At 44.5% G+C, this 253043-nt stretch overlaps 1 protein-coding gene across 1 annotated transcript; it reads right to left on the reverse strand.

The window, feature by feature from the left end:
- Positions 1-14294: 14294 nt before the first annotated feature.
- LOC126426515 (uncharacterized) lies at positions 14295-182211 on the reverse strand. Its single transcript, XM_050088420.1, has 7 exons — positions 182077-182211; positions 129754-129908; positions 46099-46216; positions 42192-42353; positions 35077-35313; positions 20320-20492; positions 14295-14403 (listed from the first exon to the last, which is right to left on the reverse strand). Exons 1-7 carry the CDS (start codon positions 182209-182211, stop codon positions 14295-14297), a joined length of 1089 nt encoding a protein of 362 aa, XP_049944377.1.
- Positions 182212-253043: the final 70832 nt, after the last annotated feature.

A 253043-nucleotide genomic window follows, 5' to 3' on the forward strand; every position in this document is an offset into this window, starting at 1 on the left:
TTATAATCAGTAGGAGGAAACATGAGTTTTTAGCAGTTGTCAACCCCTCCTTACTTTTGGAGAAAAGTAGCGAACGCTGGATGGACTAAATATTCTTGTATTTACCTATTTTATTTGATAAATTGATTATATGTACCTTGGAAGGAATAATGCAAAATAGGGTCTTAGAATTTTACCATCATTATTCAATCATGTATTTCAGATATCGGTTATTTTGAGAGGTTTTATCTGTCAGGTTAAACTGGAGATGAAAGGTACCGGTATACCCGACAAGCGATTGCTTCAGTCATAACCGCCGTTCCTAGTGCTAACTGCTATTTCTGGCCAGGTGACCCGTCTCCGTGCAACGGAAGTCGCATTTTGTCGCCTGTAAAGTGTGCAAACTGATTATTTCTTCGCCGTGTCTTTCAACTCGCTATGCGTTTTTCAAACGGATGATAAGTGAATGTAAACTCTGCCAGCATTATGATATTTCCGCTCTGTCCTTGTTAATGTTCCGTAGCCCTAAATTTTCTGCCAAGTAATTCTTGATAAAGATTCGGTTATACATTAATCAATGCAAATGGAAAGACAGAGAAGTACAGATATGCCAGTTAAAAGCCGAACTGCGATATTTCGAGACACACGCAAAACTTTACTTGTATATTGTAGTGTTGAAAGAAGTTCCGTAAGTTAAGTAGTGAACGTCCACCCCTTTCCATTTGCCTTGGTTTATATACTGTATATGCCTATAATGTATATCGTCGGAAACTTGTCCTTACCTAATGTACATTTTCCGAATTTACCCTGCAGTTCTACTTTTTATGATGAGGAGTACGTTGTGCGTATTTAACTATGGAGTTTAACTATGGGTCCATCTGCTACCACAACCTTTAGTTGGCATTCATCGACTCTCAACCGGATCATCACTTTTCACCTAACCTAGACCTCGAACTATGCTACTGATCAGACTGTCCCCACAACGGAGGTAACAGGGCGAATCGAGGGTGGGGCGGTGAGGGGGTAGTACAACATCACTCTTGTTTGCTCCAAGCAGGCGAGGGCCTTTTCGAAGTGTCCCCAATCTTTAAGGTGCGCTCGGACACATCTGGAGGGAGAGATTGATCATTTTTTGGCTCCCACGGCCGTCTTTCTGGCGTTTGCTCAGGTGGTCGCCTAAGGGCTGCTTCTACCTCTAAACTGCTGAAGCGCTTTTTTCCCCTCCACAGACCAATACCGCAATCTGAGAGCTACTCATTTCTGTCGACGTACCCGTTAACCGCGTTCGTTTTCTGGAACGATTTCCTCGTGGTCAGTCTATTGCTCTAACGCTATCGCTTTTGCTTTCGTTTTCTTCTCTGATTGTGCCATTATAACAAAATAGAAAACCAACGCTGTTTACAAAAATATGTATCAACTGGTAAATCAACCTTCTTGCATTATAACTGAAATCATGAAAAACTGTTGAATTAGAAATCAGAGTAATGTTAAAAGAATTAGAAATTATATCTTATAAGACAAACCAAAAATGAAAAAAAAGCAATAGAAAAGAAGTAGACGAGACTAAATATGACTTAAAAGTGAAAACTGATTATCATGTATTTGTGTTTAATGACCTCAGTTATAGTCCTACTTAAATGATCTTCCCCCGATTTTTTACATCTGCAAAATGGCCTACATATATTAAAAAAATCAATCTATTGCGCTTTTTCATTTTCTATTGATGGTCCTGTCAAAGCAGACCTCGGAGTCTCGTAGGAGCACGTAAGTACTCTGTTGTGTTTATATCTGTAAAAAAAAAAAGTAAGAAAATGCCCAGCCTCTGCAGTGGTCCCGGGTGCTGATGGACGGTGGCGGACGGATGGCGACGAAATGACAGCCAGCAGGCGGCAGCGAACCCCAAACATTCTGTTTCATATTCGAGAACATAAAGCACCACATTTGCAAACCACTTCATATTGTTACATTACTGGCCATTAAAATTCCTACACCACGAAGATGACGTGCTACAGGCGCGGAATTTAACCGACAGCAAGAAGATGCTGTGATATGCAAATGATTAGCTTTTCAGAGCATTCACACAAGGTTGACGACGGTGGCGATACCTACAAAGTGCTGACGTGAGGAAAGTTTCCAACCGATTTTTCATGATTTGACCGGCGTTGCCTGGTGAAACGTTGTTTTGATGTCTCATGTAAGGAGGAGAAATGCGTACCATCACGTTTCCGACTTTGATAAAGGTCGGATTGTAGCCCATCGCGATTGCGGTTTATCGTATCGCGACATTGCTGCTCGCGTTGGTCGAGATCCAATAACTGTTAGCAGACGGTGGGTTCAGGAGGGTAATACGGAACGCCGTGCTGTATCCCAACGGCCTCGTATCACTAGCAGTCGAGATGACAGGCATCTTATCCGCACGGCTGTAACGGATGGTGCAGCCACGTCTCGATCCCTGAGCCAACAGATGGGAACATTTCCCAGACAACCATCTGCAGGAACAGTTCGACGACATTTGCAGCAGCACGGACTATCAGCTCGGAGACCACGGCTGGGTTACCCTTGACGCTGCATCACAGACAGGAGCGCCTGCGATCGTGTACTCGAAGATGAACCTGGGTGCACGAATGGCAAAACGTCATTTTTCCGGATGAATCCAGGTTCTGAAACTTCCTGGCAGATTAAAACTGTGTGCCCGACCGAGACTCGAACTCGGGACCTTTGCCTTATGCGGGCAAGTGCTCTATCATCTGAGCTACCGAAGCACGACCCACGCCCGGTACTCACGGCTTTACTTCTGCCAGTATCTCGTCACCTACCATCCAAACTTTTACAGAAGCTCTCCTGCGAACCTTGCAGAACTAACATTCCTGAAAGAAAGGATGCTGCGGAGACATGGCTTAGCCATAGCCTGGCTAAAGTAAAGCTGTGAGTACTGGGCGTGAGTCGTGCTTCGGTAGCTCAGATGGTAGAGCACTTGCCCGCGAAACGCAAAGGTCCCGAGTTCGAGTCTCGGTCGGGCACACAGTTTTAATCTGCCAGGAAGTTTCATATCAGCACACACTCCGCTGCAGAGTGAAAATCCCATTCTGGAATCCAGGTTCTGTTTACAGCATCACGATGGTCACATCCGTGTTTGGCGACATCGTGGTGAACGCACATAGGAAGCGTGTATTCGTCATCGCCATACTGGCGTCTCACTCGGCATGACGGTATGGGGTGCCATCGGTTACACATCTCGGTCACCTCTTGTTCGCATTGACGGCACTTTGAACAGTGGACGTTGCATTTCAGATGTGTTGCGACCCGTGGCTCTACCCTTGATTCGATCCCTGCGAAACCCTACATTACAGCAGGATAATGCACGACCGTATGTTGCAGGTCCTGTACGGGCCTTTCTGGATACAGAAAATGTTCGACTTCTGTCCTGGCCAGCACATTCTCCAGATCTCTCACCAATTGAAAACGTCTGGTCAATGGTGGCCGAGCAACTGGATCATCACAATATGCCAGTCACTAATACTCTTGATGAGCTGTGGTATCGTGTTGAAGCTGCATTCGCAGCTGTACCTGTACACTCCATCCAAGCTCTGTTTGACTCAATGCTCAGACGTATTAAGGCCGTAATTACGGCCAGAGGTGGTTGTTTTGGGTACTGATTTCTCAGGATCTATGCACCCAAATTGCGTGAAAATGTAATCACATGTCAGTTATAGTATAATATATTTGTCCAATGAATACCCGTTTATCATCTTCATTTCTTTTTGGTGTAGCAAATTTAATGGCCAGTAGTGTAATAGTATCACTAACGTATTGGCATAAAACGCTGCAGTGATAACACTGGTTCCCATCAGATCACCAGAGTTAAACACTTGTGCTGGCCTATGTGATGATCTCAACCCACAGGAAAAATAATTATAAAAATCTGAACTGTGAAGTCATCCAAAATTCTAGTTGGGAAACCACACTCTTTGTTATACTTCTCAATTGGTCACGATCCCACTTTGTTTATGAACTGAAATCTAATATGCACAAGAAACTGCTCTGAAATTAACCTGCACCGACAAAATTGTGTATATATTCTCTGAAACTTCAAAGACATCTAAGACAATATCTGAAAGGAATTAGAAAAAGTGACAAAATTTCGTGAATCACACACAATACTGTTAATAATTGCATGAACACTAGGGGGGGGGGGGGGGGGGGGCGTTCACCATACATCTATCCACTTTTGAGTACAACCAGTGTCTTATAATACTACGACTCGTTGCGGTACAATATCAGAAACTTTTATTACTGGGTAAACAGTCCCTACGTGATTTGACAGCTGACGTTTATAATTCAAGATCACGTCAGGAAATGCACCAATACGGGAATAGCAGCTATTACGTTATTGGTCAGAACGCAAGCAATTATGGCGGTCGCCGTAATTTTCGCGCGAAACCATATTTCGCGACAAAATATTCTTATTAGTCACTGTCATACATCTAGTCTCATAACAATACATAAAACTACATAAAATAACTACAATAATTTTGACATGCAAGGAGAATTAGTTCTAATGAGAGGAAGAAATTTATATGCACTGGTGTTTCAACAATGACTACCAGGCAACTTTTAATTCACTGATTGTAATTTTATTTTCGTTAACAGAAAGCAAACATAAACTAAACAAAGAATTTATTTGAATAGAGTCTGTAATTCTTATACTTTTAATAGAGAAAGAAAGTTTCTAGGTCAGGGCAGGGGATAGCGTTCGGCGGAATCTCTTAACTTTTTGTTGCATACGAAGCGTTGCGTTGGGCAGCACGATGTCGGCGGGTTACGATGATGAGAGCAGGATACAGGCAGTTCCGCTGGTTAATCTTCTCCGGCGAAACGCAAATAAAGTTCCGGCACAGCTGTATCATTAACCCCGTGGTGATTAACAAACCACAAGACGCCAGTATACGAGTCCTCTCTTTCAAAGTACATTACGTAGACATCGCTCGTTTTTACACTTTATGCACTGTCCGTGACGCTATCGTCCGTAATTACACAGTTCGTTACATTCATATAGTCTTAGCCACAAATACACAGTTCATTGAATTGTTCTTGTGTGTGAAGCACACCCTGAACAATGTCCACTCTGTTCTCGCATTTCAAACTTCGACAACGTCACTGAAAGTCATTTATATTGCACAGTTAATTAAAGTCTTCACTTTCACGGCTTGATAGAATGTGATAGACAAAACCAATACCAGCAAAGTTCATTCACATAAAAGCACAGTTCGTGTCGGCCACAACAAAGTGATGTTAGCGGCACTTTCACAGTCCAGTTTATTTGCTCTTAAAAGTTCGCTGGCGATGGCATTACATACCGCAGTGGTAAAGAGCATTAACAATCTGATAGTTCGGTATAACAGTCGATACAATTACGTATGCTTTTCATAAAACACACTACTATTTTTCCGCACACGCTTCACAGACACACTATCCACCATCCCCTCTACTACACAGCAACCTTTCGACTATCGATATCACTATCGATGTCCCCTGTCTATAGATGTTATATCGTTATCGTAAATTACATAAATCTTTATAAATGTTATTGACTGCATTTTTCACAATTAATAATATTCCAAAAGAGAACTTTACAGACTGTACCACAGGTACAAAGCAAGAAACATATTTATCCATTGGCAAACGAAATAATCACAATTACATCTTTACATGTAAAAACCACAGTAGAATGTTACATAATCACAATTAAAATGCCCATTTGAACAAAAGAAAAAGAATAGAAATCTAACGAAAATCATGAAAAAAAATTTATATGCGTTATTAGCAATGCGTTCACAGCTAACACTGAGATGGGTGACCATACGATCTGCCCAGCGCTGTGGGCAAGCGGGGTGCACTCATCCCTTGTGAGGCAAACTGAGGAGCTACTTGACTGAGAAGCGGCTCCGGTCTCGTAAACTGACAGACGGCCGAGAGAGCGGTGTGCTGACCACATGCCCAGCCATATCCGCAGCCAGTGACGCCTGTGGGCTGAGGATTACACGGCGGTCGGTCGATATCGTTGGGCCTTGCAAGACCTGGTCGGATGGTGTTTAGTTTACACACTGATGGCAAATTACCACAATAAGGCCCAGTATAGCAGCTATAAGCATGTAAGATACGCCACGCTCTTCACTTGAACAAATCAATTTTTGATGTTATAAGCTATGCCTAAAATTTCCAATAAAGATTTTGCTTATCTGAGGTTTCGAGTAAACCTGCGATTTTAGTCCAAAGATTCCGCATATTTCCAGATTGTAATATTTTCATCCTCAGTTTGCCACAAACTCTTTCTTGGACTAAACTGATCAGTTTCTCACGGCGCATATTTCGTGTGCGGGAACGAAGGTCGATTCGACCGAAGAAAACAAACGAATTTGAATTCCACCGATTGTCGTCCGAAGCCTGTAAGTTCGGGAGATAAGATTGGCTGCGGTGTGACCGCGCGCCTAGGGGCGTATTGATTTGAAAAGATCGGCCGTCTCCGCGCGGATGTCGGTCGTAGGAAGAATCCACCGACTGCCCCGCCAGCTTTCGCCGCCGGGATACTCTCGAAGGGCCACCCACGACACTGCTCTCGAAGAGAAAACGTCAACAACGCACACGAGCCGATATATGCTCACGCTCGCTACACAAGGAATCACCTGACTCCACGTTTACAAGGGAGCAACCGAATTGTCAAAGCCACCTCTGCCTCTGCACCCGTAACTGGTGCGGCCGCCCCTGCTGTGGAGCCAGCCAGAGGCCAATCCACCATCTCGCGAGCCCGGATCACTGTGCACAACACACACCTCATCGAGACCCTTGTCCACATTCCGGTTGTCGTCATGCATACACTATGTGATTAAAAGCACCCAGACAGAAAATATCTTACAAGTTTGTGGCGCCCTCAAATAGTGCTGGAATCCAAAATGGTGTTGGCCCACTCCTAGCCTTGATGACAGACGCCCTCTCGCAGGCATACGTTCAATTAGGCGCTGGAAGGTTTCTTGGGGAATGGCAGCCCATTCTTCACCGAGTGCTGCACTGAGGAGAGGTATCGATGACGGTCGGTGAGGCCTTGCACGATGTTGGCGTTCCAAAACATCCCAAAGGTGTTCTGTAGGATTCAGGTCAGTACTCTGTGCAGGCCAGTCCATTACAGGAATGTTATTGTTGTGTAACCACTCCGCCACAGACCGTGCGTAAAGAACAGGTGCCCGATCATGCTGAAAGATGCGATCGCCATCCCAGAATTGCTCTTCAGCAGTGGGAAGCAAGAAGGTGCTTAAAACGTCAATGTAGGTGTGTGCTGTGATAGTGCCACGCAAAACAAGGGGTGCAAGCCCCCTCCGTGAAAAGCACGACCACGCCATAACACCACATCCTCCAAATTTTACTGTTGACACTACACACGCTGGCAGATTACGTTCACCGGGCATTCGCCGTACCTACACGCTGCCATCGGATCGCCACATTGTGTACCGTGATTCGTCACTCCACAAAACGTTTTTCCACTGTTCAATCGCCCAGTGTTTAATCTCCTTGAATCAAGCGAGGCGTCGTTTGGCATTTACTGGCGTGGTGTGTGGCTTATGAGCAGCCGCTCGACCATGAAATCCAAGTTTTCTCACTACCTGCCTAACTGCCACAGTACTTGCATTGGATCCTGATGCACTTTGGAATTCCTGAGTGATGGTCTCGATAGATGTCTGCCTATTACGCAACTGTAGGTGGTCTCTGTCAGTCAACAGACGATGTGGGCCTGTACTCTTTTGTGCTGTACGTGTCCCTTCACGTTTCCACTTCACTATCCCATCAGAAACAGTGGACCTAGGGATGTTTAGGAGTGTGGAAATCTCGCATACAGACATACAACGTAAGTCACACCCAATCACCTGGCCACGTTCGAAGTCCGTGAGTTCTGCAGAGCGCCCCATTCTGCTCTCTCACGATGTCTAATGACTACTGAGTTCACTGATATGGAGTACCTGGCAATAGGTGGCAGCGCAATGCACTTAATATGAAAAACGTAAATTTTTGAGGGTGTATGGATACTTTTGCTCACATATTCTACATACAGACATTAATCCTTGTTCCATAGATCATGAATACGACTGTTCGTAATGATGTGGAAAGTGTCACTTTAACATAAATTATATTTACACAAAATAATTTATTAATTTTTTACAGTTACTGTTTCATATCTAAAACTTCATCTATTTAGTAGAAGGAGTTTTCATTCAGAAATTCAATTAATTTGCTTTTAAATGTTGTTTGGCTATCTGTAAGACTTTTAATGCTATTTACCAAATGACCAAAGATTTTTATGGCAGCGTAATTCACCCCTTTCTGTGCCAAACTGATATTTAATCCAGAATAGTGAAGATCATCCCTCTTTATAGTGTTGTAGCTATGCACTTTACTGTTATTTTTTAACTGAGATGTGTTATTAATGACAAATTTCGTAAGTGAATATATGTATTGCGAAGGTACTGTGAATATCCCGAGTTCCTTAAATAAATGTCTGCAAGGTGATCTTGGGTGGGCTCCAGCTATTATTCTGATTACATGCTTTTGTACAATGAATACTTTCTCTTTTAATGACGAATTGCCCCAAAATATGATGCCATATGAAAGCAGTGAATGACAATAGGCATAGTAGGCTAATTTACTGATATGTTTATCACCAAAATTTACAATAACCCTAATAGCATAAGTAGCTGAACCTAACTGTTTCAATATATCATCGATGTGTTTCTTCCTGTTCAATTTCTCATCAGTGCACACACCCAGAAATTTTGAATATTCTGTCTTAGCAACAGACTTCTGTTCATAGTCTATATTTATCAATGATGTTATGCCATTTACTGTACAGAATTGCATAAACTGTGTTTCCCCAGAATTTAGTGAGAGTCCCTGTGCAGATAACCATTCAACAATTTTCTGAAATACATTATTTACTATTTCCTCAGATGATTTTTGCTTGTTGGGTGTGATTACTATGTTTGTATCATCAAGAAAAGAACTAAATTTTCACCTTCATGGATATAGATGGCAAGTCATTAATGTGTATTAAGAACAATAAGGGACCCAAGACTAACCCTGTGGGACACCATTCTTGATATGTCCCCAGTTAGAGCACTCTGCAGATTTTTGAAGGCTATCTGTACTGTTAATTTTAACCTTCTGCATTCTTCCAGTTAAATATGAATTAAACAATTTGTGCACTGTCCCATTCATACCACAATACTTAAGCTTATCTAGAAGAATTTCATGATTCACACAGTCTGAAGCCTTTGAGACGTCTGAAGCTTCACTTCTGCTGCTTCCCCCTGTTTGTGAAGATATTGCTCCCAGCAGAACTCGACTTGTGTTCATTTCGTAAAAAATAAGCGACACTACCTTCTGGCGCCGACCAGGGTGGCCGAGCGCTTGTAGGCGCTAGAGTCTGGAACTGCGCGACCACTACGATCGCAGGTTCGAATCCTGCCTCGGGCATGGATGTGTGTAATGTCATTCGGTTGGTTAGGTTTAAGTAGTTCTATGTTCTAGGGGACTGATGACCTCAGAAGTTAAGTCCCATAGTGCTCAGAGCCATTTGAACTACCTTCTGGCGCTTTGAAACTATGGTAATGGATGAGAAATAAAATTCCGAAATGATTTGCCAACAACCAGTTCTTAGCTGATTATTCATTGTTGCCCAGTTACATATTTTTAAGTGACCCTGTTCCTTCTCCACACCCAACCAGTAGGGTTGAAATGTTATCAGGACTGTTCCCCATTACCCAACGGCCCCAGAATCCATGGTAGGTTGTACAAATATTTCCAATAATCTTCCATGTCATCACTTTCACACCTCATGTAGAGATGCAAGGAGGATGGTTCTCCTAGTGCATCTCCAGATTGGGTGTAATGTGTTGAAATTACTCCACACATACAAACAGCCCACACTACACATGTCATCCCCTTCCCTTCCTCAAATCTCACCATGACTCCTATTAGTCAAATGTCATCACGACTGTCAAGAATCGGCCAAATAACAGAATACTTTGGATTGAGACTACTATATTCGTTTTTTATTATTTTTATGTGTTTCAGATTTGTACCACCACAATTGCTAGGAGTATCTTACCACCACACCAGTTCTCTTCTTAGTCATATGTCTCTCACATACTGAAATTTCTTCAGGCATTCCAGAAGCATGCTGGAACACACACTCTATATAAATAATTACATTTCACAAGTATTCTTTGAGACTTGGTACCAATGTTTACTTCTCATCATTATAATACAATGGGCAAGTTTCAGTGAAAATTTGTTACATGCTATTTTTCGCCAGATTTGGTAGTGTAACATGCTCCTAGCTAATTGCCCAAAACTTTTTGTTCTTATCTACTAAAGCCTTAATATTTCAGACAACTGTTTACAAGAAAAAGTGGACTATATGTTAATTTATTTCACTGATTGCAGATTGCAATGATAATGGATGGTAAAAACAAAGAAAAGTATCATATAAATACTGAAGCATTGCAACAAATTTCAAATATAATTGTCTCACAATATTAGAAATAAGGCTTCCTGCCACACTTTAATTTAACTTCCAGTCAAACTTGATCTATGAAATTAGCACTATGAAACCTGTAAGTTTTTTGCTTCTACTTCAGTTTTTCTATGGTCTCGTAGCATGTATTATTATAATGCACTTTTAATATTTTGATCTACTAGTTTTTGTTTAAGAAAAAGTGTTTGACTGATACGATGACTTTTGGTGTATTATAATCAATGGCTGTGATATTCATGAATTGTGAAAGAAAAGATTTTGCTTGATGGAAGAGATTTTGTGGATCTAATTTCATTATAAAATTTAAAAAAAAATAATTTAGTACAGAAAAAGTTATAATATCGGAAAATATGAACTGCTAACGCCAAAGAAGCAAAGTCCTACAAAAGAGAACTTACTAGTTATTTCACAGGCTGCATTCCCTGTATTTAATCAAATCTCTATTAATCATAGCACTGAAGTCCTTCTGTGTTGCGGTTGCAGGATGCATTGTGCAAAAACTGTGGTTATATCAGGGAACTATACAGGGTGTTACAAAAAGGTACAGCCAAACTTTCAGGAAACATTCCTCACACACAAATAAAGAAAAGATGTTATTTGGACATGTATCTGGAAATGCTTAATTTCCATGTTAGATCTCATTTTATTACTTCTCTTCAAATCACATTAATCACTGTACTTCCACGATTCACAATCAACATGTGTGGGCTGACGAGAATCTGCACGCAATTGTGCAATCACGTCATCAACACAGATTTTCTGTGAACGTTTGGGCAGGCATTGTTGGAGATGTCTTGATTGGGCCCCATGTTCTTCCACCTACGCTCAATGGAGCACGTTATCATGATTTCATACGGGATACTCTACCTGTGCTGCTAGAACATGTGCCTGTACAAGTACGACACAAAATGTGGTTCATGTACGATGGAGCTCCTGCACATTTCAGTCAAAGTGTTCGTACGCTTCTCAACAACAGATTCGGTGACCGATGGATTGGTAGAGGCGGACCAATTCCATGGCCTCCACGCTCTCCTGACCTAAACCCTCTTGACTTTCATTTATGGGGGCATTTGAAAGCTCTTATCTACGCAACCCCAGTACCAAATGTAGAGACTCCTCGTGCTCGTATTGTGGACAGCTGTGATACAATACGCCATTCTCAAAGGCTGCATCAGCGCATCAGGGATTCCATGCGACAGAGGGTGGATGCATATATCCTTGCTAACGGAGGACATTTTGAACATTTCCTGTAACAAAGTGTTTGAAGTCACGCTGGTACGTTTTGTTGCTGTGTGTTTCCATTCCATGGTTAATGTGATATGAAGAGAAGTAATAAAATGAGCTCTAACATGGAAAGTAATCATTTCCAGACACATGTCCACATAACATCTGCATCGCAGCTCATAAACAAGACGAAAAAATGCCACCTCAAACTGATGAAAATGGTGTATCAGGAAGGAGGTCATTTCTCGTTTTTTTTTTATCAAATCTGTCCCTGAGTATACTACATGTCTGTCCACGTCTAAATACAGTGAGAATTAACTATCATTCCTTTTTATTAGTGTCTAATGTATTACACACTTGTAGACTACGATACCATCAATATTCGTTTATTTTTAGAATTGCATCACCATAAATATTGCTGTAATTGTTGCAGCAGCATGTATTAGTTCTGTGGAGAAATGCATAAAGTTTAACAGCCTATGGTTGTGACAATATTTCTTTCAAGGCTGTAGTCAATATTTTTGTCTTGATAGCCTTAATGACTGTATTTTTTGTGTCTATACCTTTCCTTATTTAAAAACAAATGCCATAGCATTTTTTGTTTTACATTATTAGAACTATAAAGAACAAATTAATGCACCAGAAGATATTTTTTGCACTGTAATATTGTATGAGAAAAGCGCTTTGTGTAAAATAAAAACGAAAGATTTTAAAAATTAGTTTAAAGACTACATTGCTTGGCAGTCATTGTTAAATCAGTTAAATTTAACGGAAATATCTGATATTTCACTGATTAGTAATATACTTAAAATATTCTTGTTGGTCACCTTGTGAGGATAATTCTTTTTTATACTAAACTTAATAGTAGCAGCTAGATAGGAAAGTCATACACAACCAAAGATCAACTTTATTTTAAATAAAAGACTTGGAGTAGATTCACCTTTGTAGAAATAATTTATTTTCATTCATTTAAGAAAAAAGTAATCCAAACTTTAGTTAAGTAATATAATATTGGCACATAAAAAGCATGACTTTAATATTTGTTACAGTTTACTATTCCCTCATTTCAAACAGTTCATAAGCATTTATCAGGAAGGTATAAGGTTTTACCCAAAATTAAATCTGACATAAATAAGCTAAGCAAAATCTAAGAGAGGAGCACTCTCAGTCAAATTTGTTGTGATACAGATGTGTAAAAATTGTTTTAAGTTTAAAATGAACTGAGTTGGCTAAACACCAAATTGACTATCCACACATAAACATTTATTAGTAAAGCACAGTAGTGGTAAAGGCTGGTGATACCACCACAAATCTATCAACACTGTTACCAGTCTCTTTATTACTATAAATTCACTAACACATTTTCTTCATCTTGTTATTCAAAATAACTGTCATAAATTCTGTACCTGTTCAGAAGAGTTTCCCTCATTAGAGTTACAGAATTTTTGAAACACTATTTTTACCAATAATAATTATGTATGTAGTTCACAAGAAAGTGTTTGCATAGAGAATCAAATATGAACAACAGATTTCAGTACATTTGAAATGAAATTTTTGAGATCGATTCACTAGAAAAATATGGTTTATTTTTGATACTAAACAAGAAGTAATCCGAACTTTTGTTGTAAATTGTAAATATAATCTACACCAGTGAAACACACTGTTACAAAAAGCTCTACGTCTCAAAAATTTGTGATATCTTAATGGTCTCTCCATTTCCAAAAACTGTATAAACTAATCAAATTGTAGAAAGTTATTTGCCTTTCTTCAAGAATCAATGTTCCTCCAAAAATACTTGTAGAAAAGGAAAGAATGGACAGTTCTTGACCATACGTACTGCAAAAATGATACTGTCAGTTTGAAAATAATATCGGTATCAATCTAGTTGAGCACAAAAGTTAGCGCAGCCTAGCAACTTAATGATCAGCTCATTTCTTGTGTTTAAGTCTGTGAATAGCCATCAGTAGATTCGTAAAATGTACAGGCTTAATAACACTGGAAAAATAACAAACCATGGAGTTGTTGGTGTCATGGCCATATACAGTTCCTTGGTTAACTGTTAAATGTAGAATCATAATAAATCAAACCACAGCAAGGTCCTACTGCCATGATCAGGTTTCAGTGGACCAGGAAAATGAATACGATCATGAGTGACAGTATGTGTCTGACATCAACCGTAAGAAACTCCAGGAAGTATTTTCCAAGTAATAATATTGCTTTTAACGTTAACATTTATTGTAGAGTGGATATTATTTACAATTAAAAAACGGTGTTTACCATTAATGGTGTTTAAAGCAATTTATCATTGAACACACAGTTGTCTGATTCGCTTTGCTTCAGATTCTTCTCTCACAGATACAGAACCCTTTTTAACCATTACAAGTAATTACTGGGCAGACGAAAAGCATGGCACAAAGCCTACCTACATTGGATGTGCACTGTACCATCAGTACGATTACCGACCCAAATGACCCATTGTCCGCATCTTCGTGGTGCGCTGGCGTTTTCATCAGGACTTGCCTTCTAGTTTTTCCTTTTCCGCCAACTCTTTCAGTATTGCTTCCCTCTCTCGTAGTTCCTTGCCTTCCCAGTGCCTCACCTTCAAATCGGCAAAGAACCTGAAACAGACATCACTCACTATGACTCCACCCATTACTCGAATGTGACATGTATGATAATATTGGTACACGTGTATACGTGCCGCATTTCAAAAGAAAGCCCCAACTGGCTGTAAGTACACTGCTGGCTATTAGTACTGCAGAACCATGATGTCGACGTACAACAAACACCAGGCTGGCATGAAGTGCACTACGTGCTTGGAGCTGCAATTGATTAGCAGTTTCGTGCAGCAACACAGGGCAGGTAAGAGTGATGTCATTCACGTTCTCTGTTCAGCTGCCATTACCGATGTCATTTTATGCAACCTGCAATGTTCTACCTACCTTCAAAAACCTGGGGCGATTTTTCATATTCTTGCGGGCGGCCTGTTAAAACAGATCTGTTGTCAGTTATTTGCACTTCTAGGATTTGAACATACTTTGGATGTCTCGAACGCTGAGCGACAATTTTAAATTGCTTATTACACTGAAGAGCCAAAGAAATCTGCCTAATATTGTGTAGGGCCCCCGCGAGCTCGCAGAAGTGCCGCAACACGACTTGGCTTGGAATCGACTGATGTCTGGAGTTGTGCTGGAGGAAATTGACACCATGAGTCCTGCAGGGCAGTCCATAAATGAATAAGAGTAAGAGGGGGTTGAGGTCTCTTCTTTACAGACTGTTGCAAGGCATCCAAGGTATCATCAGTGATGTTCATGACCAGGGTGTTTGGTGTCCAGCAAATGCCACAGTGAGTGTTCCTGGAGCCTCTCTCTAGAAATTTTAGACGGTGTCGCATTGTCCTGCTGGAAAATCCCAATCCCGTCGTAATGCACAATGGCCGTGAATGGATCCAGGTGATCAGACAGGATGCCTACGTATGAGTCACCTATCAGAGTCATATCTAGACGTATAACTGGTCCCGTATCACTCCCACTGCAAACGCCCCACACCATTACAGAGCCTCCACCAGGTTGAACAGTCCCCTACTGAAATACAGGGCCCATGGATTCACGAGGTTGTCTCCATACCCGTACACGTCCATCCGATCGATAGAAATTGAAACCAGACTCGTCCGACCAGGCATCATGTTTCCAGTCATCAACACTCCAATGTTGGTGTTGACGAGCCCAGGCGAGGCGTAAAGCTCTGTATCGTGCATTCGTCAAGGTGGCATTCGGCTCCAAAAGCCCATATCGATGATGTTTCGTCGAATGGTTCGCAAGCTGACACTTGTTGATACCCCAAAGTTGAAATCTGCAACAATTTGCGAAAGGGTTGCACTTGTGTCACGCTGAACGATTCTCTTCAGTCGTCGTTGGTCCCATTTTTGCACGATCTTTTTCCGGCCGCAGCGATGTCAGAGATTTGATGTTTTACCAGACTCCTGATATTCACGGTACACTCGTGAAATGCTACGGGAAAATCCTCACTTCATTGCTACCTGGGAGATGCTATGTCCCATCGCTCATGCGCCGACTGTAACACCACTTTCAAACTCAGTTAAATCTTGACGATCTGCCATTGCAGCAGCAGACACCGATCTAACATCTGCCCGAGACACTCGTGTTATATAGGTTTGCCGACCACAGCGCCGTATTCTGCCTGTTTACATATCTCTGTGTACTAATACGCATGCCTATACCAGTTTCTGTGGTGCTTTAGTGTATTTGCGCGCAGTCTTTGGTCAGAGTAGCTGACTTGCTGGAAGATGTGTTTGTTTTGTCATCGCTGCCTGGCGCTGGAGTCCTATAGTTGGAGTGGTAATGAGACAGACGCCGATCAGGTGACTCGTATGTAGACGTAAAGTTAAGGGCACGTGTGTTGAAGTAGAATGATTTGTGTTTGAATATTGTGGAACACAGAAGAAGGATTCGATTAGTGATTTAGGATGAAACGAGATGTAATGAGATTAGAAAAGAGTAAGAAGAGGGATGGAGGTACTATTTTTTATTCAGTTGCATTGCAGTCACGCGTGGTTTGGAACCATTGTTTAATGAGACATCTATGTCGGGGGACTTCAGGTTTTTCTTTAAAGATTGAGTAATTTTCACTGTAAGGTATTTTTAATGTTTATTATTTATTTGTCTAACATTTTTGTGAGTAGGGGTTTGATATCAATGTTGCCCTTTGTCAACGTTAATGAGTGTTGTAACATAAATTTCGCACAAGTGATAGCATAGCAGGTAATTTAAAAACAGTGTGTTAAAGATATATTTTACCAAGAGCACTGTCCACATCCTCGATGCAGGTCATTTTTATTTAAAGAGTGTCTCGCTCAGTGACGTGTATAAAATAGATTAATTGTCGCCTGGAGCATTGAAATACGCTCTCAGCAACTGTAGTGAGAAATTTGCAACTGGTGCACCGAAAGCAGCAAGCAACGCCTTCCTAAACAGTTACATTACGAGGTGAGATATTTTCGTTTCAGGGTCTGTTTGCTATGACAGGGACCGTTTCATGAGCAGCATGATGTACAAACAATGTAAGAGAGCTGCACAGATTGTCGCCTATATCGCTTATGTACATTAGGAACAGCAGAGGGTCTATAACACTTATTTTTGAGACGCCAGGTATCATTTCTGTTTCACTCGATGGTTTTCCATAGGTTACTACAGACTACTTCTGACAAGAAGTCACGATTCGGGCTCCGCAACTTAAACAATGAAAGCAATTTGAACAGAAGCTGCTTGTGAGGAACTGTGCTAAAAGCCTTGTGTAAATTCAGAAATATGGAATCAACGACATCCACCGTTGGTAGCACTCCTTACTTTGAGTGAATAAAGAGCCATTCGTGTTGTGAATGTGCGCTGTGTGTTAGTAAATCGTTTTTTCGAGGTATTCAATAGTGTTTGGATACAGTAATGTTCCAAATACGCTGAAGAGCCAAAGAAACTGCTATAGGCATGTGTATTAAAATACAGAAACATTTAAACAGGCATAATACGGCGTCGATGTCAGTAACGCCAATATAAGACAAAAAGTGTCTGACGCCGTTGTTAGATCCGTTATTGCTGATACAATGGCAGGTTATCGAGGTTTAAGTGAATTTGAACGAGCTCTTATAGTCGGCGCACGAGCGAAGGGACACAGCGTCTCCGAGATTAGGATGAAGTGGGGATTTTCCCATACGACCACATCACAAATGTACTGTGAATATCAGTAATCCGGTAAAACATCAAATCTCTGACATTGCTGCGACCGGAAAAAGATCATGCAAGAACGGGACCAACGATGACTCAAGAGAATCTTTCAATGTGGCAGGAGAGCAACGTTTCCGCAAACTGCTACAGATTTCAGTGCTGCGCCATCAACAAGTTTCAGCACGCAAACCATTCAACGAAACATAATCGATATGGGCTTCCGGAGCCGAAGGGGCACTCATGTACCGTTGATGACTCCACGGCACAAAGCTTTTTGCCTCGCCCTGGCCCGTGCTAAACGACATTGGACTGTTGGTGACTGGAAACAAGTTGTGTTATCGCACGAGTCTCCTTTCACATTGTATCTAACGGATGGACACGTACGGGTATGGAGACAATCTCATGAATCCACGGATCCTGCGTGTCAGCAGGGGACTGTTCAAGCTGGTGGAGGCTCTGTAATGGTGTGGGGTGTGTGCAGTTGGAGTGATATGGGACCTCTGATACTAGATATGGCTATGACGGGTAACACGCCGGCCGGTGCAGTTCTAGGCGCTTCAGTCTGGAACCGCGCGACCGCTACAGTCGCAGGTTCGAATCCTGCCTCGGGCATGGATGTGTATGATGTCCTTAGGTTAGTTAGGTTTAAGTAGTTCAAAGTGCTAGGGGACTGATGACCTCACATGTTAAGTCCCACAGTGTTCAGAGCCATTTGAACAGGTGATACGTACGTGAGCATCCTGTCTGATTACCTGCATCTACTCATGTCCACTGTGCATTCCGACGGACTTGGGCAGTTTCAAAACGACAATGCGACTCCCTATACGTCCAGAACTGCTACAGAATGGTTCCAGGAACACTCTTCTGAGTTTAAACACGTCCGCTGTCCACCAAACACGCCAGACATGAACATTACTGAGCATATCTGGGATGCCTTGCAACGTGCTGTTCAGAAGAGACCTCCGCGCCCTCATAATCTCACGGGCTTATGGACATCCCTGGTGTCAATTCCCTCCAGAACTACACTACTGGCCATTAAAATTGCTACAACACGAAGATTATGTGCTACAGACGGGAAATTTAACCGACAGAAAGAAGATGCTGTGATATGAAAATGATTAGCTTTTCAGAGCATTCATTCAAGGTTGGCGCCGGTGGCGACGCCTACAATGTGCTGACATGAGGAAAGTTTCCAGCCGATTTCTGATGCACAAACAGCAAAATGGTTCAAATGGCTCTGAGCACTATGGGACTTATCTTCTGCGGTCACCAGTCCCCTAGAACTTGGAACTACTTAAACCTAACGACATCACACACCCATGTCCGAGGCAGGATTCGAACCTGCGACCGTAGCAGTCACGCGGTTCCAGACTGTAGCGCCTAGAACCGCTCGGTCATTCTGGCTGGCCACAAACAGCAGTTGACTGGCATTGCCTCGTGTAAGGAGGAGAAATGCGTACCATCACGTTTCTTTGATAAAGGTCGGATTGTAGTCTATCGCGATTGCGGTTTATTGTATTGTGACATTGCTACTCCCGTTGGTCGAGATCCAATGACTGTTAGCAGAATATGAAATCAGTGGGTTCAGGAGAGTAATACGGAACGCCGTGCTGCATCCCAACGGCCTCGTATCACTAGCAGTGGAGATGACAGGCATCTTATCCGCAGGGCTGTAACGGATCGTGCAGCCACGTCTCGATCCCTGAGTCAACAGATGGGAACATTTGCAAGACAACAACCATCTGCACGAACAGTTCGACGACGTTTGCAGCAGCACGGACTATCAGCTCGGAGACCGTGGCTGCGGTTACCCTTGACGCTGCATCACAGACAGGAGCGTCTCATTTCGTGTACTCGACGACGAACCTGGGTGTACGAATGGCAAAACGTCATTTTTTCGGATGAATCCAGGCTCTGTTTACAGCATCAATGTAGTCGCATCCGTGTCTGGCGACATTGCGGTGAATGCACATTGGAAACGTGTTTTCGTCATCGCCATACTGGCATATCACCCGGCGTGATGGTATGGGATGCCACTGGTTACACGTCTCGGTCACTCTTGTTCGCATTGATGGCACTTTGAACAGTGGACGTTACATTTCAGATGTGTTACGACCTGTGGCTCTACCCTTCATTCGATCCCTGCGAAACCCTACATTTCAGCAGGATAATGCACGACAGCACGTTGCATGTCCTGTACGGGCCTTTCTGAATACAGAAAATGTTCGACTGCTGCCCTGGCCAGCACATTCTCCAGATCTTTCACCAATTGAAAATGTTTGGTCGGTGGTGGCCGAGCAACTGGCTCATCACAATATGCCAGTCTCTGCTCTTGATGAAGTGTGGTATCGTGTTGAAGCTGCATGGGCAGCTGTACCTGTACACGTCATCCGAGCTCTGTTTGACTCAACGCGCAGGCGTACTAATGCCGTTATTACGGCCAGAGGTGGTTCTTCTGGGTACTGATTTCTTAGAATCTATGCAGCCAAATTGTGTGTAAATGTAATCACACGTCAGTTCTAGTATAATATATTTGTCCAATGAATACCTGTTTATCATCTGCATTTCTTCTTGGTGTAGCGATCTTAATGGCCAGTAGTGTACTTCAGACATTACTCGAGTGCATGCCACGTTATACTGTGGCAGGTTCGCGTGCTCGCGGGGTCCCTACAGGATATTAGGCAGGTGTACCAGTTTCTTTGGCTCTTCAGTGAGTATGGTGTTGCAATTTTACTATCCAGCAGTGTAATTTACCTAGTACCAGAAGCTCAGTCGCGGGCCGAACCCTCGCCTTACCTGTCCTTGACGTGCTCCAGCACCTGTCGCTCTGCCTCGGTGAGTCCCTCTCGCAGTGTCCTCAGGTTCAAGCGCAGCACCTCCCTGCAGTTGGCCCCTACGATGTGCGTCGCCTGGCCCTCGCGCGTCAGCGCGTGGTAGACAGCGAGCTTACCCAGCTCCACACCCTGGCTCTGGGAAGACTAGGCTATGTTCAGAGGCGCCATTACATTACGTCAGTAACGTTCCGTGGGATGTAGAGAAACCAGGAAAAGGAGAGAATCGAAGTGCTGAGACGTGGTGCTATAGGAGGATCGTGAAAGTTAGGTGGACTGACTAGACCAGGGGTTCCCAACAAAATTTTCTCGGGGACCCTCTCATACAGCATGACTGGTACCTTGTCATATCACAGTATCAACTACCTACAAAAGGCAAATTAAGAGTCTTTTTACACGTTTTATATTTTTGTTACTTAGAAAAAACATTGACATGTTCATTGTTGAAAAAATATTGAGCTTAAAACTTTTTCAATTTAGCCATCATTCTTGTTGTTGTTGTTGTGGTCTTTAGTCCTGAGACTGGTTTGGTGCATCTCTCCATTCTACTCTATCCTGTGCAAGCTTCTTCATCTCCCAGTAGCTACTGCACCCTACATCCTTCTGAATCTGCTTAGTGTATTCGTCTCTTGGTCTCCCTCTATGATTTTTACCCTCCACGCTGCCCTCCAGTACCAAATTGGTGATCCATTGATGCCTCAGAACATGTCCTACCAACCGATCCCTTCTTCTAGTCAAGTTGTACCACAGACTTCTCCCCAAATCTATTCAATACCTCCTCATTAGTTATGTGATCTACACATCTAATCTTCAGCATTCTTCTGTAGCACCACATTTCGAAGATTCTATTCTCTTCTTGCCATCATTGTTATTGTTAAATTCTTGATTATTGCTCAAAATCTTTGTCTTCAAATCTGGGTGTTTAGTATAACAAACTCCTTAAAAAAATTGAGTATGAACTGAAAATTAGGGGGCCGGCCGCTATGGCCGAGCGGTTCTAGGCGCTTCAGTCTGGAACCGTGCTACCGCTACGGTTGCAGGTTCGAATCCTGCCTCAGGCATGGATGTGTGTGTTGTCCTTAGGTTAGTTAGGTTTAAGTAGTTCTAAGTTCTAGGGGACTGATGACCACAGATGTTAAGTACCATAGTGCTCAAGCCATTTTTTTGAAAATGACAGGAAAAAATTAAAAGTGAGTGTACTGGTCTTTCAAGTGTACTACACTTGAGATTGAATTGAGTAGACATGTGTGAAAAATAAGAAAACACTAATTTCATACAAGGTATTATTTACTTGAAAAAATAGTTACAACAGAGTACACCATCGTTATACAGTTAGTTTTAATTTTCAGTTTTTAATGAAATGAGGTCATTCTGACCTTTCAATCCATTATTTGTGAAATAGTATGTTCCAAACTTGTAACTTCCACGGTCTGTGAAAGCACTGACAAGAAATTAACAATGGCCGATTGTCGACTGAAATGCGAGTTTCTGCGTAAAGTGACTGTCAGTTGTCAGCTGCAAAGAGGCAGCGCGCTGTCTAACGACATACAGCAGAACTATTTGCGTCTATCTAATTCTAGTTTTGCGCTAGAACGTGGTAGTGTCAGTTGGCTCTAGGAAGACGCTAGACGCAGAAGTTAGCGTTCGCTAAAGCTCTGCTCGTGCAGGAAGCGGCCAAAACAAAAAAATCTGTTATCATACGAAATATATTCAATACATTTTTTTATTCTAATAGCATCTTGCGGACGCCTCTAGCATAGCTGGCGGACCCCTGGCGGTCTGCGGATCACCTGTTGGGAACCACTGGACTAGACAAACAAAAGAACAGGTGCCACATTACCAACTGTCTGACTGCGGTAATAGGTACAAGCATGGCAACGATGTCACTAATAAATGGTATCAGTATCAAATGGTATGTGATGCGATACAGAGAGAACTCGGTGACAAGAAAAGGAAGGATACAAAGCTAATATCTTAAAAAGTAATGGCTACGCCTATTATACAAGGCGTGTTTCTTAAGTATGTACCGTTTTGAAATTAAAATAAAGACGTGCTAAGATATCTCAATAATTTTATTTTTACACGAAAGCCTGTACCTTAATCTACTTTTCTACATAATTTCCGTCAATACTGACGCACTTGTCATAACGTTGCACCAGTTTTGAATACCCTCCTCATAGAAGTCTGCCGCCTGACTTGTTAACCACTGCATCACCACTGTTTTGACTTCGTCATCGTCTTGAAGACGCTGACCGCCCAGGTGTTTCTTCAAGTGCAGGAACAGATGGTAGTCACTGGGCGCAAGATCGGGGCTGTACGGAGGATGATCTAGAGTTTCCCGTCGAAAAGATGTGACGAGATCTTTGGTCCGATTCGCCACGTGCGGACGGGCATTGTCTCGCAGCAAAACGGTGCCCTTGTTCAACTTCCACGGACTGTTGCTTTGATTCTGGTGTGACGTAGGCGACCCATGTTTCATCGCCCGTAACAGTTTGGCTTAAGAAATCATCGCCGGCGTTGTGGTGCCGCTCAAGGAAAGTCAATGAATGCACTGTCTAAACGTTTGGTTTTGTGCACATCCGTCAACCTTTTTCGGTACCCAACGTGCGCACAATTATCGGTAATTCGAGTGCTCGGTCACAATGCCGTACAAAACACTACGAGAAACATCAGGAAAATCATCCCGCAAGGAGGAAATCGCAAAGCGTCTGTTTTCTCTCACCTTATTGTCCACTTCCTGCACCAAACTTTCATTAACGATCGAAGGACGTCCACTCCGTTGTTCATCGTGCACATTTGTGCGGCCATCTTTAAATGCTCTCACACACTTTCTTACCATTCCATCACTCATAATGTTTTCTCCGTAAACTGCACAGATCTCACGATGAATATCGATGCCTTTTAGGCCTTTAGCATTAAGAAATCTTATAACAGCCCAACAGTCTTGATTATCGGAGGCATCTTAAACACTCAGTACGCAACGTAAACAAGGAAGTATCAGACCGTAATGGCGTCAGTGCGTAGATTAAGGTACAGGCTTTCATGTAAAAATAAAATTATTCACATATCTCGTATATGAAAGCAGATCTTAGACATAGACTGAGAAAGACAAGAGATGAACACTCTCACCTGCAACGAAATTTTTATGGAAAGTTAAGAGATCAAATACACAACAGTATTATAATAGAAACACTGAATGTATATTGCCGGCCGCTGTGGCCGAGCGGTTCTAGGCTCTTCAGTCCGGAGCCGCGCTGCTGCTACGGTCGCAGGTTCGAATCCTGCCTCGGGCATGGATGAGTGTGATGTCCTTAGGTTAGTTAGTTCTAAGTCTAGGGGACTGATGATCTCAGTTGTTCAGTCCCATAGTGCTTAGAGCCATTTGAACCATTCGAATGTATACTGCGTGAATAAAAATCAGGACGCAGATCCGTGAAACGGAAACAACGCATCAACAGGATGGGGACGACAGATTAGTTAAGCAAGCAACCAATTATAAACCAACAGGAATGGGAAACGAAGGAGCACCAAGGAACAGTTTGGTTCAGTGAGGACACAGCTGGTTGCAAGTCTACTCCATGAAGTGAAGAAGAAGAAGAAAAGATAAGAAATGAGGATGTTCTGAGAAGGGGGACATGTGGAAAACATTGACACAGAGAAGAAGATGAGTGAACGGACGTGTGTTAAGGCTTCAAGGAACAACGTCCATGGTAATTGACCGAGCTGTAGCGAGTAAAATTTGTATGAGAAGACAGAGATTGGTATATGCCAAATAAATGTTTGAGGTTGTTGGGTGTAAGTGCCACTATGAGATGAACAGGTTGGCAGAGAAGAGAAATTCATGGCAGGACACATCAAAACCAGTCACATGACTGAAAAAATCGAAAAAATCTATGCAATCCACAGAGATGGGTCTAGTCAAGGATGTACGTTTGATTTAATACAAGTGCAAGTCAGCGAAATGATTTCATGCTACTGTAGTATGGAGACAATTCTAACCATGGAATAACTTAAGACACTGAATTGAAGAGTTTTCCTAAAGACGCTATACGGTGGAGTATAATCAGTTGATCAGTGGAAAGTTCTTCAATTTAATGTTAAGCTTCAACACGATATCTAAGTGACATATAATGCACTCTGAAAGATTGTCTCTGACTCCATTCTGTACTATTGCACAAACGTTTTGTAGAGGTTGTATTTGGTCCTGGTGTCGTATTCATGTATTCACAGTTTTATAAGCAAAGAGAAATTTTGGTAACGGCAAAGGTATTAATAAATATACACTATGTGATTAAAAGTATCCGGACACCGAGCTGAAAAAGACTCTCCGCTGGTAATGCTGGAATTCAGTATGGCGTTGGCCCACCCTTCGCCTTGATGGCAGACGCTACTCTCGCAGGCATGCGTTCAGTCAGGTGCTCAAAGGTTTGTTGGGGAATGGCAGCCTATACTTGACGGAGTACAGCACTGAGGATAGGTATCGATGTCTGTCGGTGAGGCCGGGCACGAAGTCGGCGTTCCAAAACATCCCAAAGGTGTTCTATACGATTCATGTCAGGACTCTGTGCAGGCCAGTCCATCACAGGGATGTTATTGTCACATAACCACTCCGCCACAGGCCGTGCATTATGAACAGCTGCTCGATCGTGTTGAAAGATGCAATCGCCATTCCCGAATTGCTCTTCTACAGTGGGGAGCAGGAAGGTACTTAAAACATCAATGTAGGCCTGTGCTGTGATAGTGTGACACGAAACAACAAGGGGTGCAAGACCTCTCCATGAAAAACTCTACCACACCATAACACCACCGCCTCCGAATTTTACTTTTGGCACTACACACGCTGGCAGATGATGTTCACTGGGCATTCGCCATACCCACACCATGCCACTGGATCGCCACACAACGTTTTCCCACTGTTCAATGTTTACGCTCCTTACACCAAGAGAGGCATCGTTTTGAACTTACCGGCGTGATGTGTGACTTATGAGGAGCCACTCGACCATGAATCCAAGTTTTCTCACCTCCCGCCTAACTGTCATAGTACTTGCAGTGGATCCTGATGCAGTTTGGAATTCCTGTGTGTTGGTGTGGATAGATGTCTGCGTACTACACATTACGACCCTGTTCAAATGTTGGTAGTCTCTGTCAGTCAAGAGACGAGGTCGGCCTGTACGCTTATGTGCTGTACGTGTCCCTTCACGTTTCCACTTCACTCTCACATCGGAAACAGTGGACCTAGGGATGTTTAGGAGTGTGGAAATCTCGCGTACAGACGTATGACACAAGTGACACTCAGTCACCTGACCTCATACGAGGTCCACGAGTTTCGAGGAGCACCCCATTCTGCTCTCTCACGACGTCTAATGAGTACTGAGGGCGTTGATATGGAGTACCTGGCAGTAGGTGGCAGCACAATGCATCTAATATGGGAAACGTATGTTTTTGGGAGTGTCTGGAGACTTTTGATCACACTGCGTACACTGCCTGACAAGACATGTGAAGCACCATGGTGGGGAGGAGGAAAGTAACTGAGACTTGCTCTTCTTGAGAAGTTATTTCAGTAATTACAATGTCGAGGACACTTTAGAAAGAACTTGACCGGTGCCTCTCCACAGGAACCCCACACAGTGGCTGAAGGTGGTCATCAAGGGGGGGGGGGGTGGTGCAGGACCGTGATTCATCACTGAGCACAGTGTGACAGCAGTCCACGCTTCCCAACCGTGGTGCTACAAACAGAACCGTTTGTGTTACAGTGTTATTGGCAGCCTAAACACGAGATGGTAATACCCCAGTCCAGCTGCTGCTGGTCTCCAACCAACGGCGTGTTATGACACACAGTATTGCAGGGAGTTCATTGCTTGTCCTCCAATGGCAGCAGCAAATGACAAGGGGTCAGAACGTATCTGGTGCACAATACAGCGACCCCTCTTACGGTGGACAGTTGTCGACCAGCACCTGGACAATGTGTACACGTGCCCCTATGGTCCGAGATGGTGCCACTGTCAGCTCCTAACAGCTCCCAAATCTGGATACTGTACAACTCGACCAGCTGGCCAAATGGAGACCCGCAGATAAAAGCTCTGTCGGTTGCTGATAATGCTGTCTTGCACGAGCACCCAGCATCTCCGTGTCCGTCATAGTGACCGCTGGCCAGGTGACACTGTTCGTCCCCCTTATACAGGGTGATCGACAAAGCACTCCGACTTCAGGCCACAAGTGGACCATCGGGACCATCCGACGCGCCATGTCATTCTCAGCTGAGGATGCGGATAGGAGGGGCGTGTGGTCAGCACACCGCTCTCCCGTTCGTTATGATGGTTTTCTTTGACTGGAGCCACTACTATTCAGTCGAGTAGCTCCCCAGTTGGCATCACGAAAAATGGCAACAACGCATGGCGGCCCGGATGGTCACCCCGGCCACGCCCAACAGCGCTTAGCTTCGGTGATCTGACGGGAACCGGTGTACCCACTGCGGCAAGGCCGTTGCCGTGATTCACAAAGATATGCAAATACAGGGTGTTACGAAAAGGTACGGCCAAACTTTCAGGAAACATTCCTCACATGCAAATAAAGAAAAGATGTTACATGGACATGTGTCCGGAAACGCTTAATTTCCTTGTTAGAGCTCATTTTAGATTCTTCAGTATGTACTGTACTTCCTCGATTCACCGTCACATGTGTGGGCTGACGAGAATCCGCACGCAATTGTGCAATCACGTCATCAACACAGATTTTCTGTGAACGTTTGGGCAGGCATTGTTGGTGATGTCTTGATGGGGCCCCATGTTCTTCCACCTATGCTCAATGGAGCACGTCATCATGATTTCATGCGGGATACTCTACCTGTGCTGCTAGAACATGTGCCTTTACAAGAACGACACAACATGTGGTTCATGCACGATGGAGCTCCTGCACATTTCAGTTGAAGTGTTCGTACGCTTCTCAACAACAGATTCGGTGACCGACAGACTGGTAGAGGCGGACCAATTCCGTGGCCTCCACGCTCTCCTGACCTCAACCCTCTTGACTTTCATTTATGGCGGCATTTGAAAGCTCTTGTCTACGCAACCCCGGTACCAAATGTAGAGACTCTTCGTGCTCGTATTGTGGACGGCTGTGATACAATACGCCATTCTCCATGGCTGCATCAGCGCATCAGGGATTCCATGCGACGGAGGGTGGATGCATGTATCCTCGCTTTTTAATCAGAATTAATAAAAAATCGAATACAATAACAACTCCTACTACAATAAATCAACCAAACAGAAAAAAATAAAAATAACTAAAGAGAGCAATTAAAATAAGAACTCATAATAGAAGAAATAAGCCTACAATAATCAAATGAAAACAATTAAACACAGCCATGCAAAAACATATATATAAGACATGATAAAATAATAAACAAACCTACATAAAAAAAGAACTAGAGACAGTTTTAATCTTCCTCCAAGTGTCATATCAGCCCACACTCCACTGCAGGGTGAAAATTTCGTTCTGGAAGTATTCCGACTATTGTTCAGTCCAGCCCAAGACAAAATAATGAGGGACAGGGAAAAAGAACTAAAAATCTACAGATAATGGGAAGCAACGCAACGAGGAAGAGCCCGAGTGAACACAGAAATCTCAAACCTCCATTTTGAAGACAGCTGGGCCATACTCTCAAACCAAACAATTAGAAATGTGTATGTGGTGTCTGTCCTTCTGGACATGTTAAAAAAAACAGAGACCGTATGTACAATGTGGTCCATCTGAAGTTTTGGATGAGATTATCTCGAAACCTATACATCGGGCAAAAATAGTGGGTACGACAAGTTTGTAAGCCCAAAGGGGGGCACCAAATGATACTACACGTGACCCCCAGCCCCCGCTCCCATGGGTAGGGCGAGGGGCAACATTTAAATGTTATTGCAGATTCGGATTCTCCATAAAAAAGCAATCATGTTTTGTCTGAAACATTTTTTTAAACCATTGACAGATGGCGCTGAAATCGAGAAACATTAAAATTGGGGAAGAGCTCCGATTTATTTAGCATCAAATCTATACAAAATGTGCACCAATTCCTTCATTATGCCAAATTAAGCTATTTTTGTACAAAATGTATCCTACCCGCCACAGTTTTGGATGTAAGGAGGCAGAATGGTATCAAAATCGTCGCCGGCCGTAGGCCGTGCGGTTCTAGGCGCTTCAGTCTGGAGCCGCGTGACCGTTACGGTCGCAGGTTCGAATCCTATCTCGGGCATGGATGTGTGTGATGTCCTTACGTTAGTTAGGTGTAAGTAGTTCTAAGTTCTAGGGGACTGATGACCACAGATGTTAAGTCCCATAGTGCTCAGAGCCATTTGAACCATTTATCAAAATCGCCTTAGGGAACTCTTCACAATTGCGTTACTACCGTGGTAAAATTGCGAACTATGGCTCAGTATAAAGCTCGATGCAATGCGATCAGACGTCACTTCACTTTCAGATTGTGGACCGTAAACATCAACTGACGAAGGTAAATTATTCTTTAGCGAAACATGGCTCACTATCCTCCTACAGAGATTGTTGATATGATGTTAATTTTAGTTGAATGCCACAACAATTACGCTGCAGCTGCGCAATTGTATGCGGATCGTTTCCCAAACATACATCCAAGTCATAACATATTCGAAATTGCACTCAACGAGCTCAAAATGGATACAACATCGCGAATACAAGGAAAATGACACTTGTACCTTTACCTTTCTCGCATTAGTTCAACTGGACCCATAAATTGGTAGTCGTGCAATTCAGAGACAAACTGGAATACCGAAATCAACTGTTTTGAGGATTCTGAAGGCACATAAATATCATGCGTATCATATCAGATTGACTCAGGCATTAACGCCAAAAGCTATGCAAATACGCGTGCATTTCTGCCAATGGGCCTGGGAAATGGTGAGAGGTGACAATGATGTTTTTAGATACGTTATGTTCACTAATGAAGCCACGTCCAAAAACGATGGCGAACTACACTCCTAGAAATGGAAAAAAGAACACATTGACACCGGTGTGTCAGACCCACCATACTTGCTCCGGACAACGCGAGAGGGCTGTACAAGCAATGATCACACGCACGGCACAGCGGACACACCAGGAACCGCAGTGTTGGCCGTCGAATGGCGCTAGCTGCACAGCATTTGTGCACCGCCGCCGTCAGTGTCAGCCAGTTTGCCGTGGCATACGGAGCTCCATCGCAGTCTTTAACACTGGTAGCATGCCGCGACAGCGTGGATGTGAACCGTATGTGCAGTTGACGGACTTTGAGCGAGGGCGTATAGTGGGCATGCGGGAGGCCGGGTGGACGTACCGCCGAATTGCTCAACACGTGGGGCGTGAGGTCTCCACAGTACATCGATGTTGTCGCCAGTGGTCGGCGGAAGGTGCACGTGCCCGTCGACCTGGGACCGGACCGCAGCGACGCAGAGATGCACGCCAAGACCATAGGATCCTACGCAGTGCCGTAGGGGACCGCACCGCCACTTCCCAGCAAATTAGGGACACTGTTGCTCCTGGGGTATCGGCGAGGACCATTCGCAACCGTCTCCACGAAGCTGGGCTACGGTTCCGCACACCGTTAGGCCGTCTTCCGCTCACGCCCCAACATCGTGCAGCCCGCCTCCAGTGGTGTCGCGACAGGCGTGAATGGAGGGACGAATGGAGACGTGTCGTCTTCAGCGATGAGAGTCGCTTCTGCCTTGGTGCCAATGATGGTCGTATGCGTGTTTGGCGCCGTGCAGGTGAGCACCACAATCAGGACTGCATACGACAGAGGCACACAGGGCCAACACCCGGCATCATGGTGTGGGGAGCGATCTCCTACACTGGCCGTACACCACTGGTGATCGTCGAGGGGACACTGAACAGTGCACGGTACATCCAAACCGTCATCGAACCCATCGTTCTACCATTCCTAGACCGGCAAGGGAACTTGCTGTTCCAACAGGACAATGCACGTCCGCATGTATCCCGTGCCACCCAACGTGCTCTAGAAGGTGTAAGTCAACTACCCTGGCCAGCAAGATCTCCGGATCTGTCCCCCATTGAGCATGTTTGGGACTGGATGAAGCGTCGTCTCACGCGGTCTGCACGTCCAGCACGAACGCTGGTCCAACTGAGGCGCCAGGTGGAAATGGCATGGCAAGCCGTTCCACAGGACTACATCCAGCATCTCTACGATCGTCTCCATGGGAGAATAGCAGCTTGCATTGCTGCGAAAGGTGGATATACACTGTACTAGTGCCGACATTGTGCATGCTCTGTTGCCTGTGTCTATGTGCCTGTGGTTCTGTCAGTGTGATCATGTGATGTATCTGACCCCAGGAATGTGTCAATAAAGTTTCCCCTTCCTGGGACAATGAATTCACGGTGTTCTTATTTCAATTTCCAGGAGTGTAAATCGTCATGATTGTCATTGTTGGTCCCCTGACAATCCACACTGGCACAGACCCGTTGACAATCAACGCAAATGGTCGTTAATGGTCTGGTGTGGAATTTTAAACGGTTACTTGATAGGACAGTATTTTTTGTGCGAAATGTAACTGGGGAATCTTATTTACAACTTCTCCACGATGATTTGTTGGAAGATGTTGATTTAGAAACTAGGCAACGAATGTGGTTCCAATAGGACGGAGCAGCTCCCCATTATGCTAAAAATGCGCGGAACGTTTTAAATATACGGTACCCTGGTCGGTGGATAGGACGCGGCAACCAATTCGGTGGCCTCCACATTCACCAGACCTAACATCTCCTGATTTTTCTTGTGGGGTTATTTAAAAAATACTGTTTATGAAAGATAGCCCACAATCTGAAACGATATGGAGCAACGCATTCGAAGAGTGTGTGCAGCCATACCATGGGATGTGCTGCTCAAAACTGTGGCCAACTTTCGCAGACGATTGACTTTATGCATTGAAGCAAATGGGGATAATTTTGAACAATGTATTCGTGGCTAATTTCATTGATTAAGCGCCCCAACATGTGAGAGGCAAGGGGACTCACGCTAATGAAGCACCCCATGGGAACATCATTCTACTACCTCCACGTCGTTGTTCCCGGGTAACGGTAAAAGAAGGATACAGTACATTTTGTACAAAAATGGCTTAATCTGGTGTAACGAAAGAACTGGTGCACTTTTTCTATCGATTTGGCGCGTCTTTCTCGGATAATTCTTAATAAATCAGAGTTTTTCCCCTATCTTACTTTTTTCACGATTTCAGCGCCATCTGTCAATGGTTTAAAAAAATGTTTCAGACAATACTTGATTACTTTTTTATGGAGAATCCGAAACTGCAATAAAAAATAGGTGTTTCCATTTAAGATTTAAAAGTTGCCCCCCGCCTCACCCAAGGGGGCGGGGGCTGGAGGTCTCGTGTAGTATCTCCCTTTGAGCTTACGAACTTGTCTCATCCACTATTTTTACCCGATGTGTAGCTTTCGAGATAATCTCATCCTAAACTTTAGATGGACCAACCTGTATAATTAAGAACAGAGTAGTCAATGATCCCTTCAGTGCAGATGCACACCACACTTGAACACTTACGGGAAACGGCGAAACGCAGTGAGTAATGGGCAAGGGGTACTACATCAGTAGTGTGTCGGCAAGTTGACAGTCCAGGTCTGACAGGAGGCGTGCTAGGGTAATCCATGCTGTTACCATGGCCACTGCGTCTGGATCGCTTAGTGTAGAGCGTGTTCGGTCAGAGGGTTAGGTGCCCTCTGTAAAAAAAATAATAAAACTGAGTTAATGAGTCAACGATGAACTTGAACTAGCGTCATGTGATGTCCACTCTAAACGAACAATAACGAACAAAATGAGATAAAATATAACAAAAGTGGTCACAACATCTATCTAGTGAGCAGGATATCTGGGTTCGAATCACGACCCGGCACAAATTTTTAACTTCCCCCTTGATGTAAGCCAATGCCCACTAGCCCCTAAATATCATTAATTACTTTGCATCTTGAAACAGAAGTACTAAAAGAATGCACGGAAGAAGTTGGCCTGCAAACCTCTTTCCAGAAGTCTCAGTTCTTTTACTCACAACTAAAGATACGAAAATTAGACTCAAAATACGAGATGAACCGAGTTACACATTTCAAATATCTAGGTCAAATCCTCGAAACCACAGCAGGTGAGACGATACAGAAGACAACACAAAATGAAAAAATCGTACAGCGAGACACAGGACGTATGACAGCACTCCGTCTTCAGGCCACAAGTGGCCCATCGGGACCATCCGACCGCCGTATCATCCTCAACTGAGGATGCGGATAGGAGGGGAGTGTGGTCAGCACACTGGTCTCCCGATCGTTATGATGGTTTTCTTTGAGCAGAGCCGCTACTATTTGGTCGAGTATCTCCTCAATTGGCATCACGAAGCTGAGTGCACCCCGAAAAATGGCAACAGCGCATAGCGGCTGGATGGTCACCCATCCAAGTGCAGGCTACGCCCGACAGCGCTTAACTTCCGGGATCTAACGGGAACCGGTCTATCCACTGCTGCAAGGTCATTGCCTAGATACAGGACACATATGATAAGAAATTCATGCCCATTAACTCAATTGTTAGACACTACAACACAGTAACTAGGCCTTAAATACAGTATGCAAACGAGACATTAACAGTTCACATGAAAAAGTGATACAGAAATGCTGAAGGAATAAAGCAAAATAGTGAGAAAAATCCTCAACCCAAAGCCGACAGAGGAGATGTGCAGATAAGTCTCTAGGAAAATCGCAAAGGAGATGTCAAACCTATCAGCAGATTTCAGACAAATAAGACCAAAATGCTATGGACACATCATCAGTAATCACCAACAGAATTCTGACATACATACAAGGAGATAAGCCAACAACACCACAGGTCACACAAATCAAACTTGACCTAGAGGAATCATATAATGATCCAACTCATTGACTTATTAAATGAAAATGACAAATGAAAGAAAGAAAAATGTTACTGCAGCATTATATTTAGCAAGTCTGTGTCTTAAATGAATATTTTTTCTTGAATTAACTGTCTCCTCGCATGGGGAACTACTACTGGACAGATTTGGTAATCACTGAAAGGAAGTAAGGAAGATGAATACTTGCCAGAATCTGGCACGAATGGGAAACCCAGCTGCCATACCTATCTTACACAGCATACCAAACAACATATTCCAGCAGGATAATGCGCGCCATTGCGCTGCAGCTCAGCCCATTGACACCTTTATGGTTGTAGTGGACCTAGACTGGTCTGTCCAGTCCCCTATTTTGTCTCCCTTAGAAAATGTCTGGGATGCAGCAGAAAGACATATGCTTACACTCCATATTCCATCCAGCATCCTTCATCAACTGAAACAGTATCTGCTTCAGCCATGGCTAGAAATTTCTCAAGATGACATTCAGTGGTTGTAGACTTCCAGCCCAGAGTGAATACAGGAGGACCTTCATGCCCTTGGGGCTCATGTCTCAAAGAGTGAGGTCTATGGTCCCATCAGGGAAGGGCGAGGAAGGAAGTTGGGTGTGGCCTTTCAAAGCAACCACCTCGGCATTTGCCTGAAGTGATTTAGGGAAATCGTGAGAAGCGTAAATCAGGATGGCCAGATGGGGGTTTAACTGATGTCCTCCTGAATGCGAGTCCAGTGTGCTAACGACTGCACCACCTCGCTCGGTGGGATGGTAGAATAAGAATGGAAGATCAAGAAAGAACTATTTGGATTAGAAAGAGTTTTAGACAGGTATGTAGTATTTGGACTACCGTTCATCTATACATGAAGCAAATAATGACGAAAACAGACGGAAGTTTGAGGAGTGGGATTAAAATTTAGGGTGAAAGGATATCAACGATAATTTTCGCTAATGATAATGATATCCCTACTGGAAATGAGGAAGAATGACAACACTTTTTGAAAGGAATCAACGGTCTCATGAGTACTAAGTACTGGCAGTAGGCCGACAAAAGACTAAAGTGATAAGGAGTACCAGGAATCAGCTTAGGGATACTTAATACGCAAATTTTGTGCCATGAAGCAGATGAAGTAAAGGAGTTCTGCTAGTTTGGACGGAAAATAAGACAAAATGGACGATATAGGGAGGGCATAAATAACAGACTAGCACAGCTGATAAAGGCATTCCTGATCAAAAGAAGCTTACTGGTATCAAAAATCGGCCTTATCTTGGAGAAAAAATTTCGGGGAATGTGCATCTGGACACAGCATTGTGTGGAAGCGGATCATGGACTGTGGTAATAACGGAACAGAATTGAATCGAAGCGTTCGGCGTGAGGTACTAAGAAGGATGTTGATATTGTAAGAAGTGAGAGGTTCTTTGCAGAATCGCTGAGGAGCGAAACATGCAGAAAAGACTGACAAGAAGGCAGGAGAAGATGGGAGGATATTTACCCATATTACCACATCGGGCAATAACTACCACGACACCTGAGGGAGCTGTAGAGGGGAACTCTATAGGGAAAAACAGAGATTGGAACTTATCCAACAAATAACTGAGAATGTAGGATGCTAGTGTTCCACTGAGATGAATAGGTTTGACAGGAGGGGATACTGCCAGGCCACATCAAGCAAGTCAGAAGATTAATTTCAAAATAAGTGAGGAAGATCAGCCTGAAGTTTGATATATATCGGACTGGAGTCTCGTGGTATAAAGATTTCCGTTCCTATCAGCATGACGTACCCAGCACAGCACGCTGCTACAGACTCACCTTGAAGAAGGGCATGTACTCCTGGAGAGTGCTGTCGACGAGGGTGTCTCGGCAGTAGGAGAGGACTGTGCTGATCCTGATGTCCTTACTCCTGGTGATGATGTCCTTCAGTGCAGACACAGGGTAGCCTGTGATCCCAATGAACCGTGCCTTGCCCGCCTCCACCGCCTCCTTAACCACAGGCAGGGTCTCGTTTATTACCATTTCCGAATCTGGAGCAAACTCCAAATCGTGCACCTGCAAACGGGAATGCACAGATGCTGCTAAATGTTTATATGAACAGTGCTAACCATTAAAAGTGCAACACCACAAAGAGGCATGCAACAGCCACCAAACTGACATTGTGTGCTATGCAGTCCAGTCACACTGATGTGACCAGAACCTACAGGGTGTTTCAAAAATGACCGGTATATTTGAAACGGCAATCAAAACTAAACGAGCAGCGATAGAAATACACCGTTTGTTGCAATATGCTTGGGACAACAGTACATTTTCTGGCGGACAAACTTTCGAAATTACAGCAGTTACAATTTTCAACAACAGATGGCGCTGCAAGTGATGTGAAAGATATAGAAGACAACGCAGTCTGTGGGTGCGCCATTCTGTACGTTGTCTTTCTGCTGTATGCGTGTGCTGTTCACAACGTGCAAGTGTGCTGTGGACAACATGGTTTATTCCTTAGAACAGAGGATTTTTCTGGTGTTGGAATTCCACCGCCTAGAACACAGTGTTGTTGCAACAAGACGACGTTTTCAACGGAGGCTTAATGTAACCAAAGGACCAAAAAGCGATACAATAAAGGATCTGTTTGAAAAATATCAACGGACTGGGAACGTGACGGATGAACGTGCTGGAAAGGTAGGGCGGCCGCGTACGGCAACCACAGAGGGCAACGCGCAGCTAGTGCAGCAGGTGATCCAACAGCGGCCTCGGGTTTCCATTCGCCATGTTGCAGCTGCAGTCCAAATGACGCCAACGTCCACGTATCATCTCGTGCGCCAGAGTTTACACCTCTATCCGTACAAAATTCAAACGCGGCAACCCCTCAGCGCCGCTACCGTTGCTGCACGAGAGACATTCGCTAACGATATAGTGCACAGGATTGATGACGGCGATATGCATGTGGGCAGCATTTGGTTTACTGACGAAGCTTATTTTTACCTGGACGGCTTCGTCAATAAACAGAACTGGCGCATATGGGGAACCGAAAAGCCCCATGTTGCAGTCCCATCGTCCCTGCATCCTCAAAAAGTACTGGTCTGGGCCGCCATTTCTTCCAAAGGAATCATTGGCCCATTTTTCAGATCCGAAACGATTACTGCATCACGCTATCTGGACATTCTTCGTGAATTTGTGGTGGTACAAACTGCCTTAGACGACACTGCGAACACCTCGTGGTTTATGCAAGATGGTGCCCGGCCACATCGCACGGCCGACGTCTTTAATTTCCTGAATGAATATTTCGATGATCATGTGATTGCTTTGGGCTATCCGAAACATACAGGAGGCGGCGTGGATTGGCCTCCCTATTCGCCAGACATGAACCCCTGTGACTTCTTTCTGTGGGGACACTTGAAAGACCAGGTGTACCGCCAGAATCCAGAAACAATTGAACAGCTGAAGCAGTACATCTCATCTGCATGTGAAGCCATTCCGCCAGACACGTTGTCAAAGGTTTCGGGTAATTTCATTCAGAGACTACGCCATATTATTGCTACGCATGGTGGATATGTGGAAAATATCGTACTATAGAGTTTCCCAGACCGCAGCGCCATCTGTTGTTGAAAATTGTAACTACTGTAATTTCGAAAGTTTGTCTGCCTGAAAATGTACTGTTGTCCCAAGCATATTGCAACAAACGGTGTATTTCTATTGCTGCTCGTTTAGTTTTTATTGCCGTTTCAAATATACCGGTCATTTTTGAAACACCCTGTATGTTCAATGTGAACATGCAATAACCACTCAAAGTCAACAGGGGACAGACTACAGTGGTGGATATATAAAGAGGGGGGAGGGGGGGAATGGGAAGGACACAGGTAAACACTGTAGCAATTGTCGTATAGTGGAAACAGAATTATATACCCAACATCCAAAAGGGTATGACCATTAGCTTATGGGCCTAGAATGGAACCATCTCTGAATGGCTACATTTGTAGGCTGTTGGCATGCTGCTATGGGTAAAATATACTGGTGCCGAGGCAACTGTGGCGCACCACAGGCCATATATGACAAGGGCGAACGACCAATGTGGATCATGATGTTTGGCTTGTGGGGCATTCAACTGTGCGGTCATCAGTGCCAATACAATGTTCCAATTTCTACACAGTCCAATTCTGCCACTGTCACTAATGATGACGATGATGATGAAATGATGAGGTCAACACAAACACCCAGTCCCCGGGCAGAGATAATCCCCAACCCAGCCGGGAATCGAACACGAGACCTTGTGATCCAGAGGCAGCAATGCTAGCCACCAGACCACGAGATGCACATGGACCAATGTGGAGATGTGTTCAGGTGAAGAAATGAGAAGCTGTTAAGCAACTGATAGCCCAGAGGCAAACAAAAGTGTCACCTCCACAACAACCATTCAGAATATGTTGCTGCGTAAAGACCTATGCAGCAGGTGCCTAGTCCATGTACCCACGCTGACTGCAATACACTGGCGATGAAAGCTGGAATTTGCTCACGAATACATCAACAGGACGTCCACTGAATGACGACAGGTGGACTTTTCAGATGAATCAAGTTTTAGGTTCCATTGGGTGGATAGCTGTTGGTATATAATGCGTGAGACATATGAAAGCAAACATTCTGCCACAGGCGGGAGCAGTATGATATGCGGGTTGTTTTCATGGAATTTCCTGGACGGTCTTGTTATTCTGGAAGTCACAATCGATCAAGACAAGTATACATCTATTCTTAGAGCACATGTACGCAGTTTGTTTTTCCTCAACACCATCTACCAACCAGACCACGCATTGTGTCACACAGCTCACAGCATATCTGCAGGTCTGAAGAGCACCAGGATGAGTTTAAATTGGCATGGATCCACATGCTTGTTGGTACCTTCCAGAACCTCACTGACTCGCTTCCTACTAATCCCACATTGCAGAGGGTGGTTATTTAGGTTTTGGACAAGTGCTCACATTTATGTGACTGTACAGTGTGTATTTTGAGGTATGTGAATGATTAGCATTTCAGTACAACTGTGTAACAGAGAATTATGGTTGTTTATATCGTCTTCTGTCTATATACACATACACTATGTGGCTGAAAATGACTTACAAGTTCGTGGCGCCTTCCATCGGTAATACTGGAATTAAGTATGGTATTTGCCCACCCATAGGCTTGACGACAGCTTCCACTCTCGCAGGCATACGTTCAAACAGGTGCTGGAAGGTTTCTTGGGGAATGTCAGCCCATTCTTCACGGAGTGCTACACTGAGGAACGGTATCAATGTCGGCCAGTTAGGCCTGGAAACAAGTCGGCGTTCCAAAACATCCCAAACGTGTTCTATACGAATCAGGTCAGGAGTCTTATGCAGGTAAGCCCATTACAGGGATATTGTAGTCTAACTACTCCGCCATAGGCCGTGCATTATGGACAGGTGCTAGATTGGATAGAAAGATGCAATCGCCAACCACGAATTGCCATTCAACGGTGGAAAGCAAAAAGGTGGCTAAAACATCAGTGCAGGCCTGTGCTGTGATAGTGCCACGCAAAACAACAAGGGGTGCCAGCCCCCTCCATGAAAAACACGACCACACCATAACACCACCGCCTCCGAATTTTACTGTTGACACTAAACAGGCTGGCATATGACGTTCACCGGGCATTCGCCATATCCACACCCTGCCATCGGATCGCCACATGGTGTACCGTGATTCGTCACTCCACACAACGTTTTTCCACTGTTCAATCGTCCAATGTTTACGCTCCTTACACCAAGCAAGGCGTCGTTTGGCATTTACCGGCGTCATGTGTGGCTTATGAGCAGCTGCTCGACCATGAAATTCAGGTTTTCTCAACTCCCACCTAACTGTCATACTACTTGCACTGGATCCTGATGAAGTTTGGAATTCTTGTGTGATGGTCTGGATAGATGTCTGCCTATTACACATTATGTCCCTCTTCAACTGTCGGTGGTCCCTGTCAGTCAGTCAACAGACAAGGTCAGCCTGAACGCTTTTGTGCTGACGTGTCCCTTCACGTTTCCACTACACTATCACATAGGAAACAGTGGGCCTAGAGATGTTCAGGAGTGTGGAAATCTCGAGTGCAGACGAATGACACAAATGACACCCAATCACCTGACTACGTTTGATGTCCGTGCATTCCGTGGAGCGCCCCATTCTGCTCTCTCGCGATGTCTAATGACGAATGAGGTCACTGATGTGAGTACATGGCAGTATGGGGCAACACAATGCACCTAATATGAAAAACGTATGTTTCCGGGGGTTTCTGGATACTTTTGATCAAATAGTGCATTAATTAAAGTTTGACACCTTAGTTTCTGGCTGTACATACAAGTTAATCTCAGGAACTGCTGTAGGGTTTTTGATGTGGTTTTCTCTACCAAATAGACTGATTCATGAGGAAGGTTTATTCGTGTTGGATACAGTATGGTCCATTCAAGTACCCAGCTACCATGAAAATGACACTGTTGCCATCTAGTGGTGATAGGCGTATGACTGCCTGACAGTAGCACCAAACCGGCGCGAGCTACCTCTGTAGCAAGGCTGATGTGTGCTACCGCCAACTTCCTAAATGACCTTGGATTCAGGACGTATTGGATATTAAACTGACAAGAACAAATTGCATAGTGTAGAGCTAATGTTTACGTGGTGTGAAGGGAAATGTGGGGAAAGTTTAAATAGAAAATGTAGTAGCTCGCACCAGACTGCCACTGCAGTCAGCCAGAACGGGTGGTGCAGTAGGTTTCAGACACCAACACTGCCATGAGATATCATGCAAAACACCAATTTAACATTGAACAGAAAACATTTTTGCCTCCTGAGGATGTTCGTGCCATGTAGTTCTCAGTTATGTTAAAGTGAAGATAATCAGTTACACAACAATGTTCTCTGAATTTTATTTGTATCTGAACACATCAACGCTACCACAGACAAGTTATCTAGTTGTAGATACTTACTATAGCTCCCTCCATGTGAAGCGAGGGTGGGTCACTAGTTTTGTATATAACGACAGATTAACAGCGGGATTTCTCATTGGTAAATCTTTGTTTGTTTGCGAGAAGATACTGTTATGTCTCATCTAAAAAGGAGAAACATCGTCAAGCACGTACTGACCTGTTGAGAGTGTTTTTGACCAATTTGCAACATTTTTTACGGCCAGAATGCGATTTTCAATCCGCAGCGGAGTGTGTGCTGACATGAAACTTCCTGGCAGACTAAAACTGTGTGCCAGAACGAGAATCGATCTCAGGATCTTTGCCTTTCGCGGCCAAGTGCTCTACCAACTTACCTATCCAAGGACGACTCACGACCCATCCTCACAGCTTCAGTGCTGTCAGTACCTCGTCTCCTACCTTCCAAACTTCACAGAAGCTCTTTGCGAATCTTACAGAAATAGCGCTCATGGAAGAAAGGCTGTTGCGGGGACATGGCTTAGCCACAGCCTGGGGGATGTTTCCAGAAAGAGGTTTTCACTCTGCAGCGGAGTGTGCGCTGGTATTAAACGTCGTGGCATATTAAAACACAGTGAGCGTTCGACGGTTGCCCTGGCCAACACGCCGGATTACTCACCCAGAGGTTGCTGAGAGACTGGCCCGCCACCACTCGACAGCCACCATGACTGGTGGACTCTGACACTGAGACGAAGGAGTGGGGAATGACGTACCCATATGGGTTATCAGACTCACTTCTCTCTATTGTTCACAGTTTTTATGATCATGATGCACCCATTTTTCTTTCATTATCAATGACACATAACTTTTTAAGTCTACCCAACTTTCTTACCTTTTTTTGTCACTGGGCGTTGCTTCTCACTATCTCAATCTAAGTTGTATATTTTCGCTGTACTCATAGTGTACATATGTAAGCTTCGTTTTTCATTTCCTGTAACTTAACATGCCAAAACAGGTCGTGGAATGAACAAAGTTCATATCAACAACTAGGGTGGCCTTTCATTTATTGGTATATGATGAAGGACGCAGTTGAGATTAAATTACCGAATGACTTTATAAATGGAGACAGGTTTTTTTTTCTTTTTAATTAATTCTGTGTGGAATCTTGCTCTATACCTGGTCAGACAAAAGAGGATGAGGTTAGTGCTATTTACTGCCCTGTTGATGTTTTACTATCTATAACGGTTGCCATTGGCTGTCTTTGGTCATGTTATTGTGTGTATTTACTCCGTGTGTAGTCTCTTGTTTCCTGGCTGTTGGCCCTCCCATTAAGTTTTTAAATTGATTTGCACGGCTCTCTCTCTCTCTCTCTCGCTTTTTCTTCCTTGAAAATGAGTGGCTTTTCACATGTCAGAATATCGGCTGCCTTGGTAACCGCTTCCAGGCCACATTCCCATAAGTTGTTTGAACAAGTAGTCATTTCATATTCAATGCTAATCGCTTGATGGAAGAACAGTAAGGGCGTAAATGACACAGATATCATGCACCCAGCCATCTGCCCATACATCGCACCTATCCACCAATTCACACACCCATCCATCCACCACCCATACATGCGTCAATACACCCGCCAATCGCAGTGTGGCGTAGCCTCATTGTCTGAGATGCCTTGCCACAGTTGGCATGGCTCCCCATGTCGGTCTTTCGAATCCTCCCTCAGGCATGGGTGTGCGTATTGTCCTTAGTGTAAGTTAGTTTAAGTTAGATTAAGTAGTGTGCAAGCCTAGGGACCGATGAGCTCAGCAGTTTGGTCCCATGGGAACTTACCACAATTTTCCAAAAATATCCACTAATCCACACACCCACCCAACCACACACTGATCCATCCATTGATCAGTCCATCCATCCATTCCATGCATACATACATCCATCTACCAACCCATCCCCTGCCCGTCCACCCACCCTATCTATTCATTCATCCATTCATCTGGTAACACATATGAATTGTACAGAAAGGTTGCTCACCTGCAAAATGTCGACATAGTCCAGCTGCAATAGCTTGAGGCTCTTCTCGATGCTCTGCCGGGTCTTGCTCGCTGAAAAGTCGAACATGTGGTGAGGATGCAGTTCATAGCGGCCCACCTTGGTCCCTATGTAGTATGCCTGGTGGGGGATTTCCTTCAGGGCCTGAAAAGGCACCACTCAGTGAGGGAGTCAGCAACAAAAACATACCACATGGAATGTACCACGTGGAAATGATACAAAACTTAATGGCATAACATGAGGCTTCTGGATCTATATCTATACCCATGTCTGTGTCTACATCCACATCTACATCTGCACCTGGCCCTTCACCAACATCTACATCTCTGTTTACATTTACATCTACATTTATATACATGTAACGACATCTATATCTATCTCTGCATGCAAAACATATCAGACATGGAAAATACCTTCAGACTTAAACATGAATTTAACAATCCGGATTCCAAAGCAGGCACCTTCTGATAGATGTATGTATTACCGAGCCATCAGTTTTGGGAACTTACTTCTGCAAACTACTGATACGAATAATTCACAGGTAAAAAGCAGAAATCGATCTCAGGGATGATTGGTTTGGGTTACAGAGAAATGTAGGAACACGCAACGCAGTACTGACCCTACGACTCATCTTAGAAGATGGGCTAAAAAAAGGCAAACCTATCTTTATAAAATTTGTACACTTAGAGAACGTTTTTAAAAATTTAAGATGAGCACAATGTTCGAGATTCTGAAGGTAAGAGATATAAACGAAAGATTATCTACAACTTCTACATTAATCAATGGCAGTTATAGGTGTAAAAGCACATGTTAGGGAAATAGTAGTTAAGAAGGTAGCGAGACAAGATTGTTGCCTATCCCTGGTGTTATTCAGTCTGTATGTTGAGCAGGCTGCGAAGGAGCCCAAAGAAAGATTTGGAGAAGGAATTAAAACTTCAGGGGGAAGAAAAAAGCCTTGATGTTACCGACGACATTTAAGTTCTGAAGCAGACGGTAAATGATTTGGAAGGGGAGTTAGTCGGAATGATTTGTGTGTTGAAAAGGGGTTATAAGATGAACATCAACAAAATAAAAATAAAGATAACGGAGAAAAGTAAAATTACGTGATGCTGAGAGCGTTACATTAGAAAATGAGTCATCAAAACTAGTAGACGACTTTCGCTTTTTGGGGAGCAGAATAGTTCACGAAGGGCGAAGTAAAGAGGGCAGATTGGCAATAGCATAAAACAAACGTTTCGCGATAAGAGAAATTTGTTGTTGTTGTTGTGGTTTTCAGTCCTAAGACTGCTTTGCTGCTGCTCTACGCGCTACTTTATCTTGTGCAAGTGCCTTCATCTCTAAATAACTATTGCAACCTCATCCTTTTGAATCTGCTTAGGGTATTCATCTCTTGGTCCCCCTCTACAACTTTTATTTCCCACAGTTCCCTCCAAGATTACTATAAATTTATAATCCCTTGACATCTAAGAATGTGTCCTATCGATTGATCCATTGTTTTAGCCAAATTATGCTACAAATTTCCTTTCCCTCAATTTTGTACAGTGCCTCCTCATTAGTTACTCTATATACCTATCTCATCTTCAGCATTCTTCTGTAGCACCACATCCAAAAGCTTGTACTCCCTTCTTGTGTGAACCTTTATTGTTCATGTATCTCTTCCATTCTAGGCTACACCGCAGAGGAACATGTTCAGAAAGGACATCATAACGCTTAAATTTATATTCGATGTTAACAAATTTGTCTTCTTCGGAAACGCTTTTATTGCTATTGTCAGTCTATATTTTACATCCTTCCTACTTCGTCCACCATCAGTTACTTTACTGCCCAGGGAGCAGAACTAATCTACCACTTTTAATGTATCATTTCCTAGTCTATTTCCCTCAGTATCGGCTGACGACTTTCCATTACACTCGTTTTACGTTTGTCGATATTCCTCTTGTTTTCTCTTTTATTGATCTTTACTAAAGTGCTAGCATGGACATGACAGTACGAAACAAACGAATATCATGGGCCAGGTAAAGAGAGTGGTGAACGGTGGTAGTATGTACACTACTGGCCATTAAAATTGCTACACCAAGAAGAAAAGCAGATGATAAACGGGTATACATTGCACAAATATATTATACTAGAACTGACATGTGATTACATATTCACGCAATTTGGGTGCATAGATCCTGAGAAATCAGTACCCAGAACAACAACCTCTGGCCGTAATAACGGCCTTGATACTCCTGGGCATTGAGTCAAACAGAGCTCGGATGGCGTGTACACGTACAGCTGCCGATGCAGCTTCAACACGATACCACAGTTCATCGAGAGTAGCGACTGGCGTACTGTGACGAGCCAGTTGCCCTGCCACCATTGACCAGACGTTTTCAATTGGTGAGAGATCTGGAGAATGTGCTGGTCGGGGCAAGAGTCGAACATTTTCTGTATCCAGAAAGGCCCGTACAGGACATGCAACATGTGGTCGTGCATTATCCTGTTGAAATGTAGGGTTTCGCAGGGATCGAATGAGGGGTAGAGCCACGGGCCGTAACACATCTGAAATGTAACGTCCACTGTTCAAAGCCGTCAATGCGAAGAAGAAGTGACCGAGACGTGTAACCAATGGCACCCCATACCATCAAGCCGGGTGATACGCCAGTATGGCGATGACGAATACACGCTTCCAATGTGCGTTCACCGCGATGTCGCCAAACACAGATGCGGCCATCGTGATGGTGTAAACAGAACCTGGATTCATTCGAAAAAGATGACATTTTGCCATTCGTGCACCCAGGTTTGTCGTTGAGTACACCATCGCAGACGGTCCTGTCTGTGAAGCAGCGTCAAGGGTAACCGCAGCCACGGTCTTCGAGCTGATAGTCCGTGCTGCTGCAGATGTCGTCGAACTGTTCGTGCAGATGGCTGTTGTCTTGCAAACGTCCCCGTCTGTTGCCTAAGGGATCGAGACGTGGCTGCACGATCCGTTACAGCCATGCGGATAAGATGCCTGTCATCTCGACTGCTAGTGATAAGAGGCCGTTGGGATCCAGCACGGCGTTCCGTATTACCTTCCTGAACCCACTGATTCCATATTCTGCTAACAGTCATTGGATCGCGACCAACACGAGCAGCAATGTCGCGGTACGATAAACCGCAATCGCGATAGGCTACAATCTGACCTCTTACAAAGTCTGAAACGTGATGGTACGCATTTCTCCTCCTTACACGAGGCATCACAACAACGTTTCACCAGGCAACGCCGGTCAACTGTTGTTTGTGTATGAGAAATCCGTTAGCACAGAGCGGCGAAATTTGGCGTTAACGGGCTGTGGCAGCAGGGGACCGACAAGAGTGCCTTTGCTAACAGCGCGACATCACCTGCTGGGCCTCTCCTGGGCTCGTGACCGTATCGGTTTGTACCCTAGGCTGGAAAACGGTAGCCTTGTCACGTGAGCCCCTATTTCAGTTGGTATTTAGAGGGAGACAGAGACTGGAATACATCCAGCAAATAATTGAGAGCGTAGGCTGGAAGTGCTACTTTGAAATGAAGAGGTTGGCATAGGAGAGGAATTCGTGGTGGGCCAGATCAAACCAGTCAGAAGACTGATGACCTCAAAAAAACAAAAAAGACAGAGGCTTACAGACAGGCGCCTTTCCCCCACATCATTTGCGAGTGGAACAGGAAAAGACTAGTGGTGCTAAGTGGTATCCTCCACCATGCACTGTAAGGTGGTTTGTGGACTGAGTGTTAGATTTATATATAGAATTTACCATGGCGGTCTGTGTAATGTAGCCTTCCACAGACAACCTTATGCAAACAACAACTTGTTCGGTTAGTATGTTTTGTTCTTTTTCAGCTAGGCTAGGCTGGGCCAGCCTGGACTGTTGGCCGGTGGCTTACCTTACCCAGGATGTCTTCGGAGCGGTCCTGTCCGTACCAGGGGGCCGTGTCAATGTAGTTGACCCCCTGGCGGATGGCCTCTCTGATGGTGGCGATGCACTCCTCCTCTGTGATGCTCCTGCAAACAGCGGAGTACTTCGTTACAACATTTCTTCCGAATGTACTGGAGGAGAAGCAACTACAGTGACACGCCCGCTAATTCCACTGCACAGAACAGGTGATTAGGATTGTGCAAAGGGTCAAATAAGGTGCCCGTCAGGTGCACTCAAAATTGTAATTTATTGTAATTTAATAACACCTTTAAACCAAATTGGCCAATGCACCCACCCGACTGCACCATGCAGAGATAAATCCCTGGTCTGCGGCAACCGACTGGCTCCTCTCAGATTGCCGACAACGTACTAACTAAGCATGCACGAAGACAACTCGGGAGTCAATGCACACACACACACAGCCGACTCATGAACGATTGGCGAGCGAAAACCCACCGTCCGGTAGGAAGATCGACCGAGGATCCACCAGGACTGTGGCCCAGCTCAAGAGATGCGTGGCTGCAATGGTTGGGCGAGCCATGTCGACGCAGACCCCACTGCTCCAACCCGACTGCACCAGTGCCGCATTGCAAGTGCAGACTGCGCTCCAGACACGTTCCAACTGACTGGCAGGCCGAACTCGCGACACAAAATCGCCACTCGAAATCGCTTACGGCAGGCGACGACTGGGAAGTACACTGCTGGCCATTAAAATTGCTACACCACGAAGAGGCTACAGAGGCGAAATTTAACCGACAGGAAGAAGGTGCTGTGATATGCAAATGATTAGCTTTTCAGAGCATTCACACAAGGTTGGAGCCGGTGGCGACACCTACAACGTGCTGACATGAGCGAAATTTTCAAACCGATTTCTCAGCAGCAAACAGAAGTTGACCGGCGTTGCCTGGTGAAACTTTGTTGTGATGCCTCGTGTAAGGAGGAGAAATGCGAACCATCACGTTTCCGACTTTGATAAAGGTAGGATTGTAGCCTATCGCGATTGCGGTTTATCGTACCGCGACATTGCTGCTCGTGTTGGTCGCGATCCAATGACTGTTAGCAGAATACAGAGTCGGTGGGTTCAGGAAGGTAATACGGAACGCCGTGCTGGATCCCAACGGCCTCATATCACTAGCAGGCGAAATGACAGGCATCTTATCCGCATGGCTGTAACGGATCGTGCAGCCACGTCTCGATCCCTTAGGCAACAAGGCAACAGATGGGGGCGTTTGCAGGACGACAACCATCTGCACGAACAGTTCGACGACGTTTGCAGCAGCATGGACTGTCAGCTCGGGGACCACGGCTATGGTTACCCTTGATGCTGCATTACAGACAGGAGCACCTGCGATGGTGTAGTCGACGACGGTGCACGAATGGCAAAACGTCATTTTTTCGGATGAATCCAGGTTCTGTTTACAGCATCATGATGGTCGCATCCATGTTTGGCGACATCGTGGTGAACGCACATTGGAAGCGTGTATTGGTCATCGCCATACTGGCATATCACCCGGCGTGATGGTATAGGGTGCCATTGGTTACATGTCTCAGTCACCTGTTGTTCGCACTGACGGCACTTTGAACAGTGGACGTTACATTATAGATGTGTTACGACCCGTGGCTCTACCCTTCATTCGATCCCTGCGAAACCCTACATTTCAGCAGGATAATGCACGACCGCATGGTGCAGGTCTTGCACGGGCCTTTCTGGATACAGAAGATGTTCGACTGCTGCCCTGATCAGCACTTTCTCCAGATCTCTCACCAACTGAACACGCCTGGTCAATGGTGGCCGAGCAAGTGGCTCATCACAATACGCCAGTCACTACTCTTGATGAACTGTGGTATCGTGTTGAAGTTGCATGGGCAGCTGTACGTGTACACACCATCCAAGCTCCGTTTGACTGAACGCCCAGGCGTATCAAGGCCATTATTATGGCCAGAGGTGGTTGTTCTGGGTACTGATTTCTCAGGATCTATGCACCCAAATTGCGTGAAAATGTAATCACATGTCAATTCTAGTATAATATATTTGTCCGATGAATACCCGTTTCTCATCTGCATTTCTTCTTGGTGTAGCAATTTTACTGGGCAGTAGTGTAATAGCAGTCGAGCAAAGATACTACGAGAGGGGACATATCGATAGCGCTGGTAGCGCCGGTCATGGTCCGGCAAAGCAGCAACTTAGTGACAGTAGTTATTTAAATTAGCGTAGTGAGGTGGAAGTACATTAAAAACAGGCTGTAAAACAGATGATGGCGGGATCACGAGCCACGCACACCTCCTACAGGAGTGGAAAATCAAGAGAGAGGCAGTCTGACTACCAAGGGCAAAAGATGTAGGATAACCACGTGTGTCAAATAGTTTAGTGACAGGCGTAAGTATGTAAGTTAATAAATGTAGTGATGGCTAGTCTGGGAGAGTGAGATGAGGAGAACCATCACATCAGGCTTTGCAGGATTAGTCGATGACAGCACCGTGCGAGGTGGTGCAGTGATTAACACATTGGACTCGCATTTGGGAAGATGACAGTTCAAACGCGCGCCCATCCATTCAGATTTACGTTGAAAACGAAGTCTTTCTTGACAACACTCATATGTAAAACATTCTGGGTTTTCTTGCCACGTCAATTCGCGATAAAAGGAGATGATGCGCCCTGTTAAGGACAGTCTCAGCCTCAGGGTCCCTGGAATTTATAGTACCCCGTGTGAGTGTAGAAGCAATTATATAGATCAGACCATTCGTACCATTTGCGACCACTGTGCAGAACTCCAATGACATATTAAAAATAGAGAAGTAGAGAAACTGGCAATTGTGGAGCACAGCCTCGCTGACAAACATAAGATACTGTCTGATAAAACAAAAATTTTGTCCCATACCTCCACACACTGGGATTCTGTTGTTAAGGAGGCTGTTGAAATGCGAATGAGCGAGAAGAGCTTTAACCGTGATAGCAGATAGTATGTGAGCGATGGACGGATACGAGCATTCGATGCAGAGAAGCAGCAGAGACATTCCTTGCAGTGTTAACGTTACCACGGAAGTGGTCGCACCACCAGCGCAGATAATGACACCTTCTGCAACAGCAGTATGTAATCGCTGACCGATCACAAGCTGACCAATCAGAAGCTGTCCACGGGCTATATAAGGCCACCACAGCAGCAATGAAGACACATGGGGACTGCGTCCTTCCACCATCCTTCACACCCACAAATTCTTGATACACTCCACCCTTTGTTATGCCAGTGTCACTTGGATTTCCACCCTTCCCAGATTTTATAAAGCCCTTCAAATCCTAGAACGCCATGCATTCTACCTCACCTTCCATTGCCGCCTTCCATCCACCACATGCATCGTCTGACCTCATCCCCTTTCCCCACCTTCTCCTTTTCCTCCTACACATCCCCACCCTGTACATTGTCTGCTGACTGCGTCCCCCCACCCCCTGGTATCCCCCTTCCTCCCACCCCACAGCCAGTTGCCGTGCCTTTACCATTGTGTACCGACCTCTCTCCATCTCCACACCCTCCACCAGTTGTCGTGCAGTACTAAGGCGGTATCGTCGTGCTCTTAGGGCCAAAAAACGGAGCTCTGTTTTTGATATCACACGTAGGCAGCCCTGCCCTGGTCTTCGGGATACAGTTTCAGTCTCTATAAACTGTCGCCTCATCCAAGAAGGATTCACATTAAGCCATGGGGCCATATTATCAGTTTGCGACTGTCTTCTTTCCTTTCTTCATATGGCCCTCAATGGCAGTAAGTCTGGTAGGCGTCTTCTCTGTGCCATATTGCACTGTCTGTGATAGTACACACAGTGTCTGTGGATGTGGGACTACCCTGAAAACACTACCCAGCTTGGTAGGTGCCCTGACGTCATTGGTGGCAGGGTTGTCCGTTGATTGAAATGCCATCTTCTGTGCAGCACACGATCGTAACGACACCTGTTGACAGTTTGTATGACTATATTGTGAATTAGACACATGACGGGGAAATAGCAGATTGTGGCTTTAATTTTGGACACCGGTGTAGAACGACCATGTAAAACTCATCGCAGGTACAGCAAATTCTACACTCAGTCAAGCATAATGCGCCCGCAAAGGGGATAGTTTACAGAACCCTCATTCCACCACTACTGGAGGGTTGCTGGACAATTCTGTGACCACATGTCCTTAAAGGAGTGAACCATTGCTTCGTCCGATGTGCATCTCCCGAAAAGACAGTGAAGGCAAAATCAGAGAGATTCGAGTTCACACAGAGGATCGCCAGCAATCGTTCTTCCTGTGGAGCGTCTGCAACTGGAACAGGAAAGGGGGGAAGGGACACTGGTACACAAAGTATCCTCTGCCACACACCAGAACGTGACTTGTGGAATATAGATGTACATGTACATGAACTATTGTTCTGTCACGGTATAACAGACAGCAATGCTTTAATAACTGTGACATTTCCGGCCGTGAAAGTCCACATTTTACTCCTCATACTGTGTTGAAATTCTACTGAACTCGCCGCTCCATCGATAAATCCGAGACAGATTGCAACAACTCGATCTTCTCCAAACGATTGCTTCAGATGAAAACTCCTTTGTTAGGCATGACTAAAAATTCTACAGACAAGGGGGAGATTGAGTCAATAATTAAATCACTGAAGAATAAGGACTCTCATGGATATGATGCAGTGCCTAGCAGAATATTAAAGTACTGTGCTGCGCGTTTGCCGTGTATTTACCCATATTTGTAATTTTTTCTTTAGGAATGGCCAGTTTCCTGAACGAATAAAGTACTCAGTAGTAAGGCCGCTTTATAAAAAGGGAGAAAGGGATAAAGTATACAGTTTTAGACACATTTATATGCCATCAGTGTTTGCTAAAGTTATTGAAAAGGCTGTGTATGTAAGGATAATTGATCATTTTATTTCACACGTTTTGCTATCAAATGTACATTTCGGCTTTAGAAGTCGTTTAACAAGTGAATATGCTACATTCTCTTTTCTCTGAGAGCTACTGCATGGGTTAAACAAAAGGTTTCGAACGTTAGGCATATTTTTTGATTTAATTAAGGCTATAGACTGTGTTGATCACAAAATATTCCTCCAGAAGATGGACCATTACAAAATATGGGGTGTAGCTCACAATTGGTTCACCTCTTACTTTAGCAACAGACAGCAGAAGGTCATTATTCACAGTGTTGAGAATGGCTGTGATGTGGGGTCTGAGTGGGGTACTTTCAAGTGGGGGGGTGCTCCAGGGATCAGTGTTGGGGCCACTCTTGTTCCTTATTTATATAAATGATATGCCCTCTAGCAGGCGCGGCTCGTAATTAAAGGCTCTGAGGCGGAGCCACCCCAAAATATATGTTAAAGTAAATTTCGCAAGAACATATTACAAAATTTAAATTATCAGGAAGAATTTCGCACATTTCCCATTCCGATTAAAATAACGACGGTCAACGTTTTTGGAACTGTTTGTATCGATGGATGTTTTCGGAACGGTTAGTAGTGTTTAGGCTGCGCCTTGGAACGTCCGTAAGCTGCATGTAGTAGCGGTTTCGGGGCGTGGCTTCTACATAGTACCGCTCTTTATGGGCGACCCGAAGGCTCAGAGCTTGCAGCCTAAGGGTGTCATACCAACCACCACACGTTTTTCACGTTCCACTATCTATGTAATAAAGGAATGCAGAGTGGCCGAAACTTCGCTATCCAATCTCTGTCTCTGCACATCTCTACTACGCTTCGATGCGTCGTTAATCGACGTTTAGTATTATTGTTTTGATAATGTTTTACATTGTTGTTTTGTTTCTACCATTGGCTATTTTATCCACATTTAGAATAAGTTTGCAAATATCCCGCCAGAGTGCACTAGACTACCGTAACTACAGGCTCTCTAACCGTAACAACAGTACTGCCATCTAGCGAGAGTTTCATAAGTGATTAGAGGACAAAGCGGGCGAAATTTGTCCCGTGACTTTACTTTCCTTGCTTGCTGATGCTGACTGCTTTTGTTGATATCGTGTGATATTAGCAAGTTTCTTTTTCGGAGTGTATTTTGCAAGATTTTAGTGAGTTTTACTTGCTTGTGAAACCAGCGCAATATGAATTCAGTGTGCAATTCAATAGGTAAAAACTTGGAACACGGCCATAGGATGCAAGTGAAAGAACTTTGTGCACCCAGACCCGATCTAACGATCAATCAAGAACAGAAACAGTGCAAATCTAGGCAAGGATACAACCGCAGTTTTAATAGAGCAATGTACGATGCAGCCGAGTGGTTGTGTGGTTGTGAAGTGAAAAATGCATTTTTCTGTTTCACCTGTCTTCGTACAAATAGTACTGACAGTGCCTGGACTGAAACTGGTATCACTGACTTAAAGAATTTTCACGCAAAGGTGAAAAAACATAATTCCAGCGAAAAACATTTAACTTCGAGCTTTGGAGGTAAACTACAATAAACGCCTTAAATTTAGAACTGAAAACACCAAAAATATTAAGCAGCCGCAAAGTTAACATTCATCGCATTAAAGATCTCTCCGAAACGCGTCTTTTCATATGATTTGCTGCAAAGTGTCAGAAAATGTAATGATGACGTATAAAAACACTAACCAAAGATTTTAACTCGAAGTTAGCCTCTAATGATATTTAATAAATACCTGATTATAGAAGACACAGTACGTAAAATTATGGGTAGAGAGTGATCTGCCCACCCCCCTTCCCCTGAATTCTTAGTTGTTTATGTCAGACTAATCTGTAACGTAACCAGAGGTCTATATTGGCTCCGATTGATAAATGCCGCAGCCTTCTCCAGTATAGTAACCACGAGCCGCGCCTGCCCTCTAGTATTATGGGTAACTCTAAAATATTTTTGTTTGCTGATGACACTAGCTTGGTAGTAAGGGATGCTGTGTGCAACATTGGCTCGGTTTCAAACAGTGCAGTTCATGACCTAAGTTCATAGCTTGCAGAAAAAAAAAAAAAAAAAAAAACTAATGCTAAATGATGGTAAGACTCAGTTTTTACAGTTTCCAACACACAATTCAACAAAACCTGACGTTTTGATTTCACAGATTGGGCATATGATTAGTGAAACTGAACAGTTCAAATATCTAGATGTTCAGATAGACAGTAAACTGTCGTGGAAAGGCTATGTTCAGGATTTTGTTCAAAGACTTGATGCTGTCACTTTTACAATTCGAATGGTATCTGAAGTGAATGATCGTTCGACACATAAATTAGGCTACTTTGCTTATTTTCAATCGCTTATGTAGTGTGATATTGTATTTTGGGGTAACTATTCCCATTCTAAGAGGATATTTTTGGCTCAGAAACAGGCAGCTCGGGCAAACTGGTGTAAGTTCGCAAACCTCTTGTCGACCCATGTTCACTAGTCCAGATATTTCGACATTGGCCTCTCAATATATATATTCCTTACTGTCATTTCTTGTTAACAAGATTAGCTTATTCCCAAGAATAAGCAGCTTTCACTCAGTTAATACTTGGTAGAAATCAAACCTGCACTTGGATCGGAGTTCCTGAACTCTTATGCAGAAAGGTGTACAGTATACTGCTGCATCCATTTTCAATAAGCTACCACAAGAACTCAAATATCTTAGCAATAATCCACGAGCTTTCAATCCAAACTCATGACTTTCCTCATGGGTCACTCTTTCTATTCTGGCGAGGAGTTTCTTGAAAAATTAAGCTGATTATTGTTGTATTGTTGATTGTGTTTAATTAAACTTATGGATTGACTTTTTTCGGGTTCATAAACATTTTATTTTGAGCTGTTATTACTTTTATGTTGTAATTTCATATACTGACATGTTCCATGACCTTGGATATTTGCTCCTCAATTTGGTCCTACCGAACTTGACATGTAAATAAATAAATAAATAATAAATGTTGGTTTTAATGTAACTTAGGCGAGACTTTTGGGCTGTACATAAACTGCTTGAAGTTATCTATCTCTGTAAATAACCATCTTTTCACTTCAGCAGCTTTCTTCATGTGTTTGAAGTTTTGGTATTTGGTTTGTCCTTTAGAAATGATGCACAGAGCAACATGTATTGGAAGTCAGAGCCACCTGCTACTCGCAACATCACAGCTGGTAATGTGGGTTATGGCCTACATCAACCAGTCCTGCAAAGCCTGATAAGGGAACACTGCTCATCATACTTTTGACCAGTTTTTAGAAAAGTATTTGAAGCAGTTATATTTCATTCGGAGCAGGAGTCCAAAAATATCTCAATTTCACTCAATTACTGCTAATTAATTAAAAACAGCAATAGAGATACGTCGATAACTCTTGAAATACTTTGCCTAGACGAAGTCCAATTGCAGTTTCTTAATCCTCCAATGAAAGTGAATCATTTTATGTGCACCAGCACAAAATTCTGTTTCATATCCGTTTGTCATTTTTCTAGTGTTTTTCACTTTTCCATGTTTGTAGCTCAGCACTCTCCTTTCGACCAGATTCAATCAACATATAGTGTATCGAAAAGAATTACCTGATTTAAAAAATCGTAAGTATTTGGTTATTTGAGACATGTGCGTGAACATATAGTTTTTCACAGTTCCCGCTAGGTAGCAGCAGTGTGCGCCCACTTCAGTTCTAGTAGAAGTAGTGTTGGTGCAACAGAGAGAGTTTTGTGTTCTACCTGTTGCTCAGGAAGTGTCCCAGCGTGGGATGCATGCATCTGTGTCATAATGCACGACCCAACAAATGCCACATTCGAAGATATGTGTAATGTTTAAACGACAAGTCGAAAAACTAGTTCCCTTTTTCTACATCAATAACGCTACCCAGGACACATTCGCCTCCTTTGTGATATGATACGACCATTTTTCATTTTGGTGATACAGGGTGTATCAAAAAACATCATCTGATTGGCACGTCTACATTTCTGAAACTAATAAACATAGACAAGAAATTTTATTTTTGAGGAATGGGAAACTCATAAAGCTTATTTTTCATACCTTTTCATAGGTGTTCAATTTGCACCCCTTGAGATGCACGGCGTGTGTAATGCGATATTCAGATTGTTCCCTCACTGCAGCGGACATGTCTTGAGCTACAGCTTCTACAGCTGCTGTTATGCGATGTTTCAGTTCATTCATTGCTGTTGGTAACGGATGAATATAAACAGAGCCTTTTATAAACCTCCAAAACAAATAATCGCCGGCCGGTGTGGCCGTGGGGTTCTAGGCGCTTCAGTCTGGAACCGCGTTACCGCTAGGGTCGCACGTTCGAATCCTGCCTCGGGCGTGGATGTGTGTGATGTCGTAAGGTTAGTTAGGTTTAAGTAGTTCTAAGTCTAGAGGACTGATGACCTGAGATGTTAAGTCCCATAATGCTCAGAGCCATTTGACCCATAACAAATAATCACATAGGCTAAGTCCGGTGACCTTGGGGGCCAGTAATGTAAGGCTGAATCTTCAGTAATCCTTTCATTTAAAAATTCCTGCTTTTCCAGATGCCAGTGTGACGGTGCCCCATCCTATTGGTAAATGCTGACGTTCGAATCAGTCTCCAATTGTGGTAAACGCAGGTTCTCAAGCATATCGAGATATTTGCTTCCTGTAACAATGTTCTCCGCAGAGAGAAATGGACCGTACACTTTTTCCCGTGGAAGTGCACAAAACATATTAAATTTTGGAGAGTCCCTCTCATGTTGCACAACTTCATGTGGTTGTTGCGTACCCCATATTCTCACATTATGACGGTTCACCTTTCCATTTAAATGGAATTTTTCCTCGTCGCTAAACACTAAGTATAGAAGAAAACTGTCATCCTCCAACTTGCCAAGAACGAAATTACACAACTCCACACGTCGTTGTTTGTCACCTTTACGAATAGCAGTGGCTGAACGTTGTACGGTTTCACATGTAAACGTCAACGCAGCACACACCAGACGGACATCGGGCGCATGTTGAGCTATCAAGCTGCTCGCTGAACCGGTGGCGGTTACATAATGGGTGGTGCGCGCGGGGCGCCCCCCCGCCTTGAACCCCCCCCCCCCCCCCCCTTGCAGGGCCATTGTCAGCCGGGCAGCCCCCTCCAGTCAGCCCACACGCTATTCGTTCGTTTCTTTCGTCAGTCGACTATACTGAATCGAGTTATGGAGTAGCTGTACTTTACTGTGTACGAGGGCAGTTCAATAAGTAACGCAACACATTTTTTTCTCGGCCAATTTTGGTTGAAAACAACCGTAAATTTTTTGTGGAATATTTTCAAACATTCCCGCTTCGTCTCGTATAGTTTCATTGACTTCCGACAGGTGGCAGTGCTGTACGGAGCTGTTAAAATGGCGTCTGTAACGGATGTGTGTTGCAAACAACAGGCAGTGATCGAGTTTCTTTTGGCGGAAAACCAGGGCATCTCAGATATTCATAGGCGCTTGCAGAATGTCTATGGTGATCTGGCAGTGGACAAAAGCACGGTGAGTCGTTGGGCAAAGCGTGTGTCATCATCGCCGCAAGGTCAAGCAAGACTGTCTGATCTCCCGTGTTCGGGCCAGCCGTGCACAGCTGTGACTCCTGCAATGGTGGAGCGTGCGAACACACTCGTTCCAGATGATCGACGGATCACCATCAAACAACTCAGTGCTCAACTTGACATCTCTGTTGGTAGTGCTGTCACAATTGTTCACCAGTTGGGATATTCAAAGGTTTGTTCCCGCTGGGTCCCTCGTTGTCTAACCGAACACCATAAAGAGCAAAGGAGAACCATCTGTGCGGAATTGCTTGCTCGTCATGTGGCTGAGAGTGACAATTTCTTGTCAAAGATTGTTACAGGCGATGAAACATGGGTTCATCACTTCGAACCTGAAACAAAACGGCAATCAATGGAGTGGCGCCACACCCACTCCCCTACCAATAAAAAGTTTAAAGCCATACCCTCAGCCGGTAAAGTCATGGTTACAGTCTTCTGGGACGCTGAAGGGGTTATTCTGTTCGATGTCCTTCCCCATGGTCAAACGATCAACTCTGAAGTGTATTGTGCTACTCTTCAGAAATTGAAGAAACGACTTCAGCGTGTTCATAGGCACAAAAATCTGAACGAACTTCTCCTTCTTCGTGACAACGCAAGACCTCACACAAGTCTTCGCACCAGAGAGGAGCTCACAAAACGTCAGTGGACTGTTCTTCCTCATGCACCCTACAGCCCCGATCTCACACCGTCGGATTTCCATATGTTTGGCCCAATGAAGGACGCAATCCGTGGGAGGCACTACGCGGATGATGAACAAGTTATTGATGCAGTACGACGTTGGCTCCGACATCGACCAGTGGAATGGTACCGTGCAGGCATACAGGCCCTCATTTCAAGGTGGCGTAAGGCCGTAGGATTGAATGGAGATTACGTTGAAAAATAGTGTTGTGTAGCTAAAAGATTGGGGAATAACCTGGTGTATTTCAATGCTGAATAAAACAACCCCTGTTTCAGAAAAAAAATGTGTTGCATTACTTATTGAACTGCTCTCAAAGCACGCAGGTCCGCGTCATCTGTCTGGCACATACGAGAGCATTTCGAAAAGTAAAGATACAATGACTCACAGTCCTTAAATAGAACATTTATTTAGAAAACGTCAGTTACATCTTATTAGCTGAATTATTTGTTATTTTTCGACATAATCACCCCTGTTATCCAAACATTTGTTAAGTCGGTGCACAAGCTTTTGTATCCCATAGTCATAGAAGGTTGCCACCTGTTGTCGGAACCACATATTAACTTCACCTTTGATCTCTTCATCGTCGTGGAATGATTTTCCACCGAGATGTGACTTCAGGTAACGGAAGTATGGAAGTCAGTGGGCGCATGGTCCAGGCTGTATGGCGGATGGTCCAATACATCCCATTTGAATTGTGTGAGTGGTGCTTTGGTTACGAGCGCTGTGTGAGGCCGAGCGTTGTCACGAAGCAAGCGGACTCCACTTTCCAGCATTCCCCTGCATTTGTTTTGAATTGTCCTTCGAAGACATTTAAAAGTCTGGCAATGTGCAGCAGCATTAATTGTCGTTTCAGGAGGCATACATTCCAACAGAAGGATGCCTTGTCCGTCCCAGAAAACAGAAGCCACGATTTTCTTCGCTGAAATCGACGTTTTGCATTTCTTGGCTTATGGTGAATTCGAATGGCGCCATTGCATCGATTGTTGCTCGGATTCAGGTGTATGGTGATAAACCCACGTCTCGGCACCTGTCACAATGAGATCAAGGAACTCATCACCTGCTTCAGCATAGCGTGCGAGGCAGTCAAGTGCAAAGCCTATCCTTTTCTTTTTGTGTTCTTCCATTAACAGTTTTGGAACCCAGCACGCACACAATTTCCTGTACCCTAACTTGACAGTCACAACGTCATAAAGAGTTGTCATTGACACATCCTGTATGATCTGATGCAAATCGTTAAATGTGAGACGTCTATTCGCACGAATTGTTTCCTCCATTCTCCGAAGAAAGGCACCAGAGATCACAGATGGCCGACCTGTTCTTTGTTCATCATGAACATTGGTCCTACCTTCAGAGAAATGACGACACCACTTCGTTACATTTTGTCGATTCATAACGTTCCCATAAACAGAAACAATTTCTTTGTGAATATCCGCTGGTCGCTGACCTTTTGCGTGAAGAAAACGTATGTCGGAGCGCACTTCGCATTTGGCGGGATTCTAAATCGGCGCAGCCATTTTAAACACGACATACTCCAACCAGAAGCAACGTTCAACTGCCAAACGACCGTGAAGAGAAAGCTAACGGTTCTAGGTTAACACCAGTGTTGCCAACTTGTTCGCCAAAACTCTTCCGTTCCTCTGGCATATGGTGTATCTTTACTTTCCGAAATACCCTCGTAGACAGCTAACACACACCTACAAGAAAAGTCGCGGCCATTCTAGTGATCTCGATACGTTATTCTGTCTGGCAATTGTTCGAAAAAAGTAGCGAATATTCTACTGTTTTCTTGTAAAAAGAACCTTCGACACGTAGCGTTATAAATGCGGACTATTCGCCCAATGGGAAGCTAGTTTACATTCAGAAGCAGAAATACACACAGCACAAACAAAAAAATCTGATGTCACCCAGTCTAGAGCTATATGGACAGACAATTGCCAAAACAGCCTGTACCAAATTTCTTTGACTCCATCTATAAGGCAACTTGAAATGGAAAGCATATATTGAGCATATGAACAAAAAATACATTAAAAAATTATACCAGCATTAAAAAATTATACCAGCTATAACACCCTCAGTGTGTATATTATGCAGTTGTACACTCTCACCTCTGGTATGGTATTATGTTCTGGGAAAATTCTGGAGACGCCATCAAAACATCCAAAATTCAAAAAAAATTATAAGAATAATGGAAGGGTAGATAATCGCAAATCATGTAGACCATTGTTTCAAAAAAGGATGATTCTGCCACTTCCTTGCATATATATATATATATATATATATATATATATATATATATATATATATATATATATATATATATATATACTTGAAAATATAATGTATTTAAGGCAAAACTTACATACAAAAAGACCACTCATCACTCAAAATCACACAATACACAACTATGATAAAGTACAAAAAATGGATGTACATGTTCAAAGTGCCAACACATAGTTATTTCAAAATGGCCTTATCCATCCTAGTATCAAACTATACAATGCCTTACCAGATACCATTAAACACATGCAAAACATTGATCACTTCAAATATAAGCTGAAGTTGTACTTGGTTGGTCACTGCTTTTATACAGTAAATGAATACCTACAAAACTAAATTTTTCTGTGTTAACCCAATGTAGTCTCATTCAGAAGAACATTTGTATTTTATCTCTCCGTATATAGCAAAACAACATTTATTTAAGTATTCATCATTAATTGATATATTAATGTGTGTTATTATGTACAAAGGTATATTATATGTGAAACTGTTAATATTAGCATAAAAATCCGAATATATCTTGTACATTGTGCAGCTGTAGATGAAAATGGATCAATAAATCATGCTCCTATTTTGTTATTCATTACTAAGCATACTCCTGCATTACCCCTATTTGATATTTTATTTACAGCCTTGTATTCACCTGATGACAGGTCCCACTCCTCCTATCACCGAACATCACTAATTCTCACTATATCTAACTTTAACCTATCCATTTCACATTTTAAATTTTCTAAACTACCTGCCCGATTAAGGGATCTGACATTACATGCTCTGCTCTGTAGAATGCTAATTTTGTTTCTCCTGGTAACGACATCCTCCTGAGTAGTTCCCGCCCGGATATCCAAATGGGGGACTATTTTACCTCCACAGTATCTTAAGGTGTCATTTAGCATAACATAGTAATAAGGTGTAGAATACATAAATAAGACGTACTTCAAAGAGAGTAACAACACCAGCATACATGTGCTACTGCTGCTGCCCAGTCGTCGCGTATGTGTTTGTTTACATCTGATTTATTCTTATACTGCTGCTGCCTAATCGTCACGTTTCTGTTTGTTTACATCTGATTTATTCTTATAATGAAAAATGGCGGTCAGAGTGTCAGGTAGGACATACCCATATAGGCTGCTGAGGACGCCGACGCCACAGCCGAGGTGAGACACATGTAGAGGCTGGTCTCGCCCATTGGGTTGTAGCACATGGCGCGCACCGCCGCCTCGTTGTGGAAGCTGGGCACGAAGGTCGGGGGTAGCCCAGTGGGGGGTGAACTAGGGGGCGATGTGCCTGCCTGCAGCTGATGCTCTGCCTCCTGTCAGCTGCTGAGTTGCTGCTGAGCTGGAGGGCAGCGAGGCGTGCAGGGGGTAAGGGGGGTCGTGCGTCGCGGTCAGTCTGCAGCAGAGAGCTACGCGTCGTCCTGGAAACATTGGCACGAATGCAGTTGCTACAACATAGGATACCTCCTCTTGTTACAGTTCTGCTCCTAAAGTACATATATTTTTTCTCTCTTCACACACAGTATAGCTAGACTACTACACTATATGATCAAAAGTATCCAGACAGTTGTTACAGTTTTGCTCCTAAAGTATGTATATTCCTTCTCACTCCGCACAAGGCATAGCTATACTACTACACTATATCATCAAAAGTATCCAGACACCCATAAAATCATATGTTTTTCATATTAGGTGAATTGTGTTGCCACCTACTGCCAGGTGCTCCACATCTGTGACCTCAGTAATCATTAGAGATCATGAGAGAGCAACTCCGTGGAACTCACAGATTTCGAACTTCATCAGGTGATTGTGTGTCACTTGTGTCATGCGTTTGTACGTGACATTTCCACACTCCTAAACATCCCTACTTCCACTGTTTCCGATGTGATAGTGAAGTGACTGCCGACAGTTGAAGGGGGTCAAGATGTGTAATAGACAGACATCTGTCCAGACCATCACACAGGAATTCCAAACTGCATCAGGATCCACTGCAAGTACTATGGCAGCTAGGCTGGAGGTGGAAATACTTGGATTTCACAGTCGAGCGGCGGCTCATAAGACACACATCATGCCTCGCTTGGTGTAAGGAGTGTAAACATTGGACGATTGAACGGTGGAAAAATGTTGTGTGGAGTGACGAATCGGGATGGCAGGGTGTGGGTAGGGCGAATGCCCGGTGAACGTCATCTGCCAGCGTCTGTAGTGCCAACAGTAACATTCGGATTCGTTGGTGTTATGGTGTGATCGTGTTTATCATGGAAGGGGCTTGCACCCCTTGTTGTTTTGCGTGGCACTATCACAACAGAGGCCTACATTGGTGTTTTAAACACATTCTTGCTTCCCACTGTTGAAGAGCAATTCGAGGATGGCGATTGCATCTTTCAACACGATCGAGCATCTGTTCATAATGCACGGCCTGTGGCGGAATGGTTGCACGACAGTAACACCCCTGTAATGGACTGGCCTGCACAGAGTCCTGACCCGAATCCTACAGAAGACGTTTGGCATATTTTGTAATGCCGACTTGGAGCTAGGCCTCACTGACCGACATCGATACGTCTCCTCAGTGCAGCACTCCATGAAGAATGGGCTGCCAGCGCCAAAGAAGTCTTCTAGCACCTGATTGAGAGTAGAAGCTGTCATCAAGGGTAAGAGTGGGCCAACACCATATTGAATTCCAGCATTACCCATGGAGGGCGCCACAAAGTCATTTTCTGCCATGTGTCTGGATACTTTTGATCACACAGTGTACATAACAAGTTATTGTTCAATGTTGTAACGAAAATCTCGAAAAATATTTTGACCTATTTACATCCTATTTTTACACAATACTCTAGTGAACATCTGATTGGAAATAGGCTATAGATTTTCTAATATGAAGATATATGTGATACATATTGTTAACCAAAAATCTTGAAAACTTGTTCACAGATATACCTCCAAGTCTTACACGTCAGTCTAATAGAACCGCTTAGACAGACATAGGTCATATATTTCTTGTAATATATATATATATATATACATTCAGAAAAAAAACATCTTGAACGACTAGACATAGAACATTCGTATTCACAGGACATATACATTAGTATATTCTGCAAAAATGGTTACCACTTGAACATAGTCCCCCTGTGGGTGCAAAGTCAAGACCAATATCACTGCACAACACTACGTACCTGTAAAATGTGCCTACGGATCTCGTTGACGCTATAAACCGCAGGTAATGGATCAGTGTGACTACAGTGGAAGTGGAGGATGCCTGACAGATGTATGCACGAACTGTATCATCAAGTCATTGAGTTTGCAAGAGGACGTATTATTGGCATGAGAGAATTTGATGCATCCATCTGGGGAATCGCTGATCATGTGAGACAAAGTGTTTTGGCTGTGCAACGGGAGTGTGCATAATGTTTCATGGAAGGCCGAAGAACAGAACAGGATGGGTCAGGTTGCACCAAACGGATCACCGCCAATAAGATCGACACCTCATCCGAATGGCACTGCAGGATGGAGCAGCGTCCTCCTCGGCTCTGGCGCAACAGTGGAACAGTGGAAGGCATTGTACACTACCAGGAGCGACAGTCCGTCGCTGGCAATTACAGCAAGGGTTACGTATGCGTCCCCCACTTCTCCACCTACCTTTGACGAATGTGCAGTAACATGGTAGACGAAAAAAATGGTGCAAATGGCTCTGGGGACTGACTATGGGACTTAAAATCTGTGGTCATCAGTCTCCTAGAACTTAGAATTACTTAAACCTAACTAACCTAAGGACATCACACACATCCATGCCCGAGGAAGGATTCGAATGTGCGACCGTAGCGGTCACGCGGTTACAGACTGAAGCACCTAGAACTTCACAGCCACACTGGCCGGCTAACATGGTAGACGGCAATGGTGTTTGGAATGACGTCACTGCGGACAGGAATGCCATCAGACAGTGTTTTCGGATGAATCCCTAATCTGTCTGTTTGAAAATGGTGGCCGCATTTTGGTTCGCCGCAGACAGGGGGAGTGGCATCACAGTGACTGCATTCACACAAAACAATCAGCTCCAAGTCGAGCCCTCATGGTGTGAGGTGCTCCTGGGTACAACCACAAATCACAGTTGGTGTGTGTCCAGGGCAGTATCACCATTGTGACCTACGTGAATGACATCCTATGACCTGCAGCCACATCCTCTCTGCACAACAGCCCAGACGCCATTTTTCAGCAAGACAATGCATGGCCACATCTTGCTGCACAGGCACGTGCCTTCCTGGTACCACAGGACGTCGTTCTTTTGACCCGGCCCGTCAGATCACCAGCCTTGCGGCCAATCGAAAATCTGTGACATATGGTGAAACGACGGGTGCTGTGTTGTGATTTAGTGCCAACCACTGCAGACGAACTTTGCAGCCAGGTGAGTGCAGCATCGATGCCATTTGCGCCTTATACGCGTCGATGCCATCGTGCATGGAACAAGTTATCAGGGCCGATGGCAGACCCTGTGCCTACTAGGCAGCAGGACATGTGCTGAACTGAGGTGACTGAAATAGTAATCATTCCTGCACAACATACCAATGTATCTGTTTTGTGAGTATGAACGTCCTATATCTAGTCATTCAAGGTGTTCTGTTTTTTCTAAACATTAGTGTATTTTAATATAAACAGTCCGACAGGTATAAGTACAGATATTTCTGTTGCTGAATGAGGACAGTGTACTGAACAAAATTTCATCAATATTTACATCATGTGAAGACTAATAATTGTAGCTATTACAAGTGATACATTTTCGGGTCCATTAGTACATCCAAGGGCATGTGGCAGAGCAAGCCATGAATGCTTATTTTACCACGGAGAGCAGCTCAGTTGTTGAGTTGTGGATGCATTGATATAAAGATAAAACGGTCAGTCTGTACTGACAGATGTAGTCCACTTTAGTGGTGCAGTTATTGTTGTGCAGAAAACATCAGGCCGTGAAGTTTTTGAGGTGTTTGTGGGAAGACTGTTCGACACTTGTTACAATAAGTTAACTATTACAGCTGGAAATTGTGTGTATTTCTTCGGGCAGCATAACTGACGGCACACAAACCCTTCGTATTTGACTGTCAGTATGTAAGTGAGAAAAATTGTAGGACAGGTTTCAAATTATGCCTAAAATTTCTGGGAATGACGCCACTTAGCGACTTCGCCCCAATCACTACATGTAATTTCAAACCTTTGCGAAACATTTTCTCGTCGGCATTTCCAAGTAAATGAGGAAAACAAAAAAGTCAATCGGTTCCCACTTTTTCCCCTTTCCTGCAGCAAAACGGCGGCACCTGGCACGAGTTTTTATTTTGTTACTTTTTTCGTTGCTAGTGGCGCCACTATTCTCAGAACAGCTTCCGGACAGCATCCAACTACAGCACTGAACGCACCTGGAAAATTATGCCGTCGTTCAAGAGATATGACGTCACGGACAGTTAGAAGCGTCATAAATTGGCTTTCGCTGAAGCGCGACTTTCCTAGGCTATATTCATCCGGTGTTCAGTGATGAGAGGATTTTGCGTCTTTCAAGAAATTATAGGCATAATTTGAGACCTGTCCTACAATTTTTTCTCGCTTACATGCTCACAGTCAAATACACTGACGGAAAAAAGTCCCCACATCAACAAAAAGTTGTGCGAGGTAAACGAAAACTGGTAGGCGTGTTTGTACATCTGAAAGATGGTGTGTATTCAAATTCTGCGCCAGTCACGTAAGAGTGGCTGGTAGTGGCGCCACTAGGAGTTGCGTATCACGTTTGCTATAAATACACGCTATAGCGGTCGTGAGCGTTAGTTGCCTTTGCGACTGGAAGTGATGAGTTGATGCTAGTAAAGCATGCCCTTAAGCGGGGTAGGACGTCAAACGGGCCGACTTGGAGTAGGAGAGGCACCACAGGACATTTTAATTTCCACTTTCTATACTTTTACAAGTAAATTCATAGTACTTTGTCAGCATGACCAGGAAGGATTCACACTCATAGCAGTGGAAGTTCAAAAGCATAACAAAATATTTTTTTATATGTGAAATTTCATCATTTTTTCACTTACTATTGGCTGCATTTATTGCTATAGATACACTTTTATTCATAAGCAAGAGAGATTCTTCGATGAATTTTGCACAGCGCACAAACCATACTTTCAAGTGTATGAAACTCTAAAATTTATTTAATTTATGAAAAAAACGAACGAGCTGTTACGTTTTAAACTTCATGTTAATTATCTGAATTTTTACCACATTTTCTAATAGATATGGGAAATTCTAGAGTTTCATACACCTGTAAGTATGGTTTGTATGCTGTGCCACATTCATCGAAGAATCTCTCTTACTTATGAAGAAAAGTGTACCTATAGCAACAAATGCAGCCAATAGAGAAGAAAATGATGAAATTTCACATGTAAAAAAATTATTTTGTTATGTTTTTGAACTTCCGCTGCTATAAGTGTGAATCATGAATCCTTCCTGGTCATGCCGACAAAGTGTTAGGAATTTACTTGTAATAGTACAGACAGTGGAAATTAAAATGTCCTGTGGTGGCTCTCCTGCTCCAAGTCGGCCCGTTTGACGTCCTACCCCTACCCCCCACCCCCCCAAGAAGAGTTAGAAAGGAAAAAAAAATTTTCACGTTTACGGATTTTTATCTCATTATAAAATTTGCAATATTCTGAAAAAAATTATGTATATATCAGTTATAAACGCACATGGGAAGTATTTTATTTTACTTTTTTAAATATAATCTACAAATCTAATAAAATCGGTAATTTTTTTTATATAGAAGGCTGTGGATTGCTGTGTTATGAAGGCCATGTACAGAAGAGGACGGCATCAGGTCGAGGAAGTTGAAACAAGGATTGACAGACAAGAAACTTCATGATGGTAAAACCTTAAGAGGCAGTGTGACAGTCAAAATGATTGATGAACTACAGCAGTATTATGGGATGCTCATTAGAAATAATAGTTTGAAAATAAAGCAGGCAGTATGGGCTACCTTATTCCACAGACTGTCAACTGATGAAAAACCAGTACACCACCTTCGCTCTTTTTTGTGGTGAGATCCTATGGGACCAAACTGCTAAGTCCATCGGTCCCTAGGCTTACACACTACTTAATCTAACTTAAACTAACTTACGCTACGGACAACACACACACACACACACACACACACACACACACACACACACGCCCGAGGGAGGACTCGAACCTCCGATGGGTGCAGCCGCGCTAACCTTCACTCTCCTGGACCTGATTCATAGTGCAATTACCACAATGCCCAGTACCCAAACAGTTCATACAGCTATAAATATTCCATCCCAGCAGCAGTCATGGATATCATAAAACCTATTTAGAGAGATCTGGGAAATCCTGAGTTACTGAAGAAATGTCTGCATGGTCAGACTCAAAATCCCAATGAGTCGTTCAATGATCTTATATGGACTCGCCTAACATTTTTTTTTTTAATGAAGACACTAAAGTGGGCGGTCAGTGATGCTGTCATTGCTTTTAATGATGGCAACATTGGTAGGATGAAAGAGCTGCAGCATACGGGAATTAATCCTGGAGCAAACTGCATCAGAGAACTTGAACGGATGGACAAGGTTCGCATTGATAAAGCTGAGCCGGAGCTGTGGCTGAACGGTTCTAGGAGCTTCAGGCTGCAACCGGGCGACCGCTGCGGTCGCAGGTTCGAATCCTGCCTCGGGCATGGATGTGTGTGATGTCCTGAGGTTAGTTAGGTTTAAGTAGTTCTATGTTCTAGGGGACTGATGACCTGAGAAGTTAAGTCCCATAGTGCTCAGAGCCATTTGAACCATTTGATAAAGCAGAGTATGCTGCACGGTCGGCCAATAAGAAGTCCAGAAAGAAGAAAAAACTTGGAGAAATATCAAGGCAATGATTTACAGTATGATGCAGGGTGACTAAAAACAAGAAATTAGGCATATATTTAGTGAGTTACTGTTTTTGAAACTTTAGAAGACGTTCCTGAAAATTTACATTTTCTGTTGCATTTTTCCCGAAATCTCAGAAAACACCTCGAGTAGAATACTCGAATATTCAGGGAGTAATAACACACATTCTGAGTTTACTGAACTAAAATAAGAACATAATGTTATGTATATAATTCCAATCTCAAAGAAAGCAGGTGTTGACAGATGTGGAAATTACCGATCTATCAGTTTAATAAGCCTCGGCTGCAAAATACTGACACGAATTCTTTACAGACGAATGGAAAAACTGACAGAAGCCGACCTCGGGGAAGATCAGTTTGGATTCCGTAGAAATATTGGAACATGTGAGGCAACACTGACCCTACGACTTATTTTAGAAGATAGATTAAGGAAAGGCAAACCTACGTTTCTAGCATTTTGACAATGTTGACTGGAATACTCTCTTTCAAATTGTGAAGGTGGCAGGGGTAAAATACAGGGAGCGAAAGGCTATTTACAATTTGTACAGAAACCAGATGGGAGTTATAAGAATCGAGGGGTATGAAAGGGAAGCAGTGGTTGGGAAGGGAGTGAGACAGGATTGTAGCCTCTCCCCGATGTTATTCAATCTATATATTGAGCAACCAGTAAAGGAAACAAAAGAAAAATTCGAGGCAGGAATTGAATTCGATGGAGAAGAAATAAAAACTTTGAGGTTCGCCGATCAACAAAAGCAAAACGAGGATAATGGAATGTAGTTGAATTAAATCTCGTTATGCTAAAGGAATCAGATTAGAAAATGAGACACTTAAAGTAGTCGGTGAGTTTTGCTATTTGGGGAGCAAAATAACTGATGTTGGTCGAAGTAGAGAGGATATAAAATGTAGACTGGCCATGGCAAGGAATGCGTTTCTGAAGAAGAGAAATTTGTTAACATCGAGTGTAGATTTAAGTGTCAGGAAGTCGTTTCTGAAAGTATTTGTATGGAGTGTAGCCATGTATGGAAAAGAAACAGTTTAGACAAGAAGAGAATAGAAGCTTTCGAAATGTGGTGCTACAGAAGAATGCTGAATATTAGATGGGTAGATCACATAACTTATGGGGAGGTATTGAATAGAATTGGGGAGAAAAGGAGTTTGTGGCACAACTTGACTAGAAGAAGGGATCGGTTGGTAGGACATGTTCTGAGGCATCAAGGAATCACCAATTTAGTATTGGAGGGCAGCGTGGAGGGTAAAAATCGTAGAGGGAGACCAAGAGATGAATACACTAAGCAGATTCAGAAGGACGTAGGTTGCAGTAGGTACTTGGAGATGAAGAAGCTTGCACAGGATAGAGTAGCATGGAGAGCTGCATCAAACCAGTCTCTGGACTGAAGACCATAAGAACAACAATTACAATTATTTAGGATAACGTACAAAAAAAGTACAAGGCCGTTATTACGGCCAGAGGTGGTTGTTCTGGGTACTGATTTATGAGGATCTATGCATCCAAATTGCGTGAAAATGTAATCACATGTCAGTTCTAGGATAATATATTTGCCCAGTGCATACCCGTTTATCATCTGCATTTCTTCTTGGTGTAGCAATTGTAATGGCCAGTAGTGTAACGTTGTCGGGATAGGGCGTCGCAACTCCCCTTAAGACGACAAAGACGCCATTATGAACATCACACTGAGTTTGAACGAGACCGTGTAGTAGGCGTAAGAGAAGGTGGATGTTGCTTCCGCGATACTGCAGAAAGACTTGGCAGGAATGTAGCCACTGTACGCCATTGCTGGCAGGTGTAGTGTAACGACGTAAGTTTTTTATAACCGATTTTCGTTTGATATTTGACCATGTGCAGACTTCGTCACCTACGTCAGTTACAACCCACTTCAAAATGATTTATATTCTTTTTAAATTGTCATAGAATGGTTCTTGAACGAAACTGTAAAACATCAGTTGAGTCGTATGCAAAGAATTACATCACTTGGGCCAATTGGTTTTCATAAACTTTTTCGGTTTTAAATTTCGTTTGTTTCTCCTCAGAAATTATATTGACACACGTTATCTTGATTTAATCGATATCAGAATCACACATTGAATAAACCTTTAAGATTCAAAGTTTCGATGAATGCTGTCAGAATTCAATAATCTTGTCAAATATATTATTAATCCGTTCACATAATTCTTCATAAATAAATCCTCAGAACACGTGTTTCAACTTTAGTAGCATACACTACTTTATTAGCTTCCTACACATACAGATGTGAACTTGACCGTTGACAAACTAGGACTGACTTTTCAATAAGATTAAGCTCTATATGACGTCATTGTTGTACAAAAAGAGTACAAAAATTCATTTTTAATTTTTAGAGGCACGACGCAACAAACTTGGTTCCAGGATCTTCTGTTGCTCCTTGGCTGTCGACCCGCGACGTATAGCGGCCAGCAATTTCCTCTCTGGTCGCGGCAACGAAGATGCTGTTTCCGTTCGTTGCGCCGCCCTCTCCGTACATGAAACACATAAAAAAAATACAAAACTTTTAGATGATTCACAGCTATTACAAATATTAAGAAAAATACATAAACAAAACTAAATTAAACTTATAGTCACCTGCAAACTGGGCTGACATTGGTGGATGGGTGACGCTTAATTTCGTCCCACTACACAGGGGTGGTCACGGGAATGTATGGTCGCAGGAAGACCGTGCTTCGTGTGTCCATGTGGCACTGGCGAGAGGGTAGACCAACGTGTTCCGCGTGTGGCTCTAGCTTTACTTGGCATAGTGGGAGAGCCGCCGACGTGATGCCCAAAGAATCCGGCAGACAATGTCTGTTGACCGGGGTAGTATGAGGGTGCATCCAGTAGCGGAGACAATCAGCTCTGGGTTAAACGTGCCAAAACAAATCAACAAACAGAGCACAAAATCTGTAGCGTTTGTAGTACGTTAGTAGCTGGTTAATTGGTTAAGGGCTTTATGTAGTTTTGTAGTACTAGAAGCCATTAAAATTGCTACACCAAGAAGAAATGCAGATCATAAACGGGTATTCATTGGACAAATATATTATACTACAACTGACGTGTGATTACATTTTCACGCAATTTGGGTGCATAGATCCTGACAAATCAGTACCCAGAACGAACACCTCTGGCCGTAATAACGACCTTGATACGCCTGGGCATTCAGTCAGACAGAGCTTGGATGGCGTGTACAGGTACAGCAGCCCATGCAGCTTCAACACGATACCACACTTCATCAAGAGTAGTGACTGGCGTATTGTGACGAGCCAGTTGCACGGCCACCATTGACCAGACGTTTTCAGTTGGTGAAACATCTAAAAATGGTTCAAATGGCTCTGAGCACTATGGGACTTAGCATCTAAGGTCATCAGTCCTCTAGAACTTAGAACTACTTAAACCTAACTAACCTAAGGACATCACACACATCCATGCCCGAGGCAGGATTCGAACCTGCGACCGTAGCGGTCGCGCGGTTCCAGACTGAAGCGCCCAGAACCGCCCGGCCACTCCGGCCGGCGTGAGAGATCTGGAGAATCTGCTGGCCAGGGCAGCAGTCGAACATTTTCTGTATCCAGAAAGGCCCGTACAGGACCTGCAACACGCGGTCGTGCATTATCCTGCTGGAATGTAGGGTTTCGCAGGGATCGAATTAAGGGTAGAGCCAGGGTCATAACACATGTGAAATGTAACGTCCACTGTTCAAAGTGCCGTCAATGCGAACAAGAAGTGACCGAGACGTGTAACCAATGCCACCCCATACCATCACGCTGGGTGATACGCCAGTATGGCGAAGGCGAATACACGCCTCCAATGTGCGTTCACCGCGATGTCGCCAAACACGGATGCGACCACCGTGATGCTGTAAACAGAACCTGGACTCATCTGAGAAAATGACGTTTTGCCATTCGTGCACCCAGGTTCGTCGTCGAGTACACCATCGCAGGCGCTCCTGTCTGTGATGCAGCGTCAAAGGTAACCACAGCCACGGTCTCCGACCTGATAGTCCATGCTGCTGCAAACGTCGTCGAACTGTTTCGTGCAGATGGTTCCTGTCTTGCAAATGTCCCCATCTGCTGACTCAGGGATCGAGACGTAACTGCACAATCCGTTACATCCGTGCGGATAAGATGCCTTTCATCTCGACTGCTAGTGATACGAGGCCGTTGGAATGCAGCACGGCGTTTCGTATAACCCTCCTGAACCCACCGATTCCATATTCTACTAACAGTCATTGGATCTCGACCAACGCGAGCAGGAACGGCGGTGAACTGCTGTTTGTGTTTGAGAAATCGGTTGGAAACTTTCTTCATGTCAGCACGTTGTAGGTGTCGCCACCGGCGCCAACCTTGTGTGAATGCTCTGAAAAGCTAATTGTTTGCATATCACAGCATCTTCTTCCTGTCGGTTAAATTTCGCATCTGTAGTACGTTATCTTCGTGATGTAGCCAATTTAAAGACCAGTAGTGTAGTTGCAGTTCTTTATCTTCTAAATTAAGACGTTGTTGTTGTCCTGTGGAAGCCTCTTCATCTCCCAGTACCTACTACAATCTACATCCTTCTGAATCTGCTTACTGTATTCATCTCTTGGTCTCCCTCTACTATTTTTACCCTACACTCTTCCCTCCAATACTAAATTGGTGATCCCTTGATGACTCAGAAGGCAACGGCCTTCCTGCACTGGATACACCGGTCCCCGTTAGATCACCGAAGTTCAGCTCTATCTGGCGCGGCCGGCACTTGGATGGGTGACCACCTGGGCCGCCTTGCGCTGTTGCCATTTTCGGGGCGCACTCAGCCTCGTGATACCAATTGAGGAGCCACTCGACCGAATAGTAACGGCTCCGGCCAAAGAAAACCGTCATTCTCTTCTTCTCTAAACTGCATATTGCCCATGTTTCATTTCCATACATGGCCACACTCTATACAAATACTTTGAGAAAACGCATCCTGACGCTTGATGTAAACAAATTTATCTTCTTCAGAAACGCTTTTCTTGCCATGGTCAGTCTAAATTTTATATCCTCTCTACTTCGACCATTATACACTCCTGGAAATGGAAAAAAGAACACATTGACACCGGTGTGTCAGACCCACCATACTTGCTCCGGACACTGCGAGAGGGCTGTACAAGCAATGATCACACGCACGGCACAGCGGACACACCAGGAACCGCGGTGTTGGCCGTCGAGTGGCGCTAGCTGCGCAGCATTTGTGCACCGCCGCCGTCAGTGTCAGTCAGTTTGCCGTGGCATACGGAGCTCCATCGCAGTCTTTAACACTGGTAGCATGCCGCGACAGCGTGGACGTGAACCGTATGTGCAGTTGACGGAGTTTGAGCGAGGGTGTATAGTGGGAATGCGGGAGGCCGGGTGGACGTACCGCCGAATTGCTCAACACGTGGGGCGTGAGGTCTCCACAGTACATCGATGTTGTCGCCAGTGGTCGGCGGAAGGTGCACGTGCCCGTCGACCTGGGACCGGACCGCAGCGACGCACGGATGCACGCCAAGACCGTAGGATCCTACGCAGTGCCGTAGGGGACCGCACCGCCACTTCCCAGCAAATTAGGGACACTGTTGCTCCTGGGGTATCGGCGAGGACCATTCGCAACAGTCTCCATGAAGCTGGGCTACGGTCCCGCACACCGTTAGGCCGTCTTCCGCTCACGCCCCAACATCGTACAGCCCGCCTCCAGTGGTGTCGCGACAGGCGTGAATGGAGGGACGAATGGAGACGTGTCGTCTTCAGCGATGAGAGTCGCTTCTGCCTTGGTGCCAATGATGGTCGTATGCGTGTTTGGCGCCGTGCAGGTGAGCGCCACAGTCAGGACTGCATACGACCGAGGCACACAGGGCCAACACCCGGCATCATGGTGTGGGGAGCGATCTCCTACACTGGCCGTACACCACTGGTGATCGTCGAGGGACACTGAATAGTGCACGGTACATCCAAACCGTCATCGAACCCATCGTTCTACCATTCCTAGACCGGCAATGGAACGTGCTGTTCCAACAGGACAATGCACGTCCGCATGTATCCCGTGCCACCCAACGTGCTCTAGAAGGTGTAAGTCAACTACCCTTTCCAGCAAGATCTCCGGATCTGTCCCCCATTGAGCATGTTTGGGACTGGATGAAGCGTCGTCTCACGCGGTCTGCACGTCCAGCACGAACGCTGGTCCAACTGAGGCGCCAGGTGGAAATGGCATGGCAAGCCGTTCCACAGGACTACATCCAGCATCTCTACGATCGTCTCCATGGGAGAATAGCAGCCTGCATTGCTGCGAAAGGTGGATATACACTGTACTAGTGCCGACATTGTGCATGCTCTGTTGCCTGTGTCTATGTGCCTGTGGTTCTGTCAGTGTGATCATGTGATGTATCTGACCCCAGGAATGTGTCAATAAAGTTTCCCCTTTATGGGACAATGAATTCACGATGTTCTTATTTCAATTTCCAGGAGTGTATTTAAATAGATCAAAGCACTATGATCAGTAAAAACTTTATGTCCCAAAAAACTATTGATCAAATTTCTGCAATCCGAAAATAACGGCTAATGCTTACAGTTCAGAAATACTATAATTCTTCTCTGCTTGTTGCAACGATCGACTTGCAAATGCAATCGTTTTATGGACCTGCTCTTCTCCCAATGTTTCGATCTGGAATAATTCCACCCCCAGACCATAACCACATGGATCTGCTCCCAGACAAAAAGGATTAGAAATATCAGGATGGTTCAACATTTGACTATTCACCAATGCTTCTTTAAGTTCTTCGAATGCTATTTGACACTCCTGGGTTCATGTATAGGGAATATTTTTCTTAAGTAATTCCTTCAGACAAGGTGCATTAAATAAATGCCCAAACACAAATTTGCGATAAAACCCAAAAACCCAAACGTTTCTTTTAATTGTTTAAAAGTTGTTGGTGCAGCATAATCACTAATAGCCTTTATCTTTCCTGGAGTGGGCATAATTCCTTCACCACTAACTATATATCCCAGGAATTTAATTTCTTTCTTAACAAATTCTGTTTTGTCCACTTCCAGTTTCATTCCCTCATTTTAATTGCGTCTAATTCTTTGCCTCTCAATAGGCAGTGTTCTTCCCAAGTGAGAGTTGAGAGCAATACATCGTTCACATAAACAGTAATCCTCTTTAATAATTGATCCCCTAAAACCTGTGAAATTGCACAAACACTGATGTTTAAACCAAAAAGTTGATAACATCGCGATTCAAACAGGAATGCTGTGTACTTTCTAGATTCATTAGCCAAAGGTAGATTAAAGTAACCACACTTTACATCCATAGAAGTACAAAAAAAAAAAAAATGCCCCTTTCAAATTTTGTAATAGCTCCTCAATATTTTCAGGCCTGTCACTCCCTGGTAATATAATTTTATTCAATGCCCTAGCGTCTAAGACAAGCCTAATAGTGTCATCCTTCTTAGGTACAACAACCAATGGGTTATTATATACACTAATCGCTTTTTCTATTATTTCCCATTCGAGCATTCTCTGTATCAAGTCTCGAACTGCTTCCTTATGTACTTCTGGAATAGCGAATGGTTTTCGGAAAAAATGTGCAGCCTCTTTAACACTCATAACCCCTCACTAACCTGGGTTGGTCAGAATGCTTGTTCAAAATTTGTCTCAAACCTTATTTTTGTACTTCTGTCAATTCCATTAAGTCCTTTAGTTTTTCCTCGATCCTAATCCTGACATTTTTCATCTCAGAAGGATCCACTTCCTTCCTTTCTCCATGTTCATTGTAACCATCAATCAACTTTGCGGCCCTGCAGTATCTTATCGGAATATCACTTTGTTCGTCGTCTACACATTGTCTTTATCCTATAAAGGGGTTAACTGCCAGTTTCTCGTTTACTCTAATAATCACATCATTTGTCCCAAAATTAAACCATTCTTCATATTTACGTAAGAATTCGACACCTACCAACATTTGAACACTGAGTCCATTAACAATCAAAACAATTAGTTCCATTTGTACTCCACTTAGAATGATTGGTAACAATATTTTCTGTTTAACCACCTTCTTGCTTTTCCCAGTGGGCACCATAATTGTCAGCCCCATCACTGTCATTATGAGTATTTGCTTACTTTCAGGGAGAGCATTAACAAAATTCTGAGACACTGCACAAACTTCAGAACCAGTATCTATTAAACAAGGAACCTTTTCTTTAAATACAGTTACTTCAATGATAGGTTACCCAATATATTCTCTTCTGTTTACAGACTCAGGCTCTTTTAACAAATCCTGCAGTACTTCATCCCTGTCAAAACCTACCCCTTCTGTGGAAAGGGCACATGATCCTCTTTCACTCCATTAGTAGCGTCGGCTTTTACCATCCTGTCCACTATAAACAAATCAAAACACCTCTCTAACTTCTCACCCTCCATAATAATTTTTGTTCTTGCAACCCTGTCCAAGGCGTTTTCAGAATTATTTAAATGATCTCATTCTTCTTCCGATTCTTCTTCCTCCCTTTCTAAGATTACTTCATTTATTCTGTTCACTACTGCTTCTGCCCTATTATATTCTCCCCTATGCACTTCTGACCTGGCTTCACCAGTTATTACATTAGTTCCACAGTTTACGGGTAAATCTACGTCTGCTTTGCAGTGCTGATTCAGCCCCACCTCCTGAGTCTTCACTTTCTGTATATACCTCTTTAACATGGTTCCTGTAATCCTTATTGGTACTTTCCCTTTCACAAAATGCTACGTGATTTCCCAAATAGCCAAATTGTTTTGCAGTGTCATTCTCTGCTCTCCCCATTTCTATAACGATATTCCTATGGTGTTCCGTAGATACCACTCTTACAAATGGCGTCACTAGTGGGTAATTTGTACTGCTTCAGGCTGCAAACGCTAGCGTTATTACAGACTGCTATTCGTTTCCCTCCTGTATGACGTCATTGTCTCTGACATTCTGGTCACCGGACGGGCTGCGTCTATTTGTTACATGTGACTGCACCTCTCGGCAGTCGAACTATCGAGTGTGGTCTTTGAACCTGTTCACAACAGCACCTCTCCCTCGACCTCTACCTCTGTAACCATTACCCCTTTGCATCCCTATACGGTTCACCTGTACCTCGGCTCTGTTTTCATTTGATCTAATAGGAGGCCTATATTCTCTTCTATTATTTTCCTCCTCTTTTAATATGGTTTCTACTCTCTCAAGATAATGAACGAACCTATCAATATCATCCCGAGGAGCTGATATGATCGTGTTCCTCCAATAAAATGGGAATTTGTTTTCAATTCCCATAATAATTTGTTCTGTTTCAACCTTGACGTTTAAATATGACAAAGTATTTACCCATTTACGTACAAATCTTTTAATGCCCTCTCTCTGGGGATCATACTTTTCCCTTAATCAAAATTTATTTAAAACCTTCATTTGTTTCCGTTTTCCCCAATACTCTTAAAAAAAGACTTGCTTAAACGCAACTAATTTATCTTATTTATCTGAGGCTGAGGTTCTCCAAATTCTTGCCTCTCCCATCAAATTTGAAGTGCTGCATCCAATCTTCTGCTTATCACTCCATACATTTGGCAAAACCTAGTCAAAATAACTCGAGAATTCTTTAGGGTGAGCACTTTTACTTGGGTCAAATTTCAAAAATTGACTTTGATGTAAATACATAATTTCAGATGCCTCTGTGACACCATTAGATACCACACAACCATTACTGCTGTTAATATGCTGCTCTACTTTGGTTAGTCTATTTTCGTGGTTACACAATTGCTTATTCACACTGGTACTGAATTGCTGGACGTTAGTTTCAATGTTGATAATTTTATTAGCAACATGCAAACCAAACTTTGCACATACACCTTTTCCTTCTTTAACTTTACTTTATAATACAACATGACTATCCTCACAGCATTTTTCTACAGTTTGAATCTGTTCCTGAATTTTATCTATTTCTGAATGTAATTGTTGCTTTAACTGCTGGTTGTTCTCAGCAACTTGCTCAATCTGTGAAGTTAGTTCACTTTTCACTGTTACAATATCAGTATTACATTCGAAATTTACTTGATTAACATGTCTTTTAATATTATTACTAAACAAAGCCAGGTTATTTTTTTACGAATCTCTCAAATTCGAAATTTTATCTTCCATTTTTGATTCCATTTCAGCTGACAAATTATTAAATCCCTGATCAACTTCAGAATACAATTCATTTATTCCAGAACTTAATGAGGTTTTAATATATGAACCTAATTTATTCATTTTAGTGTCGATATTAGACCCCATTTTATTGATTTTGGAATCCATCTCAACACCCAATTTATATATCTTATCGTCTTTATCAGAACTTAATGAATTTTTAATTTCGGAGCCCAATCCATTCATTTTTGCCATAATATTCATTAACATTTCCGACACACTAGCCCTTGATTCCCGCACAACTGACACTGTTTCCTGTTTCTTTTCTTTTACAGTTACAGGTTTAAATTTAGCAACGGCTTTCACCGTGCTCAGTTCGTTTTCGATTCCATAATTAGAAGACACTGGCTCAGGTAAACCACTATAATTAGCTAGTGACATGTCAAAACTGAAATTACCTGTTGGCATGGAAGCATCTTCATAGTTTACATTTCCCAAATATACCTTCAGTTTCTCATCTACTATCGCCTGATTATTTTCAGCCATTTTGCAAAGTTTCTTGTCACACACAGACAAAACTCTTTTTCTTCGTGTCTTTAACATGGCGGGATGCAACAGTGGGTCCGTAGACCAGGCCCTGCTTCCACCTATACAGTTCTGCTGGTCAGCACTCCATACACGGCTGCTGACTGGCTGCTACTGCAGAAACGCCGTCTCTCGAAGTTCAGCAGCCGCTGACGTCGCTTGCCTCCAAATTCCACTTGCTGCCGTTTCTAGACGATAGTTCATTTTACTCGCGCCTATTGTCCTTTTATAGTTCCTTTACCCAAACATCTGAATACTTCACGAGTTGACTTGACACTGCCGCTTTTATAAAGTTCCTACACATCCGATCTTTAGTATTGATTTTCCCGGCCGAAAAAGCACCAATTGCGGCGGGGAGGGGTTATTAATGTTTGCTCGTTCGTCGTACTGTACACTCCAAAAGTAAGGCACTTAGAGTAGTAGATGAGTTTTGCTATTTGGGGAGCAAAATAACTGATGATTGTTGCACCTGCCTCAGTACAGCAGCAGATCACCTGCCCGTTTCTCTGCATAAGTACGTACTGCGCTGACGACGTAAAAGCAGCCTTCAGGAAAACGCCATCAATACTTACGTTGCAAAGTCCGTGTAAACTCTGGTAGCAAGCTATCCTGTAAGTTCTTATAATACAATTCGAGCGGAAAGTGGTTGCTCCGTTCTCTCAGTAAAACGTCAAAATTTTGAAGCGAGTCTTTTTATTCCATTTCAGTTTAAAAATAAAATACCTGCCATCAGCCCATATGTAATTAGCGAACAACATAACTGTCCTCCGTTCACAGTTCATGCAACCCAGTACACGTGCAAGGAAGGCAGAAATGTACTCAAGTCCAACCCAAAGAGTTACGCGATTTCACATTCAGTACTCCATTACTATATCCGAGTTTCACATTCAGTCCTTTTCAGTGGATTTCTATTAAAGAAATTGCTCGCCAAATATTCCATATACGGATACGAAACATGCCACACGGAATTTTTTACAAAGGCCAAAAGTTCACACGCTTTTGTCTTTCCAACGAAACAATTCTAGAACTTCTGAACTTCACAAAACTGTCCGTAGATGCAACTACTTCTATGGCAACACAATCCGAACGCGATATTCCAACAACTTCATCATATTACACATTATGCAGATGAACACGTTCAACATGACCTGACCAATCAATAGCTGCTCAGCGACTCCTCAATGCTGCTCCTTCCACAGCCTGTAACTACCTGGCAGTACGCGGGAACTGCTAAACTCTGATTAGTTGATCAACATGACCAGCTAATCAGTACAGTCATTCGAGATCATTCTCGCGCCAAAACTGTCCTACGCCAATCACTATTGGGAGTTGCATTCACGTCAATTCAATATGCAAATATTAATATAATGTTTAACAAAACCAAACGAAAAGAAATATAATCTGGGAATTTATTTAGAACACTATTACTCTGCAAACAGCTATTCTGGATGCCCTCTTACAAAAGCAAGTAGTCTTAGACATACGTCATCAGAAATGAGGGGAAAACACAACTTTTCCACTACACAATTACATAATATGGTACAATATACGATATTTAATTTCTACATATGTCCCACTTACACACTCTCACTCATTCTCATTCATTCCACAACAACAAAACAAGTAGATATTAATTAAATAATAATCTTTTCAGTATGTAATGTAATGAAAATGAAAAGTAGTTAACATTTTAAATATGAAAATCCAAATAAATTGACCTGACATTTTGTGAACTCCAGTAATGATTTCAAATGATGCTAAAAGCCAAATTGTTATTATTCCTATTTGAGTTTTTTAGTCTAAGTGTCGGTTTGGGGTGTTCAAGGTAATTTCTTCTAAATCCGAAACTATGAGAGATAGAATGCTGAAATTTATACACGATATTCTCTTGAATAACAAAAGGCAGTGTATCGACTTTAAACAGTATTACATAATATTTAATGTAGTTTATTTAGATTCTTAAGGGTTTGAATATTCAGTCACTCGGAGTGACACAGATACCGCTTCCCACGGCTAGCATAGCGCCAGGTGCGAATGAGTCATTGCTAAGACACAACTGGCTGTCTCCTTCACAGCCAATGGCTCCAAAGCTACGGGCTGTTCTGCAAAGTAGCTTACTGCAGTAAATTTATCGCACACTGACTCGCAACGTTACAGAGTATAGATTTAAGTGTCACAAAGTCGTTTCTGAAAGTATTTGTATGGAGCGTAGCCACGTATGGAAGTGAAACATGAATGATAAATAGTTTAGACAAGAAGAGAATAGAAGCTTCCGAAATCTGGTGCTACAGAAGAATGCTAATGATTAGGTGGGTAGATAACGTAACTAATGCTGAGGTACTAAACATAATTGTGGAGAAGAGGAATTAGTGGGACAACTTGACTAGAAGAAGGGATCCGTTGGTAGGACACGTTATGAGCAATCAAGGGATCACCAATTTCGTACTAGAGAGAAGTGTGAAGGGAAAAAATCGCATAGGGCGTCCAAGGGATGAATACACTAAGCAAATTCACAAGGATGTAGATTGCAGTAGTTACTCAGAGATGAAGAAATTTGGACAGGATTGGGTAGCATGTAGAGGTGCATCAAACCAGTCTTTGGACCGAAGACTATAACAACAACAACACAAAAACAGCTGATGGCCATCCTTTTCCACTTCCATGCTGAACATTATCTTTGGGTGCTGTGAGTTCCTATGTTCCAAAACTCATTAAACCTCTCCCTCCGATGTGGCATGATCCCAATTTTATCATCCACATACCTATAGAAGTAAGTAGATTTGTATCTAGCTATGCCTATTCTCCAAATTTCTCCATGAACATATTGGTAATCGTTAGAGACAGAGAACTGCCCATGGCTACACCTCCTGTCTCCTCGTGATATTGGCTCCCATACAGAAAGTGAGTTGAGTTCAGTATATGCCTGAAAATTTGAACAGAGCATAATCAAATATCTCTGATTCCAGTTCTCAGTTCCAATGAGACTTTCAAAATGGTTCAAATGGCTCTGAGCACTATGGGACTTAACATCTATGGTCATCAGTCGCCTAGAACTTAGAATTACTTAAACCTAACTAACCTAAGGACATCACACAACACTCAGTCATCACGAGGCAGAGAAAATCCCTGACCCCGCCGAATGGACTTTCATTGGTACCTTAGCGAACAGAGGTACAACATCAAAGCTGACAATTGTATCAGTCACCTATGATATGTGGTTGCTTGAGATGTTGCAAGAATGCCCCGAAGATGCAGATGTAATGAATACTATTCTCCAGAAGTATGTAGGAACAGCTATTTCTTCAAGTGCTTGGCTGTTGGGTACGCTGATTTACCAATGCTCCTGAAAATTGAGTGCGGTCACACATACTCTCCTTGTGTACTTTCAGCAGTCCATATAATCTGGGCGGCAGTGGCACTCTCATAGCTAATTAATAACCTTCACAGGTCTTGAAAAGAACCCTAGTCTTCTTGTTCACTTTGTCTGTAGAGTCACGTTCCAAAAGTCTGTAACCAGGGCCCTGCAGCAACTACCTCAGCTTCTGATCACAATTAGTCTGCAGCAAAAAGACTGTAGATATCCCTTCCTTTGCTGTAAACAACATGATGCTATTCTCTTCCCGATGCCTATTGAGTGCACGCTTCTCATCACTTGATATGTTCCAGTTTGTAGGTTTTGTCCTGGTGACCACCCTGCTGGCTTCCCATCGACTTTCTTCTGCCACATTTGGTGAAAGTGTGTCGGCTTCTTAGTCCACTGTACTGATGAAACCAGAAATGAGCGCAGTTCAAGGAGTTGCTGCAAAAGTTGGAACTGCTGCTGAGTACTTTCAAAGTGATGTCATCAAAGTGGTTACTCACTATATGAGAACCCTCCTCCTGCTGTGTTTTCTTACACATGCTGACAAACTTGAAAGCCTGGTGTTCTGAGGCAATCCTCTTGGCACTCTCCGCTACAGGCCAAGACCGAGAGACACTGGCTACCCCGTCCCAGTCTTCGGCTTCTAAGGAGACTGTCATGTACAGGTGAAGATGTGAAAGCTCCCTGGCTACCACACCTAGCCTGAGGCGCATATGTCGAATCCAACCTCTCACAAGTGCCACGCTTAGTAGACGTTTTATCTTGTTCGCCGCTCTGAAGTTGGTGTGATGCTTAATCGTGGTGAAAATTGCTACAAAACCTCCGTCTCGACACCTCTGTAGCAACTGGGAGAACACAGTATCCTCCCTTTCCCCTGTTGAAGCTTGTCCAGCTCCTTGTTAATCCCATGCATCTCCCCCCCCCCCTTAACAGGGTCCCACAGTGTGATTCATCAGACTTCCTCAGCGATCACGTGACGTCTCGATGTGTGAGATATTGTGCCTGTTATTATCGCGATTCTTTTGTGAAAAAGAATCTTTTTTAAAAAAAATTAACCGGAATCCAATGCACGTGAAGAACACAGATAGACTGAAAGCTGCACTTACTCTGGGCATCTTACCCTAGTATTCATATTCCATCGATTATTTGCATCATAAAACGTAATGATATGGAGAAAATCATTTAAAAGTTTCGTCACGAATTATTTTGTAAATACGTCGACATCCTGACCACTGACTACAATTTGTTTTAATAAAAGTGAAGACAAGCAGATAAGAGATAGCAGTTCCTACCACAACAATAATAGAAATTCTTCTCTTGAACAGAACGAGTTGTCATGAAAATCTTTATAGGTTTATCTTCAAATTTTACTTTGCCGTCTGTCACACTTTTTGTATGACTGAGTATGTCATCAAAATTTTTTGTTGCACCATTGTGCACGCCTTTTTTGCTAAAGGCAACCTTAATGTGCATAAATCAACGTCCTTTTTTCTTCTAGTGTTTTAATTGTGTACGTCATTTTCACTTTTGACCTCCTGTGGCCTATGTACAGGAAGCTTCATGAGGGCATAAAAACAATACTGTGATGCCACAGTCAGGCCTTAATTAGCTGTCTACGTGATAACCACGGTTGAGCACCATATATTATTCTTACAGCACTTTTTTAGACTATGAAGTCTTTCTTTGTTAAAGATGAGTTATCTTAGAACACTATTCCATATTACGTTAATGAATAAACAAATGTAAAATATGTCAGCTTACTGATGCGTCTCTTCCCAAGAATTGCAATGATTCTAACTGCAAATATGGTTGAATTAAGAAACTTTGGGAGCTCCAAAATGTTATTTTCCGGTCAATATTTTCATCAAGAAGGACACTTTTGAAGTTTCCACCTCTTTGATTATTTTCCGACTATGTGTTACACTCGTAATTGATGTAGTAGCCCAAGATGAGATGTAGTTAATATATCGCGCCTTTTTAAAGTTGAGGGTGAGACAATTCACAGAAAACCAGTCACTGATACTTTTAAGAACACTGTTTACCATTCTCTTGTTTCTGTATGTACGCTTGGATTAATTGCCATACCAGTGTCTTCTGCAAAAAGAACTGATTCTGTCAGCTATATACTGCATGCGAGACTGTTTACATACAGGGTGTCCGTAATTAAAGTTCCAGTTTCAAAACGCTGCCATATGAGAACGACTGCTCATCATGATGTCAAATTTGAACAGCACGTTATTAAGACAAGGAAAACGTCTAGGAACAGAGAGTAGCGAAAATTTTTACCAATAGAAGGCCCTGTAAGTGTGTTAATGTAAATGGAGTCAACTACAAATGACTGATGTATCCTAAACGACGGCTGTGGTTTGTGTTGCACATTACCCGAACCTTTCTATACAATGTGGATGACTGCTCAAGCTCAGCAGTCAACTGATGTGGCGCTGTTAGGTAAGCCCATCCCCTACACAAGGTCGTACCGCATCGGATGGGTTTTAACTGTCTTGAGGCAAAGCCGCATAAAAAGCTAAATGACATTGGATTTTAATCGTCCTGTGGCCTAAAACTGCATTAAAAGCTAAATGAATGTGGTTTTTAATTCTCCTAAGGCCCAAAAACTTCATAAAAAGGAAAATCAATTCAGCTTCTAATTGTCATTGCGCAACTGAAGAACGTTGCGCGTAACATCGAGAGGAACACAAAAGTCTAAAAAGACCGCCAGTCTGATCCTTTTAGGCAGCCTGTATGGTATGATGAATGCAGCCACAGACTTAAAAATGGTGACGACAGACACCCTTAAAATGGCGATGCACACCAAAATGATTGTATGCACTATTCCATACAGACATGACGTACCAGAATGGAAAGGCACAATTTCTCCAATGAACAGCTGTTTCGTAGGAGCAGTGTTGTCATATAACCATGCTACTATAGCGGACGTCTATGTCTTCCTCAGATGAAGTGGCTACTTAGTGTTTAATGACAAGAAAAATTTCGCAATTACTCACAGTTTGCATAAATGCCCATTTCCGCAACACCAGTAACAACAACAATACAGCCTAAACTACCTTCAGCACATAAGACATTCACACGACGAAACAGAAATCATGACATCAGCTGCAGATAGGCTAAAATTAATTAAATGGCAAAAAGTGAAGACCTGTGCTAGACTGGCGGTCAGACTCTTATTTCTGAGCAGTTGTCTTAACTGTTGCAGCTATCGAAGCATGGGTTTCATCCAGTTCTGTTGCACACTAGTTGTGTAGCGTCCCCTGCCCACCACATTCAGCCAAACCGCGATTACCCCAAAAGTTTTGGAGAGAGAGAGAGAGAGAGCATATGCACGGAAATAATCTTTAAAGGCTGTCACAGTGTATATGTATTTATGTGTGTGATGTCTGTAGTTTCGAACATGTCCAATCAATAAAAGACGCACCATGCATATAAAGAAAACATCTGACGAGAAGTGACGAGTTGCTAACAGCGGTACAGCCAGAAGTAAACAGTATTATCATCACATATATCGCTTACAAGGATAGCACAGGAAACAGCGACAGAAGCAAACTGCCCGAAATCTATTTTCATAACATATACCGGCTTAAGAATAAGCTGAACGAGTTAGAACTTTTAATGACTATCAACAGTGAACTGTCGGATTCCCAAATCCTGTGAATTGCTGAACACTTCATGAGGTCTCTCAAAATAGAATCAGTTGCGTTATGACAATTCAGACTAGTGCATCACTCGTCAACAAAAGTCTTCATGAGACAGTGCTGTGGCTTCACCTCTGGACTTATACGACTCTCTCTCATTTGAAATCAAAGATATCGGTGGCGACGTAATATCGTTTTATAGTTCTCCCTTGGACAGCCTGTATTTCTTTTATAATCATTTCACATTAGTATTAGAAAAAGTAACAGAAAGTAAACCATGAGGCAACACAATCTGTGCTAATTTTAAAATCAGTTTCCTGTAGAAGGAGATAATCAGCAAAATTTTAAAAATGAAGTATTTAGGTAATAAATGATTTAAAGAAGTGTGACCTACAGGAAGTTTTCGTTCGTTTTTATTCTTACCGTAATTTTACATTATATGATTTTGCAGGGCCTACCGTATGGTGTCCTGTACTGACAGCTTCTCATCTGCAAACCGAACGACGTAAATGTCAGTTTCATCGGTGAGTTAACACCTTCCTTGATTTTTAAAACCGCGTTTAAAAATGTGCCAATGTATAGATTAGTCTGTCCGCAAGATTTGCATTGATTCTAATTGCAAATATGACTGAGCTAAGCTGTTTTCCAAAATGGCCTCTTTCCAATTTAAATTAAATTTTCATCACTACAGACGCGTAAGAATTTTAGTTTTCCACCCTATTTATATTTCCTGACTGTGTCTTACACTAATCACTGATGCAGGACTGCTACATGCGCCAAAGTGAATATGTTGTGTCCTTTTATAATCAGTGTTACCAGATCTCCTTATGTCTTATGTCACTGAACGTCCGCAAATTTCCTAAGTGTACAAGACAATTGTCCTTAGAAGTGTTCAAATGTAAAAAAAAAAAACTTTATTAATATTACTGTTAATGGCTACACTCAATGTCAGAGTAAAACACAATGACACTTTCTCATCGGTGACATACTACTTGCTGATCTTGAAAATAATTTAACCTTTCATTAAGTTCCTCGTAACTAACGTTCATTCGTTGGTGTGCAATTTTAGTTAACTGTCATGTATAACAACATTTTGCACAGGTGATCTACCTGCTATATGCAATTGACTCTGTTTGCTGTAATATAAAAGCATTACATTTGAATTCCTGTTATGGTTTTCATATCTTGTTGCCGTTCCTTGTTTCCTTTAATAATACACCAAACGCAAGTAAACAAATGATAAAAGCGTGTTTCAGGAATTAGACATCTTGTAATAATGATACATGACGGTCTGTTTTGTTGTCAGTTTTACGTCTCATTTATTGCATCTTTCGTCTCATATTATTTGAAGTTAACATGCTACGTGTCTTTACTATGTGCTGTACTCCTCGGTGTACCTTAAATTTTGTTGTTTTCGTTTAAAGGTGAAAGTTGTACTTACTGCACACAACAGAGTTTTCTTGTCTGCTACCAGGTTGCTTTGCACATTTTCGTCAGGAGGACTTCTTGCTGCATCTGTCCCTTCAGAAGGAACGCCATATGTTTCCCACGTTCCTAGTCTGGGGAAAGCACTGTTTGTTTACCCAACATAACGAAAATACACTAGACCTTCCATTGTAAACAAACAACGTGTACGACCTGTGTGGCTACAAATATTCGGGCACTGCCGACTGTAGGGGGATTTTTTTTTTTTCCGATTATGTGTGTGGTGGTGCTGAAGTCTGATCAACTTCGTTGATTTTTACTTCTGTAGGGAATGGAAGGGGTAAAAATTGTCTCTTTATTTTTTTATTCTTCTTTCAGCTTTAGTTTCGGCACACAGAAGGGTCCTTTAACTCGCTGCTTTTGGTATGTGTTTGAAAACATGTGTGTAGAAGTGCTAAAGGACGATATGTCCTTAAATTATGGAGAATTACGTAGGGATATCATTTACGGAGGCTCAAATACTATCGCCTTCGGTACTTTATATTTGTGGTTGCGTAAGGGTTCTACAGTACCTACTGTGGTGAGTTGTGGTGTACTGTCACGTATCATGTCCAACTTCCGAAATAAAGTTCGTGCCTTCTCCTTGACCTTGTCTGAGAGGTACGATTCGCTTAAGGCTCGATGAATGTCATGATTTCGGATCCACCATTGAGCTCCTGTGATCCATCGTAGGCATCTGCTTTGTACAACCTGTAGCTTCTTGTAGTTAGTGGCACACGTAGTACCCCAAGAGGTCGATCCATACAAAATAGATGGTTTGACTGTGGCATGGTACAACTGGAGTTTCGTGCGTTGGCTGAGGTATGAGCTCTTCAGAAAGGGGAGGAGAGCTCCCAGCATTTTGAGGCCAGACGTCTTCTTCTCCATAATGTAATGACTATACAACAGTTTGGCGTCTAGATGCACTCCCAGGTATTTTACAGTTGTTGCCCAGGGGAGTGGCTGGTCTGATATCCGCAGGCAGTCATTGACGATGGGTCTCCGACGTGTGAAGACAATAACTTTGGTTTTTTCCGCATTGACCGTTATTTTGTTCATGTGGGTCCAGTGGTCCACTAAATCTAGTTGGCGCTGCATCCGTGTGACGAGGTGGTCCATTCTGGTGCCTGCAGTCAGGAACGCTGTGTCGTCGGCATAGAAACTGGCAGTAACATGTGGCACCGTCGGGAGGTCGTTAATATATAAATTAAACAGCAGTGGAGAGATGACTGATCCTTGTGGAAGTCCTTCAGGGACAGGCCGTGTTGTTGAATTCTTGTCATCAATGCGAACATATAATCTGCGATCCTGAAGAAAATTGTTGAGAAGTTTTAAATAGCAGTCTGGTAGGGGAGTGGTACGTCGGAGCTTGACGATCAAGTTGCGCCGCCATACTTTATCGCAAGCCTTCTCTATATCGAGAAAGACTCCAATAGTATGTCGTTTCTTGTTGAAATTGTCTTGGATAGATTCCGTGATGCGCAGTAGTTGTAACTCAGCCGATAGCTTCGCCTGGAAGCCAAACTGCTCCGGTCGGATGATGTTGTGTGCCACAAGGATGTCCAGCATGCGTTTCAGTAGGACACGTTCCAGGACCTTTCCCAGCGTCGGCAGTAAACTTATGGGTCTGTAGCTGTCAGGGTGTGAGAGATCCTTGCCCGGTTTTGGTATTGGCACTATTCTGGCAATCTTCCATGCCTCTGGGAAGTATCCAGTCCTGAGGCAGCTGTTCACTATCCGGGTGAGAAGCACAACAGGCTTTCGCGGGAGGTGTTTCAATTCCGTGTTGCTGATTCTATCTGCTCCAGGTGAGGTGTGTTTGCTATACTTGATAATCCTCCGAATTTCCTCCGGCGTTGTCAGCCGGGGCATAGTGTTAGTCGGGGCGTCCCGAATAGCTTCCCATTCCGCCGCTGTGGCCTCCTCTGCACGGTGGAGTGCATCATCTTCATCCTCCGTGGGGGGCGCAGTCATCTGTTGTTGGTATGTATCTGCATACAGCTCCGCCTGCGCCAGTGAGTCGTACAAGAGGCCATGGGGTCATCGAATTGCCCTTTTGGGGGGCCGTTGCTGTCTGAGACTTTTAACTATTCGCCATTCATCTTTGGTGCGTAATAGAAAGTTGTCCATTTTGAGTTCCCACGTGTGTTGCTTCCAGTCCTGAACCTTCCGCCGGAGTTCTCGGGTTAGTCTGTGAGTTTCCCGTCTATCGTCCGGATGGCGGTAACGGACCCATCGTTTCCGACAGCGATTGCGCCTTGTCTTAAGCTCCTGCAGTGGTGGTGGAAACTCATCATAATTGACTTCTGGTTGCAGGTGCTCCGTGAGTGCTCGTTGTTTCGCACTGGTAATCTTCTTCGTGAGTACTGCGACTGCCACATCAATCGCTTCTCTGGTAGTAACAACCTGGGTTGGTCGCACATTGTTGTTGAGGTAAGCTTGGAACTGCTGCAAGTCGTAAGTTCTTGTCGTCGGCAGTGGGAGTTGCAAAGTAGCCCTCTCTATGAGTCCTAACACCGGTCTGTGGTCCGACAAAAGATCATCCAGCGTCCGCATATGGAGATTCGGGTTGATGTTCTTGATTATGGCGATGTCTAGAACATCAGCGTCTTGTGTCTGGACGTAAGGTATCCTCGTCGGTTCCCGTGGTCCATGGACGGAAACATGTAAATTCTCAGCCAGTGCAAACAACATATGTCCTTTTGGGTTAGTCTTACAGGAATTCCAGGCAACATGTTTACTATTAAGATCCCCTCCAAGGAGGATCTTGTCGTAACCCTCTGTAACGGAGTAAAGATCTTCTCGATGGAGAGGCTTCTTTGGGCTAAGGTAAACCGCAATACAGATAATGTTTCCGAGCGTTGTGTGGATTGTTACTGCCGTGGCCTCTAAAGTCTGGAGTTGGGGTAAACGTTCTTGGTGGTGACGAATACATTTTTTGATCAGAACTGCGGTCCCTCCACCCCGTTGGTCCCGTCTGTCCGTCCGGTAGATGTGCATGTTCCTCAAGCGGAGGTCGGTTGACTCGCGGAGATGTGTTTCGGAGACAAATGCTACGCCTATCTTGTGGCGATGTAAGAAGTCCGTGAATTCTATTTTCTTCAGTTTCAGGCCGTTGGCATTCCAAATGCAGAAGTTAAGATTCCTCGCGTGATGCCGTCTATCCATTTAGGGTGTTTGAAAAGCTGTCAGTACGCTTTCTACAAGCGAGAGGATAGACGTCAGCTTCTGCTGGAGGGCGGTGAGTAGTTGAAGAATATCTGTTAACGCTGGTGTAAAGGTGGTCGACCAGGCAGATGACGTCTCCGCTGGTGTTGGAGTCGGCGGATGGGCATGTAGTGCTTCGGAGTACGAACGCTGTTGTCTTGTCTGTCGTAGAGTCACTCTGGGTGCCAGTTGTGGTCGAGAGGCGATTGTTTCCACAGGGAGAGGTGCCGCTTGTTGTTGGGTGGCCGGAATCGCTGCCATGGCCGAGTTCGTAAAAATTATAGGCCGTTGTGGGGTCGACTTCTTTGGTGTCCTTCTAGTATATTTCCGTAGGAGTTCTTGAAATTTGGGGCAGCCACGGAAGGTCGCTGGATGTTCTTGTTCACAATTGGCGCACTTTGGGGGCGCCGTCCTAGGATGGGTACAATTCGAGGATTTATGGGATCCACCGCAGCGGACGCAGCGTGCTGGCATGCTGCAGTAGTTCGCTGTATGCTCGAAACGTTGGCAATGTCGGCACTGGACTGGTCCTTCTTTACTGTTATAGGTTTCGATTATCACTCGTGTGTAGAGCAGGTATTTGACATCATATATCTTGTCACTGTCTTTTCCGGATGGGAGGGTGACTCGGTACACAGGTTGCGGTATCAATTGTTTCGTCTTCTCGTCGCGTTCCTTAAACTGGTAGACTTGTAGCTCTTTGAAGCCTTTTTCCTTGAGGCCATAGTAAAGTTGTTCTTCGGTAACTTCCGCCGGAAGGCGTTTGACAACTACTTTCAGTTCCCTGTCGTCTGGTGCTTGATGTGTAAAATAGGAGAAGTTGTGGTTCGTGAAGAATTTTATTGCACGCCTTTGGTCTTCGAAGGACTCAAAGTGGTATTTGATGCGGTCCTTTTGGTATATAGCTTTAAGGTTGCCCTCTAGAAGTCCGTTGAGCGTTTCATTGAGGTGAACGTAATCCTTTGTGTAATAAATTGTGACTGGGTGCACTTTGCGAAGCACATTCTTGTCTCTGTCCACGGCTTCTGTGGCATTAGAAGTTTGTGCCTGCGGCTTGTCGGTGGTTGATGGAGGCGCAGCTTGAGGTGTCAGTGGGGCGAATCGGTTCGTTGTCGGGATGGTCTCCGTTCGTCTCTTAGCCGGGTTGGCTAAGTCCTTGGCTAATGCGTTGCTTCTGCGCCGTTTGTTGTGTACGAGCGTAAAGTCCCCCTCTGCTTGTAGGGAGTCGTTGTCGTTGTCTGCTGGAAAGGCCGCTGCCATCTCCGCGTCGTTTGGCGGGAGTGCTGTGATTCGACATCTGAGTCAACAGATGGAGATGCCAGACAGGTGTCGGTATCCTGCTCTTGCGTTTCCCGTGAATAGCGGATAAGGCGTTGTATGTCCTTCAGCGTTTCTTTTTTTTTTTTTACTTTATTGTTATTTTAAAACCTGTACAATTCAGGTAGGCTGGCAGCGGCACACTACGCCGCTCTTCAGCCATAGCGTTTTACAAGAGTATAAAACATGGTGAATGACAATGAACAAAGTGACGGGCAAAAGAGAGAGGTCACAGAGACATAAAAAAAACACGGAGTCGTTCACATGTGACGATAACAATACTGAAACCACGTCGGCACGGCGCACAAAACACTGGTGAGTCCGACGGCACAAGTGAACGTAGGAGTGGGACGGCGGACACCAAAAACACTAGATGACGTCACACACACGAAGCACAAAAGGCGACGATCTCCGGCGCGCGAATGTTCACTATACGTGTGCGAGTCCGGGGACCTGCCAAGAGAGGAGGAGGAGGAAGGGGAGTGGGAGAGCGAGAGGGGAGAGCAGAGATGCCACGGGCAGGGGAGATAGGGGGGAGGGAGGAAGGGGGAGAGGAAGCCCGGGGGAAGAGGGGGAAGGGAGGGGACAGGGAGATGGAAAAAGAAGGGAAGAGAAGAGAAGGGAGGGAGGGTGCCGAAAGGAAAGGACACAGGAAGTGGGGGGTGGGGCAGCAGGGTCAAAGTTGATAGGAGGGGTAGATGGAGGGGACGAGGACATCATCAGGGAGAGGGAGCTGGCGGAAGCCACCTTGGGAGAGGGTATGGAGGGTGGAGAGATGGAGACCGGGTGGGACGTGCGAATACAGGCGCGGCAGTGGGCGGGGGTGGGAGAGGAGCGGGGAAACGAGCGGGTGAGGAGGATCAAGTTTACGTGAGGTGTACAGGATACGTATCCTTTCAAGGAAAAGGAGGAGGTGGGGGAAGGGGATGAGATCATACAGGATCCGCGTGGGGGAGGGGAGACGGATGCGATAGGCAAGGCGGAGAGCATGGCGTTCAAGGATTTGGAGGGATTTATAGAAGGTAGGGGGGGCGGAGATCCAGGCTGGATGGGCGTAACAAAGGATAGGGCGGATGAGGGATTTATAGGTGTGGAGGATTGTGGAGGGGTCCAGACCCCACGTGCGGCCGGAAAGGAGCTTGAGGAGACGGAGTCGGGAACGTGCCTTGGCTTGGATTGTCTGGAGATGGGGAGTCCAGGAGAGGCGACGGTCGAGGGTGACGCCAAGGTACTTAAGGGTGGGAGTGAGGGCGATAGGACGGCCATAGATGGTGAGATAGAAATCAAGGAGGCGGAAGGAAGGGGTGGTTTTGCCTACAATGATCGCCTTGGTTTTGGAGGGATTGACCTTGAGCAACCACTGGTTGCACCAAGCGGTGAACTGGTCAAGATGGGATTGGAGAATGCGTTGAGAGCGTTGCAGGGTGGGGGCAAGGGCGAGGAAGACGGTGTCATCGGCAAACTGGAGGAGGTGGACGGGGGGCGACGGCGGCGGCATGTCCGCCGTGTACAAAAGGTACAGAAGGGGGGAGAGGACGGAGCCTTGGGGCACACCGGCGGAGGGGAAAAAGGTGTAGGAATCGGTGTTATGGATGGTGACATAGGAAGGACGGCGGGAGAGAAAGGAACCGATCAGACGGACGTAGTTAATGGGAAGGGCAAAGGTTTGGAGCTTGAAGAGGAGACCGGAATGCCAGACGCGGTCATAAGCGCGTTCGAGGTCAAGTGAGAGGAAGATGGCGGAGCGACGGGAATTAAGCTGTTCGGAAAGGAGATGAGTGAGGTGAAGGAGCAGATCGTCGGAAGAGAAGGATGGCCGAAAGCCACACTGGGTGACGGGAAGGAGGCGGTGCTGGCGGAGATGCTGGTGGATGCGGCGGGTGAGGATAGATTCTAGGACCTTGCTGAAGACCGAGGTAAGGCTGATGGGACGGTAGGAGGAGACGGCGGACGGCGGTTTGCCAGGTTTAAGGAACATGAGGATACGGGAGGTTTTCCACAGGTCGGGGTAGTAACCGGTGGACAGGACTACATTGTAGAGCCTGGCCAGGGTGGAGAGGAAAGAGACAGGAGCTTCACGAAGGTGACGGTAGGTGGCACGATCGTGACCAGGAGCGGTGTTGCGTTTTGTGTGGAGTGTATCAATGAGATCCTGTGTAGTGATAGGGGCATTGAGTTCCGTGTGTGTAATGTTGTCCAAGTACTGGAAGCCAGGAGCGAGGGGAGGGGAAGAGGTGTCAGTTCGATCGCGGATATCTGGGAAGAGGGAGTAATCGAACTGGGGATCATCGGGGACGGAAAATACATCGGGGAGGTAGGAGGCAAAGTGATTGGCCTTACTAAGGGAGTCAGGGAAAGGGTGATCATCATGGAGAAGAGGATAATAGGGGGAGGGTTTAGTTCCGGTAAGGCGACGGAAGGCCGACCAGAACTTGGACGAGTTGATGGGTAGGGTTGCATTTAAATGGGTGCATGTCTGTCGCCAGTCCCGGCGTTTCTTAGCCGCGAGCAAATTACGAACGTGTCGCTGGAGTTGCCGGTGGCGTCGTAGTGTGTCCGGGTCACGCGTGCGGAGGAAGGCACGGTAGAGACGACGGGATTCACGGAGGAGGAGAACGGCCTGTGGGGGTAAGGTAGGACGGTGGGGGAGGATGGCGACAGTAGGAACGTGGGCCTCCACGGCCTCAGACAAGGTTCGCTGGAGAAAGGAGGCGGCATGGGTGACATCGTCAGGGTGGTGGTAGGTGAGAGGGTGGCTATCGACCTGGGTGGAAAGGGTATCCCGGTAGGCATTCCAGTCGGCTCGGGAATAGTCGTGGACATACTTAGGGGGAGGGTCAGTACGAGGGTCGGGGCGAGGGCGACGACCGTCTGAAACGGTGAGGAGGACAGGGAGATGGTCGCTACCAATAGGCTCCAGGACATCCACCGTGATGCGGCCAAGGAGGTTGGGGGAGGAGAGGATAACATCAGGAGTGGAGTTGGATTCAGGACGGGTATGCCGGGGGATGGGGACGAGGTCACCTTGAAGGGTGGAGAGGAACCGATGCCATCGCCGTAACTGGGCAGCGGAACGACTATGGATGTTGAGGTCGGCGGCGATCACGTAGGAGGAAAAGGTACGATCGACGTGGGAGAGGAAGTCGAAGGGAATAGGAGCGTTGGGGCGGACATAGATGGTGGCGCAGGTAACGGTAAGGCCGGGGAAGAAGAGACTAAGGATCAGGTGTTCGGTGGGGTCGGGAAGGAGAGGTTGGAGCCGAACGGGGATCTGGCGGTGGTGACCAATGGCAACTCTGCCACGCGCAATCGGGAGGGGATTATCAGAGCGGTGGAGGAGGTAGGGCGAAGTGTGGACTGTGTGGTGGGGTTGCAGGAAGGTTTCATTGAGGAGGAAGGCATCCACGCGGTGGGTGGCAAGGGTGTGCAGGAACAGGTTTTTGTTGGCGGGAAGGGAGCGTATGTTGTTGAAAAGGATACGTTGCTGTCGCGCCATGACTGGGATTTAAACGAGGGTGTCAAGACGGGAGAAGGTGAAATGGGCCTGGTTGTTGGAGTAGGTGGCGTACATCTTGAGTTGGAAGATGGAACGGGCAGCAAGGGAGATCTGCTGGAGGGTGTGAGGGCGCTGAAAGGGATGAACATTCTGGAGGACGATGGTGAGGAACCTGATGATGTCCTCAGCGGTGGGTGGGGGACGAAGGGAATTGCCAGGAGGGGTGGGGGCGTCCAGAGGACCGACAGGTACGGTGAGTTCAGGAGTGGTTGGAGGGGGTCGGGCTTTACACTTTTGGGAGTAGGTGGGATGAGGGAGATTGCAGGTATTACAGGAGGGATGGGATTGGAGGTTAGGGCACTGCCGGAGGAAGTGCGCCTGCCGACAATGCGGGCAGGTGGGGGCCTCGCGGCACTCAGCTGTGGGGTGCGCATTATAGCGCAGACACCTCTGGCAGCGCAGGGATTGAGGAGGGGAACGGGAAGGGTCGACCTTGTACCGCTGGTGGAAGAGGAGGGCACCCTCCTTCAGGAGACGGTCAATGGAGGGGGCGTCCTCAGAGAAAACCCGCATAAGGCGGGTGGGGCCAGCCGAGTTGAAAATGCAACGGACCGCCCGCACCTCCAGCGTGGGATGGGCCTGGAGCTCCGCCAACACCTCCTCCTCCGTGATCGACGGACTGAGCCGCGTGATCACGGCGGTGAGGGTCGGCGGGTGACGCGGGGGTTGGGGTTGGCGGGTAGGAGATGGAGAAGGAGCAGGGGTAAGGGAGGCGTTGGGACCAAAACGGGTGATGGGGAGACGGGAGAGGATGTCAGTATGGAGGGTTGGGCTGGGGGAGGAGATGAGAACAGAATCTCGGCGAGGAGTGAGGAGGGAGATGGGGGCACCAGGACAATGCTGGCGAAGGAAGAGGGTGAGGTTCCGGGCTTCAAGGAGAGAGGGATCAGGACGGGAGAGGAGGTAGCGGTAGGAGGAAGGGGGAGAGGAGGAGGATGAGGGGGCAGGGACAGGCGGGGAGACTTCCATGGCATCATGGGTGGGGGAAGGAGGACGAGGCGCAGCCTTTTTGGAAGCAGAGGAAGCAGGGGTGCCACCGGGGCGCTTGACGGCGGTGGAGGAGGCGTGGGGGATGGGAACAACGGGAATGTGGCGGGGAGGGGCAGGTCCCGGGGCCGGAGTCGGCGCCGGAGATGGTGACGGTGACGGTGAAGGCGACGATGACGATGACGGTGGCAGTGGCGGTGGTGATGGCGAAGGTGACGGGGAGAGCTGGGCGTGGGCAGTGGCCTGACGGGCCACCACCCGAGCTGGAGCTGCAGTGACAGGCTGGGGGAGTGGGGGGAAGGGATCAGAACGAGAGGAGCGGGAGGAAGAAGTGGGAGAGGGGGCGACAAAGATAGAGGGTGAAGGGAGAGTGAGGAGAGGTGGAATGGAAGGAGGGAGGTGGGACTGGGCACACCAAGTTATAGTGGTGGAGGCGGCGGAAGGGGAGGTATAGACAATGGCGGTGGTGGTAGTAGTGACAGTGGTGGTGGGAGCGGACATGACGGGAGAGAGAAACAAGAACGAACAGAACGAAGAGGAGAGGACAGAAACCGGGGACAGACAAAGACGAAGACGGATGTAGACGAAGACGGCCGTAGACCAGGGTCAGGACGGCGGCGATGGTGGCGACCAGGCGGCACCGGATGATAGCGGCGGCGGCGGCGGCGGCGAGCACCGGCAGGTGGCGAGCACCGGCAGGCGGCGGCGGCGGCGGCGGCGGGGGCGGCGAGCCCCGGCAGGCGGCGACCAGGCGGGGGCGGCGAGCCCCGGCAGGCGGCGACGGCGGCGGCGGCGGCTGCAAGGACCGGAAGGCGGCGACCAAGCGGCGGCGGCGGCGGCGGCGGCGGCGGCGGCGGCAAACAGACGACACGGCAGGGATCTTCCACGTCGAAGGCGCACCCTGAGAGTAGCCCAGGCAGTGAAACTCTTCGATGAAGAAGAGAGGGAATCCAACCCTCGAATGTGTCAGCGTTTCTTTGTCCTCCTCCCGACTTATATCGAGCCTTCTGGCGTAGTCCTGGCGGTCGTCTTCATTGCTGCGTCCGTCGTGATGTGATGTATGGCCGACGTCCGAATACGGTTTCGTCGTGTGGTGTGTAGTCTTCTGCTGTCGAATAGCGCCTGTCGATCGTCGTTCTATCCTGTCATGAACCGGTGCCGTAGCCTGGGTCGTCAACCTGGGATCCGTCCTGTGTGGAGCGGCCGCTGGAGCGTCCGGCGGGCCAGGCCCAACCGACCGACCAGCGGCCGACTCCAGCGCGTCCGAGGCGGCTGCCCCGGCCGCGCGCGCATCGTCCTCGCTCGTCGGCATCGCGAACTCGACCTGATGTGATGGTAAATGTTTTTTTTTTTTTTTTTTTTTTTTCTTTATTGTGTTTCAATTCCCCTATCGGGGCGGGCTGGCAGCAGCATATGCGCTGCTCTTCAGCCGAAAGACATAGAACAAAACAATAGAAGACATTTAAAAACAGCAAAGGAGAGAAGAAGGCGAACATAGATATAAAAAGGGAGAACATCATGGAAGGCAATATACAAAAAACGGGGTGACTGTAAAATGGAGATAAAAAACTGTTTAAAAGTAGCACACACAAAAAGCCACACACTGCGACGATTAAAAGAAACACAAGGCACAGTATGACTGGAGCATAAAGGTGTTGACGGCTGGCATAGCACACAGCGTAGCACTGACGGCGAACCTCAAGGCAGCACACAATTAAAATCACACCTCTTGACGCACACGAGAAAAGCACGAAACACAACACTGACGTGGCACACTGATGTTGATCAATACAGAGGATCTGCCAGGTTCAAGGAGATGAGGGAGACCTGAAGAAGGGGGGGAGGGGAAGAGATGGGGGAGGGGAAATGGGGGGCGCTCGGAAGAGGGCCAGGTAGGGAGGGATGTGGGAAGGAGAGAGGCAAGTATGGGGTGCAGGGTCTCAGGGGAGGGGGGGATGGAGGAAAATCCGCTCTGGGAGAAGGAGGAAAGAGGAGAAGGGGGCCCTGGGGAGGGGGGGGGGGGAACAAGGCCGGGTTATAGTTGGAAGGAAGGGTATATGTCACGGCGAAGTTCGTCATCCGGGAGGGGGAGGCGTTGGAAATTGCCCTGATGAAGGAGATGGAGGGTGTGGAGGTGGAGAGAGGGAGGGATACAGCGATAGAGGCGCGGCAACGGGCGGGGGGTGGAGAGGAAGGAGGAAACCAGAGGGTGGGGGGGATCAACCCTGCGAACAATGTAAAGGATGCGGAGATGTTGGAGGAACAAGAGGAGGTGGGGGAAGGGGATCAGTTCATACAGGAGCCGTGTGGGGGAAGGAAGGCGGATACGGAAGGCAAGGCGGAGCGCATGGCGTTCAAGGATTTGGAGAGCCTTGTAAAAGCGGGTGGGGGCGGAGATCCAGGCGACGCTGGCATAACAGAGGATAGGACGGATGAGGGATTTGTAGGTGTGGAGGATGGTAGAAGGATGCAATCCCCATGTCCGGCCGGACAGGAGTTTCAGCAGGCGGAGGCGGGAATGGGCTTTCTGCTGGATGGTCAGGAGATGAGGGGTCCAGGTGAGGTGTCGGTCAAGGGTGAGGCCAAGGTATTTCAGGGTGGGGGTGAGTTGGATAGGACGACCATAAAGGGTGAGGTAGAAATCTTGGAGGCGAAAGGAGCGAGTGGTACGGCCTATGATGATTGCCTGGGTTTTGGAGGGGTTGAGACGGAGGAGCCACTGGTTACACCAAGTGGTGAACTGGTTAAGGTGGGTTTGGAGGGTACGTTGAGACCTTTGAAGGGTAGGATAGAGAGCCAGGAAGGCGGTGTCATCAGCATATTGGAGAAGGTGAACTGGTGGGGGTGGCTTGGGCATATCAGCTGTATACAAGAGATAAAGGAGAGGGGAGAGGACAGAACCCTAGGGGACGCCAGCCGTGGGATAAAAGATACGGGAGTTGGTGTTGTGGAGGGCGACATAGGAAGGACGGTGCGAGAGGAAGGAAGCGACCAGACGGACAAAATTGATAGGCAGGGCGTAGGTTTGGAGTTTAAAGAGGAGACCGGGATGCCATACACGGTCATAGGCATTTTGGAGGTCAAGGGAAACAAAAATGGCGGAGCGACGGGAGTTGAGCTGGAGGGACAGAAGGTGAACAAGGTTGAGGAGTTGGTCATCAGCAGAGAAGGAGGGTCGGAAGCCACACTGGGTAAGGGGGAGGAGGTGGTGTTGAGCAAGGTGCCGATGGATACGGTGGGAGAGGATGGATTCAAGGACCTTACTGAAGACGGAGGTGAGGCAGATGGGACGATAGGAAGAGGCGGCAGAAGGGGGTTTGTTGGGTTTGAGGAAGAGGAGGACGCGGGAGGTCTTCCACAGGTCAGGGTAGAAGCCAGTAGAGAGGATGACATTATAGAGATGGGCGAGGACAGTTAGGAAGGAATAGGGGCTTTCTCGAAGGTGACGGTAGGTGACACAGTCGTGACCAGGGGCCGTGTTGCGTTTGGACTGGAGGAGAAGTTTAATGTCTTGTGCTGTGATGGGAGTGTTGACGTCCGAGGGGGGCAACTGCCCCAAGTACTGGAGACTAGGAGCAAGTGGAGCGACTGAGGTATCAGCACGTTCCATGACGGTGGGGAAAAGAGAATAATCAAAGTGGGGATCATCGGGGATGGAGAAGACCTCGGAAAGGTGGGAAGCGAAGTGGTTGGCCTTACTGAGGTTGTCTGGAAGGGGGCGATCGGTATGGAGAAGGGGGTAGTGGGGAGCGGAAAGGGAACCAGTAAGACGATGGAAGGCAGACCAGTACTTGGAGGAGTTGATAGGGAGGGTGGCATTGAGTCGTGTGCAGGTCTGGCGCCAGTCCCGGCGTTTCGTTGCTGTAATAAGGTTCCGTACGTGTCGCTGTATTTGCCGGTGGCGTTGGAGTGTATCCCTGTCACGAGTGCGGAGGAAGGAGCGATAGAGGCGGCGGGATTCACGGAGGAGGAGGACAGCCCGCGGAGGGAGAGTGGGACGGTGTGGGTGGATGGTTTTAGTAGGAACATGGGCCTCCACGGCGTCAGTAATTACCGTCTGAAGGAAGGACGAGGCGCGGATGATGTCGTCAGGATGGCGATAGGTAAGAGGGTGGCTTTCGACCTGGGTGGAGATGGAGTCCCGGTAGGCAGCCCAGTTGGCACGGCGATAGTCATGGACGACCTTGGGAGGGGGTGCAGGTTGCGGAGCTGGAGGGGGGCGGTTTGCAGACGTTATGGTGAGAAGGACAGGGAGGTGATCGCTACCTGTGGGGTCAAGGACGGCGACAGTGATACGCCCAAGGAGGTTGGCGGAGGCAATGACAACATCGGGGGTGGTGTTACTTTCGGGTCGGGTGTGCTGGGGAATGGGAACAAGGTCACCCTGGATTGTGGAGAGGAACTGATGCCACCGCCGAAGGGCAGCAGGAGTGCGGCTATGGACGTTGAGGTCGGCGGCAATCACATAGGTGGAGAAGGTGTGATCAATGTGTGAGATGAAGTCATAAGGAAGAGGAGCAGTGGAGCGGACATAGATGGTGGCACAGGTAATGGTGAGGGAGGGGAAGAAGACGCTAAGGATAAGGTGTTCAGTGGGGTCATTGAGGAGAGGTTGTGGCCGGACGGGGATATGCTTAAGGTGGCCAATCGCGACTCCACCCTGCGCACGAGGACCAGGAGCATCAGTGCGGTGGAGGATATAGGGGGAGGAGCGGACAGAATGGTGGGGCTGGAGAAAGGTTTCATTCAGGAGGAAGGTGTCGACCTGGTGGTGGGAGAGGGTGTGCATGAGGAGGCATTTGTTGGAGCGGAAGGAGCGAATGTTCTGGAAGAAGATGCGAGACTCGTGCCGCGCCATGACGGGAAGGAGGGGGGGAAGAGAGGGAAGGGAAGAGACTTAAACTAGGGTGTCGAGGCGGGTGAAGGTGAAGTGGGCTTGGTTGTGGGAGTAAGTGGCGAAGGTGTTCAAGTGGAACACAGAGCGAGCAGCAAGGGATATTTGTTGGAAGGTGTGCGGGCGCTGAAAAGGGTGAATGTTTTGGAGTACAACGGTAATGAACCGGATGATGTCCTCGGCCGTGGGGGGTGGACGGAGGGAATTGTTAGGATGGACAGGAGGATCGACGGGACGAACTGGGACTGTAAGTTCAGGGGTGGCTGGAGGGGGTTTAGCTTTACACTTGTGGGAGTATGTGGGATGGGGGCCATTGCAGGTATTACAGGAAGGAGGAGCAGCGAGGTTGGGGCAGTTCTTGAGAAAGTGGGAGGCCTTGCAGTGGGGACAGGTGGGGGGGTTTTTGCAGTTGGGAGTCAGGTGGTCATTGTACATCAGGCACCGTTGGCAACGGTAGGATTGGGGAGGGGATTTGGAGGATTCAACAGGGTGGCGACGGTGGTATATCAGGGCACCCTGGGTGAGGAGATGGTCTATGGACGGGGCGGACTCTGAGAATACCCGCATGAGGTAGGTGGGACCAGAGGCATTGTGGATACGGCGAGCAGAGCGGATTTCCAAGTCCGGGTGGGAGTTCAATTCTACCAACACTTCATCCTCTGTGATCACCGGGCTGAGCTTGGTGATCACAGCGGTGTAGGTATGGTAAATGTCTGCTGCATAAAGTATTATAATTCTAGTAAATTGTATTTAGGTACTGCAACTGTCGATACTAAAAGTTGTTATAGGGGTCACAGCAAGTTTCTGTTTGTGGCCATTAGTTTTCTAAATGTTATCGACTACATAATGAAACAGGGATCAATCATGAGCTGTATTTCATCCAGTCTCTTTACGGTGAAAATAGTGTACATGAATCATGAAACACATGGAAGGATATGTCGCAAACAAAGTAGCCATTGGCTGCCGCTAGCGTCTACCACTTCCAGGTGGGAACGCTATTCCTCCCGAAGACGCGTAACCGCAAAAAACGCTTACCACTGTCGTTGCTGGGAACCAGCCTTAATACATACGACGCTAGTCTGTCATCTTTACCTATCGGACACGTTGAAGACCCTAATTCACACATTCAGCTCGCTTTTTTTTCCTTCTAAACTAACGTTAAAAACTGCACTCTCACAATCGGACACTGCAGTAACTGCAAGAGCAGCTACCGCGCTGCTATCTGTTGGTGGCGCCAAGCACAAGCGTCGTGGCCGTTGCATCGTTCGATAATAGCCTATTGTGGCAGTCAAGTTTTTTCCGCAGTTCAACGTTTCAGGGGAGAATAATTGAACTAAAGCTCAGACCAATAGGTATATATTTTTAATTGTTTGATTACCTTCCTATGAATCATCTTGCGCTTGAGCGATTTACGACAAAAATATTTCACACTCGTTGATGCATTCTCTGATGAATGCTATATACACTGTGCAACTCTATTCGTCTTCTGCGCATACGAGGGTTGGATTCCCTCTTTTCTTCATCGAAGAGTTTCACTGCCTGGGCTACTCTCAGGGTGCGCCTTCGACGTGGAAGATCCTTGCCGTGTCGTCTGTTTGCCGCCGCCGCCGCCGCCGCCGCCGCCGCCGCCGCTTGGTCGCAGCCTTCCGGTCCTTGCCGCCGCCGCCGCCGCCGCCGCCGCCGCCGCCGCCTGCCAGGGCTCGTCGCCCGTCGCCCCCGCCTGGTCGCCGCCTGCCGGTCCTTGCCGCCGCCGCCGCCGCCGCCGCCGCCTGCCGGGGCTCGTCGCCCGCCGCCCCCGCCTGGTCGCCGCCTGCCGGTGCTCGCCGCCGCCGCCGCCGGTGCCCGCCGCCTGCTGGTGCTCGCCGCCGCCGCCGCCGCCGCCGCCGCCATCCGGTGCCGCCTGGTCGCCACCATCGCCGCCGTCCTGACCCTGGTCTACGGCCGTCTTCGTCTTCATCCGTCTTCGTCTTTGTCTGTCCCCGGTTTCTGTCCTCTCCTCTTCGTTCTGTTCGTTCTTGTTTCTCTCTCCCGTCATGTCCGCCCCCACCACCACTGTCACTACTACCACCACCGCCATTGTCTATACCTCCCCTTCCGCCGCCTCCACCACTATAACTTGGTGTGCCCAGTCCCACCTCCCTCCTTCCATTCCACCTCTCCTCACTGTCCCTTCACCCTCTATCTTTGTCGCCCCCTCTCCCGCTTCTTCCTCCCGCTCCTCTCGTTCTGATCCCTTCCCCCCACTCCCCCAGCCTGTCACTGCAGCTCCAGCTCGGGTGGTGGCCCGTCGGGCCACTGCCCACGCTCAGCTCTCCCCGTCACCTTCGCCATCACCGCCGCCTCTGCCGCCGTCATCGTCATCGTCGCCTTCACCGTCACCGTCACCATCTCCGGCGCCGACTCCGGCCCCGGGACCTGCCCCTCCCCGCCACATTCCCGTTGTTCCCATCCCCCACACCTCCTCCACCGCCGTCAAGCGCCCCGGTGGCACCCCTGCTTCCTCTGCTTCCAAAAAGGCTGCACCTCGTCCTCCTTCCCCCACCCTTGATGCCATGGAAGTCTCCCCGCCTGTCCCTGCCCCCTCATCCTCCTCCTCTCTCCCTTCCTCCTACCGCTACCTCCTCTCCCGTCCTGATCCCTCTCTCCTTGAAGCCCGGAACCTCACCCTCTTCCTTCGCCAGCATTGTCCTGGTGCCCCCATCTCCCTCCTCACTCCTCGCCGAGATTCTGTTCTCATCTCCTCCCCCAGCCCAACCCTCCATACTGACATCCTCTCCCGTCTCCCCATCACCCGTTTTGGTCCCAACGCCTCCCTTACCCCTGCTCCTTCTCCATCTCCCACCCGCCAACCCCAACCCCCGCGTCGCCCGCCGACCCTCACCGCCGTGATCACGCGGCTCAGTCCGTCGATCACGGAGGAGGAGGTGTTGGCGGAGCTCCAGGCCCATCCCACGCTGGAGGTGCGGGCGGTCCGCCGCATTTTCAACTCGGCCGGCCCCACCCGCCTTATGCGGGTTTTCTCTGAGGACGCCCCCTCCATTGACCGTCTCCTGAAGGAGGGTGCCCTCCTCTTCCACCAGCGGTACAAGGTCGACCCTTCCCGTTCCCCTCCTCAATCCCTGCGCTGCCAGAGGTGTCTGCGCTATAATGCGCACCCCACAGCTGAGTGCCGCGAGGCCCCCACCTGCCCGCATTGTCGGCAGGCGCACTTCCTCCGGCAGTGCCCTAACCCCCAATCCCCTCCCTCCTGTAATACCTGCAATCTCCCTCATCCCACCTACTCCCAAAAGTGTAAAGCCCGACCCCCTCCAACCACTCCTGAACTCACCGTACCTGTCCGTCCTCTGGATGCCCCCACCCCTCCTGGCAATTCCCTTCGTCCCCCACCCACCGCTGAGGACATCATCAGGTTCCTCACCATCGTCCTCCAGAATGTTAATCCCTTTCAGCGCCCTCACACCCTCCAGCAGATCTCCCTTGCTGCCCGTTCCATCTTCCAACTCAAGATGTACGCCACCTACTCCAACAACCAGGCCCATTTCACCTTCTCCCGTCTTGACACCCTCGTTTAAATCCCAGTCATGGCGCGACAGCAACGTATCCTTTTCAACAACATACGCTCCCTTCCCGCCAACAAAAACCTGTTCCTGCACACCCTTGCCACCCACCGCGTGGATGCCTTCCTCCTCAATGAAACCTTCCTGCAACCCCACCACACAGTCCACACTTCGCCCTACCTCCTCCACCGCTCCGATAATCCCCTCCCGATTGCGCGTGGCGGAGTTGCCATTGGTCACCACCGCCAGATCCCCGTTCGGCTCCAACCTCTCCTTCCCGACCCCACCGAACACCTGATCCTTAGTCTCTTCTTCCCCGGCCTTACCGTTACCTGCGCCACCATCTATGTCCGCCCCAACGCTCCTATTCCCTTCGACTTCCTCTCCCACGTCGATCGTACCTTTTCCTCCTACGTGATCGCCGCCGACCTCAACATCCATAGTCGTTCCGCTGCCCAGTTATGGCGATGGCATCGGTTCCTCTCCACCCTTCAAGGTGACCTCGTCCCCATCCCCCGGCATACCCGTCCTGAATCCAACTCCACTCCTGATGTTATCCTCTCCTCCCCCAACCTCCTTGGCCGCATCACGGTGGATGTCCTTGAGCCTATTGGTAGCGACCATCTCCCTGTCCTCCTCACCGTTTCAGACGGTCGTCGCCCTCGCCCCGACCCTCGTACTGACCCTCCCCCTAAGTATGTCCACGACTATTCCCGAGCCGACTGGAATGCCTACCGGGATACCCTTTCCACCCAGGTCGATAGCCACCCTCTCACCTACCACCACCCTGACGATGTCACCCATGCCGCCTCCTTTCTCCAGCGGACCTTGTCTGAGGCCATGGAGGCCCACGTTCCTACTGTCGCCATCCACCCCCACCGTCCTACCTTACCCCCACAGGCCGTTCTCCTCCTCCGTGAATCCCGTCGTCTCTACCGTGCCTTCCTCCGCACGCGTGACCCGGACACACTACGACGCCACCGGCAACTCCAGCGACACGTTCGTAATTTGCTCGCGGCTAAGAAACGCCGGGACTGGCGACAGACATGCACCCGTTTAAATGCAACCCTACCAATCAACTCGTCCAAGTTCTGGTCGGCCTTCCGTCGCCTTACCGGAACTAAACCCTCCCCCTATTATCCTCTTCTCCATGATGATCACCCTTTCCCTGACTCCCTTAGTAAGGCCAATCACTTTGCCTCCTACCTCTCCGATGTATTTTCCGTCCCCGATGATCCCCAGTTCGATTACTCCCTCTTCCCAGATATCCGCGATCGAACTGACACCTCTTCCCCTCCCCTCGCTCCTGGCTTCCAGTACTTGGACAACATTACACACACGGAACTCAATGCCCCTATCACTACACAGGATCTCATTGCTACACTCCGCACAAAACGCAACACCGCTCCTGGTCACGATCGTGCCACCTACCGTCACCTTCGTGAAGCTCCTGTCTCTTTCCTCTCCACCCTGGCCAGGCTCTACAATGTAGTCCTGTCCACCGGTTACTACCCCGACCTGTGGAAAACCTCCCGTATCCTCATGTTCCTTAAACCTGGCAAACCGCCGTCCGCCGTCTCCTCCTACCGTCCCATCAGCCTTACCTCGGTCTTCAGCAAGGTCCTAGAATCTATCCTCACCCGCCGCATCCACCAGCATCTCCACCAGCACCGCCTCCTTCCCGTCACCCAGTGTGGCTTTCGGCCATCCTTCTCTTCCGACGATCTTCTCCTTCACCTCACTCATCTCCTTTCCGAACAGCTTAATTCCCGTCGCTCCGCCATCTTCCTCTCACTTGACCTCGAACGCGCTTATGACCGCGTCTGGCATTCCGGTCTCCTCTTCAAGCTCCAAACCTTTGCCCTTCCCATTAACTACGTCCGTCTGATCGGTTCCTTTCTCTCCCGCCGTCCTTCCTATGTCACCATCCATAACACCGATTCCTACACCTTTTTCCCCTCCGCCGGTGTGCCCCAAGGCTCCGTCCTCTCCCCCCTTCTGTACCTTTTGTACACGGCGGACATGCCGCCGCCGTCGCCCCCCGTCCACCTTCTCCAGTTTGCCGATGACACCGCCTTCCTCGCCCTTGCCCCCACCCTGCAACACTCCCAACGCCTTCTCCAATCCCGTCTTGACCGGTTCACCGCTTGGTGCAACCAGTGGTTGCTCAAGGTCAATCCCTCCAAAACCCAGGCGATCATTGTAGGCAAAACCACCCCTTCCTTCCGCCTCCTTGATTTCTATCTCACCGTCTATGGCCGTCCTATCGCCCTCACTCCCACCCTTAAGTACCTTGGCGTCACCCTCGACCGTCGCCTCTCCTGGACTCCCCATCTCCAGACAATCCAAGCCAAGGCACGTTCCCGACTCCGTCTCCTCAAGCTCCTTTCCGGCCGCACGTGGGGTCTGGACCCCTCCACAATCCTCCACACCTATAAATCCATCATCCGCCCTATCCTTTGTTACGCCCATCCAGCCTGGATCTCCGCCCCCCCTACCTTCTATAAATCCCTCCAAATCCTTGAACGCCATGCTCTCCGCCTTGCCTATCGCATCCGTCTCCCCTCCCCCACACGGATCCTGTATGATCTCATCCCCTTCCCCCACCTCGTCCTTTTCCTTGAAAGGATACGTATCCTGTACACCTCACGTAAACTTGATCCTCCTCACCCGCTCGTTTCCTCGCTCCTCTCCCACCCCCGCCCGCTGCCGCGCCTTTATTCGCACGTCCCACCCGGTCTCCATCTCTCCACCCTCCATACCCTCTCCCAAGGTGGCTTCCGCCAGCTCCCTCTCCCTGATGATGTCCTCGTCCCCTCCATCTACCCCTCCTATCAACTTTGACCCTGCCCCACCCCCCACTTCCCGTGTCCTTTCCTTTCGGCACCCTCCCTCCCTTCTCTTCTCTTCCCTTCTTTTTCCATCTCCCTGTCCCCTCCCTTCCCCCTCTTCCCCCGGGCTTCCTCTCCCCCTTCCTCCCTCCCCCCTATCTCCCCTGCCCGTGGCATCTCTGCTCTCCCCTCTCGCTCTCCCACTCCCCTTCCTCCTCCTCCTCTCTTGGCAGGTCCCCGGACTCGCACACGTATAGTGAACATTCGCGCGCCGGAGATCGTCGCCTTTTGTGCTTCGTGTGTGTGACGTCATATAGTGTTTTTGGTGTCCGCCATCCCACTCCTACGTTCACTTGTGCCGTCGGACTCACCAGTGTTTTGTGCGCCGTGCCGACGTGTTTTCCGTGTTGTTATCGTCACATGTGAACGACTCCGTGTTTTTTTTTATGTCTCTGTGACCTCTCTCTTTTGCCCGTCACTTTGTTCATTGTTATTCACCATGTTTTATACTCTTGTAAAACGCTATGGCTGAAGAGCGGCGTAGTGTGCCGCTGCCAGCCTACCTGAATTGTACAGGTTTTAAAATAACAATAAAGTAAAAAAAAAAAAAAAAAAATTTGTCTTCTGATGTGCGCAATGCTGCTTTGTTACCTTAATTAACAAATTTTTGAAAAGCTTGGTTTAGAAGAATCAAGCTTCATGATAAGTAAGTAATATTATATTCGGTATCTCCGTTCGACTCATTAATCTTTACGAACGTGTGGTTGGTGTCACCCAATTTATGAATATGTGGATAGTAGTTGCTAGAGTTGGGCAACACGATTCTTTTTCCCGATTCGATTCCTACGATTCAATCTCACATTGCGAATCGATTCCTACGATTCGTTCACGATTCTTTCACGATTCATTCTAGTCTGCGATGGCACGATTCTTACGGAATGCAAAAAGTTCTACATCTTACTCACAGATCGCAGGACATGTCTTGAAATTGTCAATGGGGTTAGAATCAAACTGTGTCATGATAAGATATGCCAGAAATAGTTTATTTATGAGTAAACATGCATATGGCGTTACAAGTGTGATTCTCGATTTATACGAGTAATGCCTTAATTGATGAAAGGTCACGTTTGATTTGATTGCATCTATTGTTTTATTTCAGTATGCCAGGAAAGAGGATTCGATTTGTGCGAAAGGTGATGCAAAATTACGTGGTATGCCAAATTACGTGGTATGCCAGTTTGGTTGTGTGGCTTGAACGTATCAAACTACAGACGTCTGTTTTACAGTAACAAAATCTAGCAGTGAGGCAGACGTGGTTTGGCTCACATCATCCTATGTTTTTCTATGCTAAGATGTCTTTCCAAGTCCACATCACCCTTGTAATTCATAACGCAGCTGACAGCCCTCCCACGCAGAAAATTTAGCTTAGCTTTCATTTCTTCTAAATACAAAGAATAGGTATTTTGCTTTTAATTTGTCTGAGAACTTGCCGCTGTCGCTACTATTTACGTGAGAAGACGACATACTTCTAAACAGTAGGATTCAATCGTATACCGCGACAGTCGAAAACTCGAACTCGAAAATATTAATTAAAAAGCTTTTGTTTAAAGACGGTATTGCACGCCGATCCGCCAAGAAAGGTATATAAAATTGCATTTTTACGAATGGAGCTATGTAGGATATATATATTGTAAAATTGACTTCTTACGAAAGAATGGAACTATGTAGGTGAACTCAAAAAGCAAAAACCAGGCTAAATATAAAATTTCATCCAAATCGTTAGGACCGTTTTCGAGATACGCGAAATATAATACATAATCCAAGTGCTACTGCTCGTGTGTAAAGAAGGTGTGTCTGTTTTGCATTGCATCTGCAACAAATAAGAAGTACGTATTTATTCATCATACTTGCATTTCTTGATTTTAATCATGTGTATTGGGAGCTGTGTACTCGCTGTATATCGTTTCTGTCATCACTAGTTCGTGTGTTACTCGCGCAAACTGAGCTGACGTCTGCGCGGTGGCTGATGGTAACGATAGTAAATGGGGAAATGCCTTTACGCTCGTTCCCGTCAGCTACAGCCAAGTGTCAACTTGGTTTTCACGAGTAATATTACGGCCCACGAACTTCGTTTGTTCGTTCCGAGCTTCCTTTGTTCACACGCATCCTCCACTTGACTGCCATCTGGCGGTCGTAATCATTCGGCACGACTCGGCATGATTCGGAAGTTGCCTTCGAAGCATAGCGTACTAAGAATCGATGAATCGTTGGAACTTGGAATCGTCACAACTCGGAAACACGCAATCGTTCTTACGATTCTTTTGAACGACGATTCGTCCGTATCACGATTCGATTCTTACGATTCTTTATTTAGAGTCGTTCAAATGAACGACTCATTCACGAATCGCCACAACTCTAGTAGTTGCGTAGGTTATGAATACAGTATACAGAACCTCCAGTATTCTGCCAAGGATAACACGGCCATTCATCGCAGATCTTAACGTTGTGTTTAGTTACAAGTAGCATCTGACAGGCGCTAACAAGTGTGCTAACTAAAGATGCAAAAAACCGTCTGGTTAAGATGGGTGCCAGTATTTTAGTTCTATATTACTAGTATTTTTCAGTATTTCTTTGATTTCGATTATAACAGGTATTTTTTACTGATAACCGATTGTGAAACCGATATATCTGTTTGCCATTGCAATGGTGGTTAAATTTTATATTTTTAAACAAACTTTTTTTTTCTAAAAAAAGCGAGTTTGACTTCTGCATTTTGGTATCATCTTCGAATTATACTGATGAACTCGTCTTACAGATCAACACATTGGAGAACGGGTATTTATGAACAGACAATAAATGTTGTCCAGTGGATTAATTAATTATTGAAATGTTAACTAGTGTCATTTAAGTGTTACTACAAATTGCTGAATTTTGTCTACTATCTGAATTGTTCATTTGAATTTTTTTGTAAGAGCTTTTTTCGTTTTGTCAATAAAAAATCTGTTGCATTCAAATTCCGTTTAAAAATTAAAGCCATATATTTAAGAAAAAATTCCTTTTTCATTCAAAAGAATTAAAGGAAAATTTTACAAAAGGGGTTATTATACGTCATTTCTACGAAATAATGAAAGACAAAGGAGGTTGCGGCAACAGCAACAATTTTAAAACTTTGCAAATCATGAAAAGTTTACAGAAGAAATAAAGAGTCTTTATCCGCCCTCTGTGTCAATATAATATGCTTTTATCTGCTAGAAGCTCGTGGAGCCCTAACTTAAAACGAAAAAAGAGAGTTCTCCAGGTTCAGTTTTCAGTCTTTAGCACTGACTCCAAAATATTGAATGTATGATCTTCAATTGCAACACCATTTCTGGGCAGAGATTTGTAAAAATTATAATCAGTAGGAGAAAACATGAGTTTTTAGCAGTAGTCAACCCCTCCTTGCTTTTGGAGAAAAGTAGCGAATGATGGATGGACTAAGTATTCTTGTATTTACCTATTTTATTTGATAAATTGGTTATATGTACCTTGGAACGAATAATGCAAAAGAGAGTATTAGAATTTTACCATCTTCCTTCAATGTCTACCTTTATTGCTCTTAATGGCAGCACTAACTAACCGAAAATCATGTATTTCAGATATCGGTTATTTTGAGCGGTTTTATCTGTCAGGTTAAACTGGAGATGAAAGGTACCGATATACCCGACAAGCGATTGCTTCAGTCATAACCGCCGTTCCTAGTGCTAACTGCTATTTCTGGCCAGGTGACCCGTCTCCGTGCAACGGAAGTCGCATTTTGTCGCCTGTAAAGTGTGCAAACTGATTATTTCTTCGCCGTGTCTTTCAACTCGCTATGCGTTTTTCAAACGGATGATAAGTGAATATAAACTCTGCCAGCATTATGAAATTTCCGCTCTGTCCTTGTTAATGTTCCGTAGCCCTAAATTTTCTGCCAAGTAATTCTTGATAAAGATTTGGTTATACATTAATCAATGCAAATGGAAAGACAGAGAAGTACAGATATGCCAGTTAAAAGCCGAACTGCGATATTTTGAGACACACGCAAAACTTTACTCGTATATTGTAGTGTTGAAAGAAGTTCCGTAAGTTAAGTAGTGAACGTCCACCCCTTTCCATTTGCCTTGGTTTATATACTGTATATGCCTATAATGTATATCGTCGGAAACTTGTCCTTACCTAATGTACATTTTCCGAATTTACCCTGCAGTTCTACTTTTTATGATGAGGAGTACGTTGTGTGTATTTAACTATGGAGGTTAACTATGGGTCCATCTGCTACCACAACCTTTAGTTGGCATTCATCGACTCTCAACGGGATCATCACTTTTCACCTAACCTAGACCTCGAACTATGCTACTGATCAGACTGTCCCCACAACGGAGGTAACAGGGCGAATCAAGGGTGGGGCGGTGAGGGGGTAGTACAACATCACTCTTGTTTGCTCCAAGCAGGCGAGGGCCTTTTCGAAGTGTCCCCAATCTTTAAGGTGCGCTCGGACACATCTGGAGGGAGAGATTGATCATTTTTTGGCTCCCACGGCCGTCTTTCTGGTGTTTGCTCAGGTCGTCGACTAAGGGCTTCTTCTACCTCTAAACTGCTGAAGCGCTTTTTTCCCCTCCACACACCAATACCGCAGTCTGAAAGCTTGTCATTTCCTGTCGACGTACCCGTTAACCGCGTTCGTTTTCTGGAACGATTTCCTCGTGGTCAGTCTATTGCTCTAACGCTATCGCTTTTGCTTTCGTTTTCTTCTCCGATTGTGCCATTATAACAAAATAGAAAACCAACGCTGTTTACAAAAATATGTATCAACTGGTAAATCATCCTTCTTGCATTATAACTGAAATCATGAAAAACTGTTGAATTAGAAATCAGAGTAATGTTAAAAGAATTAGAAATTATATCTTATAAGACAAACCAAAAATGAAAAAAAAAGCAATAGAAAAGAAGCAGACGAGACTAAATATGACTTAAAAGTGAAAACTGATTATCATGTATTTGTGTTTAATGACCTCAGTTATAGTCCTACTTAAATGATCTTCCCCCGATTTTTTACATCTGCAAAATGGCCTACATATATTAGAAAAATCAATCTATTGCGCTTTTTCATTTTCTATTCATGGTCCTGTCAAAGCAGACCTCGGAGTCTCGTAAGAGCACGTAAGTACTCTGTTGTATTTATATCTGTAAAAATAAAATAAGAAAATGCCCAGCCTCTGCAGTGGTCCCGGGTGCTGATGGACGATGGTGGACGGATGGCGACGAAATGACAGCCAGCAGACGGCACCGAACCCCATTCTGTTTCATATTCGAGAACCTAAAGCACTTAAAAAATGGAAATACATACCGTGCACCACATTTGCAAACCACTTCATATTACGCTATTGGCCATTAAAATTCCTACACCACGAAGATGACGTGCTACAGACGCGGAATATAACCGACAGCAAGAAGATGCAGTGATATGCAAATATTAGCTTTTCAGAGCATTCACACAAGTTTGACGACGGTGGCGACACCTACAAAGTGCTTACATGAGGAAAGTTTCCAACCGATTTCTCATGATTTGACCAGCGTTGCCTCGTGCAACGTTGTTGTGATGCCTCGTGTAAAGAGGAGAAATGCGTACCGTCACGTTTCCTACTTTGATAAAGGTCGGATTGTAGCCCATCGCGATTGCGGTTTATCGTATCGCCACATTGCTGCTCGCATTCGTCGAGATCCAATGACTGTTAGCAGAGTATGGAATCGGTGGGTTCGGGAGGGTAATACGGAACGCCGTGACGCCGTGCTGGATCCCAACGGCCTCGTATCACTAGCAGTCGAGATAGGCATCTTATCCGCATGGCTGCAACGGATCGTACAGCCATGTCTCGCTCCCTGAGCCAACAGATGGGGTCGCTTGCAAGACAACAGCCATCTGCAGGAACAATTTGACGACGTTTGCAGCAGCACGGACTGTCAACTCGGAGACTACGGCTGTGTTACCCTTGACGCTGCATCACAGACAGGAGAGCCTGCGATGGTGTACTCGACGACGAACCTGCGTGCACGAATGGCAAAACGTCATTTTTTCGCATGAATCCAGGTTCCGTTTACAGCATCATGATGTTCACATCCGTGTTTGGGACATCGCGGTGAACGCACATTGGAAGCATGTACTCGTCATCGCCATACTGGCATGTCACCCGGCGTGATGGTATGGGGTGGGATTGATTATATGTCTCGGTCACCTTTTGTTCTCATTGATGGTCCTTTGAACAGTGGACGTTACATTTCAGATGTGTTACGACCCGTGGCTCTACCCTTCATTCGATCCCATCGAAACACAACATTTCAGCGGGATAATGCATGACCGCATGTTGCAGGTCCTGTACGGGCCTTTCTGGATACAGAAAATGTTCAACTGCTGGCCTGGCCAGCAAATTCTCCAGATCTCTCACCAACTGAAAACATCTGGTCAATGGTGGTCGAAAATTGTAGTGTGGAAACCACACTCTTTGTTATACTTCTCAATTGGTCACGATCCCACTTTGTTTATGAACTGAAAACTCTAATATTCACGAGAAACTGCTCTGAAATTAACCTGAACCGACAAAATTGTGTATATATTCTCTGAAACTTCAAAGACATCTAAGACAATATCTGCAAGGAATTAGAAAAAGTGACAAAATTTTGTGAATCACACACAATACTGTTAATAATCGCATGAACACTGGGGGGGGGGGGGGGGGTCACCATACATCTACCCACTTTTGAGTGTAACCAGTGTCTCTTAATACTACGACTTGTAGCAACACAATATCAAAAACTTTTATTACTCGCTAAACAGTCCCTACGTGATTTGACAGCTGACATTTATAATTCACACTCACGTCAGGAAATGCACCAACACGGGAATAGCAGATTTTACGTTATTGGTCAGAACCCAAGCAATTATGGCGTAATTTTCGCGCGACGCCATATTTCGCGACAAAATACTCTTATTAGTCACTGTCATATATATCGAGTCTCATAACAATACAGAAAACTACATAAATTAACTACAACTATGTTGACATGCAAGGAGAATAAGTTCTAATGAGAGGAAGAAGTTTATATTTCCTGGTGTTTCAACAAGACTACCAGGCAACTTTTAATTCACTGATATTAATTTTATTTTCATTAGAAAGCAAACATAAATTAAATAAAGAATTTATTTGAATAGAGTCTGTAATTCTTATACTTTTAATAGAGAAAGAGAGTTTCTAGGTCAGGGGATAGCGTTCGGCGAAATCTCTTTAACTTTTTGTTGCATACGAAGCGTTGCGTTGGGCAGCAGGATGTCGGATGAGAGCAGGATAGAAGCAGTTCCGCTGGTTAAGCTTCTCCGGCGAAACGCAAATAAAGTTCCGGCACAGCTGTATCATTAACCCCGTGGTGATTAACAAACCACAAGACGCCAGTATACGAGTCCTCTCTTTCAAAGTACATGACGTAGACATCGCTCGTTTTTACACTTTATGCACTGTCCGTGACGCTATCGTCCGTAATTACACAGTTCGTTACATTCATATAGTCTTAGCCACAAATACACAGTTCATTGAATTGTTCTTGTGTGTGAAGCACACCGTAAACAATGTCCACTCTGTTCTCGCATTTCAAACTTCGACAACGTCACTGAAAGTCATTTGTATTGCGCAGTTAATTAAAGTCTTCAGTTTCGCGGCTTGATAGAATGTGATAGACAACAGTTCCACTACCCAGGACCAATACCAGCAAAGTTCATTCGCATAAAAGCATTGTTGGTGTCGGCCTCAACAAATTATTGTTAGCGGCACTTTCACAGTTCGGTTTATTTCCTATTAAAGTTCGCTGGCGATGGCGTTACATACCGCAGTAGTAAAGAGGATTAACAATCTGATAGTTCGGTGTCACCGTCCGTACAATTACATATGCTTTTCATAAAATACAGTACTATTTTTCCGCGCACGCTTCACAGACAAACCATCCACCATCCCCTCTACCACACAACAACCTTTCGACTATCGATATCACTATCGATGTCCCCCGTCTATAGATGTTATATCGTTATCGTAAATTACATAAATCTTTATAAATGTTATTGACTGCATTTTTCACAATTAATAATATTCCAGAAGGGAACTTTACAAACTTTACCACAGGTACATAGCAAGAAACATATTTATCCATTGGCAAACGAAATAATCACAATTACATCTTTACATTTAAAAACCACAGTAGAATGTTGCATAATCACAATTAGAAATGCCCATATGAACAAAATAAAAAGAATAGAAATCTAAAGAAAATCACGAAAAAAAAATTATATGCGTAATTAGCAATGCGTTCACAGCTAACACTGAGATGGGTGACCATCCGGTCTGCCCAGTGCTGTGGGCAAGCGGGGTGCACTCAGCCGTTGTGAGGCAAACTGAGGAGCTACTCGACTGAGAAGTAGCGTCTCCGGTCTCGTGAACTGACATACGGCCGGGAGAACGGTGTGCTGACCACATGCCACTCCATATCCGCATCCAGTGACGCCTGTGGGCTGAGAATGACACGGAGACCGATGGGTATCGTTGGGCCTTCCAAGGCCTGTTCGGATGGTGTTTAGTGCCTCTGCACACATAACTGGTGCGGCCGCCCCTGCTATGGAGCCAGCCAGAGGCCAATGCGCCGACTCGCGAGTCCGGATCGATGTGCGCATCACACAGCTCATCGAGACCCGTGTCCACGTTACGGTTGTCGTCATGCATACACTATGTGATTAAAAATATCCAGACACCAGACGGAAAATATCTTACAAGTTTGTGGCGCCCTCGATCGGTAATGCTGGAATTCAATATGATGTTGGCCCACCCTTAAGCCTTGATGACAGACGCCACTCTCGCAGGCATACGTTCAGTCAGGTGCTAGAAGGTTTATTGGGGAATGGTAGCCCATTCTTCACGCAGTGCTGCACTGTGGAGGGTATCGGATGTCGATCAGTTGAGGCATGGCACAAAGTTGCCCGTCCAAAACATCCCAAAGGTGTTCTGTAGGATTCAGGTCAGGACTCTGTGCAGGCCAGTCCATTACAGGAATGTTGTTGTCAGGTAACCACTCCGCCACAGACCGTGCGTAACGAACAGGTGCTCGATCGTGCTGAAAGATGCGATAGCCATCCCAGAATTGCTCTTCAGCAGTGGGAAGCAAGAGGGTGCTTAAAACATCAATGTAGGCCTGTGCTGTGATAGTGCCACGCGAAACAACAAGGGGTGCAAGCCCCCTCCGTGAAAACACCATAACACCACTGCCTCCGAATTTTACTGTTGGCACTACACACACTGCCAGATGACGTTCACCGGGCATTTGCCATACTCACACCCTGCCATCGGATCGCCACATTGTGTACCGTGATTCGTCACTCCACCACAACGTTATTCCACGGTTAAATCGCGCAGTGTTTAATCTCCTTCAACCAAGCGAGGTGTCGTTTGGCATTTACTGGCGTGATGTGTGGCTTATGAGCAGCCGCTCGACCATGAAATCCAAGTTTTCTCACTTCCCACCTAACTGCCGTAGTACTTGTAGTGGAGCCTGATGCACTTTGGAATTTCTGAGTGATGGTCTCGATAGATGTCTGCGTATTATGCAACTGTCGGTGGTCTCTGTCAGTCAACAGACGATGTCTGCCTGTACTCTTTTGTGCTGTACGTGTCCCTTCACGTTTCCACTTCACTATCACATCAGAAACTGTGGATCTAGGGATGTTTAGGAGTGTGGAAATCTCGCATACAGACATACAACATAAATCACACCCAATCACCTGGCGACGTTCGAAGTCCGTGAGTTCTTTGGAACGCCCTATTCTGCTCTCTCACGATGTCTAATGACTACAGAGGTCGCTGATATGGAGTACCTGGCAGTAGGTGGCAGCCCATTGCACTTAATATGAAAAACGTACAAAACGTACATTTTTGGGAGTGTATGGATACTTTTGCTCACATGTTGTACATACATACGTTAATCCTTGTTCCATAGATCATGAACACGACAGTTCGTAATGATGTGGAAAGTGTCACTTTAACAGAAATTTTCTTTACACAAAATAATTAATTAATTTTTTTACAGTTACTACTTCATACCTAAAACTTCATCTATTTAGTAGAAGGACTTTACATTCAGAAATTCTTTTAATTTGCTTTTAAATGTTGTTTGGCTACCTGTAAGACTTTCAATGCTATTTGGCAAATGACCAAAGATTTTTATGACAGCATAATTCATCCCTTTCTGTGCCAAACTGATATTTAATCCAGAATAGTGAAGATAATCCTTTTTTCTAGTGTTGTAGCTATGCACTTTGCTGTTATTTTTTGACTGAGATGTGTTTTTAATGACAAATTTCATAAATGAATATATGTATTGCAAAGGTACTGTGAATATCCCGAGTTCCTTAAATAAAAGTCTGCAAGGTGATCTTGGGTGGACTCCAGCTATTATTCTGATTACATGCTTTTGTGCAATGAATACTTTTTCTCTTAGTGAGGAATTGCCACAAAATATGCTGCCATATGAAAGCAGTGAATGAAAATAGGCATAGTAGGCTAATTTACTGATATGTTTATCACCAAAATTTGCAATAACCCTAATAGCATAAGTAGCTGAACCTAACTGTTTCAATAGATCTTCGATGTGTTTCTTCCAATTCAATATCTCATCAATGCACACACCCAGAAATTTTGAATATTCTGTCTTAGCAACATTTTTCTGTTCACAGTCTGTATTTATCAATGATGTTATGCCATTTAGCGTACAGAATTGTATAAACTGTGTTTCCTCAGAATTTAGTGAGAGTCCATTTGCAAAGAAACATTTAACAATTTTCTGATAGACATTATTTACAATTTCCTCAGCTGATTCTTGTTTGTTGGGTGTGATTACTGTATTTGTATCATCAACAAAAGAACTAGCTTTTCATCTTCATGAATATAGAGTTGCAAGTCATTAATGTATATTAAGAACAATAAGGGACCCAAGACCGAACCCTGTGGGACACCATTCTTGATACGTCCCCAGCTAGTGCACTGTGCTGATTTTTGAAGACTATCTGTACTGTTAATTTTAACCTCCTCCATTCCAGTTACATACGAATTAAACCATTTGTGCACTGTCCCATTCATACCACAATACTTAAATTTATCTAGAAGAATTTCGTGATCGTCAATGCCTGAAGCTTCACTTCTGCTGCTTCCCCCAGTTTGTGAAGCTACTGCGACCAGCAGAACTCGACTTGTGTTCATTTCGTAAAAAAGAAATGGGACACTACCTTCTGGCGCTTTGAAACTATGGTAACAAGTGAGAAATGAAATTCCGAACGATCTTCCAACAACCAACTTTTAGCTGATTATTCATTGTTGCCCAGTTACATATTTTTAAGTGACCCTGTTCCTTCTCCACACCCAATCAGTAGGGCTGAAATGTCATCAGGACTGTCACGCATTAGCCAACGACCCCAGAATCCATGGTAGGTGGTACAAATATTTCCAATAATCTTCCATGTCATCACTTTCACACCTCATGTAGAGATGCAAGGAGGTTGGTTCTCCCAGTGTATCTCCAGATAGGATGTGTGATGTATGGAAATTGCTCCACACACCCAAACAGCCCACATTACACATGTCATCCCCTTCCCTCCCTCAACTCTCACCATAACTCCTATTAGTCAAATGTCATCATGACTGTCAATAATCAGCTTAATTACAGAATACTTTGGATTGAGACTAATATATTCGTTTTTTATTATTTTTATGTGTTTCAGATTTGTGCCACCACAATTGCTAGGAGTATCTTACTACCAGACCAGTTCTCTCCTTAGTCATGTCTCTCACATGCTGAAATTTCTCCAGGCATTCCAGAAACATGCTGGAACACACACTTTATATAAATAATTACATTTCAGAAGCATTCTTTGAGACTTGGTACCAATGTTTACCTCTCATCATTGTAATACAATGAGCAAGTTTCAATGAAAATTTGTTACATGCTATTTTTCGGCAGATTTGGTAGTGTAACATGCTCCTAGCTAATTGCGTGAAACCTTTTGTTCTTATCCACTAAAGCCTTATGTTTCAGACAACTGTTAACAAGAAAAAGTGGACTATATGTTAATTTATTTCACTGATTGCAGATTGCATTGATAATGGATGGTAAATAAATACTGAACCATTGCAACAAATTTCAAATATAATTGTCTCACAATATTAGAAATAAGGATTTCCTGCCATGTTTGAATTTAACTTCCAGTCAAACCAAATCTATGAAATTAGCTCTATGAAAACTGTAAGTTTTATGCTTCTACTTCAGTTTTTCTGTGGTCTCGTAGCAAGTATTATTATAATGCACTTTTAACATGTTGATCTATTAGTTTTTGTTTAAGAGAAGGTGTCTGACTCATACAATGACTTTATCTGTGTATTATAATCAATGGCTGTGATATTCATGAATTGTGAAAGAAAAGACTGTTTGATCGAAGACATTTTGTGGATCTAATTTCATTATAAAATAAAAAATAATAATTTAGTACAGAAAAAGTTATAAAATCGGAAAATATGAGCTGCTAACGCCAAAGAAGCAAAGTCCAACAAAAGAGAACTTACCAGTTATTTCACAGGCTGCATTCCTTGTATTTAATCAAATCTCTATTAATCATAGCTCTGAATTCTTTCTGTGTGGTGGTTGCAGGATGCATTGGGCAAAAACTGTGGTTATATCAGGGAACTATACATTTTAGGGTTAGAACATACAATTGTTACCAGTGTGCCTTAAATTGCAAAGTTTGAGTAAAGAATTTCAGTTAATACACAACATATCAACATTTCTTCATCGCAGCTCATAAACAAGATGAAAAAATGCCACCTCAAACTGATAAAAATGGTGTATCAGGTAAGAGGTCATTCCTCGTTTGCTTTTATTAAATGTGTCCCTAAGAATACTATTCATCTGTCTACGTCTAAATACAGTGAGAATTAACTATCATTCCTTATTATTAATGTCTAATGTATTACACACTTGTAGACTACGATATGATCAATATTCGTTTGTTTTTAGCATTGCATCACCATAAATATTGCTGTAGTCGTTGCAGCAGGATGTATTAGTTCTGTGGAGAAATGCATAAAGTTTAACAGCCTATGGTTGTGGCAATATTTCTTTCAAGGCTGTAGTCAATATTTTTGTCTTGGTAACCTTAATGACTGTATTTTTTGTACCTATATCTTTCATCATTTAAAAAACAAATGCCACAGCATTTTTGTTTTACATTATTAGAACTATAAAGAATACATTAATGCACGAGAAGATTTTTTTGCACTGTAATTCTGTATGAGAAAAGCGCTGTGTGTAAAATAAAAACGAAAGATTTTAAAAATTAGTTTCAATACTACATTGCTTGGCAGTCATTCTTAAATCAGTTAAAGTCAATGGAAATAAAATATTTGATATTTCACTGATCATTAATATACTTAAAAGATTCTTGTTGGTCATGTTGTGAGGGTAATTCTTTTTTATACTGAACTTAATCGTTGCAGCTAGATAGGAAAGTTATACACAACCAAAGATCAACTTTATTTTAAATAAAAGACTTAGAGTAGATTCACCTTTCTAGAAATAATTTATTTTCATTCATTTCAGAAAAAAGTAATCCAAACTATAGTTAAGCAATATATATAATATTGGTACATAAAAAGCATGACTTTAATATTTGTTACAGTTTACTATTTCCTCATTTCCAACAGTTCATAGGCATTTATCAGGAAGATATAAGGATTAAATCTGACATAAAAAAGCTAAGCAAAATCTAAGAGTGAAGAACTGGCAGTCAAATTTGTTGTCATAGAGATGTGTAAACATTGTTTTAAGTTTAAAATGAACTGAGTTGGCTAAACACCAAATTGACTATTCACACAAACATTTATTAGTAAAGCACAGTAGTGGTAAAGGCTAGCGATATCACCACAAATCTATCAACACTGTTACGAGTCTCTTTATTACTATAAACTCAGTAACACATTTTCTTCATCTTGCTATTCAAAATAATTGTCATAAATTCTGTACCTGTTCCGAAGAGTTTTCCACATTAGAGTTACAGATATTTTGAAGCACTATTTTTACCAATAATATTTATGTATGTAGTTTACATGAAAGTGTTTGTATAGTGATTCAAATATGAACAACAGATTTCAGTACATTTGAAATGAAGTTTTTGAGATCGATTCACTAGAAACAGATGGTGAATTTCTGATACTAAACAAGAAGTAATCTGAACGTTTCTTGTAAATTGTAAATATAATCTATACCAGTGAAACACACTGTTACAAAAAGCTCTACATCTCAAAAATTTGTACAGCCAACGGAAATATGCTCTCGGATGAACAAACAGTACGGCAGTAGTTGTTTGAACCCTCCGAGTATTTGCGCGTGGGTGGGAAAATTCAAAAGAGGTCTCGAACGTGCAACCATGTCCACAGCTCAGGGCGTGTGATACCAGTGTCTGACTCAGAACTGCCAGCTCTTACTGACTGATCCACTTATCCAAGATGACCGACAACTCACAGTTAAACAATCAGCTGAAAAACGCGAGTTAGTGTCGGCACAGCTCACTGCACCACAGTCCACCCCTGGTAGCTGAGTGCTCAGCGCGACACAATGTCAGTCCTAAGGGCCCGGGTTCGATTCCTGGTTGGCTCAGAGATTTTCTCCGCTCAGGGACTGGGTGTTGTGTTGTCTTAATCATCATCATTTCATTCCCATCGACACGCAAGTCGCTAAAGTGGCGTCAAATAGAAAGACTTGCACCCAGCGAATGATCTACCCGACGGGAGGCCCTAGTCACATGACATTATTTATATATTTTGCATGGTGGGTTCCCAGAGAGCTTACCGTTGATCACAAGGGACACACACTTTGCCTCTGAGACGAGTTCAGAAATCCTTAGCAGTAGCGAAGGTGATGGCACTATTGAACAGAAGTTTCACCTGCTACAAAAACTGGATACATCATTTTAAGCCACGAGGTAACCGTCAAAGCATGCAATCTAAACACCCTGAATTACAAATGCAGCCATTGGCTGATAACATCATGTTTCGTGTTGATCATCTTTTGGAGTGAACCCATTCCAGTTATCTGGGATTCTTTTATGAACACATCATCAACAGCCTTTCATACTGAGCTGCAACTGAGAAAAAAGTCAAGCCCGTGATGAAGAGAGGAAATGTCCAGGCCTGCAAAGGAAAGGTGTCCTGCTTCTTCTACAGGACAACGCTCAAAGTCGTACGGGCCAACTGTGGCTGGAAGGCTGTAGCAGATCAGGTTGTAGCTCCTACATCATCCTACTTACATCCCTGAAGTTGTTCCTTCGGATTTTTGTGTTTGGCTCGATGAAAGAACCTTGGCGCAGTATCGTGCCCAATGGCTATGAAGAGGTAAAGAAAAAATTGTTTGTTTTTTTTCTTTATTGTGATTTCATTCCCCTGCCCCATATGTTCAGGGAGGGCTGTCAGCGGCACAATCCGCCACTCTTCAGCCAAGTGACATGACAACTAATACAAGAATAAAATGTTATATATAAGACGATAAAAAATGGGTGTATAAAACAGAGTAAGCGGAGATAATGGAGGTAAAAATACACTGAAGTAGAGACATTCATGGGGGACAATTAAAAAAGTCGAAATAAAGTTTAAAAAAACATAGTTGGGGATTCTTAAAACACAAAAAGACACTGAAGGCACATGCACAGGTTAGAAGTATTGAAAACACTCCAGAACAACACACTTTAAACCCACTTGGAGCAAACACAGTGAAGCATAAAAGTGCCAGGTGGGACCTGCCGAGGGAGAGGCCGGATAGGATGGGAAAGGAGGGGAGAGCATGGTGCAGCAGGGGAGGCGGCAGGAAGGAAGGAGGCGGGGCATCAGCAGGTACACCATACACCAAGAGGCAGGAAACTGGTGGGGCAGACGAAGAGGGAAGACAAGGCAGGGGGGATTGCAGAGACACTGAAGGGGAGCACAGGAGAGGGAGGGGGAGGAGGAGGGGAAAGCCACTCAGGAGAAGGGAGAGGGAGCACTGAGGAGGAGGCAGGAGGAAGGTGGGGTTAGAGTTGATAGGAAGGGTAGACGTCAGGGCGAAGTTCATCATCTGGGAGGGGGTAGATGGTGGAAGTTGCGTTGGGAAAGGAGGCGGAGGGTGTGGAGATGGAGAGAGGGTGTGGAGACGGAGAGAGGGTGGGACACAGCGGTAAAGGCGCGGCAGTGGGTCGGTGGTGGAGAGGAAGGGAGACACCAGGGGGTGAGGGGGATCAAGGTGGCGAACAATATAGAGTGTGCGGATGTGTTCAAGGAAAAGGAGAAGGTGGGTGAAGGGGATGAGGTCGTAGAGGATGTGTGTGGGGGACGGAAGGTGGCCGTGGAAGGCGAGGCGGAGGGTATGGCTTTCAAGGATTTGGAGGGCTTTATAGAACCGGGGAGGGGTGGAAATCCAAGCTACACTGGCATAACAGAGGATGGGGCGGATCAAGGATTTGTAGGTGTGAAGGATGGTGGAAGGATGCAGACCCCACGTCCTGCCGGACAGGAGTTTCAGGAGGCGGAGTCTGTTGCGAGCTTTGTTTAGGATGGTAAGGAGATGGGGAGTCCAGGTGAGGTGGCGGTCGAGGGTGAGGCCAAGGTATTTGAGGGTAGGAGTGAGCTGGATGGGATGACCATAAATAGTGAGGTAGAAATCATGGAGACAGAAGGAGAGCGTGGTGCGGCCTATGATGATCGCCTGCATTTTCGTTGTACAAGAATTTGTCTGTTTAATTACTGAAAGACACTCACAAAGTGGGTACAATAAATAAAATATGATGTATCACATTTTCGGAAAATCAAAAAGTCTGTAAATGCAACAGTTAATCAGTTGCTAAATCACTCAATTACAGCGTCTATCAAATAGAACCATTCGATTTAAAAAAAAAAAAAAAAGAATCATAACTGTTATGTTATTTGAGATATACAGGTGAACATCATACATTTGGAACGGGCAAACTCTCGAGTTTTACACGGTTCCCGCTAGGTAGCAGCACTGTGCGCCCCGTTTAGTTTTAATAAAAATGGTGTCCCGACAACAGAAAGCGTTATGTGTTCTACGTTTTGCACAGTGCAGGCCAGTAACAACTGTTCAGCACGATTTTCGTACTAGCTATGGCGTGGATCCTCCTACAGCACAGAGCATTAGACAATGAAATGAATAATTCCGGGAAAACAAGGCTGTTTGTGTAAAGGCAAATGGCTGGGCCGTCCTCGAGTGTCTGACACAGGCGTCGAATGTATCCACTGTAGTTTCACAAGGAGTCCGCAGCAATCCGTTCGCTGTGCAGCTTGGGAGCTCAACATGACTCCGATGTCCGTCTGGCGTGTGTTGCGTCGACGTTTACACGTGAAACCGTAGAAAATTCAGCTGCTGCTTTCTCTTCGTGAAGGTGACAAACGACAACATGTGGAGTTCTGTAATTTAGTTCTTGGGAAGATGGAGGATGACAGTTTCCTTCCATGCTTAGTGTTTAATGAAGAGGCAATATTTCATTTAAATGGAAAGGTAAACCGTCATAATGTGAGAATATGGGGTATGGAACAACCACATGAATTTGAACAACATGAGAAGGACTCTCCAAAATTTTATGTGTTTTGGGCATTTTCATGGGGAAAGGTGTATGGTCCATTTTTCTTTGCTGAGAACGCTGTTACAGGAAGCACATATTTCGAAATGCGTGAGAAATTTCTTTTCACACAGTTGGGTAGTTGTGGAGACTGATTCGAACGACTTCATTTACCAACAGGATGGGGCACCGCCACACTGGGATCTGGAAGTGCGGGAATTTTTAAATCAAAAGATTACTGAACGATGGATCGGTCGCATTGGAGGAAATGATTTAGCCTTACATTACTGGCCTCCAATGTCGCCAGATATGACTGTATATCCTTATTTCTTGTGGAAGTTTATAAAAGGTTCTGATTATCTGCCACAGTTACCAACAACAATGAATGAACTGAGATATAGCATAACAACAGCTGTGGAAGCTATTACTCAAGACATGCTCGCTGCAGTGTGGGAACAATTTCAGTACCATATTGACACATGCTGTGCATCTCAAGGAGGTCACAGTAAACACCTTTGAAAAGCTATGAAAACAACTTTTTGAGTTTCCTGTTCAGCAAAAAACAAAATTCATAGTGTATGTTTGTTAGTGCCAGAAATACAGACATACCAAGTTGGATGATTCTTTTTGATACACCCTTTACTTTGTCGTGTGGTCAACTTTGGCAGACGTGAAGTTGTAAAGCAGCAGTTCATAGTGAGAGTTCTTATCAAATGGCAGTAATTGATGTGAGAACTGGAAAAGAGTCACCAATGCATTAAGCACAACATTTGCAGCACTGATAGATAAAATAAATTAATGTGAAAAGGCATACAAAGGAAGTTAATTTTTGCAAGACTAATGTCCAGCGGATCATTTAGAGAAAGGGTCGCAGGAGAAGACTATGACAGTTCACAAAGAAAGTAGATCGTTGTATAAAATAACGAAAGCTAAGAGGTTTATATTTTTGTTCAAACTCGCACTTTTTATTTGTACACATTTTTTGCATAATGTAGTTAAGCAGGTGTCAGCTGAGAGATAGTACCAAATGAATTAATAAGAGACGGTACAATACACAAAAAAGGTCAGAACACTTGTGCTAGCAACTAAAAAAGCATGCCAGATTGAAAAGGACGCAAAATCTCCACGACTGGCGATGTTTTACCGAAGCCCACTTCAACGCCAGATGCTTTTAATAGTTTCCGCAACGAAACTGTCTCGAGATCTGGCAGTAAACCCAAAGAGATATGTAAAGTTCACCAGAAGCAGCACACAGCCAATACATACACTTTGCGACAGCGGTGGTACTATTACCGATGATAGTGATACTTAAACGGAGATACTAGACACGGCTTTTCGAAATTTCTTCACCGAAGAACACGAAGTAAATACTCCAGAAATCGAATCAAAAATAGCTGCCAAGTTGAGTAAGATGGAAGTATATATCCTCGGTGTAAAAAAGCAGTTTAAATCACTTAACAAAGTCAGGTTCACCTGTCCAGATAGTATACCAGTCGGGTTCCTTTCAGGGTATGCTGATACAGGAGCTCTATACTTAGTAAACATATACAACTGCTCGCTCTTCGAAATATCTGTACCTAAATACTATTAAGTTACTCATGTTGCATCAGTAGTCAACGATGGAAATAGGAAAAATCCGCTGAATTGCAGACACACGCCACTAACATGGAACTGCAGTAGGACTTTGCAACATGCACCGTTTCATGAACAGCATGATGTACAAACAATGTAAGAGAGCTGCGCAGATTGTCACCTAAATCGCTTATGTACATTAGGAGCAGCAGAAGGCCTATAACACTTTTTTTTGGAACGCCAGGTATCACTTCTGTTTCACTCGATGGTTTTCCGTCGGTTACTACAGACTAGTTTCTGACAAGAAATCACGAATCGGGCTCCGCAACTTAAACAATGAAAGCAATTTGAATAGAAGCTGCTTGTGAGGAACCGTGTTAAAAGCCTTGTGGAAATACAGCAATATGGAGTCACCTTGACATCCACAGTCTGTAGCACTCCTTACTTTGAGTGAATAAAGAGCCAGTCGTGTTGTGAATGTACGCTGTGTGTTAACAAATCTTTTTTTTTTTTTTTTTTTTTTTTTGAGGTATTCAATAGTGTTTGGATACAGTAATGTCCCAAATACGCTGAAGAGCCGAAGAAACTGCTATAGGCATGCGTATTCAAATACAGAAATATTTAAACAGGCATAATATGGCGTTGATGCCAGTAACGCCTATATAAGACAAAAAGTGTCTGACGCCGTTGTTAGATCGGTTATTTCTGATACAATGGCAGGTTATCGAGATTTAAGTGAATTTGAACGAGCTCTTATAGTCGGCGCACGAGCGAAGGGACGCAGTGTCTCCGAGATAAGGATGAAGTGGGGATTTTGCCGTACAACCACATCACGAATGTACCGTGAATGTCAGGAATCCGGTAAAACATCAAATCTCTGACATCGCTGCGGCCGGAAAAAGATCCTGCAAGAACGGGACCAACGACGACTCAAGAGAGTCGTTCAATGTGACAGGAGTGCAACGTTTCCGCAAATTGCTGCAGATTTCAATGCTGCGCCATCAACAAGTGTCAGCATGCAAACCATTCAACGAAACATCATCGATATGGGCTTCCGGAGCCGAAGGGGCACTCGTGTACCGTTGATGACTCCGCGGCACAAAGCTTTTTGCCTCGCCCTGGCCCGTGCTAAACGACATTGGACTGTTGGTGACTGGAAACAAGTTGTGTTATCGCACGAGTCTCCTTTCACATTGTATTGAATGGATGGGCACGTACTGGTATGGAGACAACCTCATGAATCCATGGATCCTGCGTGTCAGCAGGGGACTGTTCAAGCTGGTGGAGGCTCTGTAATGGTGTGGGGTGTGTGCAGTTGGAGTGATGTGGAACCCCTGATACGTCTAGATACGACTATGACAGGTGACACGCCGGCCGGTGCGGTTCTAGGCACTTCAGTCTGGAACCGCCCGAACGCTACAGTCGCAGGTTCGAATCCTGCCTCGGGCATGGATGTGTGATGTCCTTAGGTTAGTTAGGTTTAAGTAGTTCTAAGTTCTAGGGAACTGGTGACCTCACATGTTAAGTCCCACAGTGCTCAGAGCCATTTGAACCATTTGAACAGGTGACACGTATGTAAGCATCCTGTCTGATTACCTGCATCTACTCATGTCCACTGTGCATTCCGACAGACTTGGGCAGTTCTAAAACGACAATGCGACTCCCTATACTTCCAGAATTGCTACAGAATCGCTCCAGGAACACTCTTCTGACTTTAAACACTTCCGCTGTCCACCAAACACCCCAGACATGAACATTAATGAGCATATCTGGGATGCCTTGCAACATGCTGTTCAGAAGAGACCTCCGCGCCCTCGTAATCTCACGGATTTATGGACAGCCCTGGTGTCAATTCCCTCCAGAACTACACTACTGGCCATTAAAATTGCTACACCACGAAGATGACGCGCTACAGGCGCGAAATTTAACCGACAGGAAGAAGATGCTGTGATATGCAAATGATTAGCTTTCCAGAGCATTCACGCAAGGCTGGCACCGGTGGCGACACCTACAACGTGCTGACATGAGGAAAGTTTCCAACCGATTTCTCATACACAAACAGCAGTTGACCGGCGTTGCCTGGTGAAACGTTGTTGTGATGCCTCATGTAAGGAGGAGAAATGCGTACCATCAAGCTTCCGACTTTGATAAAGGTCAGATTGTAGCCCATCGCGATTGCGGTTTATCGTATCGCGACATTCCTGCTCGCGTTGGTCGAGATCCAATGACTGTTAGCAGAATAAGGATTCGGTGGGTTCAGGAGGGTAATACAGAACGCCGAGCTGGATCCCAATGGCCTCGTATCACTAGCAGCCGAGATGACAGGCATCTTATCCACATGGCTGTAACGGATCGTGCAGCCACGTCTCGATCCCTGAGTCAACAGATGGAGACGTTTGCAAGACACCAACTATCTGCGCGAACAGTTCGACGACGTTTGTAGCAGCACGGACTCTCAGCTCGGAGACCATGGCTGTGGTTACTCTTGACGCTGCATCACAGACAGGAGCGCTGGCGATGGTGTACTCGACGACGAACCAGGGTGCACGAATGGCAAAACGTCATTTTTTCGGATGATTCCAGGTTCTGTTTACAGCATCACGATGGTCGCATCCGTGTTTGGCGATATCGCGATGAACGCACATTGGAAGCGTGTATTCGTCATCGCTATACTGGCGTGATGGTACAGGGTGGCATGGGTCACCTCTTGTTCGCATTGACGGCACTTTGAACTGTGGACGTTACATTTCAGATGTGTTACGACCCACGGCTCTACCCTCCATTCCATCCCTGCGAAGCCCTACATTTCAGCAGGATAATGCACGACCGCACGTTGCAAGTCCTGTGCGGGCCTTTCTGGATACAGAAAATGCTCGACTGCTGCCCTGGCCAGCACATTCTCCAGATCTCTCACCAACTGAAAACGTCTGGTCAATGGTAGCCGAGCAACTGGCTCGTCATAATACACTAGTCCCTACTCTCGATGAACTGTGGTATCGTGTTGAAGCTGCAAGGGCAGCCGTACCTGTACACGCCCCCCGAGCTTTGTTTGACTCAATGCGCAGGCGTATCAAGGCCGTTATTATGGCCAGAGGTGGTTGTTCTGGGTACTAATTTCTCAGGATGTATGCACCCAAATTGCGTGAGAACGTAATCACATGTCAGTTCTAGTATAATATATTTGTCCAGTGAATACCCGTTTATCATCTGCATTTCTTCTTGGTGTAGCAATTTTAATGGCCAGTAGTGTACTTCAGACATTACTCGAGTGCATGCCACGTTATACTGCGGCAGTTCCGTGTGCTCGCGGGGGCCCTACAGGATATTAGGCAGGTGTACCAGTTTCTTTGGCTCTTCAGTGTGTATGGTGTTGGAATTTTACTAGCCAGCAGTGTAATTTACCAAGTACCAGAAGCTCGGTCTCGGGCCGAACCCCCACCTCACCTGTCCCTGACGTGCTCCAGCACCTGCCCCTCTCGCAGTGTCCTCAGGTTCAAGTGCAGCACCTCCCTGCAGTTGGCCCCTACGATGTGCGTCGCCTGGCCCTCGCGCGTCAGCGCGTGGTAGACAGCGAGCTTACCCAGCTCCACACCCTGGCTCTGGGAACAAAAGGCGCCATAGGTGGACTAGGCTATGTTCAGAGGTGCCATTACATTACGTCAGTAACATTCCGTGGGATGTAGAGAAACCAGTAAAAGGAGGGAATTGAAGTGCTGAGATGTGGTGCTATAGAAGGATCTAGTAGAAGCCGACCTTGGGGGGGATCAGTTTGGATTCCGTAGTAATATTGGAACACATGAGGCAATACTGACCCTACGGTTTATTTTAGAAGCTAGACTAAGGAAAGGCAAACCTAGCATTTGTAGACTTAGAAAAAGCTTTTGACAATGTTGACTGGAATACTCTCTTTCAAATTCTAAAAGTGGCAAGGGTAAAATACAGGGAGCGAAAGGCTATTTACAATTTGTACAGAAACCAAATGTCAGTTATAAGAGTTGAGGGCCATGAAAGGCAAGCAGTGGTTGGGAAGGGAGTGAGGCAGGGTTGCAGCCTATCCCCGATGTTATTCAATCTGTATATTGAGCAAGCAGTGAAGGAAACAAAAGAAAAATTCGGAGTAGGTATTAAAATCCATGGAGAAGAATTAAAAACGGTGAGGTTCGCCAATGACATTGTAATTCTGGCAGAGACAGCAAAGGATTTGGAAGAGCAATTGAGCGGAATGGACAGTGTCTTGAAAGGAGGATATAAGACGAACATCAACAAAAGCAAAACGAGGATAATGGAATGTAGTCGACTTAAGCTGGGTGATGTTGAGGGTATTAGATTAGGAAATCAGACACTTAAAGTAGTAAAGGAGTTTTGCTATTTGGGGGGCAAAATAACTGATGAGGGTCGAAGTAGAGAGGATATAAAATGTGGACTGGCAATGGCAAGGAAAGCATTTCTGAAGAAGAGAAATTTGTTAACATCGAGTATAGATTTAAGTGTCAGGAAGTCGTTTCCGAAAGTATTTGTATGGAGTGTAGCCATGTATGGAAGTGAAACATGGACGATAAATAGCTTAAACAAGAAGAGAATAGAAGCTTTCGAAATGTGGTGCTACAGAAGAATGCTGAAGATTAGATGGGTAGATCACATAACTAATGAGGAGGTGTTGAATAGGATTGGGGAGAAGAGAAGTTTGTGGCACAACTTTACTAGAAGAAGGGATCGGTTGGTAGGACATGTTCTGAGGCATCAAGGGATCACCAATTTAGTATTGGAGGGCGGCGTGGAGTGTAAAAATCGTAGAGGGAGACCAAGAGATGAATACACCAAGCAGATTCAGAAGGATGTAGGTTGCAGTAGGTACTGGCAGATGAAGAACCTTGAGCAGGGAACGGATGTTGATGAACAGGATACAGTGCTGTCGCGCCATGACAGGGATTTAGACGAGGGTGTCGAGACGGGAGAAGGTGAAATGGGCCTGGTTGTGGGAGTAGGTGGCATACTTTTTAGGTGGAAGACGGAACGGATGGTGAGGGAGATCTGTTGGAAGGTGTGAGGGCGCTGGAAAGGGTGGACGTTTTGTATAACAATGGTGAGGAACCTGATGATGTCCTCAGCGTGGGGTGGGGAGCGGGGGGGGGGGACGTAGGTAATTTCCAGGAGGGGTGGGGGCGTCCAGAGGACGGACAGGGACGGTGTGTTCAGGAGTTGTCGGAGGGGGTCGGGCTTTACATTTTTGGGAGTAGGTGGGATGCGGGAGATTGCAGGTATTACAGGAGGGAGGGGACTGAAGGTTAGGGCACTGCCGGAGAAAGTGCGCTTGCTTACAATGCGGACATGTGGGGGCCTATCGGCACTCAGTTGTTGTGTGTGCATTGTAGCACCTCTGGCCACGGAGGAATTGCGGAGGGGAACGGGAGGGGTCGACCTTGTAACGCTGGTTGAAGAGGAGGGCATCCTTCCTCAGGAGATGGTCAATGGAGGGAGCGTCCTCTGAGAAAACCCGCATAAGGCGAGTGGGAACGGCGGAGTTGAAACTGCAGCGGACCGCCTGCTCCTCCAGCGAGGGATGCGCCTTGAGCTCCATCCGCCAACACCTCCTCCTCCGTGTTCGTCGGACTAATCCTAGTGATCAGGGCGGTGAGGGTCGGCAGGTGACGCGGAGGTGGAGTTGGCAGGTTGGCAGGTAGGAGTCGTGGAAGGAGCGGGGGTGAGGGAGGCGTTGGGGCCAAACCGGGTGATGGGGATGCGGGAGAGGATGTCAGTATGGAGGGTGGGGCTGGGGGAGGAGATGGGAACTGTCTCTTCTGGGAGTGAGGAGGGAGATGGGGGCTCCAGGAAATTGTTGGCAGAGAAGGAGGGAGAGGTTCCGGGCCTGGAGGAGGTAAGGATCAGGACGAGAGAGGAGGTATTTGTAGTAAGAGGGAGGGAAGGAGGAGAAGGGCCAGGCGGGGCCAGGGCCACTGCTGCTGGCTGGATGGACCGCTGCTGCTGACTGGACCGCTGCTACCGCTGCTGCTGCTTGGCTGGACCGCTGCTGCTCGGTTGGACCACTGCTGGCTGGTTGGCCGGCTGGCACCTGCAATCCTAACTCTTCGATTAGTGCACGAAAACACAAATCGAAGGGCGGTATTCATAGCGAGGTACTGCCGAAGATGAGATTGATGTGCTGTGTGTGCATATTATATGATGACATGCACATTCAGCACCAGTTATAGTTGGTCAAACACAGCTGTGACTCTGAATGTATTATATTAATAAGAAGCAACATTGCCTTTTTCTCCTGAAAATATCATTTAGAGACAAGTAACCTAAAAAATGTGTTTGATTCTGCTTTCAGTATGACAGTTTTGGTTAATACTCCACTTGCCTACAGGACTTTGCAATGTTAACACAGCAGAACTCAGAAATCTGGATATACAGCTGTAATGAAACGAAAACAGTAGTATTGAGTCATATGAATGCCTCACTTTTGTTCCGACACAGTTCAAGACTCGGGAGAAAAGTTTTACACCTGGTGTTCTACATGGCAACTTCACACACAAGAACTTTTTGCCGACACTAAAACCACCTACACAAGTAAGCTTTTCCTGTGTTACTTTCAAGTACTGCACTTAAACTATTCCTGATTTAACTGGAAGATCTGTACTTCCCACTTTCATATCAACAGCCTCACAATGCATATTCTAGACCTCAGGCTATGTTACAGGTCAGTGTCACTCCAAAACTGTGGTGATAGAGGGGGGGGGGGGAGGGGGAGGGGCATTCCACTCTCCAACAAGTGTTTACCAATAAATAAGTGGCGGAAAATTTATGGGTATAGGATGGCTTAACATGAGGGAAATGAGATTTTCATTATTCACTCACTGTATTTAACATTCATCATTCCTTTAAAATCGCATAACAACTTCAATTAAACACAGTTTTATCTCTCATTCTGCACACTTATTTCATAATTATGGCACTTTTAAACTGCAAATCCTCTAAGAGCTGTCTTGAATCTTCACGATTCTCTCTCAAGAACCTTGATGTTGATAGCTTCGTACAGCAATCAGAGTGGAAACTGTGTCTGCAAAATCACAAGGATTATTAAACATTTTTTCTGTCATAATTACAAGCAATGTAATTGACAGAGTAGTATTGGTAATATTTGCTGTAATGAAAGCCACTCAGTGGGGTATATTTTACATTTGCAAGAACGATCTCAGTTAAGTAATTATTTCATTGAAATAGAAATTAACCTCTCGTCTGACGAAGACAGTCTAAAGATGAAGTGGCAATTTCTCCAGATCGATTGACAATGATATTTTGAATTATCACTTAACTGAGCGACTTAAATGTAGTTCAGGTACCTGTAAACATAACAATATGTTAGAATTCATTTTCTAAACACGAACTGTTACGATACTGTATGGCCACTTACATATTAAATACACTATTAATCTTTTTACAGTTGTTTCTTTAATACAAAATTAAAGCCAACGGAAGAATAAACGTAAAACATATTTACCAATGACAGTTTTGACGAGATGCAATTTTCTGTGTGGACAAATGTAACTTTTTCATATGGTGGTAAGTAGCAGAAATTGCAGGAGTAACAGAAATCGCAGAAATCGTGGAAGTAGCAGAAATTGCAGTGGTAGACTGCGGAATGATACACAACCTGTATTCCTTAACTGTGACAAATCACAGGTCAGTTAAGAATACCAGATACTGAAAAGTAGCATTGACCAAGATCACTGATATCAGAAAATAGCAGTTTAGTCCATCACTTCTATAATGGATCTTGTTTAATCCTGTTACATAGCTAAAGCACGCATGCCGTGCATTCGTTAACTCCGTCTGTACTCATAACACGTTCATACATCCATCAATAAGCCCGGATCACTCACCTGCGACCTGAGCTGCTACAAAAATTAATGATCACTAGGTCAAAAACCAGTAAAGTTATGGATATCATTCAATATTTTTTTTTCTTTATTGAATTTCAATTCCCCCCAAAGGGGGGGGCAGGCTGGCAGCAGCTTAGTATGCCGCTCTTCAGCCTACAGACTTTATGATAAAAATGAAGAGAATATAATAATAAAAACAGGCGATAAATTCGGAGACTTAAAGAGTAACATGGCGAAAAGAAATCGTGGAACATAAAACAAAGAACAGAGGGATGATGAAGCTAATAAAATACATACGAAGCAGACAGGTAAAACAATAGACAGACAATTAAAAAACATGGCGACAGTCTGGATTCTGTTCGCAAAAGACATAAAATTCACACCTAGCGACAGCATGGGTTCTGTTCGCAACACGAGAAAGACGAACAACACTGAATAGTCACTGGAACACTGCACGTAAAAGTTGGCAAATGCAACACACCACAGCCGAGAGCAGGTGGGGGGAAACTGGACAGATGATGGGAAAAAAAGTGGGGGGAAGGAGAGTAAAAGCGAAGTGGAGAACCGGGATGGCAGCTGATGGAGGAGGAGGACCCATAAGAGGGGTGGGGGCAGACGTGACAGGGAGTGGGGTAGGCAGAGGAGGGGAAGACAAAAGGACTCGGGGGGGGGGGAGAAGGAAGGTTGGGAGAAGTTTAGTGGGGAGAAAACAGGACGGAAGGGGGGGAAGAGGGAGCCCAGGGAAAGGAGAGAGGAAAGGAGGGGGAGTGAGGATCAGAGTTGATAGGAGGGATAAATGGAGGGAGAGAGGGCATCATCCGGGAGGGGGAGTTGATGGAAGCCACCTTGGGAAAGGAGATGTAGGGTGTAGAGATGGAGGGTAGGGGGGACACAATGGGGAAGACGTGGCAGGGGGCGGGGATGGGAGAGGAGAGGAGCTACCAGGGGATGAGGGGGTGCAAGACGGCGGGAGGTGTAGAGGATGTGGATATGTTCGAGGAAAAGGAGCAGATGGGGGAAAGGAATGAGATCACAGAGGATCCGCGTGGGGGACGGGAGGCGTATTCGGAAGGTGAGGCGGAGTGCATGACGCTCAAGGATCTGGAGGGACTTGGAGAATTTGGGGGGGGGGGCAGATATCCAGGCAGGACTGGCATAACAGAGGATGGGACGGTTTAAGGATTTGTAGGTGTGGAGGATGGTAGAGTGGTGCAACCCCCACGTCCGTTCAGAGAGGAGTTTGAGGAGGCGGAGGCGGTTGTGAGCTTTGGATTGGATGGAGCGGAGATGAGGGATCCTGGTTAGGTGACGGTCAATGGTGAGGCCAAGGTAGGTGAGGGTGGGGGTGAGGCGGACAGGACGTGTGCAAACAGTAAGGGAGAAATCCAGGAGCCGGAAGGAGTGAGTGGTACGATCTACGATGATTGCCTGGTTCTTGGAAGGATTGAGTTTCAGGAGCCACTGGTTACACCATGCAGCAAAAAGGTCAAGGCGAGTCTGGAGAAGGCGTTGGGACCGTTGGAGGGTAGGAGCGAGTGCGAGGAATGCGGTGTCATCAGCATATTGCAAGAGGTGTACTGGAGAGGGGGGGGGTTGGGGCATATCCGCCGTGTACAGGAGGTAGAGGAGAGGGGAGAGGACAGAGCCCTGGGGCACACCTTCAGAGGGGTAGAAGGTGTGGGAATTGGCATTATGGATGGTAATATAGGAGGGGCGGTGGGAGAGGAAGGAGGCCACCAGACGGATGTAGTTGATAGGAAGGGTGTAGGTTTGGAGTTTAAACGGGAGACCGAGATGCCAGACACGGTCGTAGGCCTTTTTGAGGTCAAGAGAGACAAAAATGGCGGAATGACGGGAGTTAAGCTGGAGGGAGAGGAGATGAGTGAGGCAGAGGAGTTGATCATCAGCAGAGAAGGAAGATCGAAAGCCGCATTGGGTGTTTGGGAGGAGGTGGTGTTGGTGGAGGTGGTGATGGATGCGCCAGGAAAGGATGGATTCCAAGAGCTTGCTGAACACCGACGTGAGACAGATAGGACGATAGGAAGAGGCATCAGATGGAGGCTTATTGGGTTTGGAGAACATCAGGATACGGGAGGTTTTCCACAGGTCGGGATAGAAGCCAGTGGCAGGGATGACATTGTAGAGGGTGGCAAGGAGTGAAAGGAACGAGGGAGGGCAGTGTTCGAGGTGGTGGTAGGTAACGCAGTCGTGGCCGGGAGCAGTGTTGTGTTTAGTGCGGAGTGTGAGGCTGATGTCCTGTGTAGTGATGGGAGTGTTAAGTTCAGATGGTGGGGTGTGGCCCAAGTACTGGAAGCTAGGAGCAAGGGGAGGAACAGAGGTATTCGTACGGTCCATGAAATCAGGGAAGAGGGAATAATCAAAGTGGGGATCAACGGGGATGGAAAAAACATCAGAGAGGTGGGAGGCAAAGTGGTCGGCCTTACTAAGGTTGTCAGGAAAGGGACGGTCATTAAGGAGGAGAGGGTACTGGGGGGTGGGGTGGTTCCCAGTAAGGCGGTGGGAAGCAGACCAATACTTGAAAGAGTTTATGGGGAGTGTGGTGTTGAGTTATGTACATGTCTGGCGCCAGGCACGGCGTTTCTTCACAGTAAGCAGGTTGCGGATGTGTCGTTGTAATTGCCGGTGGTGGGTGAGTTTATCCCGGTCACGAGTGCGGAGAAAAGAGCGGTAGAGGCGGTGGGACTCTCGAAGCAGAAGGACGGCCTGTGGAGGCATGGCGGGGCGGTGAGGGTGGATGGCTTTGGTAGGGATATGGGTGGCGACAGCGTCAGACAAGGTCTGGTGCAGGAAGGCAGCAGTGCGAGAGATGTCATCAGGAGGTTGGAGGGTAAGGTCGTGGCCGTCAACCTGGGTGTGGATGAAGTCCCGGTAGGTATCCCAGTTGGCACGGGAGTAATCATGGACAAGTTTAGGAGGGACATCAGGGCGGGGAGCGTTGCGGGGATGGCGACCATTAGAGATAGTGAGGAGAACAGGAGCATGGTCACTGCCAATGAGGTCAAGGACATCTGCGGTGATGCGCCCAAGGAGGTTGGGAGAGGCAAGGACCACATCAGGAGTGGTGTTGGATTCAGGTCGGGTGTGCTGAGGCATGGGAACCAGGTCGCCCTGGAGAGTGGTGAGAAACTGATGCCACCGCTGGAGGTCAGCAGGATCACGGCTGTGGATATTGAGGTTGGTGGCAACCACGTAGGTGGAGAAGGTGCGGTCAATGTGGGCCAGGAAATCGTATGGGATGGGGGTGCGAGGGCGGACATAAATGGTGGCACAGGTGATGGTAAGGGTGGGGAAGAAGAGGCTGAGGGTGAGATGCTCGGCAGGAGTGTTAAGGAGAGGTTGGGGCCGGACAGGGAGGTGCTTGAGGTGGCCTATAGCAACTCCGCCACGCGCCAGAGGGTATGGATTATCGGTGCGGTGTAGGGTGTAAGGAGCCGTGGAGATGGAGATACGGGGTTGAAGGAAGGTTTCATTTAGGACAAAGGCATCCACGCGGTGCTGACAGAGGGTGTGGAGGAAGAGGAGTTTGTGGGTGGGCAGGGAGCGAATGTTGTGGCACAGGATACGGTAGGGTTGTTGTACCATGGGAGGGGAGAGTTAGACGAGGGTGGTGAGGGGGGTGAAGGTAAAGTGGGCCTGGTTGTGGGAGTATGTGGCATAGGTGGTAAGATGGAAGATGGAACGGGCAGTGAGGGCTATTTGGGAAAGAGTGTGTGAGCGCTGGAAGGGGTGGATGTTTTGGAGCACAATGGTGGTGAAACGGATGATGTCCTCGGCAGTAGGGGGAGGGCGGAGCGAGTTATTGGGGTGGATGGGGTCATCAACAGGACAGACGGGGACGGTGAGCTCAGGGGTGGAAGTTTCGCTTTACACTTTGAGGAGTAGGTAGGATGTGGTTCGTTGCGTTGCAGGAGGGGGGAGAGGTGAGGTTGGGGCAATTCCTGAGGAAGTGTGAGGCTTTGCAGTGGGGACAAGTAGGGGGGTTCTTGCAGGTAGAGGTAACGTGGTCATTGTAGGTGAGACAGTGTTGGCAGCGGTAGGATTGGACTGGGGAACGGGAGGGGTCCACCTTATGGCGCTGATTGTAGATGAGGGCTCCCTCGGTGAGGAGGCGGTCAATGGAGGGGGAGGATTCGGTGAATATCCACATGAGGAAAGTCGGCCCGGCATAATTGAAGATGCGAAGGGCGGAGCGGATTTCACTGTCGGGCCGGGAGTTGAGTTCTGCCAACACCTCAGCTTCCGTGATCACGGGGCTAAGCTTCGTGATCACAGCGGTGAAGGTTGGCGGATATCAGGGAGGTTGAGGCTGACGGGGAGAGGACGGGGTGTGGTAGGGGGTGAGGGCTGCACGTTGGCCAAATTGGATACGGGGGATACGGGAGAGGAGATCGGTGTGGAAGGAAGCACTGGGGGATTTTATGAGGACCGAGTCCTTGCGAGGAATCAGTTGGGAGATGGGGGCATTGGGGTAGTATTTCCGGATGGCGAAGGTGAGGGAGCGGGCATCAAGGAATTGAGGGTCAGGATGGGAGAGGACAAAGGTGTGGGTGGCAGGCGTGGCAGGGGCGGGGGTCGGGGCCGCGTCCATGGGGGTGGGTGGGTCACGGGGATTGGGGGTTTTTTTGGAGGAGATTGCGGGGGACGGGTCAACATTCGGGCGCTTTGAAGGTTTCGTGGGCATGACCGGGTGGAGAGGGGGCAGGGGTATGGGTTGCAGGGGGAGATGGCGGGGGGCAGGACCACCCTGAGCAGCGGATGACGCAGACAGAGGGGGCGTGGGTGTCACAGAGACTGTGGAACGTCGAGCAGAGATCCGTGCTGGCTTGGAGCTCGTCGGAGGCGGTGCAGGGAGCGGCGGAAAGTCAGCATCTGTCGATGGGGCAACAGTGATAGGGGAGGAGGAGTTGGGGGTGGTTACAGCCGAAAGTGGCGCAGGGGTGGGGTGGACAGGGAGAGAAGGAACGACGGGAAGTGGGGTGGAGGATGAGCTCCATGTGATGGTGGTTGGAGCAGTGGAGGGAGAGGTTAAAATGATAGTGGTGGTGGGTTGGGACACGGTGGCGGCGCGCGAGAAGGGCGGCGGCGGCGACCAGATGGCATCGGCGGCAAGGACCGGCAGGCAGCGGTGGCGGCGGCGGCGGCGGCGGCGGCGGCGGCGGCGACGACCGAAAGGCGTTGGCAGCGAGCACCGGCAGGCGGCGGCGAGGACCAGGCGGCGGCGGCGGAGGCGATGACCAGGCGGCAGCGGTCGGCGATAAACAGACGGACGGACAGCAGGCAGCAGCGGTGGCGGTGGCGGCGGCGGTGACAGCGACGGCGACGGACAGCGAGCAGGCAGGCGGACGGACAAACAGCTACAGCAGTAAGCGGCAGGCGGGCAGACAGACAGACACAATCTTCGAAGACGGAGATTCCAACCTGAGAGTAGCCCAGGCGTTGCAATCTGACGCTTTCGAATGAGGGGATCCAACCCTCTGTCATTCAATATTTTTTTTTTTTTTTTTACTTTATTGTTATTTTAAAACCTGTACAACTCAGGTAGGCTGGCAGCGGCACACTACGCCGCTCTTCAGCCATAGCGTTTTACAAGAGTATAAAACATGGTGAATGACAAAGAACAAAGTCACGGGCAAAAGAGAGAGGTCACAGAGACATAAAAAACACGGAGTCGTTCACATGTGACGATAACAACACGGAAAACACGTCGGCACGGCGCACAAAACACTGGTGAGTCCGACGGCACAAGTGAACGTAGGAGTGGGACGGCGGACACCAAAAACACTATATGACGTCACACACACGAAGCACAAAAGGCGACGATCTCCGGCGCGCGAATGTTCACTATACGTGTGCGAGTCCGGGGACCTGCCAAGAGAGGAGGAGGAGGAGGAAGGGGAGTGGGAGAGCGAGAGGGGAGAGCAGAGATGCCACGGGCAGGGGAGATAGGGGGGAGGGAGGAAGGGGGAGAGGAAGCCCAGGGGAAGAGGGGGAAGGGAGGGGACAGGGAGATGGAAAAAGAAGGGAAGAGAAGAGAAGGGAGGGAGGGTGCCGAAAGGAAAGGACACGGGAAGTGGGGGGTGGGGCAGGGTCAAAGTTGATAGGAGGGGTAGATGGAGGGGACGAGGACATCATCAGGGAGAGGGAGCTGGCGGAAGCCACCTTGGGAGAGGGTATGGAGGGTGGAGAGTGGAGACCGGGTGGGACGTGCGAATACAGGCGCGGCAGCGGGCGGGGGTGGGAGAGGAGCGGGGAAACGAGCGGGTGAGGGGGATCAAGTTTACGTGAGGTGTACAGGATGCGTATCCTTTCAAGGAAAAGGAGGAGGTGGGGGAAGGGGATGAGATCATACAGGATCCGCGTGGGGGAGGGGAGACGGATGCGATAGGCAAGGCGGAGAGCATGGCGTTCAAGGATTTGGAGGGATTTATAGAAGGTAGGGGGGGCGGAGATCCAGGCTGGATGGGCGTAACAAAGGATAGGGCGGATGAGGGATTTATAGGTGTGGAGGATTGTGGAGGGGTCCAGACCCCACGTGCGGCCGGAAAGGAGCTTGAGGAGACGGAGTCGGGAACGTGCCTTGGCTTGGATTGTCTGGAGATGGGGAGTCCAGGAGAGGCGACGGTCGAGGGTGACGCCAAGGTACTTAAGGGTGGGAGTGAGGGCGATAGGACGGCCATAGACGGTGAGGTAGAAATCAAGGAGGGGGAAGGAAGGGGTGGTTTTGCCTACAATGATCGCCTGGGTTTTGGAGGGATTGACCTTGAGCAACCACTGGTTGCACCAAGCGGTGAACCGGTCAAGATGGGATTGGAGAAGGCGTTGGGAGCGTTGCAGGGTGGGGGCAAGGGCAAGGAAGGCGGTGTCATCGGCAAACTGGAGGAGGTGGACAGGGGGCGACGGCGGCGGCATGTCCGCTGTGTACAAAAGGTACAGAAGGGGGGAGAGGACGGAGCCTTGGGGCACACCGGCGGAGGGGAAAAAGGTGTAGGAATCGGTGTTATGGATGGTGACATAGGAAGGACGGCGGGAGAGAAAGGAACCGATCAGACGGACGTAGTTAATGGGAAGGGCGAAGGTTTGGAGCTTGAAGAGGAGACCGGAATGCCAGACGCGGTCATAAGCGCGTTCGAGGTCAAGTGAGAGGAAGATGGCGGAGCGACGGGAATTAAGCTGTTCGGAAAGGAGATGAGTGAGGTGAAGGAGAAGATCGTCGGAAGAGAAGGATGGCCGAAAGCCACACTGGGTGACGGGAAGGAGGCGGTGCTGGCGGAGATGCTGGTGGATGCGGCGGGTGAGGATAGATTCTAGGACCTTGCTGAAGACCGAGGTAAGGCTGATGGGACGGTAGGAGGAGACGGCGGACGGCGGTTTGCCAGGTTTAAGGAACATGAGGATACGGGAGGTTTTCCACAGGTCGGGGTAGTAACCGGTGGACAGGACTACATTGTAGAGCCTGGCCAGGGTGGAGAGGAAAGAGACAGGAGCTTCACGAAGGTGACGGTATGTGGCACGATCGTGACCAGGAGCGGTGTTGCGTTTTGTGCGGAGTGTATCAATGAGATCCTGTGTAAGGATAGGGGCATTGAGTTCCGTGTGTGTAATGTTGTCCAAGTACTGGAAGCCAGGAGCGAGGGGAGGGGAAGAGGTGTCAGTTCGATCGCGGATATCTGGGAAGAGGGAGTAATCGAACTGGGGATCATCGGGGACGGAAAATACATCGGAGAGGTAGGAGGCAAAGTGATTGGCCTTACTAAGGGAGTCAGGGAAAGGGTGATCATCATGGAGAAGAGGATAATAGGGGGAGGGTTTAGTTCCGGTAAGGCGACGGAAGGCCGACCAGAACTTGGACGAGTTGATTGGTAGGGTTGCATTTAAACGGGTGCATGTCTGTCGCCAGTCCCGGCGTTTCTTAGCCGCGAGCAAATTACGAACGTGTCGCTGGAGTTGCCGGTGGCGGCGTAGTGTGTCCGGGTCACGCGTGCGGAGGAAGGCACGGTAGAGACGACGGGATTCACGGAGGAGGAGAACGGCCTGTGGGGGTAAGGTAGGACGGTGGGGGTGGATGGCGACAGTAGGAACGTGGGCCTCCATGGCCTCAGACAAGGTCCGCTGGAGAAAGGAGGCGGCATGGGTGACATCGTCAGGGTGGTGGTAGGTGAGAGGGTGGCTATCGACCTGGGTGGAAAGGGTATCCCGGTAGGCATTCCAGTCGGCTCGGGAATAGTCGTGGACATACTTAGGGGGAGGGTCAGTACGAGGGTCGGGGCGAGGGCGACGACCGTCTGAAACGGTGAGGAGGACAGGGAGATGGTCGCTACCAATAGGCTCCAGGACATCCACCGTGATGCGGCCAAGGAGGTTGGGGGAGGAGAGGATAACATCAGGAGTGGAGTTGGATTCAGGACGGGTATGCCGGGGGATGGGGACGAGGTCACCTTGAAGGGTGGAGAGGAACCGATGCCATCGCCGTAACTGGGCAGCGGAACGACTATGGATGTTGAGGTCGGCGGCGATCACGTAGGAGGAAAAGGTACGATCGACGTGGGAGAGGAAGTCGAAGGGAATAGGAGCGTTGGGGCGGACATAGATGGTGGCGCAGGTAACGGTAAGGCCGGGGAAGAAGAGACTAAGGATCAGGTGTTCGGTGGGGTCGGGAAGGAGAGGTTGGAGCCGAACGGGGATCTGGCGGTGGTGACCAATGGCAACTCCGCCACGCGCAATCGGGAGGGGATTATCGGAGCGGTGGAGGAGGTAGGGTGAAGTGTGGACTGTGTGTTGGGGTTGCAGGAAGGTTTCATTGAGGAGGAAGGCATCCACGCGGTGGGTGGCAAGGGTGTGCAGGAACAGGTTTTTGTTGGCAGGAAGGGAGCGTATGTTGTTGAAAAGGATACGTTGCTGTCGCGCCATGACTGGGATTTAAACGAGGGTGTCAAGACGGGAGAAGGTGAAATGGGCCTGGTTGTTGGAGTAGGTGGCGTACATCTTGAGTTAGAAGATGGAACGGGCAGCAAGGGAGATCTGCTGGAGGGTGTGAGGGCGCTGAAAGGGATGAACATTCTGGAGGACGATGGTGAGGAACCTGATGATGTCCTCAGCGGTGGGTGGGGGACGAAGGGAATTGCCAGGGGGGGTGGGGGCGTCCAGAGGACGGACAGGTACGGTGAGTTCAGGAGTGGTTGGAGGGGGTCGGGCTTTACACTTTTGGGAGTAGGTGGGATGAGGGAGATTGCAGGTATTACAGGAGGGAGGGGATTGGAGGTTAGGGCACTGCCGGAGGAAGTGCGCCTGCCGACAATGCGGGCAGGTGGGGGCCTCGCGGCACTCAGCTGTGGGGTGCGCATTATAGCGCAGACACCTCTGGCAGCGCAGGGATTGAGGAGGGGAACGGGAAGGGTCGACCTTGTACCGCTGGTGGAAGAGGAGGGCACCCTCCTTCAGGAGACGGTCAATGGAGGGGGCGTCCTCAGAGAAAACCCGCATAAGGCGGGTGGGGCCGGCCGAGTTGAAAATGCGGCGGACCGCCCGCACCTCCAGCGTGGGATGGGCCTGGAGCTCCGCCAACACCTCCTCCTCCGTGATCGACGGACTGAGCCGCGTGATCACGGCGGTGAGGGTCGGCGGGCGACGCGGGGGTTGGGGTTGGCGGGTAGGAGATGGAGAAGGAGCAGGGGTAAGGGAGGCGTGGGGACCAAAACGGGTGATGGGGAGACGGGAGAGGATGTCAGTATGGAGGGTTGGGCTGGGGGAGGAGATGAGAACAGAATCTCGGCGAGGAGTGAGGAGGGAGATGGGGGCACCAGGACAATGCTGGCGAAGGAAGAGGGTGAGGTTCCGGGCTTCAAGGAGAGAGGGATCAGGACGGGAGAGGAGGTAGCGGTAGGAGGAAGGGAGAGAGGAGGAGGATGAGGGGGCAGGGACAGGCGGGGAGACTTCCATGGCATCAAGGGTGGGGGAAGGAGGACGAGGTGCAGCCTTTTTGGAAGCAGAGGAAGCAGGGGTGCCACCGGGGCGCTTGACGGCGGTGGAGGAGGTGTGGGGGATGGGAACAACGGGAATGTGGCGGGGAGGGGCAGGTCCCGGGGCCGGAGTCGGCGCCGGAGATGGTGACGGTGACGGTGAAGGCGACGATGACGATGACGGCGGCAGAGGCGGCGGCGATGGCGAAGGTGACGGGGAGAGCTGGGCGTGGGCAGTGGCCCGACGGGCCACCACCCGAGCTGGAGCTGCAGTGACAGGCTGGGGGAGTGGGGGGAAGGGATCAGAACGAGAGGAGCGGGAGGAAGAAGCGGGAGAGGGGGCGACAAAGATAGAGGGTGAAGGGACAGTGAGGAGAGGTGGAATGGAAGGAGGAAGGTGGGACTGGGCACACCAAGTTATAGTGGTGGAGGCGGCGGAAGGGGAGGTATAGACAATGGCGGTGGTGGTAGTAGTGACAGTGGTGGTGGGGGCGGACATGACGGGAGAGAGAAACAAGAACGAACAGAGCGAAGAGGAGAGGACAGAAACCGGGGACAGATAAAGACGAAGACGGATGAAGACGAAGACGGCCGTAGACCAGGGTCAGGACGGCGGCGATGGTGGCGACCAGGCGGCACCGGATGGCGGCGGCGGCGGCGGCGGCGGCGAGCACCGGCAGGCGGCGGGCACCGGCGGCGGCGGCGGCGAGCACCGGCAGGCGGCGACCAGGCGGGGGCGGCGAGCCCCGGCAGGCGGCGACCAGGCGGGGGCGACGGGCGACGAGCCCCGGCAGGCGGCGGCGGCGGCGGCGGCGGCGGCGGCGACCAAGCGGCGGCGGCGGCAAACAGACGACACGGCAAGGATCTTCCACGTCGAAGGCGCACCCTGAGAGTAGCCCAGGCAGTGAAACTCTTCGATGAAGAAGAGAGGGAATCCAACCCTCGAATGTGTGTGTCTGTCATTCAATAGTATGTTTGCAATACATATAGAATTTGCAATGAATTGTGACAACGAGTATGAAATACTCGTCGTAAAAAATTCAAAATCATCTCCGCTTATATCAGCACTATTAAAGAATAAAAATATGTTTTTAGTGGTGTGAGATTTTCTTAAACTACTCGTCCACGAATCTACGACCTGCGGAAATAAACGCAACTTTCACGTTGGTTTGTACTGAAGAGGGGGGGCAGGTTGCTGTCGCTTAGCACCACCAACAGATGGCAGCGCAGTAACCGCTCGTGTATTTCTTGCATTGTCGGTCCATCACTTTTAACACTAGTTATGAAGGAGGAGCGAGTAAAAGGTGTGAATTTGTATCTACAACGTGTTCACTAGATAAAGATAAGTGACCATCACCGTATCTAATAAGGTCGTTTTGCAGCAACGGCGGTGGCAAACGCTTTCTGCGGTGATACATTGGTTTCAGGAATTGACCTTCCCACCTGGATGCGGCAAACGCCAGCGGCAGCCAATGACGGTGTGGGTGAGGACCCACTCGGACGTGCAATGTATTTCATTAACTATATCACAAACGAACATGAAAGGAAGATGGTGTTGTGTGAAGACTTACAAAGTTTCTATTTTCTTCGTGATATATTCTTTCACATATTTGATTATTCATGTTTTCTTACTTCATGATAAACAGACTGGACGAATTACTGTTCATGAATATTTAGGAAACCCATCGCCCTAGAACAAATCCTGCCCCCCCCCCCCTTTGCCAACATGTCACCTGTATAGTGCAGTTATAAGTGAGTGTCCACCGCAGCGTTATTGTACTTTAAGTTCCACAACTTTCTGCCATTTTACAGTTTTTACAATGTCATCTTTTTATCGCCTGTTTCTCTTGTTTGTTTCTATTCTCAATATGTTTTTTAGCTTTCCTGTAGGCTGTAGAGCAGCATATAATGCTGCTGCCAGCCCGCATGCCCCCCCCCCCCCCCCCCCCCCAATGGGGGTGGGAATTGAAATCCAATAAAAAAAACACAAAAAGTTGCTGTGAACCTAGTAAAAACTTTTCTTACTGAAAGTTGCAGTACCTAAATGCAGTTTACCATAATAATAGTACATCGCCTTTTGTGGAGTCGGTATTTATAAATAACTGAAAATATGTGGCAGCTCATCCTCGCTATTTGCGATATGCAGAACATATGTGTTAACCCCTCCATTATTGAAACAATCAGTGAAGCAGTATCACATTACTCACCTCCATCTCCAACCTGGCATTCACTTTATATGCAAAATAAACGTAAAGCCAAAATGCACCCACCGCAGTGGTACAAGTTTACATGCCTACCAACACCATAGGTGCACAGATTGAAACAGTGTTCGATGAGATGAAAGAACTTATTCAGATTGTTAAGGGAACAAATATTTTAAATGTGAGATTACCAGTGGTGATGGAGGAGATCTTTGGTGAGGAGGGGAAGGTGGGGGTGGGATGTACCGCACCTGGCTCCAGGTCCGTGGCGGTGACAAAACTTGCCAAGTTCTGTTGTGGCACAAGTACTAAGTACTAAAAATTTGCTTTCTTCCCCAGGCCATAAACATGGACCAATAGTCTGGTATTCTGCACCTCAAATTTAGGTATTTCCTGGATCCTGACGGAGAACTCGATAGCGTGAAAATTATAACAGTTACCAACATCGAGGTATCTACCAATATCGAGATGTACGCTGTGATTTTTTCTCATAATTTCTCTCACGAGCCAGAATTGACCATGCAAAATAAGGCTTACCGTTTTTATTTTGAACATTAATGCATGCCCTTATCAGCTATGCCTTTAGAAAGCTCTATGTAGCTATTTCCTCCATTTACCGGCACATAGACGTACATACAGTACTATGGAGAAGAAAAATTCATGGACTACTTACAATGCTGTTGCTGCTGCTGCTGTTGCAGGCTTTCACCAGCCAAGTCATCAATTATCCGCTGTACATGTTCTGAAACAAAACGAAATTCTTAGTGTAAAGAAAAGAAGTAACGCTTTATCGAGCTTTGAAATCACCTACTACAACAACATACACTGAAGCACCGAAGAAACTGTTATGTGTATTTTGTGTTCAAATAGAGAGGTAAGTAAACAGGCCGAATATATATATGACAAGTGTCTGGCACAGTTGTTAGATCTGTTATTGCTGCTACAATGGCAGGTTATTAAGAAAATTAATTGCTTGTGGCACGACAATTAATGTGAACGTCCCGTTACAGGTGCAGAAATCTGAGGAACGAGCACCTTCACTGCCCCTCCTTCCCTCACCCTGTGCTTAGATGATTGGACTCCTGGCTTAATGCTGCTGAATATTACTGGATGGTCCACACTAAAAGAAAGGTAATCTTTCGAGCTCAATAGCTATGAATCAAGTGCTATCAAAACTGTGAAAGAGGTCTTTACTCACACCTAGTCTGGAAACTTGGCATCACCAATGCCAACTTTCCAGTGGTAACAAAAGCCATCACAAGAATGGCAGCTGCTGGTATTCAACTGCATTTTGGAAAATGATGTCAACAATGAAACAGGTCAGCAGTTATTGACCTCTCCTATCACCTTACCTAAAGAAGAGTTTAACAATGGTGTATTTCAGTTTCTCTGGAAAAATGTCTTTACTCAGTGATGCATTACATATTTCCAATAATACCAGGCTTATTGTATGAGAATAAATCTTTAGTACTCTACTGGAACACCATCAAAACCAGATAAGCTTTTATTGATGAATAAACATATGCCACAAGGAAATGACTACATTTGCACCCATACTGGTTTTGATGATGTCAGTTCAAAATGGAATGAAATTTTAATCACGAAATAACTGTTACATGATAAACATCACCGTGAAGGTTGACAAGTATCACACTGGTGCTTCACGATATAACACTTGCTGTTTCTGTGAGTGCATTTAGTTGATTACACTGTCAGTTTTAAAAGAAAATAGCTGCAGATACTAACAACAAAATCTGTAACTGTGTGCTACCGGCCGTTCTGCCAAGTTGTCAACTCCATTTTATGCACAATATTTCGACATCTCACGCAACCGTCTTCCATGGATGCTCTGAGTTTTGTTGTTACTCACTTCCCAGACTGTGTGGAGTGGAGTCCAGCCAGCGAGTGCACAAAACAGTAAAACTCAGAGCACCTATACAGGCCTATTACAAATGATTGAAGCGATTTCACAAATTCACTGTAGCTCCATTCATTGACATATGGTCACGACACACTACAGATACATAGAAAAACTCATAAAGTTTTGTTCGGCTGAAGCCGCACTTCAGGTTTCTGCCGCCAGAGCGCTCAAGAGCGCAATGAGACTAAATGGCGACAGGAGCCGAGAAAGCGTATGTCGTGCTTGAAATGCACTCACATCAGTCAGTCATAACAGTGCAATGACACTTCACGACGAAGTTCAACAAAGATCCACCAACTGCTAACTCCATTCGGTGATGGTATGCGCAGTTTAAAGCTTCTGGATGCCTCTGTAAGGGGAAATCAATGGGTCGGCTTGCAGTGAGCGAAGAACGGTTGAACGCATGCGGGCAAGTTTCACGCGTAGCCCGTGGAAATTGGCTCTTGCCACAACTGGAGACCGACAGCGCCAACTTCATCTTTCAACAGGATGGGGCTCCACCGCACTTCCATCATGATGTTCGGCATTTCTTAAACAGGAGATTGGAAAACCGATGGATCGGTCGTGGTGGAGATCATGATCAGCAATTCATGTCATGGCCTCCACGCTCTCCCGACTTAACCCCATGCGATTTCTTTCTGTGGGGTTATGTGAAAGATTCAGTGTTTAAACCGCCTCTGCCAAGAAACGTGCCAGAACTGCGAGCTCACATCAACAATGCTTTCGAACTCATTGATGGGGATATGCTGCGCCGAGTGTGGAAGGAACATGATTATCAGCTTGATGTCTGCTGAATCACTAAAGGGGCACATATCGAACATTTGTGAATGCCTAAAAAAACTTTTAGAGTTTTTGTATGTGTGTGCAAAGCATTGTGAAAATATCTCAAATAATAAAGTTATTGTAGAGCTGTGAAATCGCTTCAATCATTTGTAATAACCCTGTAGAAGATGGCTCATCCAGTTGTTGAAATACTGTGCATGAGATGGAAACGACAACTCAGCAAAACACCAGAGTGTACCCCTTTGAACAGTCACCCTGAGATAACCAGAGGGGTCACAACTGTGCTGTTTAAAACACGAAATTGTTTTTCACGTAGCATTCCATACTTCTAGATTTCTGTAAAGCATCTGACATGGCACCACACTGCCGACTGTTAATGAAGGTGCGAGCGTACAGAATAGGTCCCCAGGTTATGTGAGTGGCTCAGAGACTTCTAGAATAAGAGAATGCAGAACGGTGTCCCTGACGGCATTCGCTCAGACAGGAGTGCCCCAGGAAAGTCCGGCAGGAAAGTTGTTATTTTCCTACACATATAAATGATATGGTGGAGAACAATCTACAGTTGTTTGCTAATGATTCTGTGATGTACGGTAAGGTGGCATCGTTGAGTGACTGTAGGAGGATACTTGATGACTCAGACAAAATTTCTAATTGGTGTGATGAATAGCTGCTACCTCTAAATGTAGAAAAATGTAAGTTAATGCAGACGAGTAGGGAAAATGAACCCGTAGTGTACAAATAGTGAGCTGCTTAACACAGTAACGTCAATTAAATATCTAGGCATAACGCAAAGCGATATGAAATTGAATGAGCACGTAACGACTGCAGTAGGTAAGGCGAATGGTTGACTTTGGTTTATTGGGAGAATTTTAGGAAAGTGAGGTTCATCAGTAAAGGAGACCACGTGTAGGACACTAGTGAAACCTCTTCTCGAGCACTGCTCGAATGATTGGGATCCGCACCAGGTTGGATTGAAGATAAACATTGAAGCAACTCAGAGACGGGCTACTAGATTTGTTACTAATATGTTTCAACAACAATCAAGTATTACGGAGATGCTTCAAGAACTCAAATGGAATCACCAGAGGGATGGCAATGTTCTTTTCGAGGAGCACTATCCAGAAAATTTAGAAAACCACCATTTGTGGCTGACTGCAGAGCGATTCTACTGCCGCCAATGTACAGTTCTCATAAGGACCGCAAAGATAAGCTCAGAGAGATTAGGGGCCATACGGAGGGATATAGACAGTTGTTTTTCCCTCACTCTATTTGCGAGTGGAACAGGAAAGGAAATGACTAGCCATAGAACAGGGTACCTCGCAACACATGCCATACAGTGGCTTGTGGAATCCAGATGTAGATGTAGATTTCTATGAACACTGTTGTTTGTCACATGGCTAACATTCTTGAATCTACAGATTCAGATAATTTTTAGCAGAATTGGCCAACAAGGAATGTTTCCCATTTTCTTATCAACTGCCAAATATTCCTGGCCAAACATCTTGCTTTATGTTTGGTAGGATACGTTGAAATACTTTGCAGCAGGGTATGTAACTTAACTCTGTATACCAGACCCAAAGGAAAAGTGTCAACATGAAAATTATTTGTGTCATTTAGTGACTGTGTGAATCACTTTTCAGCTGAAGGCAATTTTTATTATAAGCAACAAAAATTGTTGTGAAGTAAATGTACCAGGAAGTGAGTGAAGAATTTCGAGATACTTAATGCAGCCCCTGCAAGGCATATCATTGTCTACTTTACACAATATTCTTGCTGCTCAGTTCTCCTGAATAAAAATATTATTTATTTTAACAATATTATGAAAAGAATAGATTGCTATTCTCCATATAGAGCACGCACGCACGCACACGCGCATGCACACACACACACACACTCACATATTCACACACACACACACACACACACACACACACACACAAACACACACAAAAACACGACCATCACCATGATCACTGTCTCTGGCCACTGCGGCTGAACTGAGTCGTATAGCGCCTGACAGGAGCAGCTACCCAGTTGTAATGGTAAGGTGGCAGCATGGGGTGCGGATGGGGAGGACAGCAGGGTGAGGTGGGGGAGTGGGAAAGGAGGAGAGAAGAAGCGATGGGGAAACAGGCTAGTGACTAGCGGGTGCGTTAGTGGAATAGAAGACTGTGTAGCGCTGGAGCGTGAGCAGCGAAGGGGATAGGTATGTGGCGGACAGGGAGCACTGAAGGCTGGGGCCAGGAGGGTTACAGTAATATAGGATATATTGCAGGGAGAGTTCCCACCTGCACAGTTCAGAAAAGCTGGTGCCAGTAGGAAGGACCCTGACGGCACAGGCTGTGAGGACATCACTGAAGTAAAGGATGCCGTGTTTGGCACCAGACTCGGCAACTGGGCTGTCCGGTTGTCTCTTGGTCACAGGTTTCCGGTGGCCATTTGTGTGGACAGGCAGCTTTCTAGCTGTCACATCCACGTAGAAAGTGGCATAGCGGTTGCATCTCAGGTTGTAGATAAAATAACTGCTTTCAGAGGTAACCCTGCCTCTGATGGGGTAGAAGATGCCCGACTGGAGTAGGCGGTCGGGAGGATTTACGAGATATATCTTACCTCAAGGTCTATTCCAGCGATATGATCATCGGGGCAATGGCTTGTGGGCAAGGGTGGAAGTCTAGTGGGTAGAATATTCCTCATTTCAGGGCACAGTGAGAGGTAGTCTAAACTTTCGCTACCGTCCTGCACGGTGCCGAGGCACGAGAGGAATGCTCCTTTGTAACCAGACAGTGGGTAAGCAGGAGGTGGTAGATGGCTGGAGAGACCGGGCAAGAGAGATCCATTTCTGTAAAAGGTTGGGAGTGTAATTTTGGTCTGTGAAGGTCTGGGTGGGACACTCAGTGTATTCGCAGACAGACTGCTCATCACCGCAGTTCTGACGACCACAGGTGGTTAGTCTGTACAGAAGTGATTTCTCAGTACGGAATGGGTGGCAGTTGGTGAGGTGGAGGTACTGTCGGTATTTGGAAGGTTAGATATTGACAGAGGTACTGATGAAGCTATCCTTGAGGTGGAGACTCACACTGACGAAGATGGCTCTGGTTGAGCAGAAAAGGGTTAAGCAAAGGGGGAGTAGGCATTGAGGTTCTGGCGGAATGTGGCTAGGGTGGCCTCACCCTCTATCCAGACAGGTGTCAGCAATGAATTTGAACAGGCGAGCGTGTGTGACCATTAATGTGTACTTCTAGTGCCATCTCATTTGACTGCAGTATCCATTTCCAGAACTAAGTGGAGCATTATGTACCAAATGGCCCAAAACACTTCTTAAAACAGTTAACACATTTTAAGAATCCGCTAGTTACACTATAGTTTGGAAAATTATGGGGAACACACTCTCTTAATTTGAACTTTCATACAAAATTATGGTTTCAAAGCTGCTGTGTTCCACAGCACAAGCCTATCTTTGGCAAACTTCTTTCTTCATCACAATATACATATCAAAACCTGCATCCACTTCAATATCTGATTAATGTATTCAAGCTTTGATCTTCCTCTACAATTTTTAATTCCCCTTTCACCCCTCCATCAGCAAATTGACAATTCCTTGACACCCTTGTACATGGCCTCTTTTAGTCAAGAAGTGAGTTAAATTTATTTTCTTTCGAATTTGATCCAGATCTTCTTCATTATTTACCCAGTAACATATAATCTTTGGCAATCTTCTACAGCATGACATTTCAAAAGCTATTCCCTTTTCATCTTAAATGAGGACTGTCCCAATTTCTCTTCCATACAACTACACTCTATACCAACACCTCGACAAAAGACTTCCTAAGCTTTAAACTAATATTAAGAGTTAAAAAAAATTCTCTTTTTCAGAAATGCTTTGCTTGCAACTAGCACAATGCATTTAATTTCTTCCTTACTTCATTCATCATCAGTTATTTCGCTACCCGAATAACAAGACTTATCTACAATTTTTATAGCATCTCTTTTTAATCTAATTCCCTCAGTGTCAGCTGAATTAATTTTACTACATCCATTAATCTTCACTTACTTTTGATCATGTTCATCTTATAACCTCTCCTCGAATACTGACCATTCCATTCAATTGTTCCTTTAAGTCCTTTACTAAATCTGAGAGAATCACAATGTCTTAACCACAAAGGCTTCTGCAGCTGGTGTTCCAATGATTAAAATTCTTCTGGGCGTTGTACCCTGTCACTGTACAGGGTGACAGAGAGGAAATGCATATTTTTCACTAGTGAATAACTTAAACCTGGTTTTATTTTAAAAAATCTTGCTCTCAATAGAAAAACGTTTATTGCATTTTTTGCATCTACATATCTTAATTAGGTTCAGAAAATACAAGTCATGCAAGACTCTCTCCAACAATTCATTTGGCACAGCTTCAATTTCCTGACAAATGGAAATCTTGAATCAATTCTGCACTTGTTCACTTACACTCTTGATTTCAAGTAGCCCCACAAAAAGAAGTCACAGATCGGATGAGCGAGGGGGCCAAGGAACATCACCAAATTGTGAAATGACGTGTCCTCAGAACATCTGCTGAACTGTTTCTGTGGGTGCTCTCATAGTGTGAGCTGTACCATCATTCTCCTGGAACCATATTTCTCACTCGACACTGTTCAAGTTCTGGATGAAGAAAGGTGTATAACATTTTGCCATAACAGGCTAATGACAGTGTAACTGTGGTTCCTCCCTCTTCACAAAAGTCATGGCCAACAATCCGATCTTGGATATACCAAACCACATTGTTACTTTTAGACTGCGGAGAGGTTTTTGGTGGAGTCCTTGTGGGTTTTCCAATGCCTGGTACCAACAGTTTTGTACATTAACATAACGATCCAGATGAAAATGGTCTTCATCATTCACAAATACTGGAACATTCGCATCGTACATAAGGATAGTGTCCATTATGCCACAACATTTTCTGCACTGCACAAAATCCATTTCACTTAGATGCAGGACAATCTTTATTTTGTGCTGGTGAAACTTGAGATCATCGCCCAAGATACACTGAAGCGAACAACGTGACATACTCAGCGATACAGCCTGTCGCCTAGCAGATTTTTTCAGACTAGCAAGAACTACCGTTCTCAGTCCATCTACATTTTCTGGAGTTCAAGCTGAACAAAGAACACTAGGTGGTTTCTTTTACATCATAAACTCAGTGCGTCTTAATGCTGCAACCCATCAGAGTACAGTATTTCAATCTGGGACTGCATCTCAACATCCATCAGTAAACTTTCAATGGAAAAAACATTGGACTGTACCACGGAATCATTCTTTCTAAAGAACTGCACACACAATATGCATTGTCTGAGCTGTCTGCCAACCATCACTCATGATGAATACTCCCAATCATTACCAAGTACTAGTGGTTTAAAAAACATGTTTCATCTACTCCATCCTGTGTAAACTACTTTAAATGTTGAACTATAACACTGACATTTCAACTGTACTGTAATGGTCACCCTCAGGGCAAGACTGGTTTTGCAGGAGGAAAGGCTCCCCACACTAATAAAACAGACTTAATAATCAGCCACAGAGGAACTCTCAGTGCATTTCCACATGCACTAGGCAGAAAACATGCCCAGCAAAAAACAAGTGCTGATATGCAGACTGTCTCCAATCATTGAGAAGCCATGTAGACCATGAGTAACTTCCTTCCTACCCTCTCCCTTTTGTCATGATTAGCTTATTAAATTCTAGGACTAATAAAGTTTCACAAGTATGATGTACTGACAGAAAATTGTCTGCAATAAAGAGAGGCAGATTTCCTCATGTAATACCAGGATAGGCCTGAAGAAGGCCGTTGCAAAATGGTCAGAATGTCTGTTTTGTAGTTTATATTTAAAGTATGTTATCCAATAATGGGGTACAACACCCAGGAGAACTTTAATCATCAGAATTACTAAACCACTGGCAAATGTCAAAGTTTTTATTTCTTCTTCTCGAACTTCATATCTTTTTCCAAACTTCTCTTCGGTTTCCTTCACTGCTCAATGAGTTTACAGATTGAACAGGAGGGACAGGAATGGAACCTAAACTGGAAAAATATTTACTTACACCATTATGTTGAATGCACACAGTTTTGAGCTTTTAGAAAACATTAACAACAACACTTTAAAATGCTTCTTGAAGTGTCTTCCAAAACTAATCAATTAACACCACAGAAATTAAATACTTCTTCAGAAAATTTGCTGTGGCAAGAAGAGCTATTACTGCACACTGTAGTAAACAATACAGTCTCTCAAAATGTCAATAACTGGAAAACAAATAATTGAGTACCCTGTTGGACAATATAACTAAAAGAACAAAAGTTAAAGTTCCGACAAACTACTGCAGAGCACACTCGTGAACACGAACACCGAGAACGAGTAATGAAAACGTCAATATTCCTAGCTGCCAACACTGAAACGATGACAAAGTCCAGACACGCCAAGCTGGCAGAAGCCAGTCCTAGGGCGTGCAACATCTCAGTTGCGAGTGGCGATGGACAGAAAAGGCATCAGCGGCTGTGGTGAATTCAACGGTTCTGGACTGGCGACGTCCCTGCCTTCTGCTACACTAGCGTGAGCTAAAATCCTCAGTGTACAGAGTACCACAGCTTTTCAATTGGATGCTCGGTTGGGTCACAGAAGTAGAACACAGTCTCAATCGGCTCACACCAATGCTAACAGCGTGCAGCAAGTGACGTTTCAGTGCGGCCACCGGCAACGCCCTCTGATACAACTACTTGCTGACTTCTCGGCCCTGCTGTGGTTTGTGCAACTGGCAGACACTGGGCTGCCAGCACTCCGTGGCAGGTGCGCTGCAGCAGTTTGACTCTTACAACTGCAGTCTTGTTTCTGTACAAATTACAGATTACTTTTTGCACCCTGTATTTTATGTGTGATAAACTTAACCCTAGAGTAACAAGGTGCTAATCCTGAGACATAAATAACAAGGTGGGTTAAAAATTTACCCCATGTTTTTCTGAATTATTTGTTTCACAAAAGAGGTTCTGGAGTAACATAAAGTAATAATCACACAATATAAAACATTTATTACAAAGTATGGTTATGTTTTATAATATGACAAAGCAAATCATAACTATAATATCAATGCATTTTATTGTATCATGGTTGTCATATACAGAAATATGACACTGCACTTAGAAATATGACACTGCACTTATCTGTTGCATTCAGTTACCCTTTCTGTTATGACATTGCAAAACACAATAGAATAAATCAAAAGGCATAAGAATCATTGAAGGAAATAACATGTGAATTGGTAAAAAGTATAAAGCTAACAACTGTGGAAGAATAGTTCCTCATGTGAAAGGAAACACAGATTTTATAAATTATTTTCAAAATTTGATGATATTTTGAATATTCCAAACATTTTCAAAGTAAACTGTTATGGCAACTTTGACAAATATTTTTCTGATGGTCCTTGCACACTGGTTTCGAACAGACACAGTATTCAAACGAACTTTTCTGGTCTTCTTTTTGACTGCAAAGAAAGAATAGTCCACTTTTGGTTTGAGATCGTTTCTGGTTGTGCTGCTGATCTAGGAATATCACTCCCAAAATGTGTCAAAATCTGTTCCATGGTTATGTGAAGCTCTTTAGGTAAATTTTTTTCTCATGATTCTGTCCTTCATTTCTGCTTCAACCAGCCCGAATGCCAATGACTTGAGAAAATTGCTTCGGCTGTTTGTGCCACCATTATCCTTATACAAGACATAGGTATTTATTCCTGATGCATCTAAAAGCCCATACATGTATCACATTGTCCAGTGCCTGGTTTTTCGTGCTGTGGTTTTGTTGTGGCATAGTAAATCAAAGACATCGACTCTCCCTTTGTTATCATTGTAGAAAAGTACTATGTTCAATTTGTCTTCTCATCTATTTCAACTATCTTGTGCATTGTTGACAAAAGAATAAAGTTTTTATTTTTCTTTGGAATGTATGACTCAAACATTTTTTCTCTCCTGTAAATGAATACAGATGAAGAAACTGGCCTATTCTTGGTTTGAAGCAGGGATTCTGGTATTTCTGGTTTATTCTTGCATAAGGTGCCAACCACTGTCAAGTTTTTGTCAGCCAGTTTGTCGGCTACTTCACAAGAAGCAAACCAGTTGTCCATTGTAATGTTCTGGTTGGTTCCATATACAGATTCACATAATTTCATCACATAATATGTAAGAACTCAAACATGTTTGTCCCTAGTCTCTTTCCCCAAATATGAAATTCCTGCACAAAAATAATATGTCTTCATGTCGCATAATGAAATTATCTTTAGCCCATATTTGTCCAGCTTGCTTGGTAGATACATTTTGAATGGGCATCTGCCTCGGAAGCTAAGGAGGGTCTCATCAGTGGTTAGGAGGGCAGACGGAGTGTACAGTTCTTGACTGTTTGACAAACATACACCATAAATCACAATATGCAGCGAACCTGTCTGCTGTTCTTCTTTGCAATCTGGTATGTTTCGTTTATTGCCTTGCCTAGTGCACCAAGTGCATGTACCACTACATTCTTTGCTGGCACACTCTATGCTTTTTTGTGGAAGGGATGTGTGTTCCAACAACACCCATTTCTGCCATATAAAATTTTCCTTACTTGGCTGTCTCCTTCGTCTGATGAATCAACCTCAAATGGCGATACATCGAATTCATCATCCTCCAGGTTTCTGTGATATGACCACCTTCATTTTCTCTCACATCTTCATCTGATTCATTGTAATATACATTTTCAGCTTCTTGATGGTCAAATTCTCTTAATATTTCATCTGGAGTTCTTAATAGTTCACGAGAAGATATTTTCTATGCCTGCAAAAGAAAGTACCATCTATTTTATAAACAAAAAAATTTATTGCAAATGACAAGGTGGTGTGATTTTTTACCCCGAACGCAAAATTTCACACTTCACCTGTTAAAGGAACATGGAAAATAAAGCCTGAGGGATTATAGCCTCCTCAACGTGAACAACAATACAGACTGGAAAGGTAAACAATGACTTCCATCCGAGAAGCCAGGGGTACCAACATGGATAAAAAATTATATCGACTTGGGTAATTTTTTACCCCACCTTGTTATTCTAAGGTTAAGAATTCCGAATAGTGCTTTCCAAGCAGTGGCAGTAGGAGAAAATAAATATAAATGTATTGAAATCTGCAAGCTTTCAGAGTCAGTTGCTCCTTCTCTCCATTGCCTAAAGCTCACCAGACCTTTTCCTTCACCTCTCTTTCCATCCCCTTCAACTCTTCTATCAGGAGAATGAGCCACTGGCTCTGAAAGCTTGCAAATTTCAATACCTTTGTACGTGTTTCCTCCTGCTGCCACTTGGTGAGTAGATTTTTTATCTATTCAATTACATTATATTTTCAAAAATTGATTGAATTTGTTGATATATTAAATAGCGTATTCCAGTCAACAGTGTCTGAGACTTACATATCTATCTAAAATGTATGCTTCAATCTATCTTCTAAGATACATCATGGGATCATTATTGTCGCCACTTAAACCTATTCATTACCAAATGCAAATGTCTTAATAACAAAACTTACCATGTGTTGTTCTTTGGGAAGCACTGAGACAAGTGAGACCAGTACAGGCTCTTCTGCCTTACAATAAGCCTGAAAAAAGAATTAAACTTGTATCTCTGTACACTAAATATTGAAATGACTAGTTAGCATTAACTTTAATCCAAACAAAAGTGAGCTCCATCACAATTAAAATAAAAAAATGCAAAGTTAGGCAATATACGCAATTACACATTGAGCAACATTCTCAGTCCTACCTACGCACAATTGGTACTGCCTGTACCGGCCATTTTGACAGGAGAGTGTGTGACAGTGCTGCTAAGCAGACCCCACTTGTGGTTTGGCAACCAGTCCAAGCCCACAACATGTTCACGTGGACTTACCCTACATTAGGTCTCATAGCATTACAATGGCTGACTCTGACAGAACTACTTCCTCCTTGCCAAACTGCTCGGATTCCAGAAAGATCAGTAGTGCAAAACCCAACTTCCGTTGTTCTCTTATGACATTGTGAGAGCCACAGATTGAGCCAAACAGCTGAACACTTTATTTCTAAACTTCCAATAAGCATTGCGAGTTGGTACGATGACAATGCTTACAAACAACAGTACAACAGTATGTGATATCCAACAATATTTATGACTTCATTACGCACAACTGCATCATCCACAAAAATTTTTGTTACAATTAATACTGTCTTCCAGGTAATTAATATACAAGATAAATTGCAAGGGTCCCAAGTCCTTCTCTAGGGCATATCTGAAGTTACAACAAAAATGTCATATGAATGTATGTCCTGTTCTTAACAGTTTCTGAGAAAACTAATGAAAACAGTGTGGAACAGGACAAATGCAGTTGATACTAAATGATACATTGTGGTCTAGGGTTTTGTTTAACTGCATGTACTTCCTCTCAAAAGGTGATCAAAAAGTCCGTTGCCAACTGCGATGCATTTTGTAGCTGTTGTAGACAGCTCTTGTGATCCTGATGTGAACTCATTCACATAGTCCTTCATTTGAGCACATACATATATAAGATACAAGTGAGAAGTTCCTCCTTTATGTCCACTCTGTGCTTGTAGATTTTGCTCTTAAGCCAATGTACACAATTAAACAAGTCACTAGATCTCAATGTTTCATTTACCATCACCTGCATTTGTCCTGTTCCCCACTGTTTTCATTAGTTTCTTCAGGAATTGTTAAGACAGGACATATGTTCATATGACTTTCTTGTCCAGAATCACTAAATCTATCTCTCCTCAAAGCATGTACTTTTCTCTGGACACACCTGTGTGTGTGTGTGTGTGTGTGTGTGTGTGTGTGTGTGTGTGTCTGTGTGTGTGCAGTCTATTTCTGAAGGAGACCTTATGGCTAAAAGTTTATGTGTTTAGTGTGTTTAGCAGTCTTTTTGTTGTGTGTCTGTGACTCAATGTCTCCACTATTTGGAGAGTAGCAATTTATCCTTTTCATGATATTCTCATGGGTTAAAGAAAATTATTCAGATACCTCAGGGAGATAAAAATGTAATAACAAAGCGGTACTGTTATTCGACACCAAGAGAAGGAAAAATAGTAGGATGTGGACTGAGGGAAAGGAATGGAAGAGGTAAGTGTCTGATAGAGTTCTCCACAGAACATAATTCAATCTTCATAAACTCCCAGGTGAACTGAGTAAGAATATTCTAAAAAAGAAAGATACTAGAGACACTAAGATTTCAGACTGATCATATAATGGGAAAATAAAGAGTGTGAAACCATATTTTAAACTGAAAACATTTCTAGTAGTAGATGTGGATACTGACTACTTTATTGGTTATGAATCGCACATTAAAACTGAAAAAATTATAAAAAGATAGGAAATTAAGAAGATGGGAGCTGGATAAACTGAAGGCACCACAGGAAGAGAGAGTTTCACAGGAAGCATTAATCGAAGTTTGACTGAAACAGGAGAAGGGAATACAATAAAAGACGAAAGGGTAGCTTTAAGGAATGAAATAGTGAAGGCAGAAGGGGATCAAATTTGGTAAAAAGACCAGACCTATTGGAAGTACTCAGATAGTATGGGAGGTATTCAATTAAGTAGATGAAAGAAGGAAATATGAAGATTTAGTAAATGAAGTATGCAAAACAGAATACATGTGCATGAAAAGTAAGGCTGAAACAAAAGAGAGAGAGAGATGCAAATTGGCTAAGCAGGTACAGCTAGAGAAGAAATGCAAGGCTGTAGATGCAAAGCATGACTGGGTGAAAAGACAGATGCTACTATAGGTAAATTAAAGACCTCTTGAGTAAAGAGCAGCATCTGCATGAATGAAGAGAGTAGAGATGGCAAGCCAGTACTAAACAAGAAGGGGCAGTTGAGGGATAGAAGGAAGATACTGAAGGGCTATACGAGGGAAATGAACTCAAGACAGGAACAGGAAGTGAAGGATATCGGAGACATGATACTCCTAGAATGCTTTGCCAGAACAGTGAAACAAGAACCCTGGAGCAGATGGCAGAACTGGGCAGCCTCCATGACAAAACTATTCCACTTGTTATGTAAGATCTTACACGAGGTATGTGAGACAGGTAAATACTCAAGATATACGAGACAGGTAAATAGCCTTTCCCCTGCCAAAGGACACCATTTTGTCGAAGGCACCTTCAGTTGCAGGCAGGAGGTCTCACTCGCTCCATCAAAGCTGAGTACTGTACCGGCAGTTGCACAGCTACTGACAGGGTCATCCCAGCTGGAGTGGTCTCGGCAGAGGAGCCAGACGAAGTGTCGGGAGTGAGGGACTATACAAGCATGGTGAAGCCAGCTTCCCTAAAGGAGTAAACCTTATAAAAATCCTGTTTGACCGAATGTATTCCACGTTAAGAACATACTAATTGGTGACAGCCCCCATGAGGGTGGACGAGTGGGATGAGGTTAGGGCACACTACTGTTAAGGTCAGGAAACGGCCCAAACAGAGGAAGAATCTATTCCCCCATTCAAATATTCAGTGTGGGTAGGGGGCCAGCACCTTGAATGCTGCTGTGACTAGAAAGCCAGGAAAAATGTATCTGATAACTATGCTTGAATTGCAACATGGGATGTATGCAGTTTAAATGGTTCAAATGGCTCTGAGCACTATGCGACTTAACTTCTGAGGTCATCAGTCCCCTAGAACTTACAATTAATTAAACCTAACTAACCTAAGGACATCACACACATCCACGCCCAGGGCAGGATTCGAACCTGCGACCGTAGCGGTCGCTCGGCTCCAGACTGTAGCGCCTAGAACCTCACGGCCGTATGCAGTTTATATATGAGTGGGAAGCTGACAAATGCAGAGGCAAAGATATGCAAGACAAAAGTAGAAATCCTCTGACCAAGTGGTGTAAGATGGCCTGGATGTGGTATTCACAGTATGAAGAACGAATCACTTTACTTTTCCAGGGGAACTGATACTCATCATATATATAGAGTTACTGTACTTGTGTCATCAATGTCAGCAAAATCAGTCCTCTATTTTGTTTCACATGAAGACTGATTAATGTTATTAAGATCATGAACATCACATCGAGCAATGAACTTTATTCAGGCTTGTGCACTACCAGTAAACAAAGATAATGAATCAACAAAACTAACAAAAAAACTGAAAGATTACACTGGCCACAGTTGATTTTAATGCAAAAATTGTTTCTGGTGGAAAAATTAATGCTATAGGGAGCTATGGTCTGGTGAGCGAAACACAAGAGGAGATACAGTGGTGAAGTTTTGAACAGAACATGAAGTTTTTGTTTTAATACTTTTTCAGTCACCCACTGATAGGAAGGGACGACCATCAAATATCAGACTGATTTTATTTTGGTGAAACAAGAGCTAAAAAACTTCCTGAAATCCATTAAAACCTATCCTGGTGCTAATGTCAATTGTGAAAACAACACAACACAAGTTTTAGTTGGACAGAAGTCGACTGGCCTCGGGCTCCCAACATTGTCATCCAGTGTTACCCAAGCATCACAAAAGATACCTAATGACTGGCCGAGATCAATTTATATACCACTGCCGAAGAAGACCAACTCCTTGCAGTGTGATCACTATCGCACAATTGTTCTGATGTCTCCTGTACTCAAGATATTTTTGCAAATCATACACACATGGATTTACAACAAACGTGAATCCCAAACAGACACGACCCAGTTTGGATTCCAAAATGAGGTTGTAACCCGAGAAGAACTCTTCTCCTTAAATGTCTAGTGAGAGGTTCAGAAATATGAGATCTGATCTGTACGATTGTTTCATCAACTGTAAAAAAGCCTTTGGCTGCGTGAGACATGATAAGATGGTGGAGATATTGAGGTCAACTAGTGTTGACCAAATCAATTTATGCATTATCAGTGTACTGTATTAGAATCTGACTACAGATGTAACAACTGACCGCAGAATATCTGTGTAGCTGTCCCTTATGCGTACCTTTGGTGCTGAAAATTTCAAATGAAGAAGTCCTTCATCAGATGAAAAGGAAAAAGAGCTGTTGCTCACTATAAAACATAGGAAAATCAATATCTAGGACATACTATAAAAGGTGAGAGGTACCGTTATTCCAACTCATCACTGAAGAGAAAATGCACAGGATTAGGCCTGTCAGAAGATGAAGGAACTCCTGGCTGAAGGACATTTAGAGATGCCTTCCACACTGCAATGTCATGTCCAGAGCTGGCTATGTAGATCACTGACCTCTATCAGAAGAAAGTGCATTCGGAACAAGAAGAAGAAGAAGAACAACAACAACAAATACCCTCAAACATCAAAAAGAATGTAATAATTCCTATTGTAAAAAGGGCAAGTGCTGAAAGGTGTGAATATTATATGTTATAGTGTATAAAAACAAAGATGAGGTGACTTACCGAACGAAAGTGCTGGCAGGTCGATAGACACACAAACAAACACAAACATACACACAAAATTCTAGCTTTCGCAACCAACGGTTGCCTCATCAGGAAAGAGGGAAGGAGAGGGAAATATGTAAGGATGTGGGTTTTAAGGGAGAGGTAAGGAGTCATTCCAATCCCGGGAGCGGAAAGACTTACCTTAGGGGGAGAAAAGGACAGGTATACACTTGCACACACACACATATGAATCCACACATACAGACACAAGCAGACATATTTAAAAACAAAGAGTTTGGGCAGACTATATGTTATAGTGTATTATATATTATCGAACCAATAGTTTAATACGTTAATAATGCAAAATACTGACACTATTTATAGAAGAATGGGAAAAGTGGTGGTACCAAAGTCAAAGAAGATAGGTTTACATCCCGGAGAAAAGTTATCACACGCGAGACAATACTGACCCTATGACTTATGTTACAATACAGGTTAAGGAAAGGCAAAACTATGTGTATGGCATCTGTAGATTTACAAATCATATTGACTAGACTATACTCTGAAAGGCTGAGGGTTGCAGGAACAAAACGCGCGTAACTAATGACTATTTACAACTTATAGGGAAACCAGATGACAGTTATAAGAGGAAGGGACGCAGAGGTCGAGATGGGAGTGGGGCAGCGTTGTACCCTGTCCTCAATGTTATTCAATCAGTACACTGAGCAAGCAATAAAGGAAACCAAAGAAAAATTTGGAGTGGGAGTGGGAATTGAAGTTCACGGAGATAAAATAAAAACTCTGAGGTCTGTCAATGACACTGTGATTATTTTTGGCATAGCAAATGACTTGGAAGATTGGTTGAAAGGACAGATACTGTCTTGGATGGAGGTTACAAAATGAACATCAACAAAAGTAAATCATGGGTAATGGAATGTGGTCAAATTTAATTAGTTGGTGCTGGGTAACTTAGATAAGGAAATTAGCCACTGAAAGGAGGTAGACGAGTTTTGCTATTTGGGCAATAAAATAACAAGATGATGGATGAAATAGAGATGATTTAAAATGCAGACAGAAAACAGCATGAAAAGCATATACACTCCTGGAAATGGAAAAAAGAACACATTGACACCGGTGTGTCAGACCCACCATACTTGCTCCGGACACTGTGAGAGGGCTGTACAAGCAATGATCACACGCACGGCACAGCGGACACACCAGGAACCGCGGTGTTGGCCGTCGAATGGCGCTAGCTGCGCAGCATTTGTGCACCGCCGCCGTCAGTGTCAGCCAGTTTGCCGTGGCATACGGAGCTCCATCGCAGTCTTTAACACTGGTAGCATGCCGCGACAGCGTGGACGTGAACCGTATGTGCAGTTGACGGACTTTGAGCGAGGGCGTATAGTGGGCATGCGGGAGGCAAGGTGGACGTACCGCCGAATTGCTCAACACGTGGGGCGTGAGGTCTCCACAGTACATCGATGTTGTCGCCAGTGGTCGGCGGAAGGTGCACGTGCCCGTCGACCTGGGACCGGACCGCAGCGACGCACGGATGCACGCCAAGACCGTAGGATCCTACGCAGTGCCGTAGGGGACCGCACCGCCACTTCCCAGCAAATTAGGGACACTGTTGCTCCTGGGGTATCGGCGAGGACCATTCGCAACCGTCTCCATGAAGCTGGGCTACGGTCCCGCACACTGTTAGGCCGTCTTCCGCTCACGCCCCAACATCGTGCAGCCCGCCTCCAGTGGTGTCGCGACAGGCGTGAATGGAGGGACGAATGGAGACGTGTCGTCTTCAGCGATGAGAGTCGCTTCTGCCTTGGTGCCAATGATGGTCGTATGCGTGTTTGGCGCCGTGCAGGTGAGCGCCACAATCAGGACTGCATACGACCGAGGCACACAGGGCCAACACCCGGCATCATGGTGTGGGGTGCGATCTCCTACACTGGCCGTACACCACTGGTGATCGTCGAGGGGACACTGAATAGTGCACGGTACATCCAAACCGTCATCGAACCCATCGTTCTACCATTCCTAGACCGGCAAGGGAACTTGCTGTTCCAACAGGACAATGCACGTCCACATGTATCCCGTGCCACCCAACGTGCTCTAGAAGGTGTAAGTCAACGACCCTGGCCAGCAAGATCTCCGGATCTGTCCACCATTGAGCATGTTTGGGACTGGATGAAGCGTCGTCTCACGCAGTCTGCACGTCCAGCACGAACGCTGGTCCAACTGAGGCGCCAGGTGGAAATGGCATGGCAAGCCGTTCCACAGGACTACATCCAGCATCTCTACGATCGTCTCCATGGGAGAATAGCAGCCTGCATTGCAGCGAAAGGTGGATATACACTGTACTAGTGCCGACATTGTGCATGCTCTGTTGCCTGTGTCTATGTGCCTGTGGTTCTGTCAGTGTGATCATGTGATGTATCTGACCCCCGGAAAGTGTCAATAAAGTTTCCCCTTCCTGGGACAATGAATTCACGGTGTTCTTATTTCAATTTCCAGGAGTGTATTTAAAAGAAAGGAGTTGGGTCACATTTAATATCAATTTCAAAGTTAGAAAGTTTTATCTGAAGCCATTGGTCTGAAGTGTAGCCGTGTATGGAAGGGAAACATGGATGATACAACAGTTTAGACAAGATGACAATAGCTTCTGAAATGTGGTGCTACAGATGATGCAGAAGATTAACCCGTGAGTGGGCATGCTGTTGTAAAAGGTTCATTTCTTTGATGTTTTGTTCCAATTCAAAGGGTGTATCAGATGAAGAAATTTGCAAACTGCTCAAAGAAGGTTATGATAAAGTCCATCCAGACTTTTCAGACTTGGAGGAAAGTACAGTAGATCTGAGTGATGAAAACACTGAATAGGACCATGGCAGTGAACCTGAGCATGGGGGTGATCCTGAAGAGACAGCAGATGTGCGAGGGTTCTTTACTGAAAAGCCAAAGTTTCACGTTGGTGTAAAAGCGAGTGTGCTAAAACATCAAAACCAACAGAAATAACATTGTAAAAATTCCACCAGACCCGAAGAGAAAGGTGATGGGTATAACTGATGAAGTTAGTGCTTTTTTGAAAATAGTTGACTTTGACTTTATTGATGAAATCGGAAACTATACAAATGCCTATATAAATAAACAGTGATACCCACATCAATTCTCACGCAAAAGAGGTAATGAAATGACAAATAATGGCTGTGTTCAGGATTTTATTTTTTAAGAATGCGAAGAAAAAAAAATACCGCCATACTAAAGTACAGTAGATGGAACAGGAATGCTACTGCTTAGGACTGCAATGAGCTACAATAGGTTTCTATTCATTCTAAGTTAGAACAATATCGGGTATCTAATTCTCCTCAGGACATAATGAAAAGGTATTTGGTGCCTATAGGAAAGTCTAACAGGAACCTTACAAGTGACAATTGGTACATAAGCTACCTTCTTTCTGAATATTTTCTGCACAAGACTATCATATGCATTGGTACTATGACGAAGAACAAATGTGAAATTCTTCCAGAATTTCTCACAAACAAAACAAAAGAAATTGGAAGTGCAGTGTTTGGATTTTGGAAGGATAAGACCTTAAGTTTCATATGTTCCTTGTAAAAACTTTGCTATCATACTTTCATCTGCTGTGCAGGACATGACAACAGTGGATGAAGAAACACACAAACCTGAAATCATAATTGAGTACAACATGACAAAAGGTGGATTGGTGTTGTAGCTAAAATGTGTGCCTGATACTCCATTTCAAAGAATTATGAGATGGCCATTGCCTACTTTTTGATTTTTCTTAACATTGCCAGAATTAATTGGCAAACAAATTGTCTGTGGAAGGTGTTCTGAAAGTGAAGACATATCAGAAAAACTGGGCAAATTGTTATTTAAAGAACTAGAAGAGAAAACCTTTTGCTATAAATAAAAAAGATACTTTCAAACCAAATAATTGACTAAAAATAATGATCAGAGTCACTCTGATAAATATTTAAAAATAAAAAGTTTCAAAGCACCTGACAAAAAAAGACTCCAATCCACAACCTTTAGCATGGGAGGGCAGTGCCTTAACCATTAGGTTACGCAAACAGTCTGTGTATTGTTTTAAAGCCGTGGAGCACCATGTGAAATTCAAATTTTTTGCCCCCTAGATTACTCAGAAATGAGAACCCACAAGAGTGAATGGCTGCAGGGTATGATACCTGGGACCTTAGCCCACATCACCATACAGACAGTTTCAGAAAGTTAATGCCACTGCTGGGGACCTCTCCTTACGAGCCAGAAGACCACCAGATACAGAGGCAGGTGTGTGTAGACATGGAGCACTGGACAGATGAGGAGTCTCAAACTCCAGTTTTTGAACTTGCTTGTAATATACGAATACAGACTCATTTCCTTGCAGTCTAATCACGCTACACCAGTGAGTATAATTCTTCCAGCTAAGTCCCACCAAAAAGTAATAGTATGCGACCTTGACGAATTATGTTTTCTGGGCATTAGCCTGAGACCTGAGGCATATTTCTGTGGCCAATGTTTCGCCTCCTAGTGCTACAGACTTCATCAGAGGCTATAGGGATTAGGATATTAGTTTTGAATTTAAACACACAGAGATGTGGAGCTGTTTATATGCAGCCACACTACAGTTGATTTGTGATGTCACTGGACTGCTACATAAGATATGTTGTGGAGCTTGAGGGGGAGAAACGAACTGAAACAGTTAAAAATGAGTTAAGTTAGCAGGTCCACAAGTAATCCCAATTTGGTTTTACAAAGACTACTCTATGACATTGGCCCCTTATTTAGCTGGCGTTTATCGTGAATCTCGTGCTCTGTACAAAGTCCCAAGTGATTGTATAAAAGCACGAGTGTCTCCAGTATATAAGAAGAGTAAAGAACATAGCCACAAATTTCCATACTAATATCCTTAACATCAGTTTGCTGCAGAATTCTGGGCCATATTTTGAGTTAGACTATAATAAATTTCCTAGAGACCAAAAAGCTTATGTCCACAAATTAGCACGGTTATAGAAAGCAACACTTGTGCAAAACTCAGCTTGCCCTTTCCTCCTGTCATATCCCACAAGCTACGGATGAAGGGCAATAGGTAGATTCCCTATTCCCGAAAAGCATCTGACACAGTACCCCACTGCAGACTATTACGAAAGGTATGAGCATATGGGATAGATTTCCAATATGTGAGTGGCTTGAAGACTTTTTAAGTATCAGAACCCAGTATGTTGTTATTGACAGTGAGTATTCATCAGAGACAAGGGTATCATCAGGAGTGCTCCAGGGAAGTGTAATAGGACTGCTGTAATTTTCTATACACATAAATCATCTGGCAGACAGGGTAAGTACCAGTCTGTGACCATTTCCTGATTATGCTGTGGTGTATGGTAAAGTGTCATCATCGCATGACTGTAGGAGGATACAACACGACTTACGCTAAATTTCTAGTTGGTGTGATGAATGGCAGCTAGCTCTAAATGTAGAAACATAAAAGTTAATGGGGATGAGTACCAAAAACCAATCCTTAGATACAGCATTAGTACTTTCCTACTTGTCACAGTCACATCGTTTAAATATCTGGGTGCAGCATTGCAAAGCAATATGAAATGCCAAGGGAATGAGGATGTGAAGATTGTGATAGGGATGGCAAAATGGTCATCTTCAAGTGCAACCTATTCTCGAGTATTGCTCAAGTGCTTGGGATCCGCACTAAGTCCAGTTGAAGAATGACATCAAAGCAATTCAGAAGTAGGCTGCTAGATTTTATACCCATAGATCTGAATAACATGCAAGTATTATGGGAATGCTTCAGGAACTCAAATGGGAATCATTGGAGGGAAGGTGACATTCTTTACAAGAAGCACTACTGAGATAATTTTGAGAGCTGGCATTTGAAGCTGACTGCAGAACGATCCTACTGTGGTCAAAGAACTTTTGTGTAAGGACCACAAAAGGTGAGATATGAGAGATTAGGGCTCATACAGAGGCATATAGACAGTCGTCTTTTTCCTTTGGTCTGTCTGTGAGTGAAACAGGAAAGGAAATAACTAATAGTGATACAGGGTACCCTTTGCCATGCACGGTACAGTGGCTTGTGGAGTATTTATGTAGATATAGATGATTAGTGCAGTTTGCTTTATTAGCACTATGGCCACATAACTTGCCCAAGTTTCAGTCCTCCTTCCTTTCTGTTAAACCTGTTTTTATGCTTTTCAATTACGGTCTCTGTATGTCTTAGTATAGTAACAATCTGATCTCAATAAAATGACAGTATTGGAGAAATGAATATGGTAGTTCCCTGGTCCCAGTGCCAAACCTAATAGAACTTTAGAGCACAAAAAAATGGCTAATATGTTAGAGACATAAACAGGGAAACTCATCCTAAAAGTTACTGATAAAATGGTGGTTTTCCTCCAATTCATAAAAATAGACACCGGTCACATCAGCAGAGTACTAAGAAGACATGCAGCGTAAATCGAGATGAAAGATGTACAAATATTTGAACGCTGCAAAGGAACAACACTTGCCACATGACAAAGAAAGAGTATATAAAATACCTTGCAAATGCAGTCAAATGTATATAGAAACCACAAAAAAAACCAGTAACACATGGTTCATGGGAGCAATAGGCTGCATGCGAATATAGGCTGTATCTAAAATATGACACAATATTATAGTAAAAAGCAAATATAGAATTTAACCTGCATTAAAAACTTTATGAGAAAGTTTGATTAGATGGTACTTTTAGTTCCCTCTCTCCCCCTTCCCTTCTTCATATGCCACATAACTAAGGGTGATCCCCCCCCCTTCTATCTCCCCTCCCCCCCTCCCTCTCTCTCTCTCCCTCTCTCTCCCTCTCTCTCTCTCTCTCTCTCTCTCTCTCTCTCTCTCTCTCTCTCTCTCTCTCTCTCTCTCTCACACACACACACACACAAACAAACAAACATACTCACTCACTGTACCTACTGACAGTTGTGTTAGATTCCAGTAATCGAGCAATGATAGCCTTTCACTTTATTTACCATTTACATTATGTCACTTGCCAGTCCTGAACTATGTGCAAATCATCAATCATCTTCAAGTCTTTCTACATTTGACAATAATTTCCTAACAATATGAAATCCCTGTACACAATGGCAACATTCGCAAAGAGCTTCACATAGCTAGCAAGCTAGCCTACCTGTACATTTATGCACAGCACAACTGTGACTCATAATGTGTATTCTCCAATTTACCCACTATCAACTGTAGTACATAAGAAACTGCATCCACATGCCTTCTCTGCTATAACAAAGAGACCTTCAATTAATAAGTATCTCATTCGTTCAGAGTGTAGATGAAAGTCAGTAGGGGGGGGATCGGTCAATAATCTGCCACTGATTAGAAAACAGACTGGAACACTGTGGTCTGATGAAAGAAAGAGACTTCATTCTGAAAGGATGAAACAAATTTGGGCACAAAGAAAGCCAACCATCAAACGTGACATTGATGGATTGTACCTTGTGTGGTCCTATTGGTCCCATACGTGAATAATAATAATCTGTCACTTATTATAACTTCATCAGTATGAACTGCATGTTGCTGTGGTCTTCATTCAAAAGACTTTTGTTTTATGCTGTTCCCCAATGGTACTGAGAATGTTACACCATGAGTGGTCAAACATTTGGTATTTTTACCACAACACATTTATCAAGTGCTATAAAACAAGGAAACCCATCAATAAATTGCAACACTATATGTACTGACCTATATAGAAATATATATATATCGGCTCGTAGTGTAACATACCTCAAAGCTCCTGAGGCATTAAGTGTCATCATGAATAGAAAAGGCAGCAGCAAACATGCACTGCCAAACATAAAACTCTTCCTGGAACATCTCATGTTAGCACATTATACTCTCAAGGCACAGTTGTTAAACTAAGGCTGCCACTGTCACCTACCAAAAATAGCACTTTCTTGCAAAGCATATGTCACAACCCTCAACAATGCTACTGTCTATCATAAAATTTATGAACATTAAAAGTTCTAAAAATTCTGAAAATAAGTACTATGCATATGTTTCAATGTGTGCATCCATATGGAAGACAACTGAAAACATTCAACCCAATGCCAAGAGTTTGAATAAATCGGTGGCTATTCTCCGAGGAGACATTGCTAAATTGGGCCCAAGAATAGCCCTCAGACACTACTGTCTTCCAATTTAACACACAAACTGTGCCTCGAGAATGTAACACGTCAATACGAGATATTCTACAAAGAGTTTTATGTATGACAATGCACATTTGCTGCTGGATTTTACTGCTGATGATGCCTAATGGCATAGAAGCTTTGTGGTATGTTACATTACAGGGTGATACAAATATTTTTATATCAGTCAGTATGTGTAGTATTGAGATTTATTGATTGGTTGCCTTGTTTTATAGCACTCGATAATGAGGTAACACAGTCCCAAATATGTTGTGGTAAAAGTATCACACACCTGACAACTGGTGGCATAATATCCTCAGTACCGATTCACACGATTGCTGTACGATGGCTTCGCAACAGATCAGCAACTTCCCACATTGGTGTATCCTGAGCAAGCCTCTTCTTCATGCCCAACTACCACAATCTATATCTTTTTGGATGTGCTTCCCGTAGTTAAACATAGGTTTCCCTCTACACTTCTTACCCTATACACTTACTTTCATTAGCAAATTGGTGATCCTTGATGACACAGGACATGTTTGGTGATCCTCAATGACACAGGACATGTCCCATTAACCTTTCTGCTCTCCTGAAAAGAGCAGTGGCCGGAGACTCCCTTATGAGATTTGGTGGACAGACAATGTGTTTCAATCCAGACAGTCCACCCCCTCCCTCAGCTCCAACAGTTGAAAAGTGGTCATTTTTGTACCACTGCACCTCCTTGAAGAAGAAGAAAGGAGCCTTTTAAATTTTTATCTTAATTTTTCGTTTATTGCCACCTCGAGGAAACAACTGGACCACCTAAAAATGACTGCATTCAAAATCAGATTCCAGAAAACTGTTCCGCAGTAGATCAGGAATCTATTAAATCATTCCATCCTCCTGAATTTTGAATATGGGATTAATTTGCATTAGAGATTTGGGTGACCACGAAATGAAATAGATAACATCAAAAGCAAGTTCAACAGTGAATCAGTCATTAGGAATGGGTCTGAAATCTACAATGTACTGAATATTAATTATTTGGGAAATCTTTCTTTGTTGGTGACCTCAGACAAACACACAGGATAGTTGTATTACAACAATCCCGTGTGTTCGGTTTTGTCCCATTCATATTCACCACTTCTACTGAGTCTTCTTCCTCTGTCAAATACAGACTACTGAGTCCAGATGTGGAGTGCTGAATACATGAGGCATCCAAAACTCTCCAAATATTACACCTGAGTCTGACAAAGAATATAAACTCATTTTGTCACCGTTTATTCGTGCTCAGTACATTCCCGCAATATTACATTGTTGCTACTGGAAACAACAGTGCTTGACATTTTGTTTCAAATTTAAACTGCACAATTTACCAGACTTATTTGAGGTCACTGTAGTTGGACTTAAATTATTTGGCATCCAGTGTTATAGATCCAAAGTTGTGACACTGGTGCTGCAAAAATTGTATGGAAGCAGCTGCCACATGCCTACAAAATTTATCTGATTTTCACATAAAGTATAGATTTTTTTTCGAACTTGAGAAATTTTCTAGTCAGAAAAGACTTCAAAATTCGGAATTTTTTCAATCCATTTGTAGACACTCCATTGCGGCAAAATACTGTTCCCATACAGTACAGATGAATTTTGACCCGATACACCTTCGAACCACAAAAAATGGATCACTGAACGTTTCTCTTCTTTGGTGCAAATAGACAGTGGAGCAGCCATGATTAACAGCATGGCAGAGATAACAAAACTAACCTAGCAGCTTGAAAATTGCAAAGATAACAAAAAATAAACAATGCATGCATTATAAATGCAAAACAACAGTACTACCAAATTAAACAAAATTATAACAAAATGGTGGGTAATAATTGATTTACCCTCGTATTTAATAGTAATTGAACCCATTTTCCTCTGTGAAGACAATTATTTTTCTTTTTTCCTTTTTACAGAGAGTGACTAGTTTTTGGCTGGAATTGCTCAGAATGGAGAGTCCTCCAGAAATGGTAATGCTAACAGTAATTAAAGTGCTTGAAGAAAAGGAACATCCTCTAAGTCTTCTATGAGAGGAAAGATATTATTTACTGATGCCAGTACCCTAACAAGTGTAGACTAAGATTATCATGTGAATAAATGATTATATCTCTCCAACAACAAATTACATATGACAATTTTATGGTGTATAAATTAACATATTTTAAAATGGGTTTTGTGTTTTCCATCTGCTACGTGACAAAACAAGGTTTATACCGTTTTATACTGGGTGGCAATAATATTAATTGGTATGGATTTTTAGGGGAGGGGGGGTTAATTTAACTTACTTACTTCAGGTAATTACATTAATTGCTTAACCTGGTTTAACTACAAGATTAATGATTAAACAAGAGATGCTAACAGCTAATTGGCCCTCTTTGCAGTTTAGACCACAGAAGTAGTGAAACTGAGTGTGAGTGCAAATAGTTTATGGTCAGGCTTATTACGGTTTTACCACACTTACTGAAGTCAAGGAAAATAATCAGTTTCTGACCTTAAACACATTTCCTCCAATTCCCTTTACTTAAACTTTTGTGTTAATTATATCTGCTTTTTAAAAGGCACAAGTTCCTGGTAAATAAGGTAAACATACATTTTTTTCCTTACTATCATCATTTCTTACTATTTTCCTCATCATTACTATCATTTTCATAATTCACATAACCACTTGAGTCTTACTGAGAGAATGTTGTTTGTGAGCTGTTTGCATCATCACAGCTGTTTCCACTACGTTCCTGTCGAGTAGTGGAAACAGTTGTCATAATTCCAACAGCTCACAAACAATGTGCTCTCAGTAAAACTCAAGTGTACAAATGGTTTTCTCAGTTTAAAAATGGACAAATGCCCACTGAAGATCAGAACTCTTCCTATTGCCCTTCGACTGCTGGAAGCGAGGATGGCGTCAGCAAAATGCGTGATCTGATCAAGAAGATCTATGCAGGCAACTGACCAATTTGAAGTCATGTCAGGGTTGTCCTGGAGCTCAGTTCAGTGCATTTTGACCATTGATTTGGGGAGGTGAAAAGTGGCAGCAAAGTTTGTGCTGAAAATTATCACCAGATATCAAAAGGATCGTCACGTTTGAGCCTGTCACAAAATGAAGCTTACATTCAAAGATGACCTAAACTTTTTCAACAAAATAATCACAGGTGATGAGCCACGGTGCTATCGGTATGATCCAGCTGGTACAAAACAGTCAACTCCATGGAAGTTAACTGGCCCACATTATCCAGAAAAAGCTCGGCAAGTGAAATCGAACATGGAGACACTGTCAATATGGCTTATTTATTTATTTATTTTTTATCAGAGGGATTGCACATTCAGAATTTGTCCCTCGAGACCACACAGTGAACACCAATTCTATTTGGAAGTTATGAAAAGGCTGCACAGGAGTTTGTGTAATTCCAGCAATTGGTCCCTGCATCATGTCAACACTAACACACACACGGCTCTCAGTGTTCACCAGCAACTCAGCAAAGATGACTACCTTGACCCACGTGCATTATTCGCCAGATTTACCACCCTCTGACTTCTTCCTGTTCCTGTGGATAGAAAGAGACTTGAAAGGGAAGGTTTCTGCCGATATCAAAGATGTAAGACACAGTGTTACGAAGGTACTAGCACTTCTCAAAGAGGATGAATTATTCCAGTGATTTCGCCCCCCCCTCCCCTCCCCCTTTTGTATTCACTAGTCCCACCAACCCCCACCCTGTCACATAGAACTCCTAGAAACAGCTTCCTGAAAATGTTTATGCACCCCTCTAAATGTGAGTTATTACTGTCAACATTAAGGCACTCTTTTATCACCTGAAATCTTGGTTGTGGTGGGAGATTGCTAAGCAACATGGCTAGGGATATAAGTTGCGTCAAATGGCAACAATCTGGTTGAAGATAAGTTGGGAGACACTGCAAATGTGGATACCACACTAAGAATGCTTACGATTTGAGCATGAAAAACTTTGTGATTACTGAAAAGAACAGACCGCTTCCCATATACTCCATTCTACATTACACAAAATGCAATTAGTGTGTGTGTGTGTGTGTGTGTGTGTGTGTGTGTGTGTGTGTGTGTGTGTGTGTGTGTGTGTGTGCACGCGTGTGTTTTGGGGTGACAGGTGAAAATGTAATTCCACTGATTAGCAAGGACACTGCAATGGGGTTTGTCACTGAGTGAATGCTATTTGATCATATGGTGCAATTCAGTGCTGCTTTTCCCCATTCTGTTCTGCTAGGTTTTTGGAACAGCAAATCTAGTGCTGTCTGTCACTTTGTTGTGGTCTTGTGCCCTTGTGACTATTTAAAACAAAATGTTAATTCCTCTTCTTAGTACTATCGAGGCTTAGGACTATTATTACATATCTTAATGTAATCATTATTAAATGTGGTATATATGATACCGATATGGATAATGTGGAAATTATCACTTGTGCTTCTGGTACCTGTTGGTTAGTTTACATCAAATCGACAAAATATTTTGACATCACAGTGTCAGATATTTATTATTTTTTATTTACAGTATATACCCACAGAGTAAACAAGAAGTAATGAATTTAATATTCTGTTGATGCACAGGTTATCTGTTTTTCAAATATCAAGAGAAACACTTTTTTGGGATTGCCATGAAACTTCGAAACTACTTTCGCTAGAAATCTGATATTGATGTTAACATAAATGACTTAGATCAAAATAAATTCACCGAATGCAAGTAACTTGGTATCAGCTGTACAGATACGGATGTTCTACCAGTTGGTCATGAGAAAATTTGTGTCGGATTGGGACTTGAACCCGGTTTTCCCACTTATCACAAGTGCTCACCTTAGGATTCGGCTGTCTGTCCTTGCCTCCTCCCAGACTAACCAGCACCTATGGTGTAGGGATGAAGACAGTGTAACATATAGAAGTTTGTGTCAATCCAGGAGGTGTGCACAGATAGCTTCATTCTAAGGCAACCGCTCACTATAAGCAAGGTATCTGGGTTCGAGTCCCAGTCCGGTGCAAATTTTCAAATGTCACCGACAGGTAAAACATTAGTACCTAAAACAGCTGACACCAAGTAATTTACATTCAGTTAATTTATTTTGATCTGAATTCAAATGGCTGTTAATCATTATTAACATAATACTCCATATTGGGGCAGACTCTAGATTATAATGCATTGGTCTCTACAGTCTTATTCCCACTAATGCAGGCATACAGAATTAAGCTGCAGGCATTCAGTGACAAAAGTAAGACTACAGTATAGGAACGCAGTGTTTGGATCGGTCCAGGAGGTGTGAACAGATAGCCTAATGGTAAGAGGACTGCTTGTGATAAGCGGGAAATCTGGGTTCGAGTCCCAGTCTGGCACATATTTTCATATAACACCAACAGGTACAACATCTGTACCCAATACAACTGGAACCAAGTTATCTCTATTTAGTGAATTAATTTCAAACAGCTGTCAATCACCATCAGCATAAATAATGTAAATGTCTTGGTTTGAGCTTTGATTAGAAATCTCAATTGATGCTACTTACTTGACATTTGCTCAATTTAAACAAAACTTTGGTAAGTGTCAGAAACAGTCCTTTTGTTTACATACAGTGGGTTAAATTTCATGATAAAGAAAACAAGGATATTTGAGATACAATATTAAGACCATTATATTATGTACAAAAACTAAGTTGTTTAAGTAACAAGCTGCGATGTGATGACTTTCCTTCGGTACTGATAACCTCGCTGTTTGGTCCCCTCTCCCAAATCGGCCAACCAACAACTTTCTTTCAGAAGCAAAGCTATATTATTAGTCTTACTAAGAAATGAATTACATGTTTATCAATCCTATATATAGTATGAATATGATGATATATTTAAGTAATAAAAGTTACCCACCGTAGAAACAAAGGCTAACAATGACTTCGATGAACATCATCTGCATTTTGTTTGAAAAGGTTGAAGCAATCCTTTTCTACCACAAGAGAATAAAAATGAATAAAATAAGATTACACAAAGCAGTCACTTGAGCTATGTTACCTTAAGTCTCATTTGTAAGATGCCTTTCAATTGGATTTTACAACAAATTGTAAACAAGAACAAACAAAGTGGTTATTGTGATATTTCATGTAAGATCGAAGTACAGACTCCCCCAGTGACCATCCTGCGCTCAGCTTACCCTAGAATACAACCAGTTATCTTGTGTAAGATATTTCAAGATACAGATAAGGAAAAAAAAATGGAGCAGCTGATCCTTTCGGGCACAGAACACTAACTTTTAATTTCTTTGAAGGATGGCAAGCAACATACCATCAAATTTGAGAAATGGTACCCTTGGTTCATGCAGATGCAATCAATCAAGGTTCAGTGACACATTTTCTGAAGAAATATTCTGTTTGGGAATGGTCTATGCACCAGGTTTATCATTCACGGCATTTGGCTTAATTGCAGCCTAAAATTCACACATTGGAGTGTGAGAGGGAAGTCCCTTGGATGATTTTTTAATCGCTAAATCACTTGGTTCTGCCAGTATTCCTTTTGTTCAAAACAGATGGCGACAATGGTTTCTTGAGCTAATATTGCATAGCTGTTGTTGTTGTTGTGGTCTTCAGTCCTGAGACTGGTTTGATGCAGCTCTCCATGTTACTCAATCCTGTGCAAGCTTCTTCATCTCCCAGTACTTACTGCAACCTACATCCTTCTGAATCTGTTTAGCATATTCATCTCTTGGTCTCCCTCTATGATTTTTACCCTCCACGCTGCCCTCCAATACTAAATTGGTGATCCCTTGATGCCTCAGAACATGTGCTACCAACCTATCCCTTCTTCTAGTTAAGTTGTGCCACAAACTTCTCTTCTCCCCAATCCTATTCAATACCTCCTCATTAGTTATGTGATATACCCAGCCACAGCTGTTTGTGTGTAATAATTTCACTTTCAAACCAACTTCGCGTTAGCAGAAAGTCTGTTGCCACTGGCCCATAAATATGCTATATGCACTTTTACTATTTGTTATGACAAGACAGTGCATTCTGCTTCATTATTGTTGTAAGTCTTGGGAATGCTGGTGTTGAAACCACATTTTAATATATTATGCAGCATTGCCATCAGAAAATAAAACCATTTTAAGATAGGCTGTTGAATGGAAAACATTAAATATCCCTGTGTTGCATTTTATGCATTCTGTAATGTTTATGTGTAATACATGTATCTGAGTTCAGTATTATCCTCATCCGAAGGATGCATTGTGTATTGGCCGATGGTCCAGCGATAAGACTGAATTTCATACATCAAAGCACAAATTAGTAATTTTCATCAAAATTATAGGTTATGAGAACTTGAGAGTCATCTTGTATCATAAGAAAACTGATTGCCCCTTAATAACATTAGGGACTGATGACCTCAGCAGTTTGGTCCCATAAGACCTTATCACAAATTTCCAAAAAATCTTTCCAGTAACATAACAGCATAACTATCATCTAACAGTAGAACAGAAGCTACACCAAAAATTCCACTCCTCATTATTGATGATCCCTGGTAATTTAAGAAAAATCTATATGGTGCAGTAGACTTCGATATTTAAAAATCAATTCCCCTTTCTACTTATCCTCTTCCCACCTTCAAGTTTTATTGAAGGCAAACAAATATGGCTGCAATACACACATTCTTCTGAGAAAAATAAAAAGGGTGTTTTTGAGATTTTCAAAAAGCTTTTGCAAGGAAAATTTTTATCTCACAGTAATTAACACATAGTTCAAGAGCTTTCAACAGATGAGGGTCATCTATCTAGCTTCAATAGTTGTAGAGCTATATGCAGGTTTATTTCTCAAAAGGTTTGGAAAATCATGCAGTTTCTCATGATTCAAATGTTTATTAAGAACAGCGAGATGAATGAAGTGCACAGAAAACTAATATAGGTGAACTTGAAAGATGTAATCATGTTGGATAGATCCTTGCATACCGGCCATCGCTTTCATGTAAGTTACAACGGTAAATAGTTATTGACAAACAGAAGTCTGTCACTTAGTTAACATGGGTTAGAGGCATAGCATGAAAGCAGCTCAAAGCATTTTGGACTATTGGGTCATTAATAAAGCTTTGAACTCTTACTAAAAGGTTGAACAATATTTTAGGGGATGTAGATTGTATCCTAAAAAAAAGCGATGCCGAACTAAACTATATGGACACACACTGGGATTGTACACCAGAATGTACTACTATTTACAAATGAAGTTGTTGATATAAACATACATCTTAGAAGCAATGAATGGAAGTATGTTTCAGGTGTTTTTTTTTTTTTTTTTTTTTTTTTTTTTTTTTTTTTTTTTTTTTTTTTTTTTTTTTTTTTTTGGCAACAGAATGAGTATTTCCAGGATAAAATATGTATACATCTAACCTTGCAAACTGGTTTTACAGAATAGAATCAAAACATGAAGGAACCTGTATTCATGTAAAAGAAGCTCAGAGTATAAGAGTAGCCTCTATATGCATATGAGGTTTTGTCAAGAGAATTTAGGATAAGGGTGGTTTTTCCAAACAACTGGACCTTGCTTTAGGCAAACCCAAGGTAATTTGGAAAATAGTGGTACTCTGCAGAGATTTTAGTACTGATTTTCTGAGCCAGAGCCCTCACAGAGAGAGAATTTCTTCAATACTGGTACGTCAAACTGTTGTGGCCATAGAAAATTTTAATTTTTATTCTTGCTTTTGTGACCATAATAAGAGTCCAGGCTCCATAGGCAAACAGCCAGCCAACATTAAGAAATAGTCCACCAGGACGTAGGGACAAGATAAGCGCTGGAGGCTGCCAAGTATGGCTATTTGATAAAATAACTTAGTGTTTGACTTCTTGCCAGAGGAAGCAGCATGACTCAAACTTGCGCAATGGAAGACGCAAACACCAGGGCGATAATACAGCAAGAGAGAGTGTCAGTCACGTGTGGAAAAGACTCGTGTGGAACCAAATTAAGTTGCGTGCAGCTAGAAACAAAAGTGTTGTGTGGAACCGAAGGCATTGTTACGCAAGCCAACCAATTAGAAATGAGAGTGTAGTGTGGTACCATAGGCATTCTTGTGCAATCCGATCACTTAGAAATGAAAGGGTCGTGTGAAACAAATTAACTCATGTGCACCCAAGTACATGAGAAATGAAATAAAAGGCCAGGCAGTGGAATTGCTAGAGGCAGAGATTCAGATGCAGATTCAGAGCCAGTGCCGGCAGTTTGGAGATTCAGCAGCGAGATGCCAGCGGGGCCGAGTAGGCCTGTAGCAGCCGATACAGCTGATAAAGACTTCAACTATGAGAAGACGGTGATAGACTCTGGTGGACACTCAGGAACTGCAGGTCAAGTAGAATTTTTAGAGTTTCATTGGAATAGTGTTGAACACAGGCTGTCAGTCTTTGTCTCAGTTACTTAGAGAGATTTCAGTGCTAACCAAGAACAAGTGATTGCTTTGTATTTGTTTCTTATATGTACCAGCAATTAGCTTTGAAGTAGCAAGTCTGAATAAATAGACTGAATCTTACTAAGGGGTTTATGGTCCAATACCTCACATAAGTATATGAGAGAATAAACTTGATAGAAACTAACCAATCTTTTCTGCCTATTGCAATTCTGTAGCCTATTTTCAGGAAACTTATTTGCTTCAAACCAAGGAGATTCTCTCCCTCTCGTCTCCGATATAAAGGTTGACAGCAATTTATAACCAACCCATTGTCGTTAACATCCCAATTCCGCTATGCAGTTCGCACTTATTTCATTCTGTTATAGTGAGGCTGTGCCGGGACGAGACAAAATACCTATTATCTGTGCATGACTGTTATTTCTATAACACATATAACCAAAATCTATTGCCATTCTCCTTGACCAGGTACATATAAACATAGAAAAGTGTATATTAGAAAACTTTTATACTGGCTACGCTTAGCATTTCCTGCAGTTGTTAAATGTAGCTTTAATTTAATTTAACATGGTGCAGGTATTGGCAACTTGCTCTAGATGTTCAGAAATGTAAAATTGTGCACTTGATAAAACAAAAAAACATATTATCCTATGACTATAAAATCAGTGACTCACTATTGGAATCAGCCAACTCATACAAATACCTGGGTGTAACACCTTGTAGGGATATGAAATGGAGTGATCTCATAGGCTCAGTTGCAGGTAAAGTAGATGGTAGACTTTGGTTTGTTAGTAGAATACTGGCGAAGCGCAATCAGATTGCTTAAAAATCACTCATGCGAGTGGTTCTGCATTATTGCTCAAGTGTATGGGACACCTACCAGAAAGGACAATTGAGGAATAATGAACATATACAGAGAAGGGCAACACGAATTGTCACAGATTTCTTTAATGTTCTGGGCTGGGTCAACGACCCACTTATCATGATGTGACAATATTACCTCTCTGAAGGCTGGCCCAGCATCAGCACATGTGGTCTGCTGACGCAGAGGCAGTTGCTGAGCTGCTGACCGTGCAGTCCACTGGTAAGCACCGACCAACATTGTCTGGGCCTCGATTCCATCCTGGTGCTCCATTGTAGGCTCAGACTTCCATTATAGCTTTAGCCTTTACACTTGTTTGAAATTGCATCATAAGAGTCTTTTGCAGATTAAGACTGCTGTTAGCTGTGAATCACCTGCAGGCCTGTCCATCTATCATTGGCTCTGTGTGGGCCACGGTCGAGTTTGGGCCCTCGATTGGTACCCTCCTGTCATCAGCAAACATAATAGTTTCTGGATCCTCTTTTAAAATTATCATAAGATTATTTACACTAATTAGGCAAAACATTATGGCAGCTGACCTACTATAAATATAAATCCATCCAGCCAATAGCAGCGTCACTGGCCGAGGAATGATGTAGTCCAACACATGCACTGTGTATGTTGTATCGGTGGGCATGCTGTCTGTGTGTACAATGGGGAAGGTACGTGATCTGTCTGAGTTTGGCCGAGGGCAGACTGCAACAGCCCAGAGGCTCGGCACGAGCATTTCTGAAACAGCACGACTTGTCAGGTGTTCGAGGAGTGCTGTGACGGGTGTCTTCAACACGTGGCGAAACCGAGGTGGAACTACGTCCAGATGTCAGAGGGTTGGGTGTCCAACCCTCATTACAGATGTTGGACACTGTAGGCAGAGTAGACTGTGCCATCAGACATTGATCTGCGCAGAGTACAAGTGTGTCTGAACACACAGTAGACCAAACACTCCTAACGACGGGCCTCTGCAGCTGACGACCCTTGCAAGTGCCAATGTTCACATTATAATGTCGGCAACTACGACTGAAATGGACTCAGACCATTGGCACTGGATGTTGGGGTAGTCTTTCAGGGAACAGCTCCATGACACCCATACTTCAGGATGGATACTAGCTGGCGGCAACTCCATTGTGCTCTGGGGAACTTTCACGTAAACATCCATGGGTCCAGTGAAGCTTGTGGAAGACACCATGATGGCAAAGGTGTATTGTACACTTGTTGCAGACCACATAGTTCATGATGTTCATGTTTCCTGATGGCAGTGGCATTTTTCAGCAAGATAATTCACCATGTCACAAGGCAAAGAGTGTGATCGAGTGTTTCATGGAACACAGTGGCGAGTTCCAATTGATGTGCTGGCCCCCCAGCTCTCGAGATGTGAACCCGATCAAACACATCTGGGATGTGATTGAAAGTAGCATCAGAGCTGATCACCCCCTTCCTGGAATTTACAGGAATTAGGTGACTTGTGTGTGCAGATGTGGTGCCAACCAGCCATTCTGCAGGTGATCATAATGGTCTGGCTGATCAGTGCTCGTAGGTTAGAAACAAGAGCAGGCCCAGTACCAATCATTGTGGCACTCCATGTGTTATGTTCCTCCATTCTGAAGTAAATTTCAAGTGTGAGGTGCAGTCTGTTAATGATACCCTTTGTTTTCTGTCATAAAGGTAAGGTCCCATCCATGCAAGAGAGATACCATTAATGCTGTAATGCTTTATTTTGCAAAGTATAATTTTGTGTTCCACACAATCAAAGGGTTTGGTTAGGTCACAGAATATGACAATAAGATTTTTTTCTTGTGTAGCTCCACTAGCTAACATTTAATTTCTGAGGCCTTGTATTGCTCTCTGTGTGGATAATCCCTTATAAACGCCAAACTGGGAGGCAGTTAACACGTTCTCTTCAGTTAATTGAGACAGTATTCTATCACATGCCACTTTCTCAATCACTTTTGAAAAGCCTGGAAGAAGTGATATAGTTCTGTAATTAGAAGTGATTTTCTATATTTGTCCAGTTTCTGGATGGGTGCGACAGCATATTTAAGTCTGTCAGGAAATATGCTCTGAGTGATTTAGTGATTGTTCATAAAGATAATGCTATCAAACTCAGCAAAGGATATCAAAACTGTTCTGTAAACACTACAGCAAAATTACTCCTTCTTAGGGCCTGATTAATTCCACAATCAAATGATAATTAAATGGAAACCCTAGCTGCAACCAGGTGTTGATATACTTCATTGGGCACATGTTGAAAATGTGTGCCCCGACCGGGACTGGAACCAGGAATCTCCTGCTTACATGGCAGACACTCTATCCATCTGAGCCACCGAGGGCACAGAGAATAGTGTGCCTGCAGGGACTTATCCCTTGCACCCTCCCCGTGAGACACACATTCACAACATGTCCACACCACTACATCCGTAGTGCGCCTAATAGATGTTTGCCCATCATTCTCATTACTCATGGCAGATTAATCTACCAAGCCCCGTACGAGTTTGGGCATAGCATATGCATTCACACAAGAAGGTCAATGGCTGGGAAGCCATATTTTTTTAACTATATATGATGGTAGTATCTGTTCCTGAAAGAACAGTTACCGTAGATGACCATGCAGTTTCGCTAGAATGAAATGATAGTTAAATGGACACGCTAGCTGCAACTAGGCGTTGATCTACCTCATTGGGGACATGTTGAAAATGTGTGTCCTGACTGAGACTCAAACCCGGGATCTCCTGCTTACATGGCTCAGATGGATAGAGCGTCTGCCATGTATGCAGGAGATCCCAGGTTCGAGTCCCGGTCGGGGCACACATTTTCAACATGTCCCCAATGAAGTATATCAATGCCTGGTGGCAGCTAGGGTGTCCATTTAATTATCATTTCTTTCTAGCAAAGCTGCATGGTCATCTACGGTAACCGTTCGTTTGGGAACAGATACTACCATCATATATAATTTCACAATCTCCAAATTAATGTCTGTCAGCGTCTGCACAAGTAAATCCAACTCGACTGTATTTGGTCGTTTGTGACTGGGTGCACTGATTGCAGCTACTGGAAAGGGAAGTAGTCATTGAATTTGTTGACCAACAATTTGCAAGTGTCACCATTTCTGCCAGAACATTCTTTCAGCATCCCATTTGGCCTTGTACAGCCTCCCTCCCTCCCAATTCAAATGCTACTTTTACCAGACCGAGTTTTTTTTTTTTTTTTTTTTTTTTTTGGCCATTTCACCATGTTCACCTCCAAACAACAGTATCACATGCTTTTCCTTCAGTTGTGGTTAACCTTTGTTTCTGTTCCCAAAGGCCAAGACCCATCTTTGGATGTGACCCTTTATTCTACCATTCCCTCCTTAAATTCCAGACTGAAAAATCTGTACTCTTTACCCACCTTGCCCTTGACAAATAAACTGCCTCTGCAAACTCCAATTCCCGACAACTGCTTTCTCTCTTGAAAATCCTACCTCTCAGTCCCTTAATGTGCTAGCACACTTGGTGCGGTTCTCCTTGAAGCCAGCCATAAACTTGAACAAAACCTCTCACTGTCTTAAGAATCTGTGTAGCCAATTGCTCAAACACCTCAATAGTTGTGTCCCACTCCTATAGCTATCACCACCTGGAATGTGTCCATTTTATTTCCAATGCTCTCCCACAGGGTGCTATCCTTGTTATATATCATCAACACAACTTTGCTTTACACAAATACTCACATACACATGGTCTCTCTGTCCTAGAACACCACCTCTTCCAACAGTTGCCTGAAAGTCTTTCTAAAACTTCCTTTGTTGTCACACAAGCCAACTCCGGCCCTACCCATAACTACTTCACATTTGAGGACCAGACCTGCAAACAAATCAGAAGCAAAGCCATGGGGACCAGGGCACCCCATTCCTATGACAACCTTTTCATGGGTGCATGAAAGAGGCATTCCCCAAGACCTATAAGGTACCCCTCCCACCCCTCCCCCCCCCCCCTGCCTCCCCTTGGTTTGATACAGATTCACCGACAACACCTTTGTGTTCTGGACTCGTGGTGAAGAACAATTTCTCCTCCTCTTCCTGCAAAAACTTAACTAATTTTCCCAAATCAAATTCACCTGGTCTTTTTCCAAACCCAAAGCAAATTCCTTTCAAGCTGACTTTGGCCTCACTGAAACTCACATCCAAACCTCAGTCCATATAAAACCAACAAATAACCAACAATACCTACACTTTATGAAAGCTGCCACCCGTTCTACATCAAATGCTCCCTTCCCTGCAACCTAGGCATCTGCATCTACATCTAGAGAGATACTCCACAAGCCACCATATGGTGCGTGGTGGAGGGTACACTGTACTACTGCTCATCATTTTGTTTCCAGTTCCACTCGCAAATAGAGCAAGGGAAAAACGACTGTCTATATGCCTTTGTATGAGCCCTAATTTCTCATGTCTTATCTCTGTGGTCCTTACACGCAATGTATGTTTCCAGCAGTAGAACCATTCGGCACTCGGCCTCAGATGGTAGTTCTCTAAATTTTTGCAATAGTGTTTGTCGAAAAGAACGCCACCTTCCCTCCAGGGATTCCCATTTGAGTTCCCAAAGCATCACCGTAGCATTTATGTGTTGTTTGAACCTACCAGTAACAAATCTCAAATCTAGCAGCGCATCTCTGAACTGCTTCAATGTCCTCCTTCAATCTGACCTGGTACACATCCCACACACTCGAATAGTACTCAAGAATAGGTCACACCACCAGCATCCTGAATGCAGTCTCCTTCACAGGTGAATCACTCTTTCCTAAAATTTTCCCAATAAACTGAAGTCGACCATTCGCCTTCCCTACCACAAACCTTATATGCTCATTCCATTTCATATTGCTTTGCAACATTATAACCAGATATTTAACTGACTGGAGTGTATCAAGAAGGTCACTAGTAATACAGTATCTGAACATTACAGGTTTGTTCTTCCTACTCTCCCTCATTAACTTACATTTTTCCACATTTAGAGCTAGCTGCCATTCATCACACCAAATAGAAATTTTGTCTAAGTCATCTTGAATCTTCATGCAGTCATTCAGCTTTTACACCTTACTATACACCACAGCATCATCGGCAGAAGACAGCAGATTGACGCCCCTCCTGTCCACCAAATCATTTACGTATATAGAAAACAACAGCAGTCTGATTACACTTCCCTGGGGCACTCGTGACAATACTCTCATCTCTGATAAACACTCACACCTGCAGCAAAAATATCTGCTCCACCACAAAATCCCTCAACATATACACTGATACTGACAATCTCTCTCAGACTGTCCTCAATTACAGGTACCTCACAGATTTTATTCACAAACAAATCTCCTGGGCAATTTCATACACTCTCCCTCTCGTTAATGCAGTTCTCACTTACAAAAGAGTGACGACGGACCCCTCTTCATGCCCAGGACTACACAGGCCTCAAATACTTCTATACTTCCTACATATACATACACACTGCTCAAATCACTGAACAGAGCACGACAGAGGGTATTTTTACCATACTAGTAATTTCCAGTACTAATCCACTCTCAGATAGAGTGAGGAAAAAAAACTGCCTAAAAGTGTCAATACAAGCCCTAATATCTCACATCTTATTGTCATGGACCTTGTGAAAAATGTACTTTGGCATCAGTGGATTCATTCAGCAGTCAGCCTCAAATATCGGGATTACTGTATGAGGCCACAGCTGCAACTTTTTCAAGTTGAGCCCTGAAATAGGATCCTCTCTCCCTTATATCTTTCTCGCACCACCCAATGTCACCTTCTAATGCCCTCCTAATCTCTGTGGCATCCTAGTCAGACTATATGACATCCCCAAACCATTACCCCTACCCCAGTGTTCCTACCCTCGCGATTGTCATAGTGTAAATCCTTCCCCGTGCACCAACCAACCACCACCTATTCCAGTTCCACCATTAGTAAATACTACACTATCAAAGGCAGATCAACTTGCAAAATCATGCATGTTGTTTACCAATTAATTTGTGTCCACTTTTGAAGGCATTGCTAATTACGCATATAAAATTTTATTCGTGATTTTCTTTAGATTTCTATTCTTTTTCTTTTGTTCATATGGTCATTTCTAATTGTGATTATGTAACATTCTACTGTGGTTTTTAAATGTAAAGATTTAATTATGAATATTTCGTTTGCCAATGGATAAATATGTTTCTTGCTTTGTACCTGTGGTAAAGTTTGCAAAGTTCTCTTTTGGAATATTATTAATTGTGAAAAATGCAGTCAATAACATTTATAAAGATTTATGTAATTTATGATAACGATATAAGATGTATAGACAGGGGATAGTGATAGTGATATCGATACTCGAAAGGTGGTTGTGTAGTAGAGGGGATGGTGGATGGTGTGTCTGCGAAGCGTGCGCGGAAAAATAGTACTGTGTTTTATGAAAAGCATACGTAATTGTATGGACAGTGATACTGAACTATCAGATTGTTAATTCTCTTTACCACTGTGGTATGGAATGCCATCGCCAAAAAACTTTAAGATCAAATAAACCGGACTGTGAAAGTGCCGCTAACAATACTTTGTTGTGGCCGACACGAACAGTGATTTTATGTGAATGAACTTTGCTGGTATTGGTTTTGGGTGGTGGAACTGTTGTCTACCACATTCTATCAAGCCGTGAAAGTGAAGACTTTAGTAAACTGTGCAATATAAATGACTTTCAGTGACGTTGTCGAAGTTTGAGATGCGAGAACAGAGTGGACATTGTTTACGGTGTGCTTCACACACAAGACCAATTCAATGAACTGTGTATTTGTGGCTAAGACTATATGAATGTGACGAACTGTGTAATTATGGACGATAGCGTCACGGACAGTGCATAAAGTGTAAAAATGAGTGATGTCTACGTAATGTACTTTGAAAGAGAGGACATGTCAACAACGGTAGTATACTGGCATCTTGTGGTTTGTTAATCGCCACGGGGTTAATGATACAGCAGTGCCGGAACTTTATTTGCGTTTCGCCGGAGAAGCTTAACCAGCGGAACTGCCTGTATCCTGCTCTCATCATCGTAACCCGCAGACATCGTGCTGCCCAACGCAACACTTCGTATGGAACAAAAAGTTAAAGAGATTTCACCGAACTCTATCCCCTGACCTAGAAACTTTCTTTCTCTATTAAAAGTATAAGAATTACAGACTCTATTCAAATAAATTCTTTGTTTAGTTTATGTTTGCTTTCTGCTAACGAAAATAAAATTATAATGAGTGAATTAAAAGTTGCCTGGTAGTCATTGTTGAAACACCAGTAAATATAAAATTCTTCCTCTCATTAGAACTAATTCTCCTTGCATGTCAAAATTATTGTAGTTATTTTATGTAGTTTTATGTGTTGTTATGAGACTAGATGTATGACAGTGACTAATAAGAGTATTTTGTCGCGAAATATGGTGTCGCGCGAAAATTACAGCGACCGCCATAATTGCTTGCATTCTGACTAATAACGTTAAAGCTGCTATTCCCGTATTGGTGCACTTACTGACGTGATATTGAATTTTAAATGTCAGCTGTCAAATCACGTAGGGACTGTTTACCCAGTAATAAAAGTTTCTGATATTGTATTGCTACGAGTCGTAGTATTAAGGGATACTGGTTATACTCAAAAGTGGGTAGATGTATGGTGAACCCCCCCCCCCCCCCCAAGTGTTCATGCAATTATTAACAGTATTGTGTGTGATTCACGAAATTTTGTCATTTTTTCTAATTCCTTTCAGATATTGTCTAAGATGTCTTTGAAGTTTCGGAGAATATATACACAATTTTGTCGGTTCAGGTAATTTCACAGCAGTTTCTCGTGAATATTAGAGTTTTCAGTTCATAAACAAAGTGGGGTCGTGACCAATTGATAAGTATAACAAAGAGTGTGGTTTTCCAACTAGAATGTGGCGGCAGCACTGTCCAACGCACGAAGGGCTGAACTACGGCACTGCCGACACAAGTAGGGGCAGCTGTACCGTTACGCAGAATTTCGGCAACGGTGCGTCGCACACCGGACCGCATGGGAACAAAGCAGGGGCCAGTGCGAGCATGTGAATGAACTGCACGTTTCGTCTGGCCCGGGCTTCGGAAGGACTGTCGCGAATGGGCACGCACTTGCACCACATGTCAGTGCCCCAAAGTCGGGAGGCACACCCACGCACCCGTGGGTACCTTCCCAGACGCGACACGCCGATTTGTGCACGTTCACGTGGACCTCGTCGGCCCGCTTCCTCTCTCACAAGGCAAGCGGTACCTCCTAACTATGGTGGACCGCTTTACTCGCTGGCCAGAAGCAACACCTGGGTGGCATGCTTCGGATGTCCCAGTCACGTGACAACTGATCGCGGCCGCCAGTTTGACTGCGCGTTGTTCACGCATGTCGCCAGACTGTGTGGCACCCGGTTACACAGGACAACCAGCTACCATCCGGCGTCGAATGGCATTTTCGAACGGTTACACAGGACTCTCAAAGCCGCTCTAACCTGCTATGACACCTCATGGCCAGAGGCGCTCCCACTGGTGCTGCTCGGCCTGCGAGTCATGCCAAAGGAGGAGATCGGCGCGTCACCTGCCGACCTCGTTTACGGGTAATCTCTGACAATCCCGGGCGATTTTGTCGAAGATGTAAGACTCCCACGCGACGCCGTGGCACCCACTCTGGTGGAACGTCTGCGCAGTCACATGGCCGGCCTCCGAGCGCACGCACCGACGCGGCACGGCACCGGGAAGATATTCGTCCATGCTGACCTGCAGTGCTGCACACACGTCATGTTGCATACCGACGCAGTACGGCCACCTCTGCGACCGCCCTACAGTGGACTGCACCGCGTGATCGCCCGAGGAGACAAAACGCAGGTCATCGAGTGCAACGGAAAGCCGTCGACAGTGTCAGTCGACCGCGTCAAACCAGCCTACGTCTTGTCCGCTCCACCAGCCACGCATTTCTTTGACCCGGCAGAAGATCTGATCACAGATGACACTCCCTCTGCCAGCGGTCAGACAGAACCCGCACCCAGAGCCGCCAGTGATGCACAGCTGCAGCCTGCTGTCATCGCGCCACCACGTGCACCTCCCACCACCACGCCCAGGCAGCTGGTACGGTCGCCCGGACCGCGCCCATCACAGGCGCACCGGTCGCCCCCACCACAGCCGCCAGTGGACTACATCACGTGCGCCGGACGCCGCTTCCAATTCGAACGGCCATGCTGCGTCACCAGCGCGCCACGGCACCCAAACCGGCAATCACGCGCCCGAGCTGCCGAACGCCGTCAGGATTCGGTGCCCACGAGCCGCTGTCCGCTGTAGAGACCTGACCTCCAGCTGCAAATGCTTTCGGCCGGTAACTCCAGTCGAGCCCCGGACACCGTCTCCTGCGTTTGTCACAGCTCCTGGACCCATGTTTGCGTCTTTTGCCTCCGCCGCGTTGGGAGTTGAGGCCGATCGGCACCCGTGCCAGCTTACCTCATTCGCTTCTCCGTTGAGCTCCGGACATCATGCACCACACCGCCCGGCTAGTCCGTAGTAGCTCCCGGACCCATGTTCGAGTTCCGGCGGCAACGCACTCGCGCAAGCGCCTTCGAGATGTTACCACCAATGACCTGCAACGCGCACCTTCACACCCATCGCTACGGACAGTCGCAGCCAGTGCCTGCTGCCGCTGTCACTAGCCGCCAGCGCGAGGACACGCCCGCCGCATGCTTGCCGGTCCGGCGCACTGACGTCACGGGCCGCCGCCCTTCCGATGCCGACCGACCTCCACCAAAGCTGCCGCACCGCGTGAACTTTAAACACATGCGCGCCACTGAACGATCGCCGCGTTTTTGCAGCTACGGAGCTCCGCTCTCCAAGGGGGGATCTGTGTGGCGGCAGCACCATCCAACGCACGAAGGGATGAACTACGGCACTGCCGACACAAGTAGGGGCAGCTGTACCGTTACGCAGAATTTCGGCAACGGTGCGTCGCACACCCGACCGCACGGGAACAAAGCAGGGGCCAGTGCGAGCTAGTCGACGCGACGCGATACACGTCTCCCCAGTTCTTCCGCCGTGGACCATGTGCGTCGAGTCAACGTGACTCCGCCATAAATGCGTACGCGCGGTCGTAAACGCAGTCACCGTTAAATTGTCTTTCGCTTCTTCGCGGACGTTACGGCACCTCCGGTCGCGCCAAGAGCAGAACATTCAGTGACGCGGCCTTTTGTCTCGCTCGGTCCACGCGGTCGCGCCACCGCTCGTCACTGGAGTGTACACCCTCCGGGATCGGTGACCGAGCCGTGCCGCCGGTGCAACGCGCCTGTATAGACGGACGTTAGTGAAGTATATTATTTGTCATTTATTGTAACGGTAGGAAAAATAATTGTGTCCTGTCCAGAAACTGCTTTAGTCGTTTATTGCTAGAAAGCCTCTCCCTCGAGCATAATGCGTGGGCGCGGCGATAAAGCCGGTTCACTGCACATGAGTGACTGTAAGCGGAGATACAACACGTTCCCGCTTCAAGAATTTTGGATTACTTCACAGTTCAGATTTTGATAATTATTTTTCCTGTGGGTTGAGGTCATCATAAACTGCACAGTGTTATATACATACCTGACCATCAATAAACTGGCAGAGCATACAAATGTGCATGTAAGAACTGTCTGCCTGTGGGGGCATCCAGTACCCAGTTGCTCAATATACTCCACCATGATTCGATGGTGCTATACAACACAGGCCATTTAGATCTCCTCCTTCCCCCCCCCCCCCCCCCCCCCCCCCCAGTCCCCAGCTGGTACTGTTTTCCTGGACTCCATTATTTGGAGCTGTCCATCTGTCACCTGTCACATCCTCACATTTCGACACCGTCCTATCCTGCTCTTAATCTTCATTAACACACCCCCCCCCCCTCCCTCATTTTTTTCACTGGTCTTTTCTCTCCTTTTATTGTCCACCTTCATTCCCTGACCTACCTCCCCTCTTTCTGTCCACCCCTTATAGTGTCATAGTTCCTAATTGTATTATTCATTCCTCTTCCTTCTAATCTATCTTTACTTGTAGCTGTGCCAGTGTCATTTCTGCACTGAAGCTGGCAGTGCACTTTATCCCTGAGCTACTCTCTCTGACATCTCTCCCATCATCCTTGTCTCCTCTCTTCCTCACTGCAGGTCTGACTGCACTTGCATCCGAGTTGGCCTCTCATCTAACTTTCATATATCACAGATCCCTCGAACAAAAATCCTTGCTCAGTACTTGGAAAAAAGCACAGGTCACACGTGTATACGGGAAGGGTAGTAGAAGTGTACCACAGAACTACTGTCCTATATCCCTCACGCTGATTTGTTGCAGAATATTAGAACATAGTCTGAGCGCAAACATAATGAGGTATCTTTAACAGAATGATCTCCTCACTACCACCCACCATGTATTCTGAAAACATGAGTCATACGAAACCCAACTCACTCTTTACTCCCACGACCTACTGAAAGCTTTGGATCAAGGGTGTCAGGAAGATGCTTTTTTGCTTCATTTCTGAAAAGCATTTGACTCAGTAACACACCTATGCTTATAATCAAAACTACGATCTTATTGGATGTCGAGTGAAATTTATGACTGGATTGAGGACTTTTCGCTAGAGAAGTCATAGAATCTTATTGTCAGATGTAGAAGTCTCTTCAGATGTGCGGAAATTGTGTTGGGACCTTGCTGTTCCTGTTGTATATAAATGACCCTGCAGATAATATTAATAGTGCATTGTTATCAATAGCTGTGTATGAGCAATTAGCTACCCTAGTTTTGAAGTTGACGGTATGAATTACCTGAATGATAGTGTTACTGACTGATAAATCCTTACTGGATAAGTTTTTAAGATAATCTACATTAAAGTCATCAGAATCACTATTTATCTTTTTTTATTGCTGTTACATAGGCCTATAGAACATCAATGTGATCTATGAACAGATTAAAATTACCCAGTGGCATTCAGTACACCCTTACCATTATAATTGACTTATTATGAAGTTCTAGTTCTGTCCTGCATGCTTCCACAAGCTGCTTTAGGCAGATGACAATTCCTGATGAATGCAGCAGCTCCTTCTGTTTCCATTTCTGCTCTTCAGAAGCAAGAGACTAATCTAAACCCTGTTACACTTAACACTTCTGTATCAGTGGGCACATAATGTTCATAGAGGTAAATTATGTCAGATGGATTTGATGACTGTAATTCACCAAGGCAGATAAGTACTGTAATTCATTAATTTTAGTTGTTAGTACTCAAATATATAAGGGATCCGAAAACTGAACACGTGGAATGGTTCCATTCAAAAGTAATCACCAAACTTGTTAAGGCATTGCCAAAGACGTAAAAATCACATGGCAAAATATTCAGACTGTATTCAGGATGTTGCAGTATTTCCCAACCAAATTATTGAGGCACAGCTTTGGTCTGACTGGTGGTGTGGGGGCAGTCATTATTGTGCAACAGGATGATTGCATCCGACAACCAGAGGGCAAATTGTAAAACAGACAGTAGAAACATCCCATGTCTCTCCTGCCTAAGAAATCCAAAGCTGTTCACACAATTTCCAGTAAGGTCACAATAACCTCCTCCTTCAACTCCTTGGGTCCTCTGCTTGTCGAATTCCTCAAGTGTGGACCCACAATCAATGTGCAATGCCAGGAAGACACTGCCGAAACTGTGACGTGCTATAACATCAAAACATCAAGGAATGCTGTCTGATGGAATCATCCTATTGCATGATAACATCCACCCCCACACCTCCAATCAGATGAAGGCTATGGTTCACTGATTTGGCTCTGTGATTTTCACATCTTTGGTGACCTGAAGAAAGACGTGTGGACATCAGTTTCAGTCAGATGAGGAAGTGCAAGAGGGTGAGGTTGTGGATCTGTAAGCGGCCGACTGTGTTCTATGAAACGTGAATTGATGATCTTTTCTGCCAATGTGACAGATGTCTTAATTTGTGAGGTGATTACTTCTGAATGGAACCATTGCATGGTCCCATTGTGGTGGGCGTTCGGTTTTCATCTGTCAGCCCTTTGTAAGTGGGTGGAAATAAAATTTCTGCTGATTGCTGAAAATTTTTTACCAACAACTGTTTGTGCTGATGCAATATCTTTCTTAAACTGAAAGTCTATTTCCATCCTAACCTCTCTTAAAACTATTTCTTTCTGACTTTACTGTCATAAAAAAAGTGCTGCTGTGACACCTGTAAGCACTGGTGTTTTGCCACTCATGAGAGTGCCCTCCCCCCTCCCCCCCTTTAAGTGCCCTGCTACTAGCCCAGCCAGTTTATCATTGAGTTTCTATCTGAGGTGAAGGCTGTGCCTAGTATAATCCCATCTGCTAACAGAATCAATTGGATCCTCACCAATATGTGACAGATCACCTGCTGTAAGCAGCTGCTCAAAGTCCAAGGATGTTTACTATATACAATATACAATCAATATCTATTGTATAATGCCAGTTGGTCTGTGAGACTGTTTTCAGATAATGCTGTCCTCTCTAAGAAGGTTGAAATGCCAGAAAGCTGTAGTAAAGTGCAAGAAGTCATGCGATGAATCTGTTATTGGTGTACAGACTTGCAGTTGGCCCAGAATGCAAATAACATCATGCTGTGTATAAATAGCTAGAGAGATTCACTACTGTTTAATTACACTACTGTTGACAAACCACCAGATAAATTAACAAACTTGACATACCGCAGACCAAACATTCACAATGACCTAAACTGGATTGACCATATAAAATTAAATGTAGGAAAGTCTGATGCCAGACTGAAATTCATTCAAAAAATAGCAAGGATATTTGATTGATCCATGAAACATTTGTACGAGCAATTCTGGACTATTTTCTCATCAGTCCCAGCAATACGAAAAAGTATCTCAAATTTTTTCACAAAATTAACCTTTATCATTATCATAAGCAACAAATATGACAAGAAATCAGCAAATGCAAACAATGAATTGTTTTCAGGAGGTGATATGAGTTTAGAATATAATTTTTAAACATTTTTCATATAATTAATCTCTATTATCATAGTAAGCAATAAGTATAAGAAGAAATGGGTAAAAAGTAAACAGTCAATTGTTTTAAGCAGGTGGTTTTACTTTCGAACCAGTGGGACATACGGTTTCAATCACCCATTATTTCAAGTCATATTGAAACCAATATCACATTTTTCCTAGACACGATCTGACATTCCAAAACTCCCATGATCTCATAATGCCTAAAACAAACTATAGTCCAAAATAACAATAAAATTGGGCATAAAAAGTAATAAATTCATTTTGAAACGACTCATGAAAGCAGTAGCACAAAATTAAGTTTACATTACAACAATATGGAAGGAAAGTTGCTACTCACCACCTGGTGGAGATGCTGAGTCGTAGAGAGGCACAACAAAAACACTGTCATAAATAAGCTTTCAGCCAGCAAGGGCTTCATTGAAAATAGACCACACACACACACAACTCTCACATATGACAGTGTGCCTTCAGTTACCAGACTCTGCAGTCGTGTGTGTGAGTTGCATGAGAGAGAGACAATGTGTGTGTGTGTGAGAGAGATAATGTGACATTATAATAACTTAAGAGATGCAATCTCCTACAGTCCCAAAGCAAAGCACAATCTGTGTGCTGACTGGTGCTTTGAATTCTGTATAATGCACAATTTTTCAGTTTCAGCATTTTGTTGATACATGACCAACAATCTTTTTTTTAATTTCATTAAGTGTTTATTAACAGATCTATCACAGTTGCAGTACATAGTAGGAGGACTAGTTTTAAACCAGGCGGTTAATTCTCAATCCTGACCTACTGAGACTGCACTGAAAGTGTCTGATCTTCACAACAAACATCACCTGTAAGTTTGATTCTGACATGCTAAGTAGGGGCATGTTGAGTGTGACAGTCATCTGCGATTACTTTGTAAAGCACGTACTACGACTCTGATGTGTCTTATGAAGATCAGGAACTTTCCGTGTAGCCTTAGTAGGTCAACCCTGAGAATGAAAAAGTTGGTTGCAACTAGTCGCCAAACATATAAACAGCAATATTTGTTAACACAGTGCCTGCTCATACTTGAGAGAAAAAAAAATTCCTGAGAATTCAAGGTATGGGGGGAAGATGGTGCCATAAGAAGTTCGTGATAAATCAGTGGTGAGCAGGAGGGAGGGGGGGGGGGGGGGATAGCAATGATGTTCCTTTCTTCTCAGCTAAAATATATTAGCTGTTGTTTAACTGCAGTTTTTAAACATCGATAATTTATGTGGAATAGTATCATGTAATTAACACATTTTGAAACAACTGAGTATTTTAAAATTTGTGTTTCATAAAACTCAATAAAATTAAAATTCAGTACTGCATAAAAAAATGAAAAAAAGAATTCCCCAACATTTTACAAAATTCCATGAGCGGCCTCAAATTTTTCTCTGAGAATTCCATGGGTTCCAGAAGAATTGCCACTTTGTTTAATAAACACCGAATGATATTGCACTATATTTGTAGAAGTACCTCCGTATACCATTAGATGTCTCCATCTTGCAATAGCATTGGTGGTTTCTACCACAAAATGAGAGAGAGTTTGTGTATGTGTGGGAGAGGGGGGGGGGGGGGGGGGGGGCTAGACTAAAGCTGTTGTGGATCATGGAGGTGTTTACTGTCGAAATTGTGAGAGTGTATATTCCAAAAACAGCCAAGCGTTGAGTTACTTACTCCCACATGCATGTTGTGAAATGACCACAATGAGGCACTTAGAGAAATGAGAGCTCTTACAGATGTTTATTGACAGCCATCCTTCCTTTGCACTATTTGCAAATGGAACAGGTGAAGGGGCAATTGACAGTGGTCCCAGAAGTACCCTCTGCACACACCTCTGCAAGGGACTTGTAGTGTGAAGAACTAAATGCAGACTTGGTTCTTTCTGCTCCTCTTCCTTCCAGTTTCACTGGACTGACCCATTACTTTCTTGGCAGTTTCTGTTCAGTCCTTCCCCTCTTTATTGCTCATCTACCAAATGTGTTTGTTCTGCGTACCAGTAGTTCCATTTTATATGCAACCATGTGATGTGGGATGGTACAGGTAGTGGCTTCACTTCATGTTAGGCAGCAATCATTGTACCATCTCTCATAATCTGTTAATGACAACATTTTCTTTACCTAACTCTACCTCCTGTACAGATTTATGAACCAGTAATGTACAGCTACAGTGAGATGTCAGTTATTTAGACTAGGTGAGACCATAGGCCATCAGGATTACCAAAAAACCAGATAATCCAACCTCATTGTATAGAACTATGTAACAAAGTTGGTGTCCTTACTTCACCAAGGAGTAAATCTACCAATGTGTTGTGTAAATCAGGGAAAACATTTCTAAGCATCTCACCAACACTTCTGTTCATAATCATGGAGTTTGGACTTACATTCACCATGGAGAAACCAGCACAAAACTGTATTGCTCATAAGGAAATAAATTTAAAAAATGTAACTAAAATATATCTGTTTAAAACGACAGCAAAAACATTCTTCATACATAATGCATACTACACACGTAATCATCCCTTCGAGCATTCAGAAATGTGGATATTTATGAAAGGAAAAAACCCAAGCACCCTGTGACACCTCTCTCTCTCTCTCTCTCTCTTTGTTTGTGTGTGTGTGTGTGTGTGTGTGTGTGTGTGTGTGTGTGTGTGTGTGTGTGTTTGTTCAGTTTCCTTTCTTTTTGTGTGTGGCTGTCCCGGGCGAGGTGGTGCAGTGGTTAGCACTCTGGACTCACATTTAGGAGGACAACGGTTCAATCCTGCGTCCAGCCATCTTGAGTTAGGTTTTCTGGGATTTTGCTAAATCACTCCAGGAAAATGCTGGGATGGTTCCTCTGAAAGGGCGTGGCCAATTTCCTTCCCATAATCTGATGAGACCATTGACATAACTGTTTGGTCTCTTCCCCCAAACAACCCAACCCAAGCCAACTAAGTGCTTCTGCTTTTTGGTGAATGGTCTTCATTAATCTAAAAGTATGATCACAATGTAATGGTTTTACAAGAAAATCATGTGCCAAGATCTACAGTGCTTGATAGTAATATGTTGTCATTCTCCTTACCTCAACTTCTCTTTCATCATCGGGGGTGCCAACTCAGTTTTTCCAGGCATACTGAGATTAGGATATGAGACATGCAAGGGGCATACTTGTTTGTTTATGGCCTGGAGTTAGTGCAAGGGGCATAGCAGCATGTTCATGGTTCAGTGCAGTCACTTCTTTCTTTTTCTGAACTAAATGTGTTTTCATATTGACAAAAAATAAAAAAAACATGATATGAACTTGCTGCAATTTTAAACTTTATGAAATGTGAACAGCCTGTATGGCGGATGTAACTAGGTTACTTATTTTGTTTTCTTGCTCATTATCGTGGAATTCTTCACAAGAACTGGATTCAGCTCTAAAGTTCATTTAGTGTGCTATGTTAATTAAGTTACAGATGTCCCTTTATCCTTTTCATTACATTTTCATTGCTCTAAGTGGCACAGGTAGTCTGTTACAGATCCTCTGATTAGTAGTGCTGTCTAGTGAATTAACTCGCACTCTGACAGTTGCTTTTGAACAATTACTCCATTGTTAACAGTACAGATGTTAAATAGTAAAATTAAAAATTATCACATCAAGTTATTTTGACATACATACAAAATTGTTTCAAGTACTGTTATCAATTTCAGACATATAATTCAGCCAACAAACAGTTATCACCCCAAGTTTATGCCAAACATGCAGAACAAGCAATGAATTTTATACGTACTTTATTGTTATTATTCACGTATGGGCCCAATAAGACTACGTGAGGTACAATCCATCTCTGGCACTTTTTATGGTTGGCCTTCCTTTGTGTCCAAATTTATTTGATCCTTTCAGAATGATGTCTCTTTCTTTCATCAGACCATGGTGTTCCAGTCTGTTTTCTAATTTCCCTCTGACCAGCTTTCCAATCAAATATCTTTTGTCTTAATGTTTTTCTATCTTTAACAGCTGCCTGAATTGTACTAGCTACTTTAAGATCCTCCTTCATTGCAGTGATCCATGTAATTCGCTCAGTTTTGGCCTTACTTCTGTTTTCATAGAATTGTGCTATCTGTTTTGTTAACCTAGTGTGTGCTATTCTTCTAATGTGCCCATAAAATTTAAGTCTTTATTTTCTTGTGTAGTCTTCTATTTCCTTATTACTTCTCAGCCTATAAGTTTCTCCATCAGCAACTGTAGGCCTAATATTTTCCTAATAATCTACCTTTCTTACTTTCTTTTGAATTTCTTCAATATCCCTATTTCTATTCAAATTTAAATTTTCTGCTCCATTAAGACATTCAGGTTTTAGTACAGTGCTGCAATGCCTAAATTTACTGAATTTAGAAATGGATTTTTTCTTATAAATATTTTGTCTTAATCAGCATACAGTTGCCATTGTTTGACAGTGGTCTTTGTTTGCAGCTTTTTCCATACCGATTTCTCGTATGATTTCCCCCAAATATTTAAACTGCGAAACCCTTTTTATTTTTCCATATGTTGTGTTCAAGAACTTTGGTGCTTGTTTGTTGCATATCAATATTCCATTTTTTTCAAATGATATTTGTAGTCTTACTTGTTCCACAACTTCTATAAGAATTTCAATTTTTTTATTTTTTTAGCTGTGGTATATCCCTAGTTAAAATTGCCAGGTCATCTGCAAAGACAAGGCAGTCTGCTTTGTACCTAACTTGATTGATTGATCTATATTTTGACATGACTTTTGCTCTCACCATTGTGTATTTAACTTTACGAAAACACAGTTAAACAGTAATGGGGAGAGTCCATCTCCCTGTCTAACACCAGTCTTTTTACCAAATGGTTCAGAAGTTTCTCCCATGAATTTAACTTTAGAGCTAGTGACAGTTAATGTTTCCTTAATCAATGTTAAGAGTCTCATTATCTAGCCCTTGTTCCTTTAAAACACTTACTTCAGTTATATGAAGACGAAATTGAGGACAGGTCTCCTACGTGTTTTTGGTATACATCTGAGTAGAGCTTTTTATTGGTATTAACAATAATGCTATCTTTTTATTCAGAAAGTATCTTTTGATGATTTGTTTTTGTATTTCAGGTTGCATAATTCTGCAAACTGTCTTAATTGCTTTGAAAATTAGTGACTTTTTTATATAGATTCCTTATACAGATGGATAATAGCAGTTTACATATTATTTTTCAGTGTGTTTTGTTGATCAAACAGTCAGGTGTACTGCGGTCTGCATAGTCCAACAGGTGCAATAATTTGGCAACTATGCATATCACCATTATCAGATGTTTTGCTCTGTCAATGAAGCTGATGCTGGCAACATGTCTGATTGCCAAAATATTATGCCTGTTGGACTCTGTGCACTGGCAGTACATTCGTGGACTGTTTGAACTGTTCACACGTTATTCCAACAGCTGTTTCAGATGTTTTGGCTAACAGATGAAAATGACATTTTGCACTTCATGATTACATGCTAATTAGAACAGAATATGATAATTTCAGATGTTCCTGTGCACTGATGTTTCATAAACCTTTACATTTTATGTCATCCATAAGGTAGAGAATCCTGGTACTGATATAACTACATTGTTAATTGGAATTTCTGCAATCACTCACCGTTAAATAACGAAAAACATTTTTGTAACCACCACTACAGTATACTCATTAAACTGATGTTGTGTGTGAATTGCATGAGAGAGAGAGAGAGAGAGAGAGAGAGAGAGAGAGAGAGAGAATGTGTGTGTGTGAGAGAGAGAGATAATGTTACATTATAATAACTTAAGAGATGCAATCTCCTACAGTCTCAAAGCAAAGCACAATCTGTGTGCTGACTGGTGTTTTGAATTCTGTATAACGCACAATTTTTCAGTTTCAACATTTTGTTGATACGTGACCAGCAATGTTTTTTTCAGTATTTCATTAAGTGTTTATTAAGAGATCAGTCACAGTTGCAGTACATACTTTGACAACTAGTTTTAAACCAGATGGTTCATTCTCAAACCTGACCTACTGAGACTGCACTGAAAGTGTCTGATCTTCACAACAAACATCACCTGTAAGTTTGATTCTGACATGCTAAGTAGGGGCATGTTGAGTGTGACAGTCATCTGCGATCACTTTGTAAAGCACATACTGCGACTCTGATGTGTCTTATGAAGATCAGGAACTTTCAGTGTAGCCTCAGTAGTCAGCCTTGAGAATGAACAAGTTGGTTGTAACTAGTCGCCAAACATATAAACAGCAAGATTTGTTAACACAGTGCCTACTCATACATGGGGGAAAAATCCCTGAGAATTCCAGGTATTGGGGAAAGATGGTGCCATAAGAAGTTCGTGATAAATCAATGGTAAGCAGGAAGAAGGGAGGGGGGGGGGGGGGCGGGGGACACAACAGTGATATTCCTTTCTTCTCAGCTAAAATATATTAGCTGTTGTTCAACTGAAGTTTTTAAACATCGATTATTTATTTGGAATAGTGTTCATATAATTAACACATTTTGAAACAACTGAGTGTTTTAAAATTTGTGTTTCATAAAACTCAATAAAATTAATATTCAGTACTGCATAAAAAAAAGAAAAAAATGAATTCCCCAACATTTTACAAAATTCCATGAGATGCCTCAAATTTTTCCCTGAGAATTCCATGGGTTCCAGAAGAATTGTCACTTTGGTTAATAAACACTGAATGATAATGCACTACATTTGTAGAAGTACCTCAGTATACCATTAGATGTCTCCATCTTGCAATAGCATTGGTGGTTTCTACCTCAAAATGAGGGAGAGTGAGAGTAAAGGGGGGGGGGGGGGGGGAGGCTGGAATAAGCTGTTGTGGATCATGGAGGTGTTTACTGTTGAAATTGTGCGAGTGTATATTCCAAGAACAGCCAAGAATTGAATTACTTACTCCCACATGCATGTTGTGAAATGACCACAATGAGGCACTTAGAGAAATGAGAGCTCTTACAGAAGTTTATTGACAGCCATCCTTCCTTTGCACTATTTGCAAATGGAACAGGTGAAGGGGCAATTGACAGTGGTCCCAGAAGTACCCTCTGCACACACCTCTGCAAGGGACTTGTAGTGTGAAGAACTAAATGCAGACTTGGTTCCTTCTGCTCCTCTTCCTTCCAGTTGCACTGGACTGACCCATTACTTTCTTGGCAGTTTCTGTTCAGTCCTTCCCATTTTTATTGAACATCTACCAAATGCTTTTGCTCTGCATACCAGTTTCATAGTATTGTAGTTCCATTTTCTATGCAACCATGTGATGTGGGATGGTACAGGTAGTTGCCTCACTTCATGTTAGACAGCAATCATTGTACCATCTCTCATAATCTATTAATGACAACATTTTCTTTACCTAACTCTACCTCCTGTACGGATTTATGAACCAGTAATGTACAGCTACAGTGAGATGTCAGTTATTTAGACTAGGCCATCAGGATTATCAAAAAAAAAAAAAAAAAAAAAAAAAACAGATAATCCAACCTCATTGTATGAAACTACGTAACAACTACGCAGCTTTACTGTATGATGATGGCGTCCTCTTGGATAAAATATTCTGGAGGTAAAATAGTCCCCCATTCGGATCTCTGGGCGGAGACTACTCAAGAAGACGTCATTATCAGGAGAAAGAAAACTGGCGTTCTACGGATCGGAGCGTGGAATGTGAGATCCCTTAATCGGGCAGGTAGGTTACAAAATTTAAAAAGGGAAATGGATAGGTTAAAGTTAGATATAGTGGGAATTAGTGAAGTTTGGTGGCAGGAGGAACAAGACTTTTGGTCAGGTGATTACAGGGTTATAAATACAAAATCAAATAGGGGTGATGCAGGAGTAGGTTTAATAATAAAAAAATAGCATTGCGGGTTACCTACTACAAACAGCATAGTGAACGCATTATTGTGGCCAAGATAGACACAAAGCCCATGCCTACTACAGTAGTACAAGTTTATATGCCGACTAGCTCTGCAGATGATGAAGAAATTGATGAAATGTATGACGAGATAAAAGAAATTATTCAGGTAGTGAAGAGAGACGAAAATTTAATAGTCATGGGTTACTGGAATTCGTCAGTAGGAAAAGGGAGAGAAGGTGAATATGGATTGGGGGGAAGAAATGAAAGAGGAAGCCGCCTTGCAGAATTTTGCATAGAGCATAACTTAATCATAGCTAACACTTGGTTCAAGAATCATAAAAGAAGGTTGTATACCTGGAAGAATCCTGGAGATACTAAAAGGTATCAGATAGATTATATAATGGTAAGACAGAGATTTAGGAACCAAGTTTTAAATTGTAAAAATTTTCCAGGGGCAGATGTGGATTCTGACCACAATCTATTGGTTATGAACTGCAGATTGAAACTGAAGAAACTGCAAAAAGGTGGGAATTTAAGGAGATGGGACCTGGATAAACTGAAAGAACCAGAGGCTGTAGAGAGTTTCAGGGAGAGGATAAGAGAACAATTGACAGGAATGGGGGAAAGAAATACGGTAGAAGAAGAATGGGTAGCTTTGAGGGATGAAATAGTGAAGGCAGCAGTCGATCAAGTAGGTAAAAAGACGAGGGCTAATAGAAATCCTTGGGAAATAGAAGAAATATTGAATTTAATTGATGAAAGGAGAAAATATAAAAATGCAGTGAATGAAGCAGGCAAAAAGGAATACAAACGTCTCAAAAATGAGATCGACAGAAAGTGCAAAATGGCTAAGCAGGGATGGCTAGAGGACAAATGTAAGGATGTAGAGGCTTGTCTCAGTAGGGGTAAGATAGATACTGCCTACAGGAAAATTAAAGAGACCTTTGGAGGAAAGAGAAACACTTGTATGAATATCAAGAACTCAGATGGCAACCCAGTTCTAAGCAAAGAAGAGAAAGCAGAAAGGTGGAAGGAGTATATAGAGGGTTTATACAAGGGCGATCTACTTGAGGACAATATTATGGAAATCGAAGAGGATGTAGACGAAGGCGAAATGGGAGATAAGACACTGCGTGAAGAGTTTGACATAGCACTGAAAGACCTGAGTCGAAACAAGGCCCCTGGAGTAGACAACATTCCATTAGAACTACTGATGGCCTTGGGAGAGCCAGTCATGACAAAACTCTACCATCTGGTGAACAAGATGTGTGAGACAGGCGAAATACCCTCAGACTTCAAGATGAATATAATAATTCCAATCCCAAACAATGCAGGTGTTGACAGATGTGAAAATTACCGAACTACCAGTTTAATAAGTCACAGCTGCAAAATACTAACACGAATTCTTTACAGACAAATGGAAAAACTGGTAGAAGCGGACCTCGGGGAAGATCAGTTTGGACTCCATAGAAATGTTGGAACACGTGAGGCAATACTAACCTTACGACTTATCTTAGAAGAAAGATTAAGAAAGGGCAAACCTATGTTTCTAGCATTTGTAGACTTAGAGAAAGTTTTTGACAATGTTAACTGGAATACTCTCTTTCAAATTCTGAAGGTGGCAGGGGTAAAATACAGGGAGCGAAAGGCTATTTACAATTTGTACAGAAACCAAATGGCAGTTATAAGAGTCAAGGGGCATGAAAGGGAAGCAGTGGTTGGGAAAGGAGTGAGACAGGGTTGTCGCCTCTCCCCGATGTTATTCAATCTGTATGTTGAGCAAGCAGCAAATGAAACAAAAGAAAAATGCGGAGTAGGTATTAAAATTCATGGAGAAGAAATAAAAACTTTGAGATTTGCCGATGACATTGTAATTCTGTCAGAGACAGCAAAGGACTTGGAAGAGCAGTTGAACAGAATGGACAGTGTCTTGAAAGGAGGATATAAGATGAACATCAACAAAAGCAAAACGAGGATAATGGAATGTAGTCAAATTAAATCGGGTGGTGCTGAGGGAATTAGATTAGGAAACGAGACACTTAAAGTAGTAAAGGAGTTTTCCTATTTATGGAGTAAAATAACTGATGATGGTTGAAGTAGAGAGGATATAAAATGTAGACTGGCAATGGCAAGGAAATCGTTTCTGAAGAAGAGAAATTTGTTAACATCGAGCATAGGTTTAAGTGTCGGGAAGTCGTTTCTGAAAGTATTTGTATGGAGTGTAGCCATGTATGGAAGTGAAACATGGACAATAACTAGTTTGGACAAGAAGAGAATAGAAGCTTTCAAAATGTGGTGTTACACAAGAATGCTGAAGATTAGGTGGGTAGATCACGTAACTAATGAGGAGGTATTGAATAGGATTGGGGAGAAGAGAAGTTTGTGGCACAACTTGACTAGAAGGGATCGGTTGGTAGGACATGTCCTGAGGCATCAAGGGATCACAAATTTTGCATTGGAGGGCAGCGTGGAGGGTAAAAATTATAGAGGGAGACCAAGAGATGAATACACGAAGCAGATTCAGAAGGATGTAGGTGGCAATAGGTACTGGGAGATGAAGAAGATTGCACAGGATAGAGTAGCACGGAGAGCTGCATCAAACCAGTTTCAGGACTGAAGACCACAACAACAACAACAACATGTAATAAAGTTGGTGTCCTTACTTCACCAAGGAGTAAATCTACCAATGTGTTGTGTAAATCAGGGAAAACATTTCTAAGCATCTCACCAACACTTCTATTCATAATCATGGAGTTTGGACTTACATTCACCATGGAGAAGCCAGTACAAAACTGTATTGCTCATAAGGAAATAAATTTTAAAAAATGTAACTAAAATATATCTGTTTAAAATGACAGCAAAAACATTCTTCATACAGAAATGTGGATATTTATGAAAGGAAAAAAACCCAAGCACCCTGTGACACCTCTCTCTCTCTCTCTCTCTATCTCTCTCTCTCTTTGTTTGTTTGTGTGTGTGTGTTTGTTAAGTTTCCTTTCTTTTTGTGTGTGGCTGTCCCGGGCGAGGTGGTGCAGTGGTTAGCACTCTGGACTCGCATTTAGGGGGACGATGGATCAATCCCGCATCCAGCCATCTTGAGTTAGGTTTTCTGGGATTTCTCTAAATCACTCCAGGCAAATGCTGGGATGGTTCCTCTGAAAGGGCATGGCCAATTTCCTTCCCATAATCTGATGAGACCATTGACATAACTGTTTGGTCTCTTCCCCCAAACAACCCAACCCAAGCCAACTAAGTGCTTCTGCTTTTTGGTGAATGGTCTTCATTAATCTAAAAGTATGATCACAATGTAATGGTTTTACAAGAAAATCATGTGCCAAGATCTACAGTGCTTGATAGTAATATGTTGTCATTCTCCTTACCTCAACTTCTCTTTCATCATCGGGGGTGCCAACTCAGTTTTTCCAGGCATACTGAGATTAGGATATGAAGACATGCAAGGGGCATACTTGTTTGTTTATGACCTGGAGATAGTGCAAGGGGCATAGCAGCATGTTCATGGTTCAGTGCAGTCACTTCTTTCTTTTTCTGAACTAAATGTGTTTTCATATTGACAAAAAATAAAAAAAACATGATATGAACTTGCTGCAATTTTAAACTTTATGAAATGTGAACAGCCTGTATGGCGGATGTAACTAGGTTACTTATTTTGTTTTCTTGCTCATTATCGTGGAATTCTTCACAAGAACTGGATTCAGCTCTAAAGTTTATTTAGTGTGCTATGTTAATTAAGTTACAGATGTCCCTTTATCCTTTTCATTACATTTTCATTGCTCTAAGTGGCACAGGTAGTCTGTTACAGATCCTCTGATTAGTAGTGCTGTCTAGTGAATTAACTCGCACTCTGACAGTTGCTTTTGAACAATTACTCCATTGTTAACAGTACAGATGTTAAATAGTAAAATTAAAAATTATCACATCAAGTTATTTTGACATACATACAAAATCGTTTCAAGTACTGTTATCAATTTCAGACATATAATTCAACCAACAAACAGTTATCACCCCAAGTTTATGCCAAACATGCAGAACAAGCAATGAATTTTATACGTACTTTATTGTTATTAATATAATGGAAGGAAACATTCCACGTGGGAAAAATTATATATAAAAACAAACATGAGGTGACTTACCGAACAAAAGCGCTGGCAGGTCGATAGACACACAAACATTTTTCACGTATGGGCCCAATAAGACTACGTGAGGTACAATCCATCTCTGGCACTTTTTATGGTTGGCCTTCCTTTGTTTCCAAATTTGTTTGATCCTTTCAGAATGATATCTCTTTCTTTCATCAGACCATGGTGTTCCAGTCTGTTTTCTAATTCCCATCTGACCAGCTTTCCAATCAAATATCTTTTGTCTTAATGTTTTTCTATCTTTAACAGCTGCCTGAATTGTACTAGCTACTTTAAGATCCTCCTTCATTGCAGTGATCCATGTAATTCGCTCAGTTTTGGCCTTACTTCTGTTTTCATAGAATTGTGCTATCTGTTTTGTTAACCTAGTGTGTGCTATTCTTCTAATGTGCCCATAAAATTTAAGTCTTTATTTTCTTGTGTAGTCTTCTATTTCCTTATTACTTCTCAGCCTATAAGTTTCTCCATCAGCAACTGTAGGCCTAATATTTTCCTAATAATCTACCTTTCTTACTTTCTTTTGAATTTCTTCAATATCCCTATTTCTATTCAAATTTAAATTTTCTGCTCCATTAAGACATTCAGGTTTTAGTACAGTGCTGCAATGCCTAAATTTACTGAATTTAGAAATGGATTTTTTCTTATAAATATTTTGTCTTAATCAGCATACAGTTGCCATTGTTTGACAGTGGTCTTTGTTTGCAGCTTTTTCCATACCGATTTCTCGTATGATTTCCCCCAAATATTTAAACTGCGAAACCCTTTTTATTTTTCCATATGTTGTGTTCAAAAACTTTGGTGCTTGTTTGTTGCATATCAATATTCCATTTTTTTCAAATGATATTTGTAGTCTTACTTGTTCCACAACTTCTATAAGAATTTCAATTTTTTTATTTTTTTAGCTGTGGTATATCCCTAGTTAAAATTGCCAGGTCATCTGCAAAGACAAGGCAGTCTACTTTGTACCTAACTTGATTGATTGATCTATATTTTGACATGACTTTTGCTCTCACCATTGTGTATTTAACTTTATGAAAACACAGTTAAACAGTAATGGGGAGAGTCCATCTCCCTGTCTAACACCAGTCTTTTTACCAAATGGTTCAGAAGTTTCTCCCATGAATTTAACTTTAGAGCTAGTGACAGTTAATGTTTCCTTAATCAATGTTAAGAGTCTCATTATCTAGCCCTTGTTCCTTTAAAACACTTACTTCAGTTATATGAAGACGAAATTGAGGACAGGTCTCCTACGTGTTTTTGGTATACATCTGAGTAGAGCTTTTTATTGGTATTAACAATAATGCTGTCTTTTTATTCAGAAAGTATCTTTTGATGATTTGTTTTTGTATTTCAGGTTGCATAATTCTGCAAACTGTCTTAATTGCTTTGAAAATTAGTGACTTTTCTATATAGATTCCTTATACAGATGGATAATTGCAGTTTACATATTATTTTTCAGTGTGTTTTGTTGATCAAACAGTCAGGTGTACTGCGGTCTGCATAGTCCAACAGGTGCAATAATTTGGCAACTATGCGTATCACCATTATCAGATGTTTTGCTCTGTCAATGAAGCTGATGCTGGCAACATGTCTGATTGCCAAAATATTATGCCTGTTAGACTCTGTGCACTGGCAGTACACTCGTGGACTGTTCAAACTGTTCACACGTTATTCCAACAGCTGTTTCAGATGTTTTGGCTAACAGATGAAAATGACATTTTTCACTTCATGATTACATGCTAATTAGAACAGAATATGATAATTTCAGATGTTCCTGTGCACTGATGTTTCATAAACCTTTACATTTTATATCATCCATATGGTAGAGAATCCTGGTACTGATATAACTACATTGTTAATTGGAATTTCTGCAATCACTCACCGTTAAATAATGAAAAACATTTTTGTAACCACCACTACAGTATACTCGTTAAACTGATGTGGTACGTATCAGGTGTTTGTGGTGAATATCATTAGCGTGTGCAGTGATCAAGTACAGTACTATGTTTTATTTCATATTATTTGGAGCAAATTGTGTGTAAATCAAAGAAAACTGCATTGGCTCCTTACTTAGCTTGCATTTATCGCGAATCTCTTGCCCAACGTAAAGTCCTGAGTGACTGGAAGAAAGCGCAGGTGACGCCTGTATATAAGAAGGGTAAAAGGATGGATCCTCAAAATTACAGACAAATATCCTTAACATCGGTTTGTTGCAGGATTCTCGAACATATTCTCAGTTAGAATATAATGAATTTCCTTGACACAAAGAAGTTGCTGTCCATGCATCAGCACAACTTTAGAAAGCATTGCTCCTGCGAAATGCAACTCGCCCTTTTTTCACATGATATCTTGTGAACCATGAATGAAGGATATCAGACAGATGTCATATTCCTTGACTTCTGGAAAGCGTTTGACTCGGTGCCCCACTGCAGACTCCTAACAAAGGTACGAGCATATGGGATTGGCTCCCAAGTATGTGAGAGGCTCGAAGACTTCTTAAGTAATAGAACCCAGTATGTTGTCTTCGATGGTGAGTGTTCATCGGAGGCGAGGGTATTATCTGGAGTGCCCCAGGAAAGTGTGGTAGGTCTGCTGTTGTTTTCTATCTACATAAATGATCTTTTGGATAGGGTGGATAGCAATGTGCGGCTGTTTGCTGATGATGCTGTGGTGTACGGGAAAGTGTCATCATTGAGTGACTGTAGGAGGATACAAGATGACTTGGACAGGATTTGTGATTGGTGTAAAGAATGGCAGCTAACTCTAAATATAGATAAATGTAAATTAATGCAGATGAATAGGAAAAATAATCCTGTAATGGTTGAATACTCCATTAGTAGTGTAGTGCTTGACACAGTCACATTGATTAAATATTTGGGCATAACATTGCAGAGCAGTATGAAGTGGGACAAACATGTAATCACAGTTGTGGGGAAGGTGGATAGTCGTCTTCGGTTCAGTGGTAGAATTTTGGGAAGATGTGGTTCATCTGTAAAGGAGACCGCTTATAAAACACTAATATGACCTATTCTTGAGTACTGCTCGAGCGTTTGGGATCCCTATCAGGTCGGATTGAGGGAGGACATAGAAGCAATACAGAGGTGGGCTGCTAGATTTGTTACTGGTAGGTTTGATTATCACGCGAGTGTTACGGAAATGCTTCAGGAACTCGGGTGGGAGTCTCTAGAGGAAAGGAGGTGTTCTTTTCGTGAATCGCTACTGAGGAAATTTAGAGAACCAGCATTTGAGTCTGACTGCTGTACAATTTTACTGCCGCCAACTTACATTTCACGGAAAGACCACAAAGATAAGATAAGAGAGATTAGGGCTCATACGGAGGCATATAGGCAGTCGTTTTTCCCTCATTGTGTTTGGGAATGGAACAGGGAGAGAAGATGCTAGTTGTGGTACGAGGTACCCTCCACCACGAACCGTATGGTGGATTGCGGAGTATGTATGTAGATGTAGATGTACAACATTATACAATATGCAAGAGGGATTGCAGTTGTTAAAATGCTGACATCATTTTCCGGCTCTGTCTGGCCATCCTGATTTAAGTTTTCTGTAGTTTTCCTAAATCATTTCTGGCAAACACCAGAATGATTCTTTAGTCAAGGCCATGACCAACCACCAACCACGTGATATGTGTGTGTGTGTGTGTGTGTGTGTGTGTGTATGATCTTTTGGTGAATAAATCAATCAAATTAATCACTGTGAAGAAATTAGAATGACATTGGCAAAATGCCATAAACAAACATGTCATATTTATTTTCATGTAAACATATGAATTACACACAACTCTAACATAAATTTTGATGGGATATTGAAAAAAAAAAATGGAAAAAAACCCTCATAGTGGGATTTGCACCCAGAAATAATAAGGAAGTTTCTTGTCAGGCAGACTATTATGTCATTTGTGTGTTTTCACCAGTATTAGTTTGGCTTTACTTTTTTCCACCTGGTGTTCCAAATAAACCATTCTTTGTCCAGCTACATTGTTCGCTATGTATGTGGTACAATGGCTCTATGAAAAACTATAACATAGTGTAATGTACCATTACTTTTTTACTGTGTGTGTGTTTCATTATTTGTACACTTGTTGATGGGAGAAACATATCACTGGAGAAAGGATACACCACAATGCAGATAAGAAAAGAAAACATGTATTGATAACAGTTGGCAAGTAGAAGTTAGGGCTGATCATCTTTTCTTATTGCATTCTCAGTAGCATCAGGCCATGAAGTTGTCATCAGGAAGCAGCAAGCCTTGTAACATGAAACTGTGTTATTGTTTATAATTATTGCAAAGACTTAGTTTGGCATGATGATAATAAACAAATCAGACTTTGTTAAAAACATATATCATAGGTTTGACTTATAAATATTTAAATGGGATAAATTATAGCGTGATTATGGTGTGTGATTATCGCATCATGGAACTAACTACTTCCAACTAATTTACAGGACAAAATTGCATAAAACGAACTTCATTAGTATGGGATTTGAGGTTTGGAACTGTAGTACCAAAGAAAAATATATGACTCAGAGACTATAATAATAATTACTATTATTTAACACACATTACAAATTGAAGGAATGATACATGCTTATATCACAATAGCTCACAGAAGACGAGGGAGGAAGGAAGGGCATGAGACTTCTATTTTTTTAACTAAGAATGATCAACAGTCGAATCCAAAGATGTAATATACACAAAAATCAAGTTAATTTCTGAAACATAATCATGTCTCTAATATTGAGACATCACATTCAGACAGGGTGGCTGCTTGAAATAAGATTTTTTCTTACAATAGCCAGTACTTTCATTTTTCAGTCATTTATGTAGTTCACACCTATGTCCGAGAATGTTTACAAATACTTCAATGAACTCCAATGGGTCGACATTGCTACTGATTCTTTATTCAGTATTCAGATTTCATCCGTGGACTTAGAAATGGTTGGGCATGGATTATTCTTCCAAACTGACATCAAATTCCAAAAACAAATTCAGCTGCATCGTATGCAGTACAATTAATTCTCCACAAGCATTACTACCTTCTTTCTCTCTTATACTACTTTATACTCATAACAAATGGTGACAGCAGACACTGCCAACTTCCAAGTATGGCAACTGGCTGAATTTAAATTTAATGATTTATATCATGTATTGTTGATATTATTACTTACACAGTATTGAATGCTGTACAGTTATATACTAAAAAAGCTAAAAATATCTAGAAGAACCAGATCAATAAGGGTCACTTACATGAAATTCAACTGTTGTTGTTGTGGTCGTCAGTCCAGAGACTGGTCTGATGCAGCTCTCCATGCTACTCTATCCTGTGCAAGCTTCTTCATCTCCCAGTACCTACTGCAACCTACATCCTTCTGAATCTACTTACTGTATTCATCTCTTGGTCCCCCTCTACGATTTTTACCCTCCACGCTGCCCTCCAATACTAAACTGGTGATCACTTCATGCCTCAGAACATGTGCTACCAACCAATCCCTTCTTCTAGTCAAGTTGTGCCATAGACTCCTCTTCTCCTCAATTCTATTCAATACCTCCTGATTAGTTATGTGATCTACCGATCTAATCTTCAGCATTCTTCTGTAGCACCTCATTTCGAAAGCTTCTATTCCCTTTTTGTCCAAACTATTTATCGTCCACGTTTCACTTCTGTACATGGCTACACTCCATACAAATACTTTCAGAAAAGACTTCCTGACACTTAAATCTATACTTGATGTTAACAAATTTCTCCCCTTCAGAAATTGCCATTGCCAGTCTACATTTTATATCCTCTCTACTTCGACCATCATCAGTTATTTTGGTCCCCAAATAGCAATACTCATTTACTACTTTAAGCATCTCATATCCTAATATAATTCCTGCAGCATCAGCTGATTTTAATTCCACTACATTCCATTATTCTCGTTTTGCTTTTGTTGATGTTCATCTTATATCCTCCTTTCAAGTCCTTCCATTCAGCTGCTCTTCCACGTCCTTTGCTGTCTCTGACAGAATTACAATGTATTCAGCAAACCTCAAAGTTTTTATTTCTTCTCCGTGGATTTTAATTCCTACTCCAAGTTTTCTTTTGTTTCCTTTACTGGTTGCTCAATATACCGATTGAATAACATCAGGGAGAGGCTACAACCCTGTCCCACTCCCTTCCCAACCACTGCTTCCCTTTGATGTCCCTCAGCTCTTATAACTGCCATCTGGTTTCTGTACAAATTGTAAATAGCCTTTCGCTCCCTGTATTTTGCTCCTGCCACCTTCAGAATTTGAATGAGAGTATTGCAGTCAACATTTTCAAAAGCTTTCTCTAAGTCTACAAATGCTAGAAATGCAGGTTTGCCTTTCCTTAATCTATTTTCTAAGATAAGTCGTAGGGTCAGTATTGCCTCACATGTTCCAACATTTCTACGGAATCCAAACTGATCTTCCCCGAGGTCCGCTTCTACCAGTTTTTCCATTTGTCTGTAAAGAATTCGTGTTAGTATTTTGCAGCCGTGGTTTATTAAACTGATAGTTCGGTAATTTTCACATCTGTCAACATGTGCTTTCTTTGGGTTTGGAATTATTATATTCTTCTTGAAGTCTCAGGGTATTTCGCCTGTCTCATACATCTTACTCACCAGATGGTAGAGTTTTGTCAGGACTGACTCTCCCAAGGCTGTCAGTAGTTCTAATGGAATGTTGTCTACTTCTGGGGCCTTGTTTTGACTTAGGTCTTTCAGTGCTCTGTCAAACTCTTCATGCAGTATCATATCTCCCATTTGATCTTCATCTACATTCTCCTCCATTTCTATAGTATTGTCATTAAGAACATCGCCCTTGTATAGACCCTCTATATACTCCTTCCATCTTTGTGCTTTCTCTCTTTTGCTTAGAACTGGATTTCCATGTGAGCTCTTGATATTCATACAAGTGGTTCTCTTTTCTTGAAAGGTCTCTTTAATTTTCCCTTAGGCAGTATTATCTTACCCCTAGTGAGACAAGCCTCTACATCCTTACATTTGTCCTCTAGCCATACCTGCTTAGCCATTTTGCACTTCCTGTCGATTTCATTTTTGAGAGGTTAGTGCATTTTTATATTTTCTCCTTTCATCAATTAAATTCAATATCTCTTCTGTTACCCAAGGATTTCTATTAGCCCTCATCTTTTTACCTACTTGATCCTCTGCTATCTTCACTATTTCATCCCTCAAAGCTACCCATTCTTCTTCTACTGTATTTCTTTCCCCAATTCTTGTCAATCATTCCCTAATGCTCTCCCTGAAGCTTTCTACAACCCTTGGTTTTTCATTTTATCCAGGTACCATCTCCTCAAATTCCTACCCTTTTGCAGTTTCTTCAGTTTTTATCTACAGTTTATAACCAATAGATTGTGGTCAGAGTCCACATCTGCCCCTGGAAAGGTCTTACAATTTAAAACATTTCATCAATCTCTTCGTCATGTGCGGAGCTAGTTGGCATATAAACTTGTACCCCTATTTGATTTTGTATTTATAACCCTGTATTCACCTGACCAGAAGTCTTGTTCCTCCTGCCATCGAACTTCACTAATTCCCACTATATCTAACTTTAACCTATCCATTTCCCTTTTTAAATTTTCTAACCTACCTGCCCGATTAAGGGATCTGACATTTCATGCTCCGATCTGTAGAACGCCAGTTTTCTTTCCCCTGATAACAACGTCCTCCTGAGTAGTCCCCACCCAGAGATCTGAATGGGGGACTATTTTACGCCATCATCGTTTAACCATATAGTAAAGCTGTACGCCCTTGGGAAAAATGATGGCTGTAGTTTCTCCTTGCTTTCAGCCGTTCGCAGTACCAGCACAGCAAGGCTGTTTTGGTTAGTGTTACAATGCCAGATCAGTCAATCATCCAGACTGTTGCCCCTGCAACTACTGAAAAGGCTGCTGCCCCTTCTCAGAAACCACACGTTTGTCTGACCTCTCAACAGATACCCCTCTGTTGTGGTTGCACCTATGGTACGGACATCTGTATCACCGAGGCACGCAAGCCTCCCCACCAGTGGCAAGGTCCATGGTTCATGGGGGGGGGGGGGGGGGGGGGGGGGGAATTCATCTATACTGTGAAAATTATTTCACTGAAACTCAACTATACAGTGAAAAAAAGAGTTCATGTTCCCAAAAAATAGCACATGTTGCTGCAAGTACAGATAATGCAAACAGATGAAACACATGGTCAACTCACACAGCACACATACAAACCGGAGAGGTTATTCAATTACCCTGTTAATCATGACAAGGCAACACATTACAAATAGCTGTGTGCCTAAGGGACCTACTGACTTCACACAAGCCACAGTCATGAGAAGTAGCAATCCTGTGAAGATAGCCAATTACTTATGCAGACTTGTTCAAGGATATACTAATTGTGAATGTTTTGACACTGGTTATTGTGAGACCTTGAACATCTGATAGATTGTTTCTCAGGGCATCTAATGACCACTGACCTGTCTGAAATTCCCTGACAGATTGAAACTGTGTGCCGAATCGAGACTCGAACTTGGGAACCTTAGCCCTTTGAAGGCAAGTACTCTACCATCTGAGCTACCCAAGCATGACTCACGACCCATCCTCACAGCTTTAATTCCCCCAGTACCTCGTTTCCTACCTTCCAAACTTCAATGAAGCTCTCCTGGAAACATCCCACAGGCTGTGGCTAAACCATGTCTCCACAATATCCTTTCTTCCAGGAGTGCTAGTTCTGCAAGGTTCGCAGGAGAGTTTCTGTGAAGTTTGGAAGGTAGGAGACAAGGTACTGGCAAAATTAAAGCTGTAAGGATGGGTCTTCAGCCGAGCTTGTGTAATTCAGATGATAGAGCACTTGCCCTCTAAAGGAAAAGGTCCCGAGTTCGAGTCTCGGTCTGGCACACAGTTTTAATCTTCCAGGAAGTTTCATATCAGCGCACACTTCACTGCAGAGTGAAAATTTCATACTGATCTGTCTGTCTATTTGAGCTTCCTGACTGATTTGTAGCTGCTGAGATGATGTCTACCGCAGGAGAGTGAAACTAGATAATAAATTGCACAGATGTAATGTGTTATTAAAGAGGAATGTGTTAGCCATAGGAAGACTCCATGGTTATTAAAACATTTTTATATGTCAAATAATTGTTGTGTTCCAGAATGTGCAAGCAGTTATCATTCCAGTTGTGATAAAGAGCTACAGATCAACATTTACATACTACAAGCTAGTATGCAATGCATAGTGGAGAGGGTATCATACCAATATTAAACAATGGAAAATCCAGGATGGAATGTAACAATACCAGAGAAGGAAAGTTGCTACTCACCATATAGCGGAGAAGCTGAGTCGCGATAGGCACAATAAAAAGATTCACACACTCATAGCTTTCGGCCATTAAGCCTTTGTCAGCAGCAGACACACATACACTAGCGCGCACACGCACGCGCACACACGCACACACACACACACACACAAACACACACACACACACACACAGCCAGACACACACACACACACAGCCAGACATGCACACACTGCTGAAGTTATGCGCTTTGATGCGTCCTGGTTGACTAGCGCCCTCTATTTACGAGTGCGCATCTCGCGGGGACATGCTACAGGTTGGATCCCTCGAATAATTTTCTTGTACGAGTGCGTTTCGTGTCGTATCGTTTTACTTGTCAACGTATATCAGCGTTGTTTACCACCCTTTTCGGCGTTGGTATTTCGTAGGTTTTGCCCCAGACTAGCTGGGAAGTTTTCGGTGTGCATAGTCCTGTCCGTGCTGGGCCCCTGCCTATGTCAGGCATGGAGTCCGCAGAGCATCTTTATGGCTCTCCGACTTTTCCAACGCTGCCCTTTGGGGTGAATTGCATCAGAAACGCCGCTCATCTCGGCTTCCAGTTGCGCCTGATGTTCCAGCCACCTCACAGTGGGCGAAAGATCGTTTGAATCGCGTCAGCAGCAATAAATCTCTGGTGGATACCACTGGCACTGAAACTGATCACTGTGATTACTGTGGCGACTGTCCACCATCCCTTCTTCCGTGTCGTCGTCGTCGCCCGTTGACTCGCCTGACTGCTCAGCAGTGAGGCGGTGAATGCCTCGCCTGTGTCTGCCTACCAGATGGCTGTGCCTATGAGTGCACCTCTTCCTACGTTGTGCCGCCACCGTGGCGAGTCTTCTGGGCACCCTGACCCAAATGGAAAGTCCTCTGCCCATCGCTCCAGACGCTCCTCCAGCCATGTGATTCGTGGTGACAGCAGATCGTGCTCCAATACCTCCCTCTCGGGGGACGCCGCACAGGATGGTCCTGTGGATCTACATCTACATCTACATCCATACGCCGCAAGCCACCCGGTGGTGTGTGGCGGAGGGTACCTTGAGTACCTCTATCGGTTCTCCCTTCTATTCCAGTCTCGTATTGTTCGTGGTAAGAAGGATTGTCGGTATGCTTCTGTGTGGGCTCTAGTCTCTCTGATTTTATCCTCATGGTCTCTTCGCAAGACATACGTAGGAGGGAGCAATATACTGCTTGACTCTTCGGTGAAGGTATGTTCTCGAAACTTCAACAAAAGCCTGTACCGAGCTACTGACCGTCTCTCCTGCAGAGTCTTCCACTGGAGTTTATCTATCATCTCCGTAACGCTTTCATAATTACTAAATGATCCTGTAACGAAGCACGCTGCTCTCCGTTGGATCTTCTCTATCTCTTCTATCAACCCTATCTGGTACGGATCCCACACTGCTGTGCAGTATTCAAGCAGCGGGCAAACAATTGTACTGTAACCTACTTCCTTTGTTTTCGGATTGCATTTCCTTAGGATTCTTCCAATGAATCTCAGTCTGGCATCTGCTTTACCAACGATCAACTTTATATTATCATTCCATTTTTAATCACTCCTAATGCCTACTCCCAGATAATTTATGGAATTAACTGCTTCCAGTTGCTGACCTGCTATATTGTAGCTAAATGATAAGGGATCATTCATTCAATGTATTCACAGCACATTACACTTGTCTACATTGAGATTCAATTGCCATTCCCTGCACCATGCGTCAATTCGCTGCAGATCCTCCTGCATTTCAGTACAATTTTCCATTGTTACAACCTCTCGATGTACCACAGCATCATCCGCAAAAAGCCTCAGTGAACTTCCGATGTCATCCACAAGGTCATTTATGTATATTGTGAATAGCAACGGTCCTACGACACTCCCCTGCGGCACACCTGAAATCACTCTTACTTCAGAAGACTTCTCTCCATTGAGAATGACATGCTGCGTTCTGTTATCTAGGAACTCTTCAATCCAATCACACAATTGGTCTGATAGTCCATATGCTCTTATTTTGTTGATTAAACGACTGTGGGGAACTGTATCGAACGCCTTTCGCCTATGGCCCTCTGAATCTCGTGGACGAATAGCGCGAGCTGGGTTTCACACGACCGTCTTTTTCGAAACGCATGCTGATTCCTACAGAGTACATTTCTAGTTTCCAGAAAAGTCATTATACTCGAACATAATACGTGTTCCAAAATTCTACAACTGATCGACATTAGAGATATAGGTCTATAGTTCTGCACATCTTTTCGACGTCCCTTCTTGAAAACGGGGATGACCTGTGCCCTTTTCCAATCCTTTGGAATGCTACGCTCTTCTAGAGACCTACGGTACACAGCTGCAAGAAGGGGGTCAAGTTCCTTCGCGTACTCTGTGTAAAATCGAACTGGTATCCCATCAGGTCCAGCGGCCTTTCCTCTTTTGAGCGATTTTAATTGTTTCTCTATCCCTCTGTCTTCTATTTCGATATCTACCATTTTGTCATCTGTGCGACAATCTAGAGAAGGAACTACAGTGCAGTCTTCCTCTGTGAAAGAGGTTTGGAAAAATACATTTAGTATTTCGGCCTTACGTCTGTCATCCTCTGTTTCAGTACCATTTCGGTCACAGAGTGTCTGGACATTTTGTATTGATCCACCTACCGCTTTGACATAAGACCAAAATTTCTTCGGATTTTCTGCCAAGTCAGTACATAGAACTTTACTTTCGAATTCATTGAACGCCTCTCGCTTAGCCCTCCTCACACTACATTTCGCTTCACGTAATTTTTGTTTGTCTGCAAGGCTTTGGCTATGTTTATGTTTGCTGTGAAGTTCCCCTTGCTTCCGCAGCAGTTTTCTAACTCTGTTGATGTACCACGGTGGCTCTTTCCCATCTCTTACGATCTTGCTTGGCACATACTCATCTAACGCATATTGTACGATGGTTTTTAACTTTGTCCACTGATCCTCAACACTATCTGTACTTGAGACAAAACTTTTGTGTTGAGCCGTCAGGTACTCTGTAGTCTGCTTTTTGTCACTTTTGCTAAACAGAAAAATCTTCCTACCTTTTTTAATATTTCTATTTACGGCTGAAATCATCGATGCAGTAACCGCTTTATGATCGCTGATTCCCTGTTCTGCGTTAACTGTTTCAAATAGTTCAGGTCTGTTTGTCACCCGAAGGTCTAATATGTTATCGCCACGAGTCAGTTCTCTGTTTAACTGCTCAAGGTAGTTTTCAGATAAAGCACTTTAAAAAATTTGACTGGGTTCTTTGTCCATGCCACCCGTTATGAACGTTTGAGTCTCCCAGTCTATATCCGGCAAATTAAAATCTCCACCCAGAACTATTACATGGTGGGGAAATCTATTCGAAATAATTTCCAAATTATCCTTCAGGTGATCAGCCACAACAGCCGCTGAGCCAGGGGGCCTACACAGACATCCAATTACCATGTCTGAGCCTGCTTTAACCGTGACCTTCACCCAAATTATTTCACATTTCGGATCTCTGTCAATTTCCTTCGATACTGTTGTACTTCTTATCGCTATAAACACGCCTCCCCTTCATTGTCCAGCCTGTCTCTGCGGTATACATTCCAATCTGAGTTTAGGATTTCATTACTGTTTACGTCTGGTTTCAGCCAACTTTCTGTCCCTAGTACTATATGGGCATTTTGACCGTTTATTAATGAGAGCAGTTCTGGGACCTTTCTATAGACGCTCCTGCAGTTTACTATTAGCACATTAATATTGTTATTCCCTGTTGCATTTTACCTACTCCTACCTTGCGCATCTCAGAAGGCGCCTTTTCGGGCCTAGGGAGGGAATTCTCTAACCTAAAAAACCCACATGTGCACTCCACACGTACCCCACTACCCTTGTAGCCGCTACCTGCGTGTAGTGCACGCCTGACCTATTCAGGGGGACCCTACATTTCTCCACCCGATAGCGGAGGTCGAGAAATTTGCACCCCAGATCTCTGCATAATCGTCTGAGCCTCTGGTTTAAGCCTTCTACTCGGCTCCAAGCCAGAGGACCGCGATTGGTTCTGGGAACGATACTACAAACAGTTAGCTCAGATTCCAACCTGCGAGCGAGGCTTTCCGCCTTCACCAATTCTGCCAATCGCCTGTACGAACTGAGGATGACCTCTGAACCCAGACGGCAGGAGTCATTGGTACGACATGAGCAACAATTTGCAGTCGGGTGCACCCAGTGTTCTCTATCGCCACCGGCAGGGCCTCCTCCACATCTCGGATGAGACCCCCCGGCAAGCAGACAGAGTGAACACTGGCCTTCTTCCCCGACCTTTCCGCAATTTCCCTAAGGGTCTCCATCACCCGCCTAATGTTGGAGCTCCCAATAACTAATAAACCCCTCCCCCTGTGTGCCTGCTCGGATCTTGCTGAACGAGCGACCACATGTCCACTCACAGGCAGAGCGGGCGATGCCACACGGCCAGCCTCCACATTGACCCTCCGCCTCATGCGCCGCTAACGGGCCACTCCCCTTGGGGAGAGGATGGCCCAACCGCGCCCGGTACCCGCGAAGACGTCTCGACAGGAGGGACAGTGGGTGAAGCATGTAACACCTGGGGTGTACCATGCGATGCAGCAGACTCCCCACTGCTGCTACACTGCGTGGCAGCAGCCTGAAGACGGCTGACCATGGCCATCAACACGTTGAGCTGTTCGCAAACAGTGGCCAGCTCCTCCTGCGTCCGTACACAGCAGTCACACATCAAAAATGGTTCAAATGGCTCTGAGCACTATGGGACTCAACTGCTGAGGTCATTAGTCCCCTAGAACTTAGAACTACTTAAACCTAACTAACCTAAGGACATCACAAACATCCATGCCCGAGGCAGGATTCGAACCTGCGACTGTAGCGGTCTTGCGGTTCCAGACTGCAGCGCCTTTAACTGCACGGCCACTTCTGCCGGCAGTCACACATCCTATCCATCCTAAGAAATCAATTTACTGTAGAGAGTTAATCAACTTTTAACTAGACTGCTAATTCACTAAAGGCTAAACAGTTGACTAAACTGTGGTTGCTCGACACTTCTTGTAGAAAACAATGAAAATAGCACTACCTGTCTCTGTATTGTATTGAAAACAAACACTAGCACTACTGGCACTATGGTTGACTAAAGAGACTCTCTCTGACTGTATTCAAAACAAACACGAAATCTATGTAACACCATTACTACCACTCGACAATTAAAGCTTCCTACAAGCAAAAAACACACGGAAGAAGAAGTGACAAGTAAGAAAAATACAGTTAATACTGAAATTAACGTAGCTCGCTGCACAGCAGACTTGAAGCAGACGGGAGTTACGACGGCACTGGATGAGGAAATGGCTCCTGCTCTTGACACTCCTTCTCAAGAGACCCCGTCAAGCCCTCTGAAGAAAGAGAAGATACGCCCCCTGTACCTCAGGCTTTAACTCCCCTGGACGACTTGCCTCCCCTGTTACAGCAACTGAAGGTGCAAAAGAACTGCTACCACCGTTTTCACGATCCTTGTGACAAACGCCAGCTCGAGGTCCGAACAATTGGAGGACAAGATATCTGCTTTCCTCCTCCACCATAAGTCTTACTGGGCTGTCATTTGAGCCCTGCAGCGTTCTATGCCAGCAACTGCCCATCCTATTCACACGACAGCAGGTTTGTGGTATGTGATATTATATGTCACAATAGGGTTATTGTGATATATAATTGACATTATGTCAGAATAGGGGTATTGAGATATATAATGTCACTAATTATCCAAAACTGAACACTAAGCTCCAGCGCTCATTTTCGGCCCAATGCGAGCTGTTTACCAACAAGTGAAATACCTGCTCGACAGTAGGGACGACTATCTTACCATTCTCGACTTTGTCAAATCAAAGGTGATGCCTTCTATACCCACCAGATGTCAGGTAATCGCCGAAGCAAAATCATCAACAAGGACCTGCCACTAGAGGTTATGGCAGAGGAGGTCAATGAGGAACTGCTTTGGCTCTGTTTAGAGGACCCTTTGGTCCACCAGTATAGCAAAAGGGATCCTGAGACACAGCGCAGATTTACCAAATCCAGTACCCTCCGTACGCCAATGTCCAGACTGAATTGTATGAGGGCCGCAACGGGCCAGTCATCTGTCACAAATGCCAACAGTTACAACATACTGGGAATTACTGCTCCCTGCCATTGTGGTGCGTTAAGAGTGCCGGCCCACATTTAGTGGAGAACTGCATGCTCCCCACCTCGGAGAAACCTACCTGCACTAGGTTTTTGGGCACAATGCACGATCCCTACCACATGGAGGGTGTGCCTTGTTTACCAGAGAGCACTGAAGTCTTCCCGCCCTGCCAAAAAGAAACCAAGAACGAATGGACCTCCCCACCATGATGGGACATGACCAACTTTCCTGTTTTGTGGGGCCAGCCTGGTGTGCTGCCCTCAGAAGCTGCTCTGGTGCCAGCCACTCAGGCACTGGACGGTGCTGTGGCACCTGTGCTCCCTTCTGCCCAGACTCCTCCGACATCCTATGCATTGTGCATCTTCCATGATGGCTTCCACTGCTCACTGGCTATAGGAGTCAGCTGCAGCTCCCTCCAGTCCACTTGTGGCTAGGTCCTGGCCCTCGGCCTGGGCACCCACTCTTCCTACTACTACGCCCGTCCCTGCCTGCCACAGGGGCAAGCAGCCCACCTGGGACCCTCCACTAGTGGTGCAGACTAATATGTCCTTTTGGGAGGACATGTGCAAAATCCTCCATATCATCCCCTTCTTCATGAAACCCTACACGTGGGCTGTTATTCGTGACACTGCACACAAAATCCGTCGGTCAGAGGATGGAGTGGTTGGTTGGTTGGTTGGTTTGGGGAAGGAGACCAGACAGCGTGGTCATCGGTCTCATCGGATTAGGGAAGGCAGAGGAACCATCCCGGCATTTGCCTGGAGTGATTTAGGGAAATCACTCAGAGGATGGACTCTCCGAGGTTTTTGCCCTAGTGGAAGGGCTTAGTCAAATATTATTGTAATGGCGAATCGACCACCACATCACCACCAGCCCCTTCGGGACCTTGTCAACTGCATTTTCAATGCCAATGGCATAAAATGGATGAAAATGGAGTTGAACACCTTCCTCCATGACCGTCATGTGGATGTTTTACTGGTCACAGAAGCACATTTTAAACTGGTGAACGTTTTTCACCATCTCAACGTGGTGTGTTACTGTTCTGACCACCTCATCCGCCTTGGTGGATGCAAGACAGAGTTCCTCACCAGAGCTCTTGTCCATACCCAATAGACTCTCCAACCAATGGAACATTCAGAGGCCACAGCGGTTATTGTCTCCACACGCTTGGTGCCATTACTTTGCAGCAGCATATTTCATATGAGACATGCCACTGCTGGAAGCGGACTCTGCACATTGACATCCTTCAACAGGCTCATCGTTGGGGCAGATCTCAATGCCAAGGACCCGACTTGGCAATCTCGGGTCTCTAACCCCAAGGCTGACTCCTCCTTGACCTGGAGGATATTTCAGCACTATTGGTCTATGGCCCTCCACTAACCTACCCATATCCCTGGCTGTTATAACTCCCAGCCAGATGTTCTGGATGTGGCCATCTTCAAAAACATCGCTGCTCAGTTTTCACTGAATGTTCTCCACGAACTGGCCTCTGTCCATGACCCAGTACACCTGCACTTCACTGACTCTGACCTTTTATTTGATGTTCATTCCAATGTGACCCTCAGCGACTGGGGCAAGTTTGCCAGGGTACTTAATAACACTGCTCAACCTCAACTTGACAGCACTGGCCAATGCAATCTGTGCTGTTGATCACCTTACCGCCAAAATACAGAAAGCAGTGAAACTTTCCACCTCCACTGTACCTTGGGCTTTAACCCTCCTGGACGATTTGCCTCCCCTGTTATGGCAGCTGAAGGTGCAAAAGAACTGCTACCACCGGTGGTGGAAGCAGTTTCATGATCCTTGCGACAAACGCCAAATGAAATGCCTCCAGCACGAATTCTGCCACTGGCTCGCCAACTGGAAGTCTGAACAATTGGAGGACAAGATGTCCGCTTTCCTCCTCCACCATGAGTCTTACTGGCCTGTCATTCGCGCCCTGCAGCGTTCTATGCCAGCAACTGCTCATCCTATTCGCACGACAGCAGGCTTGTTGTATGATAGTTTCCAAATTGTGAATACGCTGGCGGATTCTTTCGAGGCCCAAAACCGCCCCCTTGTCCAAGACCTTCCTCCGGACGAACTACAGGAGGAACACGATGGCCTGACAGCTGTTGCCGCTTTCCACAACCGCTCACCCCAGTTTGCCCCTCTCCTGACGTCCATAGCAGAAATTCAGAATATCCTACAATGGAAACGTGGCCGGTCTGCCCCTGGATTGGACGGAATTTTAAATGAATATCTTTGACACCTTCTCTGCATGACTGTCATCTTGTTCACCAAGATTTTAAACTGTTGTCTCACATCTGGCCTTTTCTCCCCTCAGTGAAAACAAGCCAACCTGATTGCGATCCCTAAGTGGTTCAAGGACCCTACGGTCCCCACCAACCACAGGCCCATCAGTCTCCTTAATACTATAGTGAAGGTACTTGGATTTGTGGCCGTTCACCGAATTTCTCAACCTCTGGCAGTGGCTGGGATGATCCGAGCTGAACAATTTGAATTCACTTTGCACCTCTGTGCCAAACTTCAGGTCCTACAAATAACTGAACACGTCAGCAAAGGCTTCAACGCCAACAGTCAACAGCTGCCGTTTTCCTGTACTTGCAGAATGCCTACGACAAGATATGGCAAGACAACCTAGTACACAAGATACGGACGCAGACCCCTACACCAGATATTTATGTCAAGAACGTGGATGACTTTTTCCGTGATAGGAATTTCATAGTGTCTCAACAGTGAATGCGTTCTGGCGTTTTCCAATCGTCAGTGGGCACTCCACAAGGATTGTTGTTGTCTCCCATCCATTTTAATATCTATGTGAATGATATGCCAGTCATCTCCGAGTGCCACCTAGCACAATATGCTGACGACACAGCTTTATATACGACTGGCCATATTACTGACGCTTTCATCGTCCGCCTCCAGCGACAGGTGGTTGTCACCATCACCAGTAGTGAGACAAACAAAATAGCTCTCAATGCCACCAGAACTACAGCAGTCTATTTCACGAAAAAGCACCCAGTCCGCCACCGCAATGTTTCGATTGCAGGTGTGCAGGTGCCCTGGTCTCTGATAAGCACCCATCTAGGGATCCAGATGGACCACAAGTTGCTATTACACTGACATGCGGAGTATGTCGCCAACAAGGGACAAAAGCTGACCAGGGCTTAGTACCTTCTCTTTCGCAGTAGGGAACTTAACCTGCATACCAAGCTCTGCATCTACTGAGCAGTTATCCTGCCTGCCCTCATGTATGGCTCTGCTGCATGAGCCACGATTAGTGTGCAGCGCCTGCATGACAAGGTTCTCAGTTGGAGCCTGAACACCCAACTATGCACGAAAATTATGACTCACCCTCAAGACGACCATATGCAACAACGTGCGGCAACTCTATGAGAAAGTGGATGCCCTTGGGACACTGTCCATGGGTTACCCCGCACTGGGACCACACTTCCATGCCACCGGCATCGACATCCGGTTCCTCTAACCATCCTTGAGGAATCAAATACGGATCTTGGCTAGTGATGGATCTGGCATGCCCACCATGGATGCATCCTTTGGTTGGACTCCCCCCCCCATTCTATGTCCACTACTTTCCCACCCTACCTACCCATGTCGGGCTATATTTTTCTGCCTGACTGATGTACTGTCACCATTGGAGGGTGGTATGGGACTCCAAGTCCCACCGCCACACCTCCAAAGTTATTGCAGTGATGCAGCATCACTGCCTGGTGGATAAATTTCCTGCCTCACCAACACAGTTACACTGCAAAACAGGTGGAGCTGTATTGTAACATATCACATTATAAAATTATCTTGGTTATGGTAATGTTGATGGCAGTTTATAGATGGAGCTGAGTATGATCATAGTAGTTCATTGAATGTTTCAATATGAAAGTAGTAAGAACACATGATCTTAATATCACATACACTATCAACTGTCATAAATCTTCAATAATAAATATGTTGTTTTTTTCCCTTGATTGTAATTTCATGTCCCTACGCCATATTGGCAGTGGAGGGCTGGCAGTAGTGCAGTCCACTGCTCTTCAGACAAATGGCTTTAACAAAAATACAGGAGCTGGCCGGAGTGGCCATGCAGTTCTAGGCGCTACAGTGTGGAGCCGAGCGACCGCTACGGTCGCAGGTTCAAATCCTGCCTCGGGCATGGATGTGTGTGATGTCCTTAGGTTAGTTAGGTTTAATTAGTTGTAAGTTCTAGGCGACTGATGACCTCAGAAGTTAAGTAGCAAGTTAAGTAGCATAGTGCTCAGAGCCATTTGAACCAAAAATGCAGGAAAGTGGAACTCTTACATGAGAAAGGGGGGTAAAAGGAGGACGTAAAAATACAGCAAATGGAGATGATGGGAGTTAAAATATACTCTAATATGTGGCATATGCTGGGGGACAGTTAAAAAGTCGACTTAGGCTGGCAGTTCATTGCATACTTAAAATCACTGGAGTCCAACACTAGTTAAACAGTGGCCACAGTATAAAAATCACACAGAGCCAGACACTTGAAAAACCACTGGAAACGACAGAACACTGACGAGGAATAAAAACCACTGGGAGAGACCTGCCGTGGGACTGGAGGCCAGGGAGGAGGGACTAAGGGGACGGGAGGGAGAGAAAGAAGGGTGGCAGGAGGCGCACCAAGAGGCATGAGATGGGTGAGGTGGGAGATGAAGATGGAAGACAAGGCTGGAGAGATTGCAAAGACACAGAAGGGAGGGCACAGGGAGGAGGGTTAGTAGGGGAAAATGGCTCAGGGGAAGGGAAAGTATGGGGAGAGGGAGCCCTGGGGAGTAGGGGGAGGAAGGTGGGGTTTGAGTTGGTAGGAGTGGTAGATGTCAGGGCGAAGCTCATCATCTGGGTGGGGTAGGTGCTGGAAGTTGCGCTGGGAAAGGAGGCGAAGAGTTAGAGAGAGGGCAGGACACAACGGTAAAGTCGCGGGAACAGGCTGGGGGTGGAGAGGAAGGGAGGCACCAGGGGAAAGTGGGATCGAGGCAGTGGACAATATATAGGGTGTGGATGTGTTCAAGGTGGGGGATGGGGACGAGGTTGTAGAGGATACATGTGGGGGACAGAAGGCGAGGCAGAATGCATGGCGTTCTAGGATTTGGTGGGCTTTATAGGATCTTGGAGAGGTGGAAATCTAAGTGACGCTGGCGTAACAAAGGGTGGGGCAGATCAAGGATTTGTAGATGTGAAGGATGGTGGAAGGATGCAATCCCTATGTCCAGCCAGACAGGAGTTTCAGGAGGCAGAGTCTGTTGTGGCTATGTTTTGGATCGTAAGGAGATGGGGAGTCCAGGTGATGTGGCAGTTAAGGGTGAGGCCAAGGTATTTGAGGGTAGGAGTGAGGTGGATAGGACGACCATAAATGGTTAGATAGAAATCATGGATACAGAAGGAGCAGGTTGTGTGGCCTATGATGATTTCCAGGGTCTTGGAGGGATTGAGACGAAAAACCACTGGTTGCACCAAGTGATGAACTGGTCTAGATGGGTTTGGAGGGTATCTTGGGACCAATGAAAGGTGGGATAAAGGGCCAGGAAGGCAGTGTCATCAGCAAATTGGAGGAGATGAACAACTGCAGAAGGTTTGGGCATATTAGCAGTATACAGGAGATAGAGGAGAGGGTAAAGGATGGAGCCTTGGGCCAAGTCAGTCTAGAGATAGAAAGTGTGGGAGTTGGAAAGTGATGTAGGAGGGGCGACGGGAGAAGAAGGAAGCAACAAGACGGACGAAACTGATATAGAGAGAATGGGTCTGGAGTTCGAAGAGGAGCCTGGGATGCCGGACACGGTCATAGGCATTCTGGAAGTTGAGGGAAACAAAGATAGTGGAACGATGGGAGTTAAGTTGAAGGAAAGGAAACTGGTAAGGTTAAGGAGCTGGTTGTCAGCTGAAAAGGAGGGCCAGGAGGCAGACTGGGTAAGAGGAAGGAGCTGGTGCTGGTTAAGGTGGCGATGAATACCACTAAAGAGGATGGACTCTTCGGCCTTTCTGAACATGGAGGTGAGGCAGATGGGACGATAAGAAGAGGTGTCAGAGGAGCGTTTGTTAGGTTTAGGGTACAGCAGGACACAGGAAGTCTTCCAGTAGTCAGGGTAAAAGCCAGTGGAGAGGAGGATGTACAGAGTAGCAGGATCAGCCAGGAAGGACAGGGGGCACTCCTTGAGGTGATGGTAGGTAACACCATTGTGATGAGGGGCAGTGTTGCATTTGGAGTGGATGTCATGTGCGGAAATTGGAGTGTTGATGTCTGAGGGAGGTAACTGAAGTACTTGAAACTAGGGGTGAGTGGTGGGAGAGAGATATCAGTTGTGACAAGGACGGTGGGGAAGACCTCAGATAGGTGGGAATCAAAACGGTTAGTCTTACTGAGGTTGGCAGGGACGGAGTGATTGTCATGGGGAATAGGGTAATGTGGGGTGGGATGGCTACGAGTAAGGTGGTGGAAGGCTGACCAGCACTTGGAGGACATGACAGGGAGGATGGAGGTATGTGCATGTCTGGCGCCAGTCCTGGCGTTTCTTTGCTGTAAGGAGGTTCCAGATGTGTCGCTGTAATTGCCAGTGGCAGATAAGTGTATCCCGGTTATCGGTGTGGAGGAAGGAGCGGTAGAGCCTGCAGGATTCACGAAGAAGGACAGCTTGTGGAGGAAGTGTAGGACGGTGAGGGTGGATGAGTTTGGTAGGAATGTGGGCCTCCACAGCCTCAGTGATAGTCTTCTGAAGGAAGGAAGAGGCATGGATGATGTCAGTGGGATGGTTAAAGGTGAAGGGGTTGCTGTCAACCCGTGAGGCAATGGTTTCCCAATAGGCATCCCAGTCAGTGTGGCAGTACTTGTGGATGGACTTTGGAGGGGCAACAGAGCAGTGGGCTGTGAGGGAGACCATGGGCAGAGCAGACAGAAGTACAGGAAAGTGGTCACTACCAATGGGGTCGAGAACATCTGTGGCAATACGACTAAGGAGGTTGCGGGAAGCAGTATAACATCTGGTGTGGATTTACTTTCAGGACAGGTGTGTTGTATGGATGGAGCAAGGTCACCTTGGAGGGTGGCAAGGAACTGGTGCCACTGCCGAAGGGTGGCAGGGTCGTAAGGTAGGGGGGCTGCAGATATAGATGGTGCCACAGGTGATGGGGAGGGAGGGAAGAAAGATGGTGGGGGAGAAGGTGTTCAGTTGGGTCGTTGAGTGGGGGTTGTGGCTGGCTGGACAGGGAGATGCTTAAGGTGGCCAATAGTGACTCCACCTCGGGTGAGGATTGTCATTGTGGTGAAGGAGATAGGGTGCAAAGAACATGGTGAGGTTGGAGGAAGGTTTCATTAATGATGAAGGAGTCGACCTGGTGCTGGGATAGAGTATGCATGAAGAGGTATTTGTTGACAGGGGGGAGCGAATTTTGACATAGAGGAGACAATACTGTTGATGCACCAGGAGGGGGGAGGAGAGAGGGACTTAAACGAGGGTGTCTAGGCAATTGAAGGTAAAGCGGGCCTGGTTGTGGGAGCAGGTGGCGTAGGTATTCGGATGGAAGACAGAATGGGCAGAAAGGGAAATCTGCTGGAGGGTGTGAGGGCATTGGAAGTGGTGGATGTTCTGCAGGATGATGGTCAGGAACTGGATTATGTCTTCAGGCATAGGGGCAGGGCGTTGGGAATTGTTGGGGAGGATGGGCTGGTCAATGGGGCAAACGGGGATAGTGAGCTCAGGCTTGGTGGTAGTGGGTTTGGCTTTCCATTTGGAGAAGTAGGTGGGGTGGGGGTTCATTGCAGGTTGAACTGTGAATTTACTTTCAAAACCTTTTCTTAAGAATTTACTTTATTTACTATCGATTCATCAAGAACATTAACACATTTAATCACATTATGTGAGCGTGGAAGTAGATGCCAATGTTAACTGAAGACACAAATTAAAAAAATTTTTTTTAGTCAATGGAAATTTTTTTCCTAAAAGCCCTTTTTTAAAAACAGATTTAAAATTATAATCAGAAAGCACCCTGTAAATATCAAGTTACAATTTTTTCAGAGGCAGAAATAACATTTTTTTATTTTATTTTTTTTTATTTTTTCACAGTATGAGCTTTTGGGCTGAGAACCTTGCCGCTCCCTTTTAACACAGCTGTAGTCACGACCGCTCACAACAACCTCTGAAAGACTACACTGGTGCAAATCTGCAACACACCAGATTACTTTAAAGTAAAAATTTTAACAACTCACACAAACACACAAACTGTGCACCCGGTAAGAGGGATGGAAATGGTACAAAACACTCTCAATAAAAATTATTTGCCACTGAAAGTGCAACTTGTTTTTAAAAGAACTCTTATGGCGGAAGGGTGGCAATTTTATATACTAAAATGACCACTTAAATAAAATCGATGAAATGCAGTATTAGATAAAATGTACCAACATGCTCTACGTTACACATATACCACCTCGCAAGATGATAGGTAAGATAAAAACATATTTCAGGAATTTGCTCTTTACACCTTAATTCTATAAATTCGTTAATACTGAATCCGACAAACATGACAGATGGGGATTACTGAACAACCCGAACCGCAGCTCGCTCTAACCCACCCCAACTCCACAAGGGAAAAACGGACCACCCAATTCATAAATAACCACCTTCCTGCGGGTGGGCAAACAGAGAAGAATGGTGGGACAACCCCAAAACAAAGTGGATGGTGACCTCACCAAGAAAACAAGTAGAATTTAACAAGAAAATGAAACAACATATCTCCAATCACTTCTAATAAACTGCGTTTTTTGGCGAAGATCTGGCGCAGCACCCCCAACACTCTCCCGAAACCCTGCCAGTCGCTTCAATGGATGCAGGAAGGCGCGCCGATCTCCCGTCTCACGGCATCGCAGCTCGCCCCGGCCAGCCCGATGTCAGATGGTAGAGCACTTGCCTGCGAAAGGCAAAGGTCCCGAGTTCGAGTCTCGGTCGGGCACAAAGTTTTAATCTGCCAGGAAGTTTCATATCAGCGCACACTCCGCTGTAGAGTGAAAATCTCATTCTGGAAACATCCCCCAGGCTGTGGCTAAGCCATGTCTCCGCAGTATCCTTTCTTTCATGAGTGCTAGTTCTGCAAGGTTCGCAATAGAGCTTCTGTAAAGTTTGGAAGGTAGGAGACGAGATGCTGGCAGAAGTAAAGCTGTGAGGACCGGGCGTGAGTCGTGCTTCGGTAGCTCAGATGGTAGAGCACTTGCCCGCGAAAGGCAAAGGTCCCGAGTTCGAGTCTCGGTCGGGCACACAGTTTTAATCTGCCAGGAAGTTTCATATCAGCGCACACTCCGCTGTAGAGTGAAAATCTCATTCTGGAAACATCCCCCAGGCTGTGGCTAAGCCATGTCTCCGCAGTATCCTTTCTTTCATGAGTGCTAGATCTGCAAGGTTCGCAATAGAGCTTCTGTAAAGTTTGGAAGGTAGGAGACGAGATGCTGGCAGAAGTAAAGCTGTGAGGACCGGGCGTGAGTCGTGCTTCGGTAGCTCAGATGGTAGAGCACTTGCCAGCGAAAGGCAAAGGTCCCGAGTTCGAGTCTCGGTCGGGTACACAGTTTTAATCTGCCAGGAAGTTTCAAGATCAGAGGTGTATGCGGAAGGCGCAATGATGTTCATTGAAAATTCCGTCGAATGCAGAGGCTCACCGGCCACATTTCCGTCGTAGGATTCGCTGGGTTTCTGCTGTGGGCGTCAGGGGGCAGGCAGAGGTGGACAGTTGCGGAAAGTGCAACAGCTACCAGGACAACGTATTCGTCCTGTAGTTCGTCGGGGGAAAGGTCGGGGCAAGTGGGTCGTTTTTGAGGGGATCCAACCCTCGAATGTGTGGTAAATGTTTTTTTTTCCTTTATTGAGTTTCGATTCCCCCTAAAGGGGGAGCTTCTGTAAAGTTTGGAAGGTAGGAGACGAGATGCTGGCAGAAGTAAAGCTGTGAAAAGCTCCTGGCAGCAGCTTATTACGCCGCTCTTCAGCCTACAGAATTTGTTGTAAAAAGATGAAGATAATAAAAAATAATAACAGTTGGCGATAAAATCGGTGACTTAAAGGCAAAATGGCAGAAAATTCTGGAGCTTAAAACATAAAACACAGGGTTGATGATGCTAATAAAATACGCAGGAAGCAGAAAAATAATAGACAGACAATTAAAAAACACGGTGACAGTCTGGGTTCTGTTCATAAAAGATATAAAATGCACACCCAGCGACAGCATGATTTCTGTTCGCAACACTGTGGAAAGACGCACGACACTAAACACTCACTTAAACACTGCACTGAAAAGTTGGCACAAATATGACATACCACACCCGTGTGGTAAATGTCTGCTGCGTAAAGTATTATAATTCTAGTAAATTGTATTTAGGTACTGCAACTGTCAATACTAAAAGTTGTAATAGGGGTCACAGCAAGTTTCTGTTTGTGGCCATTGTTTTCTAAATGTTATGGACTACATAATGAAACAGGGATCAATCATGAGCTATATTTCATCCAGTCTCTTTACGGTGAAAAAAGTGGAAGGATATGTCGAAAACAAAGTAGCCATTGGCTGCCGCTAGCGTCTGCCACTTCCAGGTGGGAACGCAATTCCTCCAAAGACGCGTCACCGCAGAAAACGCTTGCCGCTGTCGGTGCTGGGAACCGGCCTTAATACATACGACGCTAGTCTGTCATCTTTACCTATCGGACACGCTGAAGACCCTAATTCACACATTCAGCTCGCATTTTTTTTTCTTCTAAACTAACGTTAAAAACTGCACTCCCACGATCGGACACTGCAGTAACTGCAAGAGCAGCTACCGCGCTGCCATCTGTTGGTGGCGCCAAGCAAAAGCGTCGTGGCCGTTTCACCGTTCGATAATAGCCTATTGCAGCAGTCGAGGTTTTTCCGCAGTTCAACGTTTCAGGGGAGAATAGTTGAACTAAAGCTCAGACCAATAAATATATATTTTTAATTGTTTGATTACCTTCCTCTGTATCATCTTGCTCTTGAGCGATTTACGACAAAAATATATCACACTCGTTGATGCATTCTCTGACGAATGCTATATACAATCACCAATGGAAATTTCTTGGTGTCTATAGGGCTTGAACGAAATTATGATAATTTTTGGAAAGCTTGATTTAGAAATACATACATCAAGCTTAATGATAGAAGTAATATTATATTTTAAATATGCTTGACACTCATCAATCGGTATGAACATGTGGTTGGTGTCACCCAATTTTCTAACATACGGATGGTGCTTGCGTAGGTTATGAGTACAGTAAACACAATCTCCAGTATACTGCAAAGGATAACACGGCCTGTCATCGCAGATCTTACGTTGTACTTAGTCACAAGTAGCATCTGACTGACGCTAACAAGTGTGCTAAATAAAGATGCAAAAAGCCGTCTGATTAAGATGGATACCAGTATTTTAGTTCTGTATTACTAGTATTTTCAGTATTTCTTTGATCTCGGTTATAACAGGTATTTTTTACTGATAACCGATTGTGAAACCGGTATATCTGTTTGCCATTGCAGTGGTGGTTAAATTCTATATTTTTAACCAAAATTTTTTTTCTAAAAAAAGCGAGTTTGACTTAATTTTGGTATCTTTTTTTGTAACAACTTGTTTGGTTTTGTCAATAAAAAATCAGTTTTTTTTTTTTTTTTTACTTTATTGTAATTTTAAAACCTGTACAACTCAGGTAGGCCGGCAGCGGCACACTACGCCGCTCTTCAGCCATAGCGTTTTACAAGAGTATAAAACATGGTGAATGACAATGAACAAAGTGACGGGCAAAAGAGAGAGGTCACAGAGACATAAAAAACACGGAGTCGTTCACATGTGACGATAACAACACTGAAAACACGTCGGCACGGCGCACAAAACACTGATGAGTCCGACGGCACAAGTGAACGTAGGAGTGGGACGGCGGACACCAAAAACACTATACGACGTCACACACACGAGACACAAAAGGCGACGATCTCCGGCGCGCAAATGTTCACTATACGTGTGCGAGTCCGGGGACCTGCCAAGAGAGGAGGAGGAGGAAGGGGAGTGGGAGAGCGAGAGGGGAGAGCAGAGATGCCACAGGCAGGGGAGATAGGGGGGAGGGAGGAAGGGGGAGAGGAAGCCCGGGGGAAGAGGGGGAAGGGAGGGGACAGGGAGACGGAAAAAGAAGGGAAGAGAAGAGAAGGGAGGGAGGGTGCCGAAAGGAAAGGACATGGGAAGTGGGGGGCGGGGCAGGGTCAAAGTTGATAGGAGGGGTAGATGGAGGGGACGAGGACATCATCAGGGAGAGGGAGCTGGCGGAAGCCACCTTGGGAGAGGGTATGGAGGGTGGAGAGATGGAGACCGGGTGGGACGTGAGAATACAGGCGCGGCAGCGGGTGGGGGTGGGAGAGGATCGGGGAAATGAGCGGGTGAGGAGGATCAAGTTTACGTGAGGTGTACAGGATACGTATCCTTTCAAGGAAAAGGAGGAGGTGGGGGAAGGGGATGAGATCATACAGGATCCGCGTGGGGGAGGGGAGACGGATGCGATAGGCAAGGCGGAGAGCATGGCGTTCAAGGATAAAAAATCAGTTGCATTCAAATTCCGATTAAAAATTAAAGCCATATTTTTGAGAAAAAAATTCGTTTTTCATTCGAAATAACTAAGGGAAAATTTTACACGAAGGGTTATTATTTGTCATTTCTATGAAATAATGAAAGACAAAGGAAGTTGCGGCAACAGCAATAATTGAGCTGCTCGGGGGAACACAATAAAGCGCCATCGCCGTGTATTTTGCGGTACATGGCTAATGACACCACCTGTGGGATGCACAATGCAGTAAACTTACTAGTAGTTCCAAAATTCACTCAACAGATGTCAGGGCGGAGCTTAGTGGCAAGCGCCACTGTCCGTCTGTTGCGGAAACATAATGGTAAATGACAGAGAGAATTGCGGCAAGTAAAAACATCTCCGAGATTATGGCAACAGTGAACATAGCAGAAGACGAGGAATATACTTCCAATGATACTAATATCTTCGAGAGGGATCCAGAATACATTCCTAACGGTTTAGATGACTCAGAGGTATGTTATTTTGTAAATATACTGACTTTAGTACGTTTCACGAACATAATGGTAAGTGCATGTACATACCGTTATGTTCCTGAAGTACGTTAATTTTGAGGTTATCTTAGAGTGGCTACATTTTTTGGCTCAGTGGTTTGGAAATGCGCATTTCTCATTTATATTGTTACACGTATTAATAATAATGGTGATAGTAGTTTTTGTTGTCATACAGGTTAATAGCGAATCAGATCACATCGCCCAAAACAACGAACCGTGTATAGCTCCTGCAGAAACCATTCAGGAAGGGGCCCTCGAACAGACAAAGAGGTTGTCTCAGAAAAGGCTGAAAGTCGATTCTCAACGCAAAATTAAACAGAAGAGGCGTAATTTGGGCGAAGAGTATGTTTCTCGTACAGGAGCAACTGTAAGTAAAACAACTGTGGGACCTAATTGCCAGTGTCCTCGTAAATGTTTCGAAAAAGTAGGAGATTTGAATGTGATGAAACTATTCAAAACATTTTGGGAAGTAGGTGATTCTAACATTCAAAATGCATACTTATTTGGTGCAATGAAGTCTAATACTGTTGCACGTCGCCGAAAAGCAGCTGGAGAAAATTCTCGGAGAAACTGTACTACACTCCTGGAAATTGAAATAAGAACACCGTGAATTCATTGTCCCAGGAAGGGGAAACTTTATTGACACATTCCTGGGGTCAGATACATCACATGATCACACTGACAGAACCACAGGCACATAGACACAGGCAACAGAGCATGCACAATGTCGGCACTAGTACAGTGTATATCCACCTTTCGCAGCAATGCAGGCTGCTATTCTCCCATGGAGACGATCGTAGAGATGCTGGATGTAGTCCTGTGGAACGGCTTGCCATGCCATTTCCACCTGGCGCCTCAGTTGGACCAGCGTTCGTGCTGGACGTGCAGACCGCGTGAGACGACGCTTCATCCAGTCCCAAACATGCTCAATGGGGGACAGATCCGGAGATCTTGCTGGCCAGGGTAGTTGACTTACACCTTCTAGAGCACGTTGGGTGGCACGGGATACATGCGGACGTGCATTGTCCTGTTGGAACAGCAAGTTCCCTTGCCGGTCTAGGAATGGTAGAACGATGGGTTCGATGACGGTTTGGATGTACCGTGCACTGTTGAGTGTCCCCTCGACGATCATCAGTGGTGTACGGCCAGTGTAGGAGATCGCTCCCCACACCATGATGCCGGGTGTTGGCCCTGTGTGCCTCGGTCGTATGCAGTCCTGATTGTGGCGCTCACCTGCACGGCGCCAAACACGCATACGACCATCAGTGGCACCAAGGCAGAAGCGACTCTCATTGCTGAAGACGACACATCTCCATTTGTCCCTCCATTCACGCCTGTCGCGACACCACTGGAGGCGGGCTGCACGATGTTGGGGCGTGAGCGGAAGACGGCCTAACGGTGTGCGGGACCGTAGCCCAGCTTCATGGAGATGGTTGCGAATGGTCCTCGCCGATACCCCAGGAGCAACAGTGTCCCTAATTTGCTGGGAAGTGGCGGTGCGGTCCCCTACGGCACTGCGTAGGATCCTACGGTCTTGGCGTGCATCCGTGCGTCGCTGCGGTCCGGTCCCAGGTCGACGGGCACGTGCACCTTCCGCCGACCACTGGCGACAACATCGATGTACTGTCGAGACCTCACGCCCCACGTGTTGAGCAATTCGGCGGTACGTCCACCCGGCCTCCCGCATGCCCACTATACGCCCTCGCTCAAAGTACGTCAACTGCACATACGGTTCACGTCCACGCTGTCGCGGCATGCTACCAGTGTTAAAGACTGCGACGGAGCTCCGTATGCCACGGCAAACTGGCTGACACTGACGGCGGCGGTGCACAAATGCTGCGCATCTAGCGCCATTCGACGGCCAACACCGCGGTTCCTGGTGTGTCCGCTGTGCCGTGCGTGTAATCATTGCTTGTACAGCCCTCTCGCAGTGTCCGGAGCAAGTATGGTGGTTCTGACACACCGGTGTCAATGTGTTCTTTTTTCCATTTCCAGGAGTGTATTTCCTACAGCGTAAAAGTTAGTGGCAGTGATATAAAAGTATGCAAAAAAGCTTTTCTTGCCATTCATGGTCTACATAACAATCGCGGTCGTGTCGAAAATATACAGAAGAAAATCACATCCGGATCGATCACGCCACCCCAGGATAAACGGGGCAAGCATACCGAACGTCCGCATGCTTACTCTGAAGCTAGTGTTAACCATGTCAGGGAACACATCGACAAAATACCGAAATACGAGAGTCATTACAGACGCTCAAACAGTCGTACCAGTTTGTACCTGGGCACAGATGCAACAATCGCCTCCTGTTACGAGCACTATAAGAATGTTTTCTGCAAGGAGATGTCCTATGAGCCTGTATCTGCAGACAAGTACAGGCCAGTTTTCACTGAAGAGTTCAAAAATGGTTCAAATGGCTCTGGGCACTATAGGACTTAACATCTGAGGTCATCAGTCCCCTAGAACTTAGAACTACTTAAACCTAACTAACCTAAGGACGTCACACACATCCATCCCGAGGCAGGATTCGAACCTGCGACCGTAGCAGTCGCGTGGTTCCGGACTGAAGCGCCTAGAACCGCATGGCCGCCGCGGGTGGCCACTGAAGAATATAACATAGGAGTAAAGTCACTAAAGAATGATACGTGTAAGACTTGTGACATGCTCAAAGTGCAAATTGAGAGCACTGATGCCCCCCAACTGAAAGCAAGTCTGGAACATCAGCTGGAACTACACCAACGTCGGGCAGAAGCAAGGCAAGCTAACATTGCCATCCAGACAAAACGAGCAGAAGCAGACAGTAATCTACATGTTGTGACTTTTGACTTGCAGCAGACTCTCCCAATTTCTAAGTCAAGTTGTGGTCCAGCATTTTACAAAAGGAAGATTTGGTTGTATAATCTCAATGTCCATGATTGTGTCAAGAAGAAAGGGCACTGTGTGGAATGAGACTTCTGCTGCCCGTGGATCAGAGGAAATTTTGAGCTGCCTTTTACGTTACTTTGAGGAAAACGACATAAAAGGAGAGACTTTCATTGCGATATCTGATAACTGCTGTGGCCAGAATAAGAACTGGAACATGGTACTGTTTTGGAAATATCTAATTTCAACTGGTAGATTTCGTGTGACTGAACACCACTTCCCCGTGAGCGGGCACACAATGTTGCCGTCCGATAGAGATTTCGTGACAATTGAAAATTACGTTCGCCGACAACTACAAGATGTGTACAGTCCAGATAAGTGGTACGAGATCATCAAGAAGTCGGCTAAGAAGAATCCATTACTTGTATACAGGGTGTTACAAAAAGGTACGGCCAAACTTTCAGGAAACATTCCTTACACGCAAAGAAAGAAAATATGTTATGTGGACATGTGTCCGGAAACGCTTACTTTCCATGTTAAAGCTCATTTTATTACTTTTCAAATCACATTAATCATGGAATGGAAACACACAGTACCAGAACGTACCAGCGTGACTTCAAACACTTTGTTACAGGAAATGTTCAAATTGTCCTCCGTTAGCGAGGATACGTGCATCCACCCTCCGTCGCACAGAATCCGTGATGCGCTGATGCAGCTCCGGAGAATGCCGTATTGTATCACAGCCGTCCACAATACGAGCACAGAGTCTCTGCATTTGGTACTGGGGTTGCGTAGACAAGAGCTTTCAAATGCCCCCATAAATGAAAGTTAAGAGGGTTGAGGTCAGGAGAGCGTGGAGGCCACGGAATTGGTCCACCTCTACCAATCCATTGGTCACCGAATCTGTTGTTGAGAAGCGTACGAGCACTTTGACTGAAGTGTGCAGGAGCTCCATCGTGCATGAACCACAATGTTGTGTCGTACTTGTAAAGGCACATGTTCTAGCAGCACAGGTAGAGTATTCCGTATGAAATCATGATAACGTGCTCCATTGAGCGTAGGTGGAAGAACGTGGGGCCCAATCGAGACATCACCAGCAATGCCTGCCCAAACGTTCACAGAAAATCTGTGTTGATGACGTGATTGCACAATTGCGTGCGGATTCTCGTCAGCCCACACATGTTGATTGTGAAAATTTACAATTTGATCACGTTGGAATGAAGCCTCATCCGTAAAGAGAACATTTGCACTGAAATGAGGATTGACACGTTGTTGGATGAGCCATTCGCAGAAGTGTACCCGTGGAGGCCAATCAGCTACTGATAGTGCCTGCACACGCTGTACATGGTACGGGAACAACTGGTTCTCCCGTAGCACTCTCCATACAGTGATGTGGTCAACGTTACCTTGTACAGCAGCAACTTCTCTGACGCTGACATTAGTAGGGTTATCGTCAACTGCACGAAGAATTGCCTCGTCCATTGCAGGTGTACTCGTCGTTCTAGGTCTTCCCCAGTCGCGAGCCATAGGCTGGAATGTTCCGTGCTCAATAAGACGCCGATCAATTGCTTGGATCGTCTTCCTGTCGGGACGCCGTCGTTCTGGAAATCTGTCTCGATACAAACGTACCGCGCCACGGCTATTGCCCCGTGCTATTCCATACACAAATGGGCATCTGCCAACTCCGCATTTTTAAACATTGCTCTGACTGCAAAACCACGTTCGTGATGAACACTAACCTGTTGATGCTACGTACTGATGTGCTTGATGCTAGTACTGTAGAGCAATGAGTCGCATGTCAACACAAGCACCGAAGTCAACATTACCTTCCTTCAATTGGGCCAACTGGCGGTGAATCGAGGAAGTACATACTGAAGAAACTAAAATGACCTCTAACATGGAAATTAAGCGTTTCCGGACACATGTCCACATAACATCTTTTCTTTATTTGTGTGTGAGGAATGTTTCCTGAAAGTTTGGCCGTACCTTTTTGTAACAACCTGTATAATATGAAAAGAGAGGATTTCTATCAAATACGTCACTCTAAAGAAGCGATTGTCTTCAGAAAGAAGACAGTTGATGGTCGAGATGGCAACCTAAGGAAAATATGTAGGTGGAAGGTGACCTGCGAATATGCATCATCTTTATTCATCAGCGAGACATTTTGTCATGACATTTGGCATGAAATAAGCTTCAGGAAACGTGGAAGGCAAAGACCAGTTCCTGCGCTTCGACTTAAATACAATGGGCCAAGGCTTATTGAAAGGAAGAAAGTTGCTGACGTCCTGTCGCTCCTAAATTACATACCTCTTGTCCACTATGGATTTTTCCTTTCACTAAAGCCAACAGTTTTGGATTAAAAAGGCATTAGTAATGAGAATCATGAATGATTTTGCAGTTTCAGTAAATTGTTGAAGACTTACTGTAAAATTTAATATTTAATGTTCTATCACTGTGTGTTGTTAATGGTGTATGGTAATGTAAGAATTTTTGTAGATTTCATTTGTTTTAGTCAGTTCTGAGTTTCATTTATGTCTGTATAGTAGAAGATAGATGTTAGAATCAATACAGAATAAAAGGACTGTTCAAAAAAAAAAATTCAGGTTTGCAGATCAATTGAAACTTTAGATGTGCTGTATCTCGAAACTGTGATTTTGGCGCTTACCATTTTGTTCCCCCGAGCAGCTCAATTTTAAAACTTTGCAAATCATGAAAAGTTTACAGAAGAAATAGAGTCTTTATCCGCCCTTTGTGTCAATATAATATGCTTTTATCTGCTCGAAGCTCGTGGAGCCATAAACTAAAACGAAAAAGAGAGTTCTCCAGGTTCAGTTTTCAGTCTTTAGCACTGACTCCAAAATATTGAATGTATGATCTTCAATTGCAACACCATTTCTGGGCAGAGATTTGCAAAAATTATAATCAGTAGGAGAAAACATGAGTTTTTAGCAGTAGTCAACCCCTCCTTGCTTTTGGAGAAAAGTAGCGAACGATGGATGGACTAAGTATTCTTGTATTTACCTATTTTATTTGATAAATTGGTTATATGTACCTTGGAACGAATAATGCAAAAGAGAGTCTTAGAATTTTACCATCTTCCTTCAATGTCTACGTTTATTGCTCTTAATGGCAGCACTAACTAACCGAAAATCATGTATTTCAGATATCGGTTATTTTGAGCGGTTTTATCTGTCAGGTTAAACTGGAGATGAAAGGTACCGGTATACCCGACAAGCGATTGCTTCAGTCATAACCGATGTTCCTAGTGCTAACTGCTATTTCTGGCCAGGTGACCCGTCTCCGTGCAACGGAAGTCGCATTTTGTCGCCTGTAAAGTGTGCAAACTGATTATTTCTTCGCCGTGTCTTTCAACTCGCTATGCGTTTTTCAAACGGATGATAAGTGAATATAAACTCTGCCAGCATTATGATATTTCCGCTCTGTCCTTGTTAATGTTCCGTAGCCCTAAATTTTCTGCCAAGTAATTCTTGATAAAGATTCGGTTATACATTAATCAATGCAAATGGCAAGACAGAGAAGTACAGATATGCCAATTAAAAGCCGAACTGCGATATTTCGAGACACACGCAAAAGTTTACTCGTATATTGTAGTGTTGAAAGAAGTTCTGTAAGTTAAGTAGTGAACGTCCACCCCTTTCCATTTGCCTTGGTTTATATACTGTATATGCCTATAATGTATATCGTCGGAAACTTGTCCTTATCTAATGTACATTTTCCGAATTTACCCTGCAGTTCTACTTTTTATGATGAGGAGTACGTTGTGCGTATTTAACTATGGAGGTTAACTATGGGTCCATCTGCTACCACAACCTTTAGTTGGCATTCATCGACTCTCAACCGGAACATCACTTTTCACCTAACCTAGACCTCGAACTATGCTACTGATCAGACTGTCCCCACAATGGAGGTAACAGGGCGAATCAAGGGTGGGGCGGTGAGGGGGTAGTACAACATCACTCTTGTTTGCTCCAAGCAGGCGAGGGCCTTTTCGAAGTGTCCCCAATCTTTAAGGTGCGCTCGGACACATCTGGAGGGAGAGATTGATCATTTTTTGGCTCCCACGGCCGTCTTTCTGGTGTTTGCTCAGGTCGTCGCCTAAGGGCTGCTTCTACCTCTAAACTGCTCAAGCGCTTTTTTCCCCTCCACAGACCAATACCGCAACCTGAAAGCTTGTCATTTCCTGTCGACGTACCCGTTAACAGCGTTCGTTTTCTGGAACGATTTCCTCACGGTCACTCTATTGCTCTAAGACTGTCGCTTTTGCTTTCGTTTCCTTCTCCGATTGTGCCATTATAACAAAACAGAAAACTAAAGATGTTTACAAAAATATGTATCAACTGGTAAGTCAACCTTCTTGCATTATAACTGAAATCATGAAAAACTGTTGAATTAGAAATCAGAGTAATGTTAAAAGAATTAGAAATTATATCTTATAAGACAAACCAAAAATGAAAAAAAACAATAGAAAAGAAGTAGACGAGACTAAATATGACTTAAAAGTGAAAACTGATTATCATGTATTTGTGTTTAATGACCTCAGTTATAGTCCTACTTAAATGATCTTCCCCCGATTTTTTACATCTGCAAAATGGCCTACATATATTAGAAAAATCAATCTATTGCGCTTTTTCATTTTCTATTGATGGTCCTGTCAAAGCAGATCTCGGAGTCTCGTAGGAGCACGTAAGTACTCTGTTGTGTTTATATCTGTAAAAAAAAAAGTAAGAAAATGCCCAGCCTCTGCAGTGGTCCTGGGTGCTGATGGACGGTGGCGGACGGATGGCGACGAAATGACAGCCAGCAGGCGGCAGCGAATCCCAAACATTCTGTTTCATATTCGAGAACATAAAGCACCACATTTGCAAACCACTTCATATTGTTACATTACTGGCCATTAAAATTCCTACACCACGAAGATGACGTGCTACAGGCGCGGAATTTAACCGACAGCAAGAAGATGCTGTGATATGCAAATGATTAGCTTTTCAGAGCATTCACACAAGGTTGACGACGGTGGCGATACCTACAAAGTGCTGACATGAGGAAAGTTTCCAACCGATTTTTCATGATTTGACCGGCGTTGCCTGGTGAAACGTTGTTTTGATGTCTCATGTAAGGAGGAGAAATGCGTACCATCACGTTTCCGACTTTGATAAAGGTCGGATTGTAGCCCATCGCGATTGCGGTTTATCGTATCGCGACATTGCTGCTCGCGTTGGTCGAGATCCAATAACTGTTAGCAGACGGTGGGTTCAGGAGGGTAATACGGAACGCCGTGCTGTATCCCAACGGCCTCGTATCACTAGCAGTCGAGATGACAGGCATCTTATCCGCACGGCTGTAACGGATGGTGCAGCCACGTCTCGATCCCTGAGCCAACAGATGGGGACATTTCCCAGACAACCATCTGCAGGAACAGTTCGACGACATTTGCAGCAGCACGGACTATCAGCTCGGAGACCACGGCTGGGTTACCCTTGACGCTGCATCACAGACAGGAGCGCCTGCGATCGTGTACTCGAAGAAGAACCTGGGTGCACGAATGGCAAAACGTCATTTTTCCGGATGAATCCAGGTTCTGAAACTTCCTGGCAGATTAAAACTGTGTGCCCGACCGAGACTCGAACTCGGGACCTTTGCCTTATGCGGGCAAGTGCTCTATCATCTGAGCTACCGAAGCACGACTCACGCCCGGTACTCACGGCTTTACTTCTGCCAGTATCTCGTCTCCTACCATCCAAACTTTTACAGAAGCTCTCCTGCGAACCTTGCAGAACTAGCATTCCTGAAAGAAAGGATACTGCGGAGACATGGCTTAGCCATAGCCTGGCTAAAGTAAAGCTGTGAGTACTGGGCGTGAGTCGTGCTTCGGTAGCTCAGATGGTAGAGCACTTGCCCGCGAAAGGCAAAGGTCCCGAGTTCGAGTCTCGGTCGGGCACACAGTTTTAATCTGCCAGGAAGTTTCATATCAGCACACACTCCGCTGCAGAGTGAAAATCCCATTCTGGAATCCAGGTTCTGTTTACAGCATCACGATGGTCACATCCGTGTTTGGCGACATCGTGGTGAACGCACATAGGAAGCGTGTATTCGTCATCGCCATACTGGCGTCTCACCCAGCATGACGGTATGGGGTGCCATCGGTTACACATCTCGGTCACCTCTTGTTCGCATTGACGGCACTTTGAACAGTGGACGTTGCATTTCAGATGTGTTGCGACCCGTGGCTCTACCCTTGATTCGATCCCTGCGAAACCCTACATTACAGCAGGATAATGCACGACCGTATGTTGCAGGTCCTGTACGGGCCTTTCTGGATACAGAAAATGTTCGACTTCTGTCCTGGCCAGCACATTCTCCAGATCTCTCACCAACTGAAAACGTCTGGTCAATGGTGGCCGAGCAACTGGATCGTCACAATATGCCAGTCACTAATACTCTTGATGAACTGTGGTATCGTGTTGAAGCTGCATTCGCAGCTGTACCTGTACACTCCATCCAAGCTCTGTTTGACTCAATGCTCAGACGTATTAAGGCCGTAATTACGGCCAGAGGTGGTTGTTTTGGGTACTGATTTCTCAGGATCTATGCACCCAAATTGGGTGAAAATGTAATCACATGTCAGTTATAGTATAATATATTTGTCAAATGAATACCCGTTTATCATCTTCATTTCTTTTTGGTGTAGCAACTTTAATGGCCAGTAGTGTAATAGTATCACTAACGTATTGGCATAAAACGCTGCAGTGATAACACTGGTTCCCATCGGATCACCAGAGTTAAACACTTGTGCTGGCCTATGTGATGACCTCAACCCACAGGAAAAATAATTATAAAAATCTGAACTGTGAAGTCATCCAAAATTCTAGGTGGGAAACCACACTCTTTGTTATACTTCTCAATTGGTCACGATCCCACTTTGTTTATGAACTGAAATCTAATATGCACAAGAAACTGCTCTGAAATTAACCTGAACCGACAAAATTGTGTATATATTCTCTGAAACTTCAAAGACATCTAAGACAATATCTGAAAGGAATTAGAAAAAGTGACAAAATTTCGTGAATCACACACAATACTGTTAATAATTGCATGAACACTGGGGGAAGGGGGGGGGGGGCGTTCACCATACATCTACCCACTTTTGAGTATAACCAGTGTCTTATAATACTACGACTCGTAGCGGTACAATATCAGAAACTTTTATTAGTGGGTAAACAGTCCCTACGTGATTTGACAGCTGACGTTTATAATTCAAGATCACGTCAGGAAATGCACCAATACGGGAATAGCAGCTATTACGTTATTGGTCAGAACGCAAGCAATTATGGCGGTCGCCGTAATTTTCGCGCGAAACCATATTTCGCGACAAAATATTCTTATTAGTCACTGTCATACATCTAGTCTCATAACAATACATAAAACTACATAAAATAACTACAATAATTTTGACATGCAAGGAGAATTAGTTCTAATGAGAGGAAGAAATTTATATGCACTGGTGTTTCAACAATGACTACCAGGCAACTTTTAATTCACTGATTGTAATTTTATTTTCGTTAACAGAAAGCAAACATAAACTAAACAAAGAATTTATTTGAATAGAGTCTGTAATTCTTATACTTTTAATAGAGAAAGAAAGTTTCTAGGTCAGGGGATAGCGTTCGGCGAAATCTCTTAACTTTTTGTTGCATATGAAGCGTTGCGTTGGGCAGCACGATGTCGGCGTGTTACGATGATGAGAGCAGGATACAAGCAGTTCCGCTGGTTAAGCTTCTCCGGCGAAACGCAAATAAAGTTCCGGCACAGCTGTACCATTAACCCCGTGGTGATTAACAAACCACAAGACGCCAGTATACGAGTCCTCTCTTTCAAAGTACATTACATAGACATCGCTCGTTTTTACACTTTATGCACTGTCCGTGACGCTATCGTCCGTAATTACACAGTTCGTTACATTCATATAGTCTTAGCCACAAATACACAGTTCATTGAATTGTTCTTGTGTGTGAAGCACACCCTGAACAATGTCCACTCTGTTCTCGCATTTCAAACTTCGACAACGTCACTGAAAGTCATTTATATTGCACAGTTAATTAAAGTCTTCACTTTCACGGCTTGATAGAATGTGATAGACAAAACCAATACCAGCAAAGTTCATTCACATAAAAGCACAGTTCGTGTCGGCCACAACAAAGTGATGTTAGCGGCACTTTCACAGTCCAGTTTATTTGCTCTTAAAAGTTCGCTGGCGATGGCATTACATACCGCAGTGGTAAAGAGCATTAACAATATGATAGTTCGGTATCACAGTCGATACAATTACGTATGCTTTTCATAAAACACAGTACTATTTTTCCGCACACGCTTCACAGACACACTATCCACCATCCCCTCTACTACACAGCAACCTTTCGACTATCGATATCACTATCGATGTCCCCTGTCTATAGATGTTATATCGTTATCGTAAATTACATAAATCTTTATAAATGTTATTGACTGCATTTTTCACAATTAATAATATTCCAAAAGAGAACTTTACAAACTGTACCACAGGTACAAAGCAAGAAACATATTTATCCATTGGCAAACGAAATAATCACAATTACATCTTTACATGTAAAAACCACAGTAGAATGTTACATAATCACAATTAAAATGCCCATTTGAACAAAAGAAAAAGAATAGAAATCTAACGAAAATCATGAAAAAAAATTTATATGCGTTATTAGCAATGCGTTCACAGCTAACACTGAGATGGGTGACCATACGATCTGCCCAGCGCTGTGGGCAAGCAGGGTGCACTCAGCCATTGTGAGGCAAACTGAGGAGCTACTTGATTGAGAAGCAGCGGCTCCGGTCTCGTAAACTGACATACGGCCAGGACAGCGGTGTGCTGACCACATGCCCAGTCATATCCGCAGCCAGTGACGCCTGTGGGCTGAGGATTACACGGCAGTCGCTCGATATCGTTGGGCCTTGCAAGACCTGGTCGGATGGTGTTTAGTTTACACACTGATGGCAAATTACCACAATAAGGCCCAATATAGCAGCTATAAGCATGTAAGATACGCCACGCTCTTGACTTGAACAATTCAATTTTTGATGTTATAAGCTATGCCTAAAATTTCCAATAAAGATTTTGCTTATCTGAGGTTTCGAATAAACCTGCGATTTTAGTCCAAAGATTCCGCATATTTCCAGATTGTAATATTTTCATCCTCAGTTTGCCACAAACTCTTTCTTGGACTAAACTGATCAGTTTCTCACGGCGCATATTTCGTGTGCGGGAACGAAGGTCGATTCGACCGAAGAAAACAAACGAATTAGAATTCCACCGATTGTCGTCCGAAGCCTGTAAGTTCGGGAGATAAGATCGGCTGCGGTGTGACCGCGCGCCTAGGGGCGTATTGATTTGAAAAGATCGGCCGTCTCCGCGCGGATGTCGGTCGTAGGAAGAATCCACCGACTGCCCCGCCAGCTTTCGCCGCCGGGATACTCTCGAAGGGCCACCCACGACACTGCTCTCGAAGAGAAAACGTCAACAACGCACACGAGCCGATATATGCTCACGCTCGCTACACAAGGAATCACCAGACTCCACGTTTACAAGGGAGCAACCGAATTGTCAAAGCCACCTCTGCCTCTGCACCCGTAACTGGTGCGGCCGCCCCTGCTGTGGAGCCAGCCAGAGGCCAATCCACCATCTCGCGAGCCCGGATCACTGTGCACAACACACACCTCATCGAGACCCTTGTCCACATTCCGGTTGTCGTCATGCATACACTATGTGATTAAAAGTACCCAGACAGAAAATATCTTACAAGTTTGTGGCGCCCTCAAATAGTGCTGGAATCCAAAATGGTGTTGGCCCACTCCTAGCCTTGATGACAGACGCCCTCTCGCAGGCATACGTTCAATTAGGCGCTGGAAGGTTTCTTGGGGAATGGCAGCCCATTCTTCACCGAGTGCTGCACTGAGGAGAGGTATCGATGACGGTCGGTGAGGCCTTGCACGATGTTGGCGCTCCAAAACATCCCAAAGGTGTTCTGTAGGATTCAGGTCAGTACTCTGTGCAGGCCAGTCCGTTACAGGAATGTTATTGTTGTGTAACCACTCCGCCACAGACCGTGCGTAAAGAACAGGTGCTCGATCATGCTGAAAGATGCGATCGCCATCCCAGAATTGCTCTTTAGCAGTGGGAAGCAAGAAGGTGCTTAAAACGTCAATGTAGGTGTGTGCTGTGATAGTGCCACGAAAAACAAGGGGTGCAAGGCCCCTCCGCGAAAAACACGACCACGCCATAACACCACAGCCTCCAAATTTTACTGTTGACACTACACACGCTGGCAGATTACGTTCACCGGGCATTCGCCGTACCTACACGCTGCCATCGGATCGCCACATTGTGTACCGTGATTCGTCACTCCACAAAACGTTTTTCCACTGTTCAATCGCCCATTGTTTAATCTCCTTGAATCAAGCGAGGCGTCGTTTGGCATTTACTGGCGTGGTGTGTGGCTTATGAGCAGCCGCTCGACCATGAAATCCAAGTTTTCTCACTACCCGCCTAACTGCCATAGTACTTGCATTGGATCCTGATGCACTTTGGAATTCCTGAGTGATGGTCTCGATAGATGTCTGCCTATTACGCAATTGTAGGTGGTCTCTGTCAGTCAACAGACGATGTGGGCCTGTACTCTTTTGTGCTGTACGTGTCCCTTCACGTTTCCACTTCACTATCCCATCAGAAACAGTGGACCTAGGGATGTTTAGGAGTGTGGAAATCTCGCATACAGACATACAACGTAAGTCACACCCAATCACCTGGCCACGTTCGAAGTCCGTGAGTTCTGCAGAGCGCCCCATTCTGCTCTCTCACGATGTCTAATGACTACTGAGGTCACTGATATGGAGTACCTGGCAATAGGTGGCAGCGCAATGCACTTAATATGAAAAACGTAAATTTTTGAGGGTGTATGGATACTTTTGCTCACATATTGTACATACATACATTAATCCTTGTTCCATAGATCATGAATACGACTGTTCGTAATGATGTGGAAAGTGTCACTTTAACATAAATTATATTTACACAAAATAATTAACTAATTTTTTACAGCTACTGTTTCATATCTAAAACTTCATCTATTTAGTAGAAGGAGTTTTCATTCAGAAATTCAATTAATTTGCTTTTAAATGTTGTTCGGCTATCTGTAAGACTTTTAATGCTATTTACCAAATGACCAAAGATTTTTATGGCAGCATAATTCACCCCTTTCTGTGCCAAACTGATATTTAATCCAGAATAGTGAAGATCATCCCTTTTTATAGTGTTGTAGCTATGCACTTTACTGTTATTTTTTAACTGAGATGTGTTATTAATGACAAATTTCGTAAGTGAATATATGTATTGCGAAGGTACTGTGAATATCCCGAGTTCCTTAAATAAATGTCTGCAAGGTGATCTTGGGTGGGCTCCAGCTATTATTTTGATTACATGCTTTTGTACAATGAATACTTTCTCTTTTAATGACGAATTGCCCCAAAATATGATGCCATATGAAAGCAGTGAATGACAATAGGCATAGTAGGCTAATTTACTGATATGTTTATCACCAAAATTTACAATAACCCTAATAGCATAAGTAGCTGAACCTAACTGTTTCAATATATCATCGATGTGTTTCTTCCTGTTCAATTTCTCATCAGTGCACACACCCAGAAATTTTGAATATTCTGTCTTAGCAACAGACTTCTGTTCATAGTCTATATTTATCAATGATGTTATGCCATTTACTGTACAGAATTGTATAAACTGTGTTTCCCCAGAATTTAGTGAGAGTCCCTGTGCAGATAACCATTTAACAATTTTCTGAAATACATTATTTACTATTTCCTCAGCTGATTCTTGCTTGTTGGGTGTGATTACTATGTTTGTATCATCAAGAAAAGAACTAAATTTTCACCTTCATGGATATAGATGGCAAGTCATTAATGTGTATTAAGAACAATAAGGGACCCAAGACTAACCCTGTGGGACACCATTCTTGATATGTCCCCAGTTAGAGCACTCTGCAGATTTTTGAAGGCTATCTGTACTGTTAATTTTAACCTTCTGCATTCTTCCAGTTAAATATGAATTAAACAATTTGTGCACTGTCCCATTCATACCACAACACTTAAGCTTATCTAGAAGAATTTAATGATTCACACAGTCTGAAGCCTTTGAGACGTCTGAAGCTTCACTTCTGCTGCTTCCCCCAGTTTGTGAAGATATTGCTCCCAGCAGAACTCGACTTGTGTTCATTTCGTAAAAAATAAGCGACACTACCTTCTGGCGCCGACCAAGGTGGCCGAGCGGTTGTAGGCGCTAGAGTCTGGAACTGCGCGACCACTACGATCGCAGGTTCGAATCCTGCCTCGGGCATGGAAGTGTGCAATGTCCTTCGGTTAGTTAGGTTTAAGTAGTTCTAAGTTCTAGGGGACTGATGACCTCAGAAGTTAAGTCCCATAGTGCTCAGAGGCATTTGAACTACCTTCTGGCGCTTTGAAACTATGGTAATGGATGAGAAATAAAATTCCGAAATGATTTGCCAACAACCAGTTCTTAGCTGATTATTCATTGTTGCCAGTTACATATTTTTAAGTGACCCTGTTCCTTCTCCACACCCAACCAGTAGGGTTGAAATGTTATCAGGACTGTTACCCATTACCCAACGACCCCAGAATCCATGGTAGGTTGTACAAATATTTCCAATAATCTTCCATGTCATCACTTTCACACCTCATGTAGATATGCAAGGAGAATGGTTCTCCCAGTGCATCTCCAGATTGGGTGTAATGTGTTGAAATTACTCCACACATACAAACAGCCCACACTACACATGTCATCCCCTTCCCTTCCTCAAATCTCACCATGACTCCTATTAGTCAAATGTCATCACGACTGTCAAGAATCGGCCTAATAACAGAATACTTTGGATTGAGACTACTATATTCGTTTTTTATTATTTTTATGTGTTCCAGATTTGTGCCACCACAATTGCTAGGAGTATCTTACCACCACACCAGTTCTCTTCTTAGTCATATGTCTCTCACATACTGAAATTTCTTCAGGCATTCCAGAAGCATGCTGGAACACACACTCTATATAAATAATTACATTTCACAAGTATTCTTTGAGACTTGGTACCAATGTTTACTTCCCATCATTATAATACAATGGGCAAGTTTCAGTGAAAATTTGTTACATGCTATTTTTTGCCAGATTTGGTAGTGTAACATGCTCCTAACTAATTGCCCAAAACTTTTTGTTCTTATCTACTAAAGCCTTAATATTTCAGACAACTGTTTACAAGAAAAAGTGGACTACATGTTAATTTATTTCACTGATTGCAGATTGCAATGATAATGGATGGTAAAAACAAAGAAAAATATCATATAAATACTGAAGCATTGCAACAAATTTCAAATATAATTGTCTCACAATATTAGAAATAAGGCTTCCTGCCA

This window comes from Schistocerca serialis, chromosome 11 (genome assembly GCF_023864345.2).
Source record: "Schistocerca serialis cubense isolate TAMUIC-IGC-003099 chromosome 11, iqSchSeri2.2, whole genome shotgun sequence".
NCBI lineage: Eukaryota > Metazoa > Arthropoda > Insecta > Orthoptera > Acrididae > Schistocerca > Schistocerca serialis.

Coding starts and splice junctions, on each gene's coding strand:
- LOC126426515 (XM_050088420.1), bottom strand. CDS start 182,211: ATGGAGCACCAGGATGGAATCGAGGCCCAGACAATGTTGGTCGGTGCT. Junction 35,314..42,191: donor ACTATGTCGACATTTTGCAG/GTGAGCAACCTT, acceptor TCCCGTTTGCAG/GTGCACGATTTGGAGTTTGC. Junction 14,404..20,319: donor CTGGAGCACGTCAAGGACAG/GTAAGGCGAGGG, acceptor TGTCTGTTTCAG/GTTCTTTGCCGATTTGAAGG.